At 39.3% G+C, this 215,414-nt stretch overlaps 4 protein-coding genes and 1 long non-coding RNA gene across 11 annotated transcripts; 3 read left to right on the top strand and 2 right to left on the bottom strand.

Annotated features, from left to right (window-relative positions):
- Window positions 1–2,740: 2,740 nt before the first annotated feature.
- LOC134214664 (uncharacterized) lies at window positions 2,741–3,349 on the bottom strand. The gene is made up of 3 exons (XR_009979868.1): window positions 3,290–3,349; window positions 2,878–3,006; window positions 2,741–2,821 (listed from the first exon to the last, which is right to left on the bottom strand). It is a non-coding gene; the product is annotated as an uncharacterized LOC134214664 (long non-coding RNA).
- Window positions 3,350–5,751: 2,402 nt separating this feature from the next.
- LOC134209681 (uncharacterized) lies at window positions 5,752–145,320 on the top strand. Of its 5 annotated transcripts, XM_062685691.1 has the most exons (13): window positions 5,783–5,798; window positions 6,255–6,355; window positions 82,733–83,158; window positions 83,261–83,388; window positions 125,665–126,355; window positions 126,437–126,703; window positions 127,061–127,183; window positions 138,488–138,774; window positions 138,842–140,509; window positions 140,575–140,818; window positions 140,883–143,014; window positions 143,076–143,335; window positions 143,396–145,320. In XM_062685691.1, the coding sequence occupies exons 3-13, from the start codon at window positions 82,940–82,942 to the stop codon at window positions 143,617–143,619; spliced, it is 6,243 nt and encodes a 2,080-aa protein (XP_062541675.1). In that variant the 5' UTR covers window positions 5,783–5,798; window positions 6,255–6,355; window positions 82,733–82,939; the 3' UTR covers window positions 143,620–145,320. The 5 variants fall into 5 exon arrangements, with proteins under 5 accessions (XP_062541671.1, XP_062541675.1, XP_062541672.1 ...); XM_062685687.1 differs by having other exon boundaries at window positions 5,752–6,355; XM_062685688.1 differs by lacking the exons at window positions 5,783–5,798; window positions 6,255–6,355 and adding an exon at window positions 79,352–79,466.
- LOC134214663 (uncharacterized) lies at window positions 47,747–61,830 on the bottom strand. 2 transcript variants are annotated; one of them, XM_062693988.1, is made up of 5 exons: window positions 61,345–61,830; window positions 61,120–61,287; window positions 49,548–50,803; window positions 49,427–49,487; window positions 47,747–48,109 (listed from the first exon to the last, which is right to left on the bottom strand). In XM_062693988.1, the coding sequence occupies exons 1-5, from the start codon at window positions 61,439–61,441 to the stop codon at window positions 47,934–47,936; spliced, it is 1,758 nt and encodes a 585-aa protein (XP_062549972.1). In that variant the 5' UTR covers window positions 61,442–61,830; the 3' UTR covers window positions 47,747–47,933. The 2 variants fall into 2 exon arrangements, with proteins under 2 accessions (XP_062549972.1, XP_062549973.1); XM_062693989.1 differs by lacking the exons at window positions 61,120–61,287; window positions 61,345–61,830 and adding an exon at window positions 57,774–57,925 and having other exon boundaries at window positions 47,749–48,109.
- A 26,536-nt stretch (window positions 145,321–171,856) lies between the features above and the next one.
- LOC134214662 (uncharacterized) lies at window positions 171,857–175,215 on the top strand. 2 transcript variants are annotated; one of them, XM_062693987.1, is made up of 4 exons: window positions 171,858–172,388; window positions 172,452–172,887; window positions 173,272–174,293; window positions 174,885–175,215. In XM_062693987.1, exons 1-4 carry the CDS (start codon window positions 172,264–172,266, stop codon window positions 175,090–175,092), a joined length of 1,791 nt encoding a protein of 596 aa, XP_062549971.1. In that variant the 5' UTR covers window positions 171,858–172,263; the 3' UTR covers window positions 175,093–175,215. The 2 variants fall into 2 exon arrangements, with proteins under 2 accessions (XP_062549970.1, XP_062549971.1); XM_062693986.1 differs by having other exon boundaries at window positions 171,857–172,388; window positions 172,452–174,293.
- Window positions 175,216–199,216: 24,001 nt separating this feature from the next.
- Window positions 199,217–205,813, top strand: LOC134214661 (vitamin K-dependent gamma-carboxylase). Its single transcript, XM_062693985.1, has 3 exons — window positions 199,217–200,146; window positions 204,166–204,348; window positions 204,409–205,813. Exons 1-3 carry the CDS (start codon window positions 199,626–199,628, stop codon window positions 205,715–205,717), a joined length of 2,013 nt encoding a protein of 670 aa, XP_062549969.1. The 5' UTR covers window positions 199,217–199,625; the 3' UTR covers window positions 205,718–205,813.
- Window positions 205,814–215,414: the final 9,601 nt, after the last annotated feature.

Below are 215,414 nucleotides of genomic sequence, written 5' to 3'. Positions count from 1 at the left end.
GAGGCGTGAACACTATAGACACTATAGATTCCATAGACGAGCTGAGGCGAAGGCGAGTGTAGCCAAACGAACTGTCAGTTAGTGTAGCCAAACGAGCATGACGTCACAAATGCAATCTAAGCAATGGAACGTGTGACGTCAAATTCGCGTGGTACACTGTGAAAAAATGGAAAAACACACTAAATCGAAATGACTCAACCGTGCCTCCGCTCGTCTATGGAACCTATAGTGTCTATAGTGAACACGTCATTTGTTTGCAAGTGTCCAACGCTTATTTTCAACAACAAAATAAGTTGGTGAACGGATTTGCTTGGCTACGACACTGGCCATCGCGTTCCCCCGACCCATTCGATCCGTTTTCGATTCCCGGCCTTTGCCTCGTTATCGTTTGCAATTGTCGTCGTGTAGAAATTGTTACGTTGGGTCTGTCGTTCGTCTCAGAGTCTTTCGCAATCCTCAGTTGGCTCTTGTGACCGCGCTTCCAAGCTGTACCTGGAAGGTGTTCAGAGAAAATTTTCTTATAAAAACTGCCTTTAGCCATCTAACTTCATGGTGCGGGTTATGGTGTTTATACCATAACTCATCTCCGGCCATCAGTTTGTCAAAAGGATCAACTTTGGAATTTGCCAAAGTACCGTCCCTTAAATTTGATTCGTCATTGTCGGGTAATAAAGAGAGCTGATTTTTATAATTACTTTTAGGGTGTAATAGATTAATTGAGGTCTTTGGTTTGTACGAGAATATCTTTGCTGATGGATGTTTTCCATCATCTGTCAAGTTGTAGTTCCTATAATTGATTAGAAAAAGATTGATTTGGTCCTCTAAATTCAATTCTGAAATTTCCAGTTCTAAAAAGAATTTCGTCAAAACTTCCCTAACTGTTTTTACGGACCTTTCCACAGAAAACTGCATCCTCATAGTTGCCACGGGAGGTTTTGGAGCTGTTAATGTGGAAGCTATAACAGTAGGGTTCGTTTCGGTATAACGTGAAACACAGAAAGAACTAAGACAAACAGATTAATAAAGGTACGAGCTTGCGATCGAGCCCACGACCTCCTGCTTAAAGGCAGTAGCGGTTGCCACAAGATCACTGAGTTTGTGTCCGGAATCGATGCACATTTTACCAATATTGCCGCTAAAAGCATAACAGTTACTGTCCCATGTCCAGTCCATCCATATCAATATGAGACAGATATCCTCGCGGCAGCAACTTAATCAGTTCTAAAAATAATCAGGACTTGAAAGGATCTTTTCGGACAGAATACGGTACATAATTTGACAAATTTCCTACCATTTTCAGGACAAATATTGTTTTCCTACATTGTGTAAGGACCTACATCTTTCCTACGATTATCAAACATTTTTTTCAAGCTTCCAGTAGAGGTCATGGATCACAGAAATTTGTATAAATATTCAATGGGTTCAATCAATTTATTTGATTTTTTATTAACATTCAGAAATGGATATGGATCTACCGATTCAAAGCAAACATCCAAGAAATGGTATGATTGTCTGAAAATCTTTATGGGAGCTCAGAATTTATGACGAAGCAAATCTGTTTGTGGTTCCTCAGTTTTCAATGAATCTTTCGAAGTTTGTAGAAAACTTTTTTCCGTGGGCTTCTTATAATCCATTTAAACGAACTTTATTTAACTATTATTGATTGTTGATTTCAGCAACTATTCTTTTACCTCTGGAAAACTTTTAGACCAAAGATAGGCTGACCAGATCATTTCGGTGAAAAAACGGGACAAACGCACTTGCCAAACAAATATTTCACTCTTCAAAGGGTGTTGCGAGTGGTCCGGTAGCGGATCGAGCGGAGCTACCAAAGTGGATTTAAACTACACAAAACTGTAGGTCTAATGCACCGAAATAAACAAGAAAGCCGCAAATTTTATTTTGTACATATATTTAGGGTTTTATCCCCACATTTCTCTTGCCTTTCTACCTCCTACCCAACTTTCCTTTTCTCCTACAGTGACTATAATAACAGTGTCGTCAAGTGTCAGAATTGGAACAGAATCGTCTGTCAGTTCCATACAAATGCGCGTTCCAAACGAGCAGGAGACCTGTCAAACGTGGCACATGACGTTACTCTTCTTATAGGACTCTATTTTCTCCTTCCTTCTATTTACTTTCCTTACACTAGCATTTCCGTACTCACGGTTTTCCCTTTTCACTTGGGGCGTCCCCCTAATTCATCTCGTGCCCTCGCACGGCGGAACACCAACCGCCGCGACGCCTTGCATGCCGCACACCGTACTTGCTCCACCCACGCTGCTTCTGTCCTCTTCTGGATACCCCTCTGGCCGTCCAGTGCGACCTGGATGGGGTATCCCCGAGGCACTTCCGCTGTCGATGCGAGGGTTTCGCACTCCCTCTTGTTGTCGATCGATTTCCGGCCACCTCCTTTCTGCTCCGGTCGCTGCTGTGCGACTGATCCCGCGATCACAGTCCCGTCGTCGAGGCGAGAGTGTCGTTCTTCACCGCGTCGGAAATCGGCTTCCCACCGCCGGCTTACTGCTTTGGTTGCAGCTTTGCGATGGATCCAGCGGACACAGTTCCGTCGTCAATCGAGTGTTGACCTCCTTCCCGTTGTCGATCGGCTTCCAGCCGCCAGGCTACTGCTTCGGCCCAAGCCGGGAAAAGCCTCCGATCAAGGTTTTCTGGTTCCGTTAAAACACCCTGTTAAATATTCGAGTCTCTGTCTCGAGTGTTTCTGTCTCTTGGAACGCTCCTTGATTAGACTCCGATGACCATGTCCGTTCTGCGCTGATTGTGATCCGTTTTTGTCCCAATCCTACCATGCGGATCTGATCTGTGATTTAAAAGTTCAATAATCACTTGTTTCATAGATCAAAGAGTAAGATTTACCTTTCACTCATTCAATTACTGCTCGTTTTCAGAATATATTCGTCGCAATGGATCACGGGTGGTATAATGGAGTATTCCTCTCGTTGTCGGATAATGATTTCCACGTGTGGTAGCGCGCGAATCTTGGTGCTAATTAGAAATACTAGAATAAGAGATCGGCAAAGACGCCATGTTGTTTCCAATCAAACCGTCAAAAGAGGTTCCAAATCGACTTGTTTACTTTTTTCACCCATAAGAGTCAAGCAAAAAGTTAAAGTGATGCCAGTATTATTTCCACGATATCACACCTTTTCATACGTTGCCATTTCGACAGTTTTTCACTCCGCCGGTCTCTGGTTATAGGGTTGCTAGTGCTAATCAATGAGGATTGAGGTTAGCCTTTAAGGTTCCGCCTAAGATGAACAAATCTTACCTCGTCGGACTTTTTTATCGTTCACGCGTCCAACTAAGACGACTGAGAATATTTTTTCCACAATTCCGCGTTACCTCGACGGAAAATTATACTTTTCCGCAGTTTTGTCCCTCGTGGGCAAAACTAAACTTTTCTTCTTGCTCGTGCTGTCGACGAGCTGCTGCTGGCGGCGACGGAGTTTGTTCAGCTCATTTATAAATTATGTTTTGATGTTGTCGTTTTTTACAGTGCATGATTTCGAGATATTCAGAATTATCCAGAAAGACTTTGAATGATTCTTAATGCTTCGAAAAGAATCAAAGGGAAGATCCATAAAGTACGTCACGCAAAAATCGGCGATTTTCAACCCCCCCTCCCCCCTTCGTCACACTTTTTGTAATAAACCTCTAAAATTTTTGTATGGATCGTCACGCTGCTCTGAACCCCCCTCCCCCCTAGAGGCGTGACGTACTTTGTGGACGGCCCCAAAGAATTTAAAAATATGTGGTGAAGCAACCTACTCTACAAGATTAAAAAAATCGAAAATGAACTTAATATTGGAAATTAGAATGCTTGTTCCTGATTTTCAGGATATACTTGCCTATCAAGTTACCGGCTCCGTTCAATCCACTGATGAAATTTTAATGCCTTCAGAATAAGTAGAACAAAGTAATTGAAATAAAACTGTATGAAAAAATCTGCAGGAGAAATGCTTGTTGTCATTAATTGATAAAAACCTAGAATACTGAATTTGTTGGAATAATATTTTGGAGCTCTTTGAAAGAATCAATGAAAAAACGGGACAAATTGAGGATTTTTTAAATTACGACGGGACAGCACAATAAGGTCTAAAATACGGGACTGTCCCGTTAAATACGGTACGTATGGTCAGCCTACCAAAGATGTTTTCGATCATTTACTAATCTGGGTTCGATAATTTGGAAGTGTGTCTATTACTCATTCCAAAGGCTGAATTCCAAAATGTGTAGTATGTTGAAATTCTAGTGCGAAGGTTTTCTACAACTCTGCCTAGTAGTTAGTTGTTTGCACTAATTGCAGGAACTAAAACTATTATAAATATTTTGTTATCATCTATTGTAAGTTACTGCATCTGGCATTTTAACTTCGTTTTTAGTTGAATTCAAGGAATGACTTGTTAGGCAGAGTTGTAGAAAAACCTCCACGCTAAAAGTCCAGTCTTGGGGCCCTCCTTAGTCGTGCGGTAAGATGCGCGGCTACAAAGCAAGACCATGCTGAGGGTGGCTGGGTTCGTTTCCCGGTGCCGGTCTAGACAATTTTCGGATTGGGCCTGGGCATAGAGGTATTATCGTGTTAGCCTCATGATATACGAATGCAGAAATTGTAACTTGACTTAGAAACCTCGCAGTTAATAACTGTGGAAGTGCTTAATGAACACTAAGCTGTGAGGCGGCTATGTTCCAGTGGGGGATGTAATGCCAATTAAGAAAAGAGAAAGAAAGCTAAAAGTCCAGCGTACAACACATTTTGGAATTTAGCCTGTGATATGAGTTATTGATAAACTAGTAAATGATCGAGCTCGGATTGCTAAATGATCGAGAACATACTTGCTTTAAACATCCTGAGCGCTATCGGGATTATAAAGTGTCTAAAGTCCTAAAGAACAATCAGAGCTCTATTCCTTTAGAATCCCAGAAACGTCTATGATTATTCTAAACACTCCGATTAACTTTGAAATCACGATTTGATAATGCACAGATTCTTGCCAGTCAATGACTTCATATGTTCCTACCATAATTACGGCTGTCCCACCCAGGCAAATTTATGCGTAGGACATGTCCTACTTGTCCCACCCACTCCCAGCGCCACTGGCCTACATATTCTTAGTATACGAGAGAGGCAAAAATCCGTACGTAATTAGTGTTTGACCCTTTATAGCGCTACAACGTCATTCTAAAGGCTACTGAACCACATTAGCAGAATGTTGATTTTATCCTTTCTTCCTTTTATGGAATCAAATGCATACCTACTCTTATGAAAATCAGTTGGGAAATTGTTATTAATTATGGTTCCTGGCAGTAGATGCAGATCGGGGATCGACTCAAGCAATCGTATAAATCAGGAATCAGAGAAACCGGACAATCAAAAACAAAACATTTTTAATCTTTATCAACTTGAGCAAACTAGTTCTCGTAATCCTTTTTAACGTCACATATTTTCATGGCAATCAATAATCACAGAGTGTTTTCTCATGTTTCTACTCTGCTCCTGCTCTCCATCTACAAACAGCACATGCGCCGGCAGGATGTGCACAGGCAAGTAGCGAGAGAACGTTGAAACTCTATGCCATGCTTTTTGTGCGTACTCCGCGGTTCACCTTACAACCGAACCGTGTGTTACAGCCCAAGCCCATCAAACGACTTCACCGATTGCGTGGTTGGGGAAGAAGCTAAAGAGAGCTTCTGTTCGCTCGGAGCGGTCAGTTTCGTTCGGTCATCGGAAGAGCTAGGACTTGCCTCAAATTGTTAAGCTGACGTACTCCACGTATATTGTGTGTGCTATTTACATACCATCTCCGAGTTTATTGCCAGCAAAAAAGCCACTGTGGTGCAAGAGAAGTGCATTTGTCGCTATTTCCAGCTACCAACGAACAGTGGTGTGGTTCATTTGGTTTTCCTAAGAGGACCCGGTGGCCATCTAGCGGCTCGATAACACGAGGGTGTGAAAAGTGAGAATTTGGAGCACGGTCTGCACTTGCGATTACAGAAAAGTTGATGTGCTAGAAAGTGAAAAGTTGTTAAAAGCCTTTAAGATTGAAACAATAGTAGTGAAAGCTGGAGAAGAAACATTTTTCACTGTGTAATATATCCAGTCTGGATTGATTGATCGAGAACAATATCTACATATCGTGTGGTAAAAAAGAAGAAAACGAAAACAGTAGTTCAAGATTGTGATTTTAATAGAGTAATCTCTTTTTACTATATTTTGCTTACTGTTATTATTTAAGTTATACTGAATTTCGTAAATAAGTGGTTCCAGTAGTGTATAAAATAGAGGATATATTGTGGTATCATACCATTAGAAACAACAAGGGTTATATTACCGAAGGTAACTATCATTTTACTTTTTCTTATTTGGAAGATCCATTAATTACGTAACGCAAAAATGGGGCATATTGAACCTATGTCACACTTTTTGTAAGAAACATCTTAAAAATTTGTATGGAACGTCACACCTCGCTCAACCCCCTCCCCCTTTAAGCGTTACGTAATTTATGGACGCTCCCTACATCAACTACACCAGATCGTTTATCTGTCCGCTTTATAAATCAAACTGTTCCAATTCCATCTCATGCTTCTATATACAACTTATTTCGTTTCGTCTTGCTCACATGACACAAACAAAAAAAACAAGTCCATTTGCATTTAATCATTTTGTGTATGATGGGATGAACATGGGCCCGTTAAGACGAAGAACCGATACAGCTACCCTAGGCATGGACGAGATTTTCCAAAGATAAAAAGGAATCGTGACTGAGCAAAAAACACTTGGTGAAAAAGAACTAAGAGAGATGAACAACCCGCTTCAACATTATCCTCTAGAGCAGTGATTGTCGTTACCAGCGTCATTTCGCAGTTACATAAGTGATGCTGCGTTCTTTGGCTCGCATCGATCTGGGCTCATACACAAGTGATGTTACGCAAAATTTGATAATTTTTAATGTCACTGTAATTTTATTGTGTTGAAGAGGGTTCAAAATAATCGAATATTTTGCATAGGTTAAAACGTTTTTCGAAACCCTACCCCCCTTAAAAATAAAGCATCATCTGTGCATGGTCCCTGTTGTTTATGTATGTGTTTTGTTCTTGAGACTTGTTTTTGATGGGGGACAAGTCGGGGTGGTAGATCGGGATGTGAAGGTCAGATGAACGCTTCAGTGTGGCTGCTGAAGCGTCCATGATGATGATGATGATGATAACCGAGCTAAGGGGGAGTATGGCGAAGATGGGGATGGGGGCGAAATATATGTCAAAAGTGTAGCTCGAAATACTCAACACTGAGATTGAAAGAACAGTAAGACAAGTATTAAGGATGTGCGATGTGAGATTTTGTCATGTTGAAACGAAACAAACTGCCTAAAGATATGAATAAATATTTAAACCAGGACGAAACGAATTTGATTTGTTCCAGCTTGTTTTAAGATTTAATAGTTAAATTTTATCTGTATGTCAAAGATGGTTAGAAATTGAAAATTTCCAATTTCAAATGGCTTGGATTTTTGGAGCACCTATCCTAATAACTGAAATAAGATACTAGGGACAGTTAGCATATGCCACCGGGCGTGTATGGTGTGATTTCTTTTCTCGTCGAGGGACAGCGAAGGTAGGGTACGACGGGGCAAGATGAGCACCCTAAGAATTTATAACTCCTTTATAACGTTCCTTGTTCCAAACGTGGCTAGTAAACTCCCAGGGTCGTTTTATGCGAAATTGTTGACAGTTCAATATACATGCAAACTCAGCATAAACGCAACATAATTTTTGAATGAACTTTAAGGGTGTTCATTTACTAGGATTGGAACTGAATAGCTATCACAATCGAATGTTTTCGAACTTTTGGAAGACGTCAAGAAGCGAGGGGAGAGAAACTATCTCTCAAACATTATTTATTCGAACTATTGTTACCTAGTTTTGTCCTACTTCCATGATCACGAATTTTCCTCTCATAACTCTGATACACAATTTGGCTTATTACTACTAAAAATAACCAGCGCGACTTACGGGTTTTTCTGGATTACTGTGGGTCGTGGACTGACTTATGGAGCTGCTGGGGACCACTGAATAGTATTGGCGAGCGTCGATATCGCCCGCTCTACTGGCGTGTCGCATCGTGCCAGGTCGAAGCAACGGGCTGTTTCTCTAGATATTGATGAGGAACCTCTGGCTCGGCTTGCCGCACCGGAAAGTCGAATGGATGAAAAGCTGATTCGATTATCCGTTTCGCCAGGTGGGAATTCTCGGGATTTCTTTGGTGGTCCGGAACAAGATGGCGTCTTCCACAATGGCGTCGAATACTACCGCTGGACAAACTACTGACCGACACTGGTCTCGAGGTATAGCGTTGGACTCTCCCTTGTAATGTCGAAGACCCCTCTTCTGCATTTGCCTCCAATGGAGAACAAGCAGGGTAGATTTCTGGCTCAGGGGGATCTGGGAAAATGGGAAGGTCCAGTCGGGAAGATTTGTCCACGTGGCCTGTGGTTTTGGGCCTAAATAAACGGAAAAAGGCCGCGTTTGGCCTATTCAGGTCGGTATTAGTAACCTGACAAAGTACCATTCGAAGGTTTTTTCAAGCATCCTGGTAAATTACCTTTTTCCGCTGGGTTTTATTGCACACTGTTCTCTCAGAACGCAATCTGTTTCCGTCAGTCACACAGTACCCTATATGTCATACTAACTTTTAGGTTATGTTTTTAGCTTTTACAATTAACATTTAGTTTACCTTTATTTTTAATTTCACTACTAACAACTAGTTTTATTTTTAACAATCGTAATACTTTTAAGGACCAATAATCTAAAAGACTTAGAAAAAAAAAAAAATACTAAAAAAGCACACTTATTTTTCAACTTCCACCAACTTCCACCTCGAATTATAGCACGCGCCGCGCACTTCTAACTTCTTCGAAGTCTTGAGCCAGAAAGAAGGAATAAGTTTGGTCGAGATAGCAAGAAGTCCCTTTTTCTATAAATCTTTGTTTACATCATTATTCTGACAATCCCTCTGTCATCCATATCGAGAATCATATTACATTTTATGAACTGAGATTTCTGTATGCGGTTCACCTTAAAATGCTTCGGAAATGAATTCCTGTGACCTCATACATAGATGGCAGCACCTAACCCATTGGACCAGTGGCGTATAAAGGAGATCACACAAATACCTGCATTTGGTTGAGCCAATGCTTAAATATTTGAAAACATTGGTTACAAATTATACTTAATATCTTCTCCACAAGCATGTCTTTATATATTACAATACAGTAGTTCTTTTCATTTAGGCAACAATGCGAATTTAAAAAACGATAATCCCGATAAATGTGACTTAACAAAAAATCTGTTTTTGACTGGTTCAAATATACTACGGGGCAAGATGAGCATCCCTACGGGGCAAGAAAGGCACCCTTCTAAAAATCATTTTTCTAAATGAAATATATTAGACAGTGGTGCTCAGGTACACGCTTGCTGCGGGCCAAAATGAAATTATGCGCCAATGCCCCGGGCCGCAATGAGGTTTTTAAATTTATATAACAGCTTATTTTGAGAACTCGTTACTAGTAGATGTTCCTGAAATGTTAAGCAATGCTTTTTCTTCCAAAATGAATCAAATATACAAACAACAAAATGTAGATTTATATCACAATAAATGTATTTGAAAATCAATAGAAAGAAAAAAAAAACTTGTCGCATTTCAATACAATATACATAGTTCACTTACAGTTTTCATGAGCAAGCTTATCAAGATCAGCCTTCAGATTAGAGGTCGAAATACGCAAGGAATTGTCCAAATGTTCATCAGTTATCTTATTTCTAGCTTTTGACTTTACTTGCTTCATTACGGAAAACAGTTGTTCACAAATGTATGTGGATCCAAGCAAAGAAGCTACGAAAAGAGCATGTTTTCGTAGCTCTGAGAAGCGCTCTTCCGGAATAAATTTGGCATAGAATTCCAGAAGATCATGGCGATCAAATTTTTCTCGCAGTTCCGTATCGCACTGTAATTCAATGAGTTCCATTGGGATATTATCTGGAGCTTGCTCGACATCAACACTGAATGGAGCAGAGAAGTTTTAGAATTTTGTCATGAAATCTCCAAATCTCCGAGCAAAATCATTTTTCATCGTTTGGAGCACTTCAACGTATTTTTTTTTGTCGACGACACGATGCAATTTCCGAGAGTTGGGGAATGGGCAAAATGCAGAATTTCCATCTGTTTCTCCCACAACAAGATCTTGTTTTCAAACGTACTGATTTGATTAAGCATGATGTGTACCAATTTACCTTTACCCTGGAGATTTAAATTCAAATAGTTCAGGTGCGTTGTTATGTCAGTCAAGAAAGCCAGATCTGCCATCCACTCCGTATTATTGAAACACTTCGCTGGTTTACCTTTTCTCTCCATGAATTCGACGATTTTATTCCGAAGACCAAATACGCGTCGTAACACCTTTCTCCTGCTCAGCCAACGTACCTAAGTATAATATGGTAGGTCACCATATTCTGCATCCGTGTTTACTAGAAGTGTCTGAAATTCTCGATGGTTCAATGCGTGTGATCGGATGGAATTAACTATTTTGATGACATCTTTGAATCCCACGTTTTGGGCGCAGAGGTTCTCCTGGTGCACGATGTAATGGTACTGGGTGAATCTCTCCGACACTAATTTTCGGTACCTTTATACGTTTTCCTATGAATAATGTTTTTTTGCCTTTCTCGTACAACAACAAGTTGTACCGAAAGGCTATCATTTCACTCCGAAAACGAACTTTTTATAGAAGCTTCGGAGACCCATAGTGTTGAATACCATTCGACTCAGCTCGACGAGCTGAACAAATGTCTGTCTGTCCGTGTGTATGTATGTGTGTATGTGTGTGTGTATATGTGTGCACAAAAGCTAAGAAAAACATTAGACAACTTTTCATATAGTAATCCTTAGCCGATTTCCTCGCAAAAAGTTTCATTCGACAGGGGACAAAGGCTAGTTGATCACTATTGAATTTCAAAACGATCGACCGTTGCGTTTGAAAGTTATAAAGAAAATGGTACATCGAACCATATTCACTATATAAGGTTGGTGTCTTGGCTAAATGCGAGAAAGGACGTATCACTACTCGGTGAATTAAGTTGGGTTTTTTATTACTAAAATAAAATGCTTCCGCGGGCCGCATTTACCACCTCAACGGGCCACATGCGGCCCGCGGGCCGCTAGATTAGCACCACTGTATTAGAACACCAATATTAACAAAAAATAATAGCTTTTAATGTGCATTGGCCATATTAAAACAATAAACTGTTTTTGGGATCGATAAGTTATTATTTTTCATTGATACCATCAAAATTACATTGAATAACAAAAATCAGTTTAAAATTTCAGTAAATTTGATAATGTACGTTACTCAACAGATTCAGCGCATAGTAAATCATAATTGTAGGTTGTCCAAAAGAGTTTTAGTATTTTGTGTATTATTTGATTGTTTTAAAATGGGGTGCTCATCTTGCCCCATTTGAGATAAATTATTCAAATCTTACTAAGCATGGTCAAACATTTCACTGTGAATATTTTAAATTGCCCTAAAATATGCTTGAAAGTCATATACAATGTGTAGTTGGTTAAGATTTTCATTAAAAAATGTTTATGTTTTTAAACACTTTTTTTTTCTAATGCTTATTTCTTATAAGAAAAACCAAGTTTTCACCAACTTTTGCTAATTCATCTGTATTTCAGATTCATTATATTTTTATAATATTTTTTCAGTGTCAAGCCTTTTGTTTGACTATAGTTTAACAGTGTAATAACCTTTTAGATCGAAAAAGGCATAATTACGGTAAAATTAAGGGCTGCTCTTCTTGCTCATCCTCCCCTAATTGATTTATGTTTGGAGGATCATGTGTGAGCATTGCGCGTCGTTTCGGTCGTCCAAAGCGTGATCCTTCATAGTTTACAAAAGCTACCGGGTGTGCATGTGATTGTCATTTAATTGGCACGGTCGCATCACTTATCAGAGTGAATCCAGATCAAACGATGTCTACCCACTAACTGATAATCCTTCCTGTGGATTTGTAGAAACTCAGAAGTAAACACGGTCTGCAACGAGCAAAAACCACCTACTAACATTCCTTCCCTCTTCCTAACTGACTACAAGGGCGTGGCCCGCGCCGTTATTGATCATTTGAACATTTGAACCACCGAAACTTGCATACTGAGAATGCTTGAACAATCCCAGTCAATCATTCATTCTTTGATTTTTTGTGCAATTTCAATGATTCTGGTCAATCACGAAGAAGCAACCATAGATATGTGTAGTCAGTCAGAGCTATGCTAAGTTAAGCTAACTGATATAAGATACTTGGAGTTGGTACAAATTGTTTTCCACTTTTGTTTTTTATCTTTTTGTCTAAAATGAACTTTTTATAGGAGGCTCGGAGACCCACTTCATCTTCGGTTTGCGCAAGGATGTTAACGATCATTCAGTAATTTGCGTTCGATCATTTAGTCGTTTGTCAATAACTCATTTCAGAAGCTGAGTTTCAAAATGTGTTGTATGGTGGACTTCTAGTGCGAAGGTTTTCTACAACTCTGCCTAATGGTTCGTGGTTTGACTTCCACTAGTAACGGAGTTATAGCTATAGTTTCAGTAACTTAGACTAAATGATAACAAAATTCCAATCATTTAGTTTAGGTTACTGTAACTAGTGCTCTACCTCCGTTAATAGTTGAATTCTAATAACGAACCATTAGGCAAAGTTGTAGAAAAACCTTCGCACTAGAAGTCCACTATACAACATATTTTGAAATTAAGCTTCTGGAATGTGTTATTGATAAACTACTAAATGATCGAACGCAAGTTACTGAATGATCGTTAACATCCTTGGTTTGCAGAGGTAGTCTGACAGCTCCAGTGGTGGATGACGTCTGCACTGGCGGTTACCTACATATCCGAAGCTTTCGCCAAGTTTGGTTGGTCGAGTGCTAAGGTCGGTCCAACGATTCCGGTTGACAGAAGACTTCCGGTGCGACGGTGCCTGACGACCCAAAGCAAAACACTGCCCACTGTGCTGAATTTTCCCCCGAATCGACGCTTTTTCGCTGGTCCCGTCTCCATGTACGCTGCTGCTCCGACAGTATTTGCATGATAACTCAGCTTACCACATTACATGTGCCTTCTTGGCACATTCCTCTACGTTCTTTCACAAACCTCGGACAGTCGAATACTACGTGCACTGGAGTCTGCCCTACGTTGATACACGCTAGGCAGAATGGCCACGACGCATGGCCACACCGGTGCATATATTGGCGGAAAGAGCCGTGTCCGGATAGGAACTGTGTTAGGTTAAAGTTTGTCTCTCCATGTTCCCTGTTCACCCACGTTGACACATTGGGGATGAACGGGCGGGTCCACCTTCCATTATCAACATTGTCCCACGACACCTACCATTTGACCATAGAGTACAGTATCAGCATCTTCCTGGCATTTCGGGTACTTCTCTGTTGGTAGCACTCGATATCCCCTGCTAGTGTTATGCAGATTGGGATCATCCCGGTGATAACACAAACTGTCTCCGACGAAATGGTTCTGTACGCACCCGCGACTCGGATTGCCATAAAACTGGCACTATTAAGGTCACTTCTCACGGAATCCAAGTTTCAAAGTGCTCGCGTTTTCGAGGGCACACCACTCGATACGGAAGCAACACACAACTGTCATTTTTATTTTTTCGCAGGAAACCTAAATCAACAAATATGACAGTTGTGCGCCGCCTCCGTATCGAGTGGTGTGCCCCCGAAAACACGAGCACTTTGAAACTTGGATTCCGTGAGGAGTGACCTTAAACGCGTTTTTAACGCCAATCGTTACTACCGCGCAAAACGTATTGCCGTGGACGCTCTCTCTGCAACTTCAATGATTGTCCTGATGGCATCCACCGTCGATCTGCCTTTTCGGAATCCGAACTGCTTTTCCTATAAGCCGAATTAAGAAACGGATTCCAGAAGATATGCCACTTATCCGGAAATTAACCATCTACTAAACACTTCTGCAGCATTATCCTGAACAAGTCCGAAAACGTCAATATCGCGGTTTTTAGAGCCACATTTGGACTTCCCGGAGCTTTCGTTATCTTCAAACCATTCGCCACTAATTACAGTTCGTCATTGGAGACTTGCACACGTGCAACGGTTACTCGGTCTTCATCTTCATACGATGTATGCGGCCACGTCGTAGTGCCATGCCGCCAAGACCGTCCACAATGATCTTCAAGTTGTCCGGACATATTTCCGCTGGCGTTGCTGGCCTCCTGATCTTCGCTTTTACGATGCGATAAGCGTTGCCCCAAGGATCAGCGTCGGCTCCCGGCACAACTCTTTGAAGCAGTTGACCTTTCTCTCCCGTTTGGCAACCGCTGTAGCCACACGGATAGCTATCTAACGCTCCTGACCACTTCAGACCCTGCCCTCTGAAAGCGTCTTCTGGATCTGAGACAGGCAGCACGAAGGTTGGAAGGAGTAATTTGGCCGCCTTCTGTTCACTGGCTCTAACTTCCTCGACATCGTCGCATCGCAAGCCCTCGCTAGCGTTACGCATGGCCAAAAATATGTCAATCATTTTGTCGTCTGTAAGTGCATTCAATAGAAACAGTAAAGTATATTTTTTGTTTTTATGCTGTTTAGCAGTGAAGTATGACCATTATTGGCGGCGTCAGTTATTGTTTTTTGATAGAGCACCACTTGGCGCAAGAACGCTGTTTTTGAGAACTACAGCGTGCTTGCTACGAGTGGTGCCCACATCTGGCTCCGTCAGTGAGTATGATCTTCCTTATGTTAATCTAAATCTTCCTTCTTTGATCATTACTTACTAAATTTTCAGAAAAGATGTACTTTGTTTACTTCAACAATATAAATTTGGATGACAAATGTTAAAATCCCTGGATAATGTTTTGTAATATCAAATGGAACTGATCTAATAAATACGAAATGCTGATTAAAGGGTATATATCTTAATAATCGTAACATTCAAAAAAAAAAATGCGTATGCTTTTATAGATCGGTGTGTTCGTCAAAGTCTCATTCTTATTTGGAAGCAAAACATAACTTATGTGAGGTTTAGCACTCAAAACCATGATTTTTTTCTAGTATTTTTAAGCAAACTTCACTATATTGAAATAAAAATCAGTCACGATTGCGTGAGTAGGTATGCGTGAAATGTTTTTATGGAGCTTACTCAGGAAACTCCAATCTTTCCAACGCTGACTATTTTGTTGCTTGGACTGGTATGGAACCTAATCAAAAGTTTTATTTTGTAACATATTATTGTAAAAAGGTATAAAAAGCTAACAAATTATATCATGATTATATGGAGCACCTGAAAAAGGTTTCAGGTCGAATCATGCTTGAAAAAGTTTTAACTACCCTCATTGCACAATTGCGATAAAACTAGCATTGAAATTATTGTCAAGTTTTGACAGCCAGCATTGTTGCCATATTGTTTCAAAATTATCATGGCAAATTAGTATTACTATTTGATAATTCAAGAACCAAAAATAATATGGAAATATCTAAAATTTTTGTTGTTGACTTTTGGCCAGGATTTGGGCTGAAATACTTCTCAGTGCTGCATTAAGATTTGTAGCGCCGCACTGCTCGAAGTGCTTCGATAAAAAGATCCTTATCGTACACCCAACCAGCGACTGTTAGGTTTTGTAACAATTCTGTATAAGAACCTACCAAAACCTGTATAAGAACTGGGCATATGCGAAATTGTTAGATTCTTATACAAAAAATGTAAGCTCGCAGTGTAGTGTAGTCCTTCGTTTTCGACCTTCGCCCGCTAGTCCTCGCCGAGCCATCGGCAGTCGTGTTCCTGGTGATCGAGACTATACTCACTTCAAGAACTCTCCAGATCATGTTCCTCACCAGCGACGGACTGCAAAACGTAACGTCGATCATGGACTACTGCCATCCTTAAGAAATGTACTAACAGTAACTTTATTGTCCAATCCGATTTCCAGCTTTGCCAGAGCTTCCAGCAAACTGTAACCTCTGGCGCTAGTCAGTCGGCTTCCCTAATCCACTGCCCAAGCAATGAGATCGCCTCCGACGATTACCGGTTTTCGGCCGATCAGCTTTTCAGTTAGTAGCGTCGGCCACCCAGATGCTGTTGTCAGAATGAATCCGATACGGCTCTGCAATAATTGCCACGTCGCACATTGCTTCTACTGTAGACTGCCACAACAGATGTTGTGCGGTGTCGCAATGATTAAAATTCAGCTGGATGATCTCCGGTAATCATATCGCTGCTGTTTGTGTACCATCGTCACACAGATACAAAAAATTGTTGAAATTTGCACGAAAAGTAATGCACGAGCTCTTCATCGTGGGATTCTTCTTCAACTTGAACAGTAACTCATCCTTCTGGGTACGCTAAATCCTCACCACTTTTTCACCCCAGTCCTTGAGCTCCGGGTCTTCTCTCACCTTCTTTGAGATCGCTGCTTACGTCGTTTTATCGCTCGCTTCGACTGTCAGGGCAGCACGCTTAAAATCAATAACACAGAGATGTGTTTGCTTCACACAAAACGGACCTAATGCAGAACAACACCTAGATGAGCGACAGTGGTTGCTGACACTTAAGTAGGCAGGCAGTGCAAGAGATTTTTCTTTTGCCCAATAAAGTAGTTTTTGGAATGGACTTACCTATTTTCGCACATTAGATGAACGGATAACAAGCACGCTATTTTAGCATTCATGTTAAATTAACTTTTTTCATTAGTATAGTGACACAATTAACCAAAACTTTTTTGGACAATTTTTGAACACTCGTTTCCAAAATTCGGCCGACGATTTTCACTTGAAGCAGCAAATTATAAGGCCTATACAAATATTTAAAATCTATTTTGTCTCCCTCCTACTCGGATTTTTTTTTTGCCAAAAAATAATATTTTGAGGGGGCAACAAAATAAAATTTGGATAATTTTAAGGATTTTCAAAACATTTTTTAACAAATCCGAGGAGTTTTTTTTATTTTTTTTTTTCATTTTAATACTTTCGATAGGACAAAAAGTGAATATAATATTTGTAACGGCCTATTTGCCTACCTTACGGCTTATATAAACGATTTACAGTGAATAATGCATCAACATTTTATGGGCCGAAAAAGCATCCAACACCAGAGCCGAGATTAGTAAAATTGGCCGAACATAAAGTCCATTTCGCAAAAAACTTTTGATGGATTAAATAATAGATTTTGAACCATTTTTGTTGTTTTTGAAAACTTTTTTTAGACCTATGAGACGTAATTTGGCAGTGCGTACTGAATCATTAAACTAGATCTATATTGTTCTCAATATTATTGATTCCAAATTATGTTCTTCACGCCACCATCTTTCACAAGTTAGCTACTTTCAGTTTACTGTAAATAATCGGAAAACATATACCACTTCCGAATCCAGGACACGCATAGGCACATTTTTTATTTTCTGTTCTGCTTTCCACGCTAATCTAATGACATAAAGCACAAACATGCCTATTGTTCGAACATGATTGATATTTTTCGGTATTTTTAGCGCTTGGCTCAGCAGACTTTTGGGTCTGTATGCCCATTAGGTACTGGGGAACGTTAATGAGACGCGCTTTTAGGCGGAAAAGGGAATTTCGAAATAAAAAATCAGTAGCTTTTTGGAAAATAACTCTTATAATAAATGTAGGTATCTTCTCTTGCTAATAGAACTACTGAAATGTCGTATAAGTAATCGACAATCGGTAGATATTTTTGCCTGCATTTCGTCAACATATTTTAGTATAGGCTATAACGCCTCCATGCCCCAAGGTAGACTGAGAAGAGCCGTTTTGGTACAGTGGAGTTTTAGCAAACGCACGTTACATTGCGTTTAGAGTTTTTAGAGCCTCCGAAATTCGGCGGGTATCAAAACGCAGACGGAAATACCCGCAGTTTCCCATCCTCTCGTCAATGAATATGTTCAGCGGTTTGCTATTGAATGATAGCACCCAAACATAAAACACAATGGCGGCCACACATAGCCATAGGATATCCACACATACAAACACGCTATTGTCAAGCAATCGATCCATTGCATCCAATGTAGGTTTGCACTGTGCCACCAAAGTACTCTTTAATGGGTAAAAAAATGCCCATTATGAAGTTAAATAGTTCAACTCATTAAAAGAGTAAAAGGCCTTTACTCATTAAAGAGTAGTTTGACTTTACGTCAAAACAAGGTGTAATTTTTACCCATTAAGGATATTGAAATATAATGCAAAATGAGTAAAATAAACCCCTTTTTATTCATTCCCGTGGAAAAACAGGGAAACTGGATTTGCTGTTTCGAATCGAGAAGAAAAGATCAAGTTTTCCACATCATGATAAGGTATTTTATTTAAACAAAGTTTTTAAATACATGGAAACCTGCATTAATGATCATGAACTTAGTTTATAAACATCATCAAGGCATCAATGCTTCTCGCCTTTTGAGTCACGCAGCATCGTCAATAGTGTTTATCCTATGAATTTGTTGGGATCTCCTAGTAGGTACCAGCATCTCGACTTCATCAGATTCTGTAATCCGGGACCTTGGTTTTTGGGAGCTGCAGCCATGGTTCTTTATCATTGGCCGCTGTTACAAGCAAGGGAACTAGTTTGGCGTAGACTGAAAATATGGATTTATTTATGTTTTAATGTTTCAGAGCACTAATAAAATACTTACTGTCAAACACAGCAGCATCAGCTTCTATTTCCACTGAAATTTGATCCTTGGTTGTAGATTTCGCACCCATTTTCGAAATAAAACTTAAATTTGTCGAGAGGATCTTTTTGCAAACAAATATAAACGTAACCAACTGGATTTTCACTCATTAATGAGTAAACAGTTGGAAGTACAAAAAGGGGAAAAAGTACCCCTTTTTCAAAATTTTAAAATACCCATTATTTTGACAGCTCCGTATATCGCCAAAAAATGTGTATTTTTTCCTCATTAATGAGTATTGCCGAGTTTACAGTGTGTATTCTCTGCCTTCTGGTACACGGAGAAACACGTTTACTCATTAATGGGTACTTTTTCTTTGCTATCTCTTTCCCTCTGCTGAAAAATTTACCCATTTTGAGAGAATAAGTGGATCTACTCATTTAAATGAGTAAATCCACTTATTCTCCCGAAATGGGTAAATTTTTCAGCAGAGAGAAAGAGATAGCAGACAAAAAGTACCCATTAATGAGTAAACGATTTTTACCGGGTATTGCAAGAGAAGTTGCCCACACTATGTATGTATGAAGGATATCTAGCATCGTCACGTGGGCGCTTGGAAACTGGCAGAAAGTTCTTTTCGGCGAAAATCGGATTTAGGTGTGTTGAACTTATGCCGGTAGCTAGCGATTTCACAGGACCATGAAGGGGGTGGTGGGTGGTTGCTAGTTGCGTGTTTGCGAGATATTTCTTGCTGTGTTTGTGTTCTCAGAAATGGCTAATGTTGCAAAAAGAGGACAGTCTATTGAAAGAAATTTTCTCAATGCACCATCAAACAGTGGAGGTGGATGTTGGCGGAAAATTGATGACCAACTATTGAATAAAAACGCTGGCGATAATAAAAATGGATGGCAACTATATAACAGCTGCGTTGTTAGCAGAATTTTTGCCATTTGTTTTAAGGTTTGTCTTCTTCTATGGTTCTACATTTTGGTTTAACTCAGTGGTCCCCAGCATGCTTACTATCAAGGGCCCCACAGAAGTTTTTAACTGTTAAAGCGGGCCGCAGTAAATTTGTAAGATTTGTTTTCAGTTTATATTGCTTATTACGGAATATTGAATATTTGAACAAACTATTTCATTCCTGTGAATCTTTTTCAAATAAAGTATGTACTTGTACACTAGGGTGGCTCAAATTAGTATGGGAAAAACTTTTTTCAATTTTTCTGATGAGCCGCTCTCTTATTCAGTTCTATTTGATGCCCTGATGCTCTGGACAAAATTTCAGCCAAATCGGTCAACGTTTGGGCGGTGCTAAACTCGTTGGAAGTTTATATGCAAACATATATGCAGAAACATCCAAAAACAGTGAATTGCAGTTGGACGGCACAACTTACGATGAAGAACTATGATACTCATTCAAATCTTGAAGAATTTAATACAGAATGTTATGCAGAAAACCGCGAGAAGATTAGAGTTTGCCCGGCTAAGTTATTAGCATTTCTCTGAAGTGGGGTTTGAGTAAATTTCGTTTCTTTTACCTTTGAAAAGAAATAAATTCACCCCTACAACACTCCAGTAAAATGCTAATATCTTTGCCTAATAAACTCTAATCTTCTCGCGGTTTTCAGCATAACATTCTGTATTTAATTCTACAAGAACTGAATCAGTATCATGGTTCTTGATCGTAAATTGTGCCGTCCAACTGAAAATCTATGTTTTTGGATGTTTCTGCATACATTTTTCCATATAAACTTTCAAGGAGTTTAGCACCGCCCAAACGTTGACCGATTTGGCTGAAATTTTGTCCAGAGCATCAGGGCATCAAATAGAACCAAATAAAAGGGCGGCCCATCGAAAAATTTGAAAAAGTGTTTTTTGAGCCACCTTATTGTACACCCAAAAAAACAAATCTGACAATTATTGTATAAAATTTGGGCATATACAATTCTGTAAGTTTTTTATACAGATATTGTATTAAAATAATCTGCTGCGCGTAATCTTGGGCTAGTCTACCGTCTTGTAGCTGTCTAATGTTCAGCCGCGGCGGACGATTCCAACGCGTGTTGTACACCGTCGAGAGTTTTGAGCGCAGACATACTGCAACGAGATAGTGGTCGGATTCAATATTCGCACAACGGTAAGTGCGTACGTTCGTGATGTCGGAGAAGAATTTACCGTCGATTAGAACGTGGTCGATTTGGTTTTCCGTTACTTGATTAGGTGATTTCCTTGTGGCCTTGTGGATATTCTTGCGGGGGAAGAAACTGCTTCGGACTACCATTCCGCGGGAGGCTGCAAAGTTTATGCATCGTTGGCCGTTGTCGTTCGATACGGTATGCAGACTATCCGGTCCTATCCGGTCTACCATTGGATCAATTTATTCAATTAGAAGCAGAGAAGAGTGCTTTGAAGATCAAAAGAGATTCAAACCTCTTCGAAGGTGACCTAACAGGACATCTTAGTATTCTAAACAAAATAAGTATCAACTCACTGATAACAAACAACGATGATTGGATGAGAAGAAGATACAACTTTTATCGATGTTTTGATGTAATTAATCTTGAGCGAAGCACATGGACAAATGGTGGACCAAATCTTCGTTCAGGATCAATTGTGTTTTACACCGATGGTTCAAAGCTGAACAATCAAGTTGGAGCAGGCGTGACTGGCCCAGGGACGAATATTTCGATTCCCATGGGAAAGTGGCCAACTGTTTTCCAAGCTGAAGTTCAGGCTATTCTTGAATGCTCTAATTTATGCATACGTCGAAATTACAGGCATTCAAATATTTGCATAATGTCTGATAGTCAAGCAGCATTGAATGCTCTGAAATCAGCAAGATGCACATCTAAACTCGTTTGGGAATGTGTTCAGTCACTCCAAACCTTGGGTAGTCGTAACAAAGTGAACCTATATTGGGTTCCTGGTCATTGTGGCATTGATGGCAATGAACAAGCTGATATGCTGGCAAGACTTGGTTCATCTCGACAATTCATAGGTCCAGAACCTTTTTGTGGTGTATCTGCGTGTTCTCTTAGAATGGAACTCAAATCTTGGGAACATTCAAAAATAGAGGACATTTGGAAGAACACCTTGATTGCGAGGCATTCTAAACGTTTCATCACACCAAACGTATTTATCACTCGCAAAATTTTAGATCTTTCAAAAAAAGATCTTAACACATGATTATGGATCGACTGTACGTTTTAATTTAATTTATTGAACGGCTACTCAGTCTTGCACTTATTACAACGAGTTTTTTATTTACCCGACGTTTCGACACGGGGACACAATCCCCGTGTCGAAACGTCGGGTAAATAAAAAACTCGTTGTAATAAGTGCAAGACTGAGTAGCCGTTCAATAAATTAGATCTTAACACATATACAGGTCTTGTAACAGGCCATTGCCTGAGCCGTTATCACTTGAAGCTGCCAGGAAAACTTCAAGATGATGTATGTCGCTTCTGCGGTATATATGTGGAAGACTCGGAACATTTGTTATGCCATTGTCCGGCAATTTTTAGAAAAAGATTACAGTTCTTCAACAGGGGGCTGATAGAACCCTCTGAAGTTTGGAGAACAAGTCCCAATTTGGTAGTACGATTCATCAGAACCATAATACCGTATTGGGAAGACGCTGGTAGTCAAGGTGATGCAATTGCTCTACATAGCAATGATGCGTCAACTTGACAAAGCTATATGAAATGGGGCATATATCACAATAGATCTAACAAATGGTCGCAGTGATAAAAATACCCAACAGGAAAAACAAAAAACCGAGGACCGGTCTATACATTTCCTCCCTTACTACCTGAGCGTTCATGTCACCGATGACGATTTTGACGTCCCGCAGTGGGCATCCATCGTATGTCTGCTCCTGCTGTACATAGAATGCTTCTTTCTCGTCATCGGTTCTCCCTTCGTGTGGGGTGTGCACGTTGATGATGCTATAGTTGAAGAATCGGCCTTTTACCCTCAGCTTGCACATCCTTGCGTTGATTGGCTGCCACCCAGACCCAATCACGCGTTGGCGCATCTTTCCCACGACTATGAAACCGATTCCTCGCTCGTTGATGGTGCCACAGCTTTGATAGAAGGTAGCCGCTCGATGCCCGCTTTTCCACACTTTCTGTCCTGTCCAGCAGATTCCCTGCAGCGCTACGACGTCGAAGTTGCGGGGATGTAATTCATCGTAGATTATCCTGTCGCAACCTGCGAAGCCTAGCGGCTTGCAGTTTCATGTTCCAAGCTTCCAATCGTAATCCTTTGTTCGTCGCCTAGTTCGTTGCCGATTATATTGAATCGTATTACAGTCGACTCTCCACATCTCGATGTTCTATATCTCGATATCTCTCCCTATGTCGGAGGTTTTCTCGGTCCCTTAGATTTACATAGATTTCGGCATTCTACATCTCGATAACCTCCCTATCTCGATATCTCTCTATCTCGATGCGTTCTGGTCATATTTTGCATAGGATTATCTCTCCCTATGTCGATATATTCATATTTCTAGGCTACTAGATGATTTTTGGACAATAACAAACACATGAACAACAAGAGATGACATTTGTTTTGTTGTCGTTTTTCATAGCAACGAGCTTTTTTTTTAATCTAGTACCCATTTCAATTTTCCTTCCATTCCTCGATCTCTCCTTATCTCGATGATCCCTTCAATATCGAGATGTAGAGAGGCGACTGTATCTTCTATGTCGTTCGTTATGGTTGTTTTTAAAGGCGGCTTATTGAGCCTGCGCAAATCTCCTGTCTCATTGCAGGGCTGTCGTGTCAGGGCTGTTTAGCGTCCCACCTGACACCAGGACTTGGGCTTGTGCGCTTTGAGTGGCACACGTTCGCTTTGGCGAAGCTTACTTGCGGATACATGCAGCTTTTAATAGAGATTTAACAGAGCCCACTGTCAAACCCCACCACATCCTAGGCAGGCACCACAACTCGCAGATGGCCTCATATAAACAATATCTAAAAAAAGCCAGACGTACATTCTCTGAACAGTAAATAAACGCATTTACTACCACAACCTGTTGGTTTATCTCGAGTGTTTGTTGTTGTTTATGTTTCCAGACGGGCGCTGATAAGACAGTGGCGCTCCAAAGATTGAATCCCAACTATCAATAATGATTGCGTAAAAGCGTGACCGCACTAGCAGTGTATCGATGAAACGTGATTGCTTTGTATTGCATTGATTACTTGCGCATTGACACAATCTGATATCCCGCGTATTCACACAACAATAATGCAATTTTCCAATAGAGCCGGATGTAACAATCTGAAGTTTGTTCTATCTGCCCTCTCTTTTGTTAAACTTTTATAATGCATAATTTATTTTTAAAAACCGAAAGTATGCTTCCATAGGTCTTAATTATCTCTCAAAATTATACATATTAAACTAGTTGTGCCGAAATCTTATCAGCTGTAAGTGAAAGTTGGTTGGTAACAAGACTTAATTTTTTTTTTGCGGATGCGACCAACTGGGATGCTAAGATGTGTAGAATGGAATGGTGTTACCAGGTTACACACGATGAGTTTCAAGGCGGCGCAGCGATAGGAACCCAGTGGCTGTAAACAAGAATGACACGGAAGGGCGCGTGTGTGTTCCCTTCGATTATGCTATGCCACTGCGTAGGTACCTCGTTAGTCCTGATAAGACATAGGGAAAATTCTTCTGCGTTGGCACTACATCCTCTAATGGGGCATCGCCAGCTCGCAGCGTAGCGTTCATGTGCCAATCCAATCTCTTAAACCGGATCGAACCCAGTACCCTTTAGCATGGTATTGCTTTGTTGCCGCGTCCTATCGCTAGGCCAATCAAGGGGAAATTACATTATTGTAAACGGATGCATTGAACCATAAATCAACCATTGTTTCAGTGATAAGTTATTGGTATTTACGTTATGTTATTTATAGATAGAAATGAATGTAACCTTTGTTGAAAAAACTGATTCTCAGTTTTGCGAGTACTATTATTAAAACTATCGGCCGGTTTTGCAGAAATCGCTTTCAATAGATAACAAACAACGATAAAAGAGGGGCCTACAAACCATGAAACCAAGTTCGCACAGCTGTGTAAAACATGTTGAAATACATTATCAGAACCAGTGACGCAATTGGAGCCATGGAGTACCGTTTTGACTCAAATTCCGAACATGACTCATTTCCGAACCAGGGCCGAATGTAGTATGGGGTCCCGGGGCGCTAAAACGAATTCTAAACCAGGCCTGGTAGCGAGTCACTTTTTAGGGATTTGGTCACTATTTTAAGTCTAGTCACTAAAAATTCACTATTAGCATCCAAAAGTCACTAAAGTCACTATTTTTCGGAAAATGGTCACTAAAGTCACTATTTTTGCATTGACAATAGGCAAAAAAATTCAAAATAAAAATCATTTGTACTTACTATTATTGTCAGCCAAATCAAATGTGAATAGAAATATATTAAATTTGGGAAATATGCACCAATAAAGTTCCAAGTGTTCTCCACTGGACTCGGTTCTGGGCCAATCGCTTCCAGTCGCCATGAACATTGAGCACCCTCAGGTCCGCTTCAACTGCAAAAAGTCATCGGTTACGAGGCCTTTCAGGAAGCATACGGCCTTTTCCGCGCTCTCTACTAAATATTTTCGCTTGACGTTCTTCCGGCATACGAACAGCGTGACCAGCCCACCGTAGTCTGCCGTGTTGTATAAGCTTAATAATATCCAGCCTTTTATACACCTGGTACAATTCGTGATTCATGCGACGCCGCCAGATACCGTTCTCCTGTTTACCGCCGAGTATTGTCCGCAGCACCTTACACTCAAACACTCCGAAAGCTCTCTGATCAGCCTCCTTTAACGTCCATGTCTCATGGCCGTATAAAGCCACCGGAAGAATCAGAGTAGTATACAGCGCGAGTTTTGTTTTCGTTTGCAGACTACGGGACTTAAGCTGATTACGAAGTCCGTAATAAGCCCTATTTGCAGCTGCAATACGCATTTTCACCTCGCGGGTAACATAATTATCGCACGTCACTAATGTTCCAAGATACACAAATTCTTCTACCACTTCAAATTTTTCACCATCAAGCACCATTTCGATACCACCACCACTAATAAACCCACGTTGATTGCCAGCGACCATGTACTTCGTTTTGCTGGTATTGATCGTGAGTCCAATCCTCGCTGTCTCCCTCTTAAAAGGCACAAAAGCCTCTTCTACGGCACGGCAATCAATTCCGATAATATCGATATCGTCCGCAAATCCCAGGAGCATATGCGATTTTGTGATGATGGTACCGCTTCTTTGCACACCAGCTCTCCTAATCGCTCCCTCGAGCGCTGTATTGAACAGTAGATTCGAGAGTGCATCACCCTGCTTTCCATATAGGGTAACAAATGACGTCGATATTTCATCCGCAACCCTGATGGGTCAAACACAATGGATACGTTTGCGTGCGTTTTGACAGAATTTCCATGGGAAAACTGTCAAAACGCACGCAAACGTATCCATTGTGTTTGGCCCATTACACTTGATTTCGATCCTTCCAACGTTATACGAATAAGCCGTATCAGTTTCGCCGGAAAACCATGTTCAAGCATAATTTGCCATAATTCATTCCGTTTCACTGAATCGTACGCCGCCTTGAAATCAATAAACAGATGATGTGTCTGCAAGTTGTACTCCCGGAATTTATCAAGGATTTGTCTCAGGGTAAACGTTTGATCCGTCGTTGATCGGCCCTCACGAAAACCTGCTTGGTATTCACCGACGAAGGACTCTTCAAGCGGTCTAAATCTGTTGAACAGAATACGGGACATAATTTTGTACGCCGAATTAAGGAGGGTTACTTATTCCTCGATAATCAGCGCACTCCAGTCTGTGCCCTTTCTTAAATAGAGGGCAAATGAGGCCGTCCAACTAGCTAGCAGGCATTTCCTCGTCCTCCCATATTTTCGACATAATATGGTGCAGAACTTCATAAAACTGGTCACTGCCGTGTTTGAGAAGTTCAGCCGGGAGCTGGTCCTTCCCCGCAGCCTTATTGTTTTTCAGCTCTTTAACAGCTTTTTTAACCTCATCTAGTGTAGGTGACTCCACAGCTTGTCCATCGTCGCTAATATTTATTCTGTTCACCGATACACCGCCACTTCCTCCATTCAACAAAGTCTCGAAGTGTTACTTCGACCTGGCAGCCACTTCAGTTTTATCTGTCAGCAAATTTCCTTGTTGGTCGTTGCACATGACGGGAGACGCTGTCTTTCTCCGCACGCCATTGACAGAATTATAAAACCTCCATATATCGTTCTGCTCCATTTTTTCCTACGCCTCACTAATAACTTGTTCTTCGTAATCTTTTTTCTTCCTGCTTCCTTGCTTCTTTGCTTCCTTGTACCGATCTCTATTCGATCGAGAACCCGACACAAACATCCGGCATCTGGCAACGTTCTTCTCGTCTGTCACTCTCTGACACTCCACATCGAACCAATCCGTCCTGGGTCGCCTCTGTGCAGTGCCTACCACGTCTCGTGCTGTTGTGCTCACCGCTTCATGGATCGACTCTCATAGATCGTTGATGTTGTCACTAACGTTGATTGCACTTATCCGTTCGTCGAGCTTCTGGCGGTACTCAGCCGATACTCCTTCTGGCGAGAATCGCTGGATATTGTAACTTTCGTTCGATACAGTTGACAACCGTGATCGAATTTTACTGACAACGAGGTAGTGATCAGAGTCAATGTTCAGACCTCTGATTGTCCGTACATCGATAACATCCGAGAAAGTTTCACCATTTGGGTGTCTCCAGGTGTGCTTTCGGATATTCTTTCGTGCAAAGTAAGTACCGTCGTTGGGGGTGACAATGGGTTAAATGGGGGTGAGAATGGGTCACTGTTTCAAGTACTTAGAATGCTTGTAGAATAGATTGAATGTATTTGAGGGCCAGAAGACTAAAATATAAGAGACCTTTTCGATCGATTTTGCTACCCGAGCTCTAGGCTGCCGGTGAGAGCGATGACCCATTCTCACCCCCCAGACCCATTGTCACCCCCGATGGCGGTACTACTGATGGCAGCAGCAAAATTTACTAGCCGTAGGCCGTTGTCATTGGTAGCGCAGTTAAGGCTCTCCCTACCGATTATGGGACGGAAAAAGTCTCTACCGACCTGAGCGTTAGCGCCTCCGATAACAATTTTCACGTCATGCTTTGGGCACTCTCCATAGGCTTTATTACATTCATAAAACGTGTTCTTCACGTCGTAGGATTTATCGTTTGTCGGTGCGTAAACGTTGATTAGGCTGTAATTGAAGAATTTGCCCCGTTACTTCAACACACAGATTCGTTCGCTAATGGGTTTCCACCGCATCACTCGCTTCATCTGCTTGCCCATCACTACGAAACCAACTCCATGCTCTGCTTTTTCACCGCCGCTGTGATAGATGTTATACTTGAATGCAGTGTTGGTCGTGGGGTCCACGGCTCGGAATTCACGTTCTCCGGATCTGGGCCATCGGACTTCTTGTATAGCGGCCACGTTCACTCCAACCTTCTCGGGTCCACGGCTCGGAATTCACGTTCTCCGGATCTGGGCCATCGGACTTCTTGAATAGCGGCCACGTTCACTCCAACCTTCTGCAGTTCGCGAGCCAGAAGGCTCACTCGTCCAGGTTCATTTAGGGTCCTGACATTCCAGGTACCGAGTTTCCAATCATAGTCCTTATTTCGTTGCCGGGTCGGTTGCCAAAAATAACGTTCTCTTTTTCTTCTATCTCCATTTTTCGTGGTATTTGAAAGGCTTCAGTAAGCTACCTTACCGGGCTCGCGTTACCTACATCGCGCTGATGGGACTGTTACCTTAGGTATAGACGCTCGAGGCGTACCTTCTCACTCTAGCTCACTCTAGGACAACAGTGCCCAGGCTGCACTACCAGCTAAGTACACAACCCTTAGCTGGCGGTCTTTTGTCACCCGTGTAAGCGTGAGATAGGGACTTGTGGGGACCAGAGTTCTGTTGGGCGCTCCTTCCTTGATGTCAACCCACCATTTTGCAGCCCAAAGCAGGTAGGGTAACCAACTTGATTTGGACCCCTACACATTTTGGACCCTTCTGGCGACATTTTCTTGATTACTGAACTAAAAACAATGCCGCTGCTAATTCCCCCATTGGCTTCAGAAAAAAAAATTTAAGCATCTGTTTCACTGGTTTCCCGTGCGAAAATAGTGATATTTAGATGAAATTTCGAGGAAATTATTTTGTTCAAGAAGGCGAGCGTTACAATGCGTTACGCTTAAAAGTACACATCACTGAAAATCTCAGAATGCACACAATGAATTTTTGTCGAAATTGTGAATTTAAATCGCAGGAATCTTTTCATTGATGCATGCCAATCGAAAGATAAGACTTTTCTTCGGCTCAATTGACCAAGTACAATTATAAATTCGACTTTGAAGAGACTAAATTGGGGGTGTCCAAAATGTGTACATTTGGGGGTCCAAAATATGTTGCACTGTTCAAAACGAAGAATATTTCCATTTCAGAAAATTTCAAATTTCACCGGTTTATCAATAACTGAAGCCCATTTCGAATTTCTATTTCATAAATAAGACTTCATCTTTGAAATGGTGTCATTTCCGCCCATATCGAACCTGTATTTCAATTGATATAAGCATATATTGAGAGACACTTCCTCTAGGGGTCCAAAATAGGACAGTTACCCTAATAGATGAAAGTAGGAAGGTTTCGAAATCGAGTCGTATTAAGCAAACAATATCTCGATTGGTCATTGGTGTATGTGCATTTACAAATTAGTTAATTTAACTAAATTCATGCTTCCCAGTCCATAACAAATGTATGGAACTGCTGTCCTATTACATGAAGCAACTCCATTCGACGAAAGGTTGCAGAAAGTAGTCAATTTCAATTTGGGGTTTTGTTCAGGGGGTCCATTATACGCACGGGGTCCATTACTAGCACTCACACCCTATTCAGCATTTCGGATGTTGAATAAATGCTACCAGCAAAATTTATACTTTATCGATAAAGTAGGATTAAGCACTTAAGAAGCCACAACCTGCATTAAAATAGCATGGAAGGCGATTATATGGCTTATTGGCATTTAATGTTTTGCAGTAAAGGCACATATAATGCCACTTAAATGCTTTATTTAATGATTACTGCTTACTGTCTATTGACATGGAAAGCATCGATGTTTGTTTATTGCCGAAGAAAAGTATGGCATCAAATTGGTAAATGACGAATATTTTTGAATAGAACCATAAATTCTACTATGGTTGATTTATCTTGTGTGTCAAACTTTCAAGAACGTGTAACAAAGAACTCAAAGAAAGAAAATAGATAAATTTCACCCTTCCCCTCCCCCCAAAACGTCGCAACTAGTGAGCTAATTCCCGTCGTAGTAGGTAGTGCTTGGGTTTCAAATCTAATTTATACGCCAGCCCAACTACCTACTCTAACTAAGTTGCATGTAACACGTATTTTAGAGTTCCTAGTTTTCATTGTGTACTATTAGCGCATTGAACAAATCGTAGTTTATTAAGAATCGGCAATCAAAAATACCCTTCAAATTTTTCAAATTTGTCTTATGAAAATCTGTTTACGTCCATGAGAATTTTCATTCGTCCAGTCTAAAACTCGATGGATTGCTGTCAAATAAATCTGTTGGTATTGGTGTGCGATTTCTTTAAGTACACCAAATTAGTTTTTTATGCGGTATCATACCGTGTTAAATAAAAATAACATAAATTCAATTAATATTGGCCTGTTCTGAATATGATATGTGTACATTGTGAAACATTGAATAGAATATGTGTACGGAGGATGTTCGCGGCTATCCAAGAAATACCTGAAGTGGAGGTCTTCAGATCTACAAGCGTAACCAATGATCTACAGGCCTATTTTGTTAATGTAATGTACCCATTGTGGTACATATAACAGAATCTGCGTATCGAAGACGTTCGCGGTTATCCAAGAAATACCTGAAGTGGAGGTCTTCAGATCTACACGCGTATCCAATGATCTACAGGCCTGTTTTGTAAATGTAATATACCCATTGTGGTACATATAACAGAATCTGCGTATGGGAGATCTTCATGGTTATCCAAGAAATCCCTGAAGTGAAGGCCTTCAGGTCTACACGTGTAACCAATGATCTACAGGCCTGTTTTGTAAATGTAATGTACCCATTGTAGTACATATAACAGCATCTGCGTATGGAAGACGTTCGCGAATATCCAAGAAATACCGGCAGCGAAGGCCTTCAGATCTACACGCGTTACCAATGATCTACAGGCCTATTTTGTTAATGTAATGTACCCATTGTGGTACATGTAACAGAATCTGCGTATCGAAGACGTTCGCGGTTATCCAAGAAATACCTGAAGTGGAGGTCTTCAGATCTACACGCGTATCCAATGATCTACAGGCCTGTTTTGTAAATGTAATATACCCATTGTGGTACATATAACAGAATCTGCGTATGGAAGATCTTCACGGTTATCCAAGAAATCCCTGAAGTGAAGGCCTTCAGGTCTACACGCGTAACCAATGATCTACAGGCCTGTTCTGTAAATGTAATGTACCTATTGTAGTACATATAACAGAATTTGCGTATGGAAGACGTTCGCGGTTATCCAAGAAATACCGGAAGTGAAGGCCTTCAGATCTACACGCGTAACCAATGATCTTCAGGCCTGTTTTGTAAATGTAATGTACCTATTGTAGTACATATAACAGAATCTGCGTATGGAAGACGTTCGCGGTTATCCAAGAAATACCGGAAGTGAAGGCCTTCAGATCTACACGCGTAACCAATGATCTACAGGCCTGTTTTGTAAATGTAATGTACCCATTGTAGTACATATAACAGAATCTGCGTATGGAAGACGTTCGCGGTTATCCAAGAAATACCTGAAGTGGAGGTCTTCAGATCTACACGCGTATCCAATGATCTACAGGCCTGTTTTGTAAATATAATATACCCATTGTGGTACATATAACAGAATCTGCGTATGGAAGATCTTCACGGTTATCCAAGAAATCCCTGAAGTGAAGGCCTTCAGGTCTACACGCGTAACCAATGATCCACAGGCTTGTTTTTTAAATGTTATGTACCCATTGTAGTACATATAACAGAATCTGCGTATGAACGACGTTCGCGGTTATCCAAGAAATACCTGAAGTGAAGGCCTTCAGATCTACATGCATAACCAATGATCTACAAGATGGTTTTGTAAATGTAAGGTCCCTTTAATATCGACTCATGGAGGTTTCACAGTAACAGAATCTGCGTATGAAAGCCGTTCGCGGATATCCAAGAAATACCTGAAGTGGATCATTTCAGATCGACACGCGTAACCAACGATCTAAAGGCCTGTTTTGAATATATAATGTACCCATTATTTTTGCCTTTCTCGTACAACAAAGTTGTACCGAAAGGCTATCATTTCACTCCAAGAACGAACTTTTTATAGAAGGCCCGGAGTCCCATAGTGTTATATACCAATCAACTCAGCTCAACGAACTGTATGCATGTGTGTATGTGTGTGCACAAAAGCTAAGAAAAACATTAGCCAACTTTTCTTATAGTAATCCTTAGCCGATTTTCTCGTAACAAGTTTTATTCGATAGAAGGCAAAGCCTAGTTGATCGCGTTTGAAAGTTATTACGAAAATGGTACATTGAACCGAGCCATATAAGCAACATATAAGGTAGGTGTCTTGACTAAATGCGAGAAAGCCAGTATCACTATTCGGTGAACTAAGTAGGGTTTTTTTTTCTTTGAGGTCGTTCAACAATGATGTCACAGGTTTTAGTGGGGAAGGGTTTCTAAGATTTTGTGACACTGCATATACAAGGTATACAAAAAAGCGGGGGGGGGGGGTCTAGAAATCTAAAAAAATAGTGGACGTCATATTTGAATCATCCCTTTATTTGTGTGTTTTTTAAGTTTAACTTCAAGTTCAACACAAATGTATTCAATATGAAGAGAGCATGAACCATATTTGAAATCGGAACATTGATCTTCAGCTACGCGTGTAGATCAAATTGCCTTACTCCAGGGATTTCTTGAATCACCAAGAACATATGCTGTGAGGGCATTCTGTTATTCGTACTACAGAGAGCATGTACCATATTTGAAACCGGAAAATTGATCTTCAGTTACGCGTGTAGATCGATTTCTTGGATGACCAAGAACATATGTTGTGAACGCATTCTGGTATTTTTATTACAGAGAGCATGTACCATATTTGAAACCGGAAAAGTGATCTTCAGTTACGCGTGTAGATCGAAAGGCCTTACTCCAGGGATTTTTTGGATGACCGAGAACATATGCTGTGAACGCATTCTGTTCTTTGTACTACAGAGAGCATGTACCATATTTGAAACCGGAAAATTGATCTTCTGTTACACGTGTGGATCGAAAGGCCTTACCCAGGGATTTCTTGGATGACCAAGAACATATGCAGTGAACGCATTTTGTTCTTTGTACTACAGAGAGCATGTACCATATTTGAAACCGGAAAATTGATCTTCAGTTACGCGTGTAGATCGAAAGGCCTTACTCCAGGGATTTCTTGGATGACCAAGAACATATGCGGTGAACGCATTCTGTTCTTTGTACTACAGAGAGCATGGACCATATTTGAAACCGGAAAAGTGATCTTCTGTTACACGTGTAGATCGAAAGGCCTTACTCCAGGGATTTCTTGGATGACCAAGAACATATGCAGTGAACGCATTCTGTTCTTTGTACTACAGAGAGCATGTACCATATTTGAAACCGGAAAATTGATCTTCAGTTACGCGTGTAGATCGGAAGGCCTTACTCCAGGGATTTCTTGGATAACCAAGAACATATGCAGTGAACGCATTCTGTTCTTTGTACTACAGAGAGCATGTACCATATTTGAAACCGGAAAATTGATCTTCAGTTACGCGTGTAGATCGAAAGGCCTTACTCCATGGATTTCTTGGATGACCAAGAACATATGCAGTGAACGCATTCTGTTCTTTGTACTACAGAGAGCATGTACCATATTTGAAAACGGAACATGTTTCTTCAGTTACGCGTGTAGATCGAAAGGCCTTACTCCAGGGATTTCTTGGATGACCAAGAACATATGCTGTGAACACAATCTGTTCTTCGTACTACAGAGAGCATGTACCATATTTGAAACCGGAAAATTGATCTTCAGTTACGCGTGTAGATCGAAAGGCCTTACTCCAGGGATTTCTTGGATGACCAAGAACATATGCAGTGAACGCATTCTGTTCTTTGTACTACAGAGAGCATGTACCATATTTTAAACCGGAAAATTAATCATCTACGTATTCTTTCTCTGTACCACAAGGAGCATGTACCATACTTAAAACAGGACTGCAAATCTTTGTTCCTGAGCTCAAGCCATTTCTTGGATAACTGGACGACTTATCTGTGACTTTATGAAGAATAACTATCATTTCGGTCAATTTTAAAAGTCAAACTTAAAAGTTTATTTCGGTTCCAGTTAACAAAAATTACCTATTGCAATCCCATTTCGACCGCATAAAAATGGTTTTGATTGTGCTGCCATTCAGTTAAATGCCTCAGTCTGTCAAACAACTAACACACATGCTTAACATGTACGTGGGTAGTGCTGCCAACAGATTTCTGTTTTGAAATTATTTCTCCTGTTTCAAACTTTTGGAATAGTGGAAAATTATAGTGTGAATGACGAGTGTGTATGAAAAATATTTATTTGGAAGACTTTATTTTTATTACGCTAGGGGAAAATAATTGAAAAACCTACTTTTATTGACTGCCATGATGCATTATCAGATGTGTAACATAAAACATAAGATTTCAGTTCAAACCGCCAGTTTGGCAACGCGTTTTTCGACTATAAACAAAGCGACGAAGAAAATAAATTTCAAACGCTCTAAAGTTTGAAAAAACAGATCATTTGAACGCCTTCCGGCAGTTATTTTGCAATAATTATTCACTTGAGCAATAAACATTGCTTTTATTTAGTGCGCAGTGAGAAATTTATGTGAAAAAGTGCGGTGAAAATCAGTGAATTACGTTGATTTTGGTGACGGTGTTGCGCGTCTTCTACAGCAGTAAACGAACTGGATTTTCCTTCGTCGCAGGGATAACGTAGGAAATTGTGAAAAAGTGACTGCCGCAAAGTTAAATTTAACTGTATTTCGAGTAAGTAACACTGGAATGTAATTTAAATGAATGCAAATCGTAGTGTACACTTTTTTCTATCTCGCCAGATGATTAGTTCATTATTTCAGTTTACGATTCGCGAGTATTTAGTGATTTATAATTTGATATGACGAATGCTAGCGCCATGGACGAATTAGCGCATAACCCTAGTTACACCAATGAGGGCGTAATCGCATTTTCAGCAATGCTTCCCATTTTTCCAGCGATTCACCTGACAACTACCCGATAAAACTGGTATTCAAATTAGTATCACTTGTAATGATCATGAGCTGCAACGCCGTGCGAACTATTGCGTCTTCCTTGATAGCAACGTGCTAATGGAATGTCACTCATGTGGTCACACGAAACATTCCTTCTGTTTATAGAAATATTTTATCTACATGTATCAAGCTAGATTGAATCAAATTACCAGCAATAGATTCCGTCCACTCGAAAGCGTGGCAAAACAACGTGATGTAACTGTCAATTTGCATTAGCGGTCGCGGATAGATAAACAAGATTTGCGTCTAACAGCTGATTGGGTTGCATCTTTCCAAAAACTCGTAAAACTGGAGTTGACCCAAATACTGCTTCCGAGCTGGAACCGCTTCGGAGTCATAAACTTCATCTCACTTCACTGCCAAGGTTAATCAAGGGCATCCAGTATGGTGAACGAGTAATTTTGTTTTTCGCTCCACTCCACAACCGCTGCGCTATCGCTGGTTATCTGCTGATTTCATTAGAGTTATTACTTTGTCATTCAGAGTTTGTCCCCGGTGGTGGTGCCACCAACCAGCAATCTACCGGTCAGGAGTGCATGTTGAGATATATGAAATACGGCAGTTTTTCATATAGTCACTGTTGCTATCGTTTCAGTTAGGGGTACATGAAATGGGATTTATTTATGCGGCGGGAATGTTGGTCATGAAACGTTTTAATGTAATTACAATAGAAAAGCAGAAATATGCAGTTTACCAAAATAAACAAGTAGAAAAGGTTAGAACGGCATTAATAGAAAATTCAAAATTAGATTATGCAGAAAAACTAGTTTTTAATGGAAACTTTATTTAAAATTATGGAGGATGTCTGGTGAGAGCAAACTGGTATGAACCGCTTATTGGACCCAGATTATTCAGCTACTTTGATGTCCAAAATATTTAATATGGAAATCAGGCGAACCGTTTTGTGGGGTAAGGTGCCTTCGACAAATTTGGCTCATTTTTATCATTTCTATTTTCTTTGGTAACAATTTATTTTTGTGGTCCATATCTGCGCCTACTATGCTTAAAGCTTAAAATTGTGTATTGTTATATTATATACTTTAGCAATTGTTATATTACAAGATTTGCAATTTCTGATTCTCGTTTGCAACTTTTCATACCAAAAAATCAGTAATTTACCCTATAAAATGCATTGGTTGATTTCCATATCAATAATTTCGACATCAAGGTAGCAGAATGATCTTGGTCTAGATAATACCGGCTAAAACCCACTACCATTGGAATGATGTTCCGGAATTTGATGGAATTTAAGGATGCAGCAGACGAAAAAACGATACCGATTTAACGCCACTCGTTCCGCATTTCAATTCATTCACAATCCTGTTAAAATCCGGAATAGTCGACTCGCTTAGACGGGGTCTCCCGTTGTGGTCGTCAAATTTTATTTTGGAATTATTGCTTCTCCGAAAATTATTAAGATAAAAAGGCTTACCTCTTTCAAAGTTAGATTCAAAGCACAGAAAATGTTTGATCTAAAAGAACATTCAAATTTGCTGGTTGAATATTGGGGTTTTCCTTAGCCTAGCAGTAAGATGCGGGTCTACAAGGCATACCGAATACATACAGAAGGTGGCTTGGTCCGACTCTCGATTCAGTCGAAGAAATTTTTGGGTTAGAAATTGTTTCAATATACATGGGGATAAGAGTATCAGAAATATAATCGATGTTCCGAAAGATTCCTTTTTCTTTCTATGCCTTGATGTTCTCCACCATATTAATACAAACCTAATTAAAAACATCATTTCTTTGCAGAATAATTAAACATTGATATACTTTTACAATTTCGATGTGTTCCATTACTCATAATGTAAATTAAACTCCTTTGATCAGTTCCTTTATACTAGTTTCAAAAAAATAACCTCATTAGTTCGATCCCTTAATTGATAGTTCCTTCAATATCAAATCAAGGATAGTTCGTTGTATATGCAATGACTAACAATCCAGTCGCTCAGAAACATTCGTCCTATTATCCCGTTCTATATTGTAATTGAAAAATTAATCACACTTTATTGTGAACTCTCCACGGAAATTTCCGTCAGCCAAAAAAAAATAAGTGGGCGCTGCAAAACAACATATAATGAACGAGTGGAAGTTTCCGCTTGACTGTGAGTCTCCCGGTAAGGGTATGCAGTATTATATTTGTTTCTTTATGTCGATACAATGCGAAATGAAATACAAATGGAGCCTCTTTGTGATTATACAAAACGAAATGCAGATAACGTGTAATCAATAGCCAATCGTAATTTAATACTAATTTTGTAATTTTGTTTGTGATTCTTTATTTTTGTGATTTTCTTACTCCAGAAATTACTTTGAGAATTCGTTTCGAAAATGTCTTTGGTTTTTTTTTCAATTCCAATCATATTTTTGTTCAATTGATTCGGAAATTCTTCCTGGAACTCATTTAGAATTTCCTACAGGAATTCCTCCACAAAATTCGCCAGAAATTCTTTTAGGAGCTCTTCCAGAAATGTCCCCTAGGATTAATTTAAAAATAATCTATGGTACAAATATCAAGCTTGAATCTACAATACCGATACTCGACATAGGCTGACGTAGATCGGGAAGCAACCCGACATCAGTTCGGACTTTGGCAGAACTTTTGCCCAATATCAACTAGACATTTGTCTATATAATATGCTTAAAACATCATTATTATCAATATTATCCAATACTACGGGAGAGTTCTGAGGATCGTGTGAATTGAAGAAAACAGTAACAATAATGCGAGTTCGATTCTCGGTCCGGTCTAGTATGTTTTCGGGTTGGAAACATTCTCGACACCATGGAGCCATAGTGTATCCGTTGTACTTGCTATATAAAATACATACTCATGCAATGGTGGGCATAGAAAAGCTTTCAATAAATAACTGAGGAAATGGTAATAGAATACTAAGTTGAAAAGCTAGGCCAAGTTCCAGTTGGAATGTAGAGCCATGGAGAAGAGAAGAAGAAGAAGAAGATGATGTCATCCCCACATGAATGATCATAACAATTTCGTAAATTATTTCGGAATAACTACCCAAATTAAAATTATTTTCCGAAGTGTACGTTATATTGGGGAAAAATGTACGCTATATCGAGTGACTTTATATCGAGTGTACGTTATATCGGGGGTACGTTATATCGAAGACTACCAATATCTTTTAACCTTTGGCTATATTTTGTGTATCATAGATAAAACTTTCTCAAATACACTAGTGATCAGAAATCTGCTTATCATGTTTCACAAAAAAAAAGTTTTATCAGTTTTATGTAGGACTAGGAATATTACCAATATAGCCAAAGACCCGAAATATAGCCTGATATTGAAAATACCATCGTATTGCTACTAGTCAAATGGGTCAATAAAATCCAACTACAAAAGGCGTCATTCTACACCTGGAATCGCTTACGGACCTATTCGAATCATTCCAATCAAGAAAAATCCAATTCTAGTGTGGGCCTTTCGGTGGTTTAGAGCCACTACCCGAGCAAAGTCTGAAAACATAATGAGAGCAAATAGAAAACATATTTTGATATTGATATCAAATTGAAATCATAATTTGTTTTCAAATAAGAATCATCATGACTGATTACATATTTTGATCTCATTTTGCTGTTGATTTCTAAATTGTATGATCTGACATCAAACTGTGTGTGTACTTATTTTGTTATCGGAACCAATATCAAAATTAGTTTTCGATTTGCTCTCATCGATAGCAGGAATAGTTTTCGATTTGATGTCACAGTAAGATTTTTCTGCTGTAGATTTTGATCTTTTAACCGTTAAAACGACCAAAAGGATATCAACCTGAGTTATCAAAATTAGTCGATTTCACAACAACAGAATTAGTTATCGATTGCTCTCAAGCTTTGCTCGGGACATCACCTCAATTCGTCGAGCTAAGTCGATTGATATATAACACTATGGGTCTCCGAGCCTTCTATCAAAAGTTCGGGTTTAGAGTGATCCTATAGCCTTTACGTATATAACTTAGTATACGCGAAAGGCAAAAATGATTTTAAAGCTTTTGATTGAGAAATGACACTACATTTAAAAATGTAATTTCTTATGAAAACAAGCCGTCGTGTATTGCTTTCTTAAAGACAAAAAATATACATTTTTAATTAACAAATTAACATCATTATGCTCAAAAGTAACCTAAAAATGATTAAAGCAGCCCATCTTGCCCCATTTGCAAGTTCATGTAAGAATGTCTAATTTTCGATAAAATTTATTTTTTTCGACGCAGTTAGTACAACATCACCTACATTACTTATGATACTTTTACTATACTTACTAATAAAAATGTTTGAATTTTAGATTGCTCGACGAGATAACACGATTTTTAGAAAGTGTGTTTCGCATAAGAAACGATACTGACAAATATTTTTTGCAATTCCTGAATATGTGGTTTACAGTTCGTCTTTGAATGGTAAAACGGCCTTCGATTCCATACCAACGAAATGGGTGCTTTAATGAACATTATGCAACTCAAATGGGTTGCATAATATTCATTATAACACTCATTTGGGTGCTATAATGAAAAACCAACATCAGAACACTAGTTACATGACTACATTTTGCTGAATGAGCTTGGGTAAGTGTTCAAATAGTGTATTCTCTGCGTCGAGTAATAGATGAAATAGTTTGATGGATATGACATCAAAAATTTCCAAAGGCAAGTAGTACATCTATCGCTTCACGGCTTATCGAACTATGCAATGTGGCACGGTAACATGGAATCTAATTGTTTTCTGCAGCAACATAATTTATTGGCAAGAATGATCATGTGGAGTAAATTTAACTGTACAATTTTGGTACAAATTTATCAAATTTAATTCGAGCTTAAAAAATCATCTTTTTGCAACTACTATTACCTTGCCATACTCTACCAAAATGAAATTTTATCATCAAATCGAGTGACAATAAATTAGAACCAAATTATTCCTCTTATAAAGTCATAATCTGCACATTAAAATGTATACGATGCTCAAAAACGGCCCTTACCTATCTTACCCCGTGACCCATCTTACTCCGTGACCCATCTTACTCCGTGACCCATCTTGCCCCGCCTAGCCCTAATTGTATTTTATCGTCTGGACATTGTTAAGTAAATTACTAAGAAAATATTTAGAAATTCTTTGAGCTGTCTCTCTACAAATATTCGGATATTCTCTTCAATATTCCAGAAATTTCTTGGAACTTTCCTTAAGGAGTTACTTCAAAACTTTCTTCCTATTTTTTTTAAATTATGCAGATTTTATCTAAGAAATTATTTCAGAAATTCCAACGAGAAATCCTACAGACATTTTTTTTTTGAAAATACCTAAAGGAATTTTATAGCAAATACATCCAGGAATTCTTTCGTTAATATATTAAGAAATTCTTTCTGACATTCTACCAAATTTTTTTTGAAAAATTATTTCAGGAATTTCCTTAGAATTTATTTTTAAACTTCTTCGGAAATTCCGGTGGAAATGAATCCACAAATGTTTTCCAAAATGTATTGGGGGAAAAACCTTTGGCGATTCCTTGAGGAATTCCCACAAAAAATGCTTTAGAAATTCCTCCGAAAACACCATACAGAAATTTCTTTGGATCTGCTCTGAAATTCTTTTGGACCTCCTCCGAAATTGGTTTAGAAAGTCTTTCAGAAATTCCATGGGAAATTATTTCTAAAATTACTCTGGAAATTCCTACAGGTATTCCTTTCTTTCGAAAATTCAATTTTTACGGAAATTTATTCAGTAATTTCTTCGAAATTTTCTTCAGAAACTCCTTCAAAAATTCTAAGACAAAATTGCAGAAAGTTCCGAATAAATTCCTTAAGAATTTCTTAATGAATTGATCAAATTCTTTAATTTTTCCACTAATTACGTCGAAAATTCTCCCATGAATTCATTCAATCTCCTTCGGGAATCTTTCTAGAAATTCCTTTGGAAGTTCCTTTAGATACTCGAATGAAAATTAATTTGGGAATTCTGTCGGATTTTGTTCAAGAATTCCTTTGGTTTTTTTTAAATAATTCTTTTCTTACTTTAGGAATTCCTCTGGAAATTATTTCTGGAGAAATTTCCCAAGAAATCTCGGCAAAAAACACGCTGGGGCTCGGCTGTGCGAATTTCGGTAAAAGTTCAACAAATTGCTGAGATCCCGGAAAAAAAATTAAGTTTATAGATCTACAATAAGAAACAATATATATCATTTTTTTAGGCTAGCCAATATTTTTCAAATGATATCTACTCGGGCAGTACCCAGTTATTAGGCCAATAAAGGTGCAAAGAATTGTATCATTGAGCTTCAAGAACTTTTGAAACATTAAAAACTATAAATCTCTTTGACTGAACACACGTTTTGGCAACCGACCAGTTAGTCACCAGCCTTTGTGTATCAATTTAATTTTTCTGTGGGCTTAGTGGCCGTGCGGTTAGCGGCGTCAGTTGGATAAGCGTTTTTGCTATGTAGGTTCGATCCCCACCCCTTCTGCCGCTACTCGCATATCAGTCCCATTTCGGTTTTCGTCATTTTTGAGTTAACACCATGAATAGCATTAAATTTTATCATACTGCCACATAACATGATAAAAAATGATACTTTGTTCGGGAGAAATGTGGAAAAATACCAAACCAATTGAATGTACCCGCATCCCGAGCAAAGCTTGAGAGCAAAACGATAACTCTTTTTGATGTTGTGAAATCGCCGAATATGATTACTTAATTTGATATCTTTTTGGTCGTTTTAACGGTTAAAATAACAAAATGTATAGCAGAAAAATCCTACTATGACATCAAATCGAAAACTATTCCTGCTATCGATGAGAGCAGATCGAAAACTAAATTTGATATTGGTTCCGATAACAAAATAAGTACACAGTTTGATGTCAGATCATACAATTTAGAAATCTATTGCAAAATGAGATCAAAATATGTAATCAATCGAGATGATTATGGCCCCCCTTTGAAACATTACTTTCTGGTTGTACCGAAGGAACTATGGGCTTGGCGGCAATGGGAACGGTTTAGCGGGTCGGGGATGTAGTCCTGCCTCCCTCATTTGCTGTTGGAGGTAGTCCTTAACCCCGCACTTCCTGGACAACCCAGGATGTCTGTTGAGCAGATTCCCCCTCCATTGCTTAGGAAGAAAAAAAACACATACAGACCCCGAGCAAAGTCTGAAAACATAATGAGAGCAAATAGAAAACATATTTTGATATTGATATCAAATTGAAATCATAATTTGTTTTCAAATAAGAATCATCATGACTGATTACATATTTTGATCTCATTTTGCTGTTGATTTCTAAATTGTATGATCTGACATCAAACTGTGTGTGTACTTATTTTGTTATCGGAACCAATATCAAAATTAGTTTTCGATTTGCTCTCATCGATAGCAGGAATAGTTTTCGATTTGATGTCACAGTAAGATTTTTCTGCTGTAGATTTTGATCTTTTAACCGTTAAAACGACCAAAAGGATATCAACCTGAGTTATCAAAATTAGTCGATTTCACAACAACAGAATTGGTTATCGATTTGCTCTCAAGCTTTGCTCGGGTACTTGGGTCAATAATTGTATAGGGCACTGCACGGAAACATCTCTTTCTCTTTCGTTCCTCATAAATTTTGACGTTTACTGGCCTTGTTGTTTTCTAATTTCTTTGCAGCGAAAAAGAGACAAAGCAGTCCGTGCAGTGCCCTATAGAGAAAGTTGGTCAATGATCATGACCAGGGTGGAATCTAGAAAAACTTGATTTTAGAGTGGGTTGATTGATGATTGGAAGCGCCATTGGACCTAATCGAATCAAGAGAAATCCGAAGCTGGTGTGGTTTAATCGGTGGTTTGAAGGAATTACTGGACTTAGTCGCGTTAATGAAATTCCATACTTTATCGGATCAAGAAAATCCAACCCTGGAGTGGGTAGGTCAATGGTTTAGAGACACCTGTTGACCTAGGTCAATGAAACCGAGCTCTAGATGTTCGGAATCGCGCATAGTCGGATCAACTCTGGAGTGAGACAACTGGTGACTGAATTCGGCATCAAACCTATTCAGTTGAGAAAAATCAAACTATGGAGTGGGCCTGTCAGTAGTTTAAGGGACTTCTGGACATAATCTGGACATAAACATTCAATTCGAACCAATCTGGATATGACTTTATTTTTGAGAATAGAAGAAAAACCCGTTATGGGAGTCATTAGGGAATGTTTCCCAAAATAACTTAAACAATAAACTAAAAGTTCTACTTAGTTCTTCTAAGAAAATCTGTCTTAAATTTCTCGTTACAAATATTTATATTCAGCAAATTTGTCAGATAGAAACCATTATTTTAAATACACATACCTTATATCACGTCAAACTCAAAATATCGCTGCTTATCTAATATTTAAAGGATTTGCTTTGTGTTACCACTATTGCACTGGCATAAGTTTCGGGATTGCTGCAATTGGAAATGTCGCTTGGCCCAATGCGGCCATAATGGTCTTTTTTCGAGCCACATGGAGTTTTTCCTATGCAAAACTAGCAAATTTATCTTGAATCTAAACAAATCCCATATTACTACTTCCCAGTATCAGCCATTGGAGCCCCTTGTAACCGGTTCTGAAAATTCTTGAGAAACCAGAATAGATCTAGAAGCTAAAATTAATCCATATGACTTTCGATGTGTAAGAAAAGAAATATTTTTTCTTTGATTTAGATTGTTGAAAGTATCTCTACTACAAATTTTTGGACTTTGTACTCGATTTGTTTTTTATCGACCCCTTAGCCAATACAATTGTTCTTATAGTGTAATTCTTGATTTTGACGCCCCCTTAAGGCTGGCGCCCTTGGCGGGGTCCAACCTGGCCTACCGCTATGGCACTGCCGATAATAGATTTTTGCGTATATCATCACTCAGTCAATGCAAAAAAAAAGTGAACAGATTGAGGAAATTTTATGATTGTGTGTTTCAGATCATTTATATGGACCGTGGAACATCCATCAGCATGACAAGTCGCCACCAACTGGCCGTTATTTATGGATGCCTTCGCTCCTCCTCTTGTTGTATTTGACCCTTAAACAAATTGTACATCATCAATAAACCTTTTTAAGAACTGTGCAAAATTCAACAAAAATGGGATGATTTTAACCTCACATAGGTACACCACAAACCTACATGAAAAGGCTAAAAAAAAATTACATTGTCGAAATTCCACCATGCCCACACTCTGTAGGTTGCGAATATTGTAGAATCGTTCTGTGATTGGCAGTGCGTCATACCGGAATATTTTTTTAATACGTTTGGAAGCACTCTACAAAGCATGATTTCCTTACATCAGGAAGATTTTTCTTAAGCTGTTCTAATCTCATCTCATTAGACAGCCAACGGTAATGGAGCGAAAAGCATTACAACAGAATAGAAAACCTGCGCAATATACGGCGGAGTGGAAGCGAAGGTCAATGGCGTAGGATGGTGGTGCGAAAAGGGTGCCTACGCAGAATCGCTGTAGCCAAAGGAAAATCGATTCAGTTAGTCACGTGCTTTCCAACCAATGCCGTAGTTTGATCGATGAAGAAGAATAAGATAGGTATTTATTTTTCCTTTTAACCCAAATCGGTGACATTTCGCAATTTCAGAAACGAGCCACAAACAGAACGGGCAAAGTAGGTAGGGGTAACGGGGGTAAAGTGAACAGGCGGGGTAAAGTGGGTAACGGCTTGTTTATCCCCTATTTATGGATTTATCGTATAATTTTCCATGCTACACCATAAATTAAGCATTTCATGCTCTCCGAGCCATTTCAAATCATGAAATATCTATTTAACAGCCAGATTTTAACAAAATTCTGCGCGCTTTCGCAAAATGCTTCTTTGATGTAATTCCGGCACTGTTGCATTTAAGCCATGAAAACTCGGAGTTAGTAGTTCTAAACCAAAATATCGTTCACATCGTTCATTTTGCTTGTTATGAAGCGGAACTGGTTGATGTAAGATAGTTTTTTGACTTTTTTCTCAGTTTAGGTGTTATTTGAAAAACATGTAGCTTTGGGGGTAAATTGGTCATGTCGCCTGGGGGTAAAGTGAGCAACGTTCTGACAAAGAAATGGAGATAAACTAGCTCAAATTTCAAACTTAATCGGTTCGGTTGATAGTGGGATAATCAAACAGGGGTGAAGAAAAGAGGGATCTGGTCATTTACGCTCCACACACACACACTTCAGTACAATTTCTACATTCCTGAGCGAATATTTCCATACAACACACCTCGTTCATGGAAACATCCATATCTAAGATGATTGTCATCCGATCTGGATATCCATATGTCTATCAACTCAGTAAAACCTCTCGTTTCTGTAAAAGAGTATAACAAGGGCCAACATTTCTCGCTTAACTTTTCAAAAGGACCTAAGTAACATTTTTTCCATGAATTAATTTCAGTACTGCAATCAAAAGCTTTCATGTTGTTCTGTAGATTGCGCTATTCAAATTAATTGATGAAAAAAATGTTACTTAGGTCCTTTTGAAAAGTTAAGCGAGATTTCATCCATTTTAATAATATAGGCGCACAAAATCTAGCATGTTTGACATGTCCTCAAATAATCCGGAATTTCTCCTGCGGCCAGAACATGATTTTAAACTCGTTTTTCAAAAGTAGTTGAATTTCCTGCCGAACCATGCCAAAACCAAAGGAACCTGGTAACATTTCACTGAGCAATGTTCATTGGAAAATATTTAAAAAAATCCCGCCCTATCATTTTGACCAAGCCCGGCATGTCTGCTTGTCTGTGATAAAACGAAGGGTTTATACCTGTCAGGTAACATTTTAAATATTATTGAGAATATGTATTTGGTTTAAAATATTTTGATAGTCTTATTTGCTTTATTTACAATATTGTTCACTTTACCCCACCGCCTGACCATTTTACCCCGCCCAAAATAAAAATGAACTATTTTGGACTAATTTTAAATGATCAAAATAACATATTTAAATATTTTTTCATATTTTTTTCACAACAGGCTTTGTTTACCAATAAGATAAGCTTCGACACACCTGCATTGAACAATGCAATTTCTTGATAGCCACTTAATAATCAGCAGCAGTTCTTAGGGTGTCCAATTTACCCCCACCACCCCTAGAGGTAGATACAACTTTTGTGAACCGCTCCCAACGGAACGAAAGGGAAAACATTTTCCGCCACATCGCAGCACTCGTGCACGACATTTATTTTTTTCGATCCATTTCTGAAATTTCACTTTTCCTTCCCGCTCGGGTAGTGTGCATTCAGTCGAGAACATTGCAGGACGGTAAATATTTACTTTTGCGTCGCAAACAGTTATTGTGATGGACATATTTTTTTTTCAAATATTTAAGGGTAACTGAATTACTAAGCATCCAATTAAATGCATATGATAATAAGGTAATAAGTATTGTTTTGCTCAAAATATAATTTGAGTCAAATGGAAAAACAAAATAGTACATTGACGACAATGATAGAGTAACAGACCAAATAGTGGAGCAACTTAATACGTTTCAAGGTTATTTGTTTGCTTATTCCAATTTATTTTGATTAATTTGAGGAAATATCCGCAAGTTATATTATTATATTACATTTTATGTCCGAAATGTGTCGATTATTATTAAATCCATTAGCATAACCTAAACTTATACCTACAGTTATAAATTGAATTAAATTCTGATATCATGCATAGAAAAATAGTAGTTTCGGATTGACACAAGTGAACAAAAAACTAATTAACCTCCTCCCGCCCATGGTGGCTGTATGTAGAGCAACATCAAATTTTGCACCTTCTAAACTTCATCGAATTGTTTCAACTTCTAGGAAAACTAAAAGCATTGTTTCGCACATCTTTATGATTCCATAAAACTGCAAATTGTTAAACTTTTGAAAACAATCATTGATTTACAATCAAAAATATTCTTTTTTGTTTTCCACTTACTTTTGCTACCTACATCAAATAACTTTTGTTCTTCACAGTTCGAAAAAAACCTGTAAATTTCCGATGGATCGAATGTAACAAAAAGGCTCCGTCATATATAACGGATAATTAAATGCATTATGAAATTTACATGTCTTCCTATCTACAGCCGTAAATTTACACGTGAATGAAACTGGAGCTGTAAAATTCATTTCTGACGTAATTCACCCTGAACACTGTAAAATTACAGCTTGACGTAATCCTTCCCGTGTATACAAAAAAACATTTTTCCTAAGCTGAAAACCCCCACATTGTTGTCTGCTAATGTAAGATTACTGGATGTAATTTTCATCCAGTATTTCATAACATGTCGAATAATCTGGCATTCTGGTACGATGGACTCACAGCAGAGAAAAATAAATATGTTTACATTGTATAGTCAGTTTGTTGGCCTAAAACAATATGGTACTAGTTTATACATATTTTGAGTTGTCAGCTTGGAAAATGTTCGTCACGTTTTTGTTCATTTAGATTTTTTTTCGGAAATATTTTCTGATGAAAACGCTTGAGTTAAATTTCAAATCAGTTTATTTCATGGCCTAGCATAGATTTGGGCCTATTATTTGAATGATATTTTAACAATAATTCATATTACATTTATGAGTAGTAGTTTGCTATTTTGTACTTATTAAAATAACAGCTTAGGAATATAATTGCCACTTATGTTGAGGCTTCAAATTCAGACAAAGACGCGATTAATTTTTGCACCATTCGTTGCTGCTGTCCAATTCTAATGGCATTGGACTTGGAGCCTTTGCCCGGGAAAATCTTCAGAAAATATTCCTGAGTGAACTCCAAAATTTGGCGACTTTCTTGAGGTACATGAAACCATGTACATATTGTACCGACATCAGATCTTGAAAAGCACAAACGATATCTGTTGTACCTTCAGACAGCCGAGTTTGCTCCGCAAACACGTAGTACATGGCCGATTCGTTTCCCATATCTGAAATGCGCAAAAAAAAAAGATCAGTACTTAATAATTACAAACTTAATAGCAACTACTATCGAACAAGTAAATCACCATCTTGTATAAACAAACATATTTACTAGTATGCATTTGGCCTTACTGTTGAGATCGAAATACGTATCTGTAAAGCTGCCAGCAAGTGCTGGAATTAAAAAGGATAATACTTACTCATCTTGTGACAAGTACAGTACTATTCTGTTATTCACTTATTCTCACATGAATCATACATATAACAGAATTGTGTATTCTACAATAGAAACCTCATAAAAATAAAAATACAACTAGTGAAAAATCTAAGAAAACAATGCTCCTGCCAAACTTCGTACTAATTTTATATATTATATAATTTGATATCAATGTTCACAAATCTAGTTTTTGCTAAACAAAATAATGCACATTTAACGTTGAATCGGAATATTCCCAATTATTCTTACCATCTGATTCTCATTTTGCTAATGTAAATAACAAAAGGCAATATTAATTTTTGACCATTGCAAAATATTCAAATTGTACGTCTGTTTGTCTGTGTAATTCTCCTTCTTTTTAATGACTCAAGAATTATACTGCAACCCAGCCTGTTTTACAAGTTAGTGTTATATGAGTAATTCCAAGAGTATCAATCGGAAACATTGCTCGTCATCTACGGAGAGTGCAATTATCGCAAAATGCCTAAAAATGTCCACAACTTAATTATAAACATGGTAGAAGCATTGAGTAAAATGAATCAATCGACATTAACGGAAAAACATGTGACATATTCAGTTTCGAAAGAAATTTTTTAATCTATTAGTTGAACGTTTGCACCTGTCATAAAACCAGCTTAATACTATTTCATTGAATTCCACCACGTTTTAATTTTTACAGATACGTTTTTTGACCTCAACTAAAAGACGGCCTCCAGTGTTTCGTACTTGACTCATCAAGTCGAGTCTTATGGCAGCTAATCAGTTATGCATTTAATGGATCTAGTTTATGGTGTACCTTATTTATACAGCGACGTCGCGTAACCTCACTTTTTATCTGTGAACTGACATTTTGATATGTTGATAAATTATCAGACTCGTTTGTACTAGTCGAAATTTAGCTATTCCATGCATTTCCGCACAATAAATCCTTTCATTTAAATCTAGTGCACAGGTAGATTGAGGTTAGGGCAACGCCACTGAATACGTAGTAGCCATTATACGTTATTAATGATTTCGTTATGATTAATTTGTAAGTTAAAATATTATGTGCAAGTTAGTTCATGGTGTTTTATACGAGTGGATGTAGACTCAACAGTGCTGAACTCACCAATGCAAATCAATACAGGTCCAGCTGATTCATCACGAATTTCGTCAATCCTGGTACCAACCTGAAATAATAAGAAATAAGGTTATGTTGTCACTGAAATTTACGAACAAATAGGATTTACCTCCTTCTTCAAAACGAGATCATCCAATGATTCTCCTACTGCTTTTGCCAAAAACTTGAACACGTCACAATCAGTTGCACCTTCGGTCAGCTTATTCGCTTTTTGACTTGCCGAGAACTCTACTATCTTCGCCCTTTTCGCCGAAAAGTAAGCACGTAGAGTATCGATTTCAATCCCAGTCGCTTTCTTGAAATGATAGCTCATAAGAATCCGTCTTCGCAACACTGGCCACTCTGATAGTATGACTTTCAGCTCCTTTTTCTGATCGATTAGTGATCGGATATATCCTTGGGAATCACTCATAAATTCTTCCGTGAGAAGAGATGGCTCATCCCGCCGTAATTTTGAAAGAACTTCTTTGGAGCATTGATCCGTAGTTAATTTCCAATACTCGATCATAGTGCCAGCCCTTCGATGTTTTGGTTTGTGATTCAACGTCGGTGATGCTCTTGGTAATGAGTCAAGGCGATTCAGATACGTATTCCTGTTTATCATTTTGTGTTTTATTGTCATATGACTCAATCCATTGCCAAAGCCGTCATCATCCAATATTTCCAAACACGGATATTTGTGTAACATTTGTTTGGCTGCATTTTCCATTACAGCTGCGCTTATATCCACATCAATATTGCGCAATTGATCTACGACGTTATTCACTAGAGAGTTGAGTTCATGTTTTTTCAAACGAATCGTGCGTGGGACTGCTGAATTTGGATTTTTCAGTCGGTGCTCTTGAAGACCGTCAAGACGAGCGATTTGAGTATCACTTATCTTACTCCAGTTAATCTCGAATGATTTAAACTTCATCGCACTCGATGCATGCTTTTTGTTGGATTTCTGGTACCCTGGATAAGATCGTTTCGTTGATATATTCGGTGATGTATTTTCTTCCTGGCCACTCTCAGCCGAAGCAATCGAACATGAGGGTATCACTTCACTTATCACCGGAGTCATAATAACTGCTTGCTCTACCAGGTTCAGATCAGAGTCCTCTTGTGTGTCCATATCAGCAACTAGCTGTGTAGCTATACCATCAGCTACGGCCGAGTCAGCGTTAGAGTCAGAAACAACTGTCAATAGATTCGAAGAAAACCCGACTGGTTGTATCAGATTGTATTCGATCCTGTCTGTTCCTACGGTACCTTGACCGATAACGTTTTCTTGGACCACAACGTTTTCTTGGGCCACAATGTTTTCCTGGGCCATAACGGATAGATGAGCAGTCATAATATTTCCTTGTAAAGCTTGTGATGACCCTGAAAGTATGCAAAAGAAGATCATTGTAAAATGAATCCATAGTACACTATTTGTCGTAAAATGAAGGTTAGAAACTTTTCTATCTTCTTCTTCTCTATCTTCTATCTTGTCTTCTATCTTCTATATACATAAAAATGAATTTCAGTCTGTCTGAACCTTATAGACTCCGAAACTACTGAACCGGTCGGCGTAAAAATTTATATGCAGAGGTTTTTGGGGTCGGGGAAGGTTCTTAAGATGGTTCGAGACCCCTTCCTTCTTTGGAAAGGGGGGCTCCCATACAAATGAAACCGAAATTTCTGCATAACTCGAGAACTAATCAATTTTAGGCGAAACGAAGTTCGTCGGATTTGCTAGTATACAATAAAAGTAAAATGGTCTGTGTTCGAATCCGCATTACTCGATTACAGGATGGACTTTCTACATACCTTCAATAATTCTGTTCGTTATAGTTTCCGACGGGTTTATATGATATGATTTTCTCATGCAAAAATCATTAGTAAAGTTGAGTAAATCGTGGAAAACCAAAATTAACCCTTAAATGCGCAATGTTGTTTTAAAACAACAAACCAAAAATACGTTTATCGTTAATAATTTCAATTGTTATTTACGTTAAAAATATTGCCGACGATTTCTAAAAAAAATCGCCTTGCGCCTTTAAGGGTTAAGATGTGTGCTAATTTCGCTTGGACAGTGAACAACGTGGATGTTTGCCTGCTATGCAGGATAATGTCTGCAGGGTCAACTACAGTAGACGTTCGATAACTGCAAGTCATTTAACTCCAATTCTTTTTAACTGCAATTCGATAGTTGCAGCAGTTTTGCAGTTATCGGACCGCTAAACTTCAAAACGATGTCAAACTCAATGACAGCTGCATTGCGCTGCACAATCGGATGCACTTTTATTGCATCTGACGTCGATATTGATAACCGCTTGACGTCTTAAATGCGTTGCAGTTATCGAAAGGCTATTGTATCCATATACAGTAGAGTGGGGTGCAGTTGTATGGTAAAAAACATAAACTTCATCTAATCGAGTGAGATCAAGGTTTTCTGAATCTTTTTGGGACCCCAATAAACTTTCATAATATGGGTTCGATTGGCTGCGTCCTTGCTTTCCGCATCGCGTTTTTGCTGTAGCCATTTAAATTATTTTGTCAAATTATGCTTCAACAAGCTTCAATTGGCCATAATTTATGCATCATGTTATAGTGCATGTTTGGTTTCATCATCAATACCGGTTTTTTTTTTCTTCCCACGCAATGGAGGGAGAATCTGCAAAACAGACGTCCTGGGTTGTCCAGGATGTGCGAAGTTAGGGACCACCTCCAACAACAAACGAGGGAGGCAGGACTACATCCCCGACCCGCTAAACTGTTTCCATTGCCGCCAAGCCCATAGTCCCTTCGGTACAACCAGCGTGTCCTTGCAACATCGAACATCGTGACTCGCTTTTTTAGAAGAACACCATGGTATCGTGCCAGCGCATTGCCGGCTTTCCAGGTGGCCTTACCACGCCCTATGTCCTCGGAAGGTGGGAAGGGTCGACTTCGCGCCTGCTTTCCTCTACACGACTGGTATCAAGAATGATAATGCCGCGTGTACCCCAAATTGACCTCTCTGCGATTGAGTCTATTCGCCAATACACAGAGGGACTTGCCGACGCGGTGCCTACGCCTGCCCCAGCCTTGACGAAGACTTCTTTCTCCGTCCTCGGGCTCGGAACCCGCCCGGTTGGCCGACGCCGCGAAAGCGACGGAACCATGTTGTTCTTCGCGCGGCCACTTGTTCGATAAAAGGATCGAGTTCGACCACAGGGCATGACCATCGGTATGACCCATGAAGCCAACTCCGAACCCTTGGACCACCTCTTATTTGCGCCTGAACAAGCCATCCTTAAATCCACGCGCCACCTTCTGTGTAGCTCCGAGACGAATTGGACGATAGCCGATAAAACGGCGTTCCAGCCAACTTCATCTTTACACATCCTCCGAACTAGGTTGTCCGGGGTAGTGTCCAGACCACATGTGGAAAGCATGTGGTCACGCATTGCGCGAAAACGTGGGCACACGAACAACACATGTCCCGCCGTTTCCGCGCACACCAAATACTCGGGCGAGGCCGAGCAAGCCAGCTGCGTTACCTGCACTGTGAATTTGCAGCACGCTTAAACGTCGGGCACTTCGAACCCCCCATGGGTGCTTGCTGTTCACAGCTATGCTGGAACAAATCAAACAATTGGGAGGATTCGTGCAGCATTGTGCCTTATGTCCCTCCAATCCGCAGCGTCGACAGAGTTTACTTCTGTCAGGGCCTTTGCAGTCCCATTGTTTGTGCCCCGGTTCCAGGCACTTGAAACAAAGTTCGGGTTACTCGTATATGCCCGCAGGCCACACTGACCATCCCACCTTGACGCTCCCTAACTTGACTACCTTGGAGGCATCCGCTGCAGATAGCCGAACCAATGCTACCTGTGTCCCTGCCGGACCTTTCCGTAGCCGAACGGCTGCGGTGGGCGTCTCCACTTCACACTGCCGCCGCAGTGTCGTGACGAGCTCTTCGACTTCGGTGATCTCGTCCAGGTCTTTAACCATTAGATTCACCTCCGTCATGAGTGCCCTCACCTTTACCGTCTCGCCTAGGACTTCCTCCGCTAACTTCTTGTAGGCGGTGCCCTTTTGCGAGACGCCCCGCTTCAGCTCGAGGGTCATCTCGCCCATCCGGGTACGTCTTATTCGACGTACGTCGGAGCCGAGCTCAGCGAGCTTGACGTCACTCTTCATCGCCTTCAAGACGTCCGAGTACTTAGCCTCGTCCGTCTTGATGACTAGGGCATCGCCCTTGGAGCGATTGGCGCCTACCCTAGACTTCTTGCTACCCTCATTCGCCTGGGCCTTCTTTTCGGCCCTTGACGTCTTCGGTTTCCTCTTGTTCTTGACCAGGGTCCAGGAGGAGTCATCCCCCTTAATTTACATGGTTTGGGGCGGCTGACAGTTATCAGCTTGCCGTAACCCCTTACCATCGTCTTTCCTGGGTGGACGGACCTTTCCAGGTCCTTCCTCCCCGGTTTGGGAGGTACCTGGCCGGGGTTCAGCTTCCCAGCCCCACTACCCTTGTTCGGGGTAGTAACCCTCCGCATTTTGGAGCGGCCCCCAGGGGCTCATCGCCTGGAGACTGTCTCTCCCGTTTTTGTGTCTGCTCCGTTGGAGCAGTCACCCCCGACGTGCCCGCGAATACTTGAGCCTCAGTCTGGGTAGACTTTGGCATCACCGTCTTCGCTGGCACGCCCTCGGTCGATGCGACCTTGCCCGAGTCCGCGAATCCTTGGGCCTCACTCTGGGTAGACCTCGACTCCGCCGATTTCACGGGTTTACACTTGGCCGTCCCGACCGCCCTCTCCAGCTTGGCGTCCAGCATCGACTTTCGAAGTTCCTGCAAGCTCCTCTTGAGATCCTTGCTGATATTATGCTTCGATGACGCAAAGTCGATGATGGCGTCCTGCTGTTCCGTCGCCACCTCGAAGGCCGAAAGCCCATCGCGTTTGCGGTTCATCGCCTTCACAAGCAATGGGCCGTCTATAACCTCTACCGGCGTAGCCTGGGAGATGGTTAAGTGACCCACGCTGGCGCTGCGCACCGAGCTGCCGACTATTGCTTCTGGCCTCCTAGGCGGAGACCAGAACAACCCACCTCTTGCCATGCATCCCCTCGGCACGGGTCGCTTAACGCCTTGGGATTAGGGGTTAGGGACGATGGTCCCCTTGGTCGCACCAACTCACTCGCTGATGTCAGAAGGACAACAGTGCCCAGGCTGCACTACCAGCTAAGTACAAAACCCTTAGCTGGCGGTCGATTGTCATCGGAAGACCCGTGGAAGCGTGAGATTGGAACTTGTGAGGACCAGAGCTGTGTAGGTCGCTCCTTCCCAGATGTCAACTCACCATTTCGCAGTCCCATCAATACTGGTTTGACAATTGTAGCCGGTACTTCGGCTGCCAGGTCGAAATAACCTGGATGTTAGTCACACGAACAGGAGCGACATTAGCTGTCTCATACACTCATAAAAATCCACACAATGCGCGCGTATCGTTTACCTTCGCAACTGACATTTCACACTAGCGCTGTCTGTTGACATTGTCGAACTGAACAAGATTTCGTGCAACATGGATGCGAGATGGTAATAAAGTAGGGGCGATTTAAATATGACGTCTACTACTTTTTGAGATTCCTGGACCTCCCTCCCCCATCTGTCAGTGTTTTTGTATACATAGTATATGTACTGTCACAAAATCTTACACCCCATCCCCCCTTAAAGTTGTGACATCATTATTGAATGACCCCTAACAGTGCGATGATTTTTCAGAAAATTATTCTAGCTGTTACGTCTGTTTGTCTGGTAAATAACCATTATGATAAAATCATTGGCGTAAATAAGTGGAGAGGGGGGGGGGGCTAGAGAAGGCTTAGCTCACTCTAGAAAAAACATTATTTCACCTAGGATTTAAAATGTTTTTGGTGATATCAGTAATATCAGTTTCAGCATATAAGACATTGGAATACTGAAAAAGTTTGAAGACTTATTTATTCTATCATAACGAAATGAATCAAAGAGAAATGGACTTATTTCTCATTTCTTATTTTTTAACTAATAGCAACGAATGATGGAATGTTGCATTAATTTTTCATTGAAGAATTTAATGAAATTCTGATCGGCAGATACAATATAGATTCATTTAAGAAAACAGAAATTAGTACGTTTATAAGTTCCTTTACTTCGTAGTAACATACTCAGTGTTCTGGGAATACTCAGACATTATGGTGGAATTCTCTATTTTTTCAGTACTATTGTCGCGCTCTTCTCAAACGCTCAGTTCTTCGCGGTGGTAACGCGCAAGCAAAGATAAGCAAGCGCTCATAAGCTTTTCCACAGGGTGCGAGTCTGCGCTGTTAGATTTAATAAGCCGCCGAATGGGGTTGCCATAGCTGAATAGCCGCCGTGTGTAAAGTAAATGGGCGCGCTCCGTCGCGATTCAACGGAGGCTGATTGAGATGATCACGGTCCGAGTGTTTTTCATGGGATGCATAATACTTAATGTTAGTAATATGCAGCATTTTATGGCAAATAGAATCAGGTTGAATCTTTCAGACATTAAAAGTGCTTAGCTCCACAACACTGGAAAATATGTATTTATTAACAGATTCGACGAACTTTTGCTTAAAATTGATTTATTTTCTAATTAATTATCGATTTATGCAGACATTTATGTGGCATTTGTATGAGATCCCCCTTTCCAGAAGGGAAGGGGTTATGAATCAGAAAGATATCTTCCCTTCCTAAAACTCCACATGCCAGATTTAGTTCCATTTATTCGATTAATTTTCGAGTTATAAAGAAATTGATGTTTCAGTTATATGGGAGCCCCTTTCCAATGGTGGGAGGTGTCTCGAACCATCTTAGGAACCTTTCCCAGCCCCAAAAACCTCTGCATACATATCTTCACACCAATCGGTTCAGTAGTTTCTGAGTCTATGAGGGTCAGACAGACAGAAATTCATTTTTATGTATATGGGTTCCTAAATAACAATTTGGGTTTTGACAGCTTTGAAAATTTCAAATTAAACCCAAAAATCCGGTGGTATTTAAAATGTTGGGAAAACAAGGACCGAGAAATTGATGAATTTCAAAATACCTTATTGAATAGAGAAACCAGCAAGCCGGAGACGAGCCAGCCTCGGGCTGAAAGTCTCCCTAATAAAGACATAAAAAAGGAAACCAGCAAACGTGGGACAAATATGCATATGACTACTAATAGGCGATTACTAAAACGAATAGCAAAAAAGAAAAATTCAAGGAAAATCGTCACCGTTGTGCCTTATTGTGCATGAGTCGACGTTAGTAATCCAGTTGTTATTGCTCAGCTTACACATGAGCAACGGGCTATAGGGGAAACCGCCAAATGCTTAACGGCTAATTTTGTCGCCTATTGTTGAACTCCCATAAGAAATGCACGTGCGTTCAACAATAGGCGAAGAAATTAGTCGTTCAACATTTGGTGAATTACCCTAAGTAGAAGTTTAAATACTAGAACGCTAGTGGCGCTGTTGTCATTAAACTTATTTTGCTAAATTATGCTTCAACAAGCTTCAATTGGCCATAGTTTATGCATCATGTTGCAGTGCATGTTTGGTTTCATCGCCAACATCGCCAACATACGAAATGTGACTGTTTAGTTTATGCGTAACTATGACTCCTAATGTTTGGTAACCATTTGGGGTTTTTCACAAATTACGTAACGTTGCAGGGGAGGGAGGGGTCAAGCCGAGTGTTACGATCCATACAAAAAAATTTAACATCCAAAAAGTGTTACGAGGGGAGGTACTAGTCCCCAGTTCAAAATCACAAAATTTAGCGTTACGTTATTTTAGAAAGAACCCTTTATCAAATGAAATTGACTTCAGAAGTCCGAACCTTTGTATTATTCTGCTTTTCAAATCCACTGTAGTAAGGAGCTCTAAGTTTTTATAAGCGTTAAAATCTGTTCAATTGAAGGGCTATCCAGTTGATTCAAAGTATAAAGATTGTTAATGTAGTTCCTGTTCGCGTGACTAACATCTATAGGTTACTTCGACCTGTCAGCCAAAGTACCGGTACTACAACTGTCAAACCGGTGTTGGTGATGACACCAAACATGCACTATGATGCATAAATTATGGCCAATTCAAGTTTGTTGAAGCATAATTTGGCAAATTAATTTAAATGGCTTGCGTTCTAATACTTACCCTTCTACTGGCTATCCCTTTCCAAAACTTCCTAGACTTGGTTAACTGTTTTTCCGCTCAAGTGAGTTGAAGTTGTAGTTTGTATTTAGCAATGTAATTTAAGCAATATTTGTAACTTGACATTGATGTGCGATATAATATATGCATATTATGCATTTTTATGTTGTTTTGTGTGCTGTATTGTAGTTACCTGCATATCGCGTCGTTTAATTTGTAGGAAACCTTAACACTGTTTACAAACTAGTCTATTTACGTAGTTACTGTTTCACTTATTGTTTTTCAGCCCACCATCAGACCAAATTTGATTACAAAACTATATATCAACAGAACAACAGTTGTTACTTTTGGAGTATGCGGCCAATGAGTACACTTTACTAAGGTAGCGCAAATCAATATTACCACTGGTTGTCTATTTTGCTGTTCCGCTGATTGTACACAACCGACGTGCTTCAGTAAAGGTGTGGGCCGATGTCCTCTAAGTAGTAGTCGGAAAAAAACAATACCACCCACAGCGGGCGTGCGTAGTGAAACGTCTCGTCTGTTATGAAAATTGACGTGACGTCACATTCGGTCGCCTCCGCCCATCTTCGGCGTCTTCGGCAACCCAGCTGAGAGTTCCTCTCAAAAGAACGAATTTTCGTTGAACAAAAATACTACTTGAGGGTTTGGCGCACACCTGTAGTAAAGCACATCTGTACGCAACGTAAATAGTGACGTCACTATTTGCGTTGCATAACATCAGCGATAGAAAAAATCAGTAAGTATATGCGTATAGATACACGGAGATAAATAAGTAAGGTAATACTTATGACACACTGGTGGTACAAGTACCATGGTACAAGAATCTTGAAATGAGTTCCATACCGATTATTGTTTTTATCAAAGATAAACTTGGAATAATTTTCTTGTCCTCTTGTACCATGGTACAAGTACCACAGGTGTGTCCTTAGTATAAGCATCAGTTATTTAAAGCGTACTCAATTTTATGCGCCATCTGTATTTCGATTTTAGCAGACCTCTGACAACAGGAATATTGACAATCTTTTCAATTGACTTCTTCAAATTATAGATAGTAGAATCTATAGATGAGCGAAAGCATGGCTGAGTCGATTTTTTGCCCGTGCCCACGCGCATATGACGTCACAGCCCTTAACGTTTCCATTGAAATCATGACGTCATGCTCGTTTGGAGACACGTTTGACAGTTCGTTTGGAGACAAAGGATTTATCTTCGCTCATCTATATATTCCACTATCTATATTCAAATGAATAAAAGTGTTGGTGATTCCGCTGCACGGTTAAAAAAGTACCTAATTTTAGGTACTTATTTTCTCTTACATCTCCCTCCCTTTTCCCTTTGTTGCCATAAAATGAACAACAAAACCACTCAACAAGGGTAGTAGAATGTGGGAACCCAACGTTAAGTAATTTCATGTAGTAAATTTACCTAACTTTTGTTTCTATTTAAAATAAAGTATATTTCTATACCAAGATTTGAAAAGGGCGTAACAGCCAAAATTCATTCCTTCTGATTATGGCTATATATGTGGATGAAGAATCACAAGCAATATTTTTAGGCTGTTACGCCTATTTCAAATGTTGTTCTAGATTTTACTTAATATTAAGTAAATTTTACTTAATTTCCAGACAAATTTACTTACTTCTGGGTTCCTACACTAAACCTCCGATTTGAGTGAAAAGAACTTAATATTAGGTACTTTTTTCTAACAATGTGTATTCTTCTCAAAGTCTTCGCTCGTCTATGGTATCTATACTGAGATTCATTGAAAATGGATTTCATGAAGATGGTAACGTCTGCAATGTAAACTTAATGGAGCTGTCTCTTTATTTTGCTGACAAAATATACGGTCATAAAATTTCTTTCGCCGCTTTTATGATCACCATGCTCAGGGCCGGATTTAGGAGGGAGTGTGTCGCGAGCCCCCACCAAACCTTTTATACCAAATCTATCCTTTTTTGTATATTTAGGGGCCATCTTACGGCTAAATTCAATCCTAACCATGCTAAGCGTTATGGAAAAATATTATACGAGTTTGACGTCAGCAATCAGCTGATCAAGGACGTTACCACTTTTTAAGTTATTAAGTACTAACACGAACAAAAGGTACGCTCATCTGGACTTTCCGGATAAAAATGTATCATTGGTTTAACAGTGTCAACAATTAAATATACGGTATATACTAGAATATATATCGTTTCTTGATGGTTGTACATATTGTATCCACACCTCGGATACAATATGTCAGCATATTTCTCTGATGTAACAATATTTATAATTGTTTTTGATGCGTTTTAATACTAAAGCTTTAATCATTGCTAATTTTTCAAAAGTGTCTTCAAATTGGTTATTAAGAATATAACAATCAGAAAAAATATTTAAGCTCTTTTAGTGGGATGTCTTCAACTATCTAAGACGGGTTTAGTACTTTCCATTTAATTCCACTACGTTTTGTTGCCTTTATAGATACGTATTTCGACCTCAACTGTGAGGCCTTCTTCAGTGTCTCGTACTTGACTCGACTTCTAGTACGAGACAATGAAGACGAGTCAAGTACGAACCACTGAAGACGGCCTCCCAATTGAGGTCGAAATACGTACATCTGTAAAGATAACAAAATGTTGCGGCTTTGTTTTGATGCGGTGAGTGCAAAATGAGTTACCTAAAATAATCCATTGTCAATATTTCTCTCGTGTGTGGGGTCTGCTAAAAATGAGTTGATTTGCCGTTCCGTGGACGAAGTGTACCGAGTGACTGACGGAGACAATTTATTTCTGCGAAGGTGTATTGAGTTTTCCAAATGAATAAGAGTATGTGTATTCTTGTATTACTCTCGAATCGTTTGTGACGTTTTTGCAGCAACTTGATTACCACCCACTTTTGTTTGGATTCTACCCTTGGAGAACTTAATAAGGCTAAAGTCCTGTAATATTCTAATTAAATAATAATACTGAGGGACAACAACACAAAAACAAACATTCTGGATTCTGTGTGAAACGGTGGTTTATGTTTTCTACCAAAGCAAATATATCAAGTGAGAAATTGTGAAGACACTAATCATAATGAAAAGTAAGTAGAATTTATACAAGGCCTTAAAACAATACAATAGTTTGTTTCAATTTAGGCTGCAGTTACATGTTCTGCTACATATGCAAGGGCCATAGTGGATTCCGTTGGCTTGCATATTTATCAACAGCTGATCATCATCTATTAGTAAGGATCGGTAGACTGAAAAGCCGGCAAACATTTTTTCGATAGGAATTTATTCTGCACTACGTAATATTGTAAAATAGTGGTGATAATGATGCAACGTGAACCTGGATCCATAGGATATACCTAGGTATGTTAAAATAATCTGCTTAGCGTCAATTTCAAGATAATCGAACAAAAAATTGATAGGTGTATGGAAAGTTATATCCACAGTATATAGAAATAAATGCCGTGATGCCGTGATTATTTCGATGCATATATAGATACCATATAGTGTATTGAAATAGTAATTTAAAGTCAATGCTTACCTTGTTCGTTTCCTGTGTTTTCCATGTTATGGGCTGTCCATTTCTCTTCCGCATTGAGTAACATTAGTAGGTTGCTCGAAAAGGCCATCAGTACAAAATCGTTCGATATTTGGCAACCATCGTTTTCCAACACTATTTGAGAAAAGTGTTTATTGAACATCTTTGATCCTGATGAAAAAGAATGTTTTTAATTTATATATATTATAGCAGTAATTAATGTTTTACCTTGGTCCAACAAACTGGCGAGATTTCCGTAAGCGGGAACAATATGCCGAATGGTGCGTGAGGCGTCGCATGTTCTGAATACCGCTATCTTGTCCATTCCGTTATTTTTAATTTAATGCATCGGCGGAATCGAATGTTTCACGAACAGATACTGCTTATTGCTTTCCGTGAGTGAATCAATTGGCGCCCGATCTATAAACTCAGTGATACTCCTGCAGATTAGTTTTTCCGGGCTATTTTGAATTTCCATTAATCCTCGCTCATGGATATTGCAAACCGGAACTTCACTGCCAAAAATAGTGATTCGCTGAGAGTCTCTATTGTAAACGATCAGCTTGATCCGCATTACGTAGAAAACTGCGCCAAATTCATCATGATGTAGAAATAAGAATTTGTCGTTTGCATAATTGTAGCCCAAATAACTTGCCTTTTCTGCATATATATTTGAACAATCATCTAGTGCCATGCTCTTTAACACATCATGTATATTTTCTGGTAGGTCCTCGATATGGTCTACATAAGTTTCAAACATGATGTCATTTTGGAAACGCTTGTTTTGGTATATTGAGAATTCCTTGATAGAGCTGGTGGTGCTCACTACAGAATTTTGTTACATTTTTAAAGTTTAAAGTACTTCTCAGGCATCGTTTAAAAAAACAATGTTTTCTTTCGCAAAACAGAGTACAATAAGTCATTAATGGACCCATCCATAAAATGAATTCAGGATAATGTAAACAAAAATGATGTTTGGGGCGAAGTGGGACACAGAACTCAGTTTCTCGTATTTCAATATATTCTGCCATGTCAGAACCCAACGCTCGAATTTGGGTTTCTGATACAACAGGAGAGGTTACAACGTCAGTAATCTTCTTAATGAGCAACAACATTGTTACTAATGGATCGTTGAAATCTATTGGCTTCTGCGTTAGAACAAATGGAATTATCTGTATCAGATGCCAAATATCACATGCTTTGGCTTTGATGTTCCCTGTTTTACGAGTAAAATTGAAACTAATTGTCGTGTTTATGCGTAATTGTCTGAATATACTGTTGACTCTGGCTTGCAAATAGTTTGCAGTGAATACACGCTTGCTAATCATTCGCTTGAAGATGAGGAACAAGTCATTATTTGCCCATCCTTCGAAAATGTCGTGGGCAACACATGGAGCTGCACCAAAATCAAAAATATTAAAATAATGCAACTCGTTTAGGATTGATCCACTCTTAACTCCTCGATACGGTATCAAATCAGGATTCTCTCTTATAATCGTTAAATCGTGTTCATTCGAAATTGGAGTACGTTTTTCAGAAACATGTAACGGATCCTTAGTGAAGGTGGCATGATCAATGTAACATCTTCGGCAAAAATGAGAACTTCTGGAAAAATTCTCTGTCAAACCCGCTATCTGGTGTGCGCCCAAATTATCATTTAAAGTTGTGAAAACTGAACCAAAAACCCTTCTCTCCTGATCGTCAACCTGAATAATGATTCCTTCCTCCTCTAGAACTTTGAGATCTTCAACCAATCTTCTGAACACACTATTCATTCCGAAGTGGGCAAAGTCTTTATTTTTACAAAGTAAAACGAGGAAGACATTATCCGTTAAACTACGGAAATGAGGGTCGAGGTTCCCGATTACTACGTACACACAGAGTAGTTTATGTCGCAATGTCGCGTTTCCTATGGCATTCACTACAACTTCGGCGGCATCTTGGTATATGAAGATGTTCAGTGTATTTTCGCTAAAAAACGCACTATTTTTAAATTTTAACCCATCAGTGTAGTCACAGAGATACCCCGGCACAGATTGTTTGTCGCGAAATATAGCGTCATACACTTTGCTATCACTCAATAAACTCTTCAGTGTGTCTAATATCGGTACGTAATAATAGAAGCAATCGGAATGGTTGTTATCTTTCTGTAAGGCTATTTTTTCCGGAGGGACAAACGAGAAATTTTCTGTATAATATTTTCGACGCATGTAAGCTGACCGGAAACTTCCGGTAGGTCCGAACATATCTTGTAAAAAGTTATCACAAACCGAATCTAATAATCGTAGTTTGGATACTTCGGTTAAATCCAACTGATTTACCATTTCAGTGATTTTGTGTTTAGTGTATTTATTCTGAACGTTGGAAATTTCACTTAGAGAATCAACGATTTCCTGTATGGCTACTTCCGTTACATGATGCTTTGTAAGAAGTTTCAAAAAAAGGCACGACACTATTCTTTCCACTGAAAATGAAGCATTCTCAGTTGTTTCGTTTTCGTTTTCGTCACTTTTTTCATAGACATCGTCACTTTTTTCATAGACATCGTGATTTTTTTCTGGCTGAACAGAACTGGTACCAATCACTGGAGTTACTGGAATGTTCCGCAGTTGTTTGAGATCGAACTTATGAGCGTAGAGGTTATGTAACCTCAAACTATTGAACGTCGCAAAAGGCTTTCTTCGCGGACATCTAAAAGGGCAGTATACAGGCTGACCTTTGGATATATGATTCTGGGCATGTTTTAAAATTCTTTGATTTCCGTCTCTTGGAAGTCACACGAAGCAATGGTACATTTTCGAACTGGACCATGATTTTTGAGCCATGACGCTGCCGAAGATGCCTCCGGAAGGACGAGTAAGACTTGAATATAATCGCACAATTATCCATCGGACACTTGAAATAACCAGAATTTCGATGGATGCGAATATGTTGCAAAAAATCCACAAGGTTTCCACTTAGATTCCCACACGCGCACTCAATTTTATTCGACATTTTTACTATTTTTCATTACCTCGTTTCAAAAACATGCACAATGCGAAATGGCTGCCGACACTTATGAAATCAAACGTCAATAAGCGCTGAAGCTGTAGCACAAAAAATACAATGAAAGACCTGTAAAATTCAAACGAATATGATGGAAAATTAAAATGGAAGCTTAAAATTAAGTCACTTGTGATTCATTTTTATATCTACACTGAAAAATCAAATGAATCAAACGTAACAATATTTTATTTGTTCATAGGATAGGATTTCAGTTATATTGAATGGAAAAATACATCACATTTTAAATTGTGTTATATTTTTTTCGGTTATGTTATAAATTACGTTACATGTAAATTTAAATTATTTTTACTGTGTTGCATTTTTCTCAATGGCGATTCCTTCCTATTGAAATCATTGAAAAAAGTCGTGGTCGGAAAAGGGTTAATAATAACTAAATATATTCTAATGGATAGTATAATATTCTAACGGGTTTTACTGTTAGCGTTGCAGAGAGAAGACGGTGTAGGATTTCCAATTCACAAAGGGTGGATAGATGATTACTCGCTGGCCAGACTCCAAATAAGAACTGTGAAAGTTCAAATATCGTTCTCATCCATCAATGTTACTCTGTAGCCCATCATAGAGGATTAGCCAATTAAACAACATGAAATTTGAAGTGTTAAAAAAAATTGGACAAAAACAAGACATCTGTAAAATGAAGGGAATGCGTCGGGAAAAATGAAAAATTTCGGTTTTGCAACATTGTAAACGCCGGTCCCACAAATTCAACAATATTTTGCACTAGCGCTGCCGGCGCGACACCAACCTATAAATAAGAAAAAAAATCCCGTGTCGTCTGTGTCTACAAAGTCCACTGCCAAACAGCCAGCCAGCCAGTGTTCGACAGTGTGGTTTGGATACTGGTTTTCTCGGCGTATTGACCTGCGGGTAGCGTGCGGAAAACCAGTCTCGTGTACATCACGCAAACTTGTTGAGTTTCCCAGACTTAATGCCTAAGGCGCGGTCACGTTACGGTGTAATTAGGATTAAAGGACATTCACGATTTAACAACCAGGTGGCAAATTAATTTCTCAATTTAATGCAATACTGCGTTTGAATCATATTCAGTGTTTATTCGAAAAGATGAAAAACATATACTTCATTCAGATTTATCACAGCGTAGGCCATCAACAAGTTAGAATAATTCATACGATCTAACGACGATGCGCATAGGCTTCTTTAAGTCGCAATATAAAACAATGCAGCAATCGAATCCAGTGAAGAATCAGCTTTGCCTAAACTGGATCTGTTCAAGTTAATAAACCCCATTTATATATGCGGCCATATACCATAGTACTTCTGACTGTGCTCAGCTCGCTGAAAGCGTGTGCGCATCACAATAGCGCAAACAGAGAGGCAAGAATGCTAATTTTAGCACAGACCGTCAGTTGATTGAACAAAATATACTGAATGGGAAGAAAACTGTCTACCGAGCTGAGTTTGCCATAATTAACAATGTACTGAATAGGGCAGAGCACAGCCTTTTGGGGGGTCACTCATAAATGAGAGAATTTTACGGTTGAAATTTTTCTTTTATCATACGCTTAATATCACCGACAGACAGATTATTTTCAGTCAAAACGCGTATAGAAAAAATTACATCATAATTGCATGGTGGAATCAGATGTCTGTCATAATTGTAAACGACTTTGAATATATAAATGTTTGAAATCGTTTCAGGTACGTAGTTGATGAAACATTCCGTATTACAAGGAATGAACTGTTTAGTTATGGATTCGCGATAATTTTCTTCTGAATTTACAGTTTTTTTTTTCAATATTTGGTGCATTTATCTATCACTGATTAAATAATTTTACAACGGACAAGCCCACTTTGCATGGAATTTTGATTCGACTTGAATTCCTACAATTCGTTCAACCAAATCGACTAGTCAGGAAAATGAAACCGCTTATCAAAAAATTCAGTTCCAGTGTGAGCATAGGAAATCAAACAAATAAAAGCTTGAAAAATATGAAAATATTTCATTTGTGACTTTCAATCGGAATTTAGAGTTCTGTAAACTCTTCTGTGCATGTTAATGTTTTAATTAAATTGGATGCCAGTGTTTTCAATAGAAGCTTCTTGGTTAATAACAAATCTAAGTCCATTTTGTTTTCAAGAAGCGCATATGGGAATCGATGTCACGCAAATGCCCACCCGCAAGCGCTTCCATTCTTCCTTCAACTTCTCGTTGGTACAAAATGTGCAAGTGCAGCGTAGATAGGTAGGAACTACGTTTCAAGCACCAGCACTGCATGCAGCTCAACTAACCGTGAACTGAGTCGCGAGAATGTAGTGCGATGCGGTGCTCCCTTCCGGCAAATTTCTTCTTACCAACAGCCAAACTCATACACCGTGGCACCCCGCGTGGTTGGAATCGGTAGCCGTACTTATCGTCATCGTCGCATTTACCGGCTTGCTCGTAAATACAGTACTAATCCGGATAGTGCGATGAGTGAAAGGCAATGGAATACAGCTTCAACAATTAAAATGGAGATCGTTGTTCTGACTTTTGCTTTTTTGTCGGATTACAGACTTATACGAGGCGGAGTACATTCTCATACAGATACCTCAAGTAGCCTTATCGGTGGAAGCTCGGCATTACCAAGCCTGACCCGGTTCGGTCTAGGGGATCTGGAAAATTTCGTGACTTCTCTGGTCATAGAGCATCATTGGCTTTTGTCTCAAGCTATACAAATCAGGGATGCCAGATACAATTTTCTCGTATCAATCTCAGCAAATTGTCTGTATTTGTCTGTAAGGAGTTTGGGAGGTACAGGAATTAGACAATTATTAAACACCATGCACTTTTGACCACGTCAAATAATTAAAAGGTCAGTGTAAGACTAAGCCGAGTCAAGTACGAGATACTGAAAACAAGTAAGGCAGCTATTGAGGTCGAAATACGTATTTTGGTGGAATTAAATGGGATAATACTATCTCGTCTTATGACAAGTGAAGATATTCGACTACAAAGCTCTGAATAATGTTCTTATCAATATGTATGTTGTTACATTAGCATAAATTGATAATATTTACGCATTTTTCAACTGAAAATCCGTTGGAAAGTCCAAATGAGTTCGGTTCGGAGGAGAGGCACAGAAGGAATAAATCTGTTTGAAACCTCATATAACGAAACAGACATCTTTTGGGTTTACAAACGGCGGACCCTTGGTCTTTCGATTCTTTTTGGGCTTCCGAAGGGAAGTCTTTTTGCGCTTTCGAACAAAATCCTTTTGGCTTCCGAACGGAATCTTTTGAGGCTTCGGATTCCCTAAAGGATATCCCTACTACAGAAACATAAAAAAAAATCCATTAAGAAACCCAGATGGATCCACTCGGAATTCCAAAAGTATTCCTTTCGAAAGTCTAAAAGGAATCCGTTCGAAAGTAAAGTCCAAAATAATTTCGTTCAGAAGCCCAACAAGGTTCCGTTCGGAAATCCAAAGGAATTCTATCTTTTAAGCCCAAAAGAAATTCATTCGGAAATATAATGTTGAAATATGAGGTTTTCACGTTCCAAGATCCGACTTTCCAATCGTTGTCCTTGTTGGGTCTGTTGCCGTTGAATCAATCCGTTTGCTCTACTTTTGCATTTCTTGGTAACTGTAGAATCTTCGGTAGGCTACCTTACCAGGGTTGCGCTACCTACATCGCGTTGAAGGGGGAACAGACGCTGTTGTGAGCCGCTCCTAACATGGAGAACAGACGCTCGATCAGATTTGCACCTCCGGAGAGGAGCAAATCCCTCCTTCCTTGTCAGCATATGACCATAGCTCCCACCAGGGTTGGTTACCCGATCTTCCCTAAAGTTGCTCATATCCCGGCCAGCCCCACGAGGAGGTAGCGATAGGAGTTGCTGGGTAAGAGGCTAAAGAACGCAAAATGGGGTCTATTTTATTCCTTCATGTACACACAAAAAAATATTGCGGTCGAAACTACCATTCCGAGGGTTAATTTAAGAATACGCACCTACGATTTTCAGCAGACAACAAACCCGTTTGATTTTAGCATGCGCGCAGTATAAATCAACTGTGGTCCTGATGGAATGTTGTTACATGAACTGAATCAGTGGTGTCCGAATGCATGCATTGCATAATGCATTGCAATGCATAATTTAACTGAAAATTTGTGGTTGTTTTAAAAGCAGGGCGTAGTCTACAAAATAGTAATTGTTACCATGGATTTTTTTTCTGTGTACGCGAAGTACCAATGCACAGTGGCGGGCCCTCATACAAATCCCGGACAAAACCTGAGATTGCGTTCAAAACCTGAGATTGCGTTCAAAACCTGAGATTGCGTTGAAACGTTGAATTCATTTTGAGGTTAAAATGGTTATCCGACATACTTTATGTTATCCAAGGGCTTTCGCAAGCCCAGGCCCTAGGATCTAGAACAAAGACAGCGTCCTCATTCTAACATTGCACCAGTCAGTTTCCCGCTTTGGCGCAGCTATGCGCAATTCACCACACTAACCACCGGAAAGTAGACAAAAAATAGATTTAAATACATAATAACAGATCTTTTCAAATCTTCCCCAAAAAAGTTAAGTCAAATTTCATTTTCCCATACATATTTGTTCGGCAGACACTTTACGGAATGCACTTCAACAAGACAGCCAAAATTTAATTCATAAGCTACAATTAAAAAAAATTGGAACTAGCTCATTCAATATATATGTTTAATTAAAAAAATATGGGTTTCACGAAAATCACGAAAAAAAATTGAGGTTTTGTCCTGCTTTCCGCCACTGTGCAATGGTACGCTTTACCCAGCATTTGCCGTGCCAAAAGTAGTCCGCATAATGCGAACTATGCTGTCCATAAGTTCATAACAGCCCCATGTAGATAGGAAATCAAGCAAACATGAGACTGTTATGAATTTATGGGCAGTATGCTTCCGAACACATCTTTTTTGATCCTAGTTAACGGGTCTTTCCTATGTTATGTATACTATGTATATACTATGTTGTTCAAATTGTAAAGGCATTTCGCTATCCTGATTTGGTAATTTGTAAGTTAATTGGGCAGCAAAATGGTGGGTTGACATCAAGGAAGGAGCGCCCAACAGAGCTCTGGTCCCCACAAGTCCCTATCTCACGTTTCCACGGGTCGTCCGATGACAAAAGACCGCCAGCTAAGAGTTGTGTACTTAGCTGGTAGTGCAGCCTGGGCACTTCTGACATCAGCTAGAGTGAGAAGGTACATCTCGAGCGTTTGTTCACGAGAAGGTGCGGCTCTAACAGCATCTGCCTGGTACCCAGCGGCTAATTAACGAAATGCACTATCGCGTCAGCTATATCTAAGGTGGCAGCCCCATCCTCGCGATGTAGGTAACGCGACTCCGGTAAGGTAGCTTACAGAAGCCTTTCAAATACCACGAAAAATTGAGATAGAAGAAAAAGAGAACGTTATTTTTGGCAACCGACCCGGCAACGAAATGAGGACTATGATTGAAAACTCGGTACCTGGAATGTCAGGACCCTAAATGAACCTGGACGAGTGAGCCTTCTGGCTCGCGAACTGCAGAAGGTTGGAGTGAACGTGGCCGCTATTCAAGAAGTCTGATGGCCCAGATCCGGAGAACGTGAATTCCGAGACGTGAACCCCACGACCAACACTGCATTCAAGTATAATATCTATAACAACGGCGGTGAAAAAGCAGAGCATGGAGTTGGTTTCGTAGTGATGGGTAAGCAGATGAAGCGAGTGATGCGGTGGAAACCCATTAGCGAACGAATCTGTGTAATGAGGATACGGGGCAAATTCTTCAATTACAGCCTAATCAATGTTTACGCACCGACAAACGATAAATCCGACGACGTGAAGGACACGTTTTATGAATGTCTTGATAAAGCCTATGTGAGAATGCCCAAAGTATGACGTGAACGTGAAAATTGTTATCGGAGACGCTAATGCTCAGGTCGGTAGAGAGGACTTTTCCGTCCCATAATCGGTAGGGAGAGCCTTCACTCTGCTACCAATGACAACGGCCTACGGCTAGTAAATTTTGCTGCTGCCAGAGGGATGGCCATCAGTAGCACCTACTTTGCACGAAAGAACATCCGAAAGCACACCTGGAGACACCCAAATGGTGAAACTTGCAACCAGATAGACCATGTTCTGGTGGATGGGCGCCATTTCTCGGATGTTATCGATGTGCGGACATTCAGAGGTCCGAACATTGACTCTGATCACTACCTCGTTGTCAGTAAAATTCGATCACGGTTGTCAACTGTATCGAACGAAAGATCACAGCGAACGATGCGTTACAAAATCCAGCGATTGTCGGCGGAAGGAGTATCGGCTGAGTACCGCCAGAAACTCGATGAACGGATAAGTGCAATCAACCTTAGCGACGACATTCAACGATCTATGGGGTGAGCACAACAACACGAGAAGTGGTAGGCACTGCACAGAGGCGACCCAGGACGGATTGGTTCGATGTGGAGTGTCAGAGAGTGACAGACGAGAAGAACGTTGCCAGAAGCCGGATGTTGGTGTCGGGTACCCGATCGAATAGAGATCGGTACAAGGAAGCAATAGCAGCCGAAAAACGAACCACCCGCAGGAAGAAAAAAGAGTACGAAGAACAAGTTATTAGTGAGGCGCAGGAAAAAATGGAGCAGAACGATATGCGCAGGTTTTATGAGTCTGTCAATGGCGTGTGGAGAAAGACAGCGCCATCTTCCGTCATGTGCAACGACCAACAAGGGAATTTGCTGACAGATAAATCTGAAGTGGCTGCCAGGTTGAAGCAACACTTCGAGACTTTGTTGAATGGAGGAAGTGATGGTGCATCGGTTAACAGAATAAATAATAGCGACGATGGACAAGCTGTGGAGTCACCTACATTAGATGAGGTTAAAAAAGCTGAAAAACAATGAGGCTGCGGGGAAGGACCAGCTCCCGGCTGAACTTCTCAAACATGGCAGTGAGCAGCTTTATGAAGTTCTGCACCATATTATGTCGAAAATATGGGAAGACGATGAAATGCCTGCTAGCTGGTTGGACGGCCTCATTTGCCCTCTATTTAAGGTCACTCCTGACGGAATCCAAGTTCCAAAGTGCTCGCGTTTTCGGGGGCACACCCTTGGGCACACCACTCGATTCAGAGGCGGCGCACAACTGTCATTTTTGTTGATTTAGCTTTGCTGCGTCGCAGCATGCGTGAAATAATAAAAATGACGGTTGTGCGTTGCTTCCGTATCGAGTGGTGTGCCCCCGAAAACGCGAGCACTTTTAAACTTGGATTCCGTCAGGAGTGACCTTAAGAAAGGGCACAGACTGGAGTGCGCCAATTACCGAGGAATAACCCTCCTTAATTCGGCGTACAAAATTATGTCCCGTATTCTGTTCAACAGATTGAGACCGCTTGAAGAGTCCTTCGTCGGTGAATACCAAGCTGGTTTTCGTGAGGGCCGATCAACGACGTGTTTCAAATCAAATGTTTACCCTGAGACAAATTCTTGATAAATTCCGGGAGTACAACTTGCAGACACATCATCTGTTTATTGATTTCAAGGCGGCGTACGATTCAGTGAAACGGAATGAATTATGGCAAATTATGCTTGAGCATGGTTTTCCGGCGAAACTGATACGGCTGATTCGTATAACGTTGGACGGATCGAAATCAAGTGTAAGGGTTGCGGATGAAATGCTCCTGGGATTTGCGGACGATATCGATATTATCGGAATTGATCGCCGTGCCGTGGAAGAGGCTTTTGCGCCTTTTAAGAGGGAGACAGCGAGGATTGGACTCACGATCAATACCAGCAAAACGAAGTACATGGTCGCTGGCAATCAACGTGGGTTCATTAGTGGTGGGGTGGTGTTAGCGAAATGGTGCTGGATGGTGAAAAATTTGAAGTGGTAGAAGAATTTGTGTATCTTGGAACATTAGTGACGTATCCAGTATTTTGTGCTCAATAATGGCGGCCTTGTGAGTTCCTTTTTGACATTCACGAGGTAGACAATATTTACAAATTTTGATCAATGTAGGCTTTGATTCATAGAATATTTTAGCACTCATATGCACTCAAATAAACGTAAGGTATTTTCCATAACTACTTTATAATTTTATCAGCTGTATTTTTCCTCATATATTATAATTCTATTTTTTAGGAATGTAAGGGCCACTTTTCTATACGGATCATTGTAATGGATTTCTAAACATCATTTTTCAAAGCTGGAATCAACATTCCTGCTCTGATTTGAACTTTAAATTTTATTTAAAACTGTTAGGAATTAATGTGTTCGTTATGTGCTCCTTGTTTTTGGAGCATGTTTACACCAAAACAGCGAGATCAAGACCTTTCCACAACGCTCCAAAGCTGTAATTATCAGCTGAACACAAAGGCAAGCGTCTGATTGCTGTGGATTCTATGGAAAGTGTGTATGGAAAACCTATGTTAGATGCATCTGTTCTTTAAAGAGAATAACTATTTTGTATTTGTGTTGCCTTAACGATTCAGAAGTTAGCAGTAAATCGTTTTACAATAATTGGTAGGGTCAACTTTTGGGGAGGAAGGTGCCCGGTGGCTCATGGTTCGGGCTCGGGCTCCCACAAAATTTTATGTACAAAAATAAATTTTTTTGCTCATTCAGAGCTCTGCCCATGATCGCATATTTGTAACATTTGCATTTTTTGAGATTTTGAGTTAAGCTTATAATTCGTCTCCAAATTGTTGATTCTTTCAGTTGGACATATGCAATCAGAAGGTTTGTTCTGAAAATCTTGAAAAAACTACCAAGTTGTTTTGTAACATTGAGCAAAGTGACCGCATAACAGTAACACCGGAGAATGTTGTCGGCTGTATGGCTTGTGTATCGAGCAAAAAATTCCGCAATTAATTCCTGCTCAAGTACCAAGTAATGTAAATGTTGCTACCGAAGAAATCAACTAGAAAAGGTTTTTGTGTAATTTTTAACAATTTTTAGAAAATCGTTTGGATTTCCATACTCATGCGTATCTCAAACATTATCCTTGAATTTCTCCCAAGCTTACTTTTGTCGATTGTTACAAATATGCGATCGTGGGCAGAGCTCCGGAGAACAAAAAACTGTTAGTCGCGGGGCTCTCTGACAGCTAAATGTGGCCTTGGTAACTAGTATCTTTAAGTTTCTAATGATGGAAAAAGCTTGTTATGTCATTTGCTAGACATTGAATTTCAAGCACAAAAGAAAAAATAATTGCTAAAAATGCATTTGTATAATAAAGGCGTAAACGGAATAAAGTACGATTCCAGTCAGATCTTCTCGTGTTAAAAAAATTGTTGATATTTTCAGATTGAATTATAAGTCATCCTTTCTATGCTGAACTTCCATATTTTGCAATCATTGCCTTAGCCAGCGGACCTTCAGAAACCCTGAAATATGTAGATTAAATTAAACATATAGGTATATCAAGATTTTTTGGCCAAGAATTTCAACTTCCAACAATTTCAATTTCCAACTAAATTGAAAGACTGAAGTCAGAGCAATAGTGTCACGAATCCATTGCAACGATCCGCTTAAATAAGTATTGCTTGAGTTTCTGGAACAAGAATTGAAGTATTATGATAAATTTAGGTGAGAAAATTAAAAAGCTGCTTCGGAAAATATTTGACGTTTGTTTGAGTGCCTATCAGTGTCAATATTTTCAAAGAATCAAAGCCTACTTTGATTAAAATAAGTAAATATTTTCTACCTCCTGAATGTCAAAACGGAACTCACAAGGCCGCCATTATTGAGTGCAAAATACTGAATTGCAGCTGCAAATAGGGCTTATTACGGACTTCGTAACCAGCTTAAGTCCCGTAGTCTGCAAACGAAAACAAAACTCGCGCAGTATACTACTCTGATTCTTCCGGCGGCTTTATACGGCCATGAGACATGGACGTTAAAGGAGACTGATCGAAGAGCTTTCGTAGTGTTTGAGCGTAAGATGCTGCGGACAAAACTCGGCGATAAACAGGAGAACGGTATCTGGCGGCGTCGCATGAATCACGAATTGTACCAGGTGTATAAAGGGCTGGATATTATTAAGCCTATACAACACGGCAGACTACGGTGGGCTGGTCACGTTGTTCGTATGCCGGAAGAACGTCAAGCGAAGATAGTATTTAGTAGAGAACCCGGAAGAGGCCGCAGGCCTAGGTGTATAAAGGGCTGGATATTATTAAGCCTATACAACACGGCAGACCCTCCTTAGCCGTGCGGTAAGACGCGCGGCTACAAAGCAAGACCATGCTGAGGGTGGCTGGGTTCGATTCCCGGTGCCGGTCTAGGCAATTTTCGGATTGGAAATTGTCTCGACTTCCCTGGGCATAAAAGTATCATCGTGCTAGCCTCATGATATACGAATGCAAAAATGGTAACCTGGCTTAGAAACCTCGCAGTTAATAACTGTGGAAGTGCTTAATGAACACTAAGCTGCGAGGCGGCTCTGTCCCAGTGTGGGGATGTAATGCCAATAAGAAGAAGAAGAAGAACACGGCAGACTACGGTGGGCTGGTCACGTTGTTCGTATGCCGGAAGAACGTCAAGCGAAGATAATATTTAGTAGAGAACCCGGAAGAGGCCGCAGGCTTCGTGGAAGGCCGCGTACACGATGGCTTTTTGCAGTTGAAGAGGACCTGAGGGCGCTCAATTTTCAGGGCGACTGGAAGCGATTGGCCCAGGATCGAGTCCAGTGGAGAAGGATACTCCATTCGGCGTAGGTTCATCGAAGAGCTGTAGCCCATCAAGTATCAAGTAAGTAAGTGAATAATTATGAAGTATGAAAAAATACCATAGGGTTCGTTTCAATGGGACGAAATCAAACGATTTTCGGGTTGAAGGAGAATCTTTTTTCGTAGTTTGTGGTGAAAAACATCTTTATATCTCATCAGACCTTTATTCATTTCCCGCAAATCGATTTCCTATCGTGAAGCTCCTCGAGGTCCACAAGTATAAGTACCACACTCATAACCAGCCCAGCACGAAGCCGCTCAAGGCTTTGCTATGAGGACTCCACGATATGAAGGAGGAGGTGCTCCAAGCTGAACTCGAGAGTTGCGGCCTAAACTACACCATAACATCACACAGTGCTTTAACTGCTTTAACTTTGGGCACGGCATCCGGAACTGCCCTGAAGCGGCGCTGCATCAAATGTGGCGACCCCCACCTAACAGTTGCCGATCTGAAATGCGCCAACTACGGCGACAAACATATTGGACCACCATCAAGGGCTGTCTGAAGCGGGAGGAATTCCTGGAATTCCGAAAGAAGGCTTCCATTAGGTCCCTGCCGAAGAAGAATCGTCTTGCTGCGATCAACGCGGTGAGCCATCCCGGCTCCCCGTCGAGCGTTTCCAATCTTCCCACCGTTACAGCGCAAGCAAATGTCAGCAGCAGCTGCGTTGGTTCAAGCTCCACCCAATGCACAATGGGGAAATTCGATTTCAAAGGTGGAAAAAATTGATAACTTTCTTCATGAACAACTTACAGAAGAGATCAAGAGCTTATTCGAAAAGGAATTTTGCAAAGAATTCAGTGAGTGCTGTTTCATGGACGTGGAACGCTTCTGTATGTAGTTATTGAGCTCGTTTTGCCCTAATGCCCCATATATCGCGAGTTTCCAAACTATTTGTCATTTCATCTTTAAGACATTGTTCTAAAATTGTGTTTATCTTTTCACTGTGGATCCACAGAAGAGCACTAAATATATTTTGTTGGTAAAAGTTGGAAATTTAAGGGATTTTGGGGTCAAATAAGCATCAAAGTGCATTTTATGTGCGATTTTCATGTATTCTGTAAAAATAGTAATATTTACAGATAAGTGTTGATATTATTGTCTCAAAGTGTTGAACAGATATTGACAAATGTTTGCCGAACAAAAATTAATGAAATAAATCATTTTACAAATGTTTTATTTGGTTATTTAGTGAGTAAAAAATGATTTTTAAAAACTTTTGAATAGCACCGATGCCAAACATTTCCAAACCATACCCGATAGCACAACTAGACAAGAATAGTCATATGTTATGAGTCTTGATGTGATCATAAATAGGAGGTGATGGGAGATACTCTTTTTTCTTACCTTTTTGCCCAAATTCTCCTATGAAATAATATAGCTCAATGATTCTGAGCAAGGAAATGATGTAGTAATGTTAATTTAATTGATATTTTCCAATGATATAATGAAAATAACAAATAATCATATAATTCATTAAAAATATTGAATTATAGGGTATTTAGGGGTCATACAGCTCATTTAATGTAACTTTTTATACAAAATAGGATAACATTTTTCACGGACGACGCACATAGAAGATTAAGGGCTTATTCGAAAGGGAGTTTTCCAAAAAAATCAGTGAGAGTTGTTTTATATACCTGAGACACTTCTGTATGTAGTTATTGAGCTTGTTTTGCCCCAATGTCCCATAAATCACAGTTTATCATATTTTTCGTGCTTTTATCTTCCAAGTATTGTACTAAAGATGTGTTCTCCTCTTTATTATAGATCCATACATGCTTTGTTGGTAAAAGTTGGATATTTAAGGGATTTTGAGGTTAAATAAGTATTAAATTGCACTTTACGTGAATTTTTTATGTATTCTGTAAAAATTAATAAAAATATTATTATTCTCCCAAAATGTTCTACAGACATTAATAATTTTTTGCGAAACAATTACTAATGAAGTAAATCATTTCGCAAGTGTTTTGTTTTGTGATTTATTGGGTAAAACCCAATTTTTTAAATGCTTCTGAAAAGTGCCGATCATTCCCAAACCATACCCGTTTGCACAACTAGATAAGAGTAAATATATTAGTGGATGTGATAATAGATAGGAATAGATAGGAAATATTCTTTTCTCATGACGTTTCACCCCAATTCCCCTTATAAAATAATATAGCTCAATTATTCTGGGTTAAGAAATGATGGAGTAACATTGATTCAATTATAATTTGTCAATGATACTATAGAAATAACAAATATTCGTAGATTGCATTGAAAAAAAAAAATCCAAGGGATCAGAGCTCAGAAGCTTTTTTTTTTAAATACATAATTATTGAATTTTTTCACTTATTTGTCCCAAAATGCCTTAAAAATCCATTTTAATGTAATATATGGATATTTGTTTTTTAGGTATCAATTTCTGTTATAAAATTTATGACAATGATATCAACTATTATCTGTTAATATCTGAATAATCAATAGGCTGTAGATTTCGCAAAAATTGACCATATGTAGAGCTACTTCAATGCTTACAAGTTTTTAAATCACCGTAACCCTAAATGATCATTCAACGTAATATAGTGAAAATGATTTCTTGGGTATAATTATTTTTTACAGAATACATGAAAAATTCACATAGATGCAGTTTGATGATTATTTGACCCCAAAATCCCCTAAATTTTCAACTTTTTCCAACAAAATATGTATAGTGCTATGTATGGATCTACATTGAAGAGAAAAACAGAATTTCAGTGTAATTTTTGAAAGATAAAAGTACCAAATTATGAAATATTTTGATGTATGGGACATTGGGGCAAAACCAGCTCAATAACTACATACAGAAGTGTCTCATGTCTATAAAACATCACTCACTGAATTTCTTGGAAAATTCGCTTTCGAATAAGCCCTTAACCTTATCTGTGAGTCGCTCGTCAGAAAAGTTATTCTATTTTGTATAAAAAGTTACATTAAATGAGCTGTATGACCCCTAAATCCCCTATAATTCAATATTTCCAATGAATTATATGATTATTTGTTATTTTCATTATATCATTGGAAAATATTAATTAAATTAACATTGCTACATCATTTCCTTCCTCAGAATCATTGAGCTATATTATTTCATAGGGGAATTTGGGCAAAAAGGTAAGAAAAAACAGTATCTCCCATCACCTCATATCTATGATCACATTAAGACTCATAACATATGACTATTTTTGTCTAGTTGTCAATCGTTTTTTACTCAATAAATAACCAATAAAACATTTGTAAAATGATTTATTTCATTAATTTTTATTCAGCAAACATTTATCAATATCTGTCTAACACGTTGGGACAGTAATATCAACAATTATCTGTAAATATAATTAATTTTTGTAGAATACATGAAAATTGCACATAAAATGCACTTTGATGCTTATTTGACCCCAAAGCCCCTTAAATTTCCAACTTTTACCAACAAATATATTTAGTGCTCTTCTGTGGATCCACAGTGAAGAGATAAACACAATTTTAGAACAATGTCTTAAAGATAAAATGACAAATAGTTTGGAAACTCGCGACATATGGGGCATTAGGGCAAAACGAGCTCAATAACTACATACAGAAGCGTTCCACGTCCATGAAACAGCACTCACTGAATTCTTTGCAAAATTCCTTTTCGAATAAGCTCTTGATCTCTTCTGTAAGTTGTTCGTGAAGAAAGTTATCAATTTTTTCCACCTTTGAAATCGAATTTCCCCATTGTGCAATGGCCCCCGCTCCCACCTTCTAGATTCTGACGGCAGCCGGAGGACGAAACTGTTCCACCGGGTCTGCTCCGCTCAATACCCCGGAGCATTTGATGCCGAGCTTCTCGCAGCTCGCCATTTGATTGCGCGGATGCAAAGCCCGTTTTGACCAGATATTCAGTTGTACAAAAAAATGCACTAAAAGTAGTACCCTAATCACAAACTACTAAATGATCAAAACAATTCTTGTTACAATGCTATTACAAGAAAATCTCATGTGATTTTTTGAGAAAATTCTTTGATAATTAATTTTAGGAGTCGTAACAGATTATGATGAGATGCACTAATAATTATATTGAATGTTCGTGAAGATGTGGATAACTTTTTATCTCCACAAATACTGGGTATTTAGAAGAAATCTCCAAGGTACTTATAAGGTTTTCCTGAAAATATGTTGGAATTTTAGTAAAAAACTGTATTTAAATATTCAAATCTTATGATTTACCTCGATATTAAAATCAAATATGACGGAATAAAGTCTGCCCAAAATTTCTACACTATAATCATGACAAATGGCATATCAAACAGCGTAATTATATCGCGGAAAACTGTAAAAAAAAAACAAAAAACCGTGGCTGTATGCTTTCTTGTACCGGCCGGCTGGGCATGATGGCAATCGAAGTGTTTCCCCCCGCGGACAAGCTTCCCATTGAAACGCGCTTCTTATTCCATGCCCCTAATCACTGTCTCTAGAGCTGCCTCAGTTCACGATTGGCGTTCGCTGTCGACGGTTGTATTTTACTTGCGCTCTCCGAAACCAAATCAACGTGTTTGCTCGGTCGATCGTTCTGTTCAGAACCTGAAGATTACACACTCGGTATGCCTACACATATCAAAAAGTTCTATACATAGCGTGTGGATTGTGGATTGAATTCCGACTTAGCAAACAAATTCAGTTCCAGCTCGTTCCATCCTGGTGCCGAGTGCACTTCTGCATTATAGGAAATTGCGTCGCACCGAATGCTTCTGAACGTTGTTGGGACTTCATTTTTCGCGTCAGAAGATGAGCGACGAATAACTGTCCAAAGTGCACACGTTGCACATTTTTTTGGAAAGCTAAAAGCTGACTAAAGATAAGAATCGAAAAAAAAGTTATGTTCTTTGCAAAACGTGCAAAAGATTTTGGACCTATGACAACGATCCCGAACAGAGTGTAAATGTAAAAGAAGAGCAATTTTTGATAAGAAAAAAAAAGTGGAAACCGGAGATTAACATCTGCACAAACAATTGAATTCTTAGTGATAAGAGATTGGGTCCCAATCATTTTCCGATTTTGGCAAAAATCGTAAATGTTTTACTACACTTTCGGTATTCGGGTTAAGGCTAGCCGTTGAGTATCACGTATGGAAAAGTGTCTGGAATACCAAAAGAGGAACGAGCTGTGGAAAATTTTACCAAGGCTATATACATGTAGCAGAGCCGAAAAATATCGCTAACTCTACTCATACTAGACTCGATGGCACAATTGCTGGATGCGCTCACCAGCTGGACTTTGCAAACTCGTCACAAATAAATTGAGACCATTCTCTGTGCGCTTTCACGAAAACTTGTAATAGTGTGTAGCTATCTAATCGTGCGTAGTGGTAATGTTGTTACAGGGTGATTGTGATAATATGCTGTATGAAAACGACCATGTGCTAAACATAGTACATATATGTTGCAATCATTGTTTACTAAGCACGTGCTATCAATCAATTGGTTGTAATAGCCATTCGTAATCTTAGTTGGACGCGAAGGTCGGTGGAGTGTGTTTGCTTCCGAATAGAGTTTGCCCTCATAAAGAAAGGGCTGTTTATAAATAGATTAGGATGAACTACAGCATAGTGCGGAATATGATTCATATCTCATGGTTCTACTCCACCTTAGTAGAATATGAATTATCGGGGTGACTATTAACAAGTGTTATTGCAGTAGAAGTAACATGAACATTGAACATTGTATCATAAAATATTTGTGAGGATATTGAGGCGCTTTGCTAGCTTCTGATAAGCATTGATGCCTCATCATTCTCGCAATAGATCCAATAGTTTAACTAAAATTTTCATAGGAAAAATTGACAGATTGTAACAACAATCGGAAAACTTCGACCGTAATAAAATACGCCGTTAAAAAACATAAAATACTTATTCACCCTCCAAAATAAAACAGAATAAAATCGAAAATTCAAACATGGAATGGAAGATGACTCTTACTTTCATGCAAAATTTTCTTAATCACTTTTTTACATGAATATGCAAATATTCTTTGTGGACTACATTTATGAAAATTTGTGGTCGCCGGTGATTTTGTACTTTTACTTTTACAAAAGATATATCTAAAATTATCAGCTTATGTAACAAGACAAAATATTCTACTTGCCCCACTTCTTGTATAATTCAATATTCAAAACCAACATCGGAATAGATGCATAAATATTTGTGCACCCCATGAAAGCAACTGCAAACAATCAGCGGAAAAATCAAACAAACAATAACTCGAGAAGAAAAGTTCCTCTCGACGACGTTGAACGTTGCGATGACGATGCGTTTTTGCGATGTGGCTTCTTCAACTGAATTCATTTCGCGACTGGTCGTTCGTTAGTATTATAGTCAGCCGTAAACAAAGTCGATCGAATAATTCCTTCACTTACTGACGGCACAGACGTCATACTGGTTATTATCCCTACTTCGTCAATTCAATTGGATGTCTTACTTCTATTCACTAAACTTAAGTTAAGTGACTGTGATTGCAATACTTATCCAAAACTACGTTGTAAGTTTTGTGATAAACATTAGATGTGTTCCGATAGTATTTTCAATTTGAGAAGCAACTGTCGGTACTGTCAGTCTAATAAAAGCAGTTGATACGTTATTGCGTCTATTATCCGACGTTTTGGTGTAGATTTTACCTTCTTCACGGGTATTTGAACATTAACAAAAAAGCTAGCAATTCTGGCGTAATTTCAAATTGAAATGAATTAATTTAACACGAACAGGTACAACCAAAGCAAATTCGCTTAAAAACATAATTGCATATCCATTTGAGTTTGCATGATGAATAAAAAATATTTTCAATTAGTTAATTTGTTTCTGTTTCGAATGTAGTTTTTTTTAACTTCGGTGAAATTTTTTTCAGCATTTAATTCAGGTTAATATTATCATTTAATGGGGTGCATATGGTGCATATGTGGAAATGCTATCCAACTCGGATTTTGATGGATATGCTAATTCCATCATAAACTGCGATGAATATATTCGGCAGTTCACAAATTGATTTAGGGTAACTGACGCAAAAGCGACACATCCTGAACGAATGAGTTAATCATTTCACTTTAAAAGCATTCACCCCATACGGTTCTCGAAATTGATGAACTCTCTTCTCTGAGCACTGATAGATCTTCCATGTATATGCGGTGTGCTTCTACAGATCTGGCAGCAACTGATCAGATCAGAGCGACATATCAGGTCCCTGATCAGCTCAGTTCAGTCTCGTTCTAACCGCGGTTCAAGTCGGACGTTGGCTCTCGAAGTGTGGATTTTAATCTATTTATACGGTACGGTATAGGAAAGATAACCATTTTTTATCACGTTTACGTAGTTGCGTCGGACCCGGGGGACGGATGAGTGATTTATGAGTGTGGATATGAAGTTATTTTTATGTGAGTTTACGTCCGTTGGAAATAACCGGTTGATAAATGCCATTGCTGGGTGTAGCAGATAGGATGAACTTGCAACTGGGAGATGATATAATAGCGTTCTAATTAGTAACCGTTCAATGGTGAAGATGATAAACCCATGGGCAACAGATTGCTACATGGGTCATCGAGTTTGCGAGATAGGTTAATTGGTTGGGGTTTGAGAAGCATCGAAGGAGATTTGTCATGGCGACACCTCTTCCAGTGAATTAGCTGATAAGTGAGAAAATAGAAACAGAGAAGAATTGGAAATAGATCGAGTGTTCAAAGTGTTATAAACTAATTTGCACATCAGAACAGTGGGATAACAAATAACAGCTAATTCATGGACAACACACAATATTTCTCAAACATATGCAATGTTCGTATTACTAAAGTGCTAATTTAAACTTTTTTTTTCACTTTTTCAGGTGATTCGTTTTGCTGAACAGTCTTCCGTTAATTGTTAAATTGTGTTAATTACGTTTTTGAAAACATTTGGGCAGAAGAAAAGTGAAAAATTGAATTGAACCTTTAAGCGACAATTAAAGTTGCCAATTTCTTACAAAATCAGTGCCCGAGGAGTGATAGAAAAAAATCTGAAAAAAGGTTTTCCCATTATTGTTGGTGCAAATAGAATGGCCCCACCCAATAATGAGTTTACATCTGAAGTGATTGTGCCACGTGAAGTGATCCAGCAGGATGGTTTTCGCGAGGATCAACAACAGCAGCAACCTACAAAACCAACTATGGATTGGGAAGCACCAGCAGCACAAGGTCTTTATGATCCACAAAACGAGCATGAGGCCTGCGGTGTTGGTTTTATCGTCTCGATCGAAGGAAAGGCCAATCATAAGGTACGTGGATCAACCGGGCACCGCCACCAAGTCAATGCGAGCCACTTTTCCGAAAGAAAAAAAATCGATCTTAACCCTGTGCGTAACTTACTCCCCTTGCAGATCTTACGCGATGCCCAAACGCTGGCGATCCGTATGAACCATCGCGGCGCTTGCGCCTGTGATAACGATACCGGTGACGGTGCCGGTGTATGCACTTCGATTCCGCACAACCTCTACGCCGAAGATCTGTAAGTATTGATTAATATTTAGTGGGAAATCATTATATCTCCATATAATACGTGCTTTGAGTCAATCCTGCTTAAGAGGGTTTGTCGAGATAAAGTTACTGAGAGTCCCAGGATGTGCTAAAAAAAGACTGGATTTTTTTGACGTAGAACTACATTTTAGAATTTGGAAAAATTAGACCGTCACGAAAAAAAATGGTTGGTTTTGGAGACTTATAAGTTGACCATTTCTCAACGGATTTTTATGGTTTCGTCATCAATTGATTGCGAATTTACCTATGATTTAAAGTCATATTTGAAATCATATATAGTAAACTATTGATTTGTGTTCTATTTTCAAACACAATTTGTTCCCACAATCAGTCAATTATACAGTGAAACCTCCATGAGTCGAGATGTGGAATAGGAAATATTTGGACAGCTGTTTGAAGGGACCATCACAGTAACCCAGAAAATATTTTTTAATATGGCATAATTTGCTTCAATGAGTTGATATCGAGGTTTGACTCTATAATGTCACTCCCCTCTATCAGTTTCCACTGATCCATTCGGTTGATTTATGGCATAGGTGGCATTACGGAATTGATTGGCGGGGTAGATGTGTAGGAGGGAATGGTCTTTAAAGCACTTGTACAGCAAAATGGCTCAGCACATAAAATCTATCAAAAAATAGTTTTTACTAATGTCTTAACAAATGTTTCAACTCTTTAAAAAGTTTACATTTTTAATACGTTATCAAATCACAAAGGGCCAGCCGTTTCGAGTAAAAGATGTTGAGTACATTCTTTGGTGTAACAGGTTCTACTTGAATATATGTAGTCATACGTCTACAGTTCGTACAGCCAATCGGGCTGTCTCCTTTTAGTTTTTTTTTTCTGTAAATATGACTTTTTTTTTCTAAATGTGAACTCTGGAGGTCCAAAATGATCCCTTCTGTGAATGTCATAAGAATTCGCAGAAGTCTACAAATGAATCATTTGTTTGAGAAACTGCATAAGTCCATTTTACACTATTTCGAGAAAACAACAAAAAACTGTTTTTGAACATATTTGCACCGAATCTTTCGATTTCTTCGATACAGATCAATAGTTATATTGCCCGAAAGGAAATGCAAACTCATTTTAATATATAGAGATTTATTTTTTACTATCAGAACCGACGCATTTCGTTTCGCCTCAAATTGATTTATTCTATCATTAGTTCTTGAGTTATGCAGATATTTCTAGTTCATTTATATGAGAGCCTCCTTTCCAGCAGAGGGAGGGGTTTCAAACCACCACAGAAACATAACTTCCCTTTCAAAACCTCCACATGCCAGATTGCTTGATTAATTCTCGAGTTATGATGAAATAGGTGTTTCATTTGTATGGGAGCCCTGATTTCCATCTTAAGAACCTTCCCCGGCCCCAAAAACTTCTGCATACAATTTTTCACGTCCATCAGTTTAGTAGTTTCCGAATCTATCTATAAAGGTCAGACAGACGGAAATTCATTTTCAATTAGGGGAACGGTTCGGCACTTCATCCCATAGCTCCTATTTCAATCCCATCAAAAACAAAGCAATGAAAAGGAATTTGGTTTGTTTCTTATTTTTGTGATTTTTTTCAGCAGTGAGCACGCGCGACGAGATTGGTGCTGTATTTCTTTGTTTTGCGATGAGATGAATATATGTTCAGTGAGATGGAAAACGGAACAGTTCCCCTATAAAGAAATTAAGCAGCCTTAAAACTGATTGGAATTTACTTGAGATTAAGGCTATGCCAAGTAGTACACATTGTCAATCTTTGTCAACACTTTGTCAAAGTGTCCCGGTGTCAATCCGAAGTTTCCCTCGATCCTCCTGCTTATGGTTCTGTCCGCCGGAAGCATCCAACAGCTTTTATTAGGTGTGAACTGTGATATAATGCGAACTGAAATATTTATTTCGACATGGAAAATGCATATATTTTAGACAGAGTCAAAATCTCCTGATTTGGGCATGGTTGGATATAAAACCTTATGGTATGATCGAACTCCACGAATTTACAATAATTTAAATGCATTTATTCGTTTAACCTTCTTAAAGTGTTCGGGTCAATATGTCCCGAATGGCTCTTTCACTTCATAACTTTTTAACGCAACAATGTGAATGTGTAAAACTACTCGACTTTTCCTATTTTGCAGAAAGCTATGTTCTTAAATGTTGACCTACTTTGTAGGACGTTCCTAAGGGGTAGGCTGACCATACGTACCGTATTTAACGGAACAGTCCCGTTTTTTAGACCTTATTGAGCTGTCCCGTGGCAATCTTAAAAATCCTCAATTTGTCCCGTTTTTCCAGAGCTCCAAAATATTATTCAAACAAATTCAAATATTTTTTTTCAAAAAAATTTTTTTTATTCAAACAAATATTTTAGGCAGGAATCTAAAATCAAATACATAGAAGGTTTTTTTTTGTGTCTTTATAAAGAGAGTTTTGTAGCCCTCGGCTAGCTTATCTCTCAACAAAGCATCTGTGTGGTGATGGTGGACATCATAGTTTGTTTGCCTCTGTGCGGAAAGAAAAGTTAATTTTTGCGTGTGAAAGTGAACTTGTGCCGCGGGAAAAATATTTCTATCGTGTGCCCTTTTGTTACTGTATCAGGATAAGTAGGAGGCATTTAGCCTCCGTGCCAAATTTTCATTTAATTTAACATTTATTACTCAACACAGCATCCCGTGAAGCCATAGTTTTACCTATAGCTTCGCGCGGCAAGCTGTTGTTGTTCATTTGCTTGCCCCATTTCTTTTATTCTCTGTGGATAGTGTAGTGTGTTGTTGCATGTTTGAGTCCACTGCTGTGTAGAGGATGGAGTGCGAAAAGTGCAAAGTGGGGATCGCAATCAACGATTTCCCACTGTGTTGTTTTCTATGTGAGAAATATTTTCATGCCCGCTGCTCTCCTATTGAAGCGAAGGCAGCGGCCAGATTGATTACGGAGAATGCAAATGTTTTTTCAAGTGTTGTGACTGTCTATCTAGTCGATCTTGCGACGGACAGAATGTACAGGTTCCGAATACCATTCGTTTCGATGAAGAGATGAAGAAACTTTCTTCTCTTTCTGATTCGATCGGTGATATTCGGAATCACATTACTGCCCAAATAGACAGCGCGTTGTTAATCGGTATTGAGAAATTACAGAAAAATGTATCTGAGGTTTTGAACGAGGCTGTTAATGGTCTCAAAGATTCGATCAGCAAAGAAATGGAAAATATGAAATGTTCATTTTTCAATTTAACCCGAGTAGAAATGTAGCTGTAATGAATGAAATGCAAGGTACATCGCGAAAGGCTACAGGGCCTAATTTGACTCCCAAAACGAAAAGCGTAAGGTACAAGATGTTGACGATACATCTGATATTGCAATGCCAGAAAATGTTAGTTTCGCGGATATTGTTAAAAGTAATGTTGGGAAAAATAACGTTAAAGTAACGAAAAAAGTCACTGCGCCTAAGGAAGTAAAGGTCACTCGTAAGGCTCGTCCGGTCATTGTGATTAAACCAAAAGAGTCCAACCAGAGTAGCGATGATACTCGGAAATTTTTGAATAGTAAACTGGATCCAAAAACACACAGGATCAGTAACTTTAGAAACGGGAAAAACGGCTCTATTATTGCTGAGTGTGCAACAGGATTTAATGTTGATGTTGTGAAAAATGGCATTCAAAGCAATCTGGGTGAAAACTATGATGCTGTTGTTCCCTCATCGGTGCCAAGACTAAAAGTGATGGGAATGTGCGATAAGTTTTCTTCCGATGAATTCATTCAGATTTTGAAAGATCAGAATGAAGACATCGCAATAAATGATGTTAAAGTAATAAGAATGTATGAAAATCCACGTTTTAAGTACAACAAGAACAATGTTGTTATTGAAGTCGATAAAGAGACTTATAGTTGTTTGTTGACCGCGAGAAAAGTTAACATAAGGTTTGATCGGTGCCTTGTTGTTCCCGAAATTAGTGTTTTGAGATGTTTTCAATGTGGAGAATTTGGGCACATGAGTACGGATTGCAAAAATGGCATTGCGTGCTCAAAGTGCAGCGATCGTCACAAGACATCCGAATGCACGTCAACTGTATTGAAATGTGTCAATTGTATAAAAATGAATGAAATTGGACGTGAACCACAGTGCCTTCAGTACTGAGTGTAATGTTTATAAGCGATTAGTTGAACGGAAAAAGAGCAGCTTACGTTTCAATAAATAGCAACCAAGTTCTAGTAGAAATGTGAGCAAATTCGATATTTTGTATTTGAATATTGCGGGTTTGTCTACAAACTACGTTGCATTACGTAAGATTGTAGAAGATAAACGTCCATTTTTAGTGTTTTTATCTGAAACTCATATAGTCGACATTGAAGCATTTGATCAGTATAGCATTCCGGGTTATAGTGTAGCTGCTTGTTTATCACATTCTAGACACACTGATGGCGGTGTTGCTATTTATGTCAAAGAATCAGTTCAGTTCAAGCTTCAATTAAACGAAGTTTGTGATGGAAACTGGTTCTTGGGCATTGCAGTTGTACGTGGCATGAAGATGGGTAATTATGGTGTTTTATATCACTCTCCCAGTGCAAGTGACCAGCGTTTTATTGAAATTTTGGAAAACTGGTTTGAGTCATTTATAGATCCTAGTAAATTAAATGTAATTGCTGGTGATTTTAATATCAATTGGTGTGACGATTCCAATTCGAATCATTTGAAACATTTAGCGGATTTTTTTTAATTTGAAACAAAAAGTAAATTCTTATACGCGTATTTCCCAGCACAGTAGAACTTTGATTGATCATGTGTATACAAATTTTGATTCTGTAACTAGCGAAACGAGCAATGATTTAAAAGTAACCGATCATGAAACGCTAGTCATTAACGTTACCGACAATAATAGTAATGATAGTAATTTAATTAAAATGAAGTGCTGGAGAAAATATTCTAAACAAGCAATTTCGGGTCTTGTCGAAAGAAACGTGGATTTTCAAGAAAATTCCGGTAATATAGATGAAAGATCAGCTGTTCTTACAAACGTTTTGAAATCCTGTACCAATCAATTAGTAGAACAGAAGATAGTAACTTTGCATAATTCTAACAGCTGGTATAATTTAGACCTTTTGCGCCTGAAACGTAAAAAGAGATAAATTGTATAAAAAGTTTCGTAGAACTAATAATGAAAATCATTGGAATAGGTATCAGGTAGCGCGGAACAAATATTCGCAATCTTTGACACGTACACGTTGCGAGTATATTCAGAGGAAAATTTATCAGCATCAAAACAACAGCAAAGAGTTATGGAAAATATTGAAATCATTATTAAAGCCTAGTAGTTGCAAGCCGCGGTCCATAACTTTTAATGGCACATTAGAACAGTCAGAACAAGAAATTGCATCTAAATTCAACGATTATTTCGTCAATAGTGTCTTATCCATTAACCGATCTATCGAGTTAGTGGATGAGCCTGATGAAATAAAACAGCCGATAAATATTAACTGTAGATTTGAGTGTTTTCACCCGATTACTTTTGAAGAACTTAAAAACATTTGCTTTTCTTTAGGTAAAACGGCTGGAGTTGATAATGTTAATGCTAGAGTTATTCAAGATTGCTTTCATGTCATTGGACGCAACTTGCTGGACCTTATAAATGAATCGTTACAAACTGGGCACGTGCCGCATGTTTGGAAGGAATCACTAGTGATTCCAATACAAAAGTTGCTGGAACGATTAAAGCCGAAGAGTTTCGTCCCATCAACATGTTGCACACATTAGAGAAAATTTTAGAACTTGTAGTTAAAGGCCAGCTAATTACACATTTAAATAGTAATAACTTGTTAATACCGCGGAACAAGTTACCGAGAAGTTCATTCCTGTGAAACTGCATTGAACTTGGTATTATCTAAATGGAAAGAAAATATGAAGCGTAAAGATACTATTCTAGCTGTGTTTTTGGATCTCAAACGCGCTTTTGAGACAATTTCTCGATCCTTATTGTTGAAAACTGTTAAGCGCTTTGGAATTTCGGGTTCTGCATACAAATGGTTTGAAAGCTATTTGTCTGACAGATCCCAACGGACTGCTTTCAATGATTATGTGTCGTGTCCCGTGGAGAATGACCTTGGCGTACCACAGGGAAGTGTATTAGGGCCCTTTTGTTCATTATGTACATTAATGACATGCGACGGGTCTTACGTTATTGTGATATTAATTTGTTTGCTGATGATACTGTAATATTCATTGCAGCTCAAAATCTGGAGGAAGCGATTGAACACTTGAATGAAGATTTGCATTCTTTAAGTAGATGGTTGAAGTACAAACAGTTAAAATTGAATATTAGTAAAACAAAGTATATGGTTATTTCGCGAAATCGTTCAATTGATAATGTCTCTGTGAAAATTGATGACGAGACTCTTGATCGCGTACGGGAAATTAAATATCTTGGCGTGATTATTGATGATAAATTGAAATTTGACCAACATATTGACAATGTCATCAAGAAAATAGCCAAGAAGTATGGAATCCTATGTCGACTGAAAAACGAATTAAATACAGCTAGTAAAATACAGTTGTACAAATCAATCATCTCTCCTCACTTGGACTTTTGTCCTTCCATTTTGTTTTTAGCAAATCAGACACAAATATCGAGATTGCAGCGCTTGCAGAATAAGATTATGCGTTTGATTTTAAGATGTAACAGATTCACTTCCTCAACTTTTTGTTGGATGCATTGCAGTGGCTCTCGGTGAAGCAAAAGAATTGTGTATTTAACAATGGTGTTCATTTTTAAAGTAGTAAATGGTTTGCTGCCTCGATATTTGTGTGATCGAATTGAAAGAGGAAGTGACATTCATAGATATAACACTAGAAACGCGGAAGATGTAAGAACACCAAACTTTTTGCATGGAGCTTCACAAAATTCTTTGTTTTTTAAAGGTATCAATGATTTCAATTCGATGCCTACACATATCAAACGTGCAACGACATTATCACAATTCAAGAGACTTTGTGTTTCACACGTAAAAGCTGTATTTTAAGCAGCTACTTAGTTGACTTTTTAAAAATCATTAATTATTGTATCTTGACGAAGTTTGACCTACGGATATTTTGTTTGGACAATTGTGTTTTTTCAATTATTGAGGCACTAATAAACTATTTTGTTCGCCTCGATGATGATGATGGATTTTATATTTATTGACGTAATTGTAATTTGACCTTTTTCTTGTGTAGTCTACAAAAGTTTGAGTCTCGCGCGCGTAAAGCAGATATGAATGATTTTTAAATTTGTGTACAGACTTGCGCTTTTTCAGCTGTTTCAATGATTCTGCGGATTAGTAATAGGCTATCTAGTAGAGTTTGGTTTCCGCGGTTGATACCGAAACTTTTGATATCGACGGAGCGGTAACACAAGTTTTGATTTTGTTGACAACGACATAGTTTATTAGATTATTATTGATGCTTTGAGTGGCTAACGTTACTTGTTATTACATGAAACGCGATTCTTGGTGGAACTTTTGAAATCTGTGCGAGAGGTATCACAAGTTTTGCATTTTTATGCACTCGAAGCATCACTACTGATACTTATGAGAATCTGTAGATGAACTAAACAGTTTTTACATTTAATATTTTTGCTGGATAGTAATGGAAAGTTAAGAAATTTATATGTGTGATGGTAATCACACCGTTTTTGTTTTGTTTTGCAAATCTGATTAAATTGTTGAAAAATTAAATTCAATTAATTATCTTAAAGATAAATCGTCTAGCTCAAACCTTTGTAGGGGTATGTGGCGGGACCATCATCATCATCATCATCATCAACAAAGAAAGTGGACGAAACCCATAAAAAATGTGAAATGTTATTTTATTACTGTTGCTTTTAAGAAAATGCTGTCTATGCCGTTTTGTGTTTTCCATTGATCGACTTTTCTTAAGGTTAAGGTTAAGTTAATGACAACAGGTGCTTCTTCGGGAGATTTTTTCATACAGTTTCATTTCAATGATTTTTTCTGCTTATTCCGAAGGCATTATAATTTGGCCAATTTCATCAGTGGATTGAACGGAATTAGGGTAAGACGGTATAATATGCCCCCCCCTAAGGCAACTCCTTGATAACTTTTTACTTTTCAACACAATTTATGCAAACTTTGTGTTATTTGGTAGTCTAGGAAGTCGTAAATGCATTGCCCGTTAGTATTCATATAAACATATAATAAAGCTTTTTTGAAAAGTGGTGAAAAAATGAATTTCAAAAAGTGCCTGGGCAATACGCCTCACCTTAACCAAAGACGGTTCATAGCCCTTTATTAGTATTCTATCAATCCCATTATAAAAAGATTACAAATCCTCATGCGCTTGACATTAAAAAACCAACTTAGGTCCATTTAAGCAGGTGTGAATTACATTTCAATATTTTCCATACAATTTGGAAGCAACTGCTGCAGGCTCGCTGCGCTTGTGTCCACTTGGTAAGGGCATATCGTCCTGCCTACACTTGGGCGTTTTGGCCAGTGAAACATGTTTTCGAAAATCGTTATATTTTTGAAGATGGAAGCAAGTTTATATCATATTAACCACTGAGAAAATTTATTTTGTTGCCCAACTGAGTGTTCCAGTGCAAGTTTTGCGGACAGTATGCTAGAGTCGATTTTGACCCTTAATTATTTGTAGTTTTCTAGAAATCAAAGGGGGGCGTTTTGGCCAGGTGGGGCGCATTATACCGTCTTACCTTAGTAATTTGGTGGGCAAGTGTTTCCTGAAAATCAGGTCACGCTTCAAGGTCAATAAAATGAAGCGCAAGGACAGACATTCTAGTTTTCAGATTAAGTTCATTTTCGATTATTATTTTTGGATCTGTCGAAGTAGGTAACTCACTTTTTTATTCAAATTTACTTTACCACATTTTCAATCATTTCGAAACATTAAGAATCATTCAAAGTATTCCTGAATAATTCTGAATATTTCGGAATCATCCAGTGTAAAAAAAATGACGTCATGAAAAACTAATTTATAAATCACCTGAACAAAATCGAGTTTAAGTCATTTCAAACCGAGGCACAATGGTCGGATTCATCAAATTTCACGACATAAATCGATAACTCGGAAACTATCGGTGCTAGAGTTTTGACGTCTTCAGAAGAAATGATCTACAAGAAAAGATTTATTTTTGGTGTTAGTTGCCATTAGGGTGACCCTTTTGTATTTTTTTTTTGTAAATCTATTTTTTTCACCTTTTGAGTTAGGAGATCATATTATTCTACAAAGTTATAGAGAATTTAATTCTAAGCATTTTTGCTTAATAAACATTTATTTTATCTCATATAGGTAATGTTTTATGACAAAATTACTAAATATAGATAGGGTGGCTCCGAAAAAAAATAGTTTTTAGCTTCCACTTTCACCAATTCAAAATATTTTCAAAAACTGTCTAAGCATCGCTTCACGGTCTTTGGAAAGCGCATCTTTTGGTTACATAAGATGGTTGATAGCTTCATTTTCAAGCATATTATAAGCGTTTTTTCATGAAGAAGTGATATTTTTCTGAGCATTCTACTGCAGCTAGTAGCAAATATTAGCAAACATTTCAATCGTATTCTGAAAGTATACATGCAGGCCCATCAAATCCATGATATTTCATTTGTCCATCTTTGTCCACTTTTGTTTGAAAATTATATTGATTTTTGTATGAAAAATCAGCTATTCCATGGAAAACACATATACCATATCTCTGTTTTTCTCAATATTTAGTGGAAACATTCTTTTTCGAAAATAAATAAACTTACTTTTTTTGTTTTGTCCGATACACTAATCTCGATCCAGGGTGGTCAAAAAATCAACATTTTTGAAAAAATATTTTTTTAAAACATAATTTTTGAACTACTAGACCGATTATCAATGTTCGTGGAATCACCTGTAGTCATTGGAGACTCACTTAGAAACTGCGAAAATGGAATTGTTCTGCGAATCAATTTGAATTTTATAGTTTCGGTTTTTGACACAAAAGTAGCGCTCTTAAGCATTTATTTTATGTACCTTATATACCTTGAAAATCGGTCTAGTGGTTAAAATGTCAAAATGATTTTTTCGACTACTTTTCCACACGAGTTGATTTAAATATTTTAGATAAGAACGATTCTTTGTGGCCGTGCGGTTAGCGACGTTTATCGTCTAAACGCATGTGATATGGAGCATGGGTTCGATTCCCGCCCCGAGGGAACTATTCGTGATCGAAAAATTCTTCACCGGTCCACTGAGTATTATGTGTCCTGTCCGTTGTCTAGGTGTTCAGTCTATACGACCTCTGGTCGAAGACTGTGTTTCTGTCTTTTATTCTACCGAATATTGGGAAAATCCTAAAGATGGTATAAGTGTTCACATAAAATTCCTTATTTTTTATACAAAACTAATATTATCATCAAACAAAAGTGGACAAATATGGACAAATGAAATATCATGGATTCGATGGGCCTGCATGTATACTTTCAGAATTCGATTGAAATGTTTGCTAATATTTGCTACTAACTGCAGTAGAATGCTCAGAAAAATATCACTTTTTCATGATAAAACTCTTATAATATGCTTGAAAATGAAGCTATCAACCATCTTGTGTAACTAAAAGATGCGCTTTCCAAAGACCGTGAAGCGATGCTTAGACAGTTTTTGAAAATATTTTGAATTGGTGAAAGTGGAAGCTAAAAATAATTTTTCCGGGGCCACCCTATCTAAATTTAGTATTTTTGTCATAAAACATTACCTATATGAGATAAACTAAATGTTCATTAAGCGAAAATGCTTGGAATTAAATTCTCTAAAACTTTGTAGATTAATATGATCCCCTAATTCCAAATATTGAAAAAATACATTTCAAAAAAACAATTCACAAAAGAACCACCTAATGGCAACTAACACTAAAAATAAATCTTTTCTTGTAGATAATTTCTTCTGAAGACGTCATAACTCTAGCACCGATAGTTTTCGAGTTATCGATTTATGTCGTGAAATTTTACGAATCCGACCATTGTGCGAGGGAAAATTTGATTGGATTAAAGGCTAAATTTAAGGTCCTCACATACGGCTAGTCTACACATCAGGAGCTTGTCTGCAAATTTTGATCTCATGTGTGTGGACGGGAATAATGGGATTAAAATACAATCCGGTGGAGACCTCCGAGAGTCCGAGCTGTAATCCACACTATGAATAGGCCAGGATTTTTTTTTACTTTTCGCGACGAAATTGCATGAGTCCCACTTTTTGGGGGAAAAAATCAATGGACAAGATTCTCTCGTGTGGAGGCTACTTTTAGTATCATTTAAAACAATTTCGATTAGAAAAAACTGTGAATTGATTAAATTAGACATTTATTCTCTTGCGCCAACCGTAGGTATTCATGGAAATAATTAAAATTACCGTCGTCGGGGTTAACAATGGGTCAAATGGGGGTGATAATGGGTCACTGTTTCAGCTATTTAGAATGCTTGTAGAATGGATTGAATGTATCTGAGGGCAAGAAGACCTCCAGGCTGCCGGTAAGAGCGATGACCCATTCTAAACTTGAAGAGTGAAATATTTGTAACTTAATACAATGAAAGGTTATGGTGACTTTAAATTATTTCTATTTTTCACACGGAAAATGCAAATTAGGCCCCTTTTTTTTTTAATTTCCTCAGCTCTTGAATTTTATCACAAGGTTTTTTTGGACATGTCCCGTTTTGCAAGCGCGTTTTCCCGTTTTTACACCGAAATGATCTGGTCAGCCTACTAAGGTGCTGAAAAAACTCACACTTAAGATGTTCGTGGGTCATAAATATTGACTCTGACTTAACTTAATGTCTTTCTCAGCCAAATTTACAGGTTGATGTACTCAAAATACATTATGTAATCGACGGTGGAAGCAAATACTAATTAGACTTTAGTGGAAGGATCGACGTTTGGTCACTTTTATATGGAATGTGCTGAAACTATTTTAGAGATAATGGAATGCAGTCAATTACTGCAGATATTCTATGCTCTCCAAATCATTCTGAAGTTCAGATCCTTGGTACCAAGTCAATAAGGCTCTGTACAAAACCGATAGGAACCCATCATGTCAATACAAGCTCTTAGAGATCATGTACATGCTATCAGAGGCCTTCCTTAGCCGTGAAGTAACATGCGCGGCTACAAAATCTTGCTGGGTGGCTGGGTACGATTCCTGATCCGGTCTTCAAAACTCTCGGGGACTTCCCTGGGATTAAAGGCATCATCGTGTTAGCCCTGTGATATACAAATGCAAAAATAGTAACTAGACTTAAAATCCTTGCAGTAACCACTATGAAAGTACTTAATGAATACTAAGCTGTAAGGTGGCAATGTCACAGTTTGAGATGTAGTTCAAATAAGATGAAGAAGAATATGCCATTAAAAAGAGATGACTAACGATATAGATGTCCAAAAAAGACGTTTTAATTGCTCTACCTATAAATGACCTGGTAGTCCATCTAGTCTTTCAGTCAGGTCATTCAGGCTTTCAATGAAGTTATGTCTAAGTACGACATTCTAAGTTTTCCAAATAATGTTGGAGTTCAGATCAATTGTTCAACCTAGTTAATTAGGCTCGCTACAAAATCAATAGCAACCCGCCATGCTCATAGAATAGCCTAGAGACCAAGTCTATGATTTATGATTTAGATATGTCCAAATACGATGTTCAAAGTTCACTGAATGATTCTGTTTGTATCCATTGTTCTACAATTCTGGCATGGTACAAATTCGATAGCAACAAATAAATCAATTTAAACGTGTTTCATATGTGTTTAATGAAGAGTTATGTATGTCCTTCTGCATACTTGCGTTCAGAAGGCGCTTTTCATCACTTACAAAGCATTATTAGCCAAAAACATGTAACTTCGATCCAAAGTATGTGAACATGGTTCCATTTCTAATAAAATCACTTTTTGTACAAAATACGTCTTATGGTAAAATCGGAATTGAATAGTATTGCTATTGTATAATCTGTTGGTGACTATATGAAGTAGGGTGACTCAAGCTACTATGGAAAAGACTTGTGACAAAATTATTTATAGTCCATCCTCTTATTCCATTCTATATTATGCCCTGCCCAAGTATCAATTACAATGCTTCGAAGACTTATGCTAGTTTTATAGAGGTTTTATAATAGCATGCTCAAAAGCTTAATGTTATATTTTGGCTTTGTTAGAGATTCTTTTTGCTGGGGACTTTCGTCTGCCCTTGTCGTGACCTCAGGGTCGTTTTCTGGAAGCTCTTTGGGAGAAATTGGAGGATCGTGGGCGGAAACGCTTCCCTTAAAAAAAACACACAAGCGAAAATCTAGCAGAATGTCGAATATAGTGAAATGAGGAATGATTGTTTAAATAAAGATCGAAACTGAATGAATTTAGGTTTTACATTTTAATTCGGTGTTGTTAAAGCAATTCGTTTTCAACTCATTGGGGAGAGGTTTGAGGATAAATAGGCACATTACTTGGATTCACGATGATTTCACGGTGAGGCGAGGCGGCTCATGATCTGGCGACGCGACCGGCAGCCTGGCTGGGGTGCGAGGTCTCGAATATCGGGAATTGGCAGAATACATATCCCCTGCGGTTCAAGTTCTCTACCGCGGCGTTCCGGCTTGACAAGCAGCAGCATGCGGTAGGTCCCATGGCTCACCTATCCTCGTGGAAGAAGGCGAAGATGAAGAAAATGGCCTTTCCGGGAACACGAGGGGCAGCGTTCTTTCAACAGGAGTCCTCCTCATCCCCAGTCACGGACACAGGATTGAAATGCCTGCTTCTTCACGGGGTTGGATCGGCCCTGGGCTATAGCCGTGGTCACTAACACTGCTCACAGGAGCCCGTCTTCACTGTGTTCCGGCCACCTTGAAGCACACGCGATCGGCTTGATTTAACAATTTCACTGCCGAAAGAAAAAAACGGTTGAAAAAATACTGCGTCCTTCTGGTTGGATTGACTTTCACCTTCTAAGAGAACGATGTCATCCTGACAGCGGCTTTTATGGTCTCCGTCTCGCCCGTCGACGACCACTCACCGACGGCGTGACGTTTACGTCAACTTGTCACCGGAGTGGAGTAACGGCGAGGGCACGTTCACGGGATAATAGAGGTATTGTAAGGAGAGAGGGGGGGGATAATTTCTATTTCCTTTTTTCTGTTATGCATGGCATATTTCCGTATTCCTAATCGTGTTCCTGATTGTTTCTTTTTTTGTAAAACATTAACTTGAATCTATTTAATAACTACTAATAAGCAGAAAATATATATAAATAATATTTACACCGGGCCAATGTAACCGTTTTGACGGGTTACATTCACCCCCCACTCCGAATAAAAAAACCTTGTGTTTTTTTGTTTTCAACGGGATGCTTGAGCTTGGAATATTCTGTTCTCGTTGCTCTCTTTTCACTGAGTGTGAGATAGATTTGGCGAATTGATTTTTCCGTTCTAGTGAGAGGAGCTCTCCTCCGCGAAATCACACAACTCTCCATGATAGAGTCTAGCTAATGAGAAAGAAAAGTCAATGGTAGCTCTCTTTTCACTGAATGGTGATAGATTTAGCGGAATGATTTGTCCGTTCCGATGAGAGGAGCTCTTTCCCGCGATATCACATACCATTGAGTAATAGAGTCTGGCTACCTGAATGGAAGACATGGTCGGGAGGCGGTAACTCTCTTTTTACTGAAGGGTGAATAGATTTGGCGGAATGATTTGTCCGTTCTTATGAGAGGAACTCTTTTTCGCGAAATCACACACCATTCTGTAATAGAGTCTGGTTACCTAATTGGACGGGATAATGAGTTCAACATCAAGTAGCTCTCTTTTAATTCAGCGGTGGACTGATTTGGTGGAATGATTTGTCCGTTCTGACGAGAGGAACTCTTTTCCACCAGATCACAAACCGTTCAATTATAGAGTCTAGCTACGAAGGGAATCGGTTTTGGTCAGGAGTTCTTGCTGTTGCAGCTCTCTTTTGGTTACGAGTTGACTAGATCTGGTAGAATGATTTGTCCGTGCTTATGAGAGGAACTCTTTTCCACCAGATCACTTAACTCTCAACCATAGAGTCTGGCTGCTCAGCTAGTGAATGAAATGAATCAAAATAATATGCATCACCGGGGATCATGGCCTTCCGGTATAAGGGTTCGTCAGAAAAAAACAGGTCCAACCTCTCGAAATCAAATCTTTAGAATAATTAAGCTTTTATTTACTTAATTGATACTCTTATTGTAAATTTTCTTAAGCTAAGAAGAGAGAAATAAGTATTATAGAAACCTTTTCATTTTACTTAATCATCACCGAAGTCAAATTCGGGATTTAAAAAAACTCATTCATACTTTCATCCATTCCCTCCACCTTTCATACAATTTTCATTCACACCTTCCATTCACACGGTTGTCTGGTCAAAAAACATCCTACCAAGAACAACACATTTCACACCAGTTATCGACTATTGTATTAATTCTAGGGCCCTTATAATAAATTTAGGAAGGTCTAGCGTTCTCGCTAGACTTATTCGATCGTAGGTATCATTCGATCGACGAAATTTACCACCTGGGAGGCGTTACTATTTTAGTAAATAATCGCCTTAAATGTAACACTGGCAACGCCAGCGGTTGTCACTAAAGAAGAAAACGAGATGAATGAGAGGAAGAGACAACATATGATGTGTATCAGGAGGAAACAACCATTGACACTCTGACGACGACGAGAACCGAGAAGCATGAATGACGCAAGTTTTTTTTTTTTTTTTTTTTAATTTGTTGTATTTATTTTTCTCCGGTGAGAGGCAATTTACCGAATTTTCAATAATCATTCTAGGGGATTTGAGTAAGGAAGAGAAAGCAAAACAGATGTTCAAATCGGCACTACCCTGGCTTCAGGTGAACGGCTGGCCAGATTCCTAGGTTTTTTCCACTTAGGTCCTCCAGCTCATAGGAGGATGAGCCGATTTTAGCCTTCACCCGGCAGGGTAGATATTGCCGGCCTAGTTTGGCATTGTAATTTTCGACGGCCGAAGACTGCTTCATGTTCTTCCGGTAGACTAACTGTCCTACCGCAAAGGACTTGGCGAACGTACGGTTACGCAGATTGTAACGGCTTCGGGACACGTCGTGGGATATTTCGAGATTTTTACGAACGATCTCGTGAATGTTCGTGAACATCTGTTTGCGTCTTTCCGATTTCTCTTCCGCGGATAATTCGTCTCCGTGACGAGATAGACGGTGGTCGGACCCCTGCTCCGATAGCTCTTGTCCGTGGGTAACGAAATACGGAGTGAACCCGGTCGAGGCGTGGATACTGGTGTTGAGCATTAGCTCAATTTCGGGCACTTTCATATCCCATACACGCTGGTCTTCCTGGACATAAGTGCGTATGGCCGCGTTTATTGTCCGGTTGACGCGCTCGACCGGATTCGATTGCGAATGGTAGCGGGAGTTCAGCCAGTGTGTGATTTTGAAGTGATCTAATAATTCTTTGAAGTCTTTTGAAGTGAAAGTACTGCCATTGTCGGTGATAATGGTTTCAGGGACAGAATTCCGGTAGAACCACTGATTCTTCAAAATCACACACATGGCGGAACTATCCAGCTTTTTCATCGGGTGAATCATTACCCACTTCGAGAAATAGTCACAAATCACTAGAATGTGCTGATTTCCCTTCCGGCTCCGTGGCAACGGACCAACAAAATCCATTGAAATGATTTGCCACGGCCGGGACGCACAGCGCATTTTCCCCATTTCCGGGGTTGTTTGGACGTAAGACGGCTTGATCTCCTTGCAGGTGGAACAAGCGTGAATATATGCCCTGACGTCCTTGGCCATCTTGGGCCAATAATAGCGCTGTTGGACACGAGCTATCGTTTTGTCAAACCCAGGATGGAAGTGCTCATCGTGAGCTTGTCTCAAAATCTCCGCAACATCATCGGCTGGAACTACTTGCTTCCATTCGAATCGCGAGTCGAAAGGTACATTCCGGGCAGTGACGAACTTATACAGCCTGCCATCTTCAACCTTGAAGTCGACGAAGTCGTCTGGGCGGCTGCTGACCTTATCCATCAAGGAGGCGTACCACGGAGAAGTCGGTGAATCCTGGACTAACGCTATGCTTCTCGACAATGCATCCGGGATGACATTTTCCTTGCCTTTCCGGTGTACTACGGTCATGTCGAACTGCTGAAAGTCCAAGCTCCACCGACTACACCGGGACCCAACCTTCCACTTCGTTTTTAGAATGTGGGTCAACGCCGCCGAATCCGTCACTAAGGTGAAGTGGTAACCTTCAATGTACCCCCGAAACGCTTCGATGGAGAGCAAGGCGGCTAGAGCTTCCTTCTCAGCAGCGTGGTAATTCTTTTGAGGAGTGGTGAGCTTCCTAGAAAAATAGGAAATTACCCGCTCACCCTCCTCCTGCTGCTGAGTGAGCACTCCCGCAACAGCGACATCGCTGGCATCCGTCTGGATGGCGAACTCCCGAGAGAAATCGGGACTTCCCAGAATCGGAGCGGCGATCAGCTGCTCTTTTATCTGGCAGAAAGCTCTCTCCGCGGCTGGATTCCAGCCGATGACCTTGGATTTGGACTTGAGGAGGTCCGACAGGGCCCGCAAGTCTCACTGAAGTTCGGGATGAACCGGCGGTAGTAATTTGCCATTCCTAGGAATCTCCTGAGCTTGGTGATCGTGGTCGGTCTCTCGTACTCGACGATTGGACGGATCTTGTCCGGATTTCCACGCAGACCTTCCGAGCTCAAGAGATATCCTAGGAAGGAAATCTCCGGCACCCAGAACTGAGACTTCTCCAAGTTAATCATAAGGTTGGCTCTGTTCAGTCGACGCGCAATTTCACGAAGCAACTGAACGTGATGCTCAAATGTCTCCGTTACCACGACGATATCGTCGAGGTAGACGAAGACATAGGGTTCCAGTACACCGTGGCCCAAAACTCGGTCCATCAGTCTTGCCAGCGTAGCAGGACTGTTGACAAGACCAAAGGGCATCCGGGTGTACTGGAACAACCCCTTACCTTGCACACTGAAGGCCGTATACTTTCTCGAGGACTTCTCCAGCGGAACTTGCAGGAAGGCCTCCGACAAGTCTATGGTGGATAGGTATTTCGCCCTCGGAAGTTGGCCTAGGATTCGACAGGGGTGCGGCAAGGGGTAAGCATCACGAACAGTACGTTCGTTAATCTTACGCGCGTCCAAACAGAGCCGAACCTTATGAGGCTTGACGACTGGTACGCAGTTCAGCGACCAATCAGAGTTGCTGGGTTCAATTATGCCAGCGTCCAACAATCTCTGTAGTTCTACAGTCACCAGACCTTGTGTCTTGGGGGACATGACGTATGGGAACTGTCGAACGGGCGGTTTTCTCCGCCACTCTTCACTGAGTTCGATTTTGTGTTCCGCCAACGGAGTGGTTGACAATCGTCCGGGGCGGGCTGCTATAAACAGCGTTTTGATCTGCTCTATGGTCTGCTGCTCGATAGCAGTCAGAACAGTCGGAGACGGTGGTGACTCGCGGCTCCTTTCTTCCTCTGAGTTCTCCAGCATGGCGCAATCAGTGATTGTAGGCTGGATACTGAAGGTCTTCCAGAAATCCATGCCACAGATGCAGCTGATGGCCAGGTTAGGAACTACCAGAGTCGGAACAACCTTGACCGTACCGTTCCATGAAAAAGGTAAATAAATTCGTCCGCGGACATTGAGCGCTTCTCCGCTCGCTGTGCGTAGGCGGACGGGATCCCGAAGTGGAAATAACCGCTTCGGTTTGAGTGAATTGAAGACGCTGTCATTGATCAGGGTAAGATTACTACCGCTGTCAAGAAGAGCGCGAAAGTTTACACCGTAAACTTGTACAGAAGTGTAAGGACGATTATCATTGGGGAATGGATATGAAATGGTGTACGAAGCCGGAGATACTTGGTAAAGATCATCCGAAGCCGGCTCGAAACAAGCGGGAGGTTTTACGCCTAGAAGTTTTGGTTCAGCGGCCGGCGGTTTTGGCTCGCTGCGATGGCGTTTTTTACGCAGAACGGACAATTGTTGGACGGATAGCCTCGGAATCCACAGTTCTCGCACAGTACTCCTTTCGGAAGTCGGCATTGGTCCATCCGATGCCCAAACTTGCCGCAATTGAAGCAGTGGCGACTGGAGAGAGGCTGATGGGACTCGATCATGTCTTCGAGTGTCGCGTGCGACCGAGTTGGCCCACGGGGACCAGCGGTTCCGCCTTGGGAACCCTTTTGTTGCTGGTTCGATTGCGAAAAGGAGTGGCCGGATTGGGACGCCGGCTGAGACGATCAGAATATGTTCTCACAAATGAATTGTCAGCAAACTCAAAGAATTCTAACAATTGGCCCCACGTTGGGCGCCAATTGTTAGAGATTCTTTTGCTGGGACTTTCGTCTGCCCTTGTCGTGACCTCAGGGTCGTTTTCTGGAAGCTCTTTGGGAGAAATTGAGGATCGTGGGCGGAAACGCTTCCCTTAAAACAAAACACACAAGCGAAAATCTAGCAGAATGTCGAATATAGTGAAATGAGGAATGATTGTTTAAATAAAGATCGAAACTGAATGAATTTAGGTTTTACATTTTAATTGGTGTTGTTAAAGCAATTCGTTTTTCAACTCATTGGGGAGAGGTTTGAGGATAAATAGGCACATTACTTGGATTCACGATGATTTCACGGTGAGGCGAGGCGGCTCATGATCTGGCGACGCGACCGGCAGCCTGGCTGGGGTGCGAGGTCTCGAATATCGGGAATTGGCAGAATACATATCCCCTGCGGTTCAAGTTCTCTACCGCGGCGTTCCGGCTTGACAAGCAGCAGCATGCGGTAGGTCCCATGGCTCACCTATCCTCGTGGAAGAAGGCGAAGATGAAGAAAATGGCCTTTCCGGGAACACGAGGGGCAGCGTTCTTTCAACAGGAGTCCTCCTCATCCCCAGTCACGGACACAGGATTGAAATGCCTGCTTCTTCACGGGGTTGGATCGGCCCTGGGCTATAGCCGTGGTCACTAACACTGCTCACAGGAGCCCGTCTTCACTGTGTTCCGCCACCTTGAACCACACGCGATCGGCTTGATTTAACAATTTCACCGCCGAAAGAAAAAACGGTTGAAAAATACTGCGTCCTTCTGGTTGGATTGACTTTCACTTCTAAAAGCCCGATGTCATCCTGACAGCGGCTTTTATGGTCTCCGTCTCGCCCGTCGACGACCACTCACCGACGGCGTGACGTTTACGTCAACTTGTCACCGGAGTGGAGTAACGGCGAGGCACGTTCACGGGATAATAGAGGTATTGTAAGGAGAGAGGGGGATAATTTCTATTTCTTTTTCTGTTATGCATGGCATATTTCAGTATTCCTAATCGTGTTCCTGATTGTTTCTTTTTGTAAAACATTAACTTGAATCTATTTAATAACTATTAATAAGCAGAAAATATATATAAATAATATTTACATTCGGGCCAATGTAACCGTTTTGACGGGTTACAGTTTTATACAGTTGTCATTTAATTAGATCCGCAAGAGTACTAGAGAGCAGTCTTTTGACTTCCTTTGTAAAAAATCTATGATGCTTTTGTATTCCTCTTGAGAACTATAAAATGGAACTAAGATAAAACCAGCGATTAATTTATATGTTGGTTTTGGTCAAGATTTACATAAGCTGTCAAGCTAACCTTTACTCCTGAAGAAGACCTACATAGGAATATGAAGTTTTGAACTGTTTCATTCGATACATAAACAAATTTCTAATCCAGCACAAATTGTTTGGTCACTAACGAAATTTATTCCATATGCAGCCAGAAAAAATATTTCTTTCGACTTAAATTATTGTATAAATTTTAGTCAACGAAAAACCTTCCTAGGTTCGAACAGCATGTGTCGATTTTTCGTTATGATGAAGCGTTTGTTTTGTTTGAACTGTGTAGCAACTAAGGTTTGATGCGTTCTACTATGCGCTAGCGTTCTGTTTATCTACTTCAAGTTCATTTTTTACTGAAATTTAGTACGATGAACCCTGATTACTAAAATCTGACTCACTTTTTAGAGAACTAAAAACACCAAGAAACTGGCAGCGACTTACAAGATCTCTGATGTAACCAGTGGTGTGTCAGTCGTTTCGAGGTGTGTGAGATTTTCGCGTTTTTATTCCGTGTAATAAATATATGTATTGACAAACCAAGAACATGTTTGAATATGCGCTAAGCATCACAACCACCCATCACCCAACGGAAAGGATGCAGCCACACCACACACAGTTCCGCTATTCACCACCAGTTGTAGGATCACGAAAAATGGGCGGCCATTGGGGGTAGAAGACGCCATGATGAGCGAAAAGCTTGGAGGGGAAATGAGCTAGGTCGAGGGTATGAAAAGGAGATGCGCCATTGCTAGGGATCATTATCCAATCGATAGCCTGGTTCGACAGACGTGAGCGATAAAGCAATAAAGTTAAAAAACCAAATTGAAAATTATAAGCAAAGTTTGTGAGACAGTGGAAGCGACAAAGTGGAAAAACCATCCAGGTAAAAAAAACCTCGACCAGAACTCAAACCCCTCCCTAATTGAAACGGTACTTATTACCACCTTTCCCCAATGTGCTCGCAGGACCCCTCTTTTACTTTGTGGTAATTCTTACCGTGGATAATACCTGTGATCTCCTTCCGATCGGGTCAGAACTGACAGTGATCACGTTTCCGGCCAGAAGTGCGAGGATTCGGAAGCAACGCTCGAGCCATCATTTCCGATCGAGTAGATCCACAGAAGCCTTGTTCGTGGGAGCCGCCATTTTGGCCATCAGTTTCGGGACGCTGTTAAACCTGTCCGCGATCAGCTCGAGCGTGATAGAGCCGTGACGGCACGAGGAGGAGTCGAGAACACCACAGAAGTGTCCGTGAAAGTGTTCGCGGCAATAACGGGGAGAAAGCAGGCGAAGAAACGGAACGGAGAAGGGGCCCCGCCGACAGTTGGTGCAACGCGAACAGTGTGGAGGTAGGAGATAGACGGTTAAGGAAGTGGGAGAAGTGAAGGTACCTGTGTGCTTAATAAAGTGGGAAGGTTGCTAAATAGTATTCAGGCGTTTTCTTGGTCGCGAGAGAATCAAGCGCGTATGCCGACCCTGAGGTTTTGAGAAAGGAGTCTCATGTGTGCCGAAATGAGGGCTGCCCCACTAGCCACACTGAAGAAAAAATAATTTCCAATGTGACTTGGTGAATTAATCTTGTTTGTATCACATTATGTTACAACTGACATAGCTAGAAAAGAATGGTACAAAATGCATCCCTGGGGCAAAATGGAACAATACAAAACATCACTCGTAAAATCGTTTACACTACATTTCTGAGCGAAAATATTTCCATTGCGATTTGCGATTTTTCCACCTCACCATTAATTTCTCATGCAATGAAGTCATTTCGCTCCACCATTTGGGCGTTATTGGGCTTTTGAGTAGGATATCATTGTGATACGTTTAGTATAGTTTAGTGAATTTTGCATAGGATTGGTTATATTGCTAAAAACAGTTAAAACAGGCATATTGGACCATCCACCCCTTCCTGACTTTGATGTCGATGAACGAACGTCTGAGACGCTTTCAACCTATTGAGCTTATCAGGCTCATTTTGGCTGTGAGTAAACACAATGAATACCAATGTCTGTCAGCTGGAAGGAATGTTGAAAATCTTGTGAAATACATCAATGGAATTTTTTTTTCAAAGAAAGGAAGATAGATAATGAATGAGAGAGGAAACTTTCCTATACCAAATACTATTGAGAAAATTTACTTGACGTAAGCACATTTTTATATAGGGTTTCTGTTCTACTCCTTCATCTCACAGCTCCAACAAAGCAATTAGTTCTATATGCTGAGCGGTTTTCAATAAGATTAGAGGCTCAAAAAAAGATTATGATTTCGAAAATTTTCCTATTACTTCAATCTCTAGAAACTTAACGTGGATCTCATTTTAAAACAATTTGTTCAGTTATAATGGGACCAGCAGGATAACTTTATGTATGTCTGTAATAGATGTTATTATGTGTTACATAAGCGACAGCAGGAATAGGGAAAGCTGGAAGTCTTTTTCTCACATACATTTTTCATTGCTCGGAAATCAACAGATGAAAAAAACCTAAAGATAACTGTGAACTTTATTTGTATCTTGAGTCTTGACAGATGGGCATATTTCAACCTCAACTGTAAGTCTATCTTCAGTATTTCGTGCTTAACCATACCTGAAGTCGAAATAGAGTGTGTAAATAAGTAAAGTAAGCTGCACAAACTGGTTTTTGTGACCGGTAGTACTTGCGCAATCATGCGCAGCAATAAAGGCATGGATCAGATGCTTTATCATTTATTATTTATATTTTGACCAAATTCAAATTAATACGTACATGCATAAATACCCCAATATTACCGTTAGGGATGATAGACTTATCATTCGAGTCGATTATCAACTTTGTATTTCGAAACACTTAGAACTTGGTTGGTAAGCATACTAACCACTTTACGCGTGATGCAAAACTATCAGAATAAAAATAATCAAGAATGCAAGAATTGGGAAAGTGTTATTCGAAATTACTCATTCCGATTAGTAGCTCAATTAACTCAAGGACAGTGTTGACAAATGTCACGAAAATGGCATGGGATTAAAAATTTGCTGATAATCTTCTTCGAAAACCTTACAACGAACCTGTTACGTTTAAAGGATTATTTAATCCTATCCATACCCTAACTCTATCCCTTAATCCTTTCTGGTAACAATTATCTTGATAAGAAAATTATTTTGAGCTTTTTAGTGGAATGTTTTCACCTGTCATAAGACGAGTTTATACAATCCCATTGAATTCCACCACTTAATTGTATCTTGACAGATACGTATTTCGACCTCAACAGTAAGGCCGTCTTCAGTGTCTCGTACTTGACTCGACTTTGTCGACTTTGAGACACTGAAGACGGCCTTACTGTTGAGGTCGAAATACGTATCTGTCAAGATACAATTAAGTGGTGGAATTCAATGGGATTGTATAAACTCGTCTTATGACAGGGGAACAATTATCTATTGGATTTTGCTCTAAATACGAAGTGTTGGACATGGGACCTAAATTTAAAAAATATCATTTAATACTAATTTGGTTCTCACGCCACTCACACTGGTTCAAAAGTTTGGAGGAACCTGAAAACTACAATTTTGAGTCATGGTGTCTTCAGAAGAGTTACCGAGTCTTTCAGATGGTGGCTGTTTGGTTTGCCGCCTCTTGCCGATTTCCATGATGTGTTGATGTGAAAATTGGCTATTTTTTCTAAAGATTCTTCGACAGGTTTCAAGATAGATCAAAGTAGTCTAGACAAATATGTTTTTCGTTATTATACACAACTTTCTAGAATAAACCATACTGCTAAAATCAAGGGGCAAGTAACTCTAAACTTTGCGATATTATTATTCATTGTCTCGAAATAGTATTTCGTGATATTTCTAGTATCCATGATGTTCGTCAAACAAAGAAACGGTTGCTAGTTCGGTTGTTATGGCGTTTGTCAGTTAGTTGATGAAACACAGTGCTCCCCCGTATATGAAACACCTGATTTCTACCTTCTACAGATTCTAGAAAACTTTCAAGCCAAAACGTGGGCCCTAAAAATTGCTCAAAAAGTAATAGTAAAAGAAATAGTTGTTCAGTGAATTTTTAAGAATTTAAAGGAGACTGAAATCACGTGTTGCTGAAAACTGGGTGGCGTTGTGTTCCATGCTTTCCCAACTAGGCTCTTCGATCAATTTACGACGTAGTTTTTCGCTAGTATTTGTTAGTATTTCTGGATACTGTCGAAAGTTTAGAGTTAGTTACCCCTTGGCTAAAATCATCTTAGAAAAAGTTTTGCTCAAAATATGATTTTTGGGGCTCATTCATACACAACGCCCAGTCAACACAAAATCGTATATGATGCAACATACGATGCTAAAGTGAAGGCAATATACGTACATATTGTTTGGGGAAGTACCTATATGGCCTCCACTTTAGCATCTTATATGACATCCTATACGATCTTGTGCTGACTGGGCGTGCTCTAACTCGTTACAAAATCGTTATTCCAATATTGCGTCTTCAGAAAAGATGTTCCAATTCACATTCTTTGTAACATTGCAGAAGACAACCACTGCTTCTGCACATCTGCGTATTTTTTTATTTCATACCAACCTATAATGTGGATAGATCATTGATGTTTTCTTACCAAAAGAAAGCCCAAGAAATATCCTTCAACTCTTCTGAAGACATCATGACTCTAAAATGTAGTTTTCAGGTCGAAAACTAAAAAACGCACGTTTTGTGGGCTTTCGAGCCAGCGTGCACCGATTTCCGATATAGCGCAAATTAAATGTTGTTTGCTCAGAAAGCCAGTGAACCAATAAACTGTTCTTATCAACCTTTTCTTCGTTAAAAACACAAGAGATATATTAACTACATTTATAACTAAGGGCCTAAAAACTAGAACAGAAAATAGAAAGTACATACTCGTTCTGAGAGAGCCTGGCTCATTGAATGCCAGATCGCTGTTCATATAATGGTGTTTTAGTTAAAGAATACCGCTATAACTGGACGTTGGGCTCGACATTGGACCTGTATCGGAAAAATTATCCCTGACGGCCTAATCAGTTCACTGAAAAAAGATTATAGATATATATCATATAGCATATGTATTATAACTAAAATTTATATATGTATGATAAGAAGCTGTTATTTGGTCCGATCCTTCTTAGTTTAATAATAATTTGTTTAAAATAAGTTTATAAATATCATAAATTTATTTAATATCACGTATTTAATAAATTTGTTGAATTAATGTAAAGAATAAATGAATATAGTGTTTTAAATGAATACAATCATACTGAGCATACTTAATTAAATAATGTATAATTGACAATTGTAATGGTTTTTCTACCTTTTTCAGAGCAATTTACTGTAAAAGATCATACACCAAATTATAACTGGAAATAAAGTAATTAACATTTAATTGTACCTATGTAGAAAAAATATAAATGAATAAATAAGCAGCACAACAAAAAAACGTTATATCCAATGTACAAAATGAAACTCCATTGTAATGTTAAAGATGATAACCAACAAATATGATAATATAATAAAAATTGCGAATATAACGAATATAAAGTATGTTGAAAATAGCTTTGACCAATGTCATGTAGAAAAACATGAGAACAGGCTTCCATTATTGCTTAGTTTAATATCATTTTTTAACGCACGAAAGAAAAGCATTTGTGTGGCTCGCTTTTCCTGAAAGTCCGATTAGTAGGAAGAATTTATTTTTCAAATTACTAGTTCATTTCACATTACTAGTAAACTGCATTGCTTTTGTAATAACTTACTTTATTCACGCGAAATGTGATGAACATAATTGGAAGGACTGTGATGAATAGGTCATAAATATTATGTAAGTATACAGCTAACATAATGCAAGCAGTTATTATATATACTTTATATAATAGAATGGATATGTATATAATAATTAGTATAGAGACCAAGTGTTACATGATGTGAATAATTAAAAATAGGTAACGGAAGCACTGTCGAATCGCCATGCTCAAACATTGTACAGGACCTCAAATAATTATAATATAACTGAAAATAAATTTAATTTGTTTTAAAAAGGCTAACGCGGTGATCCAGGAAAATGTGTTTGTATGACATGATGTGATTTTTTGAATTTGTCCTGGTATAAAGTCATGAAACAACGACTCGAATCGATTGTAATAAATATCATAAATATATTGAAAATAAGATTTACAAAAATGTTATGAGTATAATGAATACAATCTCTCCAATCTACTTACGAGCAAAGTCCAAGAATTTCCGATCCAACTGCAATGTAGTTTGATTGTCGTCCCGGCCCAGGATATTTAAATTAATGATAGAATATGTACAGATTAGGTTTATGAAATATAATTAACATAAAAAATAGGATGAGTGTAATAAGTATAAAGAATAAGTAAAAACAGCATCAAATATTTATGAAAATTACGCTAAAAATGTGTAAATTAGTATGCGCGATATAGTGAATAAATATAACAGTGTATTCTTGCTCATATGATATTTATACTTTGATCTATATAATTTTATATGATGTAATTTGACGTTAAAATTCACACATCTAATTCTCACTGAAAAAAATATTATTGACTTCTCATGTTGAAACGCTCCTTATCGCGAAAAACGATATTTTTTAACATTTAGTATACTTGACAAACAATACAATATATTATTTCGTTAGTTATTTATCAATAATATTAGGTACAACCTGATCTCATCGGTTCATTTGATTTGTATACTAACACAGATATTATCAATTCGGTGCAAAACCGAATTATAGCCGCTAACAAAGCTGGATTTTTCTCACAATCCATACGTTAAACCTAACTTCGGAAGTGGTGCGCTGTTTTCATTTGGTGATGTGCTATACAGCGCACTACTTCCGAAATTAGGTTTAACGTATGGATTGTGAGAAAAATCCAATTTCGATAGCGGCTATAATTCGGTTTTCTACTGAATTTATAATAATCAAAATCATACAGAAGAGTCAATGCATCCACCACACCCGTACTTTGACGAGAATAATCATCATCGTAAGAATCCATCAATGGTTACACTAGAAACGATTACTAGGAACTATAACCATTTTATTCGATAAAGTATTTAACTATATGAAATAATTGTACCTAGCACGACAGTATGGCAAGAAATATACTCGTGTTTATTATCTTTGCTGTTTCGAGACACGACAAGGCAGTAATCGTCAATTAAAACTCGCGAATAAACAAAAAAGAAGCTGTGAATGGAAAAACTTACCGACATAATCCTACATCCTCTATTTGAATAAAATTTGAAGATCGTTACCTGCGTGCCAAGAGTATACTCAAATGCAACAGCTGATTTATGGTAGGTACATATTCCAATGTATTATGCAAGGCTCATCGTTTTCCCAGAAGTTCGCCATAGCCGTCGAACATTGATTGCAAACAATTGTTTTCGATTTCCGTTCAAATTCTTTTCTTTTTTCTTCGCTTTGTTCACGATCTTCACTTTTTTCAACGTAATTGGCAACTTCTAGAGTAGGTAATTTTAAATATATTGATACAATATTTTTGGTAACCTATTTTTGACGGACAAAAAAATAAATCGCTGTTCCTTCTATCATTGTTTGTTTATAAAAGCAGTGTGGATGCAACAATACCTGCACACAGATAGGCAGGTAGATGTGCGAAAAGTGTTGTGCTTTGATTTTGCAAATCAGGATGATGTAGTCAAAGTAGTCAAACTACTGTGAAGACAAAGTTATAGGAACCTTTGAGCGGTACATATTCAATATTAATAAAAAAATATAGAATTGTGAATAACATTTTTGAAAAAAACTATTAGCAAATTAGGTCCATAACATCGAAATGAAATTTCTCAGCACTGCAGCAAAGGATGGACTTTAAATGGTTTATAACCTTGAAAATACGATTACCAGCTCTAATCAAAGGGCATGATACGGCTAGTGGTTCAATTGATGCGACTAGCGATACATCACATAGGTTAACAAGATTCTGTTCCATCTGTTATCATGTGGAATTTAGTGGAATGATTTGATGACAGCACAAAATTCAGTGCAAAATCAACATTGGCTACTATCGCTTGAACTGATGATCTATTTTTTTGGAAAAAATCTAGACCAACATTTGAAAAGGTCTACATAATGCTATATATAGGGACAAAGAATCAGAAGGAATAAATTTTGGCTGTTACGCCCTTTTCAAATGTTGGTCTAGAAATATTGAAAGCTCTTTTTAGTGTTATGTATTCAGTACTAAATTCGTCTCAGACGGCATTTTTTTTTTTTTGCTTATTGATGATTCAATTACATAGTTTGAATTCTATGCCTGCATAGTATCTATTATAACACAGATAAATTATAATAAATCTAAGTTAAAACCTGTACGAACAGACTTCTAATGAAAATAAATATATTTAAAATCTGTTATTAATGGTAATACATATACAGGCCAAACTCGATTATCCGGAGGCTCGATCACCGGAGGCTCGATTATCCGGGGCTCGATTAACCAGAGAAAATGGCTCGATTATCCGGAGTAATATTTTTACCCATGTTACAAAAATAGAAATATTATCTTTGTGTATCCATAACGTATCCAAAATGTGCAAGACATGATAGTGACTTTCTTGTTTTCCTAAGGGAGCATCTATAAATTACGTAACGCTTAGAGGGGGAGGGTGGTTTGCCCGAAGTGTGACAATCCGTATAAAAATTTGCAATGATTCATACAAAAAGTGTGACATAGGGAGAAGGGGGTTGAAAATGGCCGATGTTTGCGTTACGTAATTAATGGATCTTCCCTAAGGAACTGTTCACAAATTACGTAATGCTTCAGGGGAAATAAGGAAGTCAGACCAAGCGTTACGATCCGTACAAAAAAAAACTTCCGAAAGTTACGAGAGGGAGGGTGAGGTATCAAAATTATGAAATTCAACGTTACGGATTTTGTGGAAAAAACCCTAAAGGAACGGAAATCAAGAACGTTCATAATTGGTCATTTCATGAATTTCAATTCAAAGCACCGATATTTATTAAAGCATTCGTATGTACATTCTGAGTACAGTATTGACATTGTGATTCATGCCACCAAATGGTCCTATGGAATATCCGGAATGGATTCATTCACAAATAACGTAACGCTAAATTTGAAGATTTCGGACCTCCATCCTCCCCCTCGTAACGCTTTTTATATGGAAGGTTTAATTGGTTTGTATGAATCGTAACGCATGGCCTGACCCCCTCCCTTTCCTTCTAGCGTTACGTAATTTGTGAACAGCCTCAATATTTATATGACAAAAAAAAATCACCAACGGTGGTCCATGTATGGATTAAAACACCAGTTCTATATTCATAGTAAAAACAAATGGCGCTGAAAAATTCTTGTGTTTAGGGAACATCGGTAAATTACGTAACGCTTAGAGTGGGGAGGGGGTTTTCCTGAAGTGTGACAATCCATAAAAAATTTTTAGGTACCTCATACAAAAAGGTGCGCAGAGAGCAAGGTGTATCGATTTGAGGTCCCTCCGTGAACTATAAAGTTGGCGACTTGCAGCTACAGACCGAGCTGAATGTAGATGAATTTTAGGTATTGCAGCGGCTTTAATTTGAATAAATCAAATGAAATAATTCCGATGTTAGAATGTCAAATGGTGCTATGCGATGAAATTCATTATTTTTTGTTTTATTTCACGGATGTTCCGGAATTTTCGGAAGGCCATGACATGTATAAGCCACAACATCTAGTGCATCTGAAAAATCTTGGTGCTAAACGATACAATTTAGAAGTTTTATTTTTGGATCCTCTACACGGCGGTTAGAGGTGTGCGCCGTCGCCGCCAACAGTTTATGGCAATCCCGTTGAAACTCCAGAGGATTTCTCGTGAAAAGGGCTATTTTTCTTGAAAATTTCATACAATTTTTCGTTGAGAAATCGAAAAAGCTTTTCATAAAACTAAGAACTTTCATTGACAATTCTGAAGAATTTCCTTCGATATCTCGAAAATACTACCGTTAAAATTCTAAGTAAATTTCTTTAAAAATTTGGTAGATCTTTTTGTAGAATTTAAAAGAAAGACCAGAGGTCGCACAGACTGAATACTTAACACTTAGCATTAGACAACGGACAGGACATTCACACAGCACCCAGTGAACCAGCGGAGCGTTTTCCGCTTCACGAAATGTTTTCTCCTTACTAGGGCGGGAATCAAACTCACACTCTATGGCTTGCAAATACGCTTAGACGACTGACGCCACTAACCACACGGCCACGAAGCCCACCAGGTGCAAATTCCAGAAATTTCCCGGGTAAATTATAAAGAATTTCCTTTGGGAATCTCAAAGAATTACCTGCGGAAATTTCCAAGGATTTCCTGTTGAAATCCACAGAATTTCACGTTGAAATCAAATGTTTTGACGGGAAAGGCCGTTTGTTGTTTGGCAGAATATGTCATTAATCTGAAACTCGACTGGCATTTGGCCGAAATAGACATATGGCCGATAATGTCATTCGGCCCAACAGGCAATTTGGCTCAAAAGTCGTCTAATCGAATAGGTCATTTAGCCAAAAAGGCCTAGATGTGTTGTTTGCCCGAGCTGACGAAAAAATCGTTTGACCGAAAATGCTGCTTGGTCGGACGAGGTGACATAAGGTCGAAAACGGTTTGGCCAAAAATGTCATTTGACTGAAAGCGACGTACGGGTGATGATCATACGGCCGAACTGATAATTTGGCCGAAAAAGACATTTACTCCAACAGCTCATTTGTTCAAAAATGACGTTTGGCCGAACGGGTCGACGTTTGTCGCCATATAATCTGATCAGCCAAATAACATTTTCGGCCAAATTTCCCTTCCTGCTAAACTACCGTTTCGGTCAAATGGAATTTTCGACGACAAGGCCTATTTGACAAAACGACCTGTTAGAGCATATGGCTTATCCAGGCAAATGACTAGTTTGGTCGTACCGTCAAACCATTTTCCACATAATAACCGTATCGAACAAATGGAATTCGGCTAGATAGCTTTCGGCTTAACGTATTATTTGGCCAAGTGGTATTTGGTCAAATGACTTTCTACCGAATGATTTTCAACCAAACGATCCTTCGTCTTTTGAAAATTTTCTCGTAGAATTTCCGAAGAATTACTAATGGACAACATAAAAAATTTTACTTAGAAATCCAAAGAAATTCCGAAAAAAAATATGGTTGAAATTCCGTTGGAAACAGTTTTTGTGAAACTAGAAAAAATCAAAAACTCTCGACGAGCAAAAAAAATCGAAGCGTGCATGCCCGATAGGCAAACTTCTAAACAATTTTCCGTGAAAATTTCAAAGAAATTCCGGTGAAAACTTTAGAGCATTTCCTGTTGAAAATTTGAAAAACTTGGAAGAATCTCCTGGGACAGTTCATTAGATTTTTCCGGCAAAATAAAAAGATTCTCCTGTTTATGTCTTAAAAATAACTTTACGTTACGAACGTAATAAATAAATAGCGAAGCCTTCACCGACCAAAAATTATCACAAACGCCGTCGATTTTCGGATCGGCGCTGACCTCTAACGGTAGTCAGAACCCATGAACGGACCAACGGGATATTTTATTAGATTTTATATAACTAGAATACAGATTATTTGAGCAAAAGTTAAATTTCCAGCGACAACAAAAAATGGCTCGATTATCCGGAGGGTTCGATTATCCGGAGTGAATTTTTTTCAACACTCCGGATAATCGAGTCCGGCCTGTATGTCTTAAAAAAAGAAAGTTTAGATTCCAGTCCATGATTGAGGGGAGCTCATATTAAAGCTAATCAAGGTAAAAAAGTCAAGATTCATTTGGAAATCTTAATAAATACATGCCTGCCATTTAGCTCAAATCATAAATACACGCAAAAAAAAACGTTCTAGAATTCGTGAGCTAATGAAATCACGGTGTACTTTAAATCACAATAGTCAAGTTTTCAGGAGCGTTCTGGAAAACGAGTGAGCGTAATCAAATTAAAATCTTTACTATAAGAATCTGTACATTAAATGTTAATGTTAATTGTCGTTGTAATTCTAGCTACTGATATTAATGCAGAAAAACCTTCAGCTCTCAAACAAGTTCGTGAAAAAAAACTTCAATAAAAGTTCTTTGAACAAATACCTACCGGAAATGCTCAGGAATTTTCATAACATGAGGATCTTGTTTCATATGTGTACATCCTTGTCTGACTGAATGTCGCTGTTATCAATTTCGCAAATCGGTTGCATATTAGCTCAGCTTTTGATTGCAGTTTTTACGACGATGGACCAGAAGATGACGATTTGACTTGTGTTTATGTTTTTGTTATGGCTGGTTCTGCGCTCAATTAGGTATTGATAGTGCTAGACCAGATCAGTGAAATTAAGGAGATAGTCCTTTCCACGGGAAACGGACTCATGTGCTTCATCCAATTTGATGCTATATGTATCTCCTTATATGCACAGTGTGATTTAAGGTGTGGTGCAGCGAAATGACTATTTAAATCACATGAAAAACATTATTTCTTTTTTACCACCCCCATAACGTACTTGAAAAACCTCAAAACAGTTTCAACTGTCACAAACATCTCACCGTCACCACGGAATCATACTTGTGCCGAATATAATTAGCCAAAAGCAGAGCGAGGGCATTATCCGCGTAAACATGTTCGGAATGACGACAAATAAACAGCCACTGAAAAGTAAAAAACACATTTCACAACCCAAAAACATTCGTAATTCACGTGCCAGCAAAATACTGATTTCCAATTTGAATTTTCAAATTCAACGCTTCCTTTCCTGGGAATCATGCACATTTTTATCGCTTCGAAAGCTATAAACCAGAAAATTTGACATTGATTTGAGTTAATCTATTTTTTTTTTCGTCGATCACCCGTGAGATTGTCGTTCGACCTACCCGGTCAGTGGTCGAAATAGCACGCTCCGGACGCGTGATCATCATGCACGGCGTACTTCCTCCACACTGACATTTCTCGTTGGTTGAACGATATAATAATGACCTGGGCAGCAGCGCAGCGCAAAGAACGGACGATTGTTTTCCTTTACACTTGACGTGAACACGCGATATTGCTGTGGATATCTAATGTGTTCATCACGGTATTGTTGAATTCCGATGCGATACCTGAATTGCAATACAGAGGCGGTCAGCAAAGATAACATGAAGGGCTAAATTGGCTGGATGGAACCACATATACCGCAGAGTGTTGTAATTCTTGTTAGTTTGCAGCTCCCTCTGAACAATGCTCAGTGGGCAATATAACTGTCGGACTGACTTTTCATATTCAGAAAGATGCAACAATATTACATGAGAGCAGTGAGACATTTTTACTATTTTATTGGTTGATATTTTTTCACTGATTCGTCTACAACTTTCTTTCAGTTCTTTAAGAATTCTATGAACAAATTATGAGGATGTAGGATGGATGGACCTGGATGGGCTTTTCCGGTGACACCGTTGTCATCTGGCAAGACGCATACCAGTGTTCGAACTTCTCGCACAATATCATGAGTAAAATATGCTCAACAGCTCAACTGTGATCTGTGATCAACGATGATCTCGTCTTTTAGACAATTCAATGAATAAACTTTATGTATCATACGACAAGACAAGTAATTACTTACTTAATCAAGACAAAATCGTAAAGTTTTAGGGATCTTGTTTTTATAACATTTCGTTCTGTAAATAACAATTTTAATCTTTTTATTTCAAATCAACGTGGACAAATTCCAAATCATACGAAACAAAAACATCTTACATTAATATGAGATGCTGAAGAATGAATGAAAAATAAACCTTTTAAAGTATCGTGATAACAATCCACAATGTCTACAAGATATGGAAGGCTCTAAACATATTTACACAAAACACTGTTTATCTGCCGTACTTAGGTAATTATAATTATCGGTTATTTCAAAGTCACTTTGAGTGAAAGGGGTTAAAGTTGCGGCATGCCATTATCTGAAAAACGTTGTTGGCCATATGTCGCAATTAAACCATTAATCAACAAAGTCCACCAAAATGACAAATTATCTGCACGATCATCCAGCTGGATCGTTCGTTGAACCGCGATGCAAACGTCGTCCCCAAAAATAATCCCCAGATGGGAAACCAAAACAATTGCACAACCCATGCTCTAACGCCGTGCTACTGGGCGATGGTGTCAATTATAATTATCATCCGGTTGAATTCTGATCTACGCTGTTATCAAAACCAGAACCGGTTTGTTCCAACTCTCCGGCTCTATGCGGCATGTTTCGCCAATTCAAAAGTGTATCAAATTACGACTAATTTGACATCGGGCAAATCAATTCCGACACCGTTTAATGGGGCTGGCCCGGGGGCAACGTCAATGAGCTGTGGAATTGACCTATCATTAATGGGAACAGAGGCTCTTGCGAATCATGACAACATCCGTGAGTCCCCGGTAGAGCGATAAGAAAAGCGACTTCGAAAGGTCGATGCGGTGCCATAGGCGTAATTAGGTGGATTTTGTGATTAAAAAAAAGTTATGCTAATTAGTGATTTCTAAGGAATACTAATATACGAATTATTGAAAAAAAAAATAACTTTACATACACATTTACAAACTGATTTTTGCTCCAGAAAATGCAAATCAAAATTTGATTATACTATACTGCAATTAAATCTTAACCCATGCTGATGCCTTCCAATAATAATACAGATCTCTAAATAATTAAATATTTTTCTCATTTTAACACAGTTCAGTAAATTTGGTGCTGACAATATCTGTATCATTTTAATTTCTTTTCAAATTCATATGAAGCACTCATCAAGAGATTTTCACCAATTCCGATTTGGCAACCCAACTGATTTTTTTTCAACAAAATCGTTTAACTTCTATAATGATTTTAATTAATCCAGTAAAAATCCCTAGTAACGATTTTGGTTTCAAAACGTTCTTGGTGACATCGACTTACTCCTCAAGTGTGCTATAAACCCGCAATAAATCCGTCGATGATACTAGGGATTGGGAGCAAAAATTCAATGGACCCTGTCCTTAAATCTCTTAAATGTTGCTAAAGTTAGCCAAAGGTCTTCACTGAAAATAACGCTTGTGCTATTTTTTTAAGCTTCTAGATAAGATGCCTACTCTACACCTTGGCATATTTCTTATCATACGCCTTGCCACGATTTGTGTTGATAGACGCCGAATCTGTGTGATTCATTGATACGAACAAAGCGCAAGGTGCACACATTTTTAGACTAGTGCATCTGACTCCAGTACAGTGGAATTTTTTCCGAGAATTCAGTCTACAAATAAAATTTGCTGTAATTAGATTGCAACACCTAGCTGATTTTTGCTACTTTTGATATCAGTAATATTGAATATGTAGAGAAAATCACAATCAACGATAATTGCGTCTTAAGCAACACTGGTCTACCGTAAGTGTCTCGCCAATAGTGTATGTAAGACGAACTAGTGCTTTTCCTTTTAATTCGACTTACTTAATTGTACTTGAGTTTCTTAAATTTGAAAAGAAGAGTGTGGCGTGGAATATGGTGTAAACAACAGTGTCTTTTGAGGACATGAATGGTGATTTCGCATTTTATTGCTAACGTTCTTTATTTGAATCATCTAAATTTGAACTTTCATATAAACGCTTTTTCTACAGCTTATTTCTTTATTATAGAAAGTTTCGGCAAATTATTGAACTACTTATCTGATTGAAACGTATTTAATTATCTTTGTTTCAATGAATAGATCTTCTTCTTCTTATTGGCATTAGTGTTCAATAACACAGTTCCACAGTTATTAACTGCGAGGTTTCTAAGCCAAGTTACCATTTTTGCATTCGTATATCGTGAGGCTAACACGATGTTACTTTCATGCCCAGGGAAGTCGAGACATGTTCCAATCCGAAAATTGCCTAGACCGGCATAGGAAATCGAACCCACCGTCAGCATGGTCTTGCTTTGTAGCCGCGCGTCTTACCGCACGGCTAAGGAGGACCCCAAATAGTTAGATACAAATAGCTAGAAGACTTGTGTAAATTCTTCATAAATTATTGCCATTTTTTTTCACCATTTAGACTCCTATGATAAAAATTTCGTCTTACTCAGATTTCGCTTTCGATTTCGCTGCTGGCTACCGTGCGCATTTCACTTGAAGATCGTGACAGCTGCCGCAAGCCCCTCATGTTTACATATTTTTTCATTGTTCTCAGCTCTCCAGCTGATCATGTTTACACAACAAAGCCAGCTGGTGCTTCGATGTTTACATTCAGTCCCATTGTTCTCAACCGACCACGTGCTTGACGATCAAGGTAATCTATAAAAGGTTGTCGAAAATGCCTTGAAATACAAAATTGACAACTCTTGATTTTCGTCGAGCGAATCTAATCATTCGTAAAAAATACAATATTGAGTTTGATAGAATGCGAAAAAGGGCCGAAAAACGATAATACAGTCGACTCTCTACATCTCGATGTTCTACATCTCGATATCTCTCCCTATGTCGATAGTTTTCACGGTCCCTTCAATCGACATACATTTTTGCTTTCTATATCTCGATATTTCTCTATTTCGTTGTACTCTGTTCATATTTTGGTTCAGGATTTTCTCTCCCTATGTCGATGTTTTCAAATTTCTAGGCTACTAGACCCTCTTTGGACAATAACAAAGCCAACAAAAACAAGAAGTGACATTTGTTCTGTTGTCTGTACTAGATCGAAAAATGTTCTTTACTATGGAAACGAGCATTTTTCGATCTAGTACCCATTTCAATATTCCTTCCATTTTTCAATCCCTCCCTATCTCGATGGTCCCTTCAAAAGATATTTTAGTTACAAGATAATGATTGTCGCTTCGGTTCCTTTTGTTTTGAATTGTACAAACTCGTCTTATGACAAGTAAATACATTCCACTAAAAGCTTACAATAATTTCATATCAATTTGCGTCTTTCTTCAATCCATCTAACGTAACGAACGAATTTGATGTCTCACCAGATATTATGACTCCCAATTTTATCCATCCATTTTCCAAAACCGTTTTTGAATTCGCCAATGGGCACAGTATGCAAAACACAAATGAGAGTGCCGATAATTGTCAAAATCAAATCTGTGACCTTTTGCAGATAGAACACATGAGGCTATCCAACCAGCTTGTAGGCATTTCTTTTCCCACCTAGATTGTCGATTTTTCATTAATCATTTGGTTGTTTTTTTCGTTCAGCCAATCTCCTGCAGCGAAGTTACCGTTCTTCAACATACAGCCTTTCTCAAGTCATAGCTCCAATCCGTATCCATCATCCTCAATCCCCCCTATGTAAGATTTTTCCTATATACAAATATCTTTGTTTTTATGGAGCGTAAGACAATGACAGACTCCCACTCCCCCATAAGTGATTACGTATTTAGTGTACGGCCCTTGATTCTGCTTGTGCCATATACTAGATTGTTCATTCAACAACCATGATGAAAATTTCTAGACTTATAGAGTAGCAGGTCCCCAGAGCTTACTTTTACTTACTTATGGATCCTGAACACCTCCGGTGGTGCAAAGGGCCGACTTGAAAGATCTCCATCCTGAGCGTTGCCCGGCTATCGTTTTAACCTGTTGCCAGGTTAGATTTCGGTCGAATTCTTTTATTTCTTGATTGAGGCTTTGCCGCCATTAACCTCTGGATCTGCCTCTGCTGCGATATCCCGCTGGGTTCCAGTCTAATGCTTGCTTACAGATTTCGTTCCCACCCCTACGTAGAGTGTGGCCGACCCAGCCCCACTTCCGATCCCGAATTTCTGTTGCTATCGGCCTCTGGTGACAACGACGATGGAGCTCGTTGTTTGAGATCCAGTTGTGAGGCCACCAGGCCCGAATTATATACCGCAGGTATTTGTTAAAGAAAACCTGTAGCCGTTGAGTGTTCTCCACTGATACACACCATGTTTCGCTAGCGTATAACAGCACGTTAGAGTAGAAAATTCGTATTTTGGTGCGTTCACTTATCTGCCTGTTTTTCCAGATATTTCTTAAACTCGCAAAGGCAGCCCTTGCTTTCTTGATCCGTGCGCCTATGTCGATCTTGGTACCGCCGTCTGACGCCATTTGGCTACCAAGATATTGGAAGCTTTCAACATTCTCCACTGGTTGCCCGGCTACTGTGAAACTGGAAGGAGTCACCGTGTTTACATCCAACGATTTGGTTTTGTTAACGTTGATAACTAAACCTGCCGAAGAGGAGCGCTCGGCAAGGTCGTTGAGCTTACTCTGCATATCAGAGCGCCGTTGCGCGAGGAGTGCAACGTCATCAGCCAATTCGAAGTCGTTTAGGTGCTCCATGGTTATAGGCTGCCATAACAGCCAGCGGTTTGGTTTACGGTCAATCGCATCTAGCAAAATCTCGTCGATTACGATGAGGAACAGTAACGGTGATAGAATACATCCTTGCCTCACACCAGCTACGACCCGGATAGGGTCGGACAGGACCGCATTGTGCAGCACTCTACATGAAAAGGCCTCTTACTGTGCTTCGATGAGGCCGATGATTTTCTCAGGAGCCCCCTTGCGTCTCAGGACGCCCCACATATTCTCGTGATTGATGAGACGGTCGAAAGCTTTTTCGTAGTCAATGAATACCAAGTAAAGGGACGGCCCCGTAACGCTGGGTAGACACCTTTCCGTGGTGTGTTACGGTGTAAGATCTACCTTGGTCACATTGTCAGCTACAGGCAAATCCTGACCCAACGAATACCTTCCCCAATATCCAACTCCGTGGTACTTATGAGGGCGTCGCTGAATCGGGGGCCTCTCATTAAGTAAGTACCACACCAACACTTCCTTCCCCTCCCAAGTTACGGTGAGGATGGGCGTGGCCAGGAGTAGTAATGCTCATACTTTTGAATTTTGAAATCAAGGACCACACCCACCTTGATTTCTGATAGCAATCTGAATAAGGATTTCAAAAGAAAAACATGAGTATCACTAGTGTCCAATCTACGAAGTACACCGTAACTATTCTATGCTATGCTATGCAATGAATACCAAGTAAAAGGACTCTTGGAATTCGTTGACCTGCTCCAGAATGATGCGGAGCGTGACAATATGGTCCACACAGGATCTTCCGGCACGGAATCCGGCCTGCTGCCGCCGGAGAGTCGCATCGATCTTCTCCTGAATCCGGGCTAGGATAATTTTGCACAGAACTTTGAGAACGGTACACAGCAACATAATGCCTCGCCAGTTATCGCATACAGTCAGGTCGTCCTTTTTGGGCACCTTCACTAAGATACCTTGCATCTAGTCGACCGGGAAAGTTGCGGTGTCCCAGATATTACGAAATAAACGATGCAGTAGTTGAGCGGATGCCATGGGGTCAGCTTTGAGCATCTCGGCTGATATGCGATCGACTCCTGGGGCTTTATTCGATTTCATGCTTTGGATGGCTGTTTGAATCTCTAGTAGTGATGGAGCTTCGGTATTGAAGCGTGTTATACGTCGGATCCTAGGCAGATCATGCCGAGGTGGTGATGGCCTGGCTGGCTCTTGAAAAAGTTGTTCGAAGTGCTCGAACCAGCGTTTCAGCTGGTCAGTTGGGTTGGTCAATAACTGATCATTAGCGTCTTTTACAGGCATCGTTGCATTCATTTTCGCCCCGCTTAAGCGTCGTGAGATATCGTAGAGGAGGCGAATGTCCCCGGTGACGGCGGCTCTCTCTCCTTTGGATGCTACGCTCGCTTGTCCCGCCGACATGAGCGTTTTACTTCCTTCTCAAGAGCCGAGTATCGCTAAGAATTTGGCTTTTTAATCGCTCTATCGCGGCTTTGGCTTCCCTTCGCTCCTCTATCTTCCTCCAGGTTTCATCGGTGATCCATTGTTTTCTCTGGGTGCGCAGTTCGCCCAGATTGTTCTCGCTGATGGCGATGAAGGCAGGAATATCTGCAGCACGCGTCTCCAGTTCTTCAACAAACGACCGTTTCATCGTGGCATCTTCCAGTCGGCGTGTGTTGAATCGTCATCCAACTCTCTCCTCCTGCCGACGAATCCGCGCAATGCGCAGGCGTATTCCACCGATGAGGAGGTGATGATCAGACGCGATATCGGCACTACGTTTATTCCGTACATCAAGAAGGCTCCGTTTCCATTTTCGGCTGATGCACCTATGGTCAATTTGATTTTCTGTAAAGCCGTCGTGGGAGACCCACGTGACCTTGTGAACCGGTCGATGAGGAAAGAGCGATCCCCGCTCACCATGTCTTTATTACCACAAAATTCTGCAAACAGCTCTCCGTTTTCATTTAGTTCAATGAAATTCACCTAAAAAGTGGGTTGATCGATGATCGGAGTCGCTATTGGACCTAGTCTCATAAAAAAACAACTCTTGAGTCGGTACATTGGAGGGTTTACTGAGCTCTGTAAATTGTTGAGTCAACAAAATTTAATTCTAAAGTGAGTTGGTTGATGGTCGGAACCCCCATCAGAAGCAGCAGGACCAGGAAACAAATCAACTTTGGACTAATATCTGATAGTTTTTAGGAAAAATCCGTACTGAACAATGAGGACATTAGGGGAATTTTTCTCCAATCATGCCATCCAACAACCAACAATTTTACAAAACAACTCTCATAGATTGCAATGAAGAAGTCAAATTATATTATTTAAAATTCAATGGTTTGCACTGTGCTGTGCTAGTACAAGCTTATGGTTGCTGGGTTCCGAAAGGTCTAATTGTGTGGCCGAAATGATCTTTTTTCGGATCACATGAACATTTTCTGAACAAAACAAACAATTTTATCTCGAATTAGAGATGAGCTAGTTAGGAGCTGCAAGTCTCTATAATAAAGACAATAATAATAATCTTGAATCTACACAAAACCTTTACCCCCCCATACTACTATTTCTTGGTAGAGCAAAGTGGTTCCTCAGAATTTGTTTGACCGGCTGATCGTTGGGTTGTAGCCCCTAAATGAATGTACTGAGAAAAGCTGAGTTATTTCAAATAATTTAAATTGAAAGTAAATTGTCTTCACTACTGCATTACATTACGGTTCCGGACGTCCCTGGGTGATAGTGGCAAAATGGAACTCATTCGATTACGCAATATGACACTCAAATAACCATTTGAAGATTTTTTTTATCAAACTGGCCCCATGTAACCGCTTCCGAAAGTTCCCGAGAAACCAGAACAGATGTTAAAACTTTAAAGTTCTATCCATATGACATGATGATGTGGAAATAAAGAAATAGTTTTGTTTGCTCTACATTACTCAAAATATCGCTCAAAGATCTTTGGACTTGAAAGCCGATTTATAATTTTTCGGCCTCTTTACTAATAATTGTTCTATTTCTTATACGACGCCATGAAATCCACTTAACAATTTGCATTTGATTAGGAATCTTATCAAACACAACCTTTTTTTTATTTCAGACGAGACTAATTTTACATTACATTGAGAAATACTAATTTATTGTGCAATTTTGTTAACAGAATGACGTCACTCAGAGTGAACATTTGTGCTAAGAATATAATACGACCGACTAAGACAAACCTTATCGCCTTCCACTACTGCGATTCGTTGAATAAACCGACCAATATAAACAACATTATTCATAAGTAGCACGTGATTATATGATGAGCTTGCAATTTACGTTATCTCATGGTGTCTATCTCGCGTTTACTGTTTTCCTCCAGTGCATCCCATGGCATCCAACTACCGGAACTAGGTCGCTACGCCACCGGCATTTTCTACCTGGACAAGAACACCCACGAAGAGGCCAAAAAGGACTTCAATACGTTGGCAGAGAGCTTGGGAATACAGGTGCTCTGCTGGCGTGATGTTCCAACCAACCAGGACGCTGTCGGTGCGGTGGCCCGCAAGAGCGAACCTCTCTCCCAGCAGGCCTTCGTTACGGCCGATGTCGACGAGGAAACGTTCAAACGGCAGGTTTTCGTTCTGCGTAAGCGTGCAACCCACGAACTGGTGCGCCCAGGTCGTCGCTTCTACATCTGTTCCCTGTCGACCAAGACCATCGTCTACAAGGGGCTGTTCACGTCCGACCAGCTCTGGGAGTATTATCTTGATCTCAAGAATCCGAAATTCTTTACCTACTTGGCGTTGGTGCACACCCGTTTCAGCACCAACACGTTCCCATCGTGGGAACGTGCACATCCGCTACGGGTTTTGGCGCACAACGGAGAAATCAACACGCTGCGTGGTAATGTGAACTTCATGAAGGCTCGCGAGGGTGTCATGAAAAGCGAGCAATACGGCGACGAGCTGAAGAAACTGTACCCAGTTGTCGAACCGAACTTGTCCGATTCGGGTTCATGTGATTGCGTGCTGGAGTTCCTGACGCAAGTCGGCAATCGTTCGCTTCCGGAGGTAATACGACAAATTAGAAATAATTGGAATTACGAATCTCAATCTCATTTAACCATGTTTTATGATTATGTTTTCTACCAGGCCGTGATGACTATGGTACCGGAAGCGTGGCAGAACGATCGCACCATGTCGCAGGAGAAGCGTGACTTCTACCACTGGTCGGCTTGTGTTATGGAACCGTGGGACGGCCCTGCGCTGATTTCGTTCACCGATGGGCGCTACATCGGAGCGATTCTTGATCGAAACGGTCTGCGCCCGTCCCGGTTCTACGTGACGCGTGACAACCTACTGATCATGGCTTCGGAAGTTGGTGTTTATGACGTTGATCCTAAAGACGTCGCCCTCAAGGTAGAATATTTGGAATTTGACTTATATGCTTTTATTTTTTTGTAGATCTTTATAACTCATACACACAAATCGTATCATCACATTTGATAGGCCCGAAAGGCGCATCAGTGGCGCATTTCGTGAAACAATGCCGATCAGAGTCAAAGATTAACCGGTAATTTTTAACTCTGGTAGAGTTAAGTGTATTTTCATTGTTGCTCTTTTTCCGTTAAGGCTCTCCCTCTAAAACACACTTGCCGTCCCACCAGAACAAAACGCAAAAACGATTCTAATCTGTCCATTTCCGTTCTCTTTTGGAATCGAATCGTTTGTGGTTTGATTACAAACTATTACATACGAAAAAAAAAACAACAATAGAGTCGTCTCAAGCCAGGCCGTATGCTTTTGGTGGATACGGAGATGAAAGCACTGATTCAGGACGTCGAGTTGAAGTCCCATATTGCCACGTCCCGCCCGCACTCGGAATGGTTGCAACAGCAGGTAGGTTTTCAAATATCTATTCAAATGACCAACTTCATTCTCGAATTGCAGCTGCTCGTATTGTCCACACACACGTGACTGTAAATGTCCATACACCAACCAGATCGTAAACTAACCACATACTCTTCAACCATCTTACGTGATCTCATGTGAAGGAGTAAATGTATGGTCATCATCACTGCAACCCAAGATATCACAGTGTATCCGTTTTGGACACGCATATAACATAGAGCTAGACATGGCCTGGAATATTATTAATCGTTTCTCTGTATTTTCTCTCTGTTTCATCCCACACATTTATCGCACAATCAAATATTTAAACAAATATAAACAAAACACACAATACTTTCGGTACAATCTAACCCACGCTAGATGGTAAGTTCAAAATTAGCATCAGAAATGTGTTTGTAGATAGTTTTCGATTGATTATTCTTTGTAAGTTTGATTGTTCGCATCAACCCATAACTCTGCTGGTTTCACAGTGAGATGTTTTCGTTATTGCATGATTTGTCGTTATATTTATACAAATCTAATCTTATTATTTATCGTTCTGAAATGTTTGGATACACACTTCAATAAATATCGAATCTTTTTCACTCTTAGGAAACACACTAAAGAGCAGTTTAGTAACATACGATACTAGACAGTTTTTCAAATAACAAATTTAATCAGTAGTAGAAGTAACAAAATGTTGAACGATTCAAATGTTTGCTTTTGGTTGACCATGATTCATTCTATAAGCATGCCATAAATCCATAATAAAACCCCAACAAAAATACTGAACATGTTTTGTAAGCAAAGGCTTAAGTTATTCATCGTTTAGTTTCTCTTAGGGTTTCTCTTGAATCGTTAACGAATAACCACTTATTGCTCTTATATTCTCTTCAGCAGCAAATGGAAACTACTTAGCTAATAATGCAATATGTTTATATATTTGATCGACAATTCATTTTCACTTCAAACTGTATGATATTAACAAAAACAAATAAGCATAAAGATTACCCAAGTAACCATTAGCACTATATTACGCCAATCGCCATTTAGGGCCAATATACGGCTGTTTAAAAACTTATAATCATTAAAGTACCAATACACCCGATTCTGTTTTTACACGGATTTTTTTTTACACGGCCGTGTAAAAAAATCCAATACAAAATTTTTGCAAACTTGCTTCATTTTGCATGATTCGTCGAGAAATCATAAAACTTTTTTTACAAGGATTTTCAAATTTTGAACTTAAAACTTTTCTTACACGGAATGCATCCCCCGTGTAAAAAAAAGAATCGGGTGTATATGGCCGATTTGGCGAAATATATGGCTTATTGGTTATCTGGATATTCACGCTAGCAACATGATATACGATTGCATTGATGGTAACTTGGTTTAGAAACGCAAGTTAATAAAAGTGGATGTGCATAATAAACCCCAAGCTGCGAGTCTCTTCTTCTTCTTCTTATTGGCATTACATCCCCACACTGGGACAGAGCCGCCTCGCAGCTTAGTGTTCATTAAGCACTTCCACAGTTATTAACTGCGAGGTTTCTAAGCCAGTTTACCATTTATGCATTCGTATATCATGAGGCTAACACGATGATACTTTTATGCCCAGGGAAGTCGAAACCATTTCCAATCCGAAAATTGCCTAGACCGGCACCGGGAATCGAACCCAGCCACTCTCAGCATGGTCTTGCTTTGTAGCCGCGCGTCTTACCGCACGGCTAAGGAGGGCCTGCGAGTCAGTATTGTTCAATTTAACTCAATAGCCACTTTGCAATCTTTACAGATGCGTATTTCGATCTCTACAGTAAGGCCGTCTTCACTGTTTCGTACTTGAATCGGCTTGTCGCATCCCACTGAATAAGCCTATTTTTTTCAATTTCACACAAAAGTTGTGCGATGAAATTGTTATTTACATCTTGAATGGCGACGATGTTCCCCAGTACCCCTTATTCATGGGATTAGGTTTCTATTAGAGATAGACGTTCAGATCCGGAACCGTTAAATCGATCCGGAGATAAAGTGAATGGCTCGTAACTCACTTTTTGAACGATCCCTAGTGATCCGGATCAGCAAATTATGTGACCATTATTTGTATAGAAATATCCAAATGGAAGAAAGTTTATTGTAGGATCTCCATTCATGTTATGATGTTATGCATGCTTGTGGGCGAGAGTGATCCTGAATGACTTCACTATATTGTACTTGACCATCTATTTTCGCTCATAATATCCGATCTGTATGAACGATTTGGATCATTAGACTGAATGACCCAGATCTGATCCGTTCAACGATGGGATCCGTTTAGCCCATCTCTAGTTTCTATGATCAATGATCATCCTCATAATTCGTAGCCACATCCTTCCCAAAATCAACAAAAAGTAATTAATATAATTATTTTATTCAGCTCAGTTACATATTCTTTTAGATATTCTGGTTGTCTATGCTTTCTGGTCATACAGTTACGGAATGACTCGGTAGGTTTCTCTAATCCTTGCGTATTTTGATTAAAAGTGTACGCCACCGCCGACAGATTTGCATCGGTGTGCCGCTGCATAAAATCTGTTATGCCGCTGATCTAAATTTTCACAGGGTTTAAAATATTTAAAAGTCTACATCATTCAAAAAATCTTTTTTTTTAATCTGCACCAGTTCCGTACCGTGGGAAGCCGAAATCCGTACAGCACCGAAATCTGTCCACTTCGTGAGATATTACAAGGGGTTCAAGGAGATTGCGGTGCAAAAGAAAGCACCGGATAATTTGCCGAGAAAATGGCAATAAAATTTCTGTCGAAATTTTGAAGAATTTCTAAAGAATGTTTCAAAAAATTTTCCGAGAGAATCCTGAGGAATTTGCCAAAGCAATCCCGAAAAATTTCTGGAAGAAGTTTCAAAGAATTTTCCGTGGAAAGTGTGATGAATTTTTTGAGAATATTTTTGACGAATTTGTCGTGAAAGTTAGAATGAACTTGCCGAGCAAATTTTGAAGAATTTGCCGATTAAATTCCAAAGAGTTTGCTGGGTAAATCCCGAAAAAAAAATCCCGAGAATAATTAGAACAATTTGCTGAGTAACTCCCAAAGAAATTGCCAAGAAACTTTCGAAGAATTTTCCGGAGAACTTCCGAATATCCCGAGGATTTTTTGAATAATTCGACGAGTAAATCCAGAAAAATTTCCTGTCGAAATCACGAAGAATTTTCCGAGGAATTTCAGAAAAACTATCGTATTTCCCGAAGAATTTGTCAAAAAAATCCTGAGAACTTTTCGATTAAATTCCGAATAATTTATAAAGGAAATCACAAAGCATTTCCGAGGAATTCGAAAAGAATTTCCCGAGGTAATTTCGAAGAATTTGCCGGGGAACTTTCGAAGAATTTCTTGAAGGAATTTCTCAAGGACATTGCCAAAGAACTTGCCAAGAATTTCCCAGAAGAATTGCGAAGAATTTCCCATGGAAGTAAATCTCGAATCTTTCGACGAAATACCGAAGAATTTTCTGAGCGCATATTTGCTAAGTATAGCCTAAAAAACTTCTCGATAAATTCCCAAAGAATTTGGCAATGAATCCTCCGAAAAATTTGCCGACTAAATCTCGAAGAGATTCCCGAGATAGTTCTGAAGAATTTGTCGAATATATCTCGAAGAATTTTCCAAGGAGTTTCCGAATAATTTGCCGAGTGAATTCCGAAGAATTTACCGAGGAAATCACAAAAAATCTCCAAGGAATATCATAAGAATTTCCCGAGGGAAATTCGAAGAATTTGCCAAGGAAATTTCTAAACAAAATCCAAGGAACTTCCGTAGAATATCCCGAAAGAATTGCGAATAAATTCCCAAGGAAACTTTGAAAGAATATTCCGAAGAAATTTGAAAGATTTTTTCAAGGAAATTCCGTACAATTTACCGAGGAACTTCCGAAGCTTTTACCAAGAAACTTTTTAAGAACTTCTCCGAACAATTCCGAAAAAAACCGATGCGGATCCAATGAAGTTTCGGGGAATTTTTCAAAACAAATACGAATAACTTCCTTCGAAAAATTTGGGATATTTTTCATATTTTAACAAATTTAAGAAAATAAAGTCCTGAGAAAATATCTCGGCAATAAACTATTTCCACAGCGATTCACGCTGCCGCCGAGCAAAATCACGACGAACACCGTCGCCGACAATTGCTGGACCGGCTCACACCTCTGTTATTGATTGGAAGAAGAAGGTTCCGTCAGTGCATCTACTTAACCAGCGGTTCTCAACCTTTTTCTTGACAGGTACCCCTTGGAACTTTTGCATCAATTATCTGCTGTAAATGAAAATAAGCGTAACTCCTAAGATATATGTAAAATGGACCTGAAAACTAACGGGCTCTCCATAAAGTGGGATGAAATTTTCATTATTTCGTGTAACCTTCCAATTCACATTAAATTCATACATCAAGCTTCCCACAGGACTTTTATGACTATTGGACTGTTGGGCTTTCGAGCCTTCGGGTCTCTTGAAAGTAGGCTTCAGCGCTTCTTGAAAACAGGTTTCCGAGCCTCTTGGAGGAAGGCTTCTGAGCCTCTTGAAAGGCGGCTAGGAAAGGACGCCAGGAAGGCTCCCAAGCCTCTTGAAAGAATTATTCCGACTTTTTTTAAGGGAGGCTTCCAAGCCTCTTGAAAGGAGCTTCCGAGTCTCTTGAAAGTAGGTTTCCGCGCCTTTCGGAAAGAGTAGAGAGGCTTCCAACCTCCTGAATCACGGCTTTCGAGCCACTTAAAAAGAGACTTCATTTGCATCTTGAAAGGACGCTTCTGAGCCTCCTGAAAGTATGCTTCCGAGCCTTTTAAAAGGATGTTTCCGAGCCTCTTGAAAGTAAGCTTCTAAGCCTTTCAAAAGGAGGCTTACGAGGCCATTGAAAGGAGCCTTCCAAGCCTTATGAAAGGAGCTTTCCGAGCATTTTGAAAGAAGGCTTACAAGCCTCTTGAAAGAAGGCTTCCGGGCCTCATGAAGGTAAACTTCCAAGGCTTTCGAAAAAAGCTTTCCGAGCCTCTTGGGAAGAGCCTTTTGAAAGGAACCTTCCGAGCCTCTTGAAAGGAGAATTCCGAACTTTTTGAAAAGAGGCTTCCGATCATCTATAAAGCAAACTTTCTAGCCTTTTGAAAGGAGGCCTTCGAGCAGCTTGGAAAGCTCCCGAGAAGTGTAGAAGTAGTCTTTTGAAAGGAGACCTACAAACTGCTCTTGCAACGAAGCAACCGAGCTTTTCGGAGTAAAAAAGCCTCCATGCCGCCTCTTAAACGGAGGCTATATTTTAGTTCAGAAGCAAATTCTTAACATATTATTCAACATTTTGTCTCGATCAGGTAGATTGCATTGAAGATTTCTAAAATTTGCTCATTTGACCGTTGTTGTCCGTTGGACCGTTGTTGGAGTTGTCCGTTTGATCTATCGTTCCAGTGCACAACACTTCATCACCGTCTTCGCTCAGAGGTCGCACGCACTGAACACTTAACACACTAGCATGAGACAATGGACAGGAGCATTCACACAACAACCAGTGGACCAGTGAAGAACTTTTCGCTTTACGAAAAAAATTCTCGTTACCGAGGCGGAAATCGAACCCACACTCCACATCACATGCGTCTAGCTAGACGATTGACGTCGCTAACCGCACGGCTACGATGCCCACGTGTATTGAAAATCTTTGAATTGGCCTTCTTTACATACACGCGCTTTCTCGATACAAGACAAAAACTGGGTTCCGCATTTGCCCGGGGGTACGCCGTTTGGCATTAAATAATTTGTCATAATAGTCGTTTGCCGTCTGAGACCATTCCTCAGAATGTGAAAGTAATAATAATTCTATTTTATTAATTCATTGTTTTAAAATCAAACTGTTGTTCGAGATAAGGCGAAACACGTGATGTGGCCTTTCTTTTAAATCACGGTGCAATGTGAAAGGGGAGATCATTGCTTCTTTTATATTACGCAATAGCTCGGGATATTGCAAAAGAGTTGATGATGCCTTCTTTTAAAGCACACGTTTGTTCGGAGGAATGCAAAAGGAGAGATCATTCTTCTTTTAAATTATACGATTGTTCGTGATAATATAATACCTTCTTTTATATTATGCGATTGCTCGGGATGATGAAAAAGAGTTAATGATGCCTTCTTTTAAAGCACCCGTTTTTCGTAGCAATGTAAAAGGAGAGATCATTCCTTCTTTTATATTACGCGATTGTTCAGGATAATGCAAAAGAGTTGATGATGCCTTCTTTAAAAGCATGCGCCTTCTTTATTGATAATATCAAGAAGTCTATGTTCAAGTCCAGCTTTAAGTTGCGTAAAGAATATGATTATTGAAAATAAGATCATTTTCATTAGGTATGCTTAACGACCATTATGCCAAACGACTATTGTGCCAAATGACCATTATGCCAAACGGTTTTATGCCAAATGACTTTATGCGGGGTAGCCCCCATTTGCCCGGTATATTGATTGATTTTTTGTACTGGCCTTCTTTATACGCACGTATTATTTATTTTGGGTTGGCCTTCATTATATTAGGTACTAGTCGAACCGGCAGACGTTGTCCTGCGTAGTAGGCGAACATGTTGTTGTGAACTGCACATGCGAAATTTCTTTACGATTCTTAATTTTAGTTTTTCACGATTTACTCGACCTTACTCGTGATTTTTGCATGAGGAAATAACATATAAACCCGTTGGAAACAATAACGAGCATATTTGTTGAAGGAATGAAAACAATCCATCGAGTAGATTTTGTGGTTATGCGGATCCCAGACAACCAGAATACATGCATAATGGAATTGTTTTTCTGTTATGCGATGCCTATGCACACAAATTTCATCGCTTACCAGTCGCGAAAACGCCTTTTGCGTACAAAAGTGGAGGCGATATATGTGTATTTCTTATCCGACGTTGCACGGTAGTTTATGCGATATGCACGATTTTTAAGCGAGTTTGTTCGTTATACATTGCGATGTAGTTTGTGATAACAAACTCTGTTTGACAGATAATTCGATTTCATTTGAGTTTGTTTGCAGGAATATGCGATGTCAACATATGAAGCTGAAATAAACTCGTAAAATAGCCTACTGTGCGGGAAAATTTATAAATAAACTGATGAGCTTCGCACCACAATGCGATTTTGATGAAATTTGGATCGGTAAACGATTTTAATCGTACATTCTTATGCGATGTGTGGTTGTCTGGGATACGAACACAGACCATTTCATTTTTATTATTTAGAGAAGATTAGGCTAAAACTGCGTTCTGCCTTCTTGAACTGCACGCATTTGCCCGGTATGAGGCAAAAACTGGGATCCATTCAGTATTCGAGTTTTCTCGTACACAAAGCTTAAAAGCTGTATGAATTTTTGAACAATGTACAAGAAGGATGATTTCAATAGCCTTCGTTCAATGAAAAAGTTGTTAATTCAATGATTATTGAATGCGAAAGAGGTAAGTATTACGCAACATTGTACAAATGTATCATACATGCCAATCTTATATTTCTAAGGAAACAATTTGGCTAGCATTTAGCGGAGTGCGACATTCCATGTAATGGTGCATTTCGCGGGAATTTTAGGGAAGCAGAGCCCAATTTTTGTCTTGTACATACATAAAGAAAGCAAATGCAAAGATTTTCAGTACAGCAGGGTAATATTTTCAGAATCCAGTCTTTTGCCTTATACAAGGGTTTCGCGTGCATGTTATAAAGACAAATATAATTATTTTTCTTTATGCCGCATTAATATGCGAGTTTGAAGAAGGGTAAATCCAAGTGATGATCTCGCTATATAGTTGTTGAAAATCACTTTGATAATGTATTAAAATTCAGTTTTCTGCCTTCTGCCGAGAAAATGTATGCATGCTAAGAAAGCAAAGTTCATAGTCAGGTTTGCTTTATCACTTGTATTCTGTTATGTGTTCTGGCCAGACTATGATCACTCGATATAAAGTAACTAGATGTTAAAGTTCTTACAACTAATTGTCACTTGAGATAATGCAGATGAAGTCTAATTTAAAATTTCACTATATCAAGTACTATATGTGGCTCAAAGTTTGACGGCACATGAAACACTAAAAAACGTCGATAGCTGTACATACAAAGTACGAGCGAGGTGGCATATGTAACTCAGCTGAATAATTAAAGCCTCGATTAAATTTTCGGCAAAATGGGTCATTCCGCGATATGAAATTCCGCGAAATGGTCAGCTTCCGCGCAATGTACATTCCACGAAATGATTTTCCGGGAAATGTCGCATTCCGCGGATTGGGACTCCGCGAATTGGAATTCCGCGAAATGACATTCCTCAGTTTGTCATACAACCGAGTGAATGTTTTCCATCCAGGATAACCAAAAACGTTGTTCGGCAGGATTGCAGACATTGCGTATACCTCCTCTAAGACGATATAAGGTTTTTTCGATCCGTAGCTTTGAAATAGGGTAGAACAGTGCAAAACGCACCCATCCAAAACGCATACATATAATGTTTCGTTCAGTGGCTATCGCTTTTTATTTTGAACAAACTAATTTCCATAATATGTCATCTAAATATCGTTATTTTTGTACTGGAAACTAACCAACAAAAGCAGAACAATTTTTTTCTTGAAGCCAGAGAAGGTATTAGCAGCGGCATTCTTTTTTTGTTCAAAAATCAGATAAATGTCGTCATGAGAGTCTAGAATGTGTAGAGGTCCAAATCAAGTTGGTTTACCCTAATGGATTTACAGACGTGTGGTTTTCCAAACATCTGGCGCAAGACAATTTCTTTGTTCTGTGTAGATTGAGCGTTGACTTCAACATATTATCAGGCGACTTGAATAGAATTTCGTGGACCTGTTTTGAAGTAGCTATTTCTGAGAAGGTTGTAAATAAATGTAGATTTTTTTTCACCTGCTGGCCAACAGTTTCGTACGTTCGAACAATTTTCATCATTTAATCCAATGTCGTATCATATTCCAAATATTTGGCCCTTAGCTTGCCATTAGTTTGAGTGGCATACACAATTATATAAGATTATCCATGCTATATAATTCATCACCAAAGCTACTCAAGCGCACTACAAACTGAACACGCAGTTCATATCGCTTAAGGTCACTCCTCACAGAATCAAAGTTTCAAAGTGCTCGCGATTTCGGGGGCACACCGCACTCGATATGGAAGCAACGCACAACTGTCATTTTTATTATTTCACGTATGCTGCGACGCAGCACAGCTAAATCAACAAAAATGACAGTTGTGCGCCGCCTCCGTATCGAGTGGTGTGCCCCCGAAAACGCGAGCACTTTGAAACTTGGATTCCGTGAGGAGTGGCCTTAAACCCTCATAGCGGCAGACTAGAACTCGTAGTTCTCTATAGCAAATGAGGATTTTTTTTAAACATGGGCTGTTTTCCCGTCGATTTGGAAACCATTCTGTAAGTTGAATTTCAATTGCCTAATTTGAATTTGCAAATACGTCAACGCTGATTCTGTGCTGTCTTTTTCAAATATTTTTTTTTATACGAATGACATCTTGAAAGGATGTGCAGGTGAACCTTGTTTTCCTCTTGATGTTTATGGGGGTTCATCCAACAGAAAGAAAATGCTTTTTTGAAATGCTCATCACCCAATGTCAGAATCAAAACTCAATAAAAGTCGATCTGAATGCATGGCGTTCAGAACAGAAATGTGTTTTATTCATGGGATTGGGTTACTATGATCATCTGCATAATTAGCCTACTACACTGGTCTAAAAGACGGTAAAAACGGTCCTTAGAGATAGTTGAATAAACTTGTGTTCAATGCTTGATGCCTTGATGACGATTGATGACTCTCTCATTATCATATGAAAACGAATTCTATATACCCGATATACCCAGATTGTACATCAATAAAACTGCTGAGTAATTCTCGCTGAAACCGGGCCACTATTTGCACAAGGTTCTTAAAAATGCTTAAATTTATATTCTTTCGAAAGCTTTCGGCGAGTATATGAAGGATCCGAGTTAAATCCTTCAGAAAGATGAACCCCTCGTTAGTTATACACGAAATCATTTTAATGGACCCCTCGATTTTCGTCAATTATTGACTCACCAAAACTATCATAACTCAAACATTTCTCAACCGATCGTAGAGATCAGCATATCGTTGGATAGAAAAAGAGTGTATCCTCAATTTGCAATAGTAAAAATAGAAGCAGTCATATTGAATTTGGCCGCCATCTTGAATTTCTTTTTAAAAACTATTTTTACGCCAGGTTTGCAACCACCAATTTTGAATATTATTACATCGATGGAAAGCTTAGCTTATATTGTGCATTGTGTCCAAAAATCTCAGGTGTATGTTTTTTCTATCAAAAGTTATGTACGATTTACCAAATTATTTTTTGAAGGGCCATCTGATCAACGAACATTATTTTTATGGTTAATATGGTACTACGACGTCAGTTCCTTGATTTCATACACTATTCTAAGCCAAATATGTTTCAAAAATGAAAAGCATATCTACCAAAGTATTTTCTTTGAAGGGCTCATAAGTTTTGAGCATGACGGTGCCGTTTTCAAGTTATTGTATTAAATAATTCAATAATTTTGGTATTGGTAAATAATACATAACTTTTGATATAAAAAACATACACCTGAGATTTTTGGACACAATGCACAATATAAGCTAAGCTTTTCATCAATGTATTAATATTCAAAATTGGTGGTTGCGAACCTGGCGTAAACATAGTTTTTAAAAAGAAATTCAAGATGGCGGCCAAATTCAATATGGCTGCTTCTATTTTTACTATTGCAAATTGAGGATACACTCTTCCTCTTTCCAACGATATGCTGATCTCTACGATCGGTTGAGAAATGCTGGAGTTATGATAGTTTTGGTGAGTCAAGAATTGACAAAAATCGAGGGGTCCATTAAAATGATTTCGTGTATAACTAACGAGGGGTTCATCTTTCTGAAGAATTTAACTCGGGTCGTTAATATACTTGCCGAAAGCTTTCGAAAGAATATAAATTTAGGCATTTTTAAGAACCTCGTGTAAATAGTGGCCCGGTTTCAGCGAGAATTACTCTGCTAAGATTTTTCAAATGTATTGTAGTTTTGCAAAATTTGCCAAACGGCTATTGGTTTCCATTTGAGCTGATCAATATCAGAATTTTCTTATATCCCAATATGGAATAATTTAGAAATAATTCATTTAGTGTGTATCCATGCTTTTCCGAATCAAAAATGTATTAAATACACACAGATACTATTGTTGAGCTATGGAAACATTGTTCTCTTCAAAATATGATCTAATGCATATATACGATGACTAAATTGTAGATTACTATGGAAGAAATTCGTCAAGCTGCTGGGGATCAAAATGAAGTCATCGAACTCCCATTGGAACAGCAGCGTGGCATGATGGATCCACGCCTGCAGCTGTACGGCTACACAACCGAGACCATCCATATGCTGCTTCTTCCCATGATAAACAACAAGAAGGAAGCCCTCGGTTCCATGGGTAACGATGCTCCGCTAGCATGTCTCTCCGCATTCCAACCGTTACCATATGAATACTTCAAGCAACTGTTCGCCCAAGTTACCAATCCTCCGATCGATCCTTTCCGGTATGTGTTCACATTCCATTCACAACGTCTGGTTAACTAATGATAAATTTTCCGAAAAACAATCTAGTGAAAAGATCATCATGTCCCTACAGTGTCCCGTAGGACCTGAAGCCAACTTGTTGCAAGCCAACCCCTTACAGGTTCACCGCATCTGGTTGGACAATCCTATTTTGAGCATTCCAGATACGGAGACCCTGAAGCGTAACGTACATCGTGGTTGGAAGACCAAGGTGATCGATATCACGTTCCCAGCTCAAGAAGGTCCAGACGGATATTTGACCGCATTGCGCCGCATCTGCATTGAAGCCCAAAATGCCGCCCAGGGAGGTTATCAGTTGCTGACGCTATCGGACCGTGCATCGAGCAAGGATCGTGCTCCGGTTTCTGCACTGCTTTCTCTAGGAGCTGTTCATCATCATCTGATCGAAACGCGTCAACGCATGAAGGTCGGCCTTGTGGTCGAAACAGCTGAAGCTCGGGAGGTCCACCATATGTGCGTGCTTCTGGGTTATGGCGCTGACGCTATTTGTCCGTACCTGGTGTTCGAACTGGCCGAAGCATTGCGTGATGAAACTGTCATCGATCCTACCTTGAGTAACGACGCAATCTATCAAGCTTACGCCCAAGCCATTGAGACAGGTATTCTGAAAGTTATGGCCAAGATGGGTATTTCGACATTGCAATCTTACAAAGGAGCGCAGATTTTCGAAGCCGTTGGTATGGGGTCTGATGTCATAGATTTCTGCTTCCGAGGAACTCAATCTCGTATTGGTGGCGTCAACTTGGAACTACTGGCTCAGGAAGGACTCCAGAGGCATGAGTTAGTGTACGGAAACCACTCTGCAGATATGAAAATCTTGCGTAACCCTGGTCAATATCACTGGCGAGCTGGCGGGGAAGGTCATATCAATGAGCCAGCTGCTATCGCAGCTCTGCAGGAAGCGACCATCAATGAAAACAAGGGAGCTTTTGCACGTTTTAGGGATACAACTATGAAGAGTGTGCAGCAGTGCGCCTTGCGTGGACAGTTGGAATTCATTCAGGGGCGTACAAAAATTGACATCTCTGAGGTGGAGCCTGCTAGCGAAATCGTGAAGCGCTTTGCCACCGGAGCTATGAGCTTTGGTAGTATCTCATTGGAGGCACATTCCACCTTAGCTGTTACCATGAACCGGATTGGTGGCAAGAGTAACACTGGTGAAGGTGGAGAAAATCCCGATCGTTATCTGAACCAGGATCCACACAATAACAAGCGGTCTGCTATCAAGCAAGTTGCCTCGGGTCGTTTTGGCGTCACTGCAGCCTACGTTGCCAACGCGGATGATCTGCAAATTAAGATGGCTCAAGGAGCTAAGCCTGGCGAAGGTGGAGAGCTACCGGGTTACAAGGTCTCGGTTGATATTGCCAAGACTCGACACTCTGTGGCTGGCGTGGGTTTGATTTCTCCACCGCCGCATCACGATATCTACTCCATCGAGGACCTTGCCGAGCTGATTTACGATCTGAAGTGTGCTAACCCGAAAGCTCGCATCAGTGTAAAGCTGGTGTCAGAAGTTGGTGTTGGCGTCGTTGCCTCTGGTGTTGCCAAGGGCAAGGCTGAGCATATTGTCATTTCTGGCCACGATGGTGGAACTGGTGCCAGCTCCTGGACCGGTATCAAAGCTGCAGGACTGCCATGGGAGCTGGGTGTTGCGGAAACTCATCAAGTCTTGGTGCTGAACGACTTGCGATCAAGGTATTTAGTTTTTAAATGTTATATTTGTCATTGCTAGTTCTTGAAGTATATTTCTAAATTTACAGAGTTGTGGTACAGGCCGATGGACAGCTCCGCACGGGTTTCGATGTTGTTGTGGCCGCCATTCTTGGTGCTGATGAATTTGGATTCAGTACCGCTCCTTTAATAGTAATGGGTTGCACAATGATGCGAAAGTGTCATTTGAACACCTGTCCGGTCGGAATTGCTACGCAGGATCCAGTACTTCGTGCTAAGTTTGCTGGAAAACCCGAACATGTTGTCAACTTTTTCTTCATGTTAGCCGAAGAGGTATGTTGAACATTTCTCATGCTTTGCTCTACAATTTTAACATTTCTTTTATCATAATTAACAGATTCGGGAAATAATGGCAAGTTTAGGTCTGCGTAAGTTCCAGGAGTTGATTGGTCGCACCGATTTGTTGCAAGTACGAGAGGACTTGACGAACAAAGCTGCCCTTCTGGATCTACAATTGTTACTGAAGAATGCTCTGGATCTACGCCCAGGAACGAACATCATCGGAGGATCATTGAAGCAGGACTTTTCTCTTGAGAAAAGAGCTGATAGCATGCTAATTGAGAAGTGTCGTGGAATCATCGACGGAACTGAGCAGTCCATCACGTTGGATATGGATATCAAGAACGAGGAGCGAGCCTTCACTAGCACTTTGAGTTACGAAATTGCTATCAAGTATGCGGATGAGGGTCTTCCGAATGGACGATCGATCAATATCAATTTGAAAGGCTCGGCTGGCCAAAGTTTCGGTGCATTCCTGGTCAAGGGCGTAACACTTAACCTGATTGGTGATGCAAATGATTACGTCGGCAAGAGCTTGTCTGGTGGAACCATTATTATTCGACCACCGGAGGAGTCACCATTTGAATCTCATCTGAATGTCATCGTTGGCAACGTGTGTCTGTACGGTGCCACATCTGGCAGAGCATTTTTCCGCGGTATCGCAGCCGAACGGTTCTGCGTGCGTAACTCTGGAGTTACGGCTGTTGTTGAAGGAGTCGGTGATCACGGTTGCGAGTACATGACCGGTGGATTGGTGCTGATTTTGGGTTTGACCGGTAGAAACTTTGCCGCTGGAATGTCCGGAGGAATCGCGTATGTTTTGGATGTTGACGGCTCTTTCCGCTCAAAGGTTAATCCTGGCTCGGTTGAATTATTTGGGTTAGATTCAGATGAAGACCGTCAAACGGTCAAAACACTGATGGAAGAGTTTGAAGAGAAAACTGGATCAGTAGTGGCAACAGATTTGTTGACAAGGTGGCCTGAATCATGCAATCGATTTGTGAAGGTGTTCCCATGTGAATACCAAAAGGTGCTGAAAGCTTTGAAGGAAGAGCAGGCTCTCCAACAAAATACTAAACCAATTACAAATGGAACCCCAAGGCACGAACCCAAAGTGAAAGATATTGAAGAATCCATTCAGGATGCTGCTCTTGCCAAGAAGAAGCTGGACCAAGTTTTGGATAAGACGCGTGGTTTCATCAAATATAAGCGTGAGACCTCCGTTTATCGAAACGCAGTGGAACGCCAAAAGGATTGGGCCGAGGTTTATAATTTCCCGCACGTTCGCAAGAATCTGAAAGTACAAGCAGCTCGTTGTATGGAGTGTGGTGTGCCATTCTGTCAGTCCAATTCTCATGGGTGTCCTCTAGGCAACATCATTCCCAAGTGGAACGATCTGGTGTTCCACGCCAATTGGAAAGAAGCAATCGCTCAGCTTTTGCAGACAAACAACTTCCCAGAATTTACTGGACGAGTATGTCCGGCCCCTTGCGAGGGAGCATGCGTGCTGGGTATTTCTGAACCAGCAGTTACAATCAAAAACATCGAATGTACAATCATTGATCACGCTTTCGAACAGGGCTGGATCGTTCCTCAAATTCCAACTGAACGGACTGGCAAACGTGTCGCTATTATTGGATCCGGTCCAGCCGGTTTGGCTGCTGCTCAACAACTGAACAAAGCGGGACATTTGGTTACTGTTTATGAAAGGAACGATCGCCCAGGAGGACTCCTTCAGTACGGAATTCCAACAATGAAACTGTCCAAGGAAGTTGTAATGCGTCGTATAAATTTGATGAAGGCTGAAGGCATTGAGTTCAAATGCAATGTACACATAGGAAAGGACCTCATGCCGTCGCAGTTGGAGAAGGATAACGATGCAGTTCTTTTCACAACCGGTGCCACTTGGCCACGTGATTTGAACCTGCCAAACCGCGATTTGAAGGGTATCTATTTCGCAATGGAGTTCTTGGAAGCTAGTCAGAAAAAATTGCTCGGATCTCGTCCGGAATGGATTTCTGCTGAAGGAAAGGATGTTCTAGTCATCGGTGGAGGCGATACTGGTTGCGATTGTATCGCGACTTCGTTGCGACAGGGAGCTAAATCCATTACTACCTTTGAAATTCTGCCGACACCCCCAGAGAAGCGTGCTCAAGACAATCCCTGGCCACAGTGGCCGAAAATTTTCCGGTAAGTTGAATTCTGCATAAAATCGAATACAGCATTAATTTTGAAATTTCTTTTTCGGCAGGGTCGATTACGGCCATGAAGAGGTTCGTGTCAAGTGGGGTAATGATCCACGCCAATACAGCACTACTACGAAGGAATTTGTGAGTGATGGAAATGGCCACATCAAGGGAGTTAACACAGTACAGGTCGAATGGACGCAGAGCCCAACTGGACAGTGGAGCATGAAGGAGGTAGCTGGATCCGAAAAATACTACCCGGCTGATCTGATTCTTCTAGCTATGGGTTTCTTGGGACCAGAGAAGCTGGCACCCACAGAGATGAGTAAGTTCAGCATCAATGACAGTACGATTTAAAAAGTAATCCTATTATTTGAATTTGTAGAGCTTGAATTGGACGGGAGAGGCAACATCAAGACTCCAGTAGGTACCTACGGGACCGCCAATCCCAAGGTATTCGCCGCCGGTGATTGTCGTCGAGGGCAATCGTTGGTGGTTTGGGCCATCACGGAGGGACGACAGGCAGCCCGTCAAGTTGACAGCTACCTCATCGGTAAACCAAGTTCACTTCCCGGACCTGGTGGGGTTATTGATCTACGATCCCCTTAAATCTCCTGAACCGTATTTACCGTATTATGTTACACAAAGATGTTTACCGGGATGTTGGCCAACTATTGTCAACATTACTCGAACTACTAGTAACTATATCGGCCATTTGTGATCTATATCCGGCGTCGTTAGCTCCAGGTGGCATCCAACATTCAAGCAGGAAAATAGTGACTGGTTTTACAGATATAAAACGATCTTGAACGTTTGATACGTCCAGAACGGTTCACAGTGAACCTTAAACAGATTGAAATGTGGTTTAATCTAGTGATTCTCATGTATTTCTGTTACGTTTTCTTCGTACGATATTTCTTTATTTCAAGCATGAATCAATTATTTACTTTAAATCATCTTTAGTTAGTCATTTAGTTTTATGATACTTATAAACTACATTGTATTATTGTTAGAACACATAGTAATGATCAATAAAAAGCTTTTTATTTTTATTCTTCTGTAACCACAAAATCCAAATGTTTTTAAATCATTAATTTACATAGGACATTATTCGCAATTCATACTGTGATGAATTACCTTACTTTAGTGATAGCAATGTTGCCAACTGACAACAAAAAACCAGAAGATGCAACGCATCTGTGTTATTATTGTCATTTTTGCGTAACATAAATCTTAAGATTCTTAATCATATTGATTAGTTCGCTTTTTGAGTTTTACTACCGGAAATACACTTATACTGTTTGTCGCTTCGGCTCGTATTTTGATTTCGTTATTCGTCCCTATTTTGTCTGCACAAATCGTATACTTATGCTATTTCAGAACTCATTTGAATTTCTACTAATGTTAATTATCAACCAACTTCCAAAACAACAAATGATACAATATCAACCAACTTCCAAAATACCTCCTTCAATAACCACCGGATATCACATTTGAGCATCGGATCTATATCCACTGTTTCATCTCAGGCTAAAAAGCGATCTATAGCGTACTGAACAAAAAGTCAATTAGATGATGCAAACAATATAACTATTATCCGAAAAGGGACTATAATCTACCAATTTACTCAACAAAAATTTACCCAAGTTGTTTATGTGTACTGACAATAATTAGAAACTTAAATCGTTTTGAGAGTTTAGAATGCAACACTTTCCGGCAAGATGGTAGTCACGGAATGCTTAAATGTAGTTCGAAAAAAATAATCAAAACCTGTCAACCAAGCGCAGCTTGTGAGCAACGGAACACTATTCTCATATTTCTTCCAACCCATGCGTTGATGGCCGCTATTCCAGTACTCCTGTGTTAACGAAAAAAACTATTATCAAATACTGCAATTGATGTTCAAAAAAAGTTTCCGAAATGAACGAAATGAATTCAAATACGAACCTATTTACACGTTAATTGGTGATTTAGACTAAATGTTGAACATGTGTACGGTAGCGTTGAATTTCAAAATTATAGAATTACCACAATCGAAAGTCATTGGCAAATCGGAATCAAATCAACTAAACGTCCATCAATTGATGAAAAAATACCATAAAAACATATTCATCCATATAATATATGATTATCATTGAAACACAGCAGATCATTGTGGAAACTACTATGCAGACTGTAGTTTCACCTGACTAAATGCACTGATCGAAAAACCGTCGTCATATATTATATTATACACCCAATCAGGCATATATGTCTAGATACCCCTATGGATATCAGCTTGAAGTTGTTCAATAAATGTAGAAATGCAAATTTGTTGCGGTTTCATTTCGCTCAGTTGATGTTGCAATGGACGCGTTATTCACTGATAGGTAAGTAGTAATATGAATGAGAGATATAAAATAACCAGATGATCGGGTGAATCGCGATCGCTCTATTGAATGTTAACGCAAATTTGCTTGGAGGCTGTACTCCGCATTTGGTATCGAATGAAAAGTCTTTTTAAGCTATATATGTTTGAATTTCTATCATTAAACATCTGGTCGATCATCTTTAATGAAAAAAAATATACCTATATGATAATGCTGCTAGTATGAATACCCCATTAGATCTAAAAACTTAAATTGCAAAATGATATAAAATGTCATCGGCCCAAATTTTGCTAATTTTCTGAGATCTTTTAATTAATTTATCTATACGGAAAGATTTGTCTACAACATTACTCCTTAACTGTACATCAAACACTATTTTTCAAAATGCCGGAAAATGGGATTATCTACTTCACATGATCGTTCTTCCCAAAAAATGAAATTAGTGCAGAAAACAATCATATCTCTTGTTATCGAATCGCATGGCACAGCTCGAAAAACCACGAATCGTTAAAGGAACTTGCCTTTGAAGAATTCTGAAGCATGTCTATCACACTACATGTTTCACGCGACGCTAGAATTAGAGCACTTATTAAGGCTGATTAAGCAAATTGTTGTCATGTAACTGCTGTTTGCCAGGGCTGACAATAATCATCGTCACAGTAAGGTAAATTAGCACTCGTTTTATTGGTATGGAAAAGAAGACCATTCCATCACTCAACTCAAACACAAACTGTAAACCAGGTAATATGATCCGGAATTGCAACCAGTATAATTGTGGACGGATTTATTGATTTCACGTAAATGGCCATATTTGGGATGTTGGTTTACCGATCTATGCCATCAAAATATCGAAACCTCAGCACAAGGCTAAATATGAGAATACTATCAATATGTCCATTTCGGAAACATGTGTTGGGACACGTTTTATTCCCGTAAAACTTTTCTATAACGAATTCATTCTCGAGATCTGTATATACTCTCTCATAATAACCTTTTTTTTCCATAATAAAAGGCTTTTTTTCTGATATTTCAAGCTGGTCTACAATGTACTTCCAAAGCACTTAAAGGTTTCTTTTGTACAGATTTGAACTTCAACGTATCTGTTATCAAAGTAATATGATATTTTTTTCCCAATAGCGCGATTGTGCGTTTTGGTAAGAAATTCCATTTCTCAAATTTACAGTTTAGTCGTTTATTGCCGAGGGCGTAGACAGAGAGGTTTTGGGGTGGAAAGTTTGAATAGTGTACTAAAATAATCAAAAACCTAGGAAATGCAGGATCCGAATTTTTACGAAATCTGAGTTTATTTATTTCGCTAGTTTGTAAACGTTTCCGCGCCTTAGCCATAAATGGTGTCCATTATCGGGCAAAACCTCAGTCCATTGGCCGTCTAAGGTGGCTAAGCTATGGCCGTAAAAATGCTCCAAGAAGTAATGTGACCAGATAAATTTAGTGTGAGCGCGGGACAAAAAAAAAGTTCATAGTTTAATATGTTTTAGTAATAACGCTTAAATCAAATCTTTCAATTTTTAATTTGTTACCAATGCTTAGTTTGCTAACTTTTTGATTAACGGCAACTTATTTTAGAAGTCAAAGCTTCCTTCAAACGTTGATTGTGCAGCTCAATGTAGCTGTCATGGAGTTTCGTATAATTTTGAAGCTCAGCGGTTCCCTGTCCAATATCTGCAAAACTGTTGCAACTATCGAATTGCAGTTGAATGACTTTCAGCTGTTGATCGTCTTGTGTATAGAATTTCTTTAGAAAATTTATTTGTATGTAGCGATAGAAGCAATGATAGGTATCGAACCTCGAAAATTGTTTTCCGAGTAACCTAAATAACTCTTTCTAAACTACCTATCAAAAGTAGATACTGTGATTATGAATTAATTAGATCATATTTTTCTAAAAGTCTATTCTGGTTGAAGCTTTCACCTTCAGGAATATGGTCCACGGTCCAATTTATTTCCAAACAGGTGATACTGAATAGATATCTGCTCAGAAAATCAAAACTTCCGTCCCATTTCAGATCGCTTGCGATTCTGCAGGGAGAGCATCGTGCTTGAGTTTTGCATGCAGAATCGCATCGTTCCGCTTATTTGCCAAAATAGATTTCGCTTTGAAAGCACCAAATTCCAATAAAAGCGTATTTAATGTTACCTATACATTTATTTTCGATTGTTTTAAGCAAAGAAAGTAAATTCGATTAATTCGACGGAGAATAACACGCAGAAATCAAGCAATGGTGCAAACCGCGAGTCGAATCATGAACGATTCTCTGTGCCATGAGTCGGGTGGTGTTTGACTCACGCTTGATTTAAATTTTGGAAAAGATTTAGGAATTTGAGTTCTTCCCAACACTGCTATCGATATCTAATATCAGCACAGTAAAGGTCGTCTTCAAACTGGGGTAGATTTGCCGCAAGATTTTGGTCCGCATGGCATTTAAATGGAGTGGAATTTTTGACGTTCCGTGTCGAAATCCAAGCAATTACGCAGCAGGAAATACATGGGAGTAAAATTCGCTTACAAGATTACAGGATATAAGGCTTGGGTAAAACAAACTATAGAGATAATTTAGTCTGAGTCGTAGGAGAACATTTTAATCTTGATTTCTATGATCCAAAACGTTAGTCTTAGTCAAAATTATTATTTTTTTAAATCTAATAATGTCGTTTAAAATACTAAGTATTAGCTAATAATATATTTTATTTTTCTGTATTTCGCGTGACATTATCTAGAAATAAGTTGAAAGCGGGACATTTCGCGGGACGCTTTTCAGCGCGGGACAAATAGTGAAAATGCGGGACTGTCCCGCGAAACGCGGGACGTATGGTCACATTATCCAAGAAGGGATGTAGCGTACAGGAGTACAGCACCGCCCACTGGCTCCTTCAGACGTCGTTTATCAACTTGCTATTCCGGCGAAATTCCTGGCCGTACACTTGGACTACAGTTGCTATGTCGGTTCACGGTGTATTTTTTCGGGAACAACAGTCACGGATTCGGGAATACAGTCACGTTTTCTGGAACGTTCTGGAAAACGTGACTGGTGTTCCTGAATCCATGAATTAAATCACGGTGTATTTTTGCTGGTTCACGAATTCGGGAACCCTTTTTCGCGTTTTTAGACGTTATGCAGTAACCCTTCAAATTTTTGTTTTAAATTTTAAAAATACTTGGAGGTGTGCGGCCCAATTCTGCCGAACGAGCTATCCGTCACGAGGTGTGTTGTCTTGTCGCGCGTGCTACTCCGTCCGTTGTCCCACGAGGAAAGAGGCAAAGTCATGGCCTGCTATTTACTAGTCGGTGTTGGCAACCAAACCGTTATACGATATTTGCGTATCTGTCTTCAATGCACTCTAAAAGTCGATTGCCAATTGCTAATATATCTCACCCTCACATTCCCCTTCTTCTCTCACTAAAAAAAGAGAAAAAAAAACCATTGACTTAGGATTTTCATAAACAAGTAAATAGTCGTCGCATTTTTTTTTTCTAATTTTACAATCCAGTATCCGATATCCGTGCTCAATTGTCCCTTGTCCACCAATTCTTGAAAGTAGCAGATGTTAGGCTGTAACCATTGTCCCCTTGTCGTACCCCATCACGAATGTCTTCTTCTTGTTGCTCATCAATGTCTGTCGTTATTCCCTCTCGTATTTCTTCCTCTTGTTGTCTCCCAAGAAAATATTTGTTTGTTCCGTTACAGATGAAACATCGTTAAGCATCTAAACCATGTAATTATTAGAATCGTAATTAGTAAATACCTTAAATCCTTTTCCTTTCCCTTTGTATTATTGTATTCCCTAACCTCGACCAAACCGCGAGTTTTTCGGTTCCCCAAAACTAACATTATTTATAAGAATCAAGATTAAAATTGTACTAGAAACATGATTTTGGCTCCGTAGCGCTTTACGGCAAATGAGCCTTTCAAATAAACAAAAGATTAAAAAAAAAAAAAAAATCCGTACTCAATTCCTATATTCAAAAACATCCTAATTCAAATTGGAATTCAAATATTTCAATAGGATTTTCCAATCTGATACTCAAATCCAATGTATGAACCCGAAAAGCAAATCCAATATTCCCATTCCATGAACAAAATTTTAATCAAAGACCAACATTGGAACGTTTTTATAATGGAATACCAAAATGAAACATTCATATAAAATAATCAAGTTTTTTTTTATTCTATTCATCTTCCATGGCTCTCCATTGCAACTAGTTCTTGGTTTTTTTTAACATTTCCACAGTAATTAATTTAAAGTTTTATTTATGCCTGCCATTGCATGGTTATAAATAACTCGTATCAGTATTAATTTTTTTTTCATATTCATATCCAATTTTCACAACTAATATTCTAATCCAACTCCATCTTTCAAATACAATCTCTAGCTTATAACCAAAAGTTGATTCTAAAATAATATTAAATATTTGCAACCAAGCCAATTCCAATTTTCACATACAGGGTTGTTACGGAGATCCTGGAATATTTTCCGCGCCAAATCCGGGCCGACCAAAATCAAATCCGCGTTATTTCCGCGCGACATGAAATCCATTTCGCGCCAAACCCGCTCGAACCAGAACTAATTTTAAGCAAATACATGTAAAATGTCAATTTTTTTTACCACAATTTACTGAACGTTTTCTCTTCAAGTTCGTTTTTATAAGGGTTAAGAAAACCGTAGTTATTAGTACAACCCTGGCCCTATCCACCACTAGAAGTACTGAGGTGAATATTGATGCATTGATATACAACAAATTTCAAGGCCAGATTTATAAAATAATAAAAAATCTGCAGAAACCGCAATTCTTCTGAACAGTTATGCAACTTTATTATTGATAACTTTATTATTGATTGGTGTTGGGGGCGAAACTACGCCACTGTCCCACGATAGCGCACATCCCTGCACTTCTCAACAAGACGTCATAGTCGGCTAGCTGTCAGTGCTTGTCATCTCAATTTCCGTTCGTCTTTCTCAAACCATTCTTCACCAACACGAAAAAGGCAGAGCTAGACAAGATTATAACCTGTCATAAGACGAGTTTAAACAATCCCATTGAATTCCACCACTTAATTGTATCCTGACAGATACTCGTGTGTCAGGATACAATTAAGTGGTGGAATTCAATGGGATTGTTTAAACTCGTCTTATGACAGGTGAAAACATTCCACTAAAAAGCTCAAAATAATTTTCTTATCAAGATTATAACGTTATATTATCTTCTAATATTATGCTGTCATCCTGAGAATTAAAAGTGAATTTAGAACTAGGAGAACAATGTAAGTAACCTACATAAACTAGCAGTTGTAAAACGAAACAAAATCTAAAATAAACTTGTAGTTTGGAGCTCGCATTAACCTAAAACGGCGTGCTTCAAAACGTATCCGAAAACGTGCCGACCCATGCCCGGAACACAACTCAAAAATTGTTGCGAAACACTTCGGAACGGGTTCTTCAGGATGCCAGAAACCAGTCGTTTCGACTGCCAACAGTGTGATTTGGCAAACAACATCGATGACATGGTGCAATGCGAGGGTTGCAACAAGTGGTCACATTACGGATGTGTAGGATTTGATGACGGTAAGAAGGAGGACCACTGGAAGTGCCGGAGTGTGTCACTAAACCCACTTCCAATAACGACAAAGAGGTCCCGAGTAAGCAAGGTGAAAGTGCTCAAGAAGAAACAAGCGGCTCTACCGGAGGTCCAGATGCGGTTGGGGAACATGTACGACTTAACCTCAAACTTCTGGATGAAAGGAAGGCTTTTCTTCTGAGGGAAATTGAATTGCAACACACAACCCAATTAGAACAACGAAAGCTGCAGCTAGAGAAGGAGATGTGGAAAGCGAGATATGAAATTCTGAATGCGAGATGCGAAGGGAACAGCAGTGTATTTGGAACCGGTGGTCTTAGTGACGGGGTCAATCAATCGAATCTGATTGCTGTCAGCCAGATCCAGCAAATTCCAGCGCCGGCTAGTACAGTAATGGTTCCAACGGTTAACCACCGAACAATACCGCAGTTCCCCATCGCCGAAACAGCACCAATAGTCTTCCAACCAGCTCCGTCACTACCAACCGCTGTGTCGTTCTTCGGAGGCGAATCAAGAATTTTTCCGCAACCAATTCCACTCGTCACAACATTGCAATCGAACGTGCAGCAAGGCCAACCAAGTACGAACACAATGGGACAAGCCACCAGTTTCATGCACGAGTTCCAACCTGGAGAAGGAGCAAATCGTCCTGGATCTTCGACGCCGATAACTACAACTAATTGGGTCAACACAGGAATCACCAGCTCCACCCAGTGCCTACCGCCGACCATCAGTTCGGTGGGGCGATTCGGAAGCCTGCCGCTGCAGTCGAGTAATGTTAGCCATCCGTACCAGGTAACAAATAGCATAAGTAAAATTGTACCAGTAGGCCAGGTAGTTTATTCGCAATATGATAACCGCGGCGTAGGGCCAGTTCATCCTCAAGCAAATACAATACACGCACAATCCTCCTACACCCCGATCTCCTTCCATCGACTTTTCAACAACCCGATCAATATATTCCGCGTTCAATACATGGTGCACCTGCCTTGCAATTTGATTTCACTGCACCCACATCTCGTCAACTGGCAGCAAGACATGTTATGTCAAAAGATTTACCGTCGTTTAGTGGCAATCCAGAAGAGTGGCCGGTGTTTTTAGTGCCTTTTAACACCTCCACGGAGGCGTGTGGATATAGTGACGTGGAAAATCTTGGTCGTTTGCAGCGGTGCCTCAGAGGGTGCATTGGAAGCAGTTCGTAGCCGACTATTGTTACCTGCATCGGTGCCGCAAGTGATGCAAACGCTACAACTGCTGTACGGGCGTCCGGAGCAAATAATTTACGCCATGCTTCAGAGAGTTCGAGAAGTCCCTGCACCGAAGGCGGAAAACTTGTGCACAGTGGTGGCATTTGGTATGGCAGTCCAGAACTTCTGTGAGCATCTGGAGGCGGCGGGGCAAGTGCTACATCTATCGAACCCAGTACTACTACAAGAGCTTGTGGATAAGCTGCCGGCGAATCTGAAACTGGACTGGGTGACATTCAAGCGTCAGTTTTTGGTGGCAGATCTCCGAGTGTTCAGCCGGTACATGGCGAGTCTTGTTTCTGCTGCAGCCGAAGTCACTCTTACGTTGGATCCTAGGGGAGCCAAGCCCAAGAAGGAAGAGAAACAGAAAGGGTTTGTGAATGCCCATGTATCTTCGTTCGGTGCACCGGTCACTGAGAAGCCAAAGGTGGAGTATTCGAATGTTTCTTCGACGATCACTTGCTTGGTCTGCGGGGATCCGGATCACCGAGTAAAGGATTGCGGTGTTTTCAAGAAAATGGATCGAGATGATCGATGGAAAGCTGTCCATAGTCATAATTTGTGTCGAATCTGTCTCGGAAAGCATGGGCGAAAGCCTTGTCGATCATCATCGCGCTGTGACGTGCAAGGATGCCAAATGCGTCATCACTCACTATTACATGGTGGGTTAGGAAGGGCAACGACTGCAAGCAAAACCAACGATCCAGAAGGAAGAAGCAAATCAGCGTAAGCCAGTGTCTGAAGGTGTAAATGCTCATCATATGCAAAGCTCGACGTTGTTCCGAATGTTGCCGGTGCGACTCTTCAGCGAAGGACGTAGTATTGACACGCTAGCTTTTATTGATGAAGGCTCGTCTGTCACGCTCATCGAGAATAGCATAGCCGACGAATTGGAGGTGAAAGGTACTGAAATGCGTCTCTGCCTAACCTGGACGGGTAACGTCAGCCGAGAAGAAGAAGGCTCTCGCCAAGTGGAGTTGAAGATTTCTGGAATCGGAGAAGGCAAACGGTACTCACTGGAGGATGTCAGAACTGTTGATTCGCTTGCGTTACCAGCTCAGACGCTTTGCTACAAAAACTAGCCAATCGTTTTGAACATTTGCGAAAGTTGCCGGTCGTGGATTTCGAAATGAAAACTCCAGGGATTCTAATAGGAGCGAAAAATACCCACCTCACAGCCACGCAACAAATACGTGAAGGTCGTGTGGGTGAACCAATAGCGGCGAAGACCCGTCTCGGATGGGCAATCTATGGATCAATGCCAAACGGTACGAATGTTGCAAGCTGTAACATTCATGTCTGTGGTTGCGAATCTGATGACAATCTACACGAGCTAGTGAAGCAGTATTTCACGGCTGAGAACGTAGGCGTTTCATTGGATGGGTGTCCCGAATCGGATGATGATCAGCGAGCTAGGGCTATACTCGAGAGGACGACTAGAAGAGTCGAAGGTGGATTCGAGACCGGGCTTCTATGGCGCTATGACTACGTAGAATTTCGATAGCTACGCCATGGCGGTCCGAAGACTACGGTGTTTGGAGAAGCGTTTCAAAGCGAATCCTGCGATGTTTGAAAATGTCCAGCGTCAAATTGTGCAGTACCAGCATAAGGGTACATTCACGAAGCTACGAAGGAGGAATTGGCCGCAGTTGATCCACGAAAGATATGGTACCTTCCGGTCGGAATAGTACGAAACCAAAAAAGCCCAACAAGGTCAGGATCGTGTGGGACGCAGCAGCTATGGTGAACGGTATCTCCCTGAACAGTATGTTGCTTAAAGGACCGGATTTAGTGCAGCCACTCCCAGAGATACTCTATGGATTTCGGGAGCGGAAGATTGCCGTGGTAGGAGATATCATGGAAATGTTCCATCAGCTAAAAATGCGACGCGAGGATCGATACAGTCAGCTATTTCTTTGGCCCGGTGAATCTGAAGCTTCTTTAAAGACCTTCGTTATCGACGTAGCAACATTCGGTTCGACTAGTTCTCCGTGCTCGGCGCAATTTGTGAAGAACTTGAACGCGGCCGAGCATGCGGAGAAATATCCGAGTGCAGCAGAGGCGATCGAGCGTCGACATTACGTCGATGACTATCTACAAAGCTTTGACACCGAGGAAGAGGCGTGCCGGGTTGTTGAAGAAGTTGTTGGTTCATCGGCTTGGTGGATTTACTATCCGGAACTGGCTCTCCAATTCAAGTAATGTTCTCCGACGGGTCGGGGAAACCAACTCTTCTACCGTGAAGATCGTCGACAATGGCGGTCCCCAAATAGAACGTGTGCTGGGCATGCAATGGATGGCGAGAGAGGATGCTTTCGTTTTCTCCAGCGATATCGACGTGGGTGTGGTAAACCCAACCAAGCGGAGCATCTTGCGCTGCGTAATGAGCCAGTTTGACCCTCTGGGACTTCTCTCGCACTTCCTCATCCACGGACGTATTATCATCCAGGATATTTGGCGCACGAAAGCCGGATGGGATGATTCAATCGACGAGTCAATTCTGGAGCGGTGGCAGCTCTGGACGGCCAAGTTCAAAGAACTGGAAGTGGTGAGAAAATCGCGTGCCTATTTTCCAGAGGCGACGACAGCGGATATCGAGGATCTACAGATACACATCTTTGTCGATGGTAGTGAAAGCGCCTATGCATGCGTTGCCTACTTCAGGGCCACCATCAAAGGAAATGTCCGATGTGCCCTCATTGGGGGAAAGGCAAAGGTAGCGCCTCTTAAAACGTTATCAATCCCGAGACTCGAACTACAGGCGGCACTGATAGGATGCAGGCTTTCGAAAACGCTCTGTAACAGCCATAACTTGCCGATATCACAGCGAGTATTTTGGACCGACTCAAAACGGTTCTCGCTTGGATTCACTCCGACCATCGTCGCTATCGACAATTCGTCGCTTGTCGAATAGGAGAGATTCTCTAAATCTAACCCCGAAGAGTGGAGGTATGTTCCATCCAAAACGAACGTTGCAGATGATGCAACAAAGTGGGCAAACGGACCTAATTTGAAAGCCGACAGCCGTTGGTTCCAAGGACCGGAGTTCCTGTGGATGCCAGAAGAATCCTGGCCAAGACAAGCTGAATTCGAACCAACGGATGCAGAAGCTAGGCCTTGTCACGTCCACCTGGTGGAGCAAAACGATATAGTCATCGATTGGAATCGCTTTTCAAAGTTTGAAAGACTTCGTCGAACGGTTGCTTACGTCCATCGCTTCATTGACAACTGTCGGCGTAAGGCGGCGAAACAGTTGCTGCAATCATCGCATATAACATACGATGAACTCAACATGGCAGAAAATTCTTTGTGGCAATTGGTGCAGCAAGCAGAGTTTCCAGACGAAATACTCCAGCTCCGAAAAGCGAATGAAGGACGGATGAGGAAACAAATTCGAACGAGTCGGCTCTACAAATTATCACCATTCCTCGACGAGCGTGGTGTAGTTCGAATGGATACAAGGTTATCCGGAGCAATCTTTGTTCCCTACGATACAAAATTCCCCATAATTCTGCCGAAAGGACATCGCCTCACTAATCTGATCGTCGAATGGTACCATCGAATCTATCTGCACGGTAACCACGAAACTGTTATCAACGAGGTCCGCCAACGATTCCACGTTCCTTGTCTCCGATCATTGGTGCGGAATCTATCCAGAACGTGTATGCAGTGTAGTGTTGGGCTGGACTACTTCGGCCCCATCCAAGTCAAAGTCGGACGATCTCTGGCGAAGCGATGGGTGGCTTTGTTTACATGCCTCACCATTCGTGCCGTTCATTTAGAGGTCGTGCATTCTCTGTCCACTGAAGCGTGTAAGATGGCCATCCGGCGATTCATCGTGCGACGAGGAGCACCTTTGGAGATTAGAAGCGACAACGGCACCAACTTCATCGGTGCCAGCCGCGAGTTGCAGCATACAATCCAGGGGATAAACCATCAGTTGTCTGCAATATTCACCAACGCGGCTTCCAAGTGGATATTCAATCCACCATCAGCTCCCCACATGGGAGGGTCGTGGGAGAGGCTCGTTAGATCCATTAAAATCGCCTTTTCATCTATAACAACTACCAGAAACCCGGATGACGAAACCTTTATTACGTTGCTAGTCGAAGCGGAAGGGATAGTCAACTCAAGACCATTAACGTATGTACCGCTGGAATCAGAAACGCAGGAGGCGCTTACGCCCAACCACTTTTTGTTATTGAGCTCACAGGGTGTTACTCAACCCCTATTTCCATCCCGGATCGTCCAGAGTGTCTCCGGACTAATTGGCGATTGACAACGAATCTGATCGACCAGTTCTGGAGTAGATGGGTGCGGGAGTATCTCCTACCATTGCCAACAGAACGAAGTGGTACGGTGAATCGAAGGAACCGAACGTTGGAGATTTGGCTGTTATCGTTGACGCATCCGTCAGGAATGGATGGCTTCGTGGTAGGATTGTTTCGGTCGTGAAAGGGCGAGATGGGCGAAGCCGACAAGTGCTGGTGCATACTTCAGCAGGAGTTTTGCGACGACCGATGACTAAGGTTGCCATCTTGGACATTATGAAGCCGAACGATTATGGAGTTGGAGGTAACGCAGCTCCTTCGAAATCGCTGGAGATGCATTACGGGTCGGGGGATGTTGGGGGCGAAACTACGCCACTGTCCCACGATAGCGCACATCCCTGCACTTCTCAACAAGACGTCATAGTCGGCTAGCTGTCAGTGCTTGTCATCTCAATTTCCGTTCGTCTTTCTCAAACCATTCTTCACCAACACGAAAAAGGCAGAGCTAGACAAGATTATAACGTTATATTATCTTCTAATATTATGCTGTCATCCTGAGAATTAAAAGTGAATTTAGAACTAGGAGACCAATGTAAGTAACCTACTTAAACTAGCAGTTGTAAATCTAAACTAAATCTAAAATAAACTTGTAGTTTTGAGCTCGCATTAACCTAAAACGGCGTGCTTCAAAAGGTATCCGAAAACGTTCCGACCCATTCCCGGAACAATTGGGTTGGGGTAATAAAAAATAAATATTAAAATGAAAAAAATCATTCTCAAAACTATTCGAATTTTATTATGTTGACCCCCCCCCCCCTCAAAGTATCATTTTTGGGCAAAAAAGTCCGAGGGGGAGGAGACATAATTGGTTTCAAATATTTGTATCGGCCTTACAATACAAAATCTATCATATTTACTCAAGCTCCTATGATTTTCAAGTCGGATTTCGAGTTTGAGCGTAAAATTCAGAGAATGCCTGCAGTAATTCGTCATCGTTACTAGAATTTCTGAGAAAATCGCAATGTGAATTCTTATGGAATTTTCTCTGGGAATTGATGCAAAAATTCTTCCGAGAATACTTTCAAGGAATTTCTTTATGAATTTCTGTGTAAATCGCTTTGGAAATTTTTGCAGACATTCTTTGGTAAATTCCTTCGGGCAACATTCCGCGAATTCTTTCTTTCAAGGCGGCATTCTTGCGAATTTTTACAGTGACCGCTCCAAGTACTTCTGCGGAAATACCTCCAAAAGTTTCTTTATAATTTTTCAAATTTTAAATGGTTCAGAAATCCTCTTTGGGCTGTGAAAATTCATTTATTGAAGTTCTCATAAAATCCTTGTGTCATTAAATCAAGGAACATTTTTGTGTTTTCAATTGGCCGGGGTTTAGCCAAATCGAACCAATGCAGATTTTGTTGGTCACTATCGTATCGGATAACGCAGGGGACCGAAATCCGCAAAGCACCGAAATCAGTCCACCTCATGTGCTATCCATATATTGAAGGGGTTTAAGGGAATTAATTTATAAATAATTTATCGCATCCTGTTAATATATTTGACCGTAAGCTTTTTGGCCATTGAAATGGGAAGTGGGCTTTGAAATTAAATCCACAAAACTAAAATCACAAGCCAGAAACGCGAAGTTTCGAGTGCCATTAATGCCATTTGCCACGATTAAGGCAATACTTAAAGTGACTGTGTTTAAATTGCAAATACATAGCAACATATAAAGTACGGACTTTGATTATTTGATTCGAAATCCGTCTACGGTGGACGGATTTCGATTCAGCAGGTGTTTCAAAATCATTATTTTTTAGTGTGTTTCGTGGTTTTTAGTTCGTAATAGTAAAACATACAAAATAAAGGCCCACCAACAACTGTAACAACGACAAACATTTTATTTGCATATGATTCGTATTTTCTAGAGACCTAAACATATACTGAAGTGATTTACAAGTCAGTGAAAAAGCCGCTTGGTGCGGGCGGTTCTGGTAGAACCCCGACCAAATATCGTACACCCAAAAAACAAATCTGACAATTATTGTATAAAATCGGGGCATATACAATTCTGTAAGCTTTTTATACAAATATTGTATAACCATAATACAAATCTGTATTATTTCAATACAACAATTGTATTAAAATCTTCCGAAATTGTATATGCCCAATTATTATACAGTTTATGTAAGCTTCTTATGCAGAACTGTATTAAAATCTGCCATCCGCTAGTTGGGTGTATAAACCCTTATTCGTTATAGGTAGATGAATGCTATGGAAGCAATATAAAATGTTCCAACAATATAAAAAACTTCTGAAAAATATTATGATATATTGTGCTATGTGGTTCATCGTAAAAGGAATAATCATTCAGGAACTGACAAATATCTCGGAACTACGAAGAAATTGACAAGATGGAAATGAATGTTCATGCCCTTCAATAGACATGTGTTCTATTTGTCAATTTTAGAATGGATTAAAATTGACAATAAGTGGCATCCCTCTCCTCATGACATTTGAATGCTGGCATGCCATTCAATATGAGCTTGGATATATCCGAAAACAATATAGGTAATAGACTTCAATAAGTAATAGTTCTCAAAAACATTTGCTATTGAAAATGATGTTCATCTAAATAGACATTAAACTAATTTTCAAATAAACGTGCTTAGATCTAGCTGTTTATTTATTAAATTTTCGCCTAAAACTAAATCCGCGCCAAATCCGCGCGAAACTCTAAAATCGTTATGTAAATCCGCGCCAAATCCGCGAAAATCGCGAAATCCGCGAAATTCGCGAAATCCGCGTAGTCGTAACAACCCTGGAAATATAATAATCATGTTACCTCACCCATTATAAAAAATCAAATATTTCATTAAAAACCAATACCAAAAACAATCCAAATTCAATATTTCAATTCCAAGTCCACATACAAATACGTAAATGCATATTTACTAAGCAAATTAATCCAGCCTTTTTGAAAATTTTGAAAATGTCAACTATTTCAGGTTCATGATCCTCCAGCTGTATTCCTTTTATTTTTTTGCAAATATTTCCAGCATTGCAATCCAAAACCAATAGAATTCGATTCGGCAGACCATATCCAATACAATTTGATGGCTTTGCAATGGGAAAATCAAAACAATATCGGTAGCTCTTCAAACATACTATGTATTGGCCCTTCAAGCTCAAGCCAATAAGTACGGTACTCTCACACAACACCTTCAAAATTCAAATTTGAATAGTTGTGTTCTTCTGATCTGCATTAACGTTTCTTTGACGCGAACAATTCGCCCCTTCTACCCAACCTTCACCATCAAAAGCCAACAATCCGATACTCTTCCAGAGCACCTTCGACAACCCAAGCAGAAAACCGATGGGAAAACAAATAATTTATTCCGAAAACAAATCATGTTTAATCGAAACCGACAAGAAAAACAAATCATTCAATCGGGCACCCTCGACATTACAAGTGGAAACCGATGATAAAACGAATCATTTGTTTCAGCGCTACTCCAGACATTACAAGTCGAAACCGATGAGCAAGTTTATCAATCCGACGCTCTTCCAGAGCGTCTTCGACATCACAATTCGGAACCAATGTGCAAATCATTTAATCCGACGTTCTTCCCAAGCGTCTTCGACATCACAAGTCGCAACCGATGTGTAAATCATATAATCCGTTGCTCTTCCAGAGCGTCTTCGACATTACAAGTCGAAACCGATGACCAAATCATTTAATCCGACGCTCTTCCAGAGCGTCTTCGACATCACGCTCGACGTCGCAACGAAACCGAAGAAAAAAAATGTCCCAATCACGCCCAAAGGATACTTCTTCTTCTTCTTCTTCTTCTTATTGGCATTACATCCCCACACTGGGACAGAGCCGCCTCGCAGCTTAGTGTTCATTAAGCACTTCCACAGTTATTAATTGCGAGGTTTCTAAGCCAGGTTACCATTTTTGCATTTGTATATCATGAGGCTAACACGATGATACTTTTATGCCCAGGGAAGTCGAGACAATTTCCAATCCGAAAATTGCCTAGACCGGCACCGGGAATCGAACCCAGCCACCCTCAGCATGGTCTTGCTTTGTAGCCGCGCTTCTTACCGCACGGCTAAGGAGGGCCCCAAGGATACTTACAAAACAATTATTTCTAACCATCAGGAACAACCTGGCAGGATCGCCAAATGTGCGGCCCAATTCTGCCGAACGAGCTATCCGTCACGAGGTGTGCTGTCTTGTCGCGCGTGCTACTCCGTCCGTTGTCCCACGAGGAAAGAGGCAAAGTCATGGCCTGCTATTTACTAGTCGGTGTTGGCAACCAAACCGTTATACGATATTTGCATATCTGTCATCAATGCACTCTAAAAGTCGATTGCCAATTGCTAATATATCTCACCCTCACAGGAGGCGTCAGGGAATATGGGTTCTTTGAGAAGGTTGACCTTGGGAAGGCCAAAGAAGCGATTGAGCGAATAAAAATTTTTGACGGTGAAGGTCCATTGGGTGATAGTTTTCGAGAAACTGATTTGTCGAAATTAATTTATTGGCTTTTTTGCGGTGATAATTATACTACTCAAAGCGAAAGGGAGTAGATGAAAGTAATGTCTTGGTACAGTGATCACCACGTCACTATCGAAGCCGTTCCTGAGTGGACGTTAGGCAAAATAACAGCGATTTCAACAATGCTTGTTCTCTAATATGGCCCTCTGCTAATCTTCAGTTTCTATTAATTTTACACTTGCCGCTCGTTTGCGTATCATTTTCGGCAGTCACCAGGGAGCCCAAGTACACAAATTCTTCTACTACCTCGATTTCGTCACCACCGATGCAAAGCAAACTCGCGGTGGGTGGCTCACATTGTCTTCTCTTGAACCCCTTCCTATCATGTATTCGTCTTCGACGTGTTGATGACTATTCCGATCCGCTTAGCTTCCCTCTTCAGTCTGATGCAGGCTTCCTCCATCTTCTCAAAGTTACGTGCCATAATTTCTATGTCGTCGAAGAAGCCAAATAGCTGAACGGACTTATTAAAAATTGTACCACTCGTGTTAATCTCTGCCCTTCGTATTACCACTTCCAAAGCGGTGTTGAATAACAAACACGAAAGACCATCACCTTGCCGAAACTCGAACGGCACACATCACCCGATCCATCGTCGCTTTGATCAACCGTGTCAGTTTATCCGGAAATCCGTGTTCATGCATTAGCTGCCTTAGCTGGTTCCGATCGATTGTATCATATACGACTTTGAAGTCGATAAATAGATGATGCGTGGGCACATTCTATTCGTGGCATTTCTGCAGTACTCTGCAAATGGCGAACACCTGGTCCGTGGTGGAGCGTTCGCCCCCGCCTGGGACTGCCCTACGAACTCTCTTGCAATTGGTGCTAGTCGACGGCATAAAATTTAGGAGAGTACCTTGTAGGCGCGTTCAGCAATGTGATTGCGCGGTAGTTGCTACAATCCACCTTACCGCCCCTTTTGTAGATGGGAAACACGACACCTTTCACCCACTCATGCCTCAAAACTCCCTCCTCCCAAATCTTGGTAATGACCCAATGCAGCACTCTAGCCAGTTCCTCACCACCGTGTTTTAATAGCTCTCCTGGTGGTTAGTCAACCCCAGGGTCTTAGTTGTTCTTCAGCCGGCCTGTGTCCTCCTGGATTTCCTGGAGATCCGGAGCCGGTAAAATTATAGGACAGGCTCTTCCAGGCTCATCACCATACCGCCATCTTCGTCTGCCACGTCTCCATTAATGTGTTCTTCGTAGTGCTGCCGCCACCTTTGGATCACCTCACGCTCGTTCGAAAGAAGGTTCCCGTTTATGTCGTTACACATATCAGGCTGTGGCATGTGGTCCTTACTGAACGGTTCAACTTTGGATAGAACTTTCGTGCGTTATTAGCGTGGTACAGTTGCTCCGTCTCTTCGCGGTCTCGATCTTCCTGCTGGCACACTTTCCTCCGGAAAATCGAGTTTTATCTGTTCCGCGCCCGTTCGCCCTCGTGCGGTGTTGCAGCAATCTCGCCCATGCTGCATTCTTTTCTTCCACTAACTGCTCACATTGGCCGTCATACCAGTCGTTTCTCTGATACGGGGACACCGTGCCTAGTGCAGCGGTTGAGGTGCTACCAATGATGGAACGAATATCTTTCCATCAATCTTCAAGAGACGCTGCGCCGTTGCTGATCTTCCGTTAGACAATGACACTTTTAGCTGCTGCGTGTATTCTTGGGCTAGTCTACCGTCTCGTGTGTGTCAATCCCTGCCCGTCGTATTATTTCCTCTAAAGTGATGTTGAATAGCAGACTCGAAAGACCATCACCTTACCCTAACCCTCTACGTGTTTCAAAGTGACTTGAGAATTCCCCTGAAACTCGAACTACGCACATCTACAGATCCATCGTTGCCTTGACTAACCGTATCAGTTTATCCGTAAATCCCTTTCGGGCATTAGCAGCTATAGCTGATCTCGTATCATATGCTGATTGTATCATATGCGGTTTTGAAGTCGATGAATGACGTGTGGATACGTTATATTCTCAAAATTTCTGCAATATCTGGCGTACGGCGCACACATGGTCTGTAGTAGAACCACCGACGAACCGACGTGTCACCCCATGGAAAATAATTCAAATTTGCTGCCCACGACGCCATGATGAAAAATCATCAAACACTACCGCCACCCCTATAATGGCTCGCGAAGTTTTCGTAGCTCAGCCACCAACCTACGTGTATTAACATTGCAGCGGATTTGTGTCTTAGCTCATTTGACAGGAGCGATCGCCCGCAAAAGCGAATGACCGTTAAAAAGTGTGGGACAATCAGAGAGCGCCAGTGACACGTCGGTTCGTCGGTGGAAGAACAGTCACTAATGAATTCCGCCTAGTACTGCCTCACGAACTCTTTCGTAATTGGTGCTAGTCGACGGCACACACAGCCAGAGATGCCAGATTTGAAGACATGTCTTCAATTTGAAGACATTTGAATCTCTGTGAAGACATTTATTTCGTGAAGACATTTTGAAGACTTTTCAAAATATTTGAAGACTTATCTACTTATTTGAAGATACTTGAAGACAATCAATAAGCCAGCGAATAGAAAATATAATTTTATTACTTACTTATGAATTCTGCGACCTCTATATGTAAACTAGGTATATACATATTACAAAAGTTATAATAGTCTTTGTCTCGGGATTAGGATCTCAAACATAAAAATACATTCACATTAACCGGTTGATAACTGCAACGCATTTTAGACTTCATTCGCACTTAAATTTGAGCTGTGCGCTGGTTAAAAAATTTCCGATGGCAACATTCGTTTGAATTTTTCTTGGCGGCGGAGTCGTTCTGACGTGTCTGTAAAAAGGTATTTCGATCATTACATCGGAACGCAATGACCGATCTTCCATGACTAGATTTAACCTATTCAACCGTTGAGCTAGAACCAGATTTTTTTCTCAATTCCTTCTGAATGGCATATGCATACTCTCAGATGCATACCATCATTCCACATTCATCTAAATATCCTTCGGGAAACTCTTTGAATTGTTCGTGAATTTTTAAAAGACTTTTCAGTAAAAATTTAAAAGAATTTTTCGTGAGTTTTATAAAGAAATTTTCCGATGAGGAATTTCTTGTTTAAATACAGGAGAATTAGTCGGGGTTCAGCGAAACCGCACCAAGCGCCTTTTTGACTAATTTGTGATATTTTGTTCGCAGAATGAAAACCAAAAGTAAATCATATCAATTCATTCGCACATTTGTCGTTGGGTATCCTCAGTTATAGGCTAGAAGGATATCCGATACGATTTGTGATCAATTGGATCCGCTACACGGGAATTTGTGCAAGAAAATAGGTTATTTTTCATTGGCGCTTGGTGCGATTTGGCTGAACCCCGACCAATTGAAATTTAAAATTCAGCTAAAATTATAGTGGAAATTTATAATAATTTCCGTAAATACTCAAAATATTAAACGGGAAATACTTCTCAATTTCCACAAGTTCTACTGAGCTCTCATAAAAAATCCCTTTTAATTTCCACAAGAAATTTGTCTTAATAAATTTCCATAGAAATTTTTTACAAATGTCGACAAGAAATTGAAATTGTTTTGGTGTTAAATGAATATTTCTCAGAACTTTCATGGTAAATTACTACAGGAAAATGTTCTTAAAAGAAATCCAGAGGAAACATATTACAAACTTTCGTTAAATTCTTCCTTGAATTCCTTTGGTGATTCTTTTAGAAATATCTTTGGACATTCTTCCAGTATTTTCTCTGAGAATTTCCTAAATTTTCTCCACGAATTTGTCCAGAAGTTTCAGGGATTTCTCCGGAAAATCCTCCAGGAGCTCCTTCGTAAGAATTCCAGTGAAGTACATTCAAGAATTCCTTCGGAAGATCCTCCAGTTGTTCCTTCACTAATTCCTCCAGCAGTTCTTTCAGGAATTCCTCCGGAAGTTCTTCTAGAGATTCTTCCGAAGATTCCCTAGATATTTCCGCAAAAGCTCCTCCTGGAATCCCTCCGGAAGTTCCCCCATAAATTCCTTTGGAAGTTTCTCCAGGAATTCTTCTGGAAGATTCTCCAAGAATATTGCCGAAAGATTCTCCAAGAATGTTGGCGAAAGATTCTCCAAGAATGCCTCCGGAAGTATACTATGGAATTTCTCTGGTATTTCCTCAAGGATTTCTTTCGGAAATTTCTAAAGCAATATCTCAAGAAGCTCCTCCATGAATTCATCCAGAGCTACTTCCAAGAACTCAGGAATTCCACCGGAAATTCCTTCAGTAATTCCTTAGGAATATCCTTCAGAAATTTCTCCAGAAAGTCCCTCCGGAATTCACCCTGAATTTCTTAAAGGACTTCCTTTTCAAGTTTCTCCCAGAATTCCTTTTGAAAATCCTTTAGCAATTTCTCCGGAAGTTCCTTCAGAAATTTATCCAGAAGTTCCTTCAGTAAATCCTTTGGGTGTTCTAACAGAATTTACATTTCTAAAATTTTAATGTTTGATGTCGTAATTGAATGATTTTCCTCGACATCAAACATTAAAATTTTAAGAAATGTCTCTTCCGTGGAAACTTGATGTTGCTGAGAGCTTGAAATCTACTGACAGGTACAAACGCGGTTGTTGAATAAAGATCAAGGAAATGGTAGCTCCTGGCTCTTCAAGTTTATACCTAAGCATTAAGCGCATCAAGCGAGTAGAAATAAGCACCGTAGTAAGATAAGTACCTTAGATAAATTATTATACCTACGCATAGTATAAATAGTGTAAGCTGCGATCATTTTCTTCAAGTCGAGTCATACAAGACACTGAAGACGGCCTTACTGTTGAGGTCGAAATACGTATCTGTCAGGATACAATTATGGTGGAATTCAATGGGATTGTTTAAACTCGTCTTATGACAGGTGAAAGCATTCCACAAAAAGCTCAAAATAATTTTCTTATAGAAATTCTTCGGAAAATTTCGTCAGGAGTCATAGAAGTAATTAGAAACTCCACACAGAAGAAATTACTAACTCCATCAAGGATTTATCCGGAAGTTGCTCCAGAAATTTTTCCGGAAGTTCTTTAAAAAAATTCTCTGGATGTTTTACAAGTATTTCACGGTAAATTTTGAATCCCTACAGGGTATTCTTTAAAAACAAATTTGGAAGAATTCCGCGTTAAAATTCAATTAAAAATCCGGTGGAATTTTAACTAGACTCAGTAAAAAATCCAGGGGAAAATCGTTATACACTATCTCGTGAAAATTTTATAGAATATTCTCTTGAATTCTAACAATTTGAATGTTAAAAAATAAACATTACTTCACATCAGTAAAACAAGGACATGATTGAATTTACAAACCTATTGGATTTTGAGATTTCTCGCCGATAATCATAATTTTAATATTGAAGACATTTGAAGACATTTTTAAACGGCTGTGAAGACATTTGAAAATATCATCTGGCATCCCTGCACACAGCACCTTCCATCCACTCCTGCAACAATAATTCCTCCTCCCAAATATTGGTGACAGCGCTGCCAACCAGTGCCAAATAACCGTTTTTGACATGGGAGTAGCCTGGATTTTGATTACGGGGTGGGGGAAGTTTTGCAAATTTTTTAGGTCTTCTGAATCGTAGTTTTATAGTTGTTTTATAAAAACACATGAATATTAGTGCTTGGTACTTTTTCCTTCTATGCTCCAAACACTTTGATACCAAATCCACAACCAACAGTAAAGGCTGAATCACAAGAGTGCGTTGCGCGTCAGCATTGAAGTCAGCGTTTTGTACTAAAACGTAATGCCAATAAACGTGACGCATTCACGCCCGGATTCTTCAGGAATGCCTCCAGCTATTTCTTCGGCAATGTCTTCAGGAATTCCACCATCAATTTCGCCGGGAATTAACCAAAAATTCCACCAATATTTATTCCAAGAAATCCTCCACGAATGCCTTTATAGGTTCTGCAGGGAATCCTTCAGATAATTCTTTCGTGCTGTTTCTCATAAAAAAAATCTGAAAAATTGCAGCGTGGAATTCCTAAGAATATTCCGTGGAAATTCCGCAGAATTGCTGTGTAAATTCCATATTTTTTTCCGTGAAAGTTTCGAATAATTTCTTGTGAAAATTTCAAAGAATTTCTCCAGGAATTCCACCGAAAATTTATACAGAAATTATACCGAAAATAAAATCAACAATGGAATTTTTGGAGGAGTTAGAGATTAATTCCCAAAGAAATCCAGAAAGAATTCCGGTGGAAACTTCTAGATTTCCACTGGACATCCTGCAGGAGTTTCTTCGAAAATTTCTCCGGGAGTTCCTCCGGGAATTCTTCCAGGAGTTCAACCGGCAGATCCTCCAAGAATTCCTCCAGGATTTCCTCCGATAATTATTCCGGTAGTTCTATCGGCAGTTCCTACGGGGGCTCTCTGAAAATTCTTCCGGGAATTTCTCCAGAATTTCCTCCGGAAATTATACAGAAATTCCTCCAGAAGCTCCTCCGAGAATTTCTCTGGGAGCTCTTCAAGGAATTCTCCGGGAGGTCCTCTGACGATGATGATGGTCCTGCTACATACCCCTACAAAGGTTTCAGCTGGATGAGATTTGTCTATAAAATGAATTCTCCAAGATTTTTTTCCGAGAAGTCTTGTGGTAGATTCACTGGCAGTTCCTCCGGAGGTTCATTTAAAATTCTCCTGGAGTTTCTTTAGAAATTCCTCAGGGTGTTCCACCAGTAACTCTTCCAGGAGATCATTCAGGCTTTTTTGAGGAAATCATTTAGGCTTTCTTCAAAAAATAAGCTGGAAATTCCTCCCGAAGTTCTTCCGATGGTTTTTCTGGGAGTTCCTCCGGGAGGTCTTCTAGGAATTCTTCTAGGAGTTTCTCCTGAAATTCCTCCGGGAGTTCTTACGGGAGCTCCTCCGGCAGTTCCTACGTGAATTCCTCCGGGAGATCCACCAGCAGTTTTTATGAGCATTTCTCCGGGAGTTTCACCGGCAGTTCCTTTGAGAAGAAACTCCCGGAGTAATTTCCGGAGGAACCCCCAGAGGAATTTCTGTAGGAGTTCCCGGAGAAAGTATCAGAGGAATTTGCGGAAGAACTGCCAGAGGAACTTTTAGATGAATTTATTGAAGAACTACAGGAAGAATTTCCGGAGGAAATCCTGGAGGAACTCTCGTAAGAGCTTCTGGATGAATTCCAGGACAAACTCCTGGAAGAATTCTTAAAGAACCTCCCGGAGGAGCTCCCAGAGAAATTTTCCGAGGAACAGCCGATGGAATACCCGGAATTGAATTTCTAGAGGAACTTCCAAAATCCCATTTCCCTTGAAATTCCTGCCAAATATCCTCAAAGAATCCCCTGTGAAGTTCCTGGAAAGATTACTAGAGGAACTTTTGGAAAAACTCCTGGGGGAGCTCTCGGAGGAGCTCCAGCAAGCACTTCCAGAGGAATTCTCACAAGGTAGTACTGAAATAATTATTGGAGAAGTTCATGAAGGAATTTCTGGAGAAATATCAGAAGGAATTCCCGAAAAAAAATACCAGGAGGAATTAATGCAGAAATTACCAGATGAAATCCGGAAAGTATTCCCAGATGAATTACTGTTCTTTGTTTGTTCGAAGAAATTCCTGAAGGAAGAGAAGAATTTCCGGGGAAATACTTGGACGAATTCTTGGAGAAATTCCTAAAGAAATTTCTAGAGGAATTCTTGAAGGATATTCTGAAATAATTGCGGAAAGAATTCCAAAATGTAATTCTAGAGGATTTCGCTATTGAATTTATAGAGGTATTCCCGGAAAAAGTCCTGGAAGTTATCCCGGAGGAATTTAAGGAAGAGTTCCTGGAGGAATGCCCGGAGCAGTTTCTTATAGATTAGCAGATGAAATTATGGAGCGAAATCGGAGGATTTCCGTCATAAATTACTGAAGAAACTTCTAGTGGAATTTTGGGAGGAAATTCCGTATGTATTCTTGGAGGAACTCTAGAATGCATTCCTGAAGGAAATGTCGCAGATTTTCCTGGAAGAATAGCCGAAGAAATGTCTAGAAGTAAAACTTGAAGGGAAGAAAAGAAATCTTCAAGAAACTTCCACATGAATTTCCTAAAAAAATAAGTTGGGGTTTCTAGATAAGGAGAAATTACAATTACAGGAGAAGGATTTTCAAACGATTTTTAGAGGAATTTGTGGATAACTTTCCGGAGGAATTTAGAAGTTCCCAGGGGAGCTTCTAGAAGGATTTCTAGGAGAATTCTTGAGCCCGAAATGTTTCGAGTTATTTTGAAATTTCATATAGTATGGATCCTGGATACCTTATAAGTTTTTTGGGAATCTTTTGAATTTCAAAAACCTATTTCTGAATATGACTGGATCGTAAAGTGCACATGTTTAAGCTAATTCATTTCAGTACCCGTTCAATCTTTCCACCATTTAGGGGGTGGCGACGGCCCCCCCCCTGCCCCCTCTGGCTACGCCCTTGGTTTTTGAACAGCTCTTCTGGTAGTTGGTATACCCAGGGGCATTGTTGTTTTTTTAGCCGGTTAATCTTCTCCTGGAAATCCGGAGCTGGAAAACGTATGTCCTTACATATGTCCTTACATATGTCAGACTGTGGCACTTGGCCCCAACGCAACCGGTTCAACTTCTCATTGAACTTTGGTGCATGGGTAGTCCAGTGACCAGTCTATATATTTCCTACCTCCCTACCTGAGCGTTTATGTCGCCTTAAACGATGTTGACGTCCCGCAGTGGGCATCCATCGAATGTCAGGTGTAGTGTACATAACATGCTTCTTGCTCGTGTTCGAGTCGCCCTTCTTGAGGGCAGTGCACGTTATGATGCTATAGTTGAAGAAACAGCCTTTTTCCTCAGCTTGCACATCCTTGCATTGAATGCCACCCCATTACGCGTTGGCGCATCTTGCCCAGCACTATAAAGCCGGTGCCCAACTCGTTGGTGGTAGCACATCAGCTTTGATATAAGCTCGCTGTCCGCTATTCAACACTTTCTTTTCTGTCCTGCAAATTTCCTGCTCCGCGACGTCGAAATTGCGAAGATGTAACCCATCGTAGATTATTCTGTCGCAAACCTAACGACTTGCAGATCATGCTCTTTACAGGCGGCTTATTGACTCTGCGCAAACCTCTTGGATCCCGGATGACCTTTCGTGTCAGATCTGTTTAGTGTCCACCCCAACAACAGGACTTGGGCTAGTACGCTTTGGGCGGCATACGGTCGCTTTGGTGAAGCATGCGTGCGGATACATGCGACTTTTAATAGAAGTTCAACAGTGCCCATTGTCAGAATCTTACCACATCAAAGGCAAGCACAACAACTTGCCGTTGAGAAGGGTCGTGTAAGTCCTAGGACATAATCCCATAGTTTCTTTGACATGTACCATGATTTGTACGAGAAATATTTTTTATTGATAAATCCAGAAAACTCTATTACTTAATTAGTGTAATGCCCTTAACATGTTTTGTCTTTATTAAAGAGACTTTCAGCTTGTGGCTGGCTCGTCTCTGGCCCTGAACTAATCTTTCCTCATTTTCTTGTACTTCCACACCAAATATCTACAGCACGCGTAAAAGTAATCAAAACAGAATAGATAATAATTTATCGATCATTCAATTATTACACAATACAATACAGTCATACCATAGTTGTGTATCATGAATCTACTACCCATACTATACCAACAACCTGGGACCTCACAACCCCATTGTGTGGGGTATTGTGTTCACCTGTTCGACTGAACACCCACAATATCTGCAGATGCCCGGACGTCATTCAACACAACCTCGTCGCATATTGATGTGTCGATGTTTAAAATTGTATTTACTTTTGTATTTCACTTTCTCCCAAATTGGCCGATACTGCCGCCAATCGTAAGTGCATCTGCTTGTTTTCCTTTTCTGATAAGGGTAGCCGACGAAAAGCAGTGCATATCGATCGGGTTGGTTCCAGGTCCAGGTTTAATCCTTTTAGGAATTCGAGTACATAAGTCATATATGTACACTGTATGTATGTATACTATGTACTAGATTAACGCTTGCTCCTTAATACACGCATGGTTACGCAATTGTTTTAGGAAGACTACAACGAATGAATGTAGGTCAAGTTTTAAACTTGCTAATGAACTAAAAAGTGTGAAGCTTCTCAAATGCAGCTAGAATGTATTACCGCGAAGGATATTATTCACATTTCTATTGGTTACACATACTCATGTCACCGAATAACACGCGGTTAACCAGTGCTGTATGTTTGCGTACGGTAAAACCATTCGTATGGATTACATAAACTTGGGCGATGCTAGATCAACGGTCGCGCAAAGCTTCAATTTTTAAGAAATCCTTCCAATAATGCGGCCAAAAAAGATGTTGAGAAATCCACCTCTGTACGCGCGCGCGTTTGTTAGTGATAGGATACGATGTTAAAATATAATCAATAATAAATCGAAGTGTTTCACTATTGATTATAGCTAGTAGAATGTGTAAATGTGTAGTGTAAAATTTTCGAAAAAAAAGTGTTGCATTTCGTTTAATTTTACTAAGGATGCTGTTCCACAGACTAAAGCAGTATTAAGGCAGACCCAAGGCAGATGATTTATCAAATAGAACAATTAGTCTGCACTGATAACAACATCGAAGCTATATAAATAAGAACATTAACGTTATGTAACAGTATAGTTTCAATTGTAAGAGTAGTCTTGTAATTCTTCAGTGCTTGATACAAAAAAAGGTCCATAAAAAAACGCACATTCAGAGTCCACCATACCGGGAGCATGTCTGTTAGACCAACACACGAGACACTCGCGGTTAAACCGCAAATAAAACGAAGCGGCACGCGCACCCCAAAAACGTTCCGTGCGCGCGCGTTGTGGCTCACTAAAATTGTTTTGGTATAGTGCATGTGAGCTACTCTGCTGTACAATGGTCCATGGTCCATGCATATCTTCATAATAACTCCAAACATTATAACAACACATCTGTACGAGTGCAGCCTGGCCATTGACTGGCAGACTTTTGGTAGAGTGGGCACCATTCAAGTAGTGTCGTATATACGGAGGCGATGTCGTTGGGCGCCGTCTTCGATCGCGAAACTGCGGTCGGGAAACATCTCTGAGGCCGCTGCTACAAATTTGATATTATTATATAAAATTACGAAAGAGTGGAAAACGGTCCGTTCGAACAGCGTGTGGTTGATTTCTGCAGGTTGCGGGAAAATCTTTGTAATATGTTCAGTGCACTCTACGAGCTTAAGCAGGAAATATGACAAGTGTTACGGTAGTGGCCGTAGTTTTATTGGGCCTTCAACTATGGGGTTGTAGTCATGCCATAACTGTTTATAGTGACAAGAAAGTTTCTGCCAGTGAGAAAGAACGTAAAACGGAGAGGTCAGTGTTTCTTAGTGATTATTAGAAGAAGATTAAAAAATGATCATTTTTGTGTCCTTACAGTTTAACATTTTCTGCTAACGGTGAAGATCAACTAATATTCAGCGATACAAGATTTCCAGTGCGTAATGGAGAAATCGGGAAAGCATCAGGTGCAATAAGAAGAGTCATTGATACGGATGGAGCAGAAGAATTTTTTGAGTCTGGTTGGCGACCAGTATCCGGGTCTGATTTGCAACAACTTCTGAGAAAATTATCGGATCAAATACCTCATGAATCGGTGCACAAAGCGCGGATGGTTGCACAGCCGTGGAATAAAACTACAAGATTCATTCGGTTCTCAGAATCTGATACAATGAGAAATCCTGCGTTTATTCCAACAACTATGAAGACTACAATACCTTCGTCAAATAATGTCATATTTAAAGATATTTCTTCCGAAGAAGAACTTTCTTACGAAGACTCATTTGAAGGACTGAACGTTGGTGAAGTGAATCTGGTAAAAAATCATATTACTATTACGCCCAGAATGTTCAAGTTTGATGAAAATGATGGAATGAAGTTTAAAGACGATTCGCCAGAATCATTTGAAACTAGCCAAGGCCAATCAGAATCGAACATTGAAGAATCGAAAGAATCTGCTAACTATGAGGTGTATGTGCTGGAAAATCTGTTGAAAAAATCGAATTCGTCGTTCCAAGTTGATGATACCATTAATGATATCTCGAGTAACACGCAATCACGAATTCTACAACCAGAAAATAATATTCCAAATTCGGATAACAAATTTCCAGTGCCATCGAGAAATGTTAGTCGATTCTTTCGATTTGATGAAACTGATACAGTCCCGGAAACAAACCGAGTAAGCACCTTCAAATTCCAGGAGAATCATTCATCGCGAGATGATTTTAAATTTCCTCGAAATGATGAAACTAGCAGCAGAGATATATACCGCAACACTGGAGAGCCGTTCAAGTTTCGCGAAACCGACAGTAGGCCGCAAAATTCCGTATCGTCGCCAATGCGATTTGAGCAAACCGTCTCTGAGCCTCCAAGATTTTTCCACGGTGACCAATCCTCGCCTCAAAGTTCTTCAGATCAGTTCTACACGGTGAATGCTATGATTCAAATTGATGGATCCGATAACGCTGTTATAACTCCACCAACTGTGCCTATCGCTACTAGGAGGCCGAAGAAAAAGAAGGGAAAAATTTACTCTCAAAATGGATTTGAACATCGAAAGCAGGACGGTTTTAATTACCAATATCCACAGGATTACGGAAATTATCTTCAGGGCGATCAACAACTATCTCCCAACCAGTACCAACCACCATCTAGCCAATACCAAGGAAATTATCAAATTCCACCAACTCCACAGAATATCCCCATTAGCAATTACTATCAAAACTTGGGTCCCGCTAACCCAGGAACACCATTCGATCCCAATAGTTACTATATCCAAAACTATCTCGCTAACTATCCTTACCCTCAACAACCCCAAGCTGAGGCATCAGCATCCTACCCTGCAATCTATCCCCAGCAACAGAACGTGCCAACGAATCTCATCAACGGAGGACAATCCGACAGCCCCATAAGTGCCCAAAGTGTCCTCGGTTTCCTCCAGAGCATATTCAACTTTGCTCCGGGCACGTTCGGTAACAGTGGCCCAACGCAACCTGGCCTACCGCCGTCTGGTTTCGGTGGAGCACCCGCGCAGCAGCACTATCCGGTTCCTAGTGGCTCGGCGTCTCCCATCGTGGCCGCCAGCAGTCAACTTCGCAAGGCGCTGGACAACATTGCCGAAAATGACGAGCTGCAGTGCGTGCCGAAGCTGATCTGCATGATGTCCAGACGGTCCAGCGGGCAGGGATTCGGCACCTACGTTAATCGGGGACTGTTGAGCACGTAAGCATATTGATGGTGGAATGGGATGTATTTTTATTTGTTTTGACTATTTTAGAGTAAAAGAGGAACTGCTCAATTTATTTTATCACGCTTATTAATTCATATCATCTTGAAAGGATAGAAGAAAAAGCACCAATTGCTTTAGTTTTTTGCTAGATCTGCTGAAAAAGTCACAAAAACGATAAACATGTTTCTATTTTTTGTTTTGGTAGTGCGTAATTTGGAGGAAGGCTTTAAGATAAAGAACGGGAATCAATCTGAGCCACTCCTTTTGTTATTATTGACTCAATAGTTAAACAAACCATTCATAAGAATACAACAGTCTTCTTTTTTTATTGGAATAGTATTTGATAAGCATTTTACTCAGTTAATAACTGCATATTTTCAAAGCCAATTTATCATTCATGCATCCGTATATCAAATGAAGTAAAGTTTCAATTTATCTTGTATTGCTGCATGAGCAATAATATAAGAATTGAAGAAGTGAATCCCGCAGTACATAACGTACATGGGTGAACTATAATAAAGATTCAATCAAGTGGTGGAATTAAATTTCATCCCATACTAACTTTTTCGATTCTTCCATTGCAGGGTTCTGAGTGCCGTTCCTGACAGTTCACCTTGGCTCAAGTTCTCTCGAGCCGCACTACTCGGCTACGGTATTGGGGCCAACAGCTGTGATGTGTACTACCCCAAGTGCCCCAAGGATGAGCCAGAGATCATCCACTACCTGAATAATCACCGGGGAGGTTTCTTCCGCTTCTTCAATGATGACCACAAAAATTCCAGCAGTGGTTGAATAGGATCGTGCCAAACGTGAACGCTTAAAACTAAAACAATGCTTACATTCTAACTCATAGTTAAGATAAGGAAGAAAGTGTGATTATTTATTGAATAGGTAGATACGAATAAAAAACGAAATTAAACCATAACCCCAACCAAATTCACTACATTCACAACCTGTCCCCATTACGACCAGTCCGATGTCTAGCCCAGTTGACCATCTCACCTTTTGCAAAATCATATGTTTCAATCCGCAAGCGATCGGTTGTTTACACTGAATGTTTGACCGAGTGCCCCATCATCGCTCACTTGCACTGGCGATTATTTAACCCGACTGGAAAAGTCACTCCACCCACATACTCACCTCGTCTTCGAGCGGCTGTGGAATAGTCCTTCGCGTGGTTAGTCACAGGTTTTTACGACGAACGACGAACATGTATCAAGGCTATGGTGCGCGTATACTCCCAAGCGCAGTGCTGTGTCTCTCAAGAGAGCAGTTTTGGCGAACGGAAAGCAATAACTGCTTTCACGCAATCACACCAAAATAGATACCTACATGCACGCGTGGGTCCAGCCTCATCGAAGAGCAGCTCTGCTGTATAAATTACATTGATTGCACTAATATACGAGTCTATTGGAGTCATCTCCGGTACCGGCATTGTGTTGATTTAGCTTATTATCTGCAATTTTATTATTTTGTCCTTAGCTGAGAGCATTGATAGCACCTGATTGCAGTGAAGGTAAGTTATGTATATCGCATGATGGTATTGGAAAGTCTATTACGTTCTGCGTCTAGGGGTGAGGGGTTTCAAGGAGTTCAAGATACCATACACAATTTTAAGCATAAAACACGCGGCAAAAGCTGGTAAGAAATGCAGAAACTTTGCCATTTTTGCGGACTATAGTCGAGTCTTAATTCCCTGCGAGTCTCTCTGTTTACTTACATTGCATACCACTCGCCAATGTTGTACAGATAGTGCCAAAACTTAACCACTTCAGGACGCATATTTACTGCTGTCCTATGCCGCCTAAAAGGAGCTTAGAAAAATTCTATCTAACCGGCCAACAAAGTCTTGAAATATCTTTGAAGTGATAAATATATCAGTAAGTCCGATGAATCGATATGATTTCATCCACCACTTTTTTTACGTAGGACTTACGTCTTTCTTTACTATACTGGGTGTCATTTAGATTTTTGGAAATCGAGAGCGTTACGCTGAAAGGGAAGATTTCGAACGCTGCTAGCGCCTTTATCTTTCGATGGATTTTGAAAATTTATTATCAATCAACTCAGACACTCTCCTGCAGTTTGTCAATTGCATTGAAACTTAAGATTATTAACGATAAGCTATTAAAAATTTCAATTCTTGTCAAAGCCAGCAAAAATTTCATCCCGTGCATTCCTAACACGGACATCAGAATGCGGTATGTCACGGGCCTTCGGGTCCACCGCAAGATTTTCTTTGTGTATAAAAAAAGCAGTGCCTGCCGTGTGCGAGCCATTACAATTTGTGACAGCAGCGCGTATTGACGTGCTTTTTGCTCGCGCATTTTCCGTTTCGTTTGTTCGTTCGCTGTTTACCTACACAGCATGCAGTCGCCAGCGATAGAGCTGCCAGTGGGTCAGCGAATATGCATGAAAGAAGTGGGCGAACTTTTTGTCGTTCTGTGCTTGATGATGGTCGGATGCAGTGGTGTCGGTTGCGATAGATGCAATCGCCCATCGCTTCGCTCGGAGTTCACGGCTAGAGGCCGATGATGGCTGAGACAGCGAGGGCATCGGTGGCGGATAAAGAAGAATAAAATTATAGAGATTTGGTCTGCTCATCCAGGTGATTGGTTTCATAATCCACATGATCCCGGGATGGGTACGAGTCGATTGTACGACAATTCCCCGAATAACAATTCCTGAATGCAATTTCCTGAATAACAATTCCCTGAATGTAACATTTCCTGAATGGAACATTTCGAATGTAACATTTCCCGAATGCCTCTCTCTTTATTTGAATATGCTGAATACGAAATGTGACAAAATGCGTAAGATTGCCAATCCGGATATAGCGAGTTCGATTCCCGTCCCGGCCTAGAACGCTTTCGGGGGGAAACATACTTGGATCCTTGTGCATAGTGTATCCGTCGTACTCGGCACACAAGATACATACTCGTGCAACTGCTGCACATAGGAAAGCTTTCAATTTAATCCGTGCGAATGCTAAGAAACACCTAGTTGATCAGTAGGCCAAGTTCGAGATGGAAAGTAGAGTCATTGAAAAAGAATAAAACTAAGCCGTGAAAAAAGGCAATACTTTCTTTGAATGAACGCATCTGGCTGGTATAAGGCGAAGTAAGAAGTAGTTTTCTTTAAATGAATACGTTTGCTCGGTATGATAAAGCAAAGGGGTAAGATAATGTTTTCTTTGAATGACGGCATCTACCCGGTATAAGAAAAATCGAGGAGATAATGCCTTCTTCCGGTACAAAGCGAAGGGAGGAGTTAATAAATTCTTCTAATTAACATATTTGGCCTGTAAAAGACAAAGAGGGTAGATACTCGCTTCCTTAAATGAACTCGTTTGCCCGGAATAATGCAAATGGAGGAGATAATGCCTTCTTTAAATGATTTTATCTACCCGGTATTAGAAAAAAGGAATATTTTTGGAAAAGAAGTCTTTCTCATATACAGTCCCATCCCGATTTTGGCAACACCCGTTTTTGTCTACCCTCGATTTTGGCAACACCCGTTTTTGGCAACATTTTCTTCCCGATTTTGGCAACAATCTCGATTTTTTTTTCTTACTTTTTAGAGCTAAAACCTTTTTATTAATGTGTAATATGATAAACAAAACCATTACCGTTTTACCATTAAGGGTTTATATGCGTATTATGGGCTCTGTACGAATAGTGGGCACTTTCACTGAAATAATGAATCACCACTCGTATCACCGCTCATTGCAAACAATTTCTATTAAACTTTTCTGTTTTTTTAATTCTCGTTTTTCATGTTCCTATTCACCCTCCCCTTATATAACCAGCCCACCGTAGATTGTCGTATTTTTTGGCATTCTCACTGATTTTGTCGTCAACAAGCTGACTCACACCGTTGTACATAGTACAACCTATTAAGCGAAGCCCGCTGTTTACATCACAATGCAACCGATACTGCATGAGTGATCCAGGAGCAAGCAAACCCCAGTAGGTTTAATTGCTAGTGATTAGTACATTCGATTTTCTAAATGCGCTTTATAGCCATCAAGTCGTTTTGCTCATTATGCGCCTCTTTTCTGATATCAGCCGAGAAACTATCATTTTATTCGTCTTTCTGCTGCATTCCCGTTCAGATAATAAGCAACAATTTATTTCAAAGAGTCTTATTGTTTAAAATTGATGCAAATTTGTCTAGCGATTAATATCAGAACACTGTTGGCTTTTCCAGTTTCCTGATGTGTCAATTGCATAACGAGCCTTTTGATTCCAGCATGCTTGCCAACAGTTCAACAGTAATGGTAAGAGTTTGGTAACATGTAAGGCTCTCGAGCAGACATTGAAAAAAATCAGATCATGAGAAAAAAATCGGGTTAATCTAAGCCAACTTGATGTTCTGCCGCGGGGCAAGTTATGAGCTTCCTAAGAGCTTTGAAATTGGACGTTCGATGATTCACCGTTTAATGATCTTCATCGCTCACCAATGGAAGCCTATTGAGTGAAGCTTAGTAACACAACAATGAGCGTCGTTACGGTGGGTTATTAGAAGAAGCCATTCAAGCATTCTAAAAATGAAGACCTCTTAGAGTCTGGAACTCTAGCACACTGAATGGGAGGCGTTGATACTTCCTCTCGACTATCTTATCACCTTGAAAAAAAAACGAATAAAGCAGAACGCATGATGTGGTTTGATTGTTTGGCTTCAATTGTACTAGAGCCAGCGGGGTACGAATGCAAAAATCGTAGCTTACATGGATGCCTCACCACGGCTTGGCTTGTTAGACGGTGTTGCTCATTGTTTATCACAACAACGATAGCTCCTACTCATGGTTTGGTATCCATCTGAGCGAGGCAGTTCACTCATTGGCTGTGGATGCTACGATTGCAATAGATCAATGCTCACAATGCTCACTCACACTTCTAATGCTTGCTGTCGAGTGTTCTGTTTGTGATGGCGAAGTATCAGAAGTGGAGTACCTCCTGTGAAGTTCCCACTGAAGTTATTACTTATTCAGCCTAAGGCCGGAGTGGCCTTTGCGGTACATAACAGTCGTCTCCATCCATTGCTGTACGTTACCATTCACGCAGTCTACGGAGTGTCCGTAAATCTTCTTCAACCTGATCGATCCACCTTGATCGCTGCACACCTCGCCTTCTTGTGCCTGTCGGATCGTTGTATAGAACAATTTTACTCCAAGTGCGGGTTGGTCCTCCACAAGCATTGTCCAGGACTCGTGTCCAAGGAGGACTACCGCCACCTGTTTAATGAGGGAGTCTGTTTGGTATGGCGGCGAACTCTATTCGATCGGATTGTTTTTTGGAGTCCAAAGTACGTACGCTTTTCCGCCACGTTGCGTCTCCGAATTTGTCTGCTGGTATCGTTATCGGAGGTCAAGTGAGCCCAAGTACACATAATAATGAAAGTGAACTGTAGTCGAGTGTAGTTAACCCATACTCACACTATATTGGATACACTTGGCTTGACCAATTTGGAGAATGCAGATTTACGTTACCATTTTCTAAAACAATGGAATGTCTTATGCTTTGCGTTTATTTTTCCCATAATGTCAGCGAAAATTGTACAGAACTTTACTCTTAATCACACCGACCACAAGAAAGTTTGCCTACAATAGAAACGTTTTTTTATCACCACAAATTTATGTAAGGACGTGGCCGACGCTATTTTCAATTTCAAATATTATTCATTATTCAATTTGTATTATGAAATTGGCTAGTTAGATACATTATCGTTTGATTACCATTCTTGAGTTTGTTTCAATTTTGTTCGAACTACAACCTCCGAGTTATGAATAATATCGCAAAAATGTCAATTATAATGCACGTGCATCACTTAAACACACTCCACATACTTTCTAGTACATTTTCTACGTATTTAGCTTCAATCATGCAAACAAAAAAAATTGAAATTTTGTATGAAATTTTTTTCCCGTTTTTGGCAACATCCCCATTTTGGCAACTTTAAAATCCGGTCGTGTTGCCAAAATCGGGAAGGGACTGTAATGCAAGGAGAGAAGATAATCAATTAACTGCTCCTATTATACACTACATTTATATGAGAAAATGCCAATTTGCAAAATGGCATTCCTCCAAAAGTCATTCTGAAAGAGTATAATCCATCAAATGTCATACCACGAAAGTTACATGCCACCAAATGTTAAGGTTCCCTCAAACACACGCGACGCGATTCTATCTCTTAGCGACAGCGATTCTGTCGCCGTTCGTATGAAAGTGTAAATCAAACATTGCCTGCAGCGACCCAACGATAGAATCGCTGCGACTAGTTGTCGCCGTCGCGGCGATGAAATCGCTTAGGTCTGGGGGAGCCTTTAATCCGCGAAAACGAAATCAGCCAAATGTTTTTCGGTAAATGTTTTTTTCCTTTTTATTGAAGAGACTCTCATCCCCGAGCTGGTTCGCCTCTTGAGTGAAATGTTAAAAAAATCGATACTCATTGCTTAACCTTCCGTGACTCCCCCCGATGAAAAAATGAAAACACCTTTGAAAAAATCACGATTGTCGTTTACAAGAGCGGCGAGACTCCGTAAGAGATCCAGGACCATGAGAGTCTCAGAAAGTTAAGAAGGGATCTCATATATATTTTGCTTATTCTGGTCAAACTCGCCTACATCAAAATAAGAGATCACATTCATCCTTATTACGGACAAACACCAGCTCTCCAAAAGGGAAACTCATTTGACTTTGCCTTATTTCGAGCAAATGCCTGCTTCTGAAGAAGGGACCACATCTACCATTTCCTTACTTCGTGAAAATGCCTTATTTTAAAGAATGGATCACATCCCCCGTTTCCCTATTCCGAGAAGATCATGAAAGGAAGAATAAAATTCATTCTTTTATTAATCCGGGAAACAACCCAGTTTTAAAGGAGGAACACATTTATTATTGCATCATTCCGGAAGATGCATTCTTTTTAAGAAGGAATCACATTCACCATTGCCTCATTCAGGAAAAACGCATTATTTTTGTTCAAACGGATTCACATTCACCCTTGCCTTATAGTTCTTAAGAAGGGATATACAGGAGAGGATTTTGATGTCAAAGATAGAAATTTACCCAAACGCTATCAGTCAGAATTACTGTTCGCTATTTAACTTTTTCAGAAAATGCAGCCGTTGTTCGAATATTTCTGAAAAAAATTACCTCGGAAACACTTAACTCTAATATCTAATAGGGTAAATGATCCAATAGTGGAGGAACTAAGCACGCCTCAACACTATTCAATCGTTTATAATTTAAAGATACTTCATTGCACTAACCTTACGTTTTATTTCCAAACATCTTTCACTCCTCTTTGTTGTGAAAATACATCGGTTCCTCCAGGATGTGAATGTTTCGCCTAAAATGAGTCCTCCAAGTAAGGGTACACTGTTCCCAAAGTTGCGGTAATTTTTAATTTGCGTTCCTATAGTTGCGAATCTCATTGTTTTCTTATGGAGCTCGCAACTATAGGAACACTACCGCGACTATTGGTGCAAAGGTGATAAAATGATAAAGTAATATAATGATATTTACCGATTTATATCCAATTTCACGTCTGCGATTTGTTGTTTTGATTTATGGTTTGTCAATAAATCGATCAACGTAGCAGGTTGCTGCGTTAAATCCGCAGTTTTTGTGTAAAGTGCACTACCGCAACTATTGGTACATCCACAACCATCGGACCGTTTACCCTATCTTTTCAATTTACGAACACATTTTTGAGGATCAAGAACAAGAAGACACTCTAAAACGTATCTTTCAACGCTGCTCTGTTCGGACGCATACAATCGATCGCAAAATTATTTTTGCAAGAGATACTTTCTTTTCGGGGAATTGTTTCATTCGAAGAAATGTTTCATTCGGGGAAATGTTACATTCGGGGAAATTGCATTCGGGGAATTGTTACATTCGGGGAATTTGCATTCGGGGAATTGGTTTTCGGGGAATTGTCGTACAATCGTACGAGTCATGTCATATGACTGACCATATGTTAAGTTGTGCTTGGTACTGAACTGTATTACATGTAAATGTTTTAAAAAAAATCGCAAAAAATAATTTCCAGAAGAATATTTTAATAAACATTATCTTATTATTTGACGTAGACTCGGAGTTTGGAATCAAAACATTAAATAACTTTTCGTTGACGTATTAGCAGTACCTCCTCTATTTTAGTAGGGTTACTGCTCCTTGACTTGTTTCTTAATGTTGTGATTTTTTTCAGCATTAAGCAAGCATGTTAGTAAAAAGAAGCATCGATTATTTCTTTGTTTGAAGTTCCCCTAAAATAGCACATTTTGCCCAAGTCTGAAAATTTTATAAATAGAATTTTTAAACTTCAAAACTACGTATCATCAATAAGAAATCTATAAATGCCCTACATTAGCTTGAGTAATTAAGGCCTAATAGTTAGAAACAAAGCAATTCAAAGAAAGAAGTTTTGAATAAACAAATTGCTAATAATTCTACACAGCATGGAAGTTGCAATATCAATATCAATATGCAATATCAATACCTGTAATCAAACTCTATAAATCCAAAATTAGAAGTTAAATGTAAATACAGTCGACTCTCTACATCTCGATGTTCTGTATCTCGATATCTCTCCCTATGTCGATGGTTTCCTCGGTCCCTTCAATCTGCATATATTTGGACATTCTACATCTCGATAACCTCCCTATCTCGATGGGATCTGATCATATTTTGTTCTTGATTCACTGTCCTTATGTCGATATGCTCAAATTTTTAGGCTGCTAGATCAACTTTGGACAATGTTGTTTTTCATAGCAACGAGCTTTTTTTGGATCTAGTACCCATTTCAATTTTCCTTGTATTCCTCGATCTCTCCCTATCTCGATGGTCACTTTAATATCGAGATGTGGAGAGGCGACTATACGTTACGTTTATACTAGTCCTACGTCTACTCGCCGTTATGTTGAAAACATTAGCCATTGCTCGTTTTTTGGTATACCCTATAGGGTTACTGCTCCTGGACTTGTTACTTATTGTTGTGATTTTTTCAGCAGTAAGCACGCATGTTAACAAAAAGAAGCAACGAAATTGGTGCTGTATTTCTATGTTTGGAAAACGGGACAGTTCTCCTAAAATAGCAGATTTTGCTCAAGTCTGAATATTTTATTAATAGAATTTTTAAACTTCATATACTATCATCAATAAGAAATCTATAAATGCTCTACATTTGCTTGAGTAAATACGGGCTCGATAGTTAAAAACAAAGAAATTGTAATTATGTTTTTTTTATTATTAGTTTTATTTCCAGAAGTTTCTAATAAACAAATTGCTAATAACAGCATGGAAGTTGTCGTTTCCAATGTCAATACCTTATAATAATATGGTATATATATATATATATATATTCTATTTATAATGTCAATACTCAATCAAAAGTTAGAAGTTAAATGTAAATACGTTACGTTCATACAAGTCCTACGTCTACTCGCGGTTAAGTTAAAAAGGCTTGCCAAAAACTCCTCGCCGAGTAGAAAATGAGCAAGAGCAAGAGTTTTTTTGAGGAGCAGAAATAAGCATCAAAACTCACAACATTGTGCATCATTAAACCCGAGCTTGTGCGTCGCAAAACAAGAGCGAGTCTATCTGTTCATCTTTTTCTTGTGGTGCGTCACTCACTTACACTCACACTCAAAACAGCCTCCAAGATTTTTTCACAAGCAAAGCGTCGCTCCGAGGCTCAATGAATGCTCTTTCGCCCGACGCCTCACTCACATGTGTTTTTATTTTGCTTTTCCTCACTCTGCGGTTTTATACCTCTGCCTTTTTACGCTTCCACTCAATTGTGAGGATGCGAAGGCAGCATTTTGCTGATGATGATTTTATTTGACTCTAGCGAGGGTGAGGAGTTTTGTCAAGCCTGAACATTACCCATTGCTTTTTTCAATCCATTCTCCATTAATCCAGGACGACTTGTTATACGTAGATTTAACCTACAACTAGTATTGAAAGAACTTGAAAGCCATTGAAATGGTTTTTTTTATGTCCTAGGCGGTCCATACTGTTCTGGATTACATATCCTCGGATGTATGGGAAAATATCACTAGAAACCTAACATTAGATGTAAGTCCAAAAATATCCATGTGATCCTAACACATAAATTAATCGAGTTTTGAATATACGTACACTATGTCAGTGTCTCCAAAATGTAAATTTCAGAACATATAATCTACTCGGTCAACCAAGTCCTGAACGATGTATCCGTGCATCGCTGAACATCCCAGCATATCCATTGAGCAGATAGGATTCTACCCATTAATTTTTCAAGCTACTAAAGGACCTTGTTGGTTCTCCAAAACGTTCTGGAGTTTAGAACATATGATCTACCTACCTACCTGCAGAAGTTTCAGTCAGTAGCCTGCCATGGAGTAAGAGGAAACTCTAGTATTTGTTGTTCTTTGTGAGGGGGTTTTCTTCTTTGCCTAATAGGTTATAGGACCAGGAACGGTTCTGGATATTATATCTTAGTGGAATGGATCGACCGTCGACGTTGCAACAGTGGGATCATGGATCGACCGCACAAGTTGCGTGGCGCAGTGGGATCATGGATCGGCCACGTAAGTCGTGGGTAGCGCCGGACGGAATTCATCAGGAGGTCAGAGGGCCACTTGTACGAGCAACATAATTTGACCAGGAATTGTTTCAGATAGGAGGACCTCAGGGCGAGAGGCTCTATGTTAGGAGCGGGCCAGAGAGTTGCGAGGCGTGCGCACGAAGGAGGAGTGTTGGAATATCAGGTAGTGTGCAGATCGCAGATGGATAAGAAGCAGGTGCCGGTTAGTTGTAGTTGCTCTTTGCTATAGATTAAGGAAGTTTGTTATTGATGATAGTGTATATACATGTTGTTGACATGAAGAGAGCTGCATCTGCTGGCAGAAGTATCAGTCAGAAGCCTGCCGTGGAGTGAGAGGGAACTCTAGTATTGTTATTCTTTGTGAGCGTTCCATTATCCCTTATCCTCCCAATACTACCCGATCAATTAAGTCATGACCAATGTATTTGTTCAGCGCTAAACATCTAAGGATTCCACTGCTTACTATTACAAGCTACTGCAAGCCTTTTTGGTTTTCCAAAATGTCTAGGAGTTCAGAACATGCAATCTACCATACCAGTGGCGTAGCCAGAAAATTGGTCTGGGGGGGGTTTTCTGAACATATTTTTTTTCGGAAAAAAAAATTCTTCCAAAGATTTTGTCTCTGGGGGGGGTTTTATACCCAAAACCACCCCCGTGGCTACGCCACTGTACCATACTAAAAATATGTTTTCGGCTGATCTGATTTCCTGTGCGGCTACAATACAAAACCAAGCTGAAGATTGATGAAGTCTAGACTTTTTTTTTTGGATTGAAAATTGGCTTGATCGAATGGATATTGCTCGACACAAACAATTCCTTATTCGTTGTGCATTTGGAAATTGGAATCATATGCTTATTCAACCGGATTGGGTGTGTATACCGATGATGGGGATATTTTAAAAGGCCTAATTGATCTGGTTAAGCTGAACTCGAGAAAGTTTTGGAATACTTTGAACGTCTCGTTATCGTGGAATTTTGGGTTTATGTGTTGCGCACAAGGAGTGTAATTGTCGCTGAAAAATGCAAAAAACTTGCAACAAAAGAGAATAAGTATCGATAACTCTTTGTGCTATCTGTAGAGAATAAAGACAATGTTGCGTTACATTTTATCTGCAACAAATCTGGTGAGGTAGGTAATTGTTGTGAACTTTTCAAATTGCGATAGTTTGTATATTTCAGAAGTAAAACCCAAACCATGTCATTGAATGGCTATGTTTAGGGGAATAGTGGGTAAAACCGACACCTTAAGCTATGAAGCAATTTCGGGTCTAAAAATTTCACACAAGCATAATTTGGCCCTTTATGCATCAATCTATAAGGTCTTACGACAATATTTGATTTCTGATGAAAACGCGAACAGTCCTTTTTCAAGCCTAACTGGCTGGGTGCGGGAAAGATCGACACCATGTGAGGGTGAAAACCGAACTTACCTCGATTGGTAACATAATAATGTTGAGCTACATGTGATTTTTTTATAATTAGAAAAGTTAACTATTTTTCCACAACATATACAAAATGATGTTCAATTATAGATCAGAAATGGATTACATAATGAAAATCAACAAATTATTGTCGAATAAGCTTATACACTACCCCAGGTAACCAAAAGTTCCTTTAAGAGTACGTTTTTCGCTTAATTAGCTTCACTGAGCTGCTTAAGCGCGAAACGTACTCTTAACGGAACTTTTGGTTACTTGGATAGACCTCTTCATGTTTTCAAAAAGTATAAAAAAATTCAACCAGTCGGCCAAGCATCACAATTCTTATGCTAAAATAAGCCTTCTGTCAAATTTCCATTTTGATGAAATTTCGAGGTGGCTCAAGTCAATTTAGTGATTTTCAGCTATTTTCAATTTTGAAAAAAAATCTAGCAAGACATATAAACGCCGGAAACCATCGCAACAAACCTCTAGCTTTTGATGTACTCTACAAGTCTTGTGAACATTGCGATTCGTTCCGTTCATGTTTTGACCTTTTTAAAGTGATTTTCAAGCTTTTAGGTGCATAAAAATACTGTTTCTCCTAAAAGTCGTTGCTCTGCAAAATTCACAAATTTATTACAAATCATTGCTAGTTTATTATATTATTTTTCCTGTCTCGTCCCTGGACATTTAAGTAATATAATTGCTAGTATGCGATTTACCGTAAAATTCTTAAAAATCATCAGCTGAACATTTGTCATAAATGTACACGTTAGGATTTCTTCAAACAAGTTATTTGAACAAAGATGCTTTGATTTCACTTGTTACTAGAATGCACTCGATGGTGAAAGCATACAGACATATGGTGCAATGAATCAAATTTGAAAGTCGTTTGTTGTCAGCATCAAATATCATCATCATGTCAACATTCAAGGATTTGTTTGAGAAAATCCGGGAATAGTTGCTGATGAAAATCTTTTTAAAAAAAATGAAGAAGTTTCTTATTCAATTTCGGCAGGAATTCCTAAAGTAATTTCAAAAGGTAAAGAATTCAAAACAAGAATTCTTTTAAAGAAATTTTGGAAGGTTTTCCTGAAATAATTTCTGTATTTATTCTTAAAGGAATTTCCGTAGAAATTCCAAACAAATTTCCAATGGAATTTACTAATTTCCATATGAAGTTACCGAAGAAATTTTCTAAAAGAATTTCGGAAAAAAATCTCAAAAGATTTCGCAATGAAATTCTCGAAGGAATCTCTATAAGCATTTCCGAGGGAATTTCGCAAGGTAGGGTAGAGAACCATTTGGGCAGTACCCTCTATTCCCGTCCGCAACGCTCAGTACTCGATCGTATTACAACCGAATTACATGTTTTTCAGTACATGGTTAGTTTCTGTCGATATCTAGTACAAAAAATGAAGCCATTTGGTTCGAACGCGGTCGAGTTATATTTTCGGTATAATTTCTATATAAATTTCTGGTGGAATTCCTGGAGGAATTTGTTGAAATTTACAAAAGAAATTATTCGAAATTGTTACGGAAAGTTTCTTTGAATTTACGCGAAAAATTCATTTTTTTTCAGTAATGTTCTCAAGAAGGTTTACTGGCAATTGTTCAGAACTTTCAAGCAATATTATTATAATCTGCAAGGTGAGACTTTCCAGAAATTTTTGCTGGAAGAATCACGAAAGAATAACCTGATGAATTAACTGCAGAACTTCTGGAGGAGTTCGTGGAGAAATTCTTTAAAAAATTAATGGTGGAATTTCCGGATCAGTTCCCGGAGAAATTTATAGTGGAATTCTTGAAGACATATCCGTAGAAATTGCTGAACCCATTTCCAAAGAATTTCTGGTGGAATTCTCGATGGAATGCCTGGATGAGTTTTCGAAGGAATTTATGTAGGAAAAAACTTAAGAAAGAATGCTGTATTTTTATAATAATTGTGATATCTCATTATATTCATTCTGATTCGTTAATACATTTCTCACTTTATTTTAAAATATCTAATATGCAATTATTCATAATTTTTGCCTTTCTCGTACAACAAAATTGTACCGAAAGGCTATATGATTGCTTCAAAAAAGAACTTTTGATAGAAGGCCCGGAGACCCATAGTGTTATATACCGATCAACTCAGCTCGATGAACTGAGGTGATGTCTGTATGTGTGTATGTATGTATGTTAGGGTGGCTCAAAAAACACTTTTTCAAATTTTTTGATGGGCCGCCCTCTCATTCGGTTCTATTTGATGCCCTGATGCTCTGGACAAAATTTCAGCCAAATCGGTCAACGTTTGGGCGGTGCTAAACTCGTTGGAAGTTTTTATGAAAAAATGTATGCAGAAACATCCAAAAACAGTGATTTGCAGATGGACGGCACAATTTACGATCAAGAACCATGATACTCATTCAGTTCTTGTAAAATAAAATACAGAATTTTATGCTGAAAACCGCGAGAAGATTAGAGTTTATTACGCAAAGATATTAGCATTTTACTGGAGTGTTGTAGGGGTGAATTTATTTCTTTTCAAAGGTAAAAGAAACGAAATTTGCTCAAACCCTACTGCAGAGAAATGCTATTAACTTAGCCGGGCAAACTCGAATCTTCTCGCGGTTTTCTGCATAACATTCTGTATTAAATTCTCCAAGATCTGAATGAGTATCATATTTCTTCATCGTAAGTTGTGTAGTCCAGCTGCAATTTACTGTTTTTGGATGTTTCTGCATACATTTTTCCATATAAACTTCAACGAGTTTAGCACTGGCCAAACGTTGACCGATTTGGCTGAAATTTTGTCCAGAGCATCAGGGCATCAAATAGAACTGAATAAGAGGGCGGCCCATCACAAAAATTGAACAAAGTTTTTCCCATACTAATTTGAGCCACCCTAGTGTATGTGTACAAATTTTGTAGACACACTTTTTGGAACTTAGCATTATCCGATTTACTCGCAACAAGTTACATTCGACGGGGAATGCGGTCCCATTGTTTGCTATTGAAAATTGGCTCGATCGGTCATTGCATTTTGGAATTATTGAAAAATCATTGTTTTTTCCCAAGGGTTCCACCTTGGAAAAAAAAATTCAAAACCAAAAAAAAAATTTTTTCCGGAAATGATGGCGATGCATTTTAACTAATGCAAAAACATGCAAAATGATCGAAAAAATGTGATCTATTCTCCTAAAGAGCTTTTTTGACCTTTCTAATGTGATTCTTTCAATATATTTTTATAATGCACGAGAAGTTTAAGAATGTCGGAAATTCCTACAGAATTTAATTTGTTTATTAACCTGAAATTGAATTGAAATAATGCACTATTGAATAATGCACGAACACGGTTTTCCGGATAAACTGACACGGTTGATCAAAGCGACGATGGATCGGATGATGTGCGTAGTTCGAGTTTCAGGGGCATTCTCGAGTCCCTTCGAAGCCCGCAGAGGGTTACGGCAAGGTGATGGTCTTTCGTGTTTGCTATTCAACATCGCTTTGGAAGGTGTAATACGAAGAGCAGGGATTAACACGAGTGGTACAATTTTCAATAAGTCCGTCCAGCTATTTGGTTTCGCCGACGACATAGATATTATGGCACGTAACTTTGAGAAGATGGAGGAAGCCTACATCAGACTGAAGAGGGAAGCTAAGCGGATCGGACTAGTCATCAACACGTCGAAGACGAAGTACATGATAGGAAGAGGTTCAAGAGAAGACAATGTGAGCCACCCACCGCAAGTTTGCATCGGTGGTGACGAAATCGAGGTTGGTAGAAGAATTTGTGTACTTGGGCTCACTGGTGACTGCCGAAAATGACACCAGCAGAGAAATTCGGAGACGCATAGTGGCTGGAAATCGTACGTACTTTGGACTCCGCAAGACGCTCCGATCGAATAGAGTTCGCCGCCGTACCAAACTGACAATCTACAAAACGCTCATTAGACCAACGCGCACTTGGAGTTTTCGAAAGGAAAGTGCTGCGTACCATCTATGGTGGGGTGCAGATGGCGGACGGTACGTGGAGGAGGCGAATGAACCACGAATTGCATCAGCTGTTGGGAGAACCATCCATCGTTCACACCGTGAAAATCGGACGACTGCGATGGGCCGGGCACGTAGCCAGAATGTCGGACAGTAACCCGGTGAAAATGGTTCTCGACAACGATCCGACGGGCACAAGAAGGCGAGGTGCGCAGCGGGCAAGGTGGATCGATCAGGTGGAAGATGACTTATGGACCCTCCGTAGACTGCGTGGTTGGCGACGTGTAGCCATGGACCGAGCCGAATGGAGAAGACTCTTATATACCGCACAGGCCACTTCGGCCTTAGTCTGAATAAATAATAATAATGAATTGAAATTGAAATTCCTACAGAATTTAATTTGTTTATTAACCAACAATAAATATTAAATTAATAATAAATAAAAAAAACCCAGATTAATCCACCTTGCAGTGATGATGCCTTTCATGGAAATTTACACGCGACTGAATCTCTGTTGTACTTAAATCTTTTGTGATGCAAACAGAAATATGATCTATATTTACGTATCCTTTGATTTACCTTCAACATCAAATACTCTGCTTAAAATTAATTGAAAATTAGAATGTACAGGATGTAAATTTACATGATTTTGGATGAGTGTCATAATGCACACAATTGATTCACACAGTAGCGAACGTCAGTGGTGAGGACTTGTGCGGTTCGGTTTGTTTTGCGGTGTATTTTCCATTTCGTTGCTACTGGAAAATATGAAAGTGATTTTCTAGAGGGAGCATAAACTTCACTAAACACTTTTCGCATGTTTCCATATTTGTAATTACGAACAAAAAATACATATACCTTGGAGCATCATCAGCTAGCTGCTGTACGATGAAAATAAATTACCGGATAATGGCTGACTTTTTTCCTGCAGATGATTTAACATTATTTTAGTTTGTTCTGGTGAAATAAAAGTGTTATTGATGAATTGTGTGATGTATTTTTTTTATATTGCAGTGCATTCAATAAATTAATTTCGATCCTTTGGTAAAAGGAATAAAAAAAGAAGAAAATGTTAGGTGTTTGGCATATTTCCCGTAGTTTGAAGGCAGTAATAAACCAATGTTGCAAATTTCTTCTATGCCCTTGACGCTGCTGTCGTAACAACGACGGCAACAAAATCATAACGTGCATACAGATTATTGGATGCTCAGATTCAGGTAGGTGGGTTTATTTTTCAAGTGAAAAAAATCAAGCTCAGAACACAAAACAAAAGCCTAATTTACACGTCATGATGTAAAAGTACAAGATCTTCAAAAGTTGACTTTTACATCATGACGTGTATTTTTTTTGTGTTCTTACTGTCATGTAATTTTAAGAACAGACCTAAATGTATGTTATATGCGCCGCTCCTTTTATGTGCATGCAATTGAACTTAAAATTACCCGTATTATTCTAAGTGTGGCAGGAATTCTTTTCGTCGGATTTATTGTGCAAGTCTTACAGCAATTCCTTTAGACCTTCGAAGTTTCCATTTGAATTTCCTTCGTAATTTCCTTTACGCATACTTTCGGAAATCTCTTCAAAAAATCAAATAGGGTAACCGTACCCTCAGTGGAGGTAGCATCAATAGTGGAGGTAGTGGGGTTTTAATAAAATTTATCATAATTATACACTTAACGATGATTTCAGTTGATGCGTCGTGCTCTAAATATTCTGTTAAATGCAACTTATCCTGAGATTTCACTTGAAAAACTATTGAAAACAATGATTTTCCTTAATAAAACTGACTCGCTTGCACCTATAGTGGTGCAACGGTACAAATATTGGCGAGTCTCATAAGTAATCAATGGAGAGCACCATTATGGGAACCAAAATTAATTTTTACCACCACTAAAGGAACAGTGTACCTATTAGTGGTGCAAGCAATATTTTGTAGTAGTTGATGTTACACAAAATCAATTTCATTTTTGTTAGCAAATTTATTAGTTTATCTATTGGCTCAGATATTGAAGCTGTAAATTTTCAATAATTATATATTTTTTTTAATATTTGATTTTGTGGATCTACTAATACTTGGTACCGTTGTACCTAGAATATCTTTCAAGAATCCTTCGTAAATTTCATTTGGAAATTATTTTGATAATTTCTTCAATTTTTTTTTAGAAATTCCTTACGAAGTTTCTTCCGGAAATCCTTTGAAATTTCCGTTAGAAATTCCTTCAAAAATTCCTTTAGGATTTCTTATTTCATTTTTCTATAACTTTCCGGATGAACCTGAATAGATTATAGACAAGAATTTCTAAACAAATTTCTGAAGGAATTATTGATGTAATTTCCAAAGGAATTATTTAAAGAATCCTTGGAAGAGTTTCAAATGGATTTTCCAAACAAATTCCTATTGGAATTTTCATTTAAAATTTTATTATGTTTCAGTCGATCCATCATCGTACTTTTTCGAATATTCTCGAGAATTCCTAAGAAATTTACTTCAGGGGTCGCTTCGAAAATTTCTTCAGCAATCATTCAGATGATATTGCAGGATCGTCTCGAAAACGTCCATTACGAGTAAAGGCTATATATTCGCTCCAAACCCAGACTTTTTATAGAAGCTTCTGGGACCCATAATGTTATATACCAATCGACTCAGTTCGACGAATTGAGGTGATGTCTGTGTGTATGTCTGTGCGCAAACAAGTCAAAGTTCACAAAAAAATTAAGTCAAAAAATTTTTTGGGCACTTACCCTTACCCTCACAACAAGTTGCATTCGACTGGGAATCCTGTCCCATTGTTTCCTATTGAAAATTAGCCAAATCGGACTATGGGCTCCATTGGCGTTTTTCAATGGCGTTTATTTATCGTTTAAATTATTTGAGAAACAGCATATGTGCACGCCCTTTGAAGAGCAATTATGGAGTACTGCTTACAGTTTTCGCACTGGAAGTGCACCAGGGTGTTGATTTTTGACAAAAACTTGGTTTCTCAAAATTGTGTAAAATGGATATATGCAGTTTCTCAAACAAATGATTCAATCATGATGCTTATACATGGTATCTTTGTCCATAGAGACATATTTCAAATCAGTATTTCTCAAACACCCAATACACTGTAGAATAGACTTTCCTCTTTCATGTAAGTTCAATTATAAAATGTTCTATCGGAGGTAATTTTTCCATGGCGGAGGAGGCGAGTTTGGTGGCGAATAAGATTCATATGGAGAAAAAAAATGTTCTAGATCTCTCGATAGAACATTTTAGTTTACCCACGACATGAAAAAGGAGACTACACCCGATTCTTTTTTTACACGGAACGCATCCCGTGTAAAAAAAGTGTTCAGTTCAAAATTTGAAAATCCGTGTGAAAAAAGTTTTATGATTTCTCGACGAATCATGCAAAATGGAGCAACATTGCAAAAATTTTATATGGGATTTTTTTTACACGGCCGTGTAAAAAAACCGGGTAAAAACAGAATCGGGTGTATACACTTTTGCGTGGTGGGTGTTTCAGAGATACTGATTTTTATAAAATAATATTCTCCCATAGAACGGTGTCTCGTAATAGGCTCTTTTTTCTCAGAAAAAATACTGAAAACAACTAAAGATTTTCATCGCCTTTTGCTTATAATAAATTATTTCAAGAATTTGGAAGTCTATATGACAATCAAAAACCATTATTTGCTTTATATTTGTGCAACTTTGACCTCTCTAAAGTACTTTTCTCGATACATTTTATAATGAGCGAGAAAGGCATCATCACCGCTAGGTAGATTAATCTGTTTTTTTTTTTTATTTCTATGTTCAAAGAATGTGAATATAATTAGAAATTTCTTGAGGTTTTCCTTTAAGATTTTTTTCGGGAGTCACTTCTGAAATTCATTCAGAAATATTTTTATCATTCGGAAATTACTTAACAATTCTTTCATAAATTTCATCTGGACATACTTTTGAAATTTCCTTTAGAAACTCTTCCAAAAAATATTTTTGTATTTCCTATTTCATAAATGAGCGGAAAAAATCTTCCAACAAAATTTCCGCAATAGTTCCTGCAGGAATTTCGGAAGAAATTTCATATATGGTTTTACTACGAAGGATTACTTGAACGAAGTTTCTAAGGTATTTTCGAAGTAATTTTCAAAGGAATTCCTAGACTAATTTCAATGGAATTCCTAAAAGGAATTTCCAAAGAAATTTCTAAAATAATCTCTGAAGGAATTTCTAAAAGAATTCGTAAAGGAATTTCCGAAGAAATTTTTGAAATTTGCTTAAATTGAAAATCTTGGGGACTCTCCAAAGGAATTGCTGGATTTATTTCCGAAGTAATTCCCAGGGGATTTTTTGGAAAATTCCCTAGACTACATTATGAAAAAAAAACTTGGAAGGAATGTCCAAAGATATTCAATGTCGGAAATGCCTTCAGGAGTTCCGTTGACATTTCCGTTAGCAATTCGTTCGTAATTCCTGGGGTCCTTTTCAATAAATTAGACCAGCGGTTCTCAGCCTGGGATACATGTACCCCTGGGGGTACCTTTGCTGGTATCTGGGGGTACCTGATACAAAAATGCGTAATGGCGGACGTTGTATTAAAATTGCAATGGCAACTGAAAAATTGGAAAGAAAAGAATGGCTCGGGAGAAAAAACACAAAAAAGTACAGTTCAATCTGATATATGTTATACAAAAAGTAGTCCTTAGTCTTCAAACTTTGACTAATGAATATTAGCATATGTTCCGTGGTTCGCCGTGTGCGCAGCTTAGTCTTACTGGTATGACATGACCGCTGTACGAATCTGCCATTTCGATTTCCAGATTTCTGCTTCTGATCCTGCATATGAGTTGCTTCGTGTCTTTGGCCTTACAATCATTTTTGTATACAATGGAGCTGAGTAGACCTAATAATGATATGACAGTTTTCGAACATTTTCACGCTTAAAATGTTAAATCGTGTACTTTTCTCGTGATCTTTGTTTGCTTTAAAAATTTACAATGCGCAGTACTTCTTGTTTTGACGGCATGTTGTAAGCCATATTGGAGTGAAACTGTATGTGCGACAATTCTAAGGAATCATTCTAAGGATTCATTCACATAAAGTCATATTTCTGTGAAACCATTATTATTCTGATAGAAAAGTATTGAAGTAATTCCATTGTTTTAGTTGCCATCCGTTAGGACCTTTTTCGAATAAGCTCAACGTATTTTTTTTTAGCCTATTCCGTTAACTTGAGGTTAAGTTGCCAAATATAACAGCATTGATTCTTTCTGTTGATTATATTAATGTGCGAGGGTGACTTTAGGCATCAATACATAAAGCACCCTTCTTTGCATAAACAAAGTGTGGTTCGTGTCCCCATGTAAGCTACTTCAGGTGAGCTTTTTGGAGTCAGTTTTAACTTAACATAGTCATTATGTACAGTTGCACATAACAAGTAGCGTCATGCGGGGCTTCTTTTAAAAAATCGGGAGTTACTTTGGACATTTTGAAACAAGAATTACAACGTAAATTACTATCAAATTGCCATTATCATTATTCGGAATGTCTTGTTGATGGTTAGATGGCAACTTTCTGTTTCAAATTTTTTACCTTTAATTTTTTTTAGAAAATAAAGAATCTAAACTACCCCCAGAAGTCCCGCACGACGGTATCTTGACTAATTAAAAAAAATTACTACGTATTTAGCCAGAACTAGTTTTCCTCAGTAATGTTTGGGACAAAACGGGCACTAATTTTGGCATACTATTAAAGAGGAGTGCAACACAAGTTCTCCTAAAAATTGGAGTCCTGAAGTTCATAGAGACCATGTGCTAATTACGTAATGGTTTGTCATTTCATACAAAAAAAGTAGAGCGCAAATGAGGTTGCAAAAAAAAAGAAAAATTCTTCACATAATTAGTGTACCGCACAAAAGTTGCCCGGAGTAAAAAGGACATTATTGTGATCCATTTCTATCCTAAAGAAGGCATGATCTAACGTTTTTCGTCTCTTAAATTACCAACAGCGAAGATTGAGATTGAGCCCAGGAACACTCAAGTATACTTACAACTCAACCACCAGAACGCCGACATTTTCAAACCATTTATAACTATTATTTCATAGATTCGGTATCAGATTCCTGCTTCATAGGTTTGTGAAAGAGAAATAATATGAACAATCGAAATACATGCATACTTGACATCTCTAGCCATGAAAAATGACTAGTCCGATCCGGGTCTCCTCTTGAATCAAGTCACATTCAGCATGATCTGCTTTGTAGCAATTCATGATTCTGCTGAGTTATGGAAGTTTCAAGATGCACGACGCATTATTATAATCATAGTTTCTCAAATAAAATCCCAAGTAACTAAATTTTTAAAACATCCATCAAAAATCAACACTTCTATCATAACTTGGAGTACAATAAAATGTCAGAAAATGTGTCAGAAATGGACACCTAGTAATATGCTTTTAATTCCTGGAATTTCGTACAGAATTGCAGTTTCACTCAAAGTCCGGCATACTCAAAATATTGTGTAATACTAATAAAAATCATAATTTCGAGAATTTACAAGAATTTTGAACGCTTATTTTCATTTTTTAATGGCATTATATTCAAATTGAGGCATTTCATATTATTTTTACATGATTCACTGATTCCACCCGACTTCACCGTGGTCTTGCAGGCTAACACTTTCAGGAACTATTGATGTAAGATTAACTGTAACTATTTAACTTTACGGCTACGCAGTCTTTATTGATAGAAACGGGTTTATTCGTTTCTTTACGTTTCAACACGGGATGGTGTCTTTCTCAGTGGATAATTATTTGTATCGTTTCACGCCTAAGGTTTCGTATGAACTGTCTGAACTGTTTTATGTTGGTACATTATTACATTATTAACACTACAAATCGTGATATTATAGTACTGGCCAAATATCAACATTTTTATTTTTCATCGAAAAGCAAGATCCAATTTTTAAGTGTTTCGTCGGTATCCCGATGAAATTTTTAGAAATATGAGCCTTCGGTTAAAAAAACAAGGGGTACCTCAATCAATGCAAAGATCTCAAGGGGTACCACTCATGAAAAAGGTTGAGAACCGCTGAATTAGACGATTACTGAAAACAACTAAAGATTTACATCGCCTGTTGCTTGTAATTAATTATTTCAAGAATTTGGTAGTCTCTATGACAATCAAAAACCATTATTTGCTTTATATTTGTGCAACTTTGATCTCTCTAAAGTACTTTTCTCGATACCTTTTATAATGAGCGAGAAAGGCATCATCACCGCTAGGTAGATTAATCTGTTTTTTTTTATTTCTATGTCCAAAGAATGTGAATATAATTAGAAATTTCTTGAGATCTTCCTTTGAGATTTTTTTCGGGTGTCACTTCTGAAATTCATTCAGAAATATTTTTATCATTTGGAAATTACTTTAACAGTTCTTTCAAAAATTTCATCTGGACATACTTTTGAAATTTCCTTTAGAAACTCTTCCAAAAAATATTTTTGTATTTCCTATTTCATACTTAAATAAATGAACGGAAAACATCTTTCAACAAAATTTCCGCAATAGTTCCTGCAGGAATTTCTGAAGAAATTTCATATATGGTTTTACTACGAAGGATTTCCTGAACGAAGTTTCTAAGGTATTTCCGAAGTAATTTTCAAAGGAATTCCTAGACTAATTTCAATGGAATTCCTAAAAGGAATTTCCAAAGAAATTTCTAAAATAATCTCTGAAGGAATTTCTAAAAGAATTCGTAAAGGAATTCCCGAAGAAATTTTTGAAATTTGCTTAAATTGCTTCTTTGAATTTTCAAAAAAAAATCTTGGGGACTCTCCAAAGGAATTGCTGGATTTATCTCCGAAGTAATTCCCAGAGGATTTTTAGGAAAATTTCCTAGACTAAATTATGAAAAAAATACTTGGAAGGAATGTCCAAAGATATTCAATGTCGGAAATGCCTTCAGGAGTTCCGTTGACATTTCCGTTAGCAATTCGTTCGTAATTCCTGGGGTCCTTTTCAATAAATTAGACGATTGCTTTGCATTTTATAGACGATGAAATGCAATAAAAATTTCGTAATATTCGAAACTGCCTGACATTTTTTCAATTGATTTTTCGCTTGACTGATTACGCCCCCAATGGTAGTTCTTACTACTGACGCCAAAAAATCAATGATCAAATTACGCCAAAAATGCCTCACCATTACCAGTGCGTGTCAGCATCGAGAAGGCGGGCTTCAATGCGATGTAGGTATATACCCTGTCCTCTGGAAGGCCCATATTATCCTGAAAAACACTAATGACGACATAAACATATCAGATAGTCGAAATAATTTAATATCTCTATGAGCATAAAACATGCGAGTAACTTCAACGTTAAAGATAATTCACAAGTGACGAACCTAACTTTTGAAGGAATCAAAATTTTCTAGAAATTTTAACCACCTTCACGAAATATTGTTTTTGTTTCTATATTCAAAACGCATATTCGAGCTTAATTGTGTTTTCCCAAGAAGAAAGGCAAAAGCCGCGTCAAATCATTTATTTTTGAAGAAGTTTAAGCTTTTTTAATAATCGCTTTCCATATTTATTCGCCTTTAAGCTTAAATGCTAGTTCACCACCATTCACAAATTTTGATTTATACCGAGATTATAATTCAGACGAACTTAAATTCAGAAGCAGTTACGCTGTTACCAATTCCACGGAAGCGGAAAATATGTTATCTTGTCCATTACAGCCAATATTTTTGTTTCTAAAAATTTTGCCTTTACCCCGGCAATATTTACATCACATACAATAATGAAAATAAACAAGCAGCAGATAATTTAAACTTAGCTTGCCCCATATTACATTTGTGCGATGTGCTACAAGAATCTTCAAATGCCATGCGCGTTGTCCATTTCGCTCCATAATTTTACAATCTGCACAGCATCCTTCCGAGCGACACCGCAAATATAAAAGGATGTCAACCGAATCAGACATTCAGTTCGTGCAGCTACGCTTCATCCTTGCAAAGTGTATTTCAATTTCACGGCCCTTTTGCGAATTCAAACCTTCCATCTAATAAACTGATTATTACCAAACTATAACGTCTTACGCAAGAAATGTTTTGGAAGTGCATAAATCTTCTTTCAGAGATGTAGGCTATTGGATCATTTGGTGAAGAAAGTGAAAGCCCTATTACCTATCGCATTGCAATCAAACACTCCCCTGAGTGATACATCATAGCTAACAGCAAACAGCCAGCCCCCATTTCCACGGACGCCTTCGAAACGATATCATCTTTTGTAACCACAACAATTGAATTGATTTTCCCCTTTGCCAATCAACCGAAAACCGATAAATAACCAATGAAGATGGGTGAAAAACATAACGAGCCAGAGACAACATTTTCCTCGCGATGGCAAACACTGCGAACCAACCTGCCTCATCTGCTCCACAAGTACTGTGGTCACGACTTGCGGAGTTTCCAATCGCTTGATGGATTTATGACGCTGATATACCGCCCGACGGACGCAGCGGGCATCGGAGTAGCGCGGATGCTGTTTGGGTTGATGATGCTGATTGACATTCCGGAGGAGCGCGGGGGTGGCGATTTGGACTTTCGCTGGGGTGACCCCAGAGGGTGCAAGTTTCCACTCATCACCGGAATGGAACCGCTCAGCTATCCGCGGATGGGAATCCTGTATCTGGTGATGTGGCTTGGAGCGTTGGGAATCATGCTGGGCTATCGATTTAGGTTCAGTGCACTATTGTTTGTTACTAGCTATTGGTATGTGTTTCTGCTGGACAAAAGTGCGTGGAATAATCACAGCTACTTGTACGGATTACTTGGAACGATATTCCTATTCACGGATGCCCACAAATGCTAGTAAGTGTCGATAATCTTAAGCTACAAACTATCAAACTGTCAACAATTTGCCGCAATTAGAAGCAAATTAGGTAACGCGATAACATTATTAATTATTCTGGTACTTGGTTAAAATGAATGAAGTACTCCATCTATTTGTTTCGCAATATGATTTTCGATTTTTAGACAAATGAATAATTACTGCCTTCAGTAGTAGTAGTAAAATTCATTTTTGTTTTCTTTTTTGTTTTTGTGGTACAATAAATTTAACAATAAAAGTATTTCTGCCCTTAGGCACTTCATCTTTAGCTTTCACTTTTTAGTTTCGTTTAAGGATTATATTCTAATGTACATTCCGGCTTAAGGTTTAAGATAATATTCTAATGTACACCTGTGTTCAGAATAATAGCAGCGGAAGCCGTTTTTTATACTAAATGGTCAACTTTGACAAGCTGTAACTTTGCACCCCGATGACCGATTGAGCTGAAATTTTGGCAGAGAACTACAAATATGATTTTACTAATTTTACACATAGTACGTATAATTTTTTCGAATGACGCGTTCAAAAATTACGCACTAGGTCAAATTGTTCAAAATAATAGCAGTTTTTGTTTTGGAAATATCAGGAAAACAATTAATTGGAATGTTATCATTTTGAATTCAGGTGCTACGAGACACTAAGTTTATAATTTAAAAAATATAAATAGTTGAATTTGACATTTGAATTGGCCAATATATCAAAAATAAAAGCTGCTATTTTTTTAACAATTTGACCTAGTGCGTAATTTTTGAACGCGTCATTCGGAAAACTACTTAGTATGTGTAAAATTCATCATATTTGTAGTTCACTGACAAAATTTAAGCTCAATCGGTCATCGGGGTGCAAAGTTACAACTTGTCAAAGTTGACCATTTTGTATGAAAAACGGCTTCCGCTGCTATTATTCTAAACACAGGTGTAAATTCCGGCTCGCAGAGAGCTCTGATAGTTTTAAATTTGTTAATTTGATAACCTACCTAACTATGCAATATATTTATAATTTGATAACCTAGTTGGGACACAAATCCCGGATAGCCTGAAGCAACGAACCCTGAACCGATCTTTGCTCTCACCAAAGCGATCTTCTAGCGTTTTTATCCAGGCCAGACGTTGGTCCTCAGAAGTTCGTGTCCTGGGAGGGGTGTTGTGGATCATCCTCAGGAACTTGTTTAGAGCTCGTTGGAGTTTTAGATGATGAGTTTTTGCGCATCTCTCCCATACCGGCATGCCGATCACGGGGAGGATGATTTGCTTGTAGACAACAAGCTCATTTTTCAGGGACAATGACGACCGAGGATGATCAAAGTGTAAGTAGTAACAAAACGTTACACTTTGTCACCGTCTTGTCAACTTGTTGACGGAAAATAAGCTTGCTGTCGAGGGTCAAGCCTTAGTCAACCTGTGCCATTGAGGATGATTTTACAGTCCCCAGGCCCAGCCATGTTTAGGGGATTTAGAGTGGGGGGAAATGATGACCTGAGTGTTTCCTCTGTGTCACATGTTGCGTCGAGTGCAAATGTTCTTCAAAGGTTCGAATGCAAAGGTTCTTCTAGCTATCGGAATAAACGTCTACCGCGCGCCAGAAGCGATTGTCAACTGAGCGACGATGTTGTGCGCATTGAAACTCGCTCTGCTGATTGAGACTCGGAATGTCCTTGCCGACAGGTAATTGTTGATGATTTTCATCAGGTAGCTGGGAAGATTGTAGCGATGTAGTTTGTACACCAGGCCATCATGTCATACATTGGCCTCTTCCCCTATCCAGTCCTAGTAAGCGACAACAATCAGCGTATAGTGGAATGGATAATGTGGGATAATGAGATCAAAGGTGGAATGGGTCGAGGTTTGGATTTTAAAATTTTGGTCAATTTCCAGAACGGCTTAGCACAGTCTGGAAGAGCGCGGATCTTATTGGAGAAATCACTATTTCTGAGGTCCACCATTCTGGCCTGGATTCTTCCCAGGCTTCCATATGGGGATGCTTTTGCCTGACTTCCATCCTGACGATGGGAAGTAGCTGAGACGAAGACACTGATATTCAGATTCTTAGAGCCATTGTTGTCTGATGGGGTCGAAGGTGGAATGGGCCGATGATTGGATTTTAGAATTTTGGTCGATTCCCAGAACGGCTTAGCATAGTCTGGAAGAGCGCGTATCTTATTTGAGAAATCACTATTCCTGAGATCCACAATTCTGGCCTGGATGATGTCAAGCGAATACAACGTATCTTAAGCGCAGGCAGCCCAGTACGCTGGTACTGCCTGCGAGTGACATTTCGTAAACGAATCAAATCTTTGGTGAGTATATCAATGATGAGGGTGTTGCTTACCTAACGAGCTGTTGGTACATGCGGCTTCCGGGCCACCAAAATCGCCTGTTTGATGGAGCGCAGCTGCAAGCCGATGTCCTCCGAAGTTTCGAGAGGCGCCTCGTACATAGTTGATGTTGGAATCGACAACCTGCTGCTGTTTACTCGGTGGTTATTTCCTGCTCCCAGTTTGCTCGGTGGTAATTTCGCCGGGACTGTTGATGCCGATTGACCAAGGAGCCCACTTCCTCCATCATTGGATAGTCGTCCGAGCTGAGCTCTGGTAGACAACCGGCTGCGAAATGTGATCTTGCATATTTGGGATGAACAGGTCGATTGTAGCATGAACTCCGAACCGACTCAGTGGCGGAATTCGGACTCAGGATCGTGTAGTGGCCTTCCTCCATATCGTTGTTCCAGATGGCGCCGTTTAAATTGCCGCGATTGTTGCCCCAAGCTTGATGTTTGGAATTCAGATCGCCGACAATGAGGTACTGACCTTACCTCTGAGATAGCTTGATGATATCCCTCCGCAGGGCGGCCGATGAACCATCGCCGGCTTTGGCTTGAGTTAGACAGTACGCCGCGATGAGCGTGATTGTGCCGACAGAGGTAGTAACTTCGATCATATGGTATCCTAAAAGAGGACATGTCCTCCTTTTTCAATAAAAGTCGGATGTCCTCCTTTTGCACTAAAATATCCTCCTTTTTGGATATTTTAAGATAATAATTTTATAATGCTGGACATCAATCTCAGGATTTTATTTTCTTGTTCTTTTTGATGAGGATATTAAAACGTACCTTTGCATTTAACTGCTTCCTATCAGAAATATTTTGCATAAAGCTGTTAAATTAAATCAATTTGAATAATAAACCATAAACCAAACCAGTCATTTTCAATGATGAACATGCCAAGAGTGAAGACCTGGGTTTTTCATCCGCACAGCTGAGTGGCGAGCTACGTGAAGATCGACAACAGTTGCTCCGGGGTGTAGAGCAGAGCAGATTATTCCGGTGGGACATTTTCGTTCTCCGGTTGCAAACGGAATCCAAGAAGAGGGAGCGGGGCCATTCGCTGGAGGATGGAGCCGATGGTACTGAAGCATGAACCGACGCAGCTGCTGCTAGTCGCTAGTGCGGTTGTAACGGTGGAAGGATTGGAATCGCTCGTCGGGAAGCCATCATGGTCGGATAGTTCACCTCGTTGAGTGCAGAAACACGGTTCTTCTTCGGCAGGGTCCTGGTGAAAGCCTTCTTTCGGATTTCCAGGAACTCCGCTCGTTCTGCAGCCTTTTTTCGGTGGCCCGATGTTTGTCGCCACATTTGGCGCACTTGGGATCGGCCATCTCTATCGTGTTTGTCGCACTCGTTGGTCGAATGGGGTAGGTTGTTAGCTTTTGGTTTTCTTTTCAATGGGACGGGCTGTCATTTTGGATATAGTCTCCAAAAAAAATCTCTTTCAGCCACTGGATGTCGAGAAATGATGAGTAGATGAGGGATTGTAAAATTCGGGATAATTCCTTGCACTAATTATATGTAGGTCTGTTTAGCTTATTCTAATATATGTATGATCGTGTGTATGTTTAATTTTACTACAACACATTATACACAGAAATGAATATAACAGTAATTGCCAAAAACCTGAAAACTTTCTATGCTCACAAAAATAATCTACAACACGTCTGCATTGCAGCTCGGTGGACGCTTGGCGGAACAAAACATTGCAACCGGAAGTACCATTTTGGAATTACCTCATCCTGAAATACCAATTCTTCATTCTGTATTTTTTGGCCGGATTGAAAAAGATGTGTCCCGAGTGGCTCTCCGGATATGCCATGACCAATCTGAGCTACCATTGGGTGTTTCTTCCTTTCAGGTATGTTTGGTAAGTCATCTTTCGTTATTCATAATGGTAAAAAACTTATTCTCGTTTCAGATCACTGATGGGTCCAAAACTTACTGATCTGCTGATCATTCATTGGTTTGGATGCATATTTGATACTTCGGTTGTATTCTTCCTAGTATACGCGCCAACCCGAAAAATTGCCACTTTGTTCGCATGTGCGTTTCACTTAATGAATTCAAGGCTTTTTCACATTGGTATGTTTCCTTGGGTATGTTTGACTCAACTGCCCCTGTACTACAGCGTTAGTTGGCCGCGATTAGTATGGAAGAAATTATCATTCAAAAATGATACCAACTACAAAAGGAATGCGTCTAAGAAAAGTGAAAAGTATCTAAATCCAGTCGCCTCTCCAAGATCCAAAAAATTGACTATGTCAACTATGCTCATCTACTGTGCACTTCAGCTCTTCTTACCCTATTCGCACTTCATAACCAAGGGCTACAATAACTGGACCAATGGATTATATGGATATTCCTGGGATATGATGGTTCACGCCTGGGATACCGTCCTTACATCAATAAAAGTAGTTGATAATAACAACAACCAGTCCCTCTATCTTTTACCATATGCCTTTGTGGACAACGACCGATGGACTAAGCATGCCGATATGGCTTACCAATTCGCGCACTGCATAGACCGGAACATCCGTGCAGAGTACCGAGACAATCATCGTCCGTTCACTAATTTCTCCGTTTATTTCGACATTTGGTGCAGCATGAATGGACGATTTTTACAGCGCATTTTTAATCCGGAAGTGGATATTTTGACTGCCAAATGGTCACCTATCGAACCGGTCGACTGGGTACTACCTCTTTTACACGAATTCACCGAGATGCGCACAATGATAGATAGCACGACACAGGAAGTACATTCCTGGAGCAACACTTCCGATGTTCTGTTCGTAGCAGATTTCCCTGGATTAACGTTAGACAACTATATAATTTCCGACATGGACAACGTTACGTTAACTGTACTTGTAGGCAGCATAGATTATCGGCACGCCAATGACTCTGCGATTCAGCACCTTGAAAGAGGGCAAAGTATTTCCAATATCCCTCCATTGTTTCATCATGTAACAACGACCAGCGCTTCATCATCATCTATGCTCTATACTTACGTGAACAAGACTATGAAACTTGCTCCCACCGAAGATGAACTGACGGAACGAAGGCAATCGAAACCGATACTTCCTCTTTGGGAGGAATTCAACGTACGGTTCGACAACTACGTGAGATTCTTCCAACACGTGGGCAATTCATTGTTGTATGAAATTTACGGTGTTCCAATGCCTCGCAGAGTGAGAGTTTCGCCAGATGAGACAACGTGGATAACTGAATGAAGTATAACAGCTGAAATCAGTGAACTATGTATTGTGTTTTCTGCCGGTAGAAGCGGTATTATGAAAGAAATTCAACTTTTCGCTTTCTTATCGCATTACATTGGCAATTGACATACCAAATTTTGGGCTAATAGGCTAATAGCAATTTAATGTTTTATTATTAAATATTTTTGCTCTTCTCGTTAGGAGAAGACACTTAATGACCCAATGACACAATCCGAATCCGACTAAACTAGGCTTGATTTTGATAACCTGTTTTGATTCAATTGAACAAGTTTTCCTTTAAAAGGTTTCACGGATCGCAGCCAATGTGACCAAATGGCCTAAAAGCCACAAAAACAGAATTTATTTCATTGTTTCGTGAAATCATCAAGTATGAAGTGGCACACGTCCTATTTTGTATTGTGGCCGGATTTAAGCCGAGTGGCCCAGGAACCCTGAAAATATCATTTCGATCATTGGTTTGTGAAATCATGAAGTTTGAGGTGTCTCGCACGACCTATTTTGACTCAATTTCTTCTTCTTCTTATTGGCATTACATCCCCACACTGGGACAGAGCCGCCCCGCAGCTTAGTGTTCATTAAGCACTTCCACAGTTATTAGTTGCGAGGTTTCTAAGTCAGGTTACCATTTTTGCATTCGTATATCATGAGGCTAACACGATGATGTTTTTATGCCCAGGGAAGTCGAGACCATTTCCAATCTGAAAACTACCTAGACCGGCACCGGGAATCGAACCCAGCCACCCTCAGCATGGTCTTGCTTTGTAGCCGCGCGTCTTTACCCTCGTAACAAAAAGTAACATTTTTGGTACCCCCTCCCTTACCCATGTAACGCGTAACTGAGAAAATTTTAAAGGCAGATTTTTTTCCTTCTCTGAAGCATTTGGGTTTTGGAATTTTTTTGAACAATGTTAGAATAGGGACGGCACATGATCAAAAATCAAGGATATCAAGAATGCAGCTAGTAGAAACGAAAACAGAATTTGCGATCATAACCATTTACAGTGGCGCCGGGAGTGGGTGGGACAAGTAGGACATGTCCTACGCATGAAAATACCTGGGTAGGACAGTCGAAGCATTGTCCTACCCATGATTATGGTAAAAATATACCATACGCATAACTATCAATACTGTTTCAATTTAAAGATCTGAGAAAAAAAGTTAAAACGTTTTAAAGTTAATTAGAGATTTGAAAGTTTACCAGAGGTTAAACTGACAATCGTGGAGGTTTTCGGGAGTGTGAAGGAGAAATCTATTTCGAACGGCTTCTCAGAGTCTGAGTGAGGAATTCTTTTAATTCCAAAAAGTGCTCAATGATGTTTCTAATAGATTCTGCTCTTCCATAAAATTGTTGAAAATTTTCTGGAAGTACGTAAATATTTCTACTAGCTTAGGGTAGCTCAGAGAATTTCTGAAATGTTATAAAAATTAACTGACTGATTGGTGAATTAAACAAAAAATGAATATCTAAACAAGGATACAGCTTAGCTTAACTTAGCTAAGACTGACTGTACTTGACAATGGTTGCTTCTCCGTGCCTGGTCAGAACATTGGACCATGATCCAAGTGAATAACCTACGCTACGGTGCCAGTCAGTTGGAAAAGGAGAAGAATGTTAGTGTGTTGTTATTGTTACTAGTATAGATCGATGATTCACTTAGAAAACTGATATAGTCTATGCCACACTATGTGATGTAGTCTCCTGTCTATATGGCAGAAGCGATAGTAACTAGACTGACGAGCTCGTCTCCAAAAGTTTAGAAACTAAACAAGGATATGAGAGAACAATCGCAGAAATATGCGAATATGAAGTAGTTTATTATGATTGTAGCACACCAAATGCCTGGTAGCAAGACTATGAGAAGAAGAACTCTGAAAGCGTTTATTAGAATCTGTAGAAATCACAAATATACCTATACTTGCATGAAATCTTAGAAGTTAGAAGGAAAACCCGTAAACAGTACTGAACACCCTGAAATTTTTTTGGAAGGTCATAAGCTTTACTGGTAGATCGCAGCGATGTTTCTGAAGATTTCTAAAGCAAATAATTGCATATTTTTCGTCCGTACGAAAATCTGTTTTTTTTTGTTGAACACATGTTTCGAAATGGATAAATTGATATGAAATTTTCAAAAAAGAATCCACGTGTCTTGGAGGGCTCGAACCATCAACCTCCTACTCTCTAGGTAGGCGTGATAACCCTTACACAACAAGACCACTTAGGGTCTGTCTCAATTGGATAATTAAACTGAAATTAAACTTAAAAGTGACATTTCAATAATTATCAAATAACCCTGCTCGCAGAGCAAGATTACTTTTGACAGATATCGAATCATTTTCCATCGATGTCCTATTGGAATTGCTGGGTAGCACCAGCCATTCTTCTAACGGGGTGATTTTTTAATTTTCGAACTGTCACTTTTAAGTTTAATTCTCCAAATGAGACAGATCCTTAGGGTCTGTCTCATTTGGAGAATGAAACTTAAAAGTGACAGTTCGAAAATTAGCAAATTACCCTATCATAAGAACGGCTGGTGCTAACCAGCAATTCCAATAAGACATCGATGCAAAATGATTCGATATCTGTCAAAAGTAATCTTGCTCTGTCAGCAGGGTTATTTGATAATTATTGAAATGTCTCATTTGAGTTTAATTTCAATTTAATTCTCCAAATGAGACAGACTCTTAAAGGTCCCGTTTGTGGAAAAGCCATCAGAATTCGAATACCAACCTCCACCGCAGATAGCTCTTTTTGCAAATTTAACATCTTTCGGATGCTTGATTTGCCGAATCGTCGATGCTGTATATCCACAGTCAAGCGAGCCCACCTTGTTTATTATCGAGAACTTCACACACTATGTCTCCAACAACGGGTTGTGCGGATTTGTATAGAGTGTGAATCAATCACCCCTGCACTCTGCTCACACTCTGCTATGTTTAATAAGATTTCTAAAGATTCGGATCCCTGTAATTGCTCGAAACCACCAAATGTTTCATAGAATCCATAATCACTTCTTGAAACTCGTAAAGATGTATTGGAGAACATGCTTCTTGGAAATGTTCTATGAACAATGAAAATGTAATGGTTGTCAGGCATAGGGACTTTTATAACTTATCTGAGGACATCCGAAAAAATCTCTTGAATTCCGAGAGGGTCTTCGGAAAGTCCGTGAAATTCCCTTAAAGTATTCTATAAATTTGATAATCCAGTTTTTGTCCTACCCACGTCTCGGAACGTGGCCGCGCCTCTGACCATTTACATAGTTTTGCGGAACTGTGCGGAACGAGGAATACAATATTCGCTTGGTATTTTACGCATATCAGTCCCGCTATGTCAGAATGCTTGATTTCGATGATGACTAATATACGATAACGATAATCAGCAATCAGTGATTAAAAAAACACATTCAAATAAATTTTCATTCGCGTTATGCGTAACATTTGGTAGTACCCACCCCCTCCCCCATCTTTTAGTGTAACAAAGTATAACGCAAGTTGGACCTCCCCCCTCCCCCAAAAAGCGTTACGTAATTTGTGAACAGACCCTAAGAGTAAAATCAGCAGTGATTCAAATCATTCGGGGCTGTCAGTTTGAATATGAATCTGAAACATTAATTTTTCCAGCAGCTGTCTTAGAATCATTTTTTATACCAGTCAACTGTCAAAAAAATAAAACTGGTATAACGCTCCGTTCTATTTTCTGCAGATTTGAACCACGAATGAATCAGGGTAAAATCAGCAGTGATTCAAATCGTTCGGGGCTGTCAGTTTGAATATGAATCTGGAACATTCATTTTCCCAGCAGCTGTTCTAGATTCATTTTTAATACCAGTCAAATGTCAAAAAAATAAAACTGGTATAACGCTCCGTTCTATTTTCTGCAGATTTGAACCACGATTGAATCACGAGATTCAAATATTTTCCAATTGTTTTGGTGCACGGATAAAATGAAAAAAAGTTATTAGCTTAATATTTATTCCTTTTTATGCTTTTTCAAATTTTAATTGTTGCAAGGATTATTAATAAATTTAGCCTGGGTTGCTATTTAAGCATTGGTATGATTTTCTGAAATATAAACTTTTAAATGATTAACAAGCTCGCATTGCTACTCCTGAGACTTGAGAAAAATATTCATTATACATTTGTCACTCAGCAAGGTAGGTCGAATCGGTGCCAAATTTCTTCAGATTTTTTTTCAGGTGGATCCAGCCTATAAATATTGGTCGGATTACGTTAGTCCCGTCCGGCCTTGCTCAGTCAGCGATGAGAATACGAAAAATCGTGCCAAACACAAACTGATTTTTCGCACTTGTTCCAGAGTTGCACCGAAACGACAAAGCAATCCCAAGGGGAACGACATGTTTTTTTTTAAGCCGAAAAAGACGGCATATTCTTGTGCGGGTTTTGCTGTCTTTCTTGGCTGCATGATATCTTTTTGGCATTGGCAAACGACTTGGAAAAATATGTGTTGTTCTCCTTGGCAATCCAACAATTACAGTTTCTCCCATATCCCGCGATAAGGCGGAGAAAAATCGAACCACCATCACCCTCGTTCAAACCCACCATACTTAAAGGAGCTCACTTATTGTTTTTGTTTTTTTCACGTTTTCAACAAGGTTTTAATCTCGGTTTTATTCTCATGCAGAACCCGGCAAAAATCATTTTCACCGGCGTGACGGCAAAAGCCACAGCTGAAACAACATTCCGTTTTATTTATTTTGAAAAGTCAGATGTCTTTGTTTTGGGATAAAAATCTACTGACTAAATTAATTAACTTTAATCATTATTAGATAAAAAAGGAATAATCCTTCCAATGATTAAATTTATGGTATTCATTCATAGGCTTATCGTAGAATTATACAAAGCAATGAGTGGATGGACCGAATATGGTTTTAGATTAGAATTTAATCTTTTTAGCTTTTTAATTTTTATCCGTGTGTATGAATGCGTCATTTTATCTACGGATCAATCCACTTTGCAATTACGGCGCCAACATGATGATTTCATTTAATTGAAAATTTGAAAAACATGAATAGAACACTGCTGGAGAAACCAGCGAGTTTGTTCTATTTGGCTCCAGATTCAAACTAGAATAGTGGTCGAAAATTTGGAATGAGACTGAATCACTCCTGATTTCACTCTCACGAGATTCAAATATTTTTCAATTGTTTTGGTGTATGAACGTTTAATTTATCTACGGATCAATCCACTTTGCAATTGCGGCGCCTTTCTTGACAGCAACATAATAATTTCATTTAATTGATAATAAGGACTCAATTTAGGAAATGGTTATTCCGGAGGCCCCTGGATTATGTCAGTTGTGGCCGGATTGAATCCGAGTGGCCCAAGAATCCTGAAAACATCATTCCGATCATTGCTTCGTGAAATCATGAAGTTTGAGGTGTCGCACGACCTATTTTGATTGAATTTCGAAATGGCCATCCCGGAGGTCCACCGGATTGTGGTCGGATTGATCCCCCGGGTGGCCCTAAAAGTATCATTCCCATCATTGTTTTGTGAATTCATGAAGTTTGAGCTAGAAATTTGTAAATGGCCACTATTTCCGGGGACAACTGACTTCCGGAATAATTCTAAAACCGTTAAAAGAGGATTGACCCAAATCCAATAAATATTGTCGGCGTAGCACCAAGTTAGAATTCGGAAGTCGGGACTTCCGAACCGAACTTTCTTCCAAAGTTTCATCTGTCAAACTAATTGGGGCTCATTCACAAATTACATAACGCAAAAAAACACAGATTTGAACCCCCACCCACCCCTCCGTGACTTGTTTGTAACATTTCCTTTATACCCACCCACCCCCATCTGTGACGCATAACGTCTTACTAAAATTTCACAAAAAATATAAATTGTTATTTTTAGTGGACTCTCCTTAACTTCCTTCATAGAACATAATAATACTGTCAAATTTGAATTTAATTAGAAATTTCATGTTTAATATTATTTTATTATCATGAATGTTACACGTAACAGAACTAAACGAACCCACCCACCCCCAAGACTAACCGTAACATTTTGTAACGCAATATTGTGTACCCACCCACCCCTTGATGCGTTATGTAATTTGTGAATGAGCCCTTGGTGCGTTGTTTAGCGCATCTTTATAGCCTATTCAGATTACGTCATTAATGACATAATAATTGGCGTTTCAGGGTAAATACGCTTTATGATGTCATTATTTACGTAATATTCCATACATTTTGCGCTGTCAAAAGATACCCGCTAAAAGAGTCACAAAGAATTTATTACGAACAAGTATTACGAGAGAGCTTTCGTTCTAACTGGAATGCAGGGAGAAATTAAACAAAACAAAACTGACAAGCGTCACGCTCTCTTTGCCAGAGAGAAATTCTCTCTGTTTTCATTTTGTTTCAGTAGTTGACAGTCATGCTCTTTCTGTCGCAGCAGGGTCGAATGCATGTTAGATGGAAATCTTCTGAGCGCTGAAGAATAACTCGGATTGTGATGGTTTTGTGGAAAGCATTTTATATGATGAAAAATAATGATGATAATTATTTATTCTCCACTTATTCAACATGAATTGTTTAAAAACAGATGCTCTCTAGAATTAACATGAAGTATTTAACTCAAACCTAGATTTAATAGAACAAATCGAATAAATTTTCAAAGTTCAAGGGCCAATGCGGAAGACAATTTAAAACGTAGGAATAGTTGTAAAATGAATATATTTGATGAATAAACATGATTTCCTAAATTGTTTCAATTCTTCTCCCTGAATTGCTTAATATACTTTGGATTTCAACATTTTTCACATGGGACAACTGTACGATTTGAATGGGATGTATATATAAAGTAGAATAACCTTTAATAAAACATGGATTCCCAAGTAACAATTCAGAGCCATAAATCAACAAGCTTGTTGAACAATTGTTGTATAGAAGCGATGATAGTTGAACAATAAAGCATGTTTAAGAAGTTGTTTAATAAATGTTATACTGATTGAAATCACTGCATTAGTTCCCTGTTTTGTTGTTATTTGAATAAAGCATCGAATAAAAGTTTAACAAATGTTTCCCTGAAATTTCCCTGGCAGGGTGAAGTACAGTTGTATTATTCACTGTAAATATACTTTATTCCACCAAAATAAATCCTATTTTGTGTAATCAAGTTGATATTGAATAACATGTTTATGTGATGCTTAATAACATTTGTTAGAATTTGTTATTCAACAGCGCAGTCGAAGTTGTACAATTCAATGAAGTAATGTGTCTTACATTAGATTGTAAGCCTTTGAACCAAACATGATGATTAACTGTGAAATAAGTTTATTGTATGATAACTGTTAAAATAACTTACTTATTTATTTGTAGTGATGTTCTTTCAAATGTTGTTCAACACAACATAATTGATGTTGATTCATCATTGTTGACTAAATCAATTATGTCGTATCTGGCTGTGCGGATGCGGAATTGATTTTTTGTGAATTTGGATAAATCTTTCAAAAAGTACAAAAAGAGTGGTACATATCACCGAAAATTAAAGCAAAGTGATGGGCAATATATGCGCGCACGGATTGACTATTGGAAGTAGGTTGTTTCATAATTCATTATTCAACGATTCTTAAGCTGCAATCCGGGCAACTATATTCGATGCTGAATTTGTATAAACGTTGCTGTGCAAACGATTTTAAACAATATTGTTGTCATGTACATTCTATTTAATAAACATGTTCAAATGTTGTTTATGTAATGTTTGTGCAATAAATTGTTCAATTTGGTATTAAATAATTTATAACAACATTTAACATGGTCGATTTATATTACCTTGCATGGAGCAGCGGAAGAGCAGGCGGATGTCAATCGGAGGGTCCTGGGTTCGAGCCTCACATCTTTCGAGATTGTGATAACTGCAGAAATGGCTAGTTGATGAAAAACAAGTCACAGTTCTATAAATTAATTAGTTTATAAAATCGATAGTTCATGAAAGCCTTAAAATAATATCAAGATAAAAATTATCCGTAAGAATTAGTCCTCTTTTGACTTTTTATAAAAAAAATGCTTGTTGTGGAAACTTGTAATAAGCTTTATTTGAGATATTCCTTACAACAATTGAGATGTATTATAGCGCCATAGCCAACAACGTTATTTCTCAAACTTGAATAATAGTTTCCTCCAATCTTCTATATTACACAAACAACAGTATATCAAACAGCCTTATTTGTAAAACATTGAACAAGCGCTTTATTAGTTCGGGTATTAAGCTTTGTAGTAACAAGCGTTGAATTGATGTTGTTGTAGCTCTTTTATTATTTTTGCAGTTGAACAATTGAGGCAAGGTAATAGCTTAAACATTTATTTCAACATGCTTATAGAACTACTGGTGTTGAATAGATTCTCCATTTTTGGGCGAACAAGGTTGGTATAGTAGTATCAAATGCAACAAGTCAATCATAATTAAACATACAACTGAATAGCGTAGCTGTAAGAGACATTTCTTCAAACAACAATTGTTTCTTGGGTTGGTAATGCATTAATTCATCCAAAATCCAGTTTAAATTATATCACATTCACACGATTCGATTTTGTTAGAAGCTGTATCATTGATTGTCGAGTAGAACGCAATGGTTCAGTTTCCATTTTTGAAAAAAAAAAATTGCTGAGTTGCCCTTCATACATGGAGATACTGGTGGAAATACATTTTAGTTCGATAATGAGGTTAAAAGACTATTATTCTTCCATTTACTTCCACTATTAACTTTTTTATGTATCAACAAGCAGATACGCATTTCGTTTCCTACTTGGAAACTTCTTCAGTGTTTGTTATCGACTAGTAGTAGGAAACGAAATGCGTATCTGCTTGTTGATACATAAAAAAGTTAATAGTGGAAGTAAATGGAAGAATAATAGTCTTTTAACCTTGTAGCATTTCCCCTAAGACGCTCTAAAATAATTAATCATTAGTTCGATAATATTTCTTGAAAATTAGTCCAATCGTCCTTTTTTTATTTATTTGTGAGAATTCCCAAAAGTATCTAAATTTTTCTATCAAATCTCCGTTCGATCATAGTACAGAATCAAAATACTTTTTAAACTTAAAAATAAATTGAGGAATAGTCTGATTCCCCGAAGAACGGCGCACCCAACTAATGAATGTAGCTTCGCTCATTATCCTCAATGAGAGCTTCAAATATTCTTCGAAAATTCCTTTTCATATTTTTCTTTTTATATTTTTTTTCGTAGAAACTTTGTTCAGAAAAAAATGTTCGATTGTCGCCACACAAATGCTTGATTTTGCAAATTAAATTTTAAAACTCTCCTTGAATTCAACCCTGTATTAGCGTGCAAATGAGGAAACATGGAAACGTCAAGGTATATTATCTTGCTGCAGTCTGAACACCTCGTAATAATTGGATACCCTCTCACTCAACAAAGTCATAAATAGCCCAATCTGAATAGGCTATTAGGATCTGTCTCAATTGGATAATTAAACTGAAATTAAACTTAAAAGTGACATTTCAATAATTACCAAATAACCCTGCTCGCAGAGCAAGATTACTTTTGACAGATATCGAATCATTTTCCATCGATGTCCTATTGGAATTGCTGGGTAGCACCAGCCATTCTTATAACGGGGTGATTTTTTTAATTTTCGAACTGTCACTTTTAAGTTTAATTCTCCAAATGAGACAGATCCTTAGGCGAATCAAGTTGGTAAA

This window comes from Armigeres subalbatus, chromosome 2 (assembly GCF_024139115.2).
Source record: "Armigeres subalbatus isolate Guangzhou_Male chromosome 2, GZ_Asu_2, whole genome shotgun sequence".
Taxonomy (NCBI): domain Eukaryota; kingdom Metazoa; phylum Arthropoda; class Insecta; order Diptera; family Culicidae; genus Armigeres; species Armigeres subalbatus.
Note: the sequence above shows the minus strand (reverse complement) of the source record. Positions and strands in the feature narration are given on the sequence as shown.

Coding starts and splice junctions, on each gene's coding strand:
- LOC134214662 (XM_062693986.1), top strand. CDS start 172,264: ATGACAAGTGTTACGGTAGTGGCCGTAGTTTTATTGGGCCTTCAACTA. Junction 172,389..172,451: donor AAAGAACGTAAAACGGAGAG/GTCAGTGTTTCT, acceptor GTGTCCTTACAG/TTTAACATTTTCTGCTAACG. Junction 174,294..174,884: donor AATCGGGGACTGTTGAGCAC/GTAAGCATATTG, acceptor CTTCCATTGCAG/GGTTCTGAGTGCCGTTCCTG.
- LOC134209681 (XM_062685687.1), top strand. CDS start 82,940: ATGGCCCCACCCAATAATGAGTTTACATCTGAAGTGATTGTGCCACGT. Junction 83,159..83,260: donor AAGGAAAGGCCAATCATAAG/GTACGTGGATCA, acceptor CTCCCCTTGCAG/ATCTTACGCGATGCCCAAAC. Junction 140,510..140,574: donor CTGAACGACTTGCGATCAAG/GTATTTAGTTTT, acceptor CTAAATTTACAG/AGTTGTGGTACAGGCCGATG.
- LOC134214663 (XM_062693988.1), bottom strand. CDS start 61,441: ATGGACAAGATAGCGGTATTCAGAACATGCGACGCCTCACGCACCATT. Junction 61,288..61,344: donor CGCCAGTTTGTTGGACCAAG/GTAAAACATTAA, acceptor CTTTTTCATCAG/GATCAAAGATGTTCAATAAA. Junction 49,488..49,547: donor ATCTCGTTTTGAAGAAGGAG/GTAAATCCTATT, acceptor TTATTATTTCAG/GTTGGTACCAGGATTGACGA.
- LOC134214661 (XM_062693985.1), top strand. CDS start 199,626: ATGAAGATGGGTGAAAAACATAACGAGCCAGAGACAACATTTTCCTCG. Junction 200,147..204,165: donor ACGGATGCCCACAAATGCTA/GTAAGTGTCGAT, acceptor TCTGCATTGCAG/CTCGGTGGACGCTTGGCGGA. Junction 204,349..204,408: donor TGGGTGTTTCTTCCTTTCAG/GTATGTTTGGTA, acceptor TTCTCGTTTCAG/ATCACTGATGGGTCCAAAAC.